General features: G+C 42.0%; 3 protein-coding genes and 1 long non-coding RNA gene across 10 annotated transcripts; 2 read left to right on the top strand and 2 right to left on the bottom strand.

The window, feature by feature from the left end:
- The first annotated feature begins 13,053 nt into the window (after positions 1-13,053).
- Positions 13,054-19,468, top strand: LOC128837427 (photoreceptor outer segment membrane glycoprotein 2). The gene is made up of 3 exons (XM_054028615.1): positions 13,054-13,634; positions 16,745-16,991; positions 19,202-19,468. Exons 1-3 carry the CDS (start codon positions 13,054-13,056, stop codon positions 19,466-19,468), a joined length of 1,095 nt encoding a protein of 364 aa, XP_053884590.1.
- Positions 19,469-34,925: 15,457 nt separating this feature from the next.
- On the bottom strand, positions 34,926-169,889 carry UBR1 (ubiquitin protein ligase E3 component n-recognin 1). Of its 2 annotated transcripts, none has more exons than XM_054025640.1 (47): positions 169,693-169,889; positions 161,880-162,136; positions 158,053-158,131; positions 150,865-150,975; positions 147,080-147,210; positions 145,673-145,811; positions 141,988-142,050; positions 141,383-141,506; positions 139,988-140,095; positions 136,125-136,213; positions 134,298-134,396; positions 132,508-132,665; positions 129,773-129,872; positions 129,352-129,480; positions 128,036-128,216; positions 126,440-126,501; positions 123,346-123,456; positions 120,963-121,028; positions 120,206-120,307; positions 119,258-119,321; positions 114,335-114,459; positions 112,970-113,022; positions 111,518-111,620; positions 109,134-109,182; positions 105,706-105,860; positions 104,146-104,245; positions 97,558-97,667; positions 95,447-95,536; positions 91,726-91,913; positions 89,571-89,776; positions 83,682-83,775; positions 80,843-80,995; positions 80,323-80,420; positions 77,951-78,044; positions 76,255-76,403; positions 62,806-62,861; positions 62,386-62,482; positions 61,787-61,854; positions 61,276-61,426; positions 60,320-60,407; positions 58,858-58,991; positions 53,062-53,170; positions 50,026-50,082; positions 49,378-49,455; positions 47,522-47,692; positions 38,353-38,454; positions 34,926-38,003 (listed from the first exon to the last, which is right to left on the bottom strand). In XM_054025640.1, the coding sequence occupies exons 1-47, from the start codon at positions 169,768-169,770 to the stop codon at positions 37,862-37,864; spliced, it is 5,271 nt and encodes a 1,756-aa protein (XP_053881615.1). In that variant the 5' UTR covers positions 169,771-169,889; the 3' UTR covers positions 34,926-37,861. The 2 variants fall into 2 exon arrangements, with proteins under 2 accessions (XP_053881615.1, XP_053881614.1); XM_054025639.1 differs by having other exon boundaries at positions 145,673-145,814; positions 169,693-169,866.
- A 22,795-nt stretch (positions 169,890-192,684) lies between these two features.
- Positions 192,685-237,090, top strand: TMEM62 (transmembrane protein 62). Of its 6 annotated transcripts, none has more exons than XM_054027317.1 (14): positions 192,685-192,882; positions 200,351-200,462; positions 201,800-201,937; positions 206,226-206,271; positions 210,117-210,258; positions 215,465-215,589; positions 216,144-216,266; positions 218,832-218,987; positions 223,416-223,455; positions 226,862-226,975; positions 228,186-228,270; positions 231,540-231,644; positions 232,499-232,617; positions 234,677-237,090. In XM_054027317.1, exons 1-14 carry the CDS (start codon positions 192,703-192,705, stop codon positions 235,001-235,003), a joined length of 1,812 nt encoding a protein of 603 aa, XP_053883292.1. In that variant the 5' UTR covers positions 192,685-192,702; the 3' UTR covers positions 235,004-237,090. The 6 variants fall into 6 exon arrangements, with proteins under 6 accessions (XP_053883292.1, XP_053883294.1, XP_053883293.1 ...); XM_054027316.1 differs by having other exon boundaries at positions 192,690-192,882; positions 223,416-223,575; XM_054027319.1 differs by lacking the exon at positions 218,832-218,987.
- On the bottom strand, positions 211,516-220,991 carry LOC128836758 (uncharacterized). Its single transcript, XR_008444836.1, has 2 exons — positions 220,789-220,991; positions 211,516-211,751 (listed from the first exon to the last, which is right to left on the bottom strand). It is a non-coding gene; the product is annotated as an uncharacterized LOC128836758 (long non-coding RNA).
- Positions 237,091-243,793: the final 6,703 nt, after the last annotated feature.

Here is a 243,793-nt window from a genome sequence, read left to right as displayed (position 1 = left end):
CAATTGTAAGTTACTTATTTTATTTAATAACAAGTCTCCCAGCCAAGGATCCCCAAAAGCTTTACAAATGTAAGTAGCAGTAATCCCATTTTACAGGAGAGGAAACTGAATCAGGGGTGAAGCGACTGTCATATCAAGTCAGTGGAAGAGTCAGAAATAGAATCCAGCACTGCCAACAATCAGTCCTGTACTATAACCACTAGACAATACCACATTCTTTTATTTAAGTGCAAAGAGTATGTATGCACTCTGTATGCATCCGAAGAAGTGGGCTGTAGTCCACGAAAGCTTATGCTCTAATCAATTTGTTAGTCTCTAAGGTGCCACAAGTATTCCTGTTCTTTTTAAGAGTATGTATGTTATCTTTTTATCTTAATTTAAACAGTGCAAACAAAATCTTTGGCACAATCTTAAGGGAAGAATGGACACAAACTTTTATCATTTCTTTCTCTTCTTTTCAGAATTTCAGAGCGGAGTCATCTGCTGGCCAAACCCCAAACAGGATTCTTCTGATTTGATAGAATAGAATAGAAAACTCTTGGGTTCTCTATAGGTTGAACACAACCCACTGAAGGTTTTCAACTGCTGCTTTATTGGATTTATATGGACAAACATGGGATGATAAATATAATTTCCTGGATTTCCATGGGCAACTCTTGTTAATGGGAACAGTGGAAGAAGAGGAGATTATTTTCACTAGTATTTTTCTGCATGGAATTTATAGAATACGTATATCCTAAAGGATTGCATATCACTATCTAAGCCTTAAAAATTACAGGCATGCCTATATACAAACATGCACACACATCTACCCATGGGGAGAAACTCAGCAACTGATTAACAATGTGTAGAAACTCTTGAAATATACTAGCTGAGGAGCTAAATTTACCTTTCGTAAAATGAATTAGTGTATGGAAGCAAATAATCCATTCTGAAAAAATACACTATTGTCAAGTAGTTTTAATGGAATTTCTCTTTGGCAAGCTAGCTACTATTTTTTATTTGATTAGGATTCAGAAGTTCTTCAAGTTTGTTTACGACTCTATGGGTGGATAATTTCAAAGGGGAACCCATATCTCAGCCGTAATTTGTTGAGTGAAATAATTTTGTCTTGTGTCCAAATATGTCTTGTTTTTGGATAGAGTATCTACCAATCTTGTAACTGCTGACAAACTTATGTGAATATGTTTATGCTCAATCACTGGCCCTGTATGTGGCAAGCACAGCCTCAGGGAAAAATTTAAAGCAAGGAGAAACAAAAGAGAAACGATCAAGAATAAGGCAGAAATGCACAGAATTGATGCATGTTAATTCCCAAGAGAAGACAAATTTAGAATTAAGATAAAATCATCTCACTACCCAGCAAACGAACATCTGCCAGTCTTATAATTTGTTGGAAGTAGCAGGTCATTTTAAAAAAGTAAGGAGGCAGGAGGAATGCTTTAAGTGAAGAACAGAAGAGAAAATTTTACAGGATGGACATCCTGCAAAATCCAGTGATCAAAGGAAGCCCCAGCTGAATATTGTGTATCTGCTTTATGTTGTTTAATAGAAGTATGGAGAGGTACCCAAGTCACAGCTTCTCATAAGATGACACACTTCTCTCGGCCTATGAGGTTGCCATTAAACTAGCAATGGCACATAGATCTCTTTCAGAGGAAATTTATGGATACTTGGCTTCTCCAAACACACATGGAGCTGACAGCCTTGGGACCACGTGACTTTCTTTTTGAAGGATACAGCTACAAAAGACTGCCTCAGATTTTCTGAAACAGAATGCCCTATCTGAGTAATATTTTATGGTTCACATAATATTTAAGGAGCGATGAACAAACCTTAGGAGAAGGTTTGCGACGAAATGACGAAAGGAAAATGTCTTGATTAATGTGGAAGGGTGAGTTGACCTTGAGAAGAAATTCAGGAGAAGTTCTGAGGATAACTTTGTCAGAGGAAAAATGGTTCCTTGATAGTATAGGGCTCCTAACTGACTGACCTTATGAGGTGTAGCATTGAGGAAGGTAACCTTAAAAGGAAAAGTAACATAAGGAACTTGCCTTGGTTATTTAAAAGGAGGCTTCCTGAGAGCCCTGAGAATGAGGTTACAATTCCATTTAAAACAGGCTTCTTGATTATTGGCCTGTGATGTTTTCCTGACTGTAGAACATGAGGGCGAAGAGCAAGGCTATTGCTTGGCATGGTTGGGTCCAGTGCCACAGGAGTGGGCAATTGCTATAGAAGAGAGCCGGACCTGACCCGCAAGTTTTAGTCTGCTAACAAATCTAAAATATGGTTTCAATTCCCAGCTCTGACACAAACTTCTGGTGCAAGCTTGTTCTAGGCTTCAATTACCCATTTATAAAATGGGGACAATAACGACTTCCTTTCTCCCTCCTTTTGTCCATCTCTTCTGTTTAGACTAGAAGGTCTTTGGGGCAAGGGATTGTCTCTTACTCCATCTGTATAGAACTTGGGGGCCTCAATCATGATTTGAGCCTCTCAGCACTACTGTGATATAAATAAGTTATAAATGACCTTGTTTGCAATCTGCCTTGCAGCATTCTAGCACATAAATTAGGTGTTTTTTTTTTTAATTTCCACCATCCCCACGCTCGTTACCTTTGACTTTTAGCGTTACCTCTGTTTCCCTCTCTCTCTGCATTTCCTTGGAAAACTTTAGCAAAGTTTGATGGTCTAAGAACAGTAGACACGTGTCCTCATCAAAATACCACCACCATAATTAGCATACAAACTTTTGTTGACAATCTAAGCAAAGAAGCCAAGGAATTAATGGATCATGAAGTCCTAACTCTCCCCCGCCCCAAAAAAAGAATCTTTTCCTAGAGATAGATTCTTCTCCCACGAGGCTGAGGCATGTTGGAGGAAAGTTGCATGGCACCTATTTGTATTTTACCTGCTCTGTGGCTTCAGGCTCCAGATCAGTCATTCTAGCACCTTTCACCAGTCACAAAAATTCACATGACATTAAAAAAAAAAGCTATCAAAATGTAATAGTAAAATATTTGCTTCTGGAAACAGATTTCTTGTGTATTTTTGCAGCATAAACCATTTTCACATGCATATGGTTAATTGGGTTAATACATACACGACTCACATGTCACTACATGTCTTTATCAGTGCTAAGCAGCTAAGTAATATATTTTTGTTAACTTTGTTGAAAAATGATAAATATTTTTCATTGAGATCGCAAAGCCACTGTTCTATCAGCAGAGCTATCACCATTAGCATTCAGTAGCAGTACTACACTTATCCTCTATCCAGGCCGCCAGCACTAGATGGTAGACACTTACATACAAGTGCTCCTGCTGCGTCCCAAAGTGCTATTCTAGCATATTATGTTCCTGGCATACAGATGCTCCCAGCAAGCATGTTACTAAACTGCATCAGGTATACCTAGGCTTGGAAGGATTAGCTTTTTATTGATAAACATCCATTTCACAATACATACACAAAACGATTTTTTCCATTGATAATCAGCAAAATTTACAGATCAGCCAGGTAAGAAAAATGTGCTTGAGAACTTCGAGTTTGATTTAAGATTATGTACTCTGTATATTCCAACATGTGATGTTGACAATTTGTGTTTTAATGGTTATGAAGCTTTTACTATTTTAATCTTACCACCTACTGTCATTAAATAATTATTGTCTGACCTCCACTATCTGACCCTCCCCCATAAGTTCCTACAACTGTGAAAATTAAAATTGATAAAAATTGGGGGGGGGGGGGGTGCTTAAACCCATAATTTTGCACAATTGTGAAAATTTAAATGGATTAAAAATAAAAAATATCTTTAAAATAAACATTGATATCTGTCAAAATTATATTTAAAAAAAATCAAATTCTGCCAAGCCTAGGTATAATCAGGTTTGCTCCTGATCCCAAATCCTAGATCTGAATGCTCCCTGCTTTGGATCTTCACTTTGTAGCTTGAACCCATCACTAGCTATGAAACCAGGGAGTAAAAAGCCAATATCCTTGGCCTCTAACAGCAACAAGGTTGGATTTATGTTATTTCTTGAATTGGTGCTTCCTTAAGCATCCACTTGGGTGGATTCTACTCTATTCTCTGAAACTAGCAAATGCAGTTTTCCTATAGTACAGTCCATAGGCTGGTACATGCACCAACACTGCCACCGGCTGGACCCTATCCTTCAGTGCAGACAAGCACCAGGTTTACATTTCAAAGCAAAATGGAAGATGCCTTGTTCTGTTAGCACAAGGCATTTGAGGCCATATCATCCCTAGATATTCCCCCTGGAGGGGATGAAAGGCATGGAAAATCCACTCCTATTGTAGCTGGGCTCTGCAGATATTTTGGATGGGGATAGTGTAAATTTTTAGCATAAAAATTGGTTAAAATATTATCTTGGCTGTACTGGGGATGAAACGTTGAAAAGAATCTCTCTCTATGGCATCATCCTCCAAGAAACATGAAGATTTTCCTAAGTAAATTAATGCTGGCATTGACAGTACTATTTATGCAAGTTTTTCAGGCACTGTGATTATGTACAATGCCTAGCACAATGAGGTCTTGATTCTGATAAGTCAGTTTCTTTTACATTACAGTAGAACCTAACAATGATCTCCCATCTCTGAGGAAATCTCTAATTACTAGTGCAGGGAACTGGGGGTCAGGACTTTAAGGATCTATACCAAGCTCTAGTATGGAATCCATGCTACATTGGACAAATCAGTTACAGTAACTTGAGGCACAGAGAGGCTATCTGTAAAACTGAAGAACTACTTAACTTTCTCACAGGGGTGGGAGAAACATCATTCATTAATGTTTGTAGAGTACATTGAGATCCTAGGAAGTGAAGGAAGTTTTACAAATAATAATTTAGAACTTTGGCAGCTCTCCAAACTGGATGATTCAAAATTTATTATTTGATGATTTGTTTTCTGGGGCTGACCTCTCCCCCTTTCTGACACATTTGGATTATGCCTCTTTGCAGCAAACACTAGAGTAATCTCAGACTTGTTTGAAAGGCTCTAGGTCTTGGCTATGCTCCTGATTTCAGCTGAGCACTTCCAAAGCATTCTGGAAACCCTAAATTCTTATTAATACAGTTATCAAACTTCTTAACAACATCTTACTCTACCACATTAACTATATAAATGGACTCTGTAGAGGACATCACCTTAACTCAGTGGCATAAGGTATAGGGTTGCCAACTTTGGTTGGATGAATTCCGGGAGATCTCATCATATGACATAATCTTTAATTAAAGATTAATCTTTAATTCTGGAGACTCCAGGACAATCCTGGAGGGCTGGCAACTCTAATAGGGTAGGGGTTAGCTAGGAAGAGGTAAGCTCCAGAAAAGAAATAACCAGGGAACAACTTTTCCAGTCCAAGACACTTTGGATACAGTGAGCAGTAAGGAGGCAGTAGTAGGAAGGGAGAGCTAGAATAACACAATTTCCCCTTGTGAGACAGGGATGTATCATTTTACAGAAGTGCAAGAAAGTTACATTTAAATTCCATAATTTTCTTTGCTTCAGATTTTGAGTGTCTACCCTGAGACAACAGGGGCTGATTTTCAGAGAAGATGAACATCTCCAGCTTTTATCAACTGCAACTGGAGTTCTGGGTACTCAGTATTTATGAAAGTCAGGCCCATGGTGTATAAATAGGTGCACCCCAAAATTAGAGGCCATTTATGAAAATTTGGGCCTAAGTAACTTGCCCAGCATCACATAGTTGGACAGTTGCAGAGCCAGACTGGAACCGGGATCAATTCCTTGCTGTAACTATAGATAACCTTGGCTTCAGCTCTCTACTCTATATTACTAATACAAATGGACATAATGTAAATGCACATGGTGCTATAAAGTCATAGGACAAAATTTTCAAGCTTAGGTGCTTATGCAGTTAATCAAGCCACCTTCATTTATCAGAGGTGCTGAGCACCTGCAACACAAATCAAAATAAACAGGAGCTGCAGCTGCTCAGCACCTTTAAAAGATGGGTCTTAGGGGCTTAGGGGGCAAGCACCCAAAATTAGTGGCTAATTTAACATTTTTTGTCCTCATCCTTTCTGTGCTTCAGTTTCTCTCGATGTTGTGCATTGCAGTTCTTTGATGAATGCACTGAGGATGGTAACACTTTTGAATTGAATATTTTACAGATGGTCTTAGTGCATTGGTGTGATGAATGCCATGATAGCTGTATCATGAATGCTGGGAGATTTGTATATGTTGGATGTAACTTTTGTGTTAACTTATGGTTCCTGGCTGTTAGTGTTTGCTCTGTGCAGAAACACACTTGAACAAGCTTATCTTTAAGTGAGAGAAATGTTTTGTATGGACATTATCTGTGTAACCCTTTTGACAGGTGTCAATGGGAGAAAAAAGGCCAGGTTTAACTGCCCAGGGATCCTTTTCTAAAATAAATAAAACAATGGCTTCAAGTCTCAACCCACAGCTGAACACTTATTTCTGTCTTTGGGTAAACTCCCTGGTCACCTTTCTAGGTAGTTCTTCCCCATTCACAACCACTCTCAAGTCCTCAGGGATATGGAACTATAAATACTTCTTGTTTGGGGAAAAAGGAAAAAAAAGATGATAAACACAACAATCACATATATATTTACATACAAGAATAGGAGGAAAACTCAGCCAGTATATCAGGAGTATGCTCAACACCAGAGTTTCAAGTATGAATTGTCTGGCTTGTGGTACTCCAGAACTCTTTACCACAATAGTAATCTTCACCCACGGATCCAAATAGACATGGTGGTAGTCAGGGAGGAGTCATCGGAATTGTCTTCTCTACTGGTCTGTTCCAGCCCAGAGAAGTCTGCAGGTCCCAGTCTAACATGCAGCTATGGTCTACTTCTGTGACATCTGATCTGGTGCTGTTGCTGCCACCAGTCCAGTCAGGCTTCACTGTAAAGTCAGCTCTGCATCACCTCCATTAGTCTGGTCAAGCCTTGCTGTGAAGTTAGTTCTCTGCCACCAGCGTTGAAAGCTCAGCATGGTTGCATCTGGTACAATCTCACTGAATCACTCCATGCAGGGTTCTAAAGCTCCACATGGAGAACCCAGAACAAAACAGGATTCTTAGACAGAGTCCCTGCTGTCTGGTATACTGCTCCCTGTCTCTGGGACAAAACCCTCTATCATATTCCTGTTGAATCTGAATACCATTCCCAAACCAGCATCCATTACTTGTTCAGTCAGGGTGAACCACTCACCCCAGGGTATGTCCTGTACAATTCCTATGCTCTTCATGTTTACAGTTACAGTAACAATTTTTACATACTCAGACAAATTCCAACTAAAGCAACAAAATACCACACGTGGAACTATGGGTAAGCAACATTAGAATTCACATAAATGAGGAAGGCCTGAGCTGACTTTCCATTCTAGAAAGAGCTGAGACTTTCATTACTCTAGCCTTTTAGCTTTGGGGCATATTTATATTCAAGAGAGAGAATGTGTGTGTAAGAGTGGTTTAAGAGATGGTGACTGAATCAGGGTACTTTATGTAGGGGCAATATTAATTGCTTACTGCCCCAGGCCTATAGGTGGCTGATAAAAGAAGCTGCCGTAAGTACAGTATGTCACAGAGGTCTGAGATTACATTTGGTTAAGTGGCCTGTTTTGCAGGATTTAACCTGGTGGCATAAGAACCCTGCAATAAATCTCTGAGCCATGATTAGAAATGCAGCAGGGATTAGTATGGGCAGGAGAGTTTAAGTCTTTCCCCTTCTCCCTGGGTAAGTGTTGTGTAAAGATTTTAGATGCTTGGATATTGGTGGCTGACTCTTCCTCAGGATGCCTGATCCAGTGACCCCCTATACCTGGTTACCCTTTATCAGGAAGGTGCCAGTTTTGAGATGGTCTCCAATTATCTGAAACAGGTTAGTGGTTTCCTTTGCAACAGTTGTACAATAAATAAGAAAAAAATGAGGAGTTCTTGTGGCACCTTAGAGACTAACACATTTATTTGGGCATAAGCTTTTGTGGGCTATAACCTAGAAGGCATGTGTTACTAAAGAGGCAGGTTTGAGTGAAGCTTGTGAGATAAGACATAGCTAGTTTGTAACATAACTTTGAGGCAATTTTCCTATGTTGATTTCCATTCCATAAATAAATTAAAACTAAACAATTAGTGCCTGTAGTTTGACATAGCACAAGTAGTATATAGTGGATATCCCGAAATGAAGGCGCAATGCACTGCAGAAGGCCCCATTTTTAAAGGTAGTTTTAGTCAAAATAGGGAAAATGTGACAATGGTATCATGGGGATTCCATGTTTATTGAATGTCAGCTGTTGGAAGAGAAATATTTCTCAGTGAACAGAACCCAGAATGCTCTCCCATAACTGGGAGAAAGAAAGAAATCTTTGTCTACACATTTATAATTTTGGAAGGGAATCAGTGGTGATGTGTATTTCCATAGTCTAGACAGACAGTTGTGTGGGCTCTGAACAGCTAAAAGGAATAAAAGCTGATTTATAGCAGTAAAATTTGCAAATGTAACTTGAAAACACATAGGAACTGATGGTGAAGTGTAAGACAATATAATTTTTGCAGTAATTTTTTACACCATAACTGCACTTACATTTGTATGCTGGAGAATGAGTCTTTCACTGTTATGCATTAAGTAAGGCTACCATGGGGCACTATTAATGCTGTATTCCATTTTGAGCTAGATGCCTGCATACACCATTTAATTGAACTGTTAGTGGAAGTATAACAATAAAATATATGTTTACACAAATTATTACAGTGGAGAGGAATGCTAGGAAAGCATCACCTGGTTTAAAAATTTAACCCCCTAAGGAATTTAATAAATGACTAGCATAGGAACAAATTGTTCCTATATGGGAAATACCCACAAAGGGTCTAGGAAATTCTGACTTTCAGTTTGAAGTTTCCTGCAGATCAGTCTATCAGGTATGGATGGGAGGGTTGTCCCCCAACTCCAGAGTAGGTGAAGCCAGAGCTGCCACACACCCAGGAATATCCACAAGATCTGTAGTGAAACACCACAGATTTGACAACACTTGTGGAGAACAGGAGAAGTCACACAGAACCCACTGCACTCTTCCACGGGGTCTTTCCCAGAGTAGTATAGCTTGCACTGGAGCCCTCATTCCAGGCAGACATTCTGTTACTAGGAGTCTGCAGCATGGGTTTCCCTGGCAGATGCAAGTGGAAATATACAGTGAATCGAACGCTTCAACTAAAATCAAATAGAAATATTGGGGATAGTTTATAGGGAGATAGTTACTTGAGGGGGGGTTGCCTAGTGGAGTCACTCCTTAATATGAAAATTTCATTGAATTATTATAAACAACCTCAAGGGATGAAAAAAACAAGGAATTAAGTGATGTGTCAGTAGCTATATAAGATTAAAGTCACCCCATTACACAGGGCATATAGTGGTCCCCCTGCACTGCAGTGAATTTCAGCCAGAATTCATCTATGACTGGTGAAGTATAATACATGCACTTACTTTGGTTCAATTATTTCACCCTGAGCCATGCATCTCAACTCAAGTGGATAAAGGTGAAGGGAAAGATGGAATACAAATTTTAAAGTTTAGATTGCAAATTTTGCTCAGATATTAAAGAAAGATTTTTTAAGTTGTCTATGCAGTGCTGCAGACATACACTACATACCGCCAGCAAAGAGGCACCTGTGTGGCCTGATGTAAGTGCCTCCTCACATTTCATAGAAACTATGGCGATGCATTAAAATAGCCTGGCTCCTGAATGTGCACTGCATGTCAGCGGTGAAGAGATCTGAGTATCACTGCGAGCTAAACCCATTTGCAACAGCTGCATACAGCTATTTAGGTTCAGGTCATGAACAGCTTAATTGGTGAAACAGTCAAAGATACTGTCATCAGGCTCAGTAGAGAGTCCCAGTACTCAGCTTATACATAGGCTAAACTATCTGCTCACCTGTAAAGATGGTCCTGTCAGAACAGTGTTGAGGCACATTGTTGAAGAATGGCGTGAGGGAAGCATACTCTCCTGCTGCTCCTTGGAGAGCTGTTTTGTGGACAAACAGCTTTAATCTCCAGGCTTGTCAAAATTTGCCACCCTTCATGAGTATTAAAATTAGGACCTGAATTTCAGAGATGCTGAGCAGGTACAACTCCATTTGACATCACCTCTAAAAATCAAGCCATTAACATTTTAGGAAAATTACAGACATGTGTAATCCTGGGACCAAATTCATCCCTAGTGTAACTTAATAGAGTTGCACCAGGAATTAATTTGGTCTCATACACATTAAGGCATCACGCTAGTATTCAAGATCATGAGGACACACACCCACATCCAAATACAAACAAAGCAACCCACTCCACGGATGTGCAAATAGAACTGCTCTCTTCTCACATGTGCAACTGAAGTCAACTGAATATCATCAATGATTAGTTTGTTCCCATTATGTTCTTTTTAACCGATACATATGTATTTATAATGCACCAATCACAATGGTGTCTAGGTACTAAATACATGTCTTTTAAGCTTCAAGACATCTATGTTCTCTACTCTATGGAGTTCTAGTTCTGTGGGTTGTCAGTTCCTTAGGGCTTGCCTGCACATGTTTTTTGTACTACTGTAACTGTATTGGTTTCAAATAGGTATAGTTAAAGCAATACAAGCCCCTCATGTGGATGCAGTTATATCTGCATAAAAATGTTTGCACCAGCATATCTTATTCCTATAAATGTATGGGATTAATCAATACCAGGATAAACATCTTTATACTTGTATAACTGCATCCACATTTGGGGCTGCACCAATTTAACCATATCACTATAAAAATCTCATCCCTAGTTAAATCAGTTCAAAAACTGTGTGTAGACCAGGCCTCAGGGGGGAATGTTTTGCAGGAGGGGAGGAAAAGAGTGTTCAATGTCATCACCTCTGCAGAGGAAAGCCTATTGCAAACAGTTGAGTCTTGTGCTCTAAAGGAGGTAAAACAGGAGCTGATTTTAACCTGTTTCAGCATAGTTCCACAGCCACCCCCCCCCCATGAAGAAACCCTTGTTTTCATCTCCAGCAACCTTTGTCCCTAGGCACCATCAGCTTAAGTTATACCTGTTGAAAATAATGTTATGAGAGAGGTGCAGAGGAAGACACATTCTAGCCCTAAGAAATTGAGGACTTTGAAGGGGAAGACCTTAAATTGGATCAGATACTGATACTTTGTAGCACTGAGTTCAAAAGCTCTGGAGGCATCATGACAGATAGGACCAAGGAATCTCCAGTAGATTGAAGCAGTTGTAACCAGTGTGGAAACTCCTCCAGGAACCCCCAGCAGGTGGCAGCAGCTGTGGAAGAGGGCCCACACCTGCCAGAGAACAGGAGGCTGGCATCAGCTGTGAGCCTGTCCAGCTCTAAGCAATTCCCACACTACCAGGAGTTCATTCAAAAGAGTGGCAAACCAGCAAGATAGACAGGAAAGAGGAAAAGGAAAATTATTACACAAGGTAGGGAACTGGGAGGCAAGAGAAAGAAAGAGATGGGGGGAAGTAGGCAAAGATCCTAGAATTCGGGTCAAGGTGCTGAATCCATGGAGGATCCAGGCTCCACTTCAGTCAACCTGCTCCCAAAGCACTGCAACTTTTTAACACCACCACTATACAACAGCCTGGGAAGGGAAATGAAGAATTCTTTATCTAAATGAATCTATAGGGGGAGGTGAGATAGGAGGAATATAATTACCTTAGTTTAAATCTGGCCATGACACTGGGGTTATAAAAACCCTGCTCTTGGAGAAAATATAATGGAATATTTGATGATAAGTGATTAGGACCTTAGATTTCAACCAAAAGATAATTCAACGTATATCCAATTTAAAGAGGACAATGAAGGTTAAAAAAGAAAGGGAAAAGAATATATCAAAAGTAAGAAAGTGGTATAGGCAAATGATAGGGTATCAAGTAGCTAGTGAGCTCCTTACGTTGATCAAAACAGGAACCTCTGTGACTAAGATATGGGTAGCCTCTGAAGACAGACTTTTCCAGTCTTCTTTTGCCAGAAAGATGGAAGCCCTTCTCAAGGGCTGTGAAGGTGGCAGGGGTGTTAAGTAAAATTGGGATGGATTTTTAGGGCTTTGACAGGAAGGTGGGGGACTCATTTAAAAAAATGTCTAGGGAAAGGACAGTATGGTGGTTGTGAGAAGACATGATAGACAACTAATATATTGCACTGTTCCAAACACTCAGTTTTAATAATTACCTTTAAATGCAAAGAAAAGGCAGTCAGACAGATAAAAGACTAGAGCATCTTAGATGATTTAGTTTCATTTTTAGTTTGTGAGAATTTGTTTATTCTTTCTGGGGTGACTTTTTTTTCAGCCGCTGGAAATGGTTTTTATGTCAGATCAAGTTACTAAAAAAAATTGTGGGGGAGAGGAGTTTATCATCTTTCATGAGGAATTCATTCAGCTTTTCACACTATAAAAATAAAATGTATTTTTAGATATTCCAAAAAGTTGGAGAAGTTTGGTCTTAGAAAAACATCAGTGTAAATAGTATTTTAACAAAACGGAGCAAGTTCATTCCTTGTATAACTGCACTGAAGTTATCTTTGTTGCTGGGCTTTAAACCCCTTCTGTTTCTGTTCTAGCCTCATTTAGACAGGGTGACCAGAACTGACCACAGTATTCCTGGTCTGGGCATACAAAATAATATTTTCACTACATTAAGTGAGCACTCCCCCATCAGTGAAAATCCTAAAACCACCCTTGTTGGTATACTGTGTTTTTTGTTTTAAGTGTTTCCAATCTCTCCCTAGAATTATATCTTTCTAAATTCCTCCTTCCTGGAGAAAATTCAAGCAGGAGCTGGGGTGCTCCTGGCAGATCTTCAATACAGCTTCAGAGTGTATAGAAAGTTCCCTGCACATGTTATATAAATATACAATGAAGGACAGACAGTAATCTCTCTTCCTTTCCTTCACAGGCTTCTACAGCATGCCTTCGTCACTCTAGATACATGCTATTAATCTGCTTATGAGCTTCCCCTGACCTACGTTTCTTTTTCCAATGCTGATCTGACCATGGCAGTCCTTAAAGTAAAATTCACAAAAACTAAGAGAGACAAATTGGCTCAGATCCTGTGGATCCTCAACTGGGTTTCTGTAGCGACTGGTGTCATTCTCTTCAGCCTGGGTCTCTTTCTGAAAATAGAGATCAAGAAGCGCAGTGAGGTGATGGCAAAAGGGGAGATTAACTCTGTTCCCAACATGCTCATCTCAGTAGGGGTCATAGCTTGCATTATCAACTTCCTTGGTGGCAAAATCTGCTATGACTGTTCAGACACCACCAAGTTCTCTCGATGGAGGCTAGTCATGCTTCCTTACATTGTGTGCACCTTCTGCTTCACCTTCTGCATCCTGGTCGGTGCTCTCATGTGCTACACCATGAGGAATGAGCTGGAGGAGTCTCTTTATCTGGGATTGAGAGATGCTATTAAGTTCTACAAGGACACAGACATCCCTGGACGGTGCTTCTTAAAGAAAACCATAGACCTATTACAAATTGGATTCCAGTGCTGTGGAAACAATGGCTTCAGAGACTGGTTTGAAATTCAGTGGATATCCGTTCGTTATCTGAATATGGCCTCCAAAGAGGTTTTGGAGTAAGTATTCATTGGTCATGATAGAAAGTTAGAGAAGGAATAAATCTCCCCTTCTTCCTCTCCCCCCCGAAAAAAACCCACCTCATTCAAAAAGAATTTGTATTGAGCAAAAGGTAGAGGCACATTAGAGAGTCAATATATGAGGATAAGCACTGAAGGGTGGGGAAAGCAGGGCAAAGCTGGTTGTTGCACCTGCATTTGAAGATCAAACTTCAGTAGTTAGGATTAGGACATTTTGGGGGTGAGGGAAAGAAGAGTTCTTCCAAAGATCACATTGATCAATTCTGGTGGTATGTCTATCTCAAGGAAAGAAAGTACTTCTGTGATCAGATCAGCACAGAGATGTCAACATAACACATGCAGAATCTGTGTCATGCATCTGATGGTATCAGCCAGGTAGATAATTACAATAATAGCACTTCGTTTAGGCCACATGGTCACCCTAAGACCAAGGATGAACATAAGCTTAGTGTGGTAGCACTTAAGGGCACTATCTTGCTCACATTATAAGTCCATCAAAACTCTCAGTGACTTAAAATGGAGCAGAAGCAAGCCTTAAGTCCGCTGGACTTCTCTCTTTAAATAAGAGCTGTAGAGTCAAATCTGGAATTATCATTCTATCTACAAAATGTGTTAACTATGTGGATGATAAAAAGTTGCCTTTAAAAAAAAAAAAACTTTTTGGTATATTACACAATGCATTGAAATGTTCACTCCCTCTGTAAGGTGGCAAGTCAGCTACCCTGAAATCCTAGCAGTCTGCTAGTCAGTTTTCTGGAAGTGAAGGAAAACCATTGATTGTGCTGCCACCACATTGTCTGGTCATCATTTATTGCATTTTTAAAAAATTGAAAGCTCTTCCTTCACATACATGACTCTACAGCTCTAAGTTCAAGGCTCAGTGTGCTTCCACTCTGGAGAGTTAATGAAATTGCAAACACCATATACATTACATAAAAAGATGAGGGGGAGACTGGAAATCTCAGGAGAAAAGTTGCATGTGTTGGTGCTGGTTTCCCATGAAAAGCATGAAGAGTTAAGTGGTTCACTTATCTAAGAAAGAATTACTGCATTCTTCTTTTAACATAAAAAGTAACAATCAGAATGTTAAAGAAGCAGCTGACAAAGACACCTTTCCTGCCCAGAGCAGTTTATCATGTAAATAAAATAAGGCTTAGGATAACTGCTTAGGAGAAGGAGAATGTGGGAAGTATTGACAAGAGAGGGCAGATTGATTGAAGAGGTGTTTTAAAGCATGGTTCTACTTTGAAAAGTGATATAATTGTTATACTCAGGAGATCTGCTCTCCATGGGAACGCCAAACAATATCGGCTGACCTTTCGAGACAAAAGTAAAATGAGTTGCTTTTTCACTCCTGTCAGTCCTGCAGAAACAACACTGTTCTGTGTCACATCTCATCAAGAACATATTTGCTTATACGGCACCATTAATGCAAATGATACACTGTGTAGACAAATAAAACAATGTCCCTGCTCTGAAGAACCTCCAATCTAAATTAAACCACACTAGGACAAGAAATGGTAACAAAGGCTGGAAGTTGTAGAAGGGGGGTAAAGGCGCTAACAAGATCATATGATTGCTTTGGTTAGTTACAAGCACATCCTTGGAGTATAAAAGTAAACGGGGTTACCTATCTGTTTTTGTTCACCATAAAAATGCCTGCTGCAACAACCCATGTAATTTGATTACACTGAAATAAGGTAGTAAGTTCTAATGAGCATCTCCCCACATTGCCCAGTCTTCTTACCCATAACATTTCTGCCATTGGTACAGCAGTAGCAAATTCCAACATTACTTGTCAGAATTTGCTATTTGCCATCACTGAGGGAAATATTATGGCAGATTTTTGAACCTTCTGTTGCAGATATTAGAAATGGAGTGAGCAACAAGGAAATGAAAAAATGATGGCTAGGAATAAAAGAATGCTCAGGGCCCCAGAAAATGAGTGAATTTTAACCATCACCATGTAGCTAACCATCACCATGTAGAGCCATTATTCTATCATTTTAGAGGTGGGGGGGACATTGGGAGTGAGGATCATGAGTAAAGGGGAACTACAGGCCAAGATAGGAACCTTTTCCATTTGATCTGTCCACCCTCTCCTTTCCCCTCCATTATGGTTTCTTTCCTGGCCTCAGTTCCGTGTCTCTTTGGTTCTCCTGCCAATTTGTTGCTCTATGACACTTACACTAGTTATACTCCATGCACTTTCAGGCACTTGACTGATGAGGTTCTTTTATCTCTGTTTCATTCTGGTCCCATTAGCAGGAGTAGAGTGACCCAGAGAATCAGAGGAGCAAAATTAAGGTAGAGACTTTACAAGATGGAGGAGTTCATACTTACCTCAGTCCTGTAGTTGATATAGCAGGCAACCTCCCTGAGATTTGGTGGTAGCTCACTGAGGGATAACATTTTGACAGGATGTTAAAAAGCAACTTCAGTATTTCTAATAGGACCACTAGCAAAATAAAGAGAGGGGACATTCATGTATAGTAAATGGTCATGGAATACATGTCATTCCAGCCACGTCAGATGGATACAATGTTCAACAGTCAATAAACAATCTCTCAAGGTTACTGTGGCCCACATTTGTTCCTGTATTAGGTGATGTTTTTTAGACATTCTAATGTTACAAAAATCACTAGAGAAGCAGAGATGCTAGCAAAACACAGCATTATAACACTCTGTCTTGCACTAGAATTGCACCAAGAAAACCAAATTATAGTTTTTGCTTTTTTAATATTCTTAGTGCAGGTGTCTAGAAAGATACCTTGTCCTGTTCTCCATATCACCATTGAATCCACTCCCTGCAAATGCAGGACACAGTCCCTCATCAGAGGTCATATTTAACATAGAACTGATGCTACACTTGAGGAAACACTTTAGCGGAAGAGAAATTTCTCCTTTCCACATTGAACAGCATCGCATATTGGGGAAATGTATTCTCATTCTCCCTACTCCACCTTTGAAAGGTCTGCAGCTATCCAGCGTTATGATGTAGCTTCTAAACAACAGCGACAGAAATTGCCAATGTATCTATTGCTGCTGCTACCAGCTCTATAATGCCTTTACTTTCCATCTTGTTGCAGCCGTCTGAAAAGTAATGTTGATGGGAAGTTCTTGGTGGATGGAGTGCCCTTCAGCTGCTGCAATCCAAATTCACCACGGCCTTGTATCCAATACCATCTTACAAATAACACTGCTCACTATAATTATGATTTTCTGATGGAGGAGCTCAATATCTGGATGAAGGGGTGCAGGCAGGCCCTGTTGGATTACTACACTGATATCATGAGGTCAATTGGGCTCACAGTGCTCATCATCTGGTTGTTTGAGGTAAGGCTTGAGAAGGTGGGTTCTGAGAGATTCCTATATCAGAACTTGGAGATGAATACTTTCAGGCTGCCTGATCTCTGGAAATAGGAATGGGAATGACTAGAGTGTAATTCGTGAGAGGCACATCTGCAATCATCCAGTGATTTGGTCAGCTAATGTCTCCAATACAATTCCAGAAACACTTTCTTGAGTACAGGCAGCTTTCTCCAAGTCCATAAGAGGAGAAGCAAATCTCACTGAAAATTATAACGACAAGAAATCATGTATATAGCATTGTAAATGTATAAACAGATTAAGACACATTCCTTGCCCTGAAGAGTTTACAATCTGAGACAAACAGGATAAGACACTGGATAGCAGATTAGGTGAGGTAGGTGTAAGGATTATAGATGGGAAAAGAGAAAAAATGGCTTGAAAAAGTGAATTTTAAGAAGGAATCTGAGGAAAGAGAGGGAGACTAAAATAAACTGTTAATTTTATCTATGAATAAAGGTTTGGATTAATATCAATATCTCAGAGTGCCCTGCTGGGGGTTATCGAACAGCTAGAAAATATCATTATGGAACACATATTCAGCTGCAGCCTCCAGCTCTGCAACCAAAATAACCATGTAGACAGAGTTTTTGCATCTGCAAAAATGCATTCATGCTATTGTGGGCTGCAGAGAAAACTGCCTGGAAGCTTTGACCCACATTCAAAGGAGCCCAATGGCAGAGATTAAAACCAGTTTCCATCCCTCTTTAATACTAGTTTGATTTTTTCTGATTGTTACTTTATTGTACAAGCATTAAACATTTTGTTTTAAACATTACATAGTAACAATTTTCAGATAGGACAGTTTCTTGCATCTTCACTGAAATGCATTCATGCAATATGCATTTATGTTCTGGGGAAGGATCTGCCCTGAGAATTTCACTGTGCATTTTAAAGGTGCCAGAAATTATCAGTACTGTTCTTCCTGCCAAACCAGCGCTCATTTGCCTTTTAAACAGCCACCACCTCAGTTCCAATATACCTTTGGATACTTTTGAAAAATTCAGTCTCAGGAATCCACCAGGAAAACTACCCTCCAGGTTATCATTGATCTATGGGAGTGGGAAGCTTTTTCCCTAAGATTAGACTTTACCCTACACTGTAGGCTATCCCCTTTCAATTCCTGCAATGAGATGTAGGTACATGACTGAATACTGAATGATGAAAGCTCATTAATAAAACTGGGGCTCCATAGAAGCGAATTGCAAAATTCCCATTTACTGAGAGGGATCACAGGCCTCAAACCCAGGCCCATGGGTCTCCAGGTAGGGCCCAGTCCACAACTGCCTCCCAGCTGCTCATATGAGTAACTAGGAAAGATCCAGTGAAGCATTAGTTGATAGTGGGCCCTGCCCCCAAAACTCCTGAGAGGGGGAACATCCATCCCCCTAATTGGCTGAGGGACTCTATATAAACCAGGAAGTAACAACAGGAAGTTGTCAGCAGTGGTTCTCAACCTGCAATCCACTTGCGGCCTAATCATAGGATTACCACCTTTTTAATTGCTGAAAACCAGACATACGAGGCCCTGGCCCTGCCCCTGCCCCGCCTCTTCCCCCCAAGGCCCACAATGGTAAATAGGTTGAGAACCACTTAACTAGAGGAATCCCTGGCTGGCTGCTACTATGGACCCCTCCTGCTTACCTGACTCCTGAGCCCTGCATTCCTGCCTGATCCCAGTTCCTGTTTCCCCACCTGCTCCTGGTTCCAGTCTTCCTGTCCCAGACGCCTGTTCACTCCCAGTTCTTGCTGTCTTGCCTTACTCCAGGTCCCTGCTCCCCTGCCTTCCACTAGGCATGACTCAGCCCCAACCACTAGGTCTAACTGCCCACACCCCACTCACTGCATTTACTTAATTTTGTCCAGGATTTCACCCCTCATGCCTAATGGTGCCAGTAAGTAATGGTAGCTCTTCTGTCTGAAGTACTCAACAGAAATTCTATACTATCCTTTGCTGTACTGAGAATTCTAACTGAAGTACAGAGGTCTAATAAAACTGTCTGTGGTATAATTTTCTCTAACACTTTCAGGAGACTTGTTAGATCTATTACTGGATCTCAACAGTTCTACCCAATACTAATAATCACACTAATGTCTAATGGACACAGCCAGTTGTCACTAGTGGAATTCAGGCTATAATATGCACTCCATAGTTAACTATTATCCTTTTCTTACAGATCTCTGTACTTATTGGGGTCCGTTACCTGCAAACGGCAATGAAGAATGTTCTCCTATTGGGTGATCCAGAGTGTGAGTCAGACGGCTGGTTACTGGAGAACAGCTTTGTAGAAACTGCCAAATACAACTTTAGCATCATTAAGAACCTTGGCAAAGCCAATCAGATCTCTACTGTCTCAGAGATGAATGATCCCAATATGGATGTTCAAACTGCAAACTATGGTCCAGACAATGTTCCATCAAAATCCATCCCCACAGCTAGCTAGACATGACAGATGCTTTATTAAAGACCTAAATATGGTGAGATACCTTAACTGCAATCCTGAAGTCACCAGATTTTTCACTGGTGGGGACAAAATGGGAACACTAACTGGGTAATTGGACAAGTTACAGCATGGTAGCAAGTCCAAAAGCTGAGACTCCTTGGGCCGGATATAGCTTCTGTAGGCCAGAGTTCCTGTCCCCCTGGCTTCTTTACTCACTCTTGTGAAAGCCCCGCTTTTTAATACTGCATAAAATGATATGGCATGGATTAAGTTTTCTCCAATCTCTCACTGCATACCCTGCCCCACATATTCCTCGCATGGTCTGAAAAACATGAAAATCAGAGCGAAGACTTTATAGCAGAGGAGAGTCAGAATGGACACCTACAAAGGAGCTACTATTTCAGTCTTTTTACATTTGAATTATAACATTCTTAAAGAAATGACAAACTATCGTCAAGTGAAAGTGCTGCTACAATAAAATCCAAGTGAACCTACTAAATTTTAGCGCCATGGACAAATTCCCAGAGTATTACTGAGCTTCAAAGGGAATTTATTAGCTAACTACAATCAAGTTGAAATGGTAGAGTGAAGTTAATTTTATATAATTTTTAAAGAAAAACCCTGAAATCTGTCTTCAACTATGACTGCTCTTACTCACACTTTAGAGGATTTCAACTGTCCTTAGTCTTTCAAAATCAATGGAAGATGTTAAAGAAATCCCATTCAATGAAATTTTATACAGGAAATAAATTGGAGGCTTAATGCTAAGGATATTAAATGTTGAAATTAGAGTTGTACCAACAATAAAACACATTAACAGAAAGCAAACAGCACTTCTCATAAACAGATGTATTGTAGAATAAGATATAATCCCTTCTTCTTGCCCTCACCCCCACAAAAATCTCCTACTCTGTCCAAATCACTGCTACAGATTTGGGAGGTGAAATACTGGCGATTATTTGGGCCTAGTGAAGACAGAATGGCACTCTCTTTCCCATTCTGTCACTTTCCTAGATGACCAGCCTGGTCCTTGGAATGTTGGTGTGAGATTCATCAATAGCATGACAATATATTGTACACATCATATACTAAACTGATTAATATGTAGCTAAAGATACAGAACAGGCCAAATAAAACATTCTTACTTCATACTTTGTTGTTAACTTATTTGTTGGAATGTGTCTTTGGGCACCTAATACATTTCATTTAAATAACCAAATACAATAAAGAAACAATTTTCTGTATCTCCCTGCTGCTAAAACAGAGACATGCATCCCATTGTTATATTGTACAGTAGTTACAGTGAAACTATTCCCTTGATTATCCAAACTTATTCAATGTCTCCTATAACATTAGAACAGGGGTAGGCAACCTATGTCACGTGTGCCAAAGGCGGCACACGAGCTGATTTTCAGTGGCACTCACACTGCCCGGGTCCTAGCCACCGGTCCGGGGGGCTCTGCATTTTAATTTAGTTTTAAATGAAGCTTCTTAAACATTTTAAAAACCTTATTTACTTTACATACAACAATAGTTTAGTTATATATTATAGACTTATAGAAAGAGACCTTCTAAAAACATTAAAATGTATTACTGGCACGCGAAACCTTAAAATTAGAGTAAATAAATGAAGACTTGGCACACCACTTCTGAAAGGTTGCCGAACCCTGCATTAGAGTAATCAAGGATGTACTGTAGATAAGATGGATCTTGTGGTAATTTAGGCTCTGAGACAGCAAGATACTTAGGGACATGTCTATGGATTTCAAATTGGACTACTCAAATGCTTAAAAAGGTAGATATGGGTTTACGTACTTTGCTGAATTGGGGCCTTAGTTAGAACCATCCTCCATCAGTGAGAAACTATACACAGCTAACATTAATCCTTGACTCCAAAGGTCTGAGAGTCCCTGGAATAACTATTCATAGCAATTAACATCAGTGCATCCTATCTGAAAACATGATATTCAAGTTACAATGTCCATAGTTTGTGTTAAACTATTTTACTTTTATAGTCATCACTTATTTAATGAAAAACATTAAAATAAGCATTTGCAGTTAAAAACAAAATCTCTGGAGAAAAGGTGGCATTCAAATTCTCTGCCAGTTTTTCATTTACTGTAACAATTGCTTACTTGGAATCTGCATTTGAGCAATTCAAGAAATCAGTTCAGTTGGAGTGAAAATATAATTCAGCTTTGGTAGGCCACCACATAATGTTTCCCAGAACTGGCAAACATTGTAGTTGGTTGTCTGTGTGCCAATCCTCAGTGCAAGTGCTGAAAATTCCTTTCCTGATTATATTGCATTGCTTATAGAGAAATGTAGAAGCATAAAACCAGACCATTTGCATCTAGACAGAATGCTGTAGCTCAATGAACTTAACTGAACACAAACTTTATTATAATACAAACTCTGGGATGTTTGTTTAAATTGATTTGATTAAAATTTGTTTTAAACAGATTATACTCAAGCTAGTTTTTGATTCCTGGAATTTTTCAAAGTAAAACCCAACAAGCTAAAAGCACATGGAAAATATTATTTTTCTTTAGGTGGGTACTGAAACAATTTTAAACACTTTATAAAGGCATCATTGTACATTGACCATTAAAATGTGTTGTGAAATTTAAATGGTTTCCTGTGAAATTTGCCATGTGGTTCAATGAAAAAAATGGTACTTTTCCCTCATTAAAACAGCTGCTTTTCTGGGCAATGGCTTACTAAACTGCTACTAACTTAGGACAAATGGTGCATACCCTTGAGGACAGAGAAATAAAATAAGATTCAGTTTGGGAAAAAATCCTTAAAAATATATATATATAAAATCTGGGGGAAATAATCTAGAACACAGGGCAGGGATGGTCTCTTTTCTCTTTTTATACAGCACTGAGCACAATGGGGACCTAGACCTTTGGATGCTATCATAATATAAATATTTACCATTAATAATTAATGGAAAGGATGAACATAGACAACAGTAATGCTAAAAGAAATTTAGGATTGATACAGTAGTGGATAGCAAATTAGAAAGGAATTTGCAATGGAATATGGTGACAAAAATTAAATGTGTTTTAGAGTTGAATATGTAGGTGCAACACCTGGAGTCAAGGGCATCAGAATGGGGGGTGGGGGAAAGGGGAACATGGCCCTATCACTTTTTACCTATCATAAGGACAAGCAACGGAGGTGAGGAAAGGGTGGAGAGGAGCGAGCGGTGGGCGGAATCTTGAGGGAAGAGGCAAGCCAGGGTCAGGGTATCAGGCAGGGGGTGAGGCCATGGTTCAGCCACTTGTGGCCCCCCCCCCCGCTTTTAGAGAGCTTCCACCACTCCTGCAGTTAATCCCCTCCTCTTAAAAAAATCTGGTATAACCACACTTGGAAGACTGGAATTAAGCATCTCATTAACTTCTGTACCTGGAAAGATAATGGAGCAAATAATTAAACAATCAATTTGCAAATATCTAGAAGAAAGTAAGGTGAGAAGTAACAGTCAGCATAGATTTGTCAAGAACAAATTGTCTCAAACCATCCTGATCACTTTCTTTGACAGGATAACAAGCCTTGTGGATAGGGGGAAGTGGTAGACCTGGTATATCTTGACTTTAGTAAAGCTTTTGATATTGTCTCGCATGACCTTCTCATAAACAAACTAGGGAAATGCAATCTAGATGGAACTACTATAAGGTGGATGCAAAACTGGTTGGAAAACCATTCCCAGAGAGTAGTCATCAATGGTTCAGTGTCATGCTGGAAGGGCATAATGAGCGAGATCCCGCAGGGATCAGTTCTGGATTCTGTTCAATGTCTTCATCAATGATTTAGTGAATGGCATAGAGCAGGGGTGGGCAAACTTTTGGGCCCGAGGGCCACACTGGGATTGCAAAACTGTATGGAGGGCCGGGTAGGAAAGGCTGTGCCTCTCCAAACAGCCTGGCCCCCCCCCTATCCGACCGCTCCCACTTTCCGCCCCGACTGCCCCCCTCAGAACCTCCGACCAATCCAACCCCCCCTGCTCCTTGTCCCTAACCACTCCCTCCCGGGACACCCCGTCCCTAACCGCCCCCAAGACTCCACCCCCTATCTAACCCCCCTGCTCCCAGACCCCTGACTGCTCTGACTCCTATCCACACCCCCACCCTTTGACAGGTTCCCCGGGACCTCACGCCTATCGAACCCTCCCTGTTCCCCATCCCCTGACTCCTATCCACACCTCCGCCCCATGACAGGCCCCCCAAGACTCCCACACTTATCCAACCCCCTCCCCCATCCCCTGACCTCCCCCCAGAACCTCCGCCCCATCCAACCACCCCCTGCTCCCTGTCCCCTGACTTGCCCCCCGAGACCTCCCATCCCTTATCCAACCCTGTGGCCCCGGCCCCCTTACTGTGCTGCTCAGAGCAGCATGTCTGGACGTCGTGCCGCCTGGCCAGAGCCAAACATGCTGTCGCGCTGCTCAGCAGGAGTACGCATCCCTGCCACCCAGAGCGCTGCCCACATGGCAGCATGACTGCAGGGGTAGTGGAGACAACAGGGGAGGGGCTGGGGGGCTAGCCTCCCCGGCCGGGAGCTCAAGGGCCGTGAAGGATGGTCCCGTGGGCTGGATGTGGCGCGGGCAGTAGTTTGCCCACCTCTGGCATAGAGAGTACACTTATAAAGTTTGCAGACAATACCAAGTTGGGAGGTGTTGCAAGTGCTTTGGAGGATAGGATTAAAATTCAAAATCATCTGGACAAACTGGAGAAATGAGCTGAAGTAAATAGGATGAAATTCAGTAAGGACAAATGCAAAGTGCTCCATTTAGGAAGGAACAATCAGTCGCACACATACAAAATGGGAAATGACTGCCTAGGAAGGAGTACTGTGGAAAGGGATCTGGGGGTCATAGTGGACCACAAACTAAATATGAGTCAACAGTGTAACACTGTTGCAAAAAAAGAAAACATCAATTTAGGATGTATTAGCAGGAGTATTGTAAGCAAGACAAGAAGTAATTCTTCCGCTCTACTCTGCGCTGATGAGGCCTCAACTGTAGTATTGTGTCCAATTCTGGGCGACACATTTCAGAAGAGATGTGGACAAATTTGAGAAAATCCAGAGAAGAGCAACAAAAATGATTAAAGGTCTAGAAAAAATGACCTACGAGGGAAGATTGGGAAAAAAAAAAAAAAAAAAAAAAAGGGTTTGTTTAGTCTGAAAAAGAGAAGATTGAGAGGGGACATGATAACAGTTTTCAAGTACATAAAAGGTTGTTACAAGGAGGAAGGAGAATAATTTTTCTTCGTAACCTCTGAGGATAGGACAAGAAGCAATGGGTTTAAATTGCAGTAAGGGAGGTTTAGGCTGGACATTAGGAAAAACTTCCTGTCAGGATGGTAAAGTACTGGAATAAATTGCCTAAAGAGGTTGTGGAATCTCCATCAGTGGAGATTTTTAATACCACGCTAGACAAATACCTGTCAGGAATGGTCTAATACTTGGTCCTGCCATGAGTGCAGGGGACTGGACTAGATGACCTCTCAAGGTCCCTTCCAGTCCTATGATTCTATGATTAACAGAGAGATATAGGTAAAGGAAATTATTTTAAAAGGCTGTAGGTTTGACTTATGAGGAAAGATTAGAAAGTAAATAAGTAATGACTGTGCAAGAATCTGCAAATATTCAAAGGGTGCAATGCTTAAACACCAACAAGGTTGAGGACTTTTTAGCATGATAAATATGGGTATAAAACAAGGAATTTTAGAAAAGGAAAATTTAAGCTATATAAAAAGCTTCTTAACATTAAGATATATTCGAATGTAGAATAGTTCCTCAAAGGAAAAGGAGGAAGCACAAGCCCTTGTGCTATTTAAAAAAAAAAAATCTGTCAAATATGGCCTCCATCACCATATCATCTGAGTGGCTCAAACTTCACACAACAACTTCTCTTGACATTTCTATAATGTAGGTCAATATTATTATACCTGGAAAAGAACTGGAGGATAAAGTGCAGGAAAAATTTTTGTACTGGCCTAGAGGAGGTGACTTAATACACCTCTACCCCGATATAACGCTGTCCTCGGGAGCCAAAAAAATCTTACCGCATTATAGGTGAAACCGTGTGATATTGAACTGGCTTTGATCTGCTGGAGCGTGCAGCCCTGCCCCCCTGGAGCACTACTTTACCGCGTTATATCCAAATTCATGTTATATCGGGTCGCATTATATCGGGGTAGAGATGTTATTTTTTTTTTCACATCTCTGATTTCTTTGATTCCATGACAACTGTTTCCCCTCACAAAACCTTTTTAAAGAAAGGAGCTTTTGGGGCTATGTTCACTATGAAGAAAGGCTGAGCCTTCCACTGTCTTTGTAGTGAACACAATGGGCAACATTTTCAGACTTAAGGCCCTAAAGTGAGGCTCCTAAATAAATTCAGCCACATTTTCAGAAGCACTGAACACCCTCAGCTCCCACTGATGCTAGCTTTAAGGGCCCAGTTTTTGAAAAATCTTGTCCTAAGGATCAGTTTTCAAATGTGTTCTCTAACTTTGAGTTCCCAACTTCAGACTCTGAGGCTGGGATTTTCCAAGGAGCCTCAGTGAGCCAAAGGCTCCAAATCCCATTGAAAGGGAGTTAGATACCCAATCTCCTTAGGATACTTTATAAATCCCAGGTCTAGTGCCTGATTTTTAGAAGTACTAGAGCACTCATTTCTCTACCTGAAGTAAATGGGATCTGCTAGTGTTCATCCCCTATGAGGCCTCTACATGTCTAAAACTAGGCTCCCAAAATGTTTGCTGAGCTTGTTCCAGATCCAAGTTATGAGTCTTAGCTCCACTAGCCAGACTGAATCTTGACATTTCTACTTTGACTCTGCATTCTACTTCTATTAAATTGAGTTACCCCCCAAACCAAACAATGAGACATGAATATGCCTCTTGAATTCATGGGGTTTGTTTTTTTTAGTATGGCATGATTTGGTGTCCTCTTTGGCCTGAATGCGTCCTCTTTTTAAAGTATGTTTGCACTCAGGGCAAAGTAGCATGCAGATAGTTGTGAAGGTCCCTAGAAATTCACAGGACTTCAAGTGCAATTTTCCCCACCAAGATGATCCTTGCAATTGATTTTAATAAATTTTGCCAAAGCTACACAATATCCATCTCTGAATGCATGCTTGGCTGCAGAATTCCTGGCACTTCAGCTGTAATTTACCCTTTAATTTAAATTGGGTATTTGTGTTCACATGCATATACACAATATGTATAGGAAAAGAAATATGTTCTGCCTGGCATGTCAAAACACATTCAGATATGGGGGTAAACACAACCAGATGCTCTTTGTTGTATTTCCTTCTCCACTATAGCGGGGATAATTGTCCAGTAGTTTAAAAGTGACATAGCCGGTACCACACTAATAGAGCTGGTAAATTCTTCATCATATAGGGTGATATGAAATTATTTCCAGTGCAACCAAAAGAAAATTACTTGTGGCCCTTTAGGGAACATAGCATTCTATATTAATAGTCTTAACACGCTACACGTTACAATAGAGGTACTAGAGTGTTTTAGTTGGGCCATTACTATAGAACACATTTTATTAATACATTGGAGAGAGGAGACTACTTAAATGTTATTTAAAAGCCGTTTAAAATCCATGTCCTTGACCTTACCTATCTATGCCATCCCTCCTGCTGCAGACTGGATACGTAATTCCATTCTTGTGTGAACGCTGAAGGCTAATCTTTTGTGCTGCCACAGACTGTAGAAAAATCAGGGCCCTAATTAAAGCACAGACATGCTGAGAAACGGAGAATGAGAACTTCTGGCATTTTGCAGCTTTTAAATAAATATATTATGTGATGATTCATTTCTAAATATTAAATACTTAAGATGCAAGACAATTCCATAAAATGTGTAAGTCACTAACTATTCAGTAAAAAACAAAAAAATGACCCTTTTCTTCTCATATGTAATTAAAGATCAATTTGTATTTTATGATATATGAAGCGATTTTTGGGGTCATAGGAAGGACCTCAGTATAATCAAAATGAAGATACGTCTTCCTCTTTAATATTAATCCCCAGAACAGAAAGAGGATGATAGTTGAGGATACTGGGGAAAGGCTAGTTTGTTTTTAATGCTTTTAAAATTTCATTTTAAAGAGCCATGACAGTATTGGCTACACACTAAGGCTATGTCTACACTTGGAGCTGGGGGTGATTACCAGCTCAAGTAGACCTACTTGGGCAAGCTCTCATGGAGCTAGCGTGCTACAAATAGTAGTGTAGCTGCAGTAGCGCCAAGTGGCAGCACAGGATAGCCACGATGAGTAAACCTCCCCAACCCTGGACCCTGTGGATATGTATTTGGGGTGGCTAGCCCAGGCTACTGCTAGCCACTGCCTGTGCTATTGCGGCTACACTACTATTTTTATCACATCCATAGCTCCAGGTGTAGATGTAGCCTAAATCGTTAGGCAGAGTTTGTACTGATCCCTCCCTCAATGCAACAGAAAATTGGCAGACCCTTGCTGAAACACAGAACTGACTGATCCCTTGATAGCCTGAGTTCTTATTTCTAGGCTCAGGGCCCATTCCTAAACAAAACTGGGCTAGGGATGTATTTTAAATCTCCTCTTCATTTTATTGATGTATTGACTCTAAAGTCCATTTTAAATCATCTTCTCAACCAAAAGGGCCAACTCCCCCCCCCCCCTCCCCTTTACTTTTTGCTGCTGACAACATGCTATATTGCGCTGGCAGTCCTGTTCTTGTTACAGTAAGCAACTAAACTAATCTCAGTTCTGGAGGTTTGGGTTCATATTTATCTGGGTTGAAACCAATAATTTTGCTTTTAATCTCAGTCTCTACTATTCATCTATCCTCTCCACAATTGTATCACACTACGATATAGGACTAGACTACTGGCAAGTATGCATATCAGGATTGAGGTGCATTATTAGAGCTGTGTGTGGAAGCTCACAAAAACCTCTATCTACTATTATTAATCCCTCACTTTTATGAGCACTACTATTAACAAATGTCATTTAAAAAATGTGGGGGGTTTTTGGACAGATTTTTTTTGACACTTTAATTCATGACTCCACCAGCAAAAACGATGATTTCTTCTATGGACAAAATACTGTTATGGAACTGACAGTTTTAAAATTCCCCCTAGTGTTCTGTCTGGCTATTTTCTTAAGATAATATATTTTCTGGGAAAATAATTCAAGTGACAAACATTTTGAGAAAAATAATTTTAAAAGTAACTAACCAAGTTCAATTGGTAGAGAGAATACAAAATGTTTATTTCATAAGTATACAAAATCCTTATCTAGGAGCACTGTACATGATTGATTCAAATTCTTCCACGCAAATGGAAAAAAACCCCCTAACATTATGATTAGTTGAGATTTCATTAAAAACTTACGTAAAGTCCTGTTCTAGCCTGAAAATAATGATTGTAAAATAGATTAGATTTTAAAGCCAGAGGGGACTACTATAATCATCTGGTTTGGTCCCCTACATAAAACAGGCCAAACAATGTCACCCAGTAATTCCTGCAATGGAGGGAATTTTTCTTCACTGCTATGTAAATTAACACTATCAAGTACTCTAATTTGTAGTGTAACTAGGCCATATATTTTAGACAGACCTCCAGTCTCAATGTAAAGATTTCAAGGGAAATGAAGTTCTTTGGTAAGACATTGCAATGATTAATTACCCTCAAAAAGAATCTGCAATTTATTTCCAATTTGAATTTTTCTAACTTCAGTTTCCAGCCACAGGAATTTGCTATGCCTTAATCTGCTAGATTAAAGGGTATTACAATCTCAGTGACCTCAGGACCTCATTAACAGTTGCTCAGACCCATTATTTTCAAATTATGCCTTCAGTAACACCCGTATAGTTCCACTGCCTTCACTGAGTTTACACAAAAGATTGGAATAAAGTAAAGAATTTTATTGATTCAGGAAGAGGAATTGCATCCCCATCTCTCTCTCTCTTGTCTCTACAAGGCTAGCAGGAGTAAAGAATCAAATTTTGGTTACTAAAGTCAGCAAATCTGTTATTACATGTAAGGAGAAGATTGTTTAGCATAAAGGTAACCATTTTACATAGTCACTTTTCAGAGTAAAACCACACTTTTACTTTATTCTGTCCTCTATCCACACAGGCATAGTGTGAGCAGTAGTGCAAATGTCCTCCAGTGGAGATACTGTGGTTTAGCCTTATACTGGCAGAACCTGCCCTGGGAGGAAAGTCTAGTTAATGTTTCATGGTTTAATCCTTCATCTCTCTGATTATGATACCAACAATGGCACCAGCTGTGAGAATGGTTTTGTGATGTGAACACCTGGGTATGGAATTGAGGATCAGTACACATTTCACAGAGGTCCGTTTGTGAACAGCCGCATGGCAATACTTTTGATCACTATTGGTAAAGATTGGAAAACTTCTTACTGAATTTATTTTATGCAAGCAGTCACCCCCACAATTCTGGACATCTGGGCTGCTCTCCCCTCTCTGCAGCTTCGCAGAGATGGATCACATTTTGGCACTGTACAGTCTGGCCACGTCCCCTCTGCTTCTCCTTGCCATCATCCAAGTTATTCCCAAAATGTAAAACTTGCATGTCATTAATAAATATTCCAGAGATAATGAAATAACTGTACATTAGAGCCAAGAAATATGGTTCTATGGTAACGATTCCACTTAATACAGTAGAACCTCAAAGTTACAAACACCTTGGGAATGGAGGTTGTTTGTAACTCTGAAATGTTTGTAACTGAACAAAACATTTTGGTTGTTGTTTCAAAAAGTTTAAAACTGAACATTGACTTAATACAGCTTTGAAACTGTACTTTGCAGAAGAAAATGTTGCTTTTAATCATCTTAATTTAAATGAAACAAGCACAGAAACAGATTTGTTACTTTGTCAATTTTTTTTAAACTTTCCCTTAAATATAAACTACTAAAAAAAAATAAACAGTACTGTATTGTATTTGGGGTGTGTGTGTGTGTCTCTGCCGCTGCATGACTACATAGTTCTGATTCCAAATGAGGTGTGTGGTGGACTGGTCAGTTCGTCACTCGAATATTCATAACTCTGAAGTTCTACTATATCTGACCTGTAGGTCATCAGCCATTTAAGGTGGGTAGAATTGTGGGAGATGCTGCTTGCAAAAAGGAAATTATCAGTAAGAAGTTTTCTGTTCTGCAGCCCAGTGTCTCCAACAGTTTTGGATGTCTGGAAAGTAGCAAGCAATGATATGTAGGGAGGATTATGAAACAAGAGTTTGGTACAAAAGTACCACCCCCTTTTTATGTACTCGTTCAAAAGTCCATATTGTGTCTGGGCCACTGCCTGCAGAGTCCTCCTTTGGCAGGAAGATGCTGCAAAGATAGAAAGTCCATATTGAACTGCTTAGCTGTAGGCCAAATGGACACTTTGCAGATTTCCAAAGTGGATGCACTTGCTTGCTCTGCCCATGAGGTTAAGGATCTTGTGGAGTGCACCTTGATCCCTTCTGAGACAGGAACATCTGATGATTTGAAGGCTTCCACAATACATAGTCTAATCCACATAGTGACGGGAGACTTGGAAACACTAAGTCCCTGGCATTTTGAGTGGAAGGACATGAATAGAGAGCCTGATTCTCATGGTCTCTGTACTCTTGAGATAGATTTTCAAGGCTCTTCTGTTATTTAAGGATTCTGGTGTTCTTAGCACCACCATGTCTTCATGAAACACAAAGTAAGGCTCCTGCATAGAGAAGGCTGCCAGCTCCAACACTCACATGATAGACATGACAGTTACTAAGAAACAGGTCTTAATGGATAAAAAAAGGGCTGACACTGACGTCAAAGGTTCAAAGGGATGGGTTGTCAGGTCCTCAAAATCAGCAGAAAGAGTGCTCTGACCACTGGTCTGGCAAATCAAACTGCTCAACGGAATCTGGCTATCTGTGGATTGTCTTCCAGGGAGCCTCAGGATCCTGAAAATAGCATACTAGTAAGAGCAGACAGCTGACATGCAATTGTACTGCACTGAAAATCTCTGTCTGTGCCTTCGTGGAGGATGTCCAGAACGGTCAGAATCCCAGGATTGCTGGAATTTGCATTGTGCTCGTGTAGAATCTGGACTAGATAAGAGTATGCTTTTAATGTTGATACTATCCTAGATGAGAGTAGTGTCTTAATCACTCTGGAGGAGTTAACTGACCCAGGGAGGAGCAATAATGTTGAAGGAGAATGCTGCTCCCCACTGCCCAAAAACTGGGCAGAAAAAAACTAAAAATAGAAGAGTCAGGTGGGAACAAGAGAAACCGCCACTGTCTGCTGCTGCAAAGGCAGAGAATCTGGTGGCAAGCAGGAACAGAGGATGTGTGGCCAGAGAGTGGAGCGCCAAAACACTGATCCGCCTCCATGAAGCTACAGAGAGAGAAGAGCAGTCCAGAAATCCAGAACTGTGGGAGATGCTGGGCTGCAGAAATTATTCATTACTGTATAGCGGTGACACTGACAGCCCCCAGTCAGGATTTAAGACCCACGTATAGCTAGGCACTGTATTATGAAAAGATGGCCCCTGCCCTGAAGACTTTAGGATAAATCTCCAGCACTGATTTGGAAACCTCAACCACATACTGACAAAGATATACCTTTTTAATGAACATTTTCATTACTTTGAAGATTAATTTCATGAAACTCACAATGTATTATTTGTTTTCTCTTTATTAGATTTTCTAGACAGTGAACCTGTCGTATCCCAGAGATTTAACCTACTGTGTTGCAACCTTCAGAGTTTTTAATATCATAACTACTGTACCAAGGAAACCAAACTCAATTAGCAGCACAGACCCCCTCCCTAATTCTCATTAATTTACAAAGACACAAAGCATTAGCAAGCCAAGCCTGTAAACCATGGCATCTGCTCAGGTACAAAAATAAATACGATTTGCAGGAGACTTCTTATCCTATTTGTCATCAATGCTTAATCCAATCAGAATTAACAAGGACAATACATTTCTGCATTAAATACTTGAAACTTCTTGGGTTCGGAACTCACTTCTGCCTCAAAAAGACCCCACTCTGTGCAGTTCTTAATAGAGTTTAAAACAAAACCAGTGATTTAATATTCAACTTCTTCTGGGTGAAGGAATTACGGCAGTTCCCTAATAAGCTGCAAGATGATGATCTCTAGCCATTTAAAGGTTTCTGGTCATCACTGAGGATGATGTTATAATAAAAATCCATCTTCAAACTTGCTCTGGGTTCATAATGAAATGAAAGAAAAATACTTACATGATTAACAGATTTTTTTTTTTTAAATGTGGATATACCCCCTGGATATAAAAATATATTTAGTTGGAAAGGACATTTTTGTTGTAATTCTCTGTTCCTCATACCCTCTAATAAAGTTTTAAACTGATTTGTTCTTTAGGATCTAGCAACATTTCTCTTAATTTTTTAAAATTTTAAATTTTGTTTACTATAATACATTGCCTCGGGGCACATGAAACATTCAAAGTTAGTAACAAGTTGCTGCAAGCTTTCAAATACACACTTGCTTTATATCAAAATACATCCAGGGCAATGTTTTAGGTTCCACATGTGAAGGTATTTTTCATCTAGTGATAGAAGATAAAGGGTACTCGAGTACTGGTGGAGTCTTCAGCTATAAGGTGGTCCTGGATCACTTAGATGGATGATCCTTTATTCCAATACACACAGGTGGACTCTTATTCCTGTGCAGACAAACACACCAGTGCAGGACCAGGGCTTCCACATGGCACTGAATTAGGGAAATACACATGCCTAAGTCATTTTGAGGACTGATTAAAACATTTTAATTTCATCGTCACCACCAATGAGAAACATGACTTGAGGAAAGAACAATAATGGGATAAGAACTCGCAAGACTTCTGCAGCTAAAGTCAGGTGCTCCTACTTCAGACTGCCAATGTCTGCTGCACTACATTAGTTCAAGCAGCGATTCTACAATGCATTGGGGTGAACTGTGCACGAAAACTAGACCCATTCTCACCTTATTCCAGGACTCTCACAATATCGATACAGTATATTTTATGCATTTTAGAGGTTAGAGACATCCTGTTCTGTAGCGTGTACACAGCCCCTCAATGTTGATTCCATTATGGCTCATGTTGCATCAAATTCCCAGTTAGCACCAGCTGCACCAGAGCACGCCATGCAGTATCATCCAACCAAGTGCAAAGTCTGAAGCCTCCTCCTCAAATTATGCTTGGTAGAAGCCATATTGATCACCAGCCTGGTATAGAACAACACATACTGAAAACTGGGATTCTGAATCCTTGACAACCCAATCTCTTGAGAGATGAAAAACCAGTGAAACTAAATTCCAATCTCAGCCCCAATTTACACCTCTTAACACTTTCCCATCTTGCCTTCCTCTGTGCTCATCACTACAAGTACCAAGGCACTCCCCAACTTAACCCCCCTCTCCTCAGGGTTGTATTTCCTCACTGTTCTACCAGCTCAGGCACCCTAAAAGGTGACTTTCAAAGGGATATAGCTAACCACAGAAAAGGAGTGTAGCAGCCTGCCGTGGGATGGTAATTTATATTTTCTGTATTCAAAAATTACATTTTGTATAACAGCAAAATACAGTTAAAATAGTTCAAACTGACCAGGCATCACAATTAGGAGACTGAATGGAAGAATAAGGCCAATACTTTATTTGAAGAAGAATATAAATATGAACTAGGCAAATAATTAGTTAGGAGAGTTGGATGACTCATTTAGTTTTCCATCCTATACCTGAAAGAAGAGACTTATAATTATACTCCATAAAGTCCAGAAATCTTAAAGTCCAGAGTATAAAGTGGACTTCAACCACTAAATCAAAGTGTGTGCTGGCTAAGCCCTTGTATCTGGAATTTTGCAAGTTGTATTCCAAGATATGTGAAATATGTAAGAATTTTTTATTCCGTAAGAAATGCAGCCATGTTTTTTCTAAACCTCTAATAGACTTTAGACCATTTTTGCAGAAGATTCTTACAGACCTATCTCCCTTCCAACCTCCCAGGTTGATTCTAAAAAAATATTTAATTTTTTGACCCACCAGGAAAGATCACATAGACCATTGTTATAAGTCACAATTATCTTCTTACACTTCTTAATGGTGACTGATGCGAACATTAAAAGCAGTGAGAGTGGGCTGATGCCTAGCTGCTGGTAGCACGAACAGCTAAAAAGACAGTTTGAGAGCTTTACTCTAATTTGAAAATTGCTACAGAAGGCTGCATCCATTTCTCTAACATGAAGCAAAAATTATGATGTTAGTACTAAGTAGCTGTTAACTAGTACTAATCAGCTGTAACGCTAACTGGTACTGTTTGCCAATTATTTACTAGCCACCTCTTCCCCTTCCATACTGATGGCATCACAGCAAGAGAAATGTAAAATACTAAACTGCCTCCCAATAAAAGCCCAACAATGTATGAGAAGTTACTTTATTTCCTCTTTTAAATATACATATACAAGATATTTTATTTCAAAAGCACAATAACATTATACAAGTTTCAAATTTACATTTTTGCAGTTAAGGATACCAATATACGCATTATTCAAATAACTTCTTCAGTTTATCTTGGATGGAATTCAAATCAGTGGCATAAGTATCTTGCAATCACTAAATACAGATAATACTCACAGTGAACCAAACTGCATAGTAATTTATGAAATGAGAAATGACCACACTCATTAGTGATGATCTGGGAGCCCATTCGCTAGAATAATAAGTGCAAACGTACAGAAAACTATGCTAAATTTCTTCCTTTGCCCTCATTTTCCTACCTCTCCCAACTACAGAAAGACAATTGGGAATGTTAAGGAAGAGTTTGCCTGCTCAAACCAGCTTCTGTCTCTGTATAGTACAGTTTGAATTGCTCATTACCAACACCACAAAATAAAGTGATCTTGCTGCATGTCTGTTAGCTGAAATTCATGAGTACAAATTTCTTGCATCATTGAAAGTGCAGGGAGTACTGAAAATATCTGATACATGACTAGATAAACCACAGGGGAAACAGTAAGTGAACACAGCTATGAAGTCAGTGCTGAAGTCCGTGAAGCATGTTTGCTAATTTCAAAACAGTGCTTTGGCTGGTAAGCAGTATTATTGGTAACCTTTGAACTAGCCACTGCACACAAGTCTCCATGGAGCTGGTTTTCCTAACCCAAGGTTTCAATCACAGATTAGACAAGACTAACAACACTGTTGTTTCTTTGCAGAGGGATTTACCTTCAGTTTAAAAAACTGAAAATATCAAAATGAAGAGAGAATTCTTCATTGCAATAAGAGGAAAATAGGAAAAGATACTGAAGATAACTATTTACACTGTCTGGGGAAAATAAGCTGAAAAAAAGAGCAAAAATTTTAAGGACTATTTGAATGCTAGAAAATAATGATTTGATATTCCAACCCATTTGAATTCCACTTTTAAATGAGTAGTGACTGCAGTTCACTAAGGACTTCAAGAAACTAGGAGGAGGATTATTATACTTAAGCATAAAATCATGATTTGTGATTCTCCCTCCCACCTGGCATGTCCCCTCACTGCACCATTAAGAAAAGAATGCAAACATTGTGGTGTGTGTGTGTGTATGTCACACACAGAGCAGACCATTGCTAGAATGTGTGTCCATATAGCACAAATTCGGTTATAGCGCAGGACCGCGGATGGATCCCAAATTTAATTACTGTCATTGGAATCCATGTTAACACGGTCCCCGCGTTAACATGGGACCACGCATGGATCCAAAACCCTGCTTTCTAGCGGAGGTTGTGTGTGTGCTCTCAAACAGCAGGTCACAAAATTCTTTATAGCCCTCCCTTTCTAAGCCTTAACAGAGCATTAAAAAACAACACCCCCCCCCCCACACACACACAAACAGCAAGAGGGGAAAGTAGAACACACAGATCTAAAATGCATTCTCTGGATAGTTCAGCTTTTCAGACAGAGATGGCATTGCTTGGAAAAGTAATAGTTATAGGGAATTTATGTATTTAGAACTTTTACCTGTCACATCACAAGATCCCTTCATGTAAATTATTATGGCTAAAATCTGGGAAACAGAACAATGAGCTAATGAAAAATGGTTCAATCACAATATGCCATTAGTTATTGAAAAAGAGACAGACAACTATTTTTTTCCTTTAAGTTACAACGAGCTTTTGTTTGGCTTGACTCCAGAAACAGACAGTTTATGGACAGCGCCAAACAGATAACACAAGAATGAAGAGAGGGAAGCCCCTCCAACATGGAGATACAAAGTATTGATTTATGCCTTTGTTTAGTGATTCTAAATAGATAATATTCCATGCTATCTTCTACAGGATCTTGCTTTTTAATTCAACTTTAAATGGCTTTTATTTTACTGCAGTTTATGTGTTTTGCAGTGGACAGATGGCTAACCCACTGGATCAGCAATCTAGAGTTTGTCTCTGCACAGACTGCCGAGTACGATTACAAATATAGTAAAGCTGATCACAGCCACACCACACCAGTGTGGTGCTGGAGTCCTGGGTGTAGTCTCCAGAATTAGTAGACTAAAGCTACATTATATAAGGTGCAGTACTGGCAATGCAACAAGCACACACAGTTTAATTTTACATGCACCAAGCAAGATGGAAACACCCCCACACAATTCACTCCTTCTACCCCTCTTTTAAAGATTGGATTAGTGGAAACATCATTCCTCTGAAAGCACTCTCCAATAAATCCCAGGGTCTGGCACAGTGCAGGTTTCTGCTGCACCACTTAATGCTTGCTGAGCCTGTTGGTATGGATTAGTAGAGGCCTGGCACCACTTCTCCCTCTGAAAATATGCTACAGACCTTGGCCATTTTAAGTTCTAAGCCAGGGCTAGGAACCCAGACACACAGTACGGAGGAGGAGAGGTTGTACACAATTCCAGCTAGATTGTTGTAATTTCAAAAGACAAACAATTTCAACATCACATCAACCCTGATATGCCTATTGTACCACATGACTGTAAATATTAACAGCTTCTCTTACTTGGTTCTTTCCGAGCAACACACCTCCGGGTGTATTCCAGTACCAATAAATAACAGTTTGGGACTTTCGGTGTGTACATATGGAAGGCAGGTGAATGTGGGAAGCTACACTCATCTAATCAGTAGAGACTATAACCTTTGGAAAAAGATATTTCTGTCCCTGAACATTCTACAACAGTCACCACATAGGGTGGTGTTTTTTTTTTTTTAAAGGTAAAACCTATGAAATGAGAATTATTTTGTTTCAATGCATCAATCATGTGTCTGAACCCTTAGAGAAGGCTCTGTAATACTCCCCCTTTTCCTTTGTCCAAACATCATCCATACTCATCGGGATTTAATTAAAAGCTGGGACTCAGAGCAGGTGCCAGTTGAATCCAAAGATGATTTGATTGGTTTCCTGGCTTCTGGCAATCTCCTCTATGATGCAGTGTTGCTGCCATAGAAGATGAAGTTTCCGGTAACGTTCATGACATAAATGCAGGGGGTTGCCTCTTCTTCATGGGAGAAATAATGAGAACATTCATTAGGCATGTTACAACATTACATATACCCATCTTTGGGCCTTTTCTTTTCCTTCTCTCTTTCCTGGTTGACTCTATGACAATGTCAAGTGCAAATAAGTCTAGGCAAAGTGTCTATTAACAGTCCCAGATTAACTACCCATGCTAATAACCATGGAAAATACTGAATGACAGTGTGATTGCTAACCATTTTTCACCACCGGTCTATCAGAAATGGGGCTGCTCAGAACTGTGCAGGAACTGCATGCAGTATAAGGGAAACAACAAAGAAAGGGGAAAAAATTAAGACTCCTAGCAAGTAAAAAGTTAAACATGCACTTACTTCAAGTCTGGGTCTGTTTCTCCATATTCATCGAGATAGGGAGCAGGATATAAGCAGCCTCTGGTTTTACCTTCTATCAGGACTACTCTGCATGCCCTGATTCTGAAGGCAAAAATAATCACGTTTAAAATATTATTAACCATATCATTTTGCAGGTACTATTTATAAGCAACCTTAAAGAAAGCTTAAACTTTGACACGTCTACGCACAAAGTTGCACTGGCTTAACTAGAAGTGTTGTTTTAAACAGATTTAGTTAAACTAGTGTAACCCCCTGGATGAACACTGCTATATTGGTTTAAATCTAGCTTATATTGGTTTAGTTTACATCTGTAAATTAGCTGAAAGTTAAACTGATATAATCCAGATCTAAACCAACATAAAGGAGCATGCACTCAGGGGGTTACAAGAGTTTAACTAAATAAATTTTAAAAATCTATTTGAGCTAAACTGGTTCAATCTTTGTGTTCAGACAAGCCCGTACAGACTTTCACAAAAGCAATAAATATGTGATTGTATTGTATTAGATACCCGTGACATAAGGGGCCTTATCATCAATAAGAATAAAATGGTTACTTATCTGTTCTGTAACTGTTCAAGATGTGCTGCACATGTCCATTACACTTTTGGGTGTTGGTGTGCCCACTGCACAGCCATCACAAACGTATTTCTCAGTGGTACCGGTTGGGCAGCTCAAGCTCCCTCTGCTGTAGTGCACCACTGCATGCAGGTATAAAGAGCAGAGCTGCCCCTAGCCCCCCCTCAGTTCCTACTTGCTGGAACTTCGATGCAGAGGGGGACCAGAGGGTGGGTCATGGAATGGACACGTGCAACAACAGTTACAAAACAGGTTAATAACTGATTTTTCTTCGAGTGATTGTACATGTGCATTCTAAACTTGGTGACTCACAAGACATAAGAACAGGAGATGGGATCAGAGTCTATTTCAATAAAGATTGGAGAACAACTTTTGTCCAACTCTAGCATGCTCTCTGAAGTCTTGCCTCCCACTGTGCTGTGGCTCAAATGTGTGGACTGAGGTGGTTGCTGCTGTACAAATGTCAACAACTGGAACTTGTGCTAGAAAAGCCGCTGAGGCCAACTGCAACCTCACCGAATGAGCTGAGAGACTGTCCGGCAGAGCAACATTAGCCAAGTCATAGCACATATGTACACAGGATGTGATCCAGGAAGAAATTCTCTGGATGGAGACTGACCTCTTTTTCTGTCTGCCACTGCTATGAACAGTTGGGATGATTTAAGAAAGTGTCTGGTTCTGTCCAGGTAAAATGCTAAGGCTCTCCTCATGTCCAAGGTATGCAAATGCTCTTCTCCCTTGCTCATGTGTGGCTTTGGGTAAACTACGGGCAAATAAATTGGCTGGTTTACGTGGAAAGAAGAAACCACCTTTGAGAGAGAATGCAGGTCCTTAAAAAAGATCATATACGAAGGCATTAATGCACATTAATGCCCACAGATCCCCTATTCTTCTGGCAGAGATAATGGCCACCAAAAATGCCACCTTAATTGATAGATGCAGCAGAAAGCGAGTAGCTAGTTGCTTTAATGGAGAACCCATATATCTTGACAATACTAAGTTTAGATCCCACAGGGCAACTTGATCTTGCATCTAAGGGTTTAATTTGACTAAGCCTTTTAAAAACTTTATTGACATATCATTAGAGAAAATAAAGTGCTTGTCCACTTCAGGATAGAGTACTGAAATAGTTGTTGTATGTACCTTGAAGGAACTTGCCCCCAAACCTGGTTTTGTGTTTCAGGTATAATAATTCAGGCCCAGAATACGTTGAACTGAAGAACTTGTCGGCGATAATCCACACTGGCGAGAACAGATGGAAAAACATTTCTATTGACAGAGGCAAGTTACTCTTGTAGAAGGCTTTCGGCCATTCAGCAGGATCTCGATGTCTTTCAAGTAGGCCTGCTCTCTAGTGCCTACCGATAGAGCATTCCTGCAGTTAAGTGAAAGGACTGTAGGCTCAGGTGGAGTAGGCAACTGTGATCCACTAGACTTGGACCTAATCTCCCAGGAAGTAAAATTAGAAGTTTCACTGATAGTGCCAGGAGAGTGGAGAACTTGTGCTGATGGGTTCATGCTGTGGCTCTATGTGTGATTCTGGCCTGGTCCTGTCTTATCTTTAGTAACACCTTGTGAATGAATGGAATTGGTGGAGAAGCACAGAGAAGCTTATCACCTGTTATGGAACCAGGACTGTGACTCCGTAGGGAGCAGAATTAGTGGACACTTTCTGTTGGACTTTGTTGCAAATAGGTCTATCTGGGGAAGCCCCCACTGCTGGAAGATGTACCTGGCCACATCTTGCAAAGACATCACTCGTGATGACTTGTAAATGATCTGTTCAGGTGGCCTGATAGGTTGTTCTGTGTCCCTGGCAGGTAAGATACTTCTAGATCTATCAAGCTGGCAATACAGAGCTCCCAGAGTAAAGTTGCTTCTGGACAGAGAGGAGAAGAGCAGGCTCCCTGTTGTTTGTTGAGGTAAAATATTGCCATTGTGTTGTCTGTGAGGACTAACAAGCTGCTTCCGCTGATCTACAACAGAAATACTTGGCATGCTAGGCTGACAGGTTTCATTTCTCTGACACTGATGTGTAAAGCTGAGTCTTCTGAGGACCACAGACTCAGAGTCTGTCGAGAATCCAGGTGGGCTCACCACCCCAGATCAGAAGCATCTGTCACTAGCATGAGAGTTGGCTGTGGGTGGGTAAACGGAACGCCCACACATACATTGGCAGAATTTGTCCACCGATCTAGGGAGGTGAGGATAGGTGGAAGGGGCCATATGACCTGTAAACCTCGAACAGTTTTGTACAGGTGTGACGGGGTAAGCCTTCAAAGTCTAACAACTGAATAGATTGCCCGGAATCTGGATACTGGAAGAAAGGCCCTGGCTTGAGAGGAGTCCAGTACAGCCCCCATAAACTTTATCCTCCAGGCCTGGGAAAAGAGAGATTTTTCTGTGTTGAATAACAATCACACTGCATTGAACATTGATTGGATCAGGTCAAGACTGTTCTGTACTTGCAATGTAGACTGGCCTCTTACAAGCTAGTTGTCCAGATAGAGGTAAATCTGAACTCCCAGTCTTCAGAGTAATGTAGCTACTACTGCCATGACTTTTGTAAAGACTCTGGGAGCTGCTTACTCGCTGAAAGCAGTACAGTGAAGTGGTAATGATTTTGATTTACCAGAAATTGGAGGCACTTCCTCTGACATTGATTGATTATCACCTGGAAATAGCATCTTTTAAGTTGAGGATGACATACCAGTCCCTCGGATCCAGGGAAGGGGTAATAGAAGCTAGGATGATCATGCAAAACTATCTTTTTTTAAAAGCGACAAAGAGTCCTGTGGCACCTTATAGACCAGGGGTAGGCAACCTTCCAGAAGTGGTGTGCCGAGTTTTCATTTATTCACTTTAATTTAAGGTTTCGCGTGCCAGTAATACATTTTAAAGTTTTTTAGAAGATCTCTCTCTACAAGTCTATATTATATAACTAAACTATTGTTGTATGTAAAATAAACAAGGTTTTCAAAATGTTTAAGAAGCTTCATTTAAAATTAAATTAAAATGCTGATCTTACGCCACCAGCCTGGGGTTCTGTTCACCTACGTTGGCAGCGGGCTGAGCGGGGCCTGTGGCTCGGACGGCGGCTGGCAAGGGGCCGGCAGCCGCGAACCCAGACCTGTGGGGGGGTTCAGGGGTCAGGGCAGAGGGCTGGGTGTATGGGGGGTGCAGGGCAGAAAGCTGGGTGTGTGGGGGGGGTTCAGGGGTCAGGGCAGAGGTTAGGATCAGATCAGGATTAAACAAAGACTGTGAATAGCTAGCCAACTACAAATGCAGTTTCTCCTCCCTTGGTGTTCACACCTCAACTGCTAGAAGAGGGCCTCATCCTCCCTTATTGAACTAACCTCGTTATCTCTAGACTGATTCTTGCTTGCATATTTATACCTGCCTCTGGAAATTTCCACTACTTTCATCTGACGAAGTGGGTATTCACCCACGAAAGCTTATGCCCCAATACGTCTGTTAGTCTATAAAGTGCCACAGGACTCTTTGTCGCTTTTTACAGATCCAGACTAACACGGCTACCTCTCAGATACTTATCTTTTTTTTTAAATTTGTTGAGTGGATGCAGGTTTAAGATTGGCCTGAAATCCCCCTTCCCTTTGGGATTAGGAAATTTCTGGAATAAAACCCCTTCCCTCTGGGACTACATGGAACCTCCTCTATGGCTCCCAACTGAAGTAGCTATTGTACTTCCTCGATAAGGAGTTTCTTGTGAGAGTGGTGCCTGAAGGACAGGGAGGAAAGGTGGGAGGAGGGGCAGAAACAAACTGGAGAGTATATTCCACTTCCACAGTGCTCAAGACCCTATGGTCTGAAGTTACTCAGGACCAAGCACAGTGAAAGTGGGACAGATGGTTTGCAAAGGTGAGGTAGTTTGGCTCTGAAGAGATGGAGACTGGTATGTAGATCTCAACTGACCATCAAAATGATTGCACTTCCAGGCTATCTTGAAGGGCCCGGAGCTGGAGCCCTAAATTCCCTGTAAGCTGCACAGCAGCACAGCAATCTATTTAGCACCACACAGGCACTTAGGGAACCCGCCCAGGGACCTTCCGCGGCCGGGGCAGAGGCATCCCTCCCCTGGCCCCAACTCACCCTGTGGCCCCGACCTGCTGCGGCCAGAGCGGCCTGGTCCCAGCCCCAGGCGTGGCCTGGCCCCAGGAGCGGCCCTCCCCTGGCCTGGGCCTGGGGGAGGGGCGCCTATCCTGCCGCTCCAGACCCCCTGCAGCGGGGACAGGTGCCTCTCCGCCCCAGCCCAGGTGCTGCTGCAGGGAGAAAGCGCTGGGGGGAATCCTCTCTCCCCGCATAGCCCCAGAGCACCCTCCTGCACCCCAAAGCCTCATCCCCAGCCCCACCCCAGAGCCCGCACTCCCAGCTGGAACCCTCAACCCCTGCACTCAACCTTCTGCCCCAGCCCTGAGCCCCTCATCTCCAGCCCCACCCCAGAGCCCACACCCCCAGCCGGAGCCCTTACACCCTCACACCCCAACCCTCTGCCCAGCCCTGAGCCCCCTCCCACAAGAACCCCTCGGCCCCACCCCACCGCATGATTTTTTTTGTGGGCACCAATATGAAGGTGATGTGTCACACATCACCTCCATATTGGTGCACATAACAAAATTCATTCCACACATGGGTGGGAAAAATTAGAGGGAACACTGCTGGAGCTGAAGCAGCAGGATGGGGAGGCCTATGCATATAACCCTGGACCACTTTTTTTGACAGGTCCTGTTGAGAAGGAGAAATGGAATATCTGTATGTCTGCTGGGGCCAATAATGCTTCCTGACCAGGGCAGGTGTGTATAGATCTATGGACTTCAAGGTGGCTCTAAAGTCCTTAAGTTAATGGAGCTTGCTGACGGTCTGAGATAAGAGAAGGACCTTCAAATGGCAAGCCCTGGATAATATTCTGGACTTCATAGGGAAGACCAAAAGACTGCAACCAGGAAGATCTACGCTTGGCAACTGCAGAAGCCATGGCTTCTATCTGCTGAGTCTGCTGCATTCAGCCCCATCTGCAGTGATGTTCTTGCGACTAGTCTGCCTTCATTGACCAGGGGAGAGAATTTCTGGCTACCATTCTCCAGGAACAGCTCTCTGAACTTCTCCATGGAGCCCCACAAATTAAAATTATACACTCCAACAGAGCCCGATGGTTAGCAATATGCAATTGCAGCCCCCATCAAATAAATCTTTCTGCTGAATAACTCTTGCCTCTTAGCATCTTCTGACTTGTGCATGGCAGCCTGGTGCTGCTGTGATGACTGATGAGCCCAGAGGTGGGTGAGTCTAAAAGTACTCAAAACATTGGGCAGGTACATTGTACTTTCTTTCTGCCCTTTTAGAGGTGGGAGCCAAAGAGGATGGAGTTTGCCATAAAGCCTTTATAGGCTCTAGTATGGCCTCGTTGATTGGCACCAGGTGACATGAGGATTCCCTAACCCCTCGACCTGTACACTTAAGTCTTCAGCCACTTTCTTTAACAACTCCTGATAAACTTTAAAATCCTCAGGAGGAGGAGGTGAAGTTATCCCAGATGAAACAGCCTCATCTGGAGAGGAAGCCAAGACTGGAAGGGGTAGAATCTCTTCTAATGGCTGTTGCTCTGGTTCTGGAACCTCTTCTTGGTACTTCATACTAGGCCTGTTACTGGACTCTGGGGACGGAGCCTCTCGGTGTGCAGATTCTGCCCTTCTAGATGAGGGTCTCAAGTACGCATGGTGTGGTGAAGATCTGAAAGTTGGGAGAAACCCCCAACTGTTTCAAAACAACCACTGGTACAGGACAAGGCCCCATTGTCCTGGACACATTCTTATGGCAAGTCCCACTCAGAGGTCAGGGTGATAGGTCGGAAGAGAGGATCTTTGAGGGGCCCGGAGGGTCTTGCTTTGGGGTTGCGAGTCATCAAATCCCACCTCTAAGCCTGACAACAAAGATTCCCCTTCTTCTGACAATGGCAGGGCTGAACTAGTTGGTGCTGGTGAACAGTTCCAAGAGACTGGCGATGAGTGAAGCGACACCATCATTGCATGCTTCCCCTTAGAGGGTACCGAGGGCCCACCTATCCAGAAAGCAGGCAACTGGGGTACTGGAGGTTAAATTGCTGGCCGACGGGGCAGCAATGCAGAGGGATTGGACTCCTATAAGGAAGGAAACAGTCACCAAGAGGCAGCAGCAAGAAATCTGCTCTGCAAGTGCTTCTGGGGTAGTTGACATGGAGATGATCCTTGTTGCAGTGCCCAAGAAGTTGACAGTGCTGCTTCTTGCGGCAGGCTTGACAATGCTCCTTGTGGTGCTGGAGTCAACTCAGTCACCAATTTGGAGGAGGAGTGTTTAGGTTTCAGGTGTACTCTACTCGACTCCTTCTCGCCCCTCTCACCAGACTTAGAAAGTGGACATCTTCTCCTGGTTGGGGTTTTTCTGGAAGTTTGTATTTCTTCCTCAGTGTGGGCAAGGTAGAATGGTGCTGGGATTCCTCTAAAGGTGGAGGCGCTTTTCTCAATGAATCTGAAGCACTCAGCACTGAGGAAGACTGGGATGGCTCTGACAGAGGCCTGAGCGCTGCCTCCATCAGCAAGAATTTCGGCCTAGCCTCCCTATCCTTCTTTGTTCTAGGCTTGAAATCCCCTCACAAGTCCTTTATGTGCACCTCCCCAAGCACTTCAGGCAGCTATTACACGGATCGATCACTGGCATAGGCCTTGAGCACAAAGTGCACAGTTTGAAGCCCGGTGATTGGGGCATACTCCGGTACCACAAACAGAAAACCCCACAAATGAGGAAATCAAGTCTGAAAAGAAGTCTAACCATCATAACTATGCTGAAGACTGGACTAACAAACACACATACAAAATATTCACAAAGGCCAAGAGAACTGTTCTGGTATTGTAGCGTTCCAACGACTGGCAGTAAGATGGAACTGAGTGGGGGTAGGGGCAGCTCTGCCCTTTACAACTCTGCACAATGGTGTGCACCAGCAGGCTGAGCTTGAGCTGCCCAATGGGTATCACTGATGGAATAAGTTTCTGATGGCCATGTGCTGTGCACACCGACACCCAAGAGTGGAATGGACATGTGACATCACTTGAAGAATAATCAGCTATTACATTTCTTTATTTTGTGGACTGCACTATTCTGTTATCTGGGTATGGTCAGTCAACTGCCTCTTCACTTAGCTACTAGACCATTCTTGACATTTCACTGTGACCCCTATGCTAATCTTCACTAACTGGGAGGATACCACTTATACAGAGAATGTGCTAAGTGCTAGCCATGTTTATTAAAACTGAGAAACTTCAGTTAATTATTGCAGTCTTTTAAAGAAAATAAATACTGCTCTCCTTCCTTTTCTGTGTCTATGTGTGAGCAAACTCACTCCTGATGGGCAGTGCAAGGAGGTAAAAGCTCGGATGCCAGTTAAATCTGTTTTGAAACCTCCAGGAAATAATTTCTTCCTCCTACAGATGCTCTTGGAGTTCTGTTATTTCTCCCCCTTAAGAGCTCCACACTATAGCAAACCTCTCAGAGGAGGTATGCATGTTGCTCCCTCCAAAACCACTCGATCCCATGCCTCAAGCCCTCTGAACAAGTTGGTCCCACCCCAATGTCAATTCAGCCATTTTTAAGCTATAGAGAACAAAATTAATAGACAAAAATCAGATTTAGCCCCTTTACAGTACTCAACAATGCATAAAAAGCTGCATTTTTAAAAGTGTAAGTAATTTGTCCATCACATACACTAACAACTTGGCACTAAACATGCATAAAAGGCTAGGATTTTCTAACGAGCCTAAAGGAGTAGGGCGCCTAACTCCCTTATGATACTTTGAAAATGCAAGCCAAATGCAAGATCCTGCAGCATAGACTTGTTATTTTACCTGAAAAGTAGTTACTGTTAATATAGACTTATTGGCTTTGTGGTATTCTGTAAACACATGACAAAGGGTGCACTGGACATCTTCAGACTATAGCACTACCCATTGACCAACACTGCAGTTTTACTGCAGGGTGATTTAACTTTTTGGTGGCTTAGAGCAGTGGTTCTCGCACCCCTGGAGGTACGCAGAGGTCTTCCAGGGGGTAGATCAACTCATCTAGATATTTGCCTTGTTTCACAATAGGTTACATAAAAAGAACTAGCGAAGTCAGTACAAATTAAAATTTCATACAGACAGTGACTAGTTTATAGTGTTCTATATACTATACACTGAAATGCAAGTACAATATTTATATTCCAATTGATTTATAATTATATGGTAAAAAGAAGAAAGTAAGCAATTTTTCAGTAATAGTGTGCTGTGACACTTTTGTATTTTTTTGTCTGACTTTGTAAGCAAGTAGTTTTTAAGTGAGGTGAAACTTGCAGGTACACAAGAGAAATCAGACTCCTGAAAGGGATACAGCAGTCTGGTTAAGAACCACTGGCCTACAGTGTATGTCAAAAGCTGGCTCTTTCTCCCCAGTCCCAAAGAGTATGAGGTTTTTTGCCCTTCTGTGTCATCTGGCCTTCTTAAGTTATTTTCCCCTGCAAAAAATTACATACTGGCCAGTTACCTACTTGAGGAACATACACACTCCAGCTCCACACTGGAGAGCATGAGAGGTACAGGCTCCCAGCTCCTCCCCATTCACCAACTCCTGGCAGCAGGTATTCTGGGAGCATAGCATGGTGCCACAGAACAAACACAACACTGGGTGCTTTTGTTCATCGTCAAAAGACCGTGGGCACCTGTAAAGAGAAAGGTGGTAATTAAGTGCAGTATGGAACCAAAATAGTTATTTCAAATACATTGAAAAGTTAAAAAAAAAAAAAAAAAAAAGGAGAGTCAGTTATGCTGTTTTGACCAGAAGGCCTTTTTCAGAAAAGAGGTACCATCAATCACAATGCTTCCTCAGAAAATATCTGGTAAAATTTGTTCTAATTTTTCTCATAAGAAAGAGGTGCTTCTCTAGAGTATAGATCAGCTGGGGAGGGGGGAAAATTGGTATAAATCCAATGAAAGCTTTTCTAAAGTAATTGTTAATTCTGTGATCTCATGGGACATTATTTTTCCCAACATTACATCTACCAAGTGATGTTCCAGAGGTTCTCAAGCTACGGTCTTGCAAAGCATTGCTCCAAGTCCAGGCCTGTTCACATGATAGTAATTCTCCTCTTCATTTCCTAACTGTTAAGACAACTAAAACTACATTTAATATTTTCCTATTAGTTTTCCCATGTAATCAATGGCTGTAGTTGCCATTGGGATCTTATTCAATTGCAAATGGCAAATTAGGTGACCCATGCAATTGTGAATGGAAGGGAATGGTCAGCAACAATTCTTTCTGTTAAGATGTGGATCACACTATAAACATTGAGAAACTCCTGCTGTATTTAATGGAAACAAATGAAAGGAGAAAGCTGCATCAGCATATAGACTCCAGCAGGATCCAAAGACTGCTAAAATGCATATTAAATCAGCATGAATGGAATGAGAAAACCTCCTCCTCTCCATGAATAATGTACCTCTCTTCAGTAAATCATTAATGTAGATATCCAATCCGAGAAATGTGCCTTATTAAAACTAAAAACTGAGAAAATGCAGGATTAGGAACTGAATCAAGTCAGAAGTGGAAGTAAATTCAGTGATGTTATTCTAGCCCATTTATACAAATAACAAAACTGACACACAGGCACAGTACTAGGATGCCAAAGTGGGTAAGGTGATGTAGGTCAGGAGCAGCACTGGCAGGGTGACATAGCATAACTTGCTCCGTGCCTGACTCCTCACTATTCACAGATCAAACCAGTGGTTCATTCATGAGCATTAAGTTCACTACTGTTAAAATACAAAACAAACTTCCATGAGCAAAATTCTCTTTAGAAAGAATTAAAAAGCACTTTGGCTATATCCATGTTTCCATGCTTTTCCACAGGAAGAATAACTAAAGTGAAATGATATATTTTCACTCTGTCTTCTCTGCTACCAACACTTCATCTATGGGAAAGGTTCAGTATTCCTATTCAAAGCCAGTGCCAAACCTCTGGTCCTGGAGTGGGCAATGGTGAAAACAACTGTCAGCTATTTCAAACCTACATTTGTTTACTGAAGTGTGTCAGTGCTTTAAGCTGTAATAGTTTTATATATGGTAATTATGGGTAAAGTAAGTAGCATCATACTTAAAATGGACTGCTGGTTATTGATGGTTAGGAACAAAACAGTATGTTCACTTCAAAGTTTGCAATACTCTTCCCAGACTTGAACATCACAGACAACAGTTGTTCCTGGATTGGTGAAGTGGCAGCATTTGATTTCCATCCCAGAATTGTTTCTGTAATAGTTTTGCCACGTGTCACATGGGTTACACTAACTGCAAGAATATGAAAAGGAGAAAACACTTGACAAGAAGGCAGATCAAACTGCTACTTTTTACCTAAACTGAGAGGCTTGATTCAGGAGGCAGCTGTAGTCTTCTGGAAGCTCTATCAAATTATTTCTTTTCCTTGGATATCTAGTAAATGAGCGGAAGAAGAAATACTGTAAAAAATATTAATGAAGGATACAGCCACACAAGATCACAACAAACAGAATGGACACATACTGCCAATAGTTCACCACTCTAGTAAACTTACTGTCCTCTCTTTCAAACTCCCAGGGCCTAGAATCATGTCACAACCTCTAACAGCCAAAATAAGGGGTATAAGACAAACCACACAGGAAACGTTTCCACAGTAAATGTACAACAAAGGTAAGAAAACTAAGTTTGCATGGAATGGGCATATATTTTACAACCCAATGAAGGTTATCTCATGTTACCAATTGTTACATTAGCCCACCCCAGAAAAAAGCTGATGTCTAGGTGGAGTGGTAAAATGTTTGATGTTCTGAGAGAATAGTAATTGTTTAGTCTTGATAAAGGAATCCTGTAAAGTCATTTGAAGAGGTGGGTGTGTTTATGGCAAAGGTGCAAGAGGAAGCAAGGAATCCCTAACTGCAAGACTTGCCCTCCTTTAACTACCCAGAGCCCAGCTCCTTCAGCTGTTACAGATCAAAAACAAAGCCCAGAAAAAATGAAACTAACCTTAGTGAAATGTTTTTCCCTTTCAGAAAACTTAGTACAGCAGGGTCAGCACACCACCTGTATCAGACAAATATTCACAGACTATATTGTATGAACACTATATATAATTAATAAGCATAATTACACAAATCTAAAAAAGTAGTGAAAAATCTTGAAAGTTTATGCAAGAGAGAAATCTATTTTTAAAAACACAAAATTATAAAGATTTCACCAGAATGAAACACACACAAAAGACGTTCACACCATCTGCAAATGCTGATTTTCTCAGAATGTGAACATGGACTATCACACACTGCTTCCCTTGGAATACCTATTGATGAAGGTTGTACATTAAAAATATCCTACATTTTAAATGTAGTATTTATTGCTTCTAGTGATTGCTTTTCAAACACTTTTTTTAAATGCACCATTGAAAATGTTTACTGTATTTATGTTTATAATGGCAAAACATATCCATCTACACAGTGTAGTAAGTTACTGTACTGCCAAGCTGCTAATAACAGGAATGAAATGACTGCTTTGGTATTCTTGCTGAGACAGTTATTTTATATTACTTCTACGAAGCAGAAGAGAAGAGAGACCTCCAGCAATTGGTCATTTTAGCTTATGTGTTTCAGTGGCACTTCTCAAAAACAACTGATTTTATAAACACTCCCCCCACCCCCCCAACACACCCCCACACCGGCAATAGCGTTATTACTACATAAAAGATCTGGTCTCACATTTGGAATCCCTCTCCTTTGAGCTGGGAGCGCTATTGTGGGGATAATGTGTTCAGTCTCAGCTGGAAGGAATGTCTGTTACATTAAATACACACACCCCTTTTTTCCTTATAAGCAACCACTTAACGGACTTAAAAACCCAGTTGCTTATTGGAGGTTGTTCTTCAAATAAATGAAGCAAAATTATATTTAGTATATCTGGGGATAATCTGAGGCAGTATTAAGACAGAAGGTTGGAATCAATAGGCTCAAAATATCTCCTTGGTTGAAGTATGCTGGACAACACAGAGGCCTCATGATGACAGAGGGCAAGAGAGAAAAAGAGAAGCAGAGAATTTCACCAGGAACCAAGAAAGCCAATTACTATAACAAAATATTAACTTTAATATTACATGCAGTGGACTCAGCTGAATGTGGACATTCTTCAAGACAGTGATGTGGAAGTTTTAGTAGTTTTTCTTAGTTTTAACCAATCCCTCCTTTACAGATAGATTTCTACATCCATATTGTTGTGGTAATACCCTACTTTTAACTAGTAGGTCAACTACGGCACCTAATCAGACTCTGTTTTCGAAATCAGGGAGATATAGCCCAAAGCTAGAACTGGCAGGTTATACTTTATGTCAGACTAAGAACCCTGCTTTCAGATACCATCATAGTCGGTGCCTGTCCTGGGGGCAGATTGGGCTGACAAGACAGACCAATGAGCAAGGAATCGTATAACACAAAAGCAACACTCCAGGATAACCTCCTTCATGGATGCTGATTGCAATCCCCTCTATATGCACCAATTCCAAATGAGTCATTTATTTTGGTTTAATACAGCCATGATAAATTATTCTAAGATATTCAAACTGCTTAGTCAGAAGGGACATCTAGTCTAACCTCCTGCACATTGCAGACCACGGAACATCACCCACCCGCTCCTGTAATAGATCCATAACCTCTGGCTGAGCTACTGAAGTCCTCACATCCTGATTTAAAAACTTCAAGTTACAGAAAATCCACCATTTACACTTGTTTAAAACCTGCAAGCAACCTGTGTCCCATGCAGCAGAGGAAGGTAAACCACCCCACAGGGTCTCTGCTAATCTGACCCAGGGGAAAAGTCCTTCCTGACCCCAAATATAGCTTAGTTGGACCATGAGCATTTTGGCAAGACCTACCAGACAGATACCTGGGAAAGAATTCTCTGAAGTAAATCAGAGCCTTCCCCTCTAGAGTCCCATCACCGTCTGTTGGGGTTATTTGCTACTAGCAATCGCAGATCGGCTACATGCCATTGTAGGTAGGTTCATCATACCACTCCCTCCATAAACTTATCAAGCTCAGTCTTGATGCTAGTTAGGTTTTTTGCCACCACTGCTCCCCTTAAAAGCACTTCACTCCTCTGATGGTTAGAAACCTTCATCTAATTTCAAGCCTAAGCTTGTTGATGAGCTGTTTATATCCATCTGTTCTTGTGTCAACACTGGTGTTTAACTTAAATAACTCCTCCCCCTCCTTGCTATTTATCCCTCTGATGTATTTATAGAGAACAATCATATCTCCCCATAGTCTTCTTTTGGTTAGGCTAACCAAGCCAAGCAATTTGAGTCTCTTCTCATAAGATAGGTTTTCCCTGTCTTAAACATGGGAGACAAGAATTGCACACAGTATTCCAGATGAGGTCTCACCAGTGCCCTGTATAATGATACTAACACTTCACTGTCTCTACTGGAAATACCTAGCCTGATGCATCCTAGGACTGCATTAGCGTTTTCACAGCTGCATCACATTGGCGACTCATAGTCATCCAGTGAACAACTAATACACCCAGATCTTTCTCCTCCTCTGTCGCTTCAACTGATAAGTCCCCATTTTATAGCAAAAATTCTTGTTGTTAGTCCCTCAGTGCATGACCTTGACCTTTGCACTATTAAATTTCATCCCATTTCTATTACACTAGTTTTCAAGGTTGCCCAAATATTCTTGTATAATATTGTGATCCTTCTCTGTATTGGCTATACAGACAAACTTTGCGTCACCTGCAAATTTTATTAGGACATTCCCACTTTTTGTGCCAAGGTCATTAATACAAATGTTAAAGTAACATTGACCATCAGGTGTGGAGATTACATGACCATCTCCCCCGAATTCCAAACTCTGTAAGTGGTTCACTACACACTCTGTTCATCAAGCCAATTCTTTTTCAACTGTAATATGGTATAGGTCAGAGCGTAACCAATTACTCACTAATTTCATCTGAAATTCCCTTACAACCATCACAAAATGGAAGGATGGTTCCATTTGCTCCCCCATCTCCATCAAGTACCTTTGGAGCAAGGGGCTTACAGTGCCCCAATATTCCTCGAAAAGCAGGAACAGATTGGTGGGTAGAGATAGATAACTACAGAGTGCCTTGAACTCTCCTTCCTCGGAAACTGCAAAAGAAGAAGGAAATATTAGAAATACATCAAACAGTTTCAGACAGTCCATTCTCCTAAAGGTCTTTCTGAACAGGGCACATGATCAGCAGCAGACATAACGGAAAACCAGTATTCTTCTGATTCCTTTTACAACTTATTCATATGAACATCTTAAAGATTTAGGGTAACTTTTTAGCTAGTGTAACTAGATGTAGCACCACTGACTTTAAATGGAGCTATGCCAATTTACACAAGTTGAGGCTCTGGCTGAGGATTATTGTAGAATACACAGTTTATTGTACATACATTACAGCAGCAGGACTCTGCTATTTGAGTATGAAAAGAAGTTACTTACCTTGTACAGTAATGATGACTCTCTGAGAGTGTCCCCCCATGGGTGCTCCACTATAGGTATGTTTGCTTACCTGTAGTGCTGATGATCAGAAAACTTTGATAGTGTCTGCTGGGCCCACACGTGCGCTCTCTCCTTATGCTGCGCCACGAGGCTAGTCAGCGCACACGGGCTAACTCTCCTCTGTTCCTTCTCTACCACAGAGACATAGACAAGAACTCAGAAGAAGAGGGGAGGAGGGTGGGTTGTGGAGCACCCATAGAGAGACACATCTCAAAGAACCATTGTTACTGCACAAGGTGAGGAACAACTTCTTATTCTTCGAGTGGTGTCCCTATGGGTGCTCCACTGTAGGTAACTCCCAAGCAGTATCCCTTCCGGAGGGCTCGGGCTTCAGAGTTGGGTCAATTATAGATAACCGTACTCTCAAGCTGAAGATGGCTTCCAAGGTGGTGTCCCTAGAGATCGCATAACGTTCTGCAAAAGTGTGGACTGACCCCCATGTTGCTACTCTACAGATCTCTGAGAAAGGGACATTCTTGAAGACGGCGACAGAGGAGATCAATCTTGTGAACTGTGTATGAATCAAATCTAGAGAGGTCATGTTGTGAATTTGGTCACACTGTCTGATGCAATTTGAGACCCCTTAGAGCGTCTTTGGGCTGATATTGCTGAGCCCTTAGATCTTTCCACAATGGATAGAAAAAGTCTAGGGGACTTCCTGAAGGTTCTTGTCCTATGAAGGTAGAAAGCCAAGGCTCTCCTGACATCTAGGGTGTGAAGTATAGCCTCCCTGTTGTCTTAGTGAGTCTTGGGGGTTGGAAGATTGGCAGGTGAATCAATTGATTCATGCGAAACGGAGAGGTTACCTTGGGAATAAATTTTGGATGGGGCCTGAGTGTAACCTTGTCTGGAAAGAATACTGTGTAAGGGGGATGCACCATCAGAGCTGCTCTCTCTCCTGTTCGTCTGGCCAAAGTAGCTGCTATTGGGAAGGCCGTTTTCATTGACAGGTACATCAGTGAACAGGTTGCCATGGGTTCAAAGGGAGGTCTAGTCAGCCCTTTCAGTACCTGGTATAGGTCCTACATAGGGGTAGGAAGTTGGGTGGAGGGAAGAGGTTTATTATAACCTTGAAGAACCTTTTAGTGGTTGGGTGTTACAGCACCGAATCTCTCTCTACAGGTTAGTGAATGCTACAGCTGCTAGATGGACCCTAAGAGAGTTTAGGGACAATCCTGACTTTAAGGGTCAGAGAATAGTCCAAGATGTGTGGAAGAGTTGCGGATGTTGGGAAGATTTGTTGTAGTTTGTATAAATTGTATTTGGCCATGAGCGTCTGATAGTTGGCAATACGGAATTGTAAGGTGGCTGAGGAATATGCCTGTCAAAGATCAAGATGCTTCCAATGCCTGTTGTAGGGCATTGCCCTGGATTTGTGCTGTCAGCTATGGGAATTGACAGTGTCCACCACTATAGAATTAGATGGCGATGAGAGAAAAAGGAACTCTGATTCCTATTTGGGGACATCATATTTTTTGTCCATTACACATCGGAGATGCCAATTCCAAGGTTTGCCACACCATTTTAGCCAGGACTAAGATGGTTTCACTAATTAGAAGGGCAATCTTTGAGGACAACGAAGAATGGAGGATATTAAGGAACTGACGGTGGGTGTTCTTGACCTTATCTAGTAGCATGTGGGGAGTGTCCACCACACTCTTTACCAGCTCCTGAAAAAGAGGGAAATCGTCTACCAGAGAAGGTGGGGAAGGGATGACTGCTTCGTCCGGGGAGGAAGAGGATATGGCCTTTTGTGTGACATCCTCATCAGTACCAGCTTCTTGTTCCTCCATCTCCAGAGGCCCTAGATGCCATGGTCAAGGGAGCGTGCTGGGAGGGTTCTCGGGCGAGGCTTGAAGTTCACGAGACAGCTGTTGGTGTGCCACCCGAGTGTCCCAATATGGCCATTGTGTTTGCATAGGGCCTGGTGGAGGTGCCCATGGGTAGCTGTACCAAGATGGCAGTGGTGGTGGAGCCATCTGTGGGTACATTCTCAACCCTGTTTGTACTGGGTCTCATATGGAGCTTGGGAGGTGAACTGTGAGACCACCACCTCTGTCTCGCTGTCCAACCCCTCAGTAGACAGCGGAGGGGCATGGAACGGTTGCGGGGATATCCCGTACTCTGTAAAGGCTCAGAGCCGCAATGTCAGTATTGAGAGGCGGGGACTCGGGTGCATCTGTCATGCAGAAGGCTCTGGTTTGGTGGAATTCTGCCAGTGCCAAGCTCCCGGTGGTGGTGCCAAGGGAGATGGAGATCTTGTCTGCACTGGTATTTCTGGTGCTGTGCAGGCTGCCGTTGGTGGTACCAAGGACTACTCGAGTACCGGGAGTGTCTTCTTAGGGTGCTTGCCCTTATCTCTTGGTACCAAAGATTCGGTGCTCATGCCAAAAGGATCTGAGGGCTGTAGTGGCTCAGTGCGGGGGCCCTCCCACTCCGGGTCCTCGGGAGGCCACCCCACCTCACTAGGTCACTGATACGTCGGCCGCCGTGGGGAACGAAGCGGTCTCTGCTCGTAGCTCGGGCCCAGGCCTGTGCTCAGGCTGGGTAGGAAACAAACAGTCTATTAGCTCAGGCCCTGGATCAAGGCGGGGCAACACGGAGTCTGAGGCTCAGGCTTCTGGCCTGGGGAAGGAGACACTGCCACCCCGTGTTGGGGTGGCAGGGGGGACGCAGGCCCACCCACTCCACTGTGTCCTGGCCCAGGGCCCTAGCAGCAGGGATCCATGCCGCAACACGCCGACTCACCCTCTGTCAGCGTTGCAGCCAGACGGGTCTGTTACCCCTGGGCCACTTCCACACTCCCCTTCTTGGTGTACCTGTTGCCGTGCGGAGGGGTTGAGGTTGACGACGGCTTCCAGGACCGCGAGCAAGTCTTTCAGGGTCTGGTCCATCGGTGATCTGGGCCAGTTGTATGCTTCCTCCAGGTCTGAATCAGCTAGTGGCCCTGGTGGCCCAGGCCAGGCCTCTGCTCCCTCGGCACCCTCCGCCACTTCCCAGCTCGGGAGGCCACAGGAGGCGTCTAGTCTCTCCAGTGGTTGCCTCCCTACTGAGCTTTCTGGGCCACCTTTTATACTTCCTGCCCCTCCCACCCACTTCCTGGGAGAGGGGCAACACTACGGGGCCTGTCAGCAGTACCGGTTATCGATGGTTGTGGTGAGGCATGGGTGCTGGACTGTGGTCTTGGTGCTGACGGTGCCAAGGATACTGAGCAACATGGTGATCGCTTGGACTATCTTTAAGTTTACTTAGAGGACTTCCCACACTCTCTTTACACTTGTGAGAGGAGTCACCAGCCTGCTTCTTTGACCTATTGGCCTTATCAGTTGAAGGTTGTGGGGAAGACTCACGTCCGCCAGGAGTTAAGGTCGGAGAGCTGCCTCCACGAAGGTAATTTTTTGGCAGAGCTCTCTGTCCTTGCGGGATCTTGACCAGAGCTGCTGGCAGAGGGTACACTTTTGCTGTATGTGGTCCTTGACGAGGCAGGGGATGCACTCAGAGTGCTTATCCACATCTGGGATTGCCTCATTACAGGTGCGGCGCTTCTTGAAGCCCAGGGAGGTGGGCGTACCACTCAGGGGAAGGGTCCCCAGTGGGGAAAAGCAGGAAGTGGTTTTTTTTGGAAGGGTGGGAATAAACAGAAATAACTAAAACTATAACGAGACCTGTGAAAAACTAAGTGTGAATGCAAACGAGAGAAGAATTAGTCTTAGAGGATTGCTAATGGCTCTGTCTCTAGTCATGGGCAGTTAAGAAGGAACTGAGGAGGGTTAGCCCGTGCGTGCTGACTAGCCTCATGGCACAGCACAAGGAGAGACAGTGCATGTGTAGGCCCAATGGACACTGCTACCAAAGTTCTCCGATCAGCAGCACAGGGACGCAGACACACCTACAGTGGAGCACCCATAGGGACACTACTCAAAGAAGAACTTTATACTGTGTTTCTAATCATCATATATTTCATTACGTTTTTGGCTTGCAATCATATTCAATTTTGCTATGATCCAGTCAGAATTTACAAGTTAACAAGGCTGTGTCAGATCTGTACTTGACTGGGAGATTTTTTAGGGCTTGTCTACACAGTAGGGTAATGTATACTATGTGGGGATAAGATTTCTGTAGCACATTAACATGTTGTGCATTAATTGGTTGGTGTAGACTCTGCTGGTGCGCATAAAAGGTTTCCTAGTGTGCTTTAACTGTTTCAAACAGCACTACATTAAGATGCACTACGGAACCTTCGGCACACACAGGCAGGGTCTACACAGACCAATTAACGTGCAGCATGTTAGTGCTCTTTAGAAATCACACCCCCATGGAGCGCATTCTCTTGCAATACAGAAAAGCCCTCGGTGATGCTTAGGGACCCCAGAAAATGATGCTAATGATTCACCAGGGGACACTCCTTTCTACAGAACCAGTGCTCCAGAGTGGTGTTAGGAGGCAATGGAATGTACCATAAAGCTGAGATCCTGATTTGTAGGCATTATATAATGTTTTTCACAAGCATCAGCATGTGGTAGGGTAGCATGCTAACCACAGTGTCCTAGCCAAATTCAAACCTGGATCATTAATTTAAGGTTTTATACTTAGTTTCAATAGTTTATAGCGCTTTTTTTTTTCACCTCTTTTCAAAATGCTGTGTGGCACTGCTGCATGCTTTTAGATTGTTGCCGTGTTTCACTATATTTAAGTGGTGGATGATGTAATCCCTATGTAACATTTGTGTAGTGCTTTGGGATCCTTCAGAGTGAGAGGCAGCACTTTTATAACACAAGATAATCTTACTTTCTGGCTTCTTTATTGAATTTCACTCTGCTCTATCTGCACACCTCTTAGGGGATAGTCTACATGGGAAAGCCTCACAGGTTATAGTAACAGATCTACCAACATAATCCAAAATGTGGACACTTTTTGGACATAAGGATGGCTTTTTTCAGTATACCTCAAACTCCTTCCCAAGAGACATAAGCTGAAATTCTTTAGTATAACTAGACCAATTTAAATTCACACATTTGCTTATATTAAAAGAAAAACTTTTCCATACAGGCAATGCCCAGATGATCTAACGCCTCGCTTTTATCCCTTCCACATATACTGTTTCGTTTTTTCTTTTTAAAGCAATACTATAATGGTATAACTAATGTTAAGAAATCATTATAGTTCTATTTTGAACATGCTTCAAAAGCTACTGTAAAAACATATATACCTTGAACCTTTAAGCACTCGACTATGCAACAAGGAAAATAAGTAAGTAAAACTAAACTTATTAACCTCTTCTACTTACCTAACAGCAGGTCCTCAGGTGGAGGCACTCTCAGCATGTAATGGAAAAACAAAGCAGCACAACGAAGGTAAGGTGTGATCCCTTTCTTAACACAGTCCCACAGATGCCAGCCTGGAATATCACGGCTAAAGCAGCTATAACACACAAATCAGAAATATCTGTAAAAGCTCAGTGCACATACCCTCCTGGGCCATAACTATACTGAAGATTTTTGGCAATTTTCAAAACAAGGTTTTCACCATGTTGTCTAACAGTTCGGGGTGTTGGTCTATGGCTAGTGCTCCCACTAGGGATGTAAAATGTTAACCAGTAAATTGATTAACCGATAAGCATCAGTCTTATTGGTAAGGTATTCTGGTTAACATTTAAACTCTGGCTGCGGGACTCTGCTGCCGCCCCGCCCCCGGCTGCCATTCCCTCCATCCTGCCCCCAGGGTCCCAGCAGCCGGACCCGTGGCCAGCAGCGAGCAGAGTCTCCGGGTACGTGGGGAGGAAGCAGAGCCTAACGGTTAAACTTTTAACTGGTAAAATTTTAATGGTTTAAACATTTACTTTTTTTTTTTAAACATTATTTACATCTCTAGCTCCCACCCCGGTGGAGCTGCAGTAGTGTTAGCGCAACAGTAGGAAATTGCCTAAACTCCTCAGTCAGAGACAGCCCCCAAGACCTAGTTTCTAATTTTTTGAGTGTTAAATTTGTTTAGAACATCTTTGTTATCCTTCAAGTGCTTGCTATTGTTTCTACAAATGTGTTTTTAGTTTTATTAAAAACAAGCAGATGTCCATCTCTAAAAACTGGCTCAAGATAGTTTCATTTAGTTTCTTCACTTTTTTCCCCTGGGATTGAGGAGGATGTTGGCAGCTCCAAAGCATGTCATATACAGCAATTAAATCATATCATTGTTTTCCTTTTTCTTACAGAAAGCCAATGATTTTTTTTTGAAAAATTGAATTGGTTTTCATATGCAGACACTTAACTTTTTGAAATTCTGTCAAAAACCCCTCAAATCATCTTAGAGAGAAATGGGAATAAGTGTGAAGAAACCAATACCTTAAACTTAATTATGGAGAGTCACAACTGACAATACAATTGTAGTAGACATGGAGACAAAAAAGGAAAGGCTACTGATATCATATGTGATAAAAAAAGCTGGATCAGCACTGCTAACATTCTTGTAATGCATGTTATCAAAATTTAGTCTGGATACACCACAACCCATTTTAAATATATACAATACCCATATTTTCTGGGGAAAAACACTTCACATTCAGACAGAAGATCTAGATCTTTTCCAATTTTTAGGAGTGCAGAAGACATTGCTGATGCAGCACATGGACTCCCGGTCTAACCCCCTTTAAAGTACGTCTAACCATTTTTCTTTTGTATTTCTCAGGTGAATCTCCATGTATTTTTCAATGCATCTTGTAAAACATTTATTGTTACAACTGAAGTGTTACTTACCCACTCGTGTACTGGTAAACTTCTCTACAGAAAGACTCGGCAGTATGAGCCTCCTCACTGGTATCTTGTGATTGAGCAGTGGGGGATTCTGTGCACACAAAGATTAACCCTGTTGTAAACGCACTTTGATTCTATGTATATAGAAAAGAAATCTCCATCTCCATTACTTTCAACTTTTTATATACAAGTTACAAAAAAATTTACATTTCATTTTATTGGATCATTTCCTATTTGTGCCCAACCCAACAAACAAAAATATCCCCCCACAAAACTGCATGATGTAAAGTGGGGACTGCTCATCCTCATTACAGAACTGCTTCCTCTCCTTTATCTTTTGACATTACTCCTTTACATCAGTAACCACATAGGATTCAATATCTTCTTCTTCCATGATATAATGACATTAAATGGGCGTGGGGTTTCTTGGGAAACATAACAAGAGGAGTTCTGTGAGGCTACTGTTAGTACTGTTCCATAGCAGTGAGTACAGAGAGCAGTGCAACTCCCATCCTAATCAGATTATCAAGTTTCATATTTCACCTCTAAATTCACAGGCCACCACTGTGCCAGAAAACCAGAGTCACCGAGTCCCTTCTAAACCTTTAGCTCTGAGCTGTCTGCACTTTGTCAATGCTTTGTTTTTTCTAGGGAGCAAAAGTATGTGGAATGCTACTAGTCTCATATGGCTGCCTCAGTTAGTTACTCGTATATAAATGGCTGCTTTGTTTTATGAGGCCCAATGCACAGAAGTGATGCATAAACAGAGCTATGCAAATGAAAAGACTTGGGCTTTTTTTGTTTATTTTTAGGAAACAACTAACACCGAATGTTTATTATTATGATGAAGCTCTTACAACTAGAAGGCGTTAACAGTTTTCCACTAAATTGTCTACCAAGTCATTTTGGAAAAACTGGATAAAATGCCTGAAAAAATCTAAAGGTGGAGATACCCTTACCTGATGCAGAGGTCAGAAGGATCTGTGTAATGTGTGCCATAGTGACCAAATGGAAGAGGTAGAGGTGATTATAGGCAGAGCTAATAGATGAAGGTTGCAAGTCTACAGTATCCTCCCAATATAAAGATGGGAATGATAACACAGCACCTACCTAAAGTGGAAAAAGACAAAACAGCCAAAAGTATTGACTCAGTAGTAGTTCCAGGGGCAAACAAACACCACATAAACCTGATAATGAGACAATAAGTTAACAATCACCTAGGCTTATTCATTAATCCTCTCTAATGGTGGTGTAGTTATTTAGCACAAACCTGTAACATCTGAGACCATGTTTTCAGTTAAATTAGTTTGATGATCTTTTTAGCTCTAAGTCACAAACAAAGCCGACTCATGAAGTGACACAAAATACCTATCAATTGATTACAAAGAGCAGCAATTGCATGTGGATCTACAATGGATAATGCATCAGAGACAATACGGTTAATTGCAAAAACAAACTGAACATGCTTACCAAAATGTGAAACATATCTACATCTAGAATGGATGGCGTGTCTTCCATTTTTAAGTTTGGTAGAAGAACTACAAGAACAAAAGTTCATTACACATTTGATTAAAAATGTTAATTGCTTTTTTCATTAGAATTACAATGGCAGGTTGAGAGGCCATTGTTTATATAAACTCTACCATCCTGAAGGGCTCTGACTGGTCAGCTACAAAAGCAGTAAAAGCCTCCCCATGCCCACTCAATGTGGGCACATTTTCTGAACTGTGTAACTATCAACCTATCATTACTGTAGTATCTGAACACCTCAAACTTGAATGAATTTATTGTCACAATTGTGAGGTGAGGTTGTATTATCCCCATTTTACAGATTGGGAAAGGAGGCACACTAGAGACTAGGTGATGGGAAATCTGGCATAGCAGGGAATTGAATCTAGGTCTCTAGAGTTCCAGATTAGAACTGTAACCACTAGATCATCCTTCCTCTCTATGATATATTATTGGTGTTTGCCATTTCCTAAGGAAAGTTTACATGAACATTACTTAAAATCATTGCAGAGATTGACTAGAAGGGGGTGGAGAACAAACAAACAAAAATAATGTGTTACCTGCTAGGAGACGAACCAGATGTTTCTGAATCAGGCTTTGTGGTGATGTAGTCCTCTGAGCAGCTGCAAACTGCACTAATGCTTTAAGGCCACTGTGCTAGAGCACAAGAAGAGAATGTGGAACAGGGAAGGGGAAATAAATGGTTAATGAAACACGATAGTGCTAGAATACCTCCCCCTTCAAGTCCAGTATAACTGAAGAAGTATAAATGAATCAAGTATGAACTTCTATGCAAGAGTTAGGAATGTATGCGACATCAGACCCATTTTTAGGTTATCAGTCTATGTGGAAAGCACAAATATTTAAAAAACTCCAGAGATCATGACAGAATTTCTTTGGATATTACTACTGTATTTGGTGCCAGCAATTCCAAATGTCCAGTGTTTATTAACATTAATTACTTCTTGGATTATACATACCTGTCTATTTTGCAGAGATCCAAATAAAGGTTTGCCCTCATCTTCTAGAAGGTTTTCTTAAAATTAAAACAGAGAAAGTAAGTGGTAAGTCACGGGCTCTTATGCAGACTATTGTAGCTACTTTATCTGGGTCTTCACATATTCCATCCACTTGCGCTAGTCCAATATCAACCTGTCCCCAGTTACAGGGCTGCTATTAAAATGCAATTTTACTCTGACAAGCGACTTTGTAAAATTGCTATTGTCAGGTTCCATGTTTATTGTCTCTCCATGATTTCCACATAAATGTGCTTAGTTTAAAAGTAAAACTAGTTAAAAAAAATTAAAGAAAGAACCATGTTTCAGACCTTGCAAACTTAACTTAGACAGGGGGTATGTCTACACTACGGGATTAATCCGAATTTACAGAATTCGAATTTTGGAAACAGATTGTATAAAGTCGAATGTATGCGGCCACACTAAGCACATTAATTCGGCAGTGTGCGTCCATGTACCGGGGCTAACGTCGATTTCCGGGGCGTTGCACTGTGGGTAGTTATCCCATAGCTATCCCATAGTTCCTACAGTCTCCCCCACCCATTGGAATTCTGGGTTGAGATCCCAGTGCCTGATGGGGCAAAAAACATTGTTGCAGGTGGTTCTGGGTACAGCCTCACCCCTCCCTCCATGAAAGCAATGGCAGACAACCGTTTCGCGCCTTTTTTCCTGGGTGAACACAGCAGACGCCATACCACGGCAAGCATAGAGCCCGCTCAGCTCAAGACAGCAGTCATGAACACTGTAAACACCTCGCGCATTATCGTGCAGTTTATGCTGAACCAGGACCAGAAAAACGAGGCAAGGAGGCGGCGGCGACGGCAGCGATGAGGACATGGACACAGAATTCTCTCAAACCGCGGGTCCCGGTGCTTTGGAGATCATGCTGTTGATGGAGCAGATTCTATCCGTGGAACGCCGATTCTGGGCCCGGGAAACGAGCACAGACTGGTGGGACCACATAGTGTTGCGGGTGTGGGACGATTCCCAGTGGCTGCGAAACTTTCGCATGCGTAAGGGCACTTTCATGGAACTTTGTGACTTGCTTTCCCGTGCCCTGAAGCGCCAGAATACCAGGATGAGAGCAGCCCACACAGTTGAGAAGTGAGTGGCGATAGCCCTGTGGAAGCTTGCAACGCCAGACAGCTAACGGTCAGTCGGGAATCAATTTGGAGTGGGCAAAACTACTGTGGGGGCTGCTGTCATGCAAGTAGCCAAAGCAATCATTGAACTGCTGCTACGAAAGGTAGTGACTCTGGGAAATGTGCAGGTCATAGTGGATGGCTTTGCTGCAATGGGATTCCTTAACTGTGGTGGGGCGATACATGGAACTCATATCCCTATCTTGGCACCGGAGCACCAGGGTACCCAGTACATAAACCGCAAGGGTTACTTTTCAATGGTGCTGCAAGCACTTGTGGATCACAAGGAACGTTTCACCAACATCAACGTGGGCTGGCCGGGAAGGGTTCATGATGCTCGCGTCTTCAGAAACACTACTCTGTTTAAATGGCTGCAGCAAGGGACTTACTTCCCAGACCAGAAAATAACCGTTGGGGATGTTGAAATGCCTATAGTTATCCTTGGGGACCCAGCCTACCCCTTAATGCCATGGCTCATGAAGCCATACACAGGCAGCCTGGACAGGAGTCAGGAGCAGTTCAACTACAGACTGAGCAAGTGCAGAATGGTGGTGGAATGTGCATTTGGCCATTTAAAAGGTCACTGGCGCACTTTACTGACTTGCTCAGACCTCAGCCAAACCAATATCCCCATTGTTATTGCTGCTTGCTGTGTGCTCCACAATCTGTGAAAGTAAGGGGGAGACATTTATGGCGGGGTGAGAGGCTGAGGCAAATCGCCTGGCTGCTGATTACACGCAGCCAGACACCAGGGCGATTAGAAGAGCACACCAGGAAGCGCGGCGCATCAGAGAAGCTTTGAAAACCAGTTTCATGACTGGCCAGGCTACCGTGTGAAAGTTCTGTTTGTTTCTTGATGAAAACCCGCCCCCTTTATTGACTCATTCTCTGTAGGCAACTCACCCTCCCCCTTCAATCACAGCTTGCTTTCAAAGGAAATAAAGTCACTATCGTTTAAAAATCGTGTATTCTTTATTAATTGATTATAAAAAAAAGAGGGAGAGAATTGACAAGGTAGCCCGGGTGGGGTTTGGGAGGAGGATCGGAGGGAAGGAAAAGGCCACTAAAAAAACGGTTAAAATAATGACAGCCTTTTGCTGAGAGGGGAGGGGGGGTTAAACAGGGGCTGTAGCGCCAGTCTGTGATCCTGCTGCCATTCCTGAAGCTCCACCAGACGCCGGAGCATGTCTGTTTGCTCACGCAGCAGCCCCAGCATTGCATCCTGCCTCCTCTGATCTTCCTGCTGCCACCTCTCATCTCGAGCATCTCTCCTCTCCTCACGTTGGTCCCTTCTGTCCTCACGTTGGTCCCTCATGTCCTCAGGTTCACTGGCATCTTTCCTATACTTTGAAACCGTGTCCTTCCACTCATTCAGATGAGCTCTTTCATTGCGGGTGGATTCCATGATTTCCACGAACATCTCATCTCGCGTCCTCTTTTTCCAACGCCTTATCTGAGATAGCCTTCAGGACGGAGGAGGGAGGCTTGAAAAATTTGAAGCTACTGGAGGGAGGGAAAAAAGGAGAGAATTTTTTAAAAAGATACATTTTACAGAACAACGCTTATACTCTTTCACGGTGAACAACACTATTCCCATTACATAGCACATGTGATTTCTGTGCAAGGTCGCATTTTGCCTCTTAATATTGACTGCCTGTGGCTTTGCTGCTAGAGATCACAGACGCAGGTCCGGGCAACAGAATTCGGCTTGCATGCGGCCATGGTAAGCCATTGTCTTTCGGCTTCTGCGTCCTCCTTTCCCACATACCAAGCAAAGCCCGTTGAGTGCTGCAGTTTTTCTGTTAACCTTCAGCAGCAGAAAACAAACTAACTCCCCCCCTCATCCAATTCTCTGGGATGATCGCTTTATCCCTTCCCCCCACCGCGTGGCTGGTATCAGGGAAGATCCCTGCTAGCCACACGTGAAAAGCTTAGCGCCAAACTCCCCCCCTCCCCGCGCCTGGCTTACTACAGGGAAGGATTTCTTTTCAGCCACAGGCAAACAGCCCAGTAGGAAGGGCCACCTCTGTCCCCTTAATTAAATTCCCATATTTCAACCGGGTTACCATGAGCGATATCACTCTCCTGAGGATTACACAGCGAGACAAAGAACAGATGTTGCTTGAATGCCAGCAAACACCGGGACCATACGCTGCCAGGCTTTGTCATGCAATGATACCAGATTACTTGCTACTAGCATGGCGTGGTCAAGCGTCCTACCATGGAGGACGGAATAAGGCTGCACTGCCCAGAAACCTTCTGCAAAGACTTTTGGAGTACCTCCAGGAGAGCTTCATGGAGATGTCCCTGGAGGATTTCCGCTCCATCCCCAGACACGTTAACAGACTTTTCCAGTAGCTGTATTGGCCTCGAATGCATCCCAAGTCCTCAGGGCAAATTAATCATTAAAAAACGCTTGCTTTTAAACCATGTTTTATATTTTAAAAGGTAAACTCACCTGAGGTCCCTTCCATGGGGTCATGGTCTTGGGTACTGGCTTGGGAGGGTACTTCAGTCAGGCTGAGAAAAAGATCCTGGCTGTTGGGGAGAACGGAGTGCTGTGTGCTCGCCGCAAGCTCGTCCTCCTCCTCCTCCTCGTCCGCAGAATCCTCAGGTGTGGCTGATGAGATTACCCCCGCCTCGGAATCCACGGTCAGAAGTGGGGTAGTGGTGGCGGCCCCCCCTAGAATTGCATGCAGCTCAGCGTAGAAACGGCATGTCTGCGGCTCTGACCCAGAGCGACCGTTTGCCTCGTTTGTTTTCTGATAGGCTTGTCTGAGCTCCTTGACTTTTACACGGCACTGCTCTGAGTCCCTATTGTGGCCTCTCTCCATTATGCCCTTGGAGATTTTTTCAAAAAAGTTTTGGCATTTCGTCTTTTCGAACGAAGTTCTGCTAGCACTGAATCCTCTTCCCATATAGCGATCAGATCCAGTACCTCCCGTACGGTCCATGCTGGTGCTCTTTTTCGATTATCGGCCTGCATGGTTATCTGTGCTGATGAACTCTCTGTGCTCTCCTGTGCTGGGCAAACAGGAAATGACATTCAAATGTTCGTGGGGCTTTTCCTGTCTACCTGGCCAGTGCATCCGAGTTCAGATTGCTTTCCAGAGCGGTCACAATGGTGCACTGTGGGATAGCTCCCGGAGGCCAATACCATCGAATTGCGGCCACACTAACCCTAATTCGAAATGACAGTATTGATTTTGGCGCTACTCCGCTTGTCGGGGAGGAGTAAATCGATTTTAAGAGCCCTTTATTTCGAAATAAATGGCTTCGTTGTGTGGACGGGTGCAGGGTTAATTCGATTTAACGCTGCTAAATTCGAATTAAACTCATAGTGTAGACCAGGCCTAAGGGTCACACCTGGGTTTTTTCCATTTTGTGCATCAACATTGGTGATAAGGTGCTACGGGTCAAACCACATATTCATTACACTTGTGCAACCCCCACTGCCTTCAAAGTATACCCATATTGACTCCTATGCAACCACTTTGCTTTCAATGGGTTTGCACGGGTATATTTGCTTGGAACTTATTAAAAATTCTTTGTACACAATGGAATAGATTACAGTTTCTTCTCTCTCACAACTGTGTTGTTTGTTCAGGGGTAATAGGAGTAAAATAACCCAACCAAACCAAAACCACTAAAAATCCAACATATTTTTGTCACTAATGCCTCTGAATACATACAGGGAGCAAACCTGTTGAGTGAAGAGGTGGCATATTTTACATAGTCATTTTTCAGAGATGATCCACACTTTAAAACATTTTAAGTGTGAACAAAATTTTGATCTTTTTTTAAGACCAAAAGCATTAATTTAGATCTTGTAATCTATGGTTTATTTAGGTTATCTTTACATCCAAAATGTGAAAAGGGGAGGAAGGGAAGAAGAAAACAAAAATGGTTATTTAACTGTTGTTCTTTGAGGTATGGTTGCACACAAGTATTCCACTCAGCTGCACATGTAGCCCAGCATGCCAGAGCCAGAGAGTTTTGTGCAACAGTATGTGTTGGGGTGGTGCATGTGCCCTGTGCATCCTTCGGGCTCCTCTTGAGACCACAGAAGGGCTGTACCACTCCAACCTCCCACCTCGTTCCTTTTGCACTGGACTATGTTGGCCCCAGGCCTCCTAATGCAGAAGGAACAGAGGATGGGTCATGGAATACACATATGCAACCACATCTGGAAGAACATTTACTGTCCAGGTATTAATTTTTTCTTTTTCAAGTGGTTGCACACGTGTTCCACTCAGGTGACTCACAAGCAATACCATTAGGAGATGGGGCTTGGGGTATATTTAAATAGTGACTGCAATATTGCTTTCCTAAAGTTTGCATCAGATCTTGAAGTAGTCATGATTATATAATGAGTGAAGTTATGCATGAAGGACCAAGTAGCAGCCCTATGAATATCCAGTATGGGGACTTAGCTTAGAAAAGCTACCAAAGTAGTTTGAACTCTTGTTGAACTGGCCTATAGTCTGTGGAGAAGGGGTGTTTGCCTCCCCATACACCGTCATAATACAGAAAGTAATCCTTCTGGAAATTGTCTGTGGTGAAACTGCTTGCTCTCGCTTTCTTTCAGCATACGAAACAATGAGCCGAGGAGACAGCCTGAAAGACTTGATCCTGTTCAGGTAAAAGGCCAATGCTCACCTTATGTCTAAAGTATGCAGATAATCTTCATCCCTATTTGAAAGCAGCTTCAGGAAAACTAAAAAAACAAAAACAAAAAACCTCCCCAAAAAACCTGAATAGTTTGTCTGGGTCAAATAAGAAGCCAATACTGCAACAGTCAGAAATTTAGGATGTAGCCTTAAAGCTACTTCATTTTTAAAAAACAGTTTATATAGAGGTCCTGCCATCAGAGCCTGAAGCTCACCCGCTCTTCTGTCTGACATAAAGGCAATGAGAAAGAGGTGACAGAGGTGGTGCCATGAACAGGTGGGCAAAGGCACAAATGGGGGACCCATCAAAGCAACTAACACGATGTTAAGGTCCAAAGTGATACTGTATCTTTAATGGGAGGAAAAAGCTGAACAACCATTTCAAAAATCTAGAGACCATGGGGTTGGAAAAAAACAGTTGCCCCTGAACGGGAGGATAGATTGTTGAGATCGCTGCTAAGTGAATTCTGAGGGAGCTTAGAGAAAGACCCAAGGATGAGAGATGTTACAGGTACTCTAAAATGTACTGAATCTTAGCTTCTACTGGCTGTATTCACTGAGGAGTGGACCACATTGAAAAACACTTCCACTTAGTCAAATGGCAGTCCTCCTCCACTTGATCTAACCACTCAACAGTCAAACTGTGAGGTGCAGCCTTTTGGGATCTGGGTGCAATATCCATCATTGTTGCTTAGAGAGCAAGCCTGGAAGAGGAGGCAGAGGCCATGAAAGCTGAATTGAGAGACTCTGAAGATCCAAGAACCAGCACTGTCTTGAACAAGCTGGTGCAGTGAGAATTGATCTTGCTTCAATTTGAGGATAACTTGTGGAATAAGGGGAAATGCATACGTGAGACTCTATCCCCATCTCAGAAGAAAGGTACCAGTCAGTAAGCATGGATTGTGACCCACTTTGGAGCAGAATTGATGGCATTTCTTGTTGTCTTTTATTGCAAATAAGATGCCTGCTGGAATACGTCCAACTTGGAAGATGGTCCTGAATACACTGCTCTTGAGGGACCACTCGTGATTCTGGGAGAATCTCCTGTTGAGGTGATTGGCCAACTGATTCTAGGAAGCAGTTATGCAAGTGGCAATGGGAGTAATGCATTCCTGGATGCAAAAGTCCCGCAGATTCATAGCTTCTTGACAAAGATGATTGGATTACGCCCCTCCCTATCCGTTTAGGTAGTACATTGTAGTTATATAGTTGGTCAGTATCTGGACCAACAAGCCCTTGATGTGAGAGAGAAAAACACAGCAAAGTTTTGTGAACTGCCCGAAGCTCAGGTGCAGTGATATGAAGAGTCACTTTGTGTTCTGTTCATAATGCTTGTGTTCACAACCCTTCTAGGTAAGCATCCCAACATATCAAGAGAGGTGTTGGTGATAATAACTGTCCTGGATGGAAGCGCGAAGAAAAAGGTACACCCCGGCATAAGTTGTTCTGATCCATCCACCACTTGTCCAAGGGAATATCTATTCAGTTGATCGTTACATAAGGGAAGATATGAATTCCCATTCTCCTCAAATAGGCCATCATCATCACCCTGCACTTGGTGAACACAGTCAGGGCTGACAACAGGCCAAAGGGAAGTACGGTTTATTAATAGCATGGGCCTCTACTACGAACCTCAAACTTTCGGTGACTTGGCAGTACTGCCACATGAAAGTAAGTTCCCTGGAGATCAAGTGCAGAAAACCAATCATTGCAATCTAAGGAAGGTATGACTTATGCTAAGGAAACCATATGAAATCTTACATACATGATGTGCTTGTTGAGATTTCAACAGTCCAGTACGGGTCTCAGACTTGGGGGATCAGCAAGTATTGAGACTAACACTCTTTTCCCTAGTGCTGAAGGGGAACTTCTTCTATGGCCCTTAGAGTGAGCAGGCGTGTTCTGCTTGCAAGAACACTAACTTGTGAGAAGGGTCACTGAAAAGGGATGGGGTAGGAGGGTGGGAAAGGGGTGTGGAGAAGAACTGGATACAATATTTAAGGGCTTGTCCACACTGGCAATTTACAGCACTGCAACTTTCTCACTCAGAGGTGTGAAAAAACACCCCCCTGAGCGCAAGTTGCAGAACTGTAAAGTGCCAGTGTAGAAAAGCCCTTAAATATTGTATCCAACTCTTCTGGTAGCTTCGCCCCTTATGCAGGTGTTTTTTTTAAGAGCGCTGGGAGAGCTCTCTCCCAGCTCTGCGACCACACAAAGCATGTTAAAGCACTGGCACAGCAGCACTTTAGCGTTGCCAGTGTAGACTAGCCCTTAGTCTCCCAATGCTTAGGACATATTTGTCAATTGTTATGGTTTCCCAAGCACTGAGGAAATGGGACAATCTGTCCCAATATGGGAGGAGGGAGGAGATAATAGGAAGATCACTGACACCTGTATTGCTGTCCTCAAAGAAGCAGTCAAATGGGCTGTTTCCCACAGCTGACTGAGGACAAGCTGGAGTTGGAGTGCCTCTTTCTCTCTGATTTGTGCCTCCTTCTAGAAAAATCATGCTGCATTGGTGGGTATAAATGCTACCTATAGTAGTGATGTTGATATTGTTGCAGGAGTCTGTACTGATGCCTCTTGGAGGCTGGGGTATAGAACCCCCACAAACGAAGGGTAGCACAAGAGACTAAATGACTGTCAAGTTTCATCAGTTTTATCTGAAAACAAGAACCTATCATCAAATGGGAGGTCCTCTATGGCAGTGGTTCTCAAACTTTCCAGACTACTTTACCCTTTTCAAAAGTCTGATTTGTCTTGCGTACCCACAAGTTTCACCGCCCTTAAAAACTACTTGCTTACAAAATCAGAGATAAAAAACACAGAAGTGTCACAGCATACTATTACTGAAAAAATTGCTTACTTTCTCATTTTTGCCATATAATTATAAAATATATGAATTTTAGTATAAATATTGTACTTACATTTCAGTATATAGTATATAGAGCAGTATACACTAGTCATTGTCTGTATGAAATTTTAGTTTGTACTGACTTTGCTAGTGCTTTTTATGTAGCCTGTTGTAAAACTAGGCAACTAGCTAGATGAGTTGATGTACCCCCTGGAAGACCTCTGCATACCCCGAGGGGTCCATGTACCCCTGGTTGAGAATCACTGCTCTATGGTTTGCTGGAGGTCAGTCAGAGTTAATGGCCAGAAAAGACCACCAGATCATCTAGTCTGACCTCACGTATAACACAGGTCCCCAAAACCACTCAGGAGGTGCACACTAAATCCAACAACAGAAATGAGACACTGTCCAAGGCTATGCCCAAGTTTTGTACCCATGAGACTGTCCTCTGTATTACTGAAGAGGCTATCACTCTAAAACAGTGGTTTTCAACCTGCGATCCACTGACCCCGGGCGATCCGCAGACTGTGTCTAAGATTTCCAAAGGGGTCTGCATCTTCATTTGAAATTTTTTAGGGGTCTGCAAATGAAAAAAGGTTGAAAACCACTGCTCTAGAAGGGTCTGCTGCATCAAGTGCAGACTGGATCAATGTCTAGGTCACTATACAACCTTTTGCCTGAAAAGCCTTATATTCCTCTTTTGCATCTTCTGGTAGTCTGTCAGTAAACTTGGACATTATGTCCCAGTTTAGAAAGTTATATTTTGCTATCTGCATCTGGCGAGAGGAGGTGGAATAAATGTTTCTCCCAAACAAATCTATTCTCTTGGTCTCTTTTTTGGGGGGAATTAATTTACATCTCCCTTGACATGATCTCCAATTGGCAGATGTAACTATCGGGGAGTTTAGGGCTGGATGGGAATAAAAATACTCAAAGCCTTGCATGGATAAATGATACCATATCCTAGTGTATATAGCTAAGGAGGCTGGTGTGTGCCATAAGGTTTAGAAGAGCTTCATAATTTGGGAGGACTATCCTCCCAGAAGTGTTCTCTTGCACAAACTCACCTTGAGTGCCTAAAGTCACTGCCATTTTTCTCAGCAGTTCTTGATAAGGCTTAAAAATTCCTAGGAACTGGAGTCCGGGATCACTGAGTCATCAGGTGATGAGAAAGATAGGATGGATCCTCTTGTAGAAGAACTGGCTGCTCCTCCAGTGGTTCCTCCTGCAGCATTGGCTGCTCAGAGGGAACGGTGTCTCTGCATGCTTCTAACTTAGGTGGTTCTGGAACCTGCTCTATCAAACTCTCTGGGAACCTTCCTCTCAATTGGGCAGGTGATTGAGATCTGTGGGATTGCAAAACACCCCAGCAATTCCAAAAAGGCCACTGAGGGAGAGCACATGTCATAGATGTCCAGTAGGTACCAGGCCACAACGATCGGCCCCACTCCCGGTGTTGGGTACCGATGCTCTCCTTCAGGAGGTGACCAAGTGCACCTCAGAGGGGTTGGCAAAATACTGGAGAACTCTGAAACAGACTTCAAGGAGCCAGAGTATCCAGTGGGCATCGGGAGGTGCAAAGCCTGATGAGGTGACTATCTATAGCCCATTGTGAAGAGGCAACCTCAGTACGGAGGCAGGGAAGGTAGATGGTACTGCAAAAGCATCCTGAGGTGTTGAGGCACCATAAATTGGTGCTGGGAAAGATGTTATAATCAGAGCCGAAGCACAGGCTATGATCGGTATCAACTCAGCTGAACATTCCAGCATCAAGCCACAGACGCCAAGCCAGGTAGCATAACTGATACCGAGGTCAAAGACTGTACTGGTGCCAATGCCAAAGATGGTACCAGGGAAAAGTCTTTGCCATATTTCTTAGCTAATACTAACACTGGCTCTGCTTGCACTGGAGCAGAGGAGCCAGATGGGCCTGGGACAGCAGAAGGCGCTGCCAGTGCAGTGGACTCCTGCACCACAGGAGAGTCCAGGATGGAGAGGCAGAGCAAGTCTTTTACTGCTTCATAAACTTGTGGGGACACTGGTACCAATAATATCGGAGCTGAAACTGTGTCCCCATTGGTACTGGACTCAGTGGTTATCTACCAGCACATGGTAACAGAGTCATCAGGATGCTATCAATAGCTTCCTGCCATAGTACTGAAGAGATATAGGCTGATAAGCCAGCCTGAGTACCCGAAGACCCTCAATGATGTTCCAAGTCCTTTTCTGAAGAGGAGGAGCCTTTTAAACAAACAAACAAACAAACAAACAAACAAACCTTTGAGTGGCTCCAGTCTGTCTTATGGGTCCTCTTTTGGGGAGGTCATGGAGAAGACTGACTCCTCTTTCCCTGGAGAGAAGAGTCCGAGTCCAGGGGTCTGTCCGAGGCCACTGCAGCCATGGTAACGGACTGTATGTGTGCAGTAGGACATTCACTCGAGGGCCCTGGGACCAAAGCAGGTCTCATCACCTGCTTCATAAGATGGGATTTGAGGCACAAATCTCTGGAAATCTGCATTCTTTTCTTCAAAGAATAGCAGATGCACCTCTCCTTCATGTGTCCAATGCTGAGGCACAAAAGGCAGTGTGTGTGTGTGTCTTGGGAGTCACTATTCAAGATAGACATTTCACATGATGGGCAATGCTTAAAGACCCAGCAAGCACTACATGCCACCAGTGCCTTGCACCAAAAGATAACTATTAAAATAACTTTAAATAAAATAAAGATGAAATCTAACTACTGGGTACTAACTGCTGACTAACTATTTACAGGTAAAGTAGTGAGCTAATCTTGCTGACTATGCAGAATTAAAAACCATATGGGGAGCTCTAGCTCTGGTTACAGGTGATGAGAAGGAACTGAGGGGATTCAGGGTGGTGCCACTCTTATATAGCCTTTGGAGGGGCCACAAGTATGTGCAGGGCACATGTGTGGCTGACACATATCTGCAGAAAATTCTCTGGCTCCAGCATGCACATACCTGCGTGGAATACATGTGTGCAACCACTCATTGAAAATGCATGTTATGACTAGGTTAAAAAATAGCATGTGTCCCAAGAAACCAAGTAGACAATTTTATTTTACAACTGCATGGAGGCCTGCAGTAGTTTCCCTGTGTTTTACTGCTGGATGTTCCCACACATACTGATCTTCAGCATGAGAAAGAGTGCCACAGGAGACACTGTCGCTTTTTACAGATCCAGACTAACGCGGCTACTCCTCTGATACTTGATCTTCAAAGATTTATGAGAAGGAGGAGAGAGCTTTCAGAAAGGTTGTACAAATTTATATCTGCTTTGCCTGATCATACATCTGATTTTCTTACTTTACCCCATAGCCTGTTCTACCGCTAACACCTGTGAATAACTATCACTTCACTTTATTTCTCTATTGACAAGTAACATGCTTCCTCCTATATGGAGTGTGTCAGCCCACTATCCTATTTTGGAGATCAGCTGAATGCAACATGCACAGTAGTTAAGGCGGCACGTTAATTCTAACCCAGTTGCGGGGCTCCCAGTGCTCCACATTTGAAATGCTGTTGCTCCAGGTGGATCAAGTCCACTATTTGCATCTTACCAGCTATGTTGAGGCAAAATGGCACATCCAACTAAATATGTTTACGAGTGATTACAGCTATGCAAACAGTGCTAACAGATGAAGTGAGGCTGAAAGCTGAACAACAAATAAATTAGCCAAGCAATGCTTTTTACAGGTACAGATTATTTCATCTTTGTAAAAACAGACCTTCCTCCGGGGAGAAACTAGAAATCATTTTTTAAATTGCTACAAGGCACCCTCTTAGCATCTTTCCCAGAGAGCAGTTTCAAGGAAAGTCAAGGCAAGTCCACACTGCTTCTACCAATTCTGAGGCCTGGTCTACACTGGGGGGGGGAATCGATCTAAGATATGCAACTTCAGCTACGAGAATAGTGTAGCTGAAGTCGACGTATCTTAGATCGACTTAGAATCACTTACTTCGCGTCGTCGCGGCGCGGGCTCGACGGCTGCGGCTCCCCCCTTTGACTTTGCTTCCGCCTCTTGCCGAGCAGTCGACAGGAGAGCGATCGGGGATCAATTTATCGCATCTACACTACACGCGATAAATCGATCCCCGATAGATCGATTGCTACCCGCCAATCCGGCAGGTAGTGTAAACGTACCCTAAGAAAGTTCCACTGGGACTAATACTGAGGAAGTAATGAAAAATACCATACAATTCATTCAGGGATGATTAAGGGGCATTTTTTGCAACCTAACTCAAAAATTGGTCCAATGAAGCGTCCTCAGGATTTTCCCATTGTTTCAATTCAATTAGGCATCTCTGTCATCTCCACAATTTCTTTAATTATAAAGGCAACCATCATGAAATTCTTCGTTTAGGCAAAATCGAGGTGAAGAGCACTCAACCTCATTTTTAATTCTAACATATTTTGCTAAAGAGGACAAGAGACTATACAGCTTAATGAACCCTGTTGGACAGCTGTCACAGTGTATGTCTACACAGCAGTCACAAGGCACAACTGTAGCATGTGCATGCAATATCTGAGCTAGCTTTGATTGAGCTCGTTGTGAAAAATAGCAGTGTAGCTGTAGCAGCATGGGGGATGGCACAGGCTAGCCACCTGTGTACATACACAGAGTTGCAGGTGAGATTGTACTCTGGCAGATCACCTTAGACATTTATCATGACTGGCACTCCAGCTCTCACATTTGAATAAACCCTTATTCAAACTAAAACTTTACCTATACATTGGATAGTAAAAGCACATGTGCTCCACGTCATCATAGGAATGCGAGGATCAGCCTCATTGGGAGCAACTTTTAATCCAACTCTGTAAACAGTGGTGGCAAAGAGAACCAGCATCTCCTTAATACTGTTTGAGTATTTGGTTCTGTGAAGGAAAGCAAGGACAACTTCAGTTGATGAACTAGTAACAGTGTTTGCAACTTAAAGGTCAATGGCTAGCTAACAAGGTCATTAATAAGAAGATAAATGGTTCCCTGTGAAAGAACTACTGAACACCAAGACCGTTTATCTGCAGTAAGAGAAACAAGGAAGAGTCTGTATCCATAAAACAAGTCCTAATGCATCATGGAGAACCAGTACAGATTCCTGCACTTTAGTTTTCTCCTTGGTATACACATGCATTAATTTAGTGACCTCTACAAGCAAATGTTTGAGAACCAAGAAGGGTGAGACCTAATAAGCTGAAAGCAAATTTGGGAAAATATAGGCCTCAGTATGCATGGCATACTATACCCCATATTCAGGAAAAGAGCACCAACAACTATTTATTACAAAAAGTGATAAATTGGGGAAATGAACTTGCACTGTGGGGAAAGAGAAACTTAATTGTCACATTGAAAACATATCTCCTCTCATTCATCTCTCATAAAGGACTAGCAATGGGGGACAGAATTTCAAATCTAAAATTAAATTTAATAATTCTGAAATTTTGCTAAAAGAAAGGAGCTCCTTAAAGTTAGTACTTGCTTAGTCCTTAAAAGGGACAACTCTGATCAGAAAAGTGACTATGCAAAACCAGCACAATCGTAATGAACAGATCTGCTCTGCGTGTGTTCAAAGTGTAAGTATAAGTATAACTAACAGCTGTGGCACAATGATCTGGACTCTATTCTGGCTCACACATCAGCATCAGAATGTTTAACTAAGTTCCAAATAGAATATTTCTTCCTGAAAATGATGCCTGAGCCTGACAAAGAACCCAATTTAGCTTTTTGACCAGAATGCATTTGCTGCAGCAGCAGTTGGGGAAAAAAAGCTTTTATTTGTACTTGAAGCAATTCTGATATGGAACAACATAACAGAAGTATGGAACTATTGATGCAATTTTTTATATTTTTCAGAGTATAACCACACTAAGCTTGGATAGCAGATATAACACAAGGGGTGAAGAACTGTTACATTATTCAGCATGCTGTGGGCAGTAGAAGTACAGTGGGCAGGTTAGCTGGAGCAGTATCTGGAGGGGAGGGTAAAGACCAAGACATACCATAGAGAGATCAAAGCCAAAGAATCTGTCAATTCAATCTCTCTATCCCAAGGGGCAAACAATTTTCTTTTCCATACAATATTAGACATCCCAATCCCATTCCCCACAGTAAATCTGTAACAAACAACTTCATCAATTAAGTACTTTAAAAACATTAATTCTTACAAAACAGAGAAACACGATGCCTGAGAAAACTAAGGCACAACGTAGTTAAGTGAACATGGAATCAGTGGCAAAGCTCCAGCTACAAGTCAGGAAGTTCTTGGCTCCCAGTTCTGTGCCCAGAACACAAACACCTCTTTTTCCAATTCAAAGATTGAAGGCAAGTTCCAAAATCTTGAGACACATTTAGATCATTTTAGAAAACACAGAACATAGAACTTTCAGATTCCTCCAGCAAAATACAAACAATTGGCAACACTTACGAAGGCTGAACTCCAAAACTAAGGATGGAATGGAATTCTGAAGTAAAGTCTCCCATTCCTTTGTTGATTAAAGATGGAGCATTTTGCGTCTCTCCTTCCAGGAAAAAAAATTAGATCATATTAAAACACAATTGCGTCAATATACATAGACTTCCTTTTTCTTTTAAACTGCTTTTGAAATAATTGTAACAAACCACTGCTTTCTCACCAGCCAATCTGTGTTCTAATCCTCCTCCCTAAATAGCATTTTCTTCTATTCTCAGAAATTTGGGACACAAAAGCAGTGCTTGGCTGGTAAGGAGACAGTGAGAGAAACAGCCAAAGAGAATTTTCCTGCTAAGTATGGGTCACTGGAATGTGTCAATAGTCTATAACTAAGCATATTGATGCGTTCTGCAATATTTACAGATAGATTTATTTTTGGCCTTTTATTTTAAATTCCCCTCTTCATTTTCATAGAATTCCCAATAAAATATTTTAATCCAAAAAAGCCTGATAGGGTCTTTGGGGTATGTTCCTGCTGGTCCTGCCAAGTGCATGTTATATGGTCTTCCAAGGGGGTCAGGGAAAGGAGTTATTAAATTCCTGGAAATGTCAGCAGCTTAGAAAAGGCTATGACTGCTTCTCAAACATATGGCATCATAAAGCTGGTGATATCCATTGTGGGCACATGGATCAGAGTACCATCTAAGGGGTATCAGGTCTTTTTACATAAATCAAAAGGCTCTAGGGCAATGCAGATTCCTGGTGTCTCCCGGACACCAAGACTTGTTGATACCAGAGTCAGAGTTTCCAGAGTTACTGTACAGGAATTATACATTTTGGCTTCGCTTTGGGTAGTGATGATCTCTAGTTCCAATGAGTTAATGTTCTTATTTAAAGCAACAGAGTAATAAGTGTGAAGCTCTATGCATAAGTAGATCTATGCTGCACTATGCGAAAGCACCTCTCCTTTTATTTTGACTGAGTGATTACTCAAACAGAACAAGGTCAAGTTTCACCTTACAGTTCTTCTCAGCACAGTCACATTCACTGAATACCTTACTGTAGAAAGTCGCAGTCCTTCCAGTCATAAGAAAGTGGAAGTACACATGAAGATGCCACTCCAAATATCAATGAAGTAAATAGCTGTGCCACTGGGTAATGTAACCTGAGTATGTTTACATAGTGAGTTTCAGTTTTAAAATACTTATCTCACACTGCAAAGGAGTAACCCAAAGATGCCCTTCATTGGAATGCTGCTTTTAAAGACCTAGACGATCATCTCCTTGAATGTTTTTGAGATAGCTAGGAGGCAGCCTTGACTACAGCTAATAGCACCTTATTGGAGCTCTCTTCTTACGCTTCAATTAACTAGTGCAGACATATGGCTGTGTCAAAAAAGGTCACTGACTTAAGGGTACTTTGAAAAAGTACATCCATAAGAAATGAATGTATCCAAAAATAGTTTGTTGTATATTACTGACAACTTATTCATGACAGTTGCACAGTCAGACTACAACAGAAGTGTTGCTCAGATTAGGATCGCCTAGAAAATTAACTGAAAATGACCTCTGTTTCTTTTTGGGATGAATAATGACATTTTTCCCCTTAAAAAGTAATCAGCAGCTTTACGAAAATTGTTCAAAGATTTAATGTAGTTGCTCATTTATTTAGAGCTATTTTTAAAGGTTAAGGGTAAATTTCTCAAAAGTATGGAATGACTTAGGAGCCTAAATCCCCTGTAAGACTAAGGCCTGGTCTATACCAGAAAATTTAAATTGACTTGACTGTGTCGCTCAGGGGTACAAAAAAATCCACACCTCTGAACTATGTAGGTAAGCTAACCTAATCCTCAATGAACAGTGCCAGTTTGACCGAAAAATTCCATCCAGCTACCTACCACCTCTCAGGGAGGTGGACAACTTACGCCCATGGGAGAACCCCTCCTATCAGCGTAAGTAATGTCTACACTGAAGTGCTATAGCGGCGCATCTGCAGCAGTGCAGCTGTAACGTTTCAATTGTAGACAAGCCCTTGGGCTGCTATATCACTTAAGCATTTTTGAAATTTTTTCCAGGGATCACCATTTTTCGGAACAGAGGCCTTTAGAGACGAGAAGAGATCGTACAATGTGTTTGAACCCTCAGTTCACAAAGGAAAAGTATACTAATACTTTAATTTCTTTTATGTATTTCCTTATAGTGAGACCACACGACTGAAAAATCAAGTAGCAATCTCTGTACCTAAAACACCAGCTGATTGTTCTAGAACACAGAATACTTTCTGTTCTAAATAAATATTTATATTTTCTTACTATAATAATGAAAAATTCAAAGGGTATTTTTCTGGAAATGATCTTAGCGTAAAGCTCAAAAGCGAAGATAACAAACCTTTAGTGTTTTTCGCACTGTACCCCGATATCCTGGCCATGACAATCTCCAACCACCTAGCCAGGGTCAGAATTTGAGCTACTGCCTCTGAATCCTCACTGAGAGTAGAAATAAAAACCAGTGGTTACGTTAAAACATAGGTAAGCAGATGACCTGAAGCCTAATCTTTGAAAAACATATAGCACATCTCTGTGACAAAGAACAAGTTCAGAGTTAGCATTTACACAACTATTTAGATACCCTAAGCAAACATTAACTAAACTTTAGAATTTATATTAAGTACTAGAAATACTTTCTCATTGGTAAGAAACCTAAGTGGTCTATGGTATTAGACATTTTTTCCAAGAATAGATTTTGGAAGCCAGAACAGACAACAAGGTGGGCGATCAGTAAGGATTTAAGCAGCCTCATATAGCAGTTGGAAAGATTATTCAAAACTTTCCATCAGAGTTGGCTCCCCTACAAGCACTAGACAACTTTTATTCTTAGAATCATGAAATAGACTGTCCCTGGAGTTCACCTGTTTATCTTTTGAGTCTGCAAAGGAATAATGGGAATCACAGTGTTGCACAGAGACTTGCAGAGTGGGCAGAGGTACTCTCCATTCTCTAAGTCAAAAATCTGTTCAACATGAAGACGCTGTCGAGAATTCAGTTGCATGGCTTCAAAGTACCTGCAACATTAAAAAGAAAAATCAGCTAGCAAGGAGACTGGCCTCTGTGCAACACAGAAACAAGAATTTAAAGAGCAAAATGGTATGTCTCGTGTGTACTTCTCTATGCCAACAACCAGACTCCTCTTCTGCTACACAACTAATACATAGATGTTCCACACGTTTGGACACCAAAACAAAACTAAATCTTTGAACAGGTATGTGGAACCAGGTAATTTCAGAGCACCTTCCAGACAAGAACAGCAGAGAGCTTTCCTACTTTTAACCTCCATATAAGTGTGTATTTTATTTAATATATTTACACTCAAGCAATTCTGAAATTTGCTACCCCCCAACATTTTAAACTAATGCTACATCATAAAGCACCTCACACATAGACACATATTCCTAGATTAGAAATTTAAAGTTAAGCCATAACATTCAAAGGTAAATATATAAATATCCTATAAATGCTATTTTAACAACAGCTAATAGCACTTCATGGATGAATGTCCATTAGTGACTTATCTGTTGTAAGGATCCAGTCTCACCACCAGATATAAAAATATATCCTTGTTTTTGATGAAGTAAAATGGAAGTGGATAATTTAGATTATATTTCAAAGATATCCTTACAGAAAATTCACCTTGGATAGACACAGAACTGTGGTAAAAGTAAATTTAAAAACAAAAAACACATTGAAACCCACATTAAGTATGTGGTCAAAGGAAAGAAAATCAGTTGTTTAATTGAGATAGTTTTCCCAATAAAGGGTGGGTGCAGATTACTTTTCTCTCTCTCTCTCTCTCTATATATATATATATGGGAATACTTTGAGACAGTCTATTAAAACAGGAGATGGTATAATAAGCATGCTCTTTTCCAGGTTTCATTGTAAATTTTCTCTATATATGCAGTAAGCCCGCAGATTTCACCCATGGTCTCGATGGCCTGGATACCTTCATTAGTACAGAAAGAACTCAATTTTCAAATCTGTTTGCCTAAAGTTGAGCATCTAAAATCAGCACCTATGTGAAAACCAGATACACAAGCAGCTTACATATGGATGTCTGTCTAACTTTAGGTCTAAATTTAAATTAAAATCTTCTAATTAAATGATGATGAAGAACAATGAAGGAAAAGGCAAGCAAATCTAACAAAGGAAAGATGACAAAGATCTGAAAAAAATGGTCTCAACATACAAAATGTTTATGAAACTACTCTCTACAAAATCAAAACACGTTTTATCTTTCCAAATTATACAACAGGCAGAAGAGTTGCAATAAACGTAAAATGGAAATTCCATAGGTATTCCATACATTCCAAACATAGTTGGTTAGACAAAGTGTATTTTGCAGTATTTTGTCTGCTGTATATATATTCCTTTAAAATGTAAGTGGCAGGCATCCTTTTGAGTAAAACTAATACATTAATATATCAGTTATGTAATAAGCAAACGACTATACTCAAACCTTCTGCAAAATCTAGTATAAGGGAAGAGTCTTCTGTCCTTTTAATCCTATCTACCCACAGAGTAAGTATCAGACGGGTAGCCGTGTTAGTCTGTATCCACAAAAACAACAAGGAGTCCGGTGGCACCTTAAAGACTAACAGATTTATTTGGGCATAAGCTTTCATGGGTAAAAAACCCAGGCATCTGAAGACACATCTGAAGAAGTGGGTTTTTTACCCATGAAAGCTTATGCCCAAGTAAATCTGTTAGTCTTTAAGGTGCCACCCGACTCCACAGAGTAAGTTAACTTTTTCTTAATAAGGGCATGGAAATTGGGTTCCAATGTTGTTCTATTTAGATGTATGTGGATAGGATCTGCCAAGAATAGAAGTCATTCATGTAGAATACTCAAGGAACATTTTTCTGTACGATTTTAGAGTGCTTATTTGTTTTATGCTGATATTTACCATAAAAACATTAAAAATAGTTAAGCACTGAAAGTATAACTAGACTATTTATAGCCAACTGACACATACAAATATAAAAATTAAAAAGCCTCCAAGATTTGTCTGTATCATGTGATATCACAAAGTAACTTATAATAGGGTGATCTAGCTCTTCACATCTTTCGGATACCTCACTGTGATGAAATTTCTAACTTTATTTTTCACAGCTTCAATCAATCTAAGGCTTTTTGTCAATATTTATTTGTGTCTCTTTCTAACCAACATGTTACTCATTGTGATATAAAAGCATTGATAGACAAAAAGCCCTTCATAGTCAAGTCCTTAAGTATTTCAGTCTAGAGGCAATTGCAGTGTCCTGACTTGACAGTTATGATTGGCTGGGGCAGGCCTGCTTTGGTCCTTAAGTGTAGTCAGGCCTGGTCTAGTGACATGCATACATGGTCAAAGATTATGTGCTGTGTAACTCTCCTGGAGATTTATCAGAGTCCCTTGTTGGCTACTTAGGGGCATGATGCAAGTCCCATTCATGAGAGTTGGCTTCTTGCTCTTGACCAGTTTTACCCCACTTAGACTATTTTTTAGGCCAATGGGGACTTGGCTCCTCCTGTTGGTTTTTGAGACTGCTCTTGTACCAGATTTCTTTGATTTTTTCTGGTTGAGTACTTGGACTGGCTGACTTCTTATTTGAACGTCAATATTTTGTATTGTTGTGCTGGTATACTCTTAGAAACTTTAGACACCAATCAGAGATAAAATATGAAAGAGTATTGCAAAGATATCCTCTTACTTCTGCCAGCAGGCTGCATGCATTACATGACCACAGCTTCCTGTATGGGTTCCACATGACAAATCTGGATCCATGAAAAGAGGATCTAATGTATCTGGAAAGACAGAAGGGGAGCAAAAAGATTAAAAGAATACTAGAGTACATTTGGTCAATACAGACAAAAACCCCGCTAAGTTTTCATTTTTCCACAGTAAGCACATTCAAGTTAAAAATTTGGTTTCGCGAGCTTCTTTATAATAATGCCCTGACAGGTGAGCACAAGCAAAACTATGCTGCCACAGTTCCACCCCTTGTTCCATCAAGCCCTATCTTAATGTGAAATTACCAAAGAAAAAAAATGAAATCTGAAAACATCCTTCTCTGTTGAATTATCTTTTGGAAAAAGGCATCAGTATGTTCAATCACTTTATCTGCCTGGGATTTCAGCTGTACTGTCTTTGTTCCAGTATTTGGTGATGGAGGTCAGCAACAGAAGATTCTCCAAATGATCACCTACACTTTCAACAGTAGATATCACCAAGTTGATGTGAAAAAAAGGTTACTAGCCTTCCGTAACTGTTGTTTTTTGAGATGTATTGCTCAAGTCCATTCCAATGTAGTTGTGTGCTAGCCCCGATCACTGCCACCGGAAAATATTTCCCTCAGTGGTATCTGTCGGGTCAGCTCTGGGGCCCCCTGGAGTCACACCTTCATAGCGCTGGTATATAGGGCCCCACTGCCCCCTCTGTTCCTTCTTGCCAGCTAACTTCAACAGAGCGGCAGGCAGGAGGGGGAGGTAACGAGCAACACATTTCGATGAACAGTAGTTACGGAAGGTTAGTAACTATTTTTGTTTCTTCGAGTGCTTGCTCATGTCCATTCCAACGTAGGTGACTCCCAAGCAGTTGCACCAGTGGAAGGTTTGGAGTTCATTGGCATGCTGACTGCAACACCACTCGGCTGAAACCCACATTGTCTCTGGGTTGTCGGGTGATGGTGTAATGCAGTGGTTTTCAACTAGGGGTCCGGGGCTCCCTAGGGGACCACAGGCAGGTTTCATGAGGTCCACCAAGCAGGGCCAGCATTAAAAAGCCAAGGCAGAAAGCTGAAACCCGACTGCATGGGGCTGAAGCCTGCGGCCCTGAGCCCCACTACCCAGGGTTGAAGTCAAAGCCTGAGCAATGTAGCTTTGCAGGTCCCCCTGTGGCATGGGGCCCCAGGCAACTGTCCTGCTTGCTATCCCCCAATGCCAGCCTGGCTTTTATATGCAGAAAACCAGTTATTGTTGCACAAGTGGGCTGTGGATATTTTATAGCATGTTGGGTGGTCTCAAAGAAAAAGGTTGAGAAGGTTGAGTGACTACCACGTTGCCACTCTACAGATGTCCTGAATTGGAACTTGCGCCACAAACGCTTCAGATGATACTTGAGCTCTTGTAAAATGGGCTGTCAAGGGAGGAGCCGCAACCTTCGCTAGGTCGTAGCATGTGTGGATACAAGAAGTGATCCATGATGAAATCTTCTGGGCCAAGACTGGACAGTCTTTCATTCCGTCTGCAACGGCTATGAAGAGCTGAGTGGATTTCAGAAAGGGTTTTGTCCTTTCTATGTAAAATGCTAGTGCATGCTTGGAGTCTCTGTTCCTCCTTGTTAGCATGTGGTTTCGAGTAGAAGACTGGTAGGAAGATATCCTGGTTACTATGGAATTGTGTGATCACCTTTGGCAGGAAGGCTAAGTGTGCATCTTGTTCTTGAAGACGACAGTGTACGGTGGCTCTGAAGTAAGAGCTTGGATCTCTGAGACCTTTCTGGCAGAACTAATGGACCAGAAAGGCCACCTTCCAGGACAGGTAGAGCAAGGAGCACCTTGCCAGCACCAAGTTGAGGTCCCAGGGACAGAGTGGGTGGCATACCTGGAGGTATAGCCGCTTCAACCCTTAAGAAAACGACCACAGATTGCATTCAAGAAGATCGACCAGCCATTCACCCATAGGTAAAAGGCCGAGATTGCAGCTAGGTGAAACCTAATAGATCAGAGGTTCTCTAACTGTGGTTCACAGATGAATGGACCACTTGTGATGATGGGAAAAGGATCTGCTGAGATGATCCACTAACTCGTTCTGCAACCCTGGGAGGTAAGAGGCTTTGAGGTGGATTCAGTGAGCTATGCAGAATTCTCACAAGCAAAGAGCTTCCTGGCATAGGAGAGAGGAGCGCGCTCTGCCCTGTCTATTTATGTAAAATATTGCTGTTGTGTTGTCTGTAAGGATCAACATGCAGTTGCCCTCCAATTGGGGTTGGAATGCGTGGCAGGCTAGGCACACACCCTCAGTTCCCTCACATTGATGTGTAACAACAGCTCTTCCATGAACCACAGGCCCTGAGCGTCCCCAATTGGGCCCTCTCTTACCATCACCTGTAACAAGAGACATTGACAGTTGGGGTCATGGGACTGGGACTCCTGCACATACTGTCCGGGGGTCAAGTCACCAAAGGAAGGTGGAAATCACCGATGGCGGAAGTGAGACCACCCTGTCCAGATCGTGTCGGCTTGGTGCGTAAACAGACACTAACCAAGTCTGGAGAGATCTGAGCCATAGTCTCACGTGATGCCATATGCCCCAGGAACTTTAAGCAGTTCCTTGCTGTAGTGATGGGGTGATTCCTCAGGTGGTCTCTGAGGACCCCCAGAGTTCTGAACTAGTTTTCTGGAAGAAAAGCTCTGGCCTAGGTTGAGTCAAGGATCGCCCCAACAAATTATATTCTTTGAACCTGGGAAAGGATGGATTTCTGCATGTTTATTAATAGTCCCAGATCCTGGAAAGTTGATGGTATTAACTGCACATTTGCCTCCATCTGGGCCTTGGACCGACCTTTGATCAGCCAGTTGTTGAGGTAAGTGCAGACCTGAACCCCTTGTCTTCTCAAGAAGGCTGCAACAACTGCCATGCGCTTCATGAACACCCGAGCGGCCGCTGACAGGCCCAATGGGAGCACCGTAAATTGGTAGTGCATGTGGTTCACAACGAATCATAGGAACCTTCTGTGTCCCCGAAAGATCGCAATATGAAAATATGTATCCTTCAAGTTGAGGGCAGTGTACCAATCCCCTGGATCCAGAGAAGGGATAATGGCGGCCAAGGAGACCATGTGGAACTTCAGTTTCTTCATGAATCTGTTGAGGTTTCGCAGGTCCAGGATCTGTCTGAGATCGCTGTTGGATTTTGGAATTAGGAAGTAACAGGAGCAGAACTTCTGGCCCCTTAGCTCCGATGTAACCTCTTACATGGCACCAACCCTGATGAGCGACCGCACCTCCTGGACCAGAAGTTGCTCATGAGAAGGGTCCCTGAAGAGGGGGAAGGAGGGAAAGTGGGAAAGAGGAGAACAACTGAATTGAAGGGTATATCCCAGTTCTATCATGCAGCACCCAGTGATCTGAGGCAATACGGGCCCATGCCCGACAGAAGTGGGATAACTGGTCCACAAATCTAGGGGAAATCGGATCCACACATTGTCCTGGTATGCCACCCTTGAGCAGCCCATCAAAAGGCCTGTTTAGACCACACCATGTCTCAGGGGTCGGGGGGGGGGGGAAGGGGGAGGCCTGACACTGGGACAGATGATGACTGGCCTCCTCTTATAGCCTCTACTCCTTTTCCTGCTATAGTCTTGTCTCTGCTGTGGCGAGTGGAAGCAGGTCGTCAGTTGGAGCTTATAGTGCTTCCCTGGGGTTCCATATACCGGCTCCTCCAGGATTTCAGAATGGCTCTTCTTGTCTTTCAGAGTCTGTTTGCTCAAAAAAGAGTGACTTGCCTTCAAATGGAACGTCCTGCACAGTCTGCTGCACATCATAGGGTAACCCCGAGGACCGAAGCCATGAGCTTCTGCTCATGACCACAGCTGAAGCCATGGATCAGGTTGCAGAATCTGCCATGTCCAGAACTGCCTGAAGGAATGCTCTTGCCACTGATTTCCTCTCTTCAACTAGGACCGAGAACTCACCCCTGAAGTCCTGCGGCAAAAGCTCCTTGAATTTTGCCACTGCGCTCCAGGAGTTGAAATCATACTGGCCAGGGCCGGCTCTAGGATTTTTGCCACCCAAAGCAAAAACAATTTTGGCCGCCCCCCCACTTCTTTAATTACCCCACCCCTGGCCCCGCCTCAACTCCGCCCCTTCCCCAAATCCCCAGCCCTGCCTCCTCCCCCCAGGCTCTCAAGCCTAGGAGAGAGGGAGGGGGAGAAGCGGCGCCCGCGCCGCGGCCACTCGGAATCTCCCCCCCATCCCAAGTTTGAGAGTCTGGGAGAGAGGGGGAGACCCCTAGCCGCTGCTCCCCCTCCCTCCCAGGCTTGAGAGCCTGGGAGGGAGGGCGAGTAGCGGCGCGCGAATCAGCTGTTTCGCGCGCCGTGGCAGCAGCAGCGGAGGTGAGCTAGGGCGGCCGGGGCACATTTTTAGGGGCAGCATTCTGGCGCCGGCCATGCCGCCCCTAAAAATGTGCCGCCCCAAGCACCAGCTTGTTTTGCTGGGGCCTAGAGCCGGCCCTGATACTGGCTCAGGAGCGTTCGCTCGTTTGCCATCCTGAACTGGAGGCCGCCAGTTGAGTACACCTTCCTGTCAAAAAGGTCTAGTTTTTTGGCATCTTAGGCCTTAGGAGTCAGCCTTTGCTGCTCCTGATCATTTTCCGCTGAAACAACTGAGCCAAGTGGTGGTGGGGAAAATGTGTGGACATAAATTCATACCCCTTGGGAGGAACAGAATACTTTTTCTTCATCCTCTTTGCAGTAGGTTGGAGGGACACAGGGGTCTGCCATAAGGCCTTGATGGGATCCAAAATGGCATCGTTCATAGGCAGAGCCACCCATGATGGCCCTGAAGCTGCTAAGATGTCCACCCGGGCGTGGAAGGATAGTAGGATCTCCTCCACCTGGATACCCAGGTTCTGGGCTACCCTCTTGAGGAGCTCCCAGTGCGTCCTGTAATCATCCTGGGAAGGTGCTATACCTTTTTTCCACCATTGTCTCGTTGGGAGAGGAGGAAGAGGAGTAAGGAGCCTTGTTCCTCAGCCTCTGCACCAGCTAAATCCTTTGGTGCTGGATCTTGCAGTTTGGTACCGGGTTTGGTATCGAGGCCTGGTCCCTGCTCCAAGGTAGGTGGTGCAAGAGCTCTTGACTCCAATGCAATGGAGTAGGACCTCCTTGAGTGTAGACCCTGGACAGGCTGAAAAGCCCAGGAATTCCAGAATGGCCACTGTAGTGGCATTTGCCACTGCCCCAGTGGCCAGACTGTTGGTGGGATGCCCTAGTTCATCTCAGCCATTGGGTATCGCTACGGCTAAGATTATGTCATGGAGGTTGTGGAAGTCACGGAATCTGTGACTGAAAGATTCCAATGTTTGGGCTATTCTTGTTGTGTTTATGTTAATAAACTTGAATAAGCGGGATTTGTACAGATGACTGGTTGTGGTTTATAACAAGACAGGGACAGCTAATTAAAAATCAATTTCTACAGTTGGATCAATATACAAGAGAAATAGCCACTCATTTTGTATCTTCATAGCTAGAATACATGCTCTTCAGTTTAAGGAACAAAACTCAACTGCTTCAGCAAATTTGGAAGATTAATCTGTACCGTTTTATTTACTCAAAGTAGGAGTCATGTACACATGGAATTCATCTTTGTTTTACAAGGGAGAATGGCAGTAAATTCTCCTCCACAGCTGATTTTTAGTTTTATGGCAAGGATTTTAAGCCCATCTAAAATACATGACTAAAATTCTTAACTAACTTTTCATTAAAAAAAGTAACTATTCAGTAATCTGATTGGCTGAAAGTGTTAATTAAACATCACTGAAGTGAGTTCTAAGAAGAGAACAGCAACAGCTGATATTCTTAGCTGAAGAGATACACCTACCACCTGAGAGTTCAAGAGTTTTCCCCCTGTGCTGAGTTAAGGCAGTGGATTTCTGGACACAAGCTGATAATACCATCGCAGCACTCTCCAGCCTCACTTCCTGCTCCTCCTGACATAGAATACAGGTCAACACTTCCTTTTCAGTAATAGATGGACCTCGCTTGGGTCCCAAGACAATTCTGGAAGAATCAATGGCCAAAGGTATGCTGTAAGAACATCAAAGACAAAGATCAACAAACAATTAGCAGGCTCCCTGTAAAGAAATAAAGCTCCTCTTGAAGGCATCTAAAACTACAATTTACTGCTTTTATTTAACAGTAAAGTTACTGCAAAAACCCTTACATAAACGTACCAGAATCGCTTCAGTCTCCACTAAATGCAACCATCTTTAAGATGGAATATGGCAGTTATCTATTATGGTATACTGAAATAAATCCCATTTATTGTTTGATGATGCCACACATTTACTTCCATTTTTCAGGCAAGATGTAATGAGAAATAGTTAAGAGGGTGCTTCCTTGCATTTACATGTTTGAGGATGTCTTACAGAACACTTGAATTTTTAAATGACAAAGCAGGCAGAAATTACTGCATTGGTTTTTGGTCATTCATCTGAGTTATCTTGTTCTCTGCCTTTTATCTTATGCACCCTCTTTTTCACAAATCATACATTAGGCCAGGTCTACAGTAGGACTGCTTTGTCAATATAGCTATGCTGGTAATAGTATAAAAGTGCTCCTGGTCTGGACACAGCTTATGCTGGCAAAATTGTATTTTTACTTGCATAATTTATTCCAGGCCCTCCTCCCCAAGCAAAATAAGCTACATTGGCTAACACATAGTTTTGACTGTTTAACTGCCTCTACAGCAGAAACTTTCGCCAACACAGCTATATCAGACATAAATTATGTCTCATTACAACCCAGATTGACAAATTTTGTAGTGCAAACTTGGAGCACTCTTTCTCTCTCTGTCTCGCACATGCACAGTCACCATTGCTCTTACTCAAGCCTGACAATTCTACTACTAGCATCAACTAGATACAGTCACTCATGGATGACAGGAGACGCTTCCATTGTGATTGAATCTGAATTTCAGTCCCCTGAATCGGAGCACATTTTGTTCCCACTAGACCAGCTTTAAAATAATAAAACAAAAACCCCACACTTCACATGACTAAAATTTAGCAGATAGACTATAACGTAACCAGATAGCCAAGAGAACATAGGGACTAAAAGAGATGGATAAGTACGAAGTCTTCATTATAAATACTACAAAATGAGGAACAAAGGATTACTACCCTGTGCAGTAAAAGCAGGATTTGCCATACTGGGTCAGATCATTAGTCCATCAAATTCAGAAACTAATGTGGCCAGTATCTGATGCTTCAAAGGAAGGCAAAAGAAATCCACAATGCACCTAGGCAAATAAATGCTGTACAAGAGGACTTTTTTCCTGAACCTTATAGTGATCAGTCTGTGCACTACAGCACAGGATTTGAGTATCTCTATCCTGTGATGTGTAATTACATGTGATTGCTGATCATAACATTATCCAGCCATTTAAAATAGGACTTTTTTTTTTTTTTAAGTCTATTTCTTTTCCTTCTACAATTATAAAGAGACCAAACAATTCTAGGGATTAATGACGTACAAAATCACATTGGGTTATGAGTGCAATAAGTTATTTTTTTCCAACTTAACTTTCAAAAATACCGGCTTCTGGGCAGGACCTTGTATGTTAAGATTCTGCTGAATTAAACACTCAAATTAGGTCTTCAAAAAGGAAAGCCCATTATCACCTAAACTATAGTAATATCAATTAGGGGTGTTTTATAATGAAGTCATTGTTTTCTGAAATGTTAGGTAACATATCTTTTACCTGAAGAATATATTTCCATAGTTCATCTTATGTAGCAAGCAGGTCTGGTGTCTGCCTAACTGATTTGGCCTTCTGACATTAGTATTTAGCTGCTAATTTACACAGGATTCTCTAATCCAGGGCATTGAAAAATGTAAGTAGTAAGAGATACAGGGTTATTGATTGGGATGATGCACTTTATCCATCAATTGTACTATTAAACCTTATGTAGCTATAACCACTTATTAGGAAATTAATTTTTTCATCAGAACTCTGGATATCTGTCTCGTCTCACCTCTCCTCCTCCATAACAGAGTCCTCTCTTCCCTGTGTCTCTTGTGTGTGTTCATACAGGAGTTTATGAGTTTCAATGAAATTCCTCTGTAAAGCAGACATCTGGGCCATTATCTTCTGGCGATGCAGCCTGGCAGCTTCTGCCTTCCTCTTTCGTTCAGCCTTCTCTTTGTCTTGAGTGCTCGGAGTCTTATTAGGAAACAGTAGTAAAAATTATAGATTAAGAAGAACAACTAAAAAAATACCAAGTAGTATTCTCAAAAGTAGAATTCTAATTGCTCCCATCAAATTTCCCAATAAACTGTGCATCCCATGATGGTAAAACAAAACACAACAAACAAAACCCCAAAACAATCTAAAAGTTGTAAAACAAATCTTAAAAGCTGATTAGGCTCTCAAGGCATTAGTAGAACATGTCTATGAATTCAAAAATACGGAAAGTTTTAATTAAAACATCTGAAACACCGGTCATCCTTTATTTACTTAAGACCCCAATTCAAAATTACACAATACCCTTGCAAAAGATGAAGTCATCAAAATAACCTGACTTCTACAGTGTAATCTAAGCAGCCCAATTCTTGTTCACCCTTTTACCAGCGTTAGCCAAATGTTGAGTAGATCTTACAGTTTATCAAGTCAGAGCTACATTTTGATGGTCTGAAACAGATTAGAAGATTGACCTGCTGATGGCTTGTGTAAATTTTACAGCTGTTTTTAAGCGGACCCGTATTTCTCAGCATTGGACAAATACACCACAAAACCAATGATATTTTCATCCTCTGGACAGATGACTTAAGCTCCCTCACAAATTTCAACAACCACGACCCGTCCATTAAACTCTCTCTTGAACACTTCCACACGAGCATCAACTTCCTGGACACCACGATCAGCTTCAATAATAGAACCCTACAGACAAAATATATACACAAGAAACCCATATATCGCCACACCTACCTTCACAGATCCAGTAACCATCCCAAAAAATCAGTTATGTACAGCCAGGCACTCTGAGCAGAAAGTCCAGGATATACACCTTAACAGCCTCAAAACCAACTTCACCAAAGAAGGCCAATCCACCAGAGAAGTAGATTGCATCATGGAACAGGCCATCCAAGTATCTCAAGAGAACCTGCTTCAATACAGAAATAAAACTTCCTCCAACTGCACACCCCAGTTATCACTTGCTACCTATAGCGGGGTGGTCACCTGCTCCTGCCTGGGAAGGGTTAAAGCCAGCCCTGCAGAGGGCTGGGGCTGTGGAAGGAAAGAGCTGGGCTGATTGGGGGAAGCAGCTGCAGCTGGGCCATGCCCCAATCAGAGCCCAGCTGGCCCTATAAAGGCTTGAGCCAGGAGCAAGGAGACACTCACTTTCTGCATTCAGAGAGAGAAGGGCCTGGCTGCAGGGAGCTTGAGACAGGATACCTGAGTGGAGCAGGGCTGGGGAAAGGCAGAGGAGCTGGGGAGCTCCAGCCTGGAAAGCCCAGACGGTGGCCTAGCATTGGGCCAACAGGTACTGGGGGTTGCAGAGGGCAGCCCAGGGGTAGGCAAAGGCAGCAGGTCCAAACCCAACCTTGCCTGTGATGAGTGGCTGACACTGCAGTCTGCCCCAGGGAGTGGGGCTAGATGGTGACTGGCAGTAGCCTTACACTGAGGCGAGGTGGGGTTAGTGGGTGGGGGTTCCCCTGGGAGGGGAGACCCAGAGTGTGTGGGTACTGCCAGGGGGGCAGCACCCAGAGAAAGGGGCACCAAGGTCCTGGGAGGGACATGGGGGCCAGTGACAAGGCGGATCACCGGCGTGCAGAGGGTGCTCCAGGCTGGAAATCGAGCTAATTCCCTGAGAGACCAGTTGGAGGTGCCACAGGGGTGAGTCTGACCCCTTATATTACCCTACACTGAAACCCATATGGGATATCAAACAACTACAACCCAAACTCAATAGGGACCCCATAATGAAAGAAATCTTCACCTCTTCTAGCCTTCAAACAACCTCCTGCCCCAACCTCTCCAAGTTCATCATTAGAAGCAAGCTCCCCAGAGACCAGGACACCAACTCAAAGCAGCAGACATTGCCAGAATAGATGCAAAACCTGCAGATATATCTCCACTACAATGATCAAACACCTTCCAAGATCCATGAGTCCTACACAAGCCTATCACAACATGAGATTTATGTCATCCTTTGCCCTAAATGCCCCAATTACAACTATGTAGGTGAAACCAGACAAGCACTATGATCTTGAATGAACTTTCATTCTACATCTGAGATATCAGTCCTCATCCTCAAAGAAAACCTGCACAATACTTTCAAAAGACGAGCCTGGGAGCTTAAATTCATAACCTTGCTAGACACTAAAAATTATCAACTGAAGAGAGAGACTGGACTTATAGCTTATTACAACAATCCATAACCCACTAACAAACCCCCAGCTGCTTCCCCCTGCCCCTCTTTACCTCCCTATGATGGGAGGGGTTTCAGCGGGCCACTTCAGCTTGAATGGTCCCTTGAAATATGTGTTAACTACTATGCTAAGTAAACTGTTCCACCTTGTATTTAGCTGTGCTACTCTGAGTATATTTTCCAGACCTGAAGAAAAGTTCTGCGTAAGCTTGAAAGCTTCTTTCTCCCACCAACAAAAGTTGGTCCAATAAAAGATACTACCTCACCCACCTTGTCTTTCTAATATCCTGGGACCAATACGGCTACAACACTGCATAAATCATAAACCATGCACCATCCCGTACATCTCCACCTATGGCCCAAGGAAGCACACATTAAATATTTACCAAATTCCAACTAAATGTTGGCATGTAGTAGAGTTAGTGGTTAGAGGAAAGAGATTTCTTCTTGTTCTTTTGCAGTTGTTGTACTGTAACAAATTCTCTATGGAAACCTTGTAGCTATCATTATCAGGGTGAAACAAGTGCACAGTAAGCACCTACTTTTCAAACTTGCATATCTAACTTTGGATTTAATTACTTAAACCACAGAATCATAGAACTGGAAGGAACCTCGAGGAGTCCTCTTGTCCAGCCCACTGGGCTGATGCAGGACTGAGTATACTAGGCCATCCCTGATAGGCATTTGTCTAACCAGTTCTTAAAAACCTCCAAAGATAGGTTGTGAAATCTCCATCTCAGTACTTAACTGTCCTTGTACCGTAGTTAGAAAGTTTTTCCTAATATCTAATCTAAATCTCCCCTGCTATAGCTTAAGCCCATTACTTCTTGTCTTACCTTCAGTGGACACGGAGAACAATCACTCTCCTCTTTATAATGAATTTGAACTGTTTTCAGGTCCCCTCTCAGTCTTCTTTTCTCAAGACTAAATATACTGATTTTTTTAACCATTCATCATAGGTCAGGTTTTCTAAACCTTTAATCTTTTTTATTAATCTTTTGGGATTTCTCCAATTTGTCCACATCTTTCTTAAAGTGTGGCGCCCAAACCTGGGCACAATACTCCAGCTGAGGCCTCACCAGTGCTGAATAGAGCAGGACAATTATCCCTCATTTTTCTGACAACACTCCTGTTAATATACCCCAGAATACCAGTTTAAGACATTATATCATCACTTAATGCCTAAAACTGGTATTTAGATGCTCAAATATGGATTTAGGTACCTACATTTAAGCACTTATGTTTGAAAATTGGTCCTTAAAACTGTAAATACAAATGTCTCCCTGTGGAACATTTCTTCAGTTCCTTCCCTGTTTGTTATTACCTCATCGCCTTTTGTAGTTTCTGATCCTGATGTAGTTGCTGCTGTTGCTAAACTTGATTTTTCTCTCAATCGTTTCACTGTGTCAAACATCTGGGAATAGAGATTTAGGTGTTAAGAGAATATAAAATGTGACTGGATTGTGCATGCCGTATAACTGAACCTAAGGGCTGTTAAAAGGTTAAACATTTTTTGAGAATTTCACGTTAATAAAAATGTACTTGGAGCTATCAAAGTATGGAAAGCCTCTACTGAGTCAGTGCAAGTTTTTCCACAATACCAAAGTGCCTCCAACCCCACAACTGGAAAGAGCACCTCTAGATGTGAGAGCGTAGTTCAGTTTCTCTGGTCTATTCAGTCCTTAGCCATTGTGAAAACTACTAACAAGGATGCTAATTAGTAGAAATTAGTGTGATGTTCTGTCATAAGAATCTCTATTCACTAAGAAATGATCTCCAATGCTAAATCATTTCATACAGGCTACTAAAGGGACATCAGGTGGTAATAATGTTCAGTACTACTGTCCAGCACATTCTTTAAACTAGCAAACCCAGAGGTGAAAGGCTCTCTAACCCATGACAAATTTCTTAAGACAACCTCTTCCCTAATCCTCATCTTGCACAGTAATCTTAGGCCTTGGCTACACTTGGGAATTCCCAGCGCTGCCACAGCAGCTCTGTGAAGCGCAAGTGTAGCGCGCCGCCAGCGCTGTGAGAGCTCTCTCGCAGCGTTGTATGTACTCCACCTCTCCGAGGGGAGTAGCGTGCAGCGCTGTGAGCGAGCGTGCAGCGCTGCAGGCGCTGATTACACTGGTGCTTTACAGTGCTGCACTCGCTGCACTCGGGGGGAGGGGGGGCATTTTCACACCCCTGAGCGCAGCAAGTTGCATCGCTGTACAGCGCCAGTGTAGCCAAGGTCTCAGTTATTCAGTTTTAGAGAATTAGCCTCAACTTTAAATATCAACACTATGCTTCTGAAACACTATCAAAAGAATCATTTGATAGACGTCCTCAGCACACCTTAATATTAAACCTCTTTTCCCTTTATGAAACTTGATGCATATTTCTTCTTGCTACTCAGTTTCATAAAAAGAATACCAGCTGCTTCCTTTTTGTGGAATGTCAGGTTAGGTTAATGTTATGTTAAATGAATTTTTATAGCAGGGTTTTTTTTGAGGGGGGGTGGGAGAGGGGGAATTACATCTTCAATTTCACATATTCCTAACTTGGAGACATTCGTCTTTTGTCTAACAATTTCAGAGACTGACATTTGACTGAAGGTGAATTAGACAACACTAAAACAACAACAAAAATCTACAGTTGGAAATTGCCTCTGAACTGCAGCCTCAGATTTTCCTCTTTTTAAAAAAAATATAGAAAATTAAACGCAAACAAACCCATATATTGATCCAACATCCCATTAAAAAAACAAAAATTGTGAAAGTTAAGGTTGTACTTTTAAGTTTGGATTGGTTGGTCCAACAATTTTCTTATCTTATCAGAAATCCTAAAAAACCTCTAATTTAAACATTTTAAATTTAATTTATACACCATTTAAAAACTTTGTGCTTTTTATAAAGTAATTTTCCACTTTAGCCATTTAATTTGAAGACTGATTCCACGAAGTGTTTAACCCTCTCCAAAAAAAAAAAAAAAAAAAAAAAAAAAAAGATTTTAAACAGACCTTAAAAAACGTTCCAATTTTACTAATACAGACAGATGTGTCACCAAAGCTTCTTTACTTCTCTAATATTTAAAATATCTTGAATAATGAAGTTATAGAAATATAAATACTGAGTTATTTAAGGCAATTGGAAAGTTTTTTTAAAAAGTCACTACTAAATATTATTTAGCTAAAATTTTGACTTCTAAAATTTTAAGTAGTAACCCCCTTCATGCACTCGATTCTGTATTAGCATGTGGTGTACATAAGAAAAAAAAATCATCTCATCTCAGCAACTGAAAAAAATAAGCTTTTCAACGCAGTAGGATACTTAAGAGATCACAGCAGGTGTGAACAGTGTCTACTGCATTAGCTAAAGCAGTCACAAACTTCTTTCTTTTAAAATGCTGAATTGTTAAAGCCAAATCACACTTGGCTTCTGCATTGTTTACCTGCAGTATCCAGTTGATCATATCCTTCTGTGCTTCTAACTGAGGAACTGATTTTAGTTTTTCCAGAAGCATTAGTATGTTCAGAGCATTCAAGGCTGAGCTTCCCATTCCTTCACAAAGAGATGAAGTGTAAATGTGCAAGTTTTCAGAAATACTGGCTAACATTTTTGCTCCTATAAACATGATTTAAAATACTGGCAATACACATAATAGTCACAGTGCTGCCTTAGATTTGTCTCACAATTCTAGACACATGTAGCAAAATCTTTGTTCTACATAGACCAAACACAGCTTACACTTTCATTTAGGTTCCTTCCAAAAGCAGAAGTATAGATAACACAGACCTGACTTTCAGATCTATGCTCTAGTGCTTCTTCCTGTTACTGTAAGTCAAGTTCTACCTAATTTGCTGAAAGCTCATCTTATAGAAGCCCATTTCTGTCAGAACAGGTGATTATAATTCCAGACCTCTTGGTCAAAACTCTGATAGTACTTTGTTGCTAAAAAGTAGTTTTTAAAGAACTAAGAACCACTACCTCCATTTGAACTTTTTTCTTACAGCACATTACAGGAGGAATGAGCAAACTGAATTCTCACAACTTTAAAAAGAGACTATGTCAACCCAATTTTTTTTTTTTCCAAATCCAACAATTTTGAAATACTCCAGCTTCCAACAGAGCACCCTTTGAATAGTAGGCTCTTGAGTTTTAAAAAAAAATTAAGAGGATTTTTTAAAAGAGATTCTCTGTTTCCTTGATGATGTTTATTAGAGACTTTTCAGCAAGAAAGAAGCTGACTAAGGTCAGCACTGATCTGACAAGTTGCTCAGTTCAGGTGAATCCCTGCATTCATACTGAACTCCATTGCCTTTAATGGTGTTCAATGTGGTACAGGAGCAGTTTGCAGGATCACAACGTAATTGATTATGCAGGGGAAAACAATAGAAGTCACTATACAAAATATGCTGTCATATACAAAAATATACTGACAAAGAATTCACCCACTGACATTTTTCAGTACTAGTAATCTTTGGTGAAGTTGTAATTACAGTAGGTATTAAAATTTTCCAAAGAGAAGTGTGATGTTCAATTTGATTATGTCCCTTTAATTTGCTTGACAAACAAAAAGACATGAATGATAAAAAATGGGGATTAAGAGATTGTTCTTTTCAGACTCACTAATATCCCCTTTTACTGCATATTGTTCATAAGTAAGGCTGTGATTCTGTCACGGAGGTCACTGAAGTCATGGATTCCATGACTTTCTGCAACCTTTGTGACTCCACAGCTGCAGTGGCCGGTGCAGCTGACCCTGGACCAGCTGCTCGGATATCCCAAGGCGACTTCTTGGGCCACACCAGTCATGTGGCTGGCCCCAGTGAGCACCTGAGCAGCAGCATTCCCGGGGATGGCCCCGGGGAGTGCCCGAGCATCGGTCCCAGGGACTGCTGGAGCGGGAGGCCTCGGAAGCTGTCAGAAGAGTAGTCCCCAGAGGCCTCGGAGCAGCAGGCCACTGGGGGCAGTCAGCCTCAACAGCTGGAGCAGGGGCCCCCCAAAGCAACAGTGTCCTAGGAGAAGAGATTTAGTCATGGGTATTTATAGTAAAAGTCATGGACAGGTCACAAGCCATGAATTTTTGTTAATTGCCCACGACCTGTTGGGATAAATGAAGGAGGGGTAGCTCCCTTTTATGGACAGCCAGCCAGCCAGTTAGCTACAAAATTCCTGTTAGTAGCTGTTCTCTACTTGCTTTACCTGTAAAGGGTAAAAAATGCCCATAGGTAAAAGGAAGGGAGTGGGCACCTAACCAAAAGAGCCAATGGGAAGACTAGAACTTTTAAAAATTGAAACAAGTCTCCCCTTTTGTCTGTCTGTTGTTCTCCAGAGAGAGGGGACAGAGCAAAAACAGGGCTGGAACTATGCTGTAAAAAGCTTTAAGCAAGGTATGAAAAATCATTAAATTATACCTAGAACTGACTCATTTGAAACCCCAGACACCTAAGTAGATCAGGAAATGTCCAGAAAGACGCAATTAGGTTTATCTCTTTATGGCTTGTGGACTCCTCTGTGCTAACCCCCCCAATTGCTTTTGTTTTGTTTATAACCATTAAGCTGGAACTCAAGAAAACCATTCTTGATGCTCAATTATTATATTTCCTCTTTTAAAACCTAGCAATAGCCTAAGTTCCAGATGTATTTTCTTTCTTTTTGTTTTTAATAAAATTTACTTTTTTTAAGGATTGGGTTTTGTGTCCTAAGAGACTTGTGCATATGTTGTTTAATTAGCTGGTGGCAACAGCTGATTTCCTTTGTTTTCTTTCTCAGCTCTTCCCTGGAGGGGGGGTGAAAGGGTTTGAGGGTACCCCACAGGGAGGAATTCCCAAGTGCGCATTCCTGGGTTCAAAGGGGTTTTTTGCATTTGGGTGATGGCAGCATCTACCCATCTAAGGTCAGAGAGAAGCTGTAACCTTGGGAGTTTAATACAAGCCTGGAGTGGCCAGTATTAATTTTTAGAATCCTTGTGGGCCCCCCCACCTTCTGTACTCAAAGTGCCAGAATGGGGAATCAGCCTTGATACCTGTCCATGACTTTTACTAAAAATACCCATGATTAAATCTTAGCCTTATTCATAAGGTCAGTGTTTTCAAAAGCTTTAAATAAAAGCCACTTCAGTGGCTTGGATTCATATTTCTAATTTTTGATCCATATCATAGGAGGTAATAATGTTTAGCTTGCAAAAGGGACTCTCTCTATTTATCCTTACACAATGTAGTAGCAACTCTACACAAGATAAAAAGAATGGAAGATTAAATATGCAAAGAATTTGGACTCCACCTTCAACCTAAACAGATTTTAGAGTAAGCCAAAGGATCTTCTGGATAGAAATGATAAGGTTTAGAGTCAAGGGAAAGGAGCACAAGAGCACGCTGCATATAGCTTATAAGTGAAGTCTCGCTTTTTTTCCTATTGTCACTAGAGTAATAAAAACCCTTAATTTGGAGACAAATTAAGATCTGTCCAAGTCAAAGGGTACCAAAATGTGTGGTTAGTTTATTTTTTAAACACTGCTCATTCATAGACATTTGTCATTTCTCAAGGAATTCTTATTCACATTTCCCTCTTCTCCTTCACGATAATCCTGTAGTGGAAGGAGGATGCTATGACCCAGGATGCCCTCAATACCAACTGGCAAAAAGGTTACCAGAATATCCTGATTCTGGTATGTACATTCTGGTTCACCAAAGAATATCATGGGAGATCTTAAATGAAAGCCAGAATCACACTGGTAATTAATATCATTGTGAAATGTATGTACAGATACTATGAAAGGAGTTACGAATGTATGCTGAAAATATGTTCCTATAGCTTGTATCAAGGCAGAGTTGACAAACAGATTTACTGTCAGATAAAAGATGTTTATTCACTTTACTCTCTGACACCATGTAAATTAAGCATTTTAAGCCAACATAATGGATGGCCTATTTACATACAAAGTCAACAGGGAAGAAGCAGGACTCAGTAAAAATGGGGGAGGGGGGGGGGAAGGGGAGGAGTTACTGTCCTGAGGACAGACAATGAACTTTGGGGAATATAAGCAGAAGGAAAGGAGACCCTGTTTTCATGAATGAAATAAGGATCACAATCAGACTGGGTTGAAATACTGCAAAAAACATTTGGGGTGAGAAAATTCTTTAAGGCAGGTGGTTAGCCTGCTAAATTAAGTTTAGTTGCTAGAAATAGTTTCATATATAACTTTTTTGTTTTTGTTATCCTTATTCACTAGCTCATGAATCTCAAAACCATTGATAATAAATGTATCATTGTTTTCACTATAAATATATCTCAGTGTTGTGATGTTATACAAGTTGCTGATCCTTAGCTGAATCATTCAAGCTGGTGTGTATACTGTTCCATTGGGGACAGCGGAGCTGGTATTTTTGTGAACATTCAGTGGATAAGGGGCTGGACACTACAAGGGAACACTTCAAAGGGCCTTGGAGACGGTAGTACACCTATAATTCTGCAAGGCAAAGTAAGGGCTGCATAGGCCAGAGGAGACTGGGTAGCTAACAGGTTGGTGAAATCAGGGAATGGACAACCAGTTAAACGCAAGCAAGTCTCTCTTTCACTGGAGGCAAGGGGGTATCAAGGTGACTCACAGTCCTGCATACCCCAAGAACCTAAACAGCAGAGTAATGGAGGCCATTAAGAGGCAAAAAAGCATCCTTTAAAATTTGGAAGTCAAAGCCTAATGAGGAAAATAGAAAGGAGCACAAACTCTGGCAACTAAAATGTAAAAGTATAATGAGGCAGGCCAGCAATGAATTTGAGAAGCAACTTGCTAAAGACACAAAAACTAACCAAAAAAAAAAATTGCTGTAAGTACATCAGAAGCAGAAAGCCTACCAAACAGCCAGTGGGGCCACTAGATAACAAAGGAGCGCTCAAAGAAGACAAGGCTATAGCAGAGAGGCTAAATTAATCCTTTGCATCGGCCTTCACTATGTGGGGGAGATACCCACATCTGAGTTACTTTTTGGGGTGACAAATCTAAAGTACTGTCCTACACTGATGTGTCTACGGAGTAGATTTTAAAACAAACTGATATTACTGTTTAGTTTAAGTCACCAGGACCAGATGGTATCCACCCAAGAGTTCTAAAGGAACTCAAATATGAAATTACAAAACTACTAACTATAGTATGTAACCTATCACTGAAGTCAGCCTCTGTACCAGATGCCTGGAAGGCAACTAATGTATTGTTGGTTTTTAAAAAGGGTTCTAGAGACAATCCTGGCTATTACAGGCTGGAGAGCCTAATTTCAGTAAAAGGCAAAGTGGTAGAAACTATGGTAAAGAATAGAACTATTAAACAGAGATAAACACGATTTGTCGGAGAAGAGTCAACATGGCTTTTGCAAAGGGAAATCATGCCTCACCAATCTATTGCAATTCTTTGAGGGAGTCAACAAGCATGGGGATAAGGATGATCCAGACGATACAGTGTATTTGGACTTTCAGAATGCCTTTGACAAAGGTCCCTCATCAAAGGCTCTTAAGTAAACTAAGAAGATCAAAGAGGGAAGGTCTTGTGGATCAGTAACTGGTTGAAAAATAGAAAACAAAGGGTAAGAATAAATTATCAGTTTTCACAATGGAGAGAGATGAACAGCAGGGTCCCCCAAGGAACTTTATTGGGACCTGTCGTGTTCAAAATATTTATAAATATTCCGGAAAAGAGAGTAAACAGAGAGATCGCAAAGTTTGAAGATAAAAACGTTATTCAAGATAGTTAAGTTCAGACTGTAAGAAGTTACAGAAGGATCTCACAAAATTGGATGACTGGGCAAGAAAATGGTAGATGAAATTCAATGCTGATAAGTGCAAAGTAATGCACATTGGAAAAAATAATCCCATCTATACGCATATAGTGATGGGTTCTAAATTAGCTGTTACCATCTAAGAAAGACATCTCGAAGTCACTGTGGATAGTTCTCTGAAAGTTCCGCTCAATGATCAACAGCAGTCAAAAAGGCTAACAATATGTTAGGAACTATTAGGAAAGGGATAAAAAAAAAAAAATACGATAGAAAATATCATAATACCACTTTATAAATCCCTGGTGCACCCACACATTGAATACTGTGTCCAGTTCTGCTTGCCCCATCTCAAAAAGGATATAATAGAATTGGAGAAGGGCACCAAAGACCATCAAGGCTATGAAATTACTTCCATAAGAGGAGAAACTAAAAGGATTAGGGCTGTTCAGTTTAGGAAAGAGATGATTAAGTGAGGATATGATAGGTCTATAAAATCATGAATGGTCTGGAAAAAGGGGAGAGGGAGAGAGAGGTGTTATTTATTCTTTCCCACAAAACAAAACCCAGGGTCATCTGATGAAATTAACGGGCAGCAGATTTAATTCAAACAAGAGGAAGTACAGTTTTTCACACAATGCACAACTAACCCATGGAACTCATTGCCATGGGATTTCGTGATGGCCAAAACTATAACTGGGTTCAAAACAGAACTGGATAAGATCGTGGAGGACAGGTCAATCAATGGCTTTTAGCCGATATGGTCAGGGTTGCAATCCCATGGTTGAGGTGACCCTAAACCTTTGACAACCAGCAACCGGAAGTGGAAAACAGGGGTGGATCACTCCATAATTGCCATTTTCTGTACCCTCCCCTTGAAGCTCTGGTATGGGCCACTGTTGAGATAGGATACAGGACAATGGTTTGACCCAATATGGCACCTCTTCTGTAACCCTCACAGATGGACACAACTATCTTCAACAAGATGGCACCAATATTACTCTTAGCACCTTCTTTGGGACCCAGCACATCCTGTCCTCACTATGCTTGTCAAGCCGGAGCATAGACATGTAATTCCTGATCTGGCTTCTCTATTGTTGCAAAGCAGAACTCTAGCAATCTCACTTAGTTTCCGAATGCTATGATGTAAATAAAAATAGGATAAATCCTTACTGAACACAATGATTTAACTTTTCTTTTGAAGCTAATATTGTCCTTATAATAAGAAGTTAGCATAATTAATTCCCCGCTTCAGAGGAAGTGAAACGTACTTGATGCTTTGTGATAGAAGTCAAAGGTCACTTCTTCCTCTGGAGCCTTTTCTAGCTGCTGCTTCTCTTCCAGTAAGCCCAGAGAAAGGAGGTGAAGTACCTGTGAAAGATGGAAATGATAAAACTCAATTGCTACCAGAGGGCTGTAAAACTGGACATATTGACAGCAGAATTTAAGGAATATATCACACAGTGCAATAGTGCATGGATCTCAAACAGAAGATTCAATAACCATACACAGAATATACAAGTGTCCTTAACTAGGCATGACCCCTGCTTTTTCCTTGCATTAAGCTTAGTTGATCCTTACATGTTTCACATCAACCATGTACAAGCTTTGCACTTTTGCTGATGAATTGTTCACTCTTAATGAATTAATGTGCCTCAAAGCATTTGCAGTGATGCTCAAACAGTGTCATTAAAACAGTAGGGTTTATTAGTCAACTGAACACAACAGGGGAAGTCCTTAGGTTAGCATAGAGAAAGGAAAGTTAAAGCATTGGCTAAGTCCATTCTGGTTAGCCCACAGCCTGGCAAAGCTGTAGTGAACCCCATTTTTCAAGCTGTCTGACTCCTTCCAGCAACTAATTCTTATCCCCCCACCTCACACCTTCCCATTCCTTTGTTCTCAAGCTGGGGGATAGTGTTCAGCTTCCCTGCTGAGAGGTGGAGAAATCTATCACCCTCGGGTCTCTGATTGCTAGATGTCTCATCCAGGCTCAGACAGCTAGGTGACATTCATATCAATGTCTCTTGGTCTGCCCTGAGAGTAAACAGTCCTTTTCCACACAATGGGTAACAATGCAGCATACAGGGGAAACTGAGGTACACTCACAGGTCATACAAATATTATGGAAAATTCCCACTTCATCACAACATATCAGTGTTACAGAGCCAAGTTATCCCACCTTGCTTCTTTAACAAGCTTGTTTTTACATGCAGTTGTAAGTCAGAAAACCAGGCAACGCAACTGTCTTGAAACAGCTTTCAGAGATGAGACAAGGCAAGACTGTTAAACATGTCAAGTTATGTAACTGCAATACTTATTTTTGCAAAGTGCTTATTACTACTGTAAATACATTTAAAGTTTATAGAGGAGGATGCAGATAATGAGAAACCTTTTGCTGGATCAGTAAAATTTATAAAAACAACCTTTTGGGTCAAAGAGATCCTTTTCTTCCAATTAAAATACTGGTTAACCACATTTATAAGTTTAGAAATATTAACACAATGTGCCTTTAAAATAAAACTATACAATGTACTGGAAATGGTAATACTATAAGAGAGAGAAAGAAAGTAAGATTCTGTTTACCAAGTCTATGCTTATCTACCAAACACCATAAATAACTGACTTTAAAGTGTCATCCAGTGCTATTTAATTAAGGTGTAATGTAGAATGATTTTCAAATCAAGTCTAGTACGTTATGCTAATGTTCAAGAGATATGCAAGATTACAGTTTACTGTAGTGTGCTGCGTCTTTACATATAAACGCACAAGCGAGTGTTTTAGCATCAATAGTTAACCCAAATTAAGGAGGAAAACACTAATGCAATCCATACCATCTGGATCATAGCTTCAGTCCATAAGTGGGTCTCCAGTTGTACTGCCCTTTGAAGGATAGTCCTGAGGATATACATCATGATATCACAGTTCAGAACTTTCACCACATTGCTGAACACTGGGCTGAATTCAGGAGGGGGAGGAGGTGGCAGTGCTAGAAAAGAAGTCACATGCAGGCATATTAATAACTTCCTAATATTTCATAGAATCATAGAATATCAGGGTTGGAAGGGACCTCAGGAGGTCATCTAGTCCAACCCCCTGCTCAAAGCAGGACCAATTTCCAACTAAATCATCCCAGCCAGGGCTTTGTCAAGCCAGGCCTTAAAAACCTCCAAGGAAGGGGATTCCACTACCTCCCTACGTAACGCATTCCAGTGCTTCACCACCCTCCTAGTGAAATAGTGTTTCCTAATATCCAACCTAGACCTCCCCCACTGCCACTTGAGACCATTGCTCCTTGTTCTGTCATCTACCACCACTGAGAACAGCCGAGCTCCATACTCTTTGGAACCCCCCTTCAGGTAGTTGAAAGTAGCTATCAAATCCCCCCTCATTCTTCTCTTCTGGAGACTAAATAATCTCAGTTCCCTCAGCCTCTCCTCATAATTCACGTGCTCCAGACCCCTAATCATTTTTGTTGCCCTCCGCTGGACTCTTTCCAATTTTTCCACATCCTTCTTGTAGTGTGGGGCCCAAAACTGGACACAGTACTCCAGATGAGGCCTCACCAATGTCGAATAAAGGGGAACGATCATGTTCCTCGATCTGCTGGCAATGCCCCTACTTATACAGCCCAAAATGCCGTTAGCCTTCTTGGCAACAAGAGCACACTGTTGACTCATATCCAGCTTCTCGTCCACTGTGACCTCTAGGTCCTTTTCTGCAGAACTGCTACCTAGCCATTCGGTCCCTAGTCTGTAGCAGTGCATAGGAGTCTTCCGTCCTAAGTGCAGGACTCTGCACTTGTCCTTGTTGAACCTCATCAGGTTTTTTTTGGCCCAATCCTGTAATTTGTCTAGGTCCCTCCGTATCCGATCCCTACCCTCCAGAGTATCTACCACGCCTCCCAGTTTAGTGTCGTCTGCAAACTTGCTGAGAGTGCAGTCCACACCATCCTCCAGATCATTAATAAAGATATTAAACAAAACCGGCTCCAGGGCCAACCCTTGGGGCACTCTGCTTGAAACCAGCTGCCAACTACACATGGAGCTGTTGATCACTACCCGTTGAGCCCGACGATCTAGCCAGCTTTCTATCCACCTTACACTCCATTCATCCAGCCCATACTTCTTTAACTTGGCGGCAAGAATACTGTGGGAGACCGTATCAAAAGCTTTGCTAAAGTCAAAGAATAACACATCCACTGCTTTCCCCTCATCCACAGAGCCAGTTATCTCATCATAGAAGGCAATTAGGTTAGTCAGGCACGACTTCCCCTTGGTGAATCCATGCTGACTGTTCCTGATCACTTTCCTCTCCTCTAAGTGTTTCATAATTGATTCCTTGAGGACCTGCTCCATGATTTTTCCAGGGACTGAGGTGAGGCTGACTGGCCTGTAGTTCCCTGGATCCTCCTTCTTCCCTTTTTTAAAGATGGGCACTACATTAGCCTTTTTCCAGTCATTTGTGAGCAGGAAGTGGAGACAACAGGTACACTGCTATCAAGTGGGCGGATGAGGGGTTTGAGAGTATATTTCAGTCAGTGAGCAAGTTTCCAACCACACTCACTAGCCTTTTCAATGAAGTTTTCACCACTACCTCCATTTAGTTTTTATGTAAAATACAGTGTCCGAAAAAAGTGAGTGCATGAGAGACAAACAGTTGCAGATGCTTAGAAATCACAGCTCTGAACTTTAGAAAGCTTTAAATATTTTGTATGGTCTCTCAGCTTTCACATATCCTGAGTTTTATAAAGATAGTTAAAGTTTTAAAAACATGTGCATAATGGTCTTCCAATACAGCTGAGAGCCAGAATATTTTACTTTTTCACAAGCAGAAATATGGTATACAGAACACTACAGTTCTTCAGTTCCTTTGCTTCTGTAATATTTGACATTAAGTTCTCAAATTTTTATAGTAGAAATTTGCATGCAAAGCACTAAACAGCCTGACACATGCCAGTGAAGGAACAGGAATACGTATTACCTTAGAGACATTGAGTTGATATTTATCTGAATTGCCCAATTTACATGAAATCCAGTTTGACAAGGCACTATATAAAAGTTAGTAAAAAAAAAAAAAATCTTACAAAAATGTATAATTGTTTTCTGCACTCCTGCTGTTTCCAGTAATGGGGGAAAGTGAAAGATATTGTATGTAAATGTTGTCAATGTACAAAGTAAGCGAATGGGGGGCAGGGGGACACCAACAAGAGAATTTTCTCTTCACTGACTTTCCAGTTATAGGGATTTTGGGTGTTACTTATAAACAAAGGAGATATAAAATTCAGACAGAATGCAATTTCCAAGTCGACTATGTCCTTTTAAACAAATGTCAGGTTACTTTTCTTCAATCAGCATTTTTCAGTTGAAAGGCTCCCAAAGCACACTATACAATTTCCTAAGAAATAATTTCACACACCGCTGATATAGAACTCTGCAGCGCTGCTTAACAGTACACAATATTAAACCACAGTTTAGAATGGAAAGCGAAGACCAGTGTATCCAGTTGAAAACTTGGGGAGAATAACTAGACAAATACCATTTTATTAGTATATTGGCAAGACGTTGGTCTTAAACATAATGAAATTGTTCATATGCAAATAACTGCCCAGTGCACCAGCAGTTTTTCCCAAAGCTCTTCAATTACAGTTCATGACTTGAATGGTGATTGTGGAATTAAAAAGGGAGGTTAGGGAAAGAGGGGATAATAGTTCTGTTACAACTGAAACAGTCTTATCTCTAAGTTTCTGACACATGGAGTTTGTGACTTTTAAAGAGAGTTTTGATTGTTTGTGAAAGATATCAAATTTATGGTAGTTTAAAATGAAGTCATCCATAGAACAGGCACAGCACTGGCAGTAGCAGTACAATCTTCCCTACACTACCCCACCAACCCGATCCCAGAACCACCACCTATAAAAGGAGAAAAATTACTTTAGTCTCCTTGGTCTCTCTAGATTGCCAACAAGTGTGCCTGTTTTGACGGTGAGTTGAATTTGTGGACATCTGTCCACTAGAAACTAAACTGAGAGCCCTCCCAAACTGTTTAAAAAAAAAAAAATCACCGAAAAGATGTCTGGTGGTAACACGTTATGGTCAATAAAGATATAGGTCTATTTCCAACCTGTGACCCTGGATTCAATACAATTTATATCCCATTATCAATCCCTGAGCCACATACCAAAGTTTTTATTTTATAAGCACAAAGGAGACTGGTGTACTGAACCATAGCACTTGGTCTATCATCCAGTCCAACCTTTTACCTTCATCTCTGTTTTCTTGTTTTCTTCTCTTCTTCTGCCTATGTTCAGCCTGTAAGAAAGTTGGCCTAAGTTATTGTACCAACAGCACTGAAGGATTCTTCAGTGAAACCATCAGGGACACTAGACTAACAAACGTAGCAAGATCCACTGAGATTTACTTTGACACTCCGCCCACACTGTATAATACATCAGCATATGAAAACATGTTGTGGGCCTGGATAATAAAACTAGTGCAAACACTAAAATAAACCTACAGTAGGGATAAGTTTAACTTTTCTTAGTACATTTTATAACAGTGTGTGGAAAACTACAATTATTCCCTTGAAGTTCTGTGTATAGTACGTATCCATTTATACAAATACAAATTCAACATATTCTCTTGTGAACATCTATGAGGAAGTCAATTCTTTCGGAAAGAGCCTATGCATTTAAACTCTCCCCTATTACAAGAATGTAAAAAATGTGTTGATCCTGTATAGTATTTCTTTTGATCAGCACATCTCAAAGAAGAAGGAAAAAAAACTTGTGAAGATCGCTCTCCATCTAATAAAATATCTTTATGGGTAACCATATTTAATATATTTTGCAAATTTATATTAGTTTTTTTTTTTTTTTTTTTACTTCGATACAATACTGCTCATCCAGGGAGGCCTAAAAGATAGAAAAAAAATTGAAAAATAATTTGTAAAGATCTGCTTTGATTTGTATTATACTATAAATGACCAACGCAATTACTTCACTTTGCCCAGACCAGTGGTCCCCAAACTTTTGAGGGTCACGCCCCCCCCCTTACCTCGGGCAATGTCTCCCCACCCCTGGAGCCAGGGCCAGGAGTGGGGCTGCAGCCTGGGGTGAGAAGTGGACGGGGTAAGGGGGCCGAGGTTGGGGCATGGGGCTGAGAGCAGGACCGAGGCTGGGGCAGAACCACAGCCAGGCTGTGGTGAGGGCTGGTAGCTGGGCCTGCGGCCAGGTGTGGCTCCAACTCCTGGCCTTGCTCCCAGCCTCTGCCCCAAGCCGGGAACAGAGTCATGGCTGCTGGGGGCTTGTGCGGGGCTGGGAGCGGAGCCACGCCGAGGCTGGGGCCAGGGCCAGGGCCAGGAGCTGGGGATGCGGCTGGGGGCGGGACCAGAGCAGAGCTGGGGGAGGGGAGAGGCTGGATGGTGCTCGCTCCCTCCCCCCCTGCGCCCAACGGACAGTCCTCCACGCCCCCCTAGTGAAGCACACCCCATACTTTGAGGGCCTCTGGACCTGGACTAGATAAGATATATATATTTTTAAATCTTTTAAATGCACTGTGGAACTATGCACATTTATTTAGGGCCAAATTATGCTTCTTCCCCTGTTTGGGTGAGCTAGTATTTTGTCTTTTTTTGACCTGGCATCTTATTTTTCTAACAGGTATTTTTTACTAGAGCTTAACAATCTTGTGTGACATCTGGCATCCCAAAGAGACCTAATTCCTTTTACTGCCATACATAAAAGGAAGCTGTAGTGTGCAACTAAAGGTTTAGCTGAACTTAAACATGAAGAGAGTAAATGGAGATTTCAAACTTTGTAGCAGAAACAGCAGAAAAAAATACCTGTAATGCGTGGGTGGAGAGGGGAAAACCACATAGGTACTGCTCTTAAAAAGCACTGGGGTAGATCCTTAGCTGGTGTAAGTTATCATAGCTCCATGGATTTACACTGGCAGAGGAGCTGTCCCATTGTGTCTTCACTACACTTTCTATAATTTGTTCCCTAGATGGAGTCTGTCTCCAGTATGCAATCTGATAATGCTTTTATTAACCTACATTGCTTGTCACCTGTTAAAAAACTGAAAATTTAGGCTGGAGTTTTCAAAGGGATCCAAGCGACTTAAGCACTCAACTCTCTCTGATTTTCAGTGGGAGGCAGGCACCTAAATGCTTTAGGCGCCTTTCAAAATTCCCAGGCTAAACGTCCTGGACTCACAGCTGCATTAAAACAGTTTGTTTGTTTTTAAAAAAGTTACACGTACACCAAAAAACCCCACATTGATATTTTCTTGTGCTGCACAGAAGCGGAGATTATCAAGATTATCTTTGTGTAGTAGAGTTGTGTTTGTGAATTTGAATGTTTTACTAGAATACTGATGGTAGTTTTTTACAGCTTAATTACAGAAGAACAGTTTTTGTCACATGAAAAACATCTTTGCTGTCTCCTCTGTCAAAAAACCAAAATCTAGCTTCCCTATGAGTATGGTTCGAGGATTAAGTAGAATACATTAAAAGAAATAAATCAGAGATATATTATTAAGCACTCTAACATCTTGAGACTCCATTACATCCCTCCCTTCAGTTCACCAAGTTTGTTTAAGCAAAGAACAAAAGTGTGTGCTCTCCTCTGCCCTTCACATTGTCTACCTTGCTGTGCTGGGTCTTGGTATAGTGATAAAAGAACATATTGAATTCTTTCATGCATTCATCCTTCAATTCATAAACTCCATGGCCTGACACACCCGGTTTCCTAAAAAAACATTTACAATACATGGATTAACAACACATCCTCAGTGCTTATTTATAGCCCAAGCAGCAAGTAATGTAATTACTTCCTAAGGAAATGTTAAGAGTGAAACGGAACACAATTGGACCTGGCTCTGCATATTTAAACAAGGATGGCAACTTCATTACATTACAAAGTACAAACAGAATTCAGTTACCAGTTTTTAACTACCAGCAATACACTTTCCTATGGATCCTGCCCATTGCTCTCTGACACATGGCACCAGGAGATTATTAACAGATGAATTAATTAAAACTTTTACCTAGAATTTCAGACATTTGGCCTGCATTGTGCCTCACTGTATAATCTTCAATTCCTTTTCAAGCTAGGCACTAATCTAAGTAACATAATGATATGCTTCCCAGTGAAGTACACTGAAAGGTCTCTTCTTTTAACCCCCATCCTACCCTCAAAACAAAAATTCTGGACATAACTATGGTTCCCTTTGGTTAAATGTAAACAGAGCAAGCCACAAGCAATTCAGAATAAGGGAGACTACAGCAATTGAATTGGAAGTTTTTGTTGTGTGGTTGTTGTTTTTTTGGACAGAATCATAACTGATCAAAATCAATTCAGATGTCAAAGTACCATAATCGATGGTTTCCTTGGTTAACTATGAAAAGGATCTTTTCTACCTACAGGTGGTAGCCAACAGTTTTCTGGCAGAAAAGTAAACAAGTAAAGAGCAGTCTAAACCAAACATTAGGGGAGTTTTTCAAAAGGTAAAAAGGGCAGGTAGCGGTATGGTGGCCAGCTACCACAAAAGAAAGTGAGCTTTTAAAAATCTCCTCCATTAGTATGGGGGACTCCAGGAGTTCCAAGAGTTCTCAAACTGAATTTGAAAAAAACCCTCAGGCCTTCCATATCCCTATTTTACACTTATATTTGTTTTCATTTGTGTATAGAAAAGGATTTCAAGCTTACAAAACAGGAGAGGAGTTTGTGTAGCATGACCAACAGTCTAATTAGGGTACATCTAGACTGCAATAAAAGACAAGCAGCATGGTCGCAGCTGGCTCAGGTCAGCTGACTCAGGCTCATGGGGCTAAAAACTGCAGAGCAGACGTTCGGACTCAGGCCAGAGCCCAGGCTCTGAAACCCTGTGAATGGGGTGGGTCTCGGAGCCTGGGTTCCAGCCCGAGTGTCTACCCTGCAAATTTTAGCTCGGCAGCATAAGCCTCACAAACCCAAGTCAATTGACCCAGGTTCTGAGACTCAGTGCCGTGGATTTTTTTTATTGCAGTGTAAATGAATCCTTAGAGCTCTCATCCCTTCACCTGAATGTTATCTATAAAGTAGTATTAAGAGCTTACTTGAATACAGCCACTTTGTTTATTACTTTCTCCAAGCCAGTTTCATTGTTTTCCTGTTAAAACATTTAACACAGAGCATATTTTTACATACACATATATACTACAGTATTAGGTTACAGTCTAGAATATTAGGACTAAAATATGACAGTTCACAACATGCAAGACTAACCTATCAGTATCAGAATCTATACCAGCCTGTATCTACTCTAATAAAATCACCTCAAATCGATCACTTGTGAAATACACCATTATTACTGCAACAAAAACCCACAGACAGTTTGCATGGTAAGTATGAAGAGCCATCCAGATCAATTCCATATTTAACCTATGGACTAATGTATTTTGTCAATGCTCATCCAAAATTGAGATATTCAAATTACAAATTTGGTGATGAGTAAAATAATAAGTACTCCCACCCCTGGAATGGGAAATGTAGAAGGATGTCCAAGACAGAACATCAAGACTCCTTTGCTCACTGAACTACCTTCAGACATTACTTTTATCAGAGTTGTGCCCCATCCAAAGAGCAATTTTTCACCTTACTATTAAGCGAGGGCAGGCCACACAGTTTTTAATTCTGAAAGGTTAGTCTCTAAAAATGGCATCCGTGGAATCTATGTTTGGGGTTTACAATAATTTCCATAATATACTCAGTTTGAAAGCAAAATGAGAGTTTTTCCTCCTAACTGCCAGCCCTATAAAAATCAGTCTGGGCTATGACAGTTAAAATGAATTCTTTCCATCTTGTTCTTTATCAGAAGTAAATTTTTCAGCAGGACAAAACTATACTTTCAACTACACCTGTGCAATTGTTTTCAAATAGATTTGCACAATGGTAACGGATTAGAATTTAGTAAATAATACTGTTGATGCATAAGATGGAATAGAGTTCAGCTCCCTCTCTTTCAGCTGCACTAGCTCTGCAGGTCCAACAGAAGAAATAATTTAAAAAAATATTTGTCATTTAGTTAGTAACTATGACTCAGAATAAACTCAAAACTCCTGCTCCCTGAGTACCAAAATGCAATCCTTCTACAGTATTTTTTCAGATTAGAACCATACTATGAATGTGTATATTTGTACTAGGACAATGACTGGTTCTAGGATGTTCTTGGAGGCAGGCTGCCAGTCTGAAGGACACAGACACACAACTAACTGTGGACAGTTGTTAAATTTCTCTTGAAGAGCACCATGCATTTATCTTTAACAAGGGGGGAAAAACACTCATCTTACCAAAATGTAGTCATACTTCACTGTAACTCTAAATCCAAAATCTGTGGTTTCCATCAAAAGAAAAAGTAAAACACTAAAGAAGCAGGGAGTAGAAGAGGGAAGGAAGCAAAAAAAAAAAAAAAATAGACTCACATTCTCAGGCAAAGATTTGGCAATAGCACTGTGAGCCATTGGGTCAATGCAGAGCAGATGAATAATTTCTCTCATAGTAATTTCTTCTTTTGTCACACTACTCACTCCAGGCACGTATCTTTCCCCTACCAGGAAGCCATAAAAGGAGAAAAAAGGAAAACAAGAAGGTTAAAAATACACTTCTGATTCACTCATACAGAAAAACAGTTACTAACCTGCTCTGTTATTGTTCTTCTTCAAAATGTGTTGCACATGTCCACACCACTTCAGATGCGTGCATGCCCAGTGCACTAGCGTCCCTCAGCTGTACATCAGGTCAGTGCATGCCCTCTCTGCTGCCTCCTACTGTTACACAGTGTTACAAAAAGGTGGAGTCACACTCTAACCCAATGGTCCCCAAACTGTGGGACTGCGCCATTCGGGGTAGCAGCCTATACCTGTGCCTGGAGGTCATCTGACCCAGGCTTTGCTCAGGGATAAGCTACTTCAGCATACCTGAGGGCTGAGTCACTGCAGGCTCTGCTTATGGGATGAGTTAGTGAAGCTGAGTTGCTGCAGCAGGTCTACACTACAGCCGGGATCAGTGGTCTGAGATCGATCCTCCGGCAGTCAACTTAGCGGGTCTAGTGAAGATCCGCCAAATCGACAGCAGATCGCTCTCCAGTCGACCCTGGTACTCTACCCCCGACAAGACAAGTGAGGTAAGTTGATGGGAGAGTTTCTCCCGTCGACCCCTAGTGGTAATTCGACCTAAGGTACGTCGACGCCAGCTATGTTATTCACGTAGCTGGAGTTGCGTAGCGTAGGTCGACTTAACACGGTAGTGTAGACAGCCTTAGTGATGAGTCACTGCAGGCTCTGTTGGAGGGGTGAATCTGGCAACTGAGAGAGCAGCCCTCGTCTTACTGTGGGTTTGCCTCCCTCACAGGGGGGAGGGGAAGGGGGTGACTGTTTAAACCCCTGGAAGGGGACAGGATACCTCCACTCAGCGCTTTAGGAGGCAGGGAAGATGGTGGTTGCCATAATACACTGCACTGGGTTCCAGAACAGCTTCCTTTATTGGGAGCACTTCTCAAGATCCCAAGATATTAACCAATCTGCATAAACTCTTGTGAATTATTTCCACTTGAATATTTAGCAAGGAAGCCACCCTCTGTAAGAGGTCCTGGTGGGCCCAATAATTGTCTGGCGCAGGTGAGGAAACCCCAGATACTACTCGGACAATGAGGAGGAGGAATCCAACACTAGTTGAGGTGGAGATTTGCCTAGTCCCTCCAAATGGAGATTCACTGAGGCAGGTTCCCCATGTTCAGTACTCGGCTTGGCACTGGGAGTGGCTTCCTGTAGTTCTTGCCATGCAGGTTCACAATGTCTACTGGAGAATGTAGAGGGGGAAGGGTATGGAGAGGATTTGGAGACAGCAGGAAAATCCATGAGTTCCAATACAGCCACTGATATGGCACTGGAGCCCAATTTCTTCCCAATCATGGCTCCCTACTAGCCAGCCAACAGGGAGACTCTGCTGGATACCAAAAGGTGAAAACTTCTCAGAGGAGACTGAAGGCCTATGTGACGCAGCCATGACATGCAAGATCCCACTTCTAACTTATCTAGCCAGGGAAGAGAGGCGTCTCTTGATGCCAGAGTGGTGCCAGGAGTCCTTAGAGGACAGCATTGGGGAAATCATAGCCGGGTTGCGTATGAGGGGGTACCAGAGTGTCCACAGGGTACCCATGGTATTGGGTACTGAACACTAGTAACCAGCAAATCCGTGACATTGTCCATCAGTAATGGTAAAGATGTCTGCTAGACTCCCAGAGAAACCAGCACCAAGAGACTCAGAAGATTGTGTGCCGTGGCATATGCCTTGGGTGTTGATGGCATCAGGAGACTCTCTTGCTGCTGAGGGTAGAGTGCGCTTGGTGCTGAAGCACTCTTTGGTGCAGATACTATTCTCCCCTTCTTCCCAGTTTGATCACTGGATGTGGACCTTGCTCACCTGGGATGACAGATCTCCAGTGCTGCTTCTTAGGTACTGGAGAAGGAGATTGGCGCTGAGACTCTCCCATCGCAGTGGGAGTGCTCCTGACCAAAGCAGAGGCACTTGGTGCCCACCCTGAGCAGGAAGACTCCAAGGGTGGGAACAAAGCTGTCACCCTAAGATGCTTAGTTTGATCTCCCTGTTTTGTTTTTTTTTAGTTCTGGCTTAAAGTCCCTGCAGATTTGGTACCTGTCTCTAATGTGAGCTTCTCCTAGGCACTTCAGGCACCCATAGTGTGGTCACTGACTGGCACTGGGTTCTTGCATGCATCGCAAAGTTTGAAATCTGGGGACTGAGGCATGCCCTAGCCCTGGGCATCAGAACCCAATCTAGCGGGAACTAGTTATACTAAGTAAACTAGTAAAAAAGGAAACCTAATAGTAGAAAATTAAACTAAGACTATAAACTAAGACCTTTTCGTGGGCAGGCGCTGGACGACTACCCACCGGGGACCGGGGCCGCCGGACAAGCACCTGCCAAAATGCCGCCGTGAAGCGCAACGTCAAGAGGCGTCGCCGCTGAAATGCCGCCGAAATTCAGCAGCAGTGCCTCTTGACGTTGCCACTTCACGGCGGCATTTTGGCGGCTGCTTCTCCGGTGGCCAGTAGGCGGGCGCACATGGAAGCACCATCGCACCCGCGGGCACCGCATTGGGGACCCCTGAACTAAGACTATAAAACAACTATTAAACAATAAAACACTAAGAAAAAGGGAAACACCTACAACAGCAAGATAAAACATTCCGACAATCATTACAGGCGATAAATAGAACTGAGATAGGTTGGTTCCACCCTTTATACCATTGCACAGCAGCATGAGAAAAGATACTGATGGGTACATTGGAGGGAAAAATTTCTGACGCTAGTGCACTGGGTGTGCGCACACCTGAAGTGGAATGGACAGATGCAATCAGTCAAAGAAGAACTATACTCCTGTACAGATATTTCATAGGACAAAATTTGTGAAACTATTCCCCGAACGATATTTGAGGGCAAAAGGGAGAAAGTTTAAAAAAAAAAAAAAAAAAAATCTGTCAAATTTTTTTTTTTGCTGCCCATAAGAACTCCATACTGGTTCAGACCAGTGGTCCTTCTAGCCCAGTATCTTGCCTTTCTACAGTGGTCAGAGTCAGTGGCTTCAGAGGAAATGAACAGTACAGGACAATTATTGAGCCACTGATGGAATCTATCCTCCATGAACTTATCTAATGCTTTTTTGAACCCCGTTATACTTTTGGCCTTCACAACATTCCACTGACAACAAGTTGCAGAGGTTGACTTTGTGTTGTGTGAAGACGTACTTCCTTCTGTTTGTTTTATACCTGCTGCCTATTAATTTCATTGGGTGACCCCTGGTTCTTGTATTAAGTGAAGGGGAAAATAACACTTCCCTATTTGTTTTTTCCACACAACTCATGATTTTAATTGAACTGTTGTATCCTCCTTCAGTCACCTCTTTTCTAAGATAAACAGATCCACTCTTTTTACTCTCTCCTCATAGGGAAGCTGTTCCATACACCTAATCATTTTTTGTTGCCCTTCTCTGTGCTTTTTCCAATTCGAATATATTTTCGGATATAGGGAGATCCGAACTGCAAACAGGTGTGGCTTAACCATGGATTTATTTATTTTTTTATTATCATCAATCCCTTTCCTAATAATTTCTTACATACTGTTAGCCTTTTTGACCACTGCTGATCATTAAAAGAACTATCCACAATGACACCAAGATCTCTTTCTTGAATGGAGACTTTTTTTTTTTTTAAATGGTGTTACATTTTATCTCTGCATCCCATCTGGAGGTGACATATACTCAATCAATATGGCAACAGTTGAAGTCCCATATTATTACTGGATTTTCTGTTTTTGTAGCCTCTCTCATCTCCCAAATGGTTCCTCAGTTCCTAATAAACCTAAATCCCTCCTCCCAACACCATCATCTCATACATGCATTGAATGTTCTGCCTGTCTAACTGGCCCTGCATGTGGAACTGGAAGCATTTTGGAGAATGCTACCATGGAGGTTCTGGACTCTCATCTCTTGCCTAACATTTGGCCTCCAGAATCTCTCTCCTACCTTCCCTAAGTATTGATACCTACATGTATCACAACCACCAGCTCCTCCCCAGCACTACACAAGTCTTTCTAGATTTCTTGAGAGGTCCGCAATCTTTGCACCTAGCAGGTAATTCACCATGTGGTTCTCCCGGTAGGGTTGCCATCCCTCCAGCATTGTCCTGGAGTCTCCAGGAATTAAAGATTAATCTTTAATTAAAGATTATGTCATGTGCTGAAACCTCCAGGAATACATCCAGCCGAAATTGGGAAACCCTATCTCCCGGTCATCACAAACCCAAATCTTCAGGGTTATTACTGTTTTATTATAATAAAGTTTCTTTGGTGAGGTATAGGGATTTGCTTTGCTTTCTCAAGTATTGTCACCTATATGGTACAGCAACGTATATAACTTTAGAAATATTTAGTTAGTTACATCATCACATCAGGATAACGGATATCAGGCATAAAGTTAAGGAATAGGTTCTTCTCTTTATATTATACCTGAATAACAAATTGTGGAATTATCTAACAGCCTATACTGTATACAAGACACATTAGTTTCAGATGTCATGTTTGTGTGTCATAGAACCAACTACTTAAGAGTTAGCCAGTGTCAACCCCAACTGTCTAAATTAAAATACAGAGAATTGTCTAATGGAAAAGGTCATCCATCAAGTCTGTCCTTTCCAGCAGCAAATATCCATAACTTTTTAACTACTGCCCTACAGAGAGAAAAGAAGCTAAATTACAGCCAATCCAAAAAGCAAAAGAAATCCCAAACCACAAAAATCAGATCTCATTTTTACTGTAAACAGAGTTTCTTACCCACAACATAGATGAGAACCTGCAGCATTTCTTCTATTAATATATTACATTGCTTGGTCAAATCCTATAGGTTTAAAAAAAAAAATTTAAAACAAAAAAAGTTGCTGGGTCAGGGAATAATGCAGTTAAATGGGAAACCCAGGCTTGAAGTTAACTTAAGGGTTTCCATAGATGACATTGTGAACATTTGAGCTGAGACCAATTTACTGTTTTAATAGAAAAACCACCCTCCAACCTGAAGCATTACAATCTGGAGAGACTGCCTTGACGATCATCTGTGGGTATTGTTCTGTGAATAAAATGCAAAATTAACATAGTAGGAAGGGATATAACTGGGAAAATTGTGTCCTGAATGAAGAGGTAGGTGAAAACCCTACATACCCTGAAGAATTGACAGGAGAAACCAGGAAAACTGCATTCAGAATAAAAAGATACATGAATATGCCTTAAAAGACACAGATGTGTTGAGCGGGAAAAGTTTCCTGATTTTTATCAGACAACAGTACTGGTAGAGAGACCTGCTCTGTATACAAACAGTAATCCTACTTAATGCACACAGAGGATAAAGGATGCAAACCAAAAACATCCTGAAACATGATATTAACACAGAATGTGGAGAGAATTAGATGAGAAAGACGCATTGCTTTTCTTTGATAAAATCACATGCCATTCCAGTATTAACATTATTTGAATTGCACGGTAACTAGCAAACAATTTGGACAGAGACACTGAAGACAGCAAAACCTATTTGTTTTACACTGAGAACAAGAAACTTTCTACTACAGAGGAAAAAAAAAATCACTTAGCTAACCATTGGATCACTTGTAACGTATGTTACTATTTTTGGCATGGTCTTATGATTGCAGTGAAACAGCTGGAGTTAGTTTCCTTGCTGATGTTCTATAACCTGGAAAGAGGAGAATTCATGAATAGTTCCTTGCTGTTTACCTGGTCTTTGGTGGGCATGATCTTCTTGAAGGCATTGACAAGCTCATACCTCTGTAGTATCAGCAACAGGAAAAGGTTTGGATCCATAAACGATGCACCAATCTGCCAGATACCCCACATCCCAACAGCTTTAGTTAGCATCAAATTTCTTCATTCAAGTATGAAAAATATCCCTCTTTCAACATCAATTTTAAATAGGAAATAAAGCTAACAAATTCAGAGCTAAGTACACAGTGAAAGCAGTTCAAGATTTAAAGCACAAAATTATGGGCTACACAAATTAATGTTATAAAGTGTTTCAGTTGAAAAATCAATGCATAGCTTCTTGATATTTTTGGAAGTCTTAGCTCCCTTTCAAGGGTTAACAGACATTAAAACCACACCCAAAAACAGAACTAAAGAACTAACTTAAATATCCTATCTGGCCATCTTTGTAAGTCACTCATAAGTATATTGCTTTCAACTACTAGGCAAGGTAGAGGATCTGTGTTTGGTTCAAACATGAGATGGGGAAAGTGGGGCAGAGCATACAAGAAATGACAATAAAAAGTAGAGAAGAATTTCTACATCGTATGACTTGCAACGTACGGTTGGGTCATTTGTGCAATCGGTACTATCCAGATATAGGGAAGCTTATTATAATTTGTGTTGCTACATAGCACTAATTAAAATTAAAAGCAAAACCACACAAAATTTGATGAATGAGACAAGGAACTGGGAAGTACTTTGTGTCGGCAGTAATTTAAAAGGTTTCTACCTGCAGCATGATGATGTCTTTATCATACATCTCTTCTCTACATTTAACATCCTGGTAATAGAACACCTGTGTAAATAAATAATACAAAGTTTCACTAGAGAAAAAACAGTCATCTAAAAAATTCCTTTATATTTCCTGCACATTCTATTTTCACAAAAAAAAAAGCTTCAAACATTTGTTCCCAGAAGTTTAAAGTGAGCCTACACTGGGATACTGTGGCTTTCAAGTCTTTGTACAATCCATTAGATTACACATATACTGCACCTCTCATTTCAATTCATAGTCTTAGATTAACATGCACCCACTAAATAGGGAAAATAAGGTAAATGTAACATCTTCAGCTATTAACCACTTACTCCTCACCAGTTAAACAACATCCCAGGTTCTCCAAAGCTGTGGAGCATTCTTATTTCACACTGAAACAAAAGGAGATTATATCCATGTATCTAAAGGGCAGAATTTTGCCTTTAGTTTTCCATGGCATCTACAAAATACAACGCACTACAGAAGTGCTTGTTATTGATAATTAAGAGGTACCCCATTAAGAGTCCTTTGGGACTTGCAGATCTTCATTTTACATTTTTTCACACAATGATAACTCTAGGCTAAGGCTTGGTCTACACTACCCCCCCCAATTCGAACTAAGGTACGCAACTTCAGCTACGTGAATAACGTAGCTGAAGTCGAAGTACCTTAGTTCGAACTTACCTTGGTCCACACGCGGCAGGCAGGCTCCCCCGTCGACTCCGCGGTACTCCTCTCGCCGAGCTGGAGTACCGCAGTCGACGGCGAGCACTTCCGGGTTCGACTTATCGCGTCCAGACTAGACGCGATAAGTCGAACCCAGAACTTCGATTTCCAGCCGTCGAACTACCTGGTAAGTGTAGCCAAGGCCTAAGTAATACCCTGGTATTTACATTTATTACACCTGAGGGCATTCTGTGACTAAAAATTCTGTGACAAAAATTAAAATTCTGCAATAAAAAAAATCAAGTTTTATTTGTCAATAAATAAATGTAGAAGCTCCAGCATGGCAGTGGGGAGCACAGGCCACTGGCTGCACAAAGGTGGGAGATCACCATGCTGCCTTCCCACCCCTGGGACACAGACTCAGTGGCGAGGCTGCATCCCAACCCTGACACAGCACAAGGCCTGGACCTGCTCCCAAACTCCCTGAGGCCCTGCCCCTCTGTGCCAGGTGCACCAGATGTGGGGCAAGCAGGCTCAACCAGGCAGGATCCAAGTGTGGAGGGGGATCACTATGGGGGGGAATCCAGGTGTGGGGTGAGAGGATTCTGTGTGGGACAATCTGGGTGCAGGCAGCTCAGTGGGGGGTCCGGGTGTGGAGGGATCTGGATGCACAGAGGCTCACTGGGGGGGGTTCCAGGTGCAGTGGCAATTAGACTCTACAGGGGTTTCTAGGTGGCTGGGACTCAGTGGAGGGATCTGGGTGTGGGGTTCTCAGCAGGGGGGCCTGGGTGCTGGGGCAGTGGGGCTTGGTGGGGGTCTGGATGCAGCTAGTTGGGGGTCAGTGGTGTGGGGGTATGGATGTGGGGGTTCAGTGTGGTGCAGGGAGATGGGGCTCATCAGGGTGAGGGTTTGAGTGCAGGGAGCTCAGTTGGGGGTAGTTTGGGTGCAGGAGTGGGGGTCCGGAGGCATGGCATCTGGATGCAGGAGACTCCAGATGCAAGGGCTGAGGTTCAACGGGATGGGGTTTGGGTATGGAGGACTAGGGGGGTTCTGGGTGTACAGGGTGAGGCTTGGTGGGGGTGTCTGGGTATGGAAGGTCCGGATGCATGGGGGTTGGGTGGATGGGTGAGCAGCTCCCCGTACAGTCACCCTCCTCCCGCAGCTGAGGAACTATGGAGGGAAGAAGCAGGGGAGGATGCTGAGCTTCCTGGAGGAGGTTTCTGGGGGTGGGTCTGACACAGCCCCAGCCACTCCTTCCAGGGGAAGAGAAAGTCCCGTCCTCTCCTGTCTCCAGTCCAGCTGGGACTAGCAGCTGATCCCGGCTCAGGGTAGGAGCCACTGGCTGGGGTGTCCCAAGCCCTGTGGTGATTTACCTCTCCACCGGCTGCTCTGGGTGTCTGAAACAATGTATCTGCACAGCTAGGGAGTGGTGCATGACAGCTCTTGCAGCTTCCCTTTGCTTCCCTGTCAGTGTGTCATTTTTCTGCAGGGAAGCAAAGAAATCTGCAGGGGATGTGAATTCTGCGCACATGCAGTGGCACACAATTCCCCCAGAAATAATTTATACTTATGTTATGCAGGCTTACCACATGAGCTTCTTCTGCATCAGGTGGATCAGCCATCCTTAGTACCAATGGGAAATGTTGGCATAAACTAACAGGACACAATCACGAATACATACTACAGAGAGTACCTGACTTATTAGGGAGAGCCCATTCCTTCTCCACATCTCTGCAGCAACCTGAGCAACCAACACTAGACAGCGCAAAGGGTATTCCACTAGCAGCTCCACTTGGAATTGTTCCTTAAAAAAAAAAAAAAAAATCAAAGTAGTTAAAACTGTCAATAGATTTAATATAGTAGAAATCTTGACAAATAAAAAAAAATAAAAATCAGTGATTACAAGATAATACAAAAGACCTAAACTGGACACAAAAGAAAATAGTACTTCTTAGGACAGAGGGATATTTTGAACTCAGTTTTCCTTTTGGCATCCCCCTTTAAAGCCTTCTGATCCCATCATAATTTATTTTCTACTCTGGTGCTCACCATAGCCCTGATCAAGCAAACTGAACCAGGTAGGTGGTTATGTGGAGCCTCAGTGAGTTCAAATGGACTTCACATGGGTGCAGGGGCTCTGCAGTATCTCTCTAGTATCAGTGCCCATGTTACATTGAGACAACTGCTGTTCTGTAGAGTGAACTGACTAATCAATTCACCTATGTAATCCAAACATCAGCCCCAAAGCAGCCACTGTAAGGAATCCTTCTCTTACTAGTAGGAAAGATAACACAAATAGGAAAGTAACTCTGAGGCAGACCTTTTAAAATTGTTCCAGGAAACACTAAGAGCTGTAAGTAAAACATTTGCAGTTGTTGGAATTCAGCTGTGGAGTGAATGAACACAGGAGATCAAACTAATCCAGAATGTAAAAATTTCAGGGCACAATGCAAGTCTCTCTTCTTTGACAAAGCATCTCCACCATATTCAACAGTGTTTTGGGCCTCCCTTGGAAATTCTTAAAGCTGAAACCAAGATGCTCTCTGCATGACCACTGCAGATATAAGCTGTTCCAATAGGTCTCTCCTAGTAGATGTAGTCAATACCGATGAGGATGTCTTAGAAGGCACCGAGATTGTATGAGAGGCATGGCATTTACCTGGTACCGAGAATGAACTGGAGAATGATGTAGGTACAGACATTACCGAAGGAGTTATAGGTACCACCTTCTTAGAAAAGGAGTGCTTAAACTCTTGAGCTCTGGTTCTGCAGTATAGACAGTCTTGGTACGAAAGCATGTTTGGTGCCTCTGTTCTTAGGAGAGCCTGGAGCCACTCACGTGAGGTTAATACTGATAGTACCTGGAGACTCAACAGTACCCAGTTGTTTAGTTGCAGGACACCAAGACTTCTTTTAAGTAGACTCCTTCTGAGGAGAATGGTCACCTTTTTATGGGTCTTCCCCGAGGATTTACCTCAAGTAGATCCAGGTGAACATGCCAAAATCAAAGGGGCACTGTGTTCACTCCCAGGCTGATGTCAGGGGGTTTGTCCTGGCCTAGGTCTGAAGCTGGGTGGAGAAAATGCTCCATCATGAAGAGTCTGAGCCTTATCTCATGATTTCTCTTCGACCCTACCCTTAAAAGCAGAACAGCTAGAGCATTTTTGAGGAATATGCAACTCCCCCAGGCAGTGGATACACTGGAAATGCCCATCACTGACCAGGATAGCTTCCCAGCAAGTGAGGCACCATTTGAAGCCTGGAGAGCAAAAGTGATCTGAGGAAAAAGCCCAACCCCTCCCCCATCCTATAAGGGGGGAAATGATTGAGACCGAGAGCGAGAGAGAGACAGAATTTTATTCCTATTTAGTAAATCCTTTAATAAGTGAAAATATAAATCACATATTATTAAAACACTGCATGCAACCGAGGAAACCTCCCCCACAAATGATTTCATTAATCAGTGCAGAACCATCTTTAGGGCTATATTGGCCTACATGCACCCCACCAGCCTAAGAGTATCGGGGAAGGTCTTCTGCATTCTCAGATGTTTCTCCTGATCAATGAACAGAGAGTTGGCTTTGACAGCCAGGTCATGCTCCAGGTTAGATTTGCTGCGGACCAACACAGAATCATAGAATATCAGGGTTGGAAGGGACCTCAGGAGGTCATCTAGTTCAACCCTCTGCTCAGAGCAGGACCAATCCCCAGACAGATTTTTGCCCCAGATCCCTAAATGACCCCCTCAAGGATTGAACTCACAACCCTGAGTTTAGCCGGCCAATGCTCAAACCACTGAGCTATCCCTCCCCCCAAACATCTGCAAGGTGTCCTCTGCATCCTTCAACGTTTGCCAAAAGGCTCTGGATGGTGTTATCGATTTCATGGACTTCGTTAACAAGGCATAACTGGGTGAATCCCAGCTCAGCTCCATGTTTGACTTCTGTGTGCGCTTGGCCAGAACGGGGTGGGTGCGGAGACAGTGTATTTTCAGATAGAAAGGCACCTAATGCTGTGTCTCAGGCAGAAGCAGTTGAGAAGGAACTGGGGTTAGTTCAACCACGCAGCCCTATATAGCCTTGGTGCAGGGCACAAGGATGTATGGGACACATGACTACTATCAAAAATCTCCAAAGATGCAGCCTGAAGTGAAGCACCCCAGGGACATACTTGAAGAAGAAGAAAAATTAGTTACTACAGCAATTGGCACAATAGAAAATAGTGTAGTACCATTGATCCCGCTACAGTGGAAGGATTTTACTAGGCATTGAATCTCTAGGGGTACAAAAATAAGAACACTGAGGGAAAAGCAGTACTTGTTCAAAACATATAACAGATATCTCTTGAGAAAGAGAACAGTTTGAACTCTGAGTCAAAACAGCAGCACATTGTAATGCTACACAGAAAACCTGGGATCAAATGTCATCTAGGAATTTTAAGCTGGTACAGACAGAACAGTTGACAGGTGGGATACTATTATTTTTCAGGGAATAAGTTAACCACAGAGGATTTAGCACTCTCTCTTGAACATTAGTAATGCCTCTAAAGTAAGGTTGTATGTCCTTTCCTTCCTATAATGTTGATTTAGTGCAGAGGATTCCAGGGGAGCTCTCTGGTTTTTACAAAGAAACCAAACCAACCATTTCTTTTTCTGCACAATTTTCTCTAGAAAACTATTAGAAATAGTGTTTAACCATCTTTTCTCTTCCCTCACTATTAAGATGCTCACCAGAAAGTAATTCAGCAATAAAAGCCAAGCTCAGTTACCATCTGAAGCAGACACTTACAAAAGGCACAAACTCCTGCAGTCTTGAGATTGCTCCAGTCTTGCTTAATCGTACATGTAGGCCTATAGAACAAAGAAGAGAAAAGTCACAATAAATCAAAGGCAACCCAATTAGCTTTTCAATCAGATTATAAATGCTAGACCAAAGTGTTGCAAATCTGAGACAAACCTGACAAGCTATAAGCAGAGTTTGCTAAATAGTATTTACAAACTTACGATTTCTTGCTTAAGTGACAATCTGTGGTATTATGTAATCAAGGGAGCATTCTCACTAAAGATTACAAGATCTGATACAAGTTGCCTTCATGGCCAGTGCAGTGACAAGAAATACAGTTTAGGAACAGCATCTGGTTTTATTTGGACTTTAGGGAAAGCAATAGCTACTCGCTGCATAGGTCCTTCATGTTCAACCTGAAAATCTGGACTGGCATGAAAAATGGTGTGTCTCTTTTTGGGGGTGAGGGGAGAAGAAGAGATGTTGATGGTAGTAAGATATAGGGCAGTGGTTGACACTGCTGAACTCTTTCTCCTTCTCTTCAGCTAGGCACTCTGCAGCATAGAGCTAAATGGTGGTGATGGTCAAAAGGATGTGTAGCTCTGCTGTTTGCATGCAACCTAAATATAGGAAGAATCTTCCCTCAAAACTAAGTCTGATAGGGTAAATCTATTTGGCTTGTAAATCCTGTGATAAAGTTAAGACAGTACAAATGGTTGGTGCTTAGATTGCCCTGCTGCCCCACAAAGTCCCTATATGAGTTGAAGAAGTTCCTCTTGACTTATGGGAACGTGAAATCATCAAAGCCAACAGTGCCCAGGAATTTTGCAATCCACATAGATTATGATTATTCTGAGTTATCCCAAGACTTCCTGACTACCATGACCAGTTTGTTTACCTGCCGCGTCTGCAGGTTCAGCCGATCGTGGCCCCCAGTGGCTGCGGTTCGCTGCTCCAGGAAAATGGGAGCTGCTGGACGTGGCGGCCAGTACATCCCTCAGCCCGCACCGCTTCCAGCAGCTCCCATTGGCCTGGAGCAGCAAACCATGGCCACTGGGGGCCGCAATCGGCCGAACCTGCGGATGCGGCAGGTAAACAAACTGGCCCGGCCCACCAGGGGCTTTCCCTACACAAGCGGAGTCCCAAGTTTGGGAAACACTGCCACAGGTGATAAGCAAGTTGCACTCACTCTGCAATTTGAAACTCAGGGTGGAGGGGACCAGAGCATTGCCTCTGAAAAAGTTCAAATCTGTTTTTAAAGTACAGTAAAATTTGAAAATCATTTCCAATGTAGTGAGATTTCCCCCTCCTAAAAATATACTATAGTCACATGATTTATTCAATATACTTACTCTGATGCTATAAAAACACTAACTTGGGTAACAATAATTTCCAGAGAAACCACATTTAACGTTTAAACCCAGTACAAAGCAATGGCTATTTTGACAAATTTTAGACTACTTTTCCACATTTAAACTATAAATACATTTTTGGACAATGCCAGAGAATAAATAACATACCTGAAGAATGACCAAGAGGAGATGAAAGATGAAACTCCAATTACAAAAAGCAATTCAAAAAGTAAAGCATGTTGATTCTCACCTGCAAGCATCCTGGACAGTGGCAGGTGTATGCTGACAGGGTCTACTGACACTCTGTAACGTTTGCTTTCCAAAGTGTGGCCACATAACTGAAGCACTATCTTCTCCCGTGAATGGCTACTTGTGCTGCACCTCATCACAGCTGTATGGCACTCTTTGTAAGCCTCCAGCAACAGGTCTTCCTAGAATTGAAAAGATTTTTTATGCAGTTCATTAAACAAAACCCACACACAAATACACCCCTCATCCTCCTGCCATTTGTTTTCATGGTTTAATGATGAGGTCACTAAAAATCCATGACAGTTATTTCTTTATTCCTTAGTACAGGTCCATATATTAATGTACATGTAGAAGGCTACAGAAAACAAAGTTTTGCCCGTTTGTTAAACCTATATATTAATCATTACTATTTACCTGCATAAAATCCCCCCCTCCCACCAAAAATATCGTTTCATCAAAATTTTCCAAGGAAAAATGTGAATTTCTATAAAATCTTTTGAATTTGACTGTCAAATCTGAAATGAAAAATTTCATTTCAAATCCACAATTCAAAGTAAAAATTGTCCATTTTGTTTTGACTTAAAATCTCATTTTGTTTTGATTTTTGAAAACAAAGATTGTGACTTGCCTATTTTCAGTTTTTGGATTCCTCCCTCTCCCTTTAATTTTTCATCCTCTTCCTTTCCTGCACTGCTAAATAAAATCAGACAAATAGCAAAGGGCCCATATGTACTACATCTTTCAACGTACTCCAGTAGACTATTTCCAAACTCCATTATTTGAGAAACTAATTATTTCCTGATCCAATATGTTAGGTTTCAACCTGAAGTGAGTTTAGTTTTAGTCAAGTTATAAACCTGTGAGAAGAGGAGATTACAATGGAAATGCTTAACAGACTTCACTATGGTGGTGCTTAATATCAGGTACAGCTATAATACATACAGATGATTATAAGCTAGTGTCTAAATACAACTATACTCCCTAACTAGGTTCTTGTACCATACCCACTGTGGTATCAGATTATATTACTATCCAGAAGAGGAATGGGACTTTTTTTTTGCAGAAACTTAAGTCTCTGCAGGCCTGAAATTTCCTTTCAAACAAACAAGTAGTCAGGTAACCACGCTCTATGTACTTAGTAAAAGAACAAACTGCAGATTGTTAAAAAATAATCTGTTAATGGGTTGGTTTTTAAAAGAAGGGGAACTATAAGGTTCTGTATCATGCAATAGTGCAGCTTTTCAGAAAAGCTTCTAGTTCACTAAACAATATACTCAACAGCCATTTGCATAAGAACCACAAATAGTATTTTCTTACATCACAGGCACACCACTCTTGGAACATCAAAAGAATGTTCTTCAGCTGCATCTGGATAGTAATGGCTGCTTCCCAATCTGGGTCCACCTCGATATGTTGACCGATCTGTCTCTGTATCTCCTCCATCCCCTGCAACGAAGGGCCCCATAGAATATTCACCAAGGTAAATGATCAGATGCTTAAACAACAGAAAATCCCATAAACAGAAGGGAAAAACGTAGGCTGTTCACAGATGGCTAAAACAGGTATGGTGTTACATCTACCCGCACTCACCCAAGATACAGATTTAAGAATCTGTGATCTCAGTTTTGTGTCTGCAACATGCAGAACATTACCATGGAGAGTACTATGTGAACAGATGACAAATATTCCAATATCTTTGGAATGGCACATTAGAAAAACTTTATTAAATGTACGGTACCTGCATGCAAGTCAGAATCCTCAGGAAAGAACGGAATCCTTCCAAAAACCGTACCCTCAGTCTGTCTGTCCACACTGTAGGCTTAGTGATTAAGATATACCTGTCCCAAAAAATGGTATTGCTCATGGTTTAGGATTTTCTTTTGCCCATATTTATATCTAGAATGTTTTCAAATTCATTAAAGTCATTAGCATCATCACCATGTCACGCCACCATCTGTTATCGCAAAAACTCTCAGTAAGACTTCCCAAACTAGCAGAGGTACCAGCTACAGGATTCCAGTGTTTGGAATTATTATAATTTGAATGCAGAGGTATTATAGGCTGTAGGTATCTTACTTTTACGCACTAGATTAATAATTTAAGAGTAAGTTGGGATCTCTCAGGATTCAAAGTACTATGTAAATATAGCATATTATGAAGTTTTGCCAGGTGTACTAGAATGGCAAGGATTAAAAAGTCAAGTTTCCCAGACCACCTTACTGCAGGGGGTATACTTTTTTATTACTATGTTTATCCATAGAGCTAGTTTAAAAAACGACAACAACAACAACAACAATAATAATAATAATACACAAGGAAGGGGAGTTGTCAGGAAAATTTCATCAAAATTTGTCACATTTGTTTTCCATTTAGACCTTTATATTTTTATGAGATAGTTCACCAAAAATTGGAATTTCACAAAATTTTTACCAGCTCTAGTCATCCACTGTGCCACTTCAGATTTCTGAATAGAAACAACGCAGCCTATTTCAGGGTAGATACAGGAAAAGATGTTGGTCCATATAATACTTTACTAGCGCTAAATTTCTCTTCATACAGTCTTCCCTAACTAAAGGACTTCTAAGACTTCCAACACTTTGTATCTGTAAACCTTTTTTGCAAGAACATATTACTTAGCTATACTTATTACCCATCCTCAATTATGGGAATATTTTATACTGAAATATATAAAGTGAAGTGATAAGGCAGAGCCTGGAAGTATAATTTAATAAATTTTGCAGTTTGGTACTTTTTAGTGATCTCAGGATCCATCACTATCATCTGCACAGTTAATGTACTTTTGCCAAGCCTTTTTGAGCTAAGGTAGTGACAGGTGGTTTAATCACATAAAAATATTGATGCTAAAAAAAAAAAAAAAAAAAAAAAAAAATGTATATTTATTTTCATCTAACACCAACTGAAAATATGCCCTTTGCTTGACCTAACCCAATAGTTTCTAGAAACAAAACTAGTTAGGAGGAAAGCTTTTGGGGTTGCACATCCAAGCAGCCAGAATAAAACTACAGGATATGTTAGGAATACCACCACTATCTGAGTTTAGGGAACTTTGACCTCATTCATTAAGCAGCCTTAGCACTATAAAAAACGAGCATAATGGTCACTCTTCATTCTGCTGTTTTAGATTATGGTCTGAACTAAGTTTTTTACACTAAGAATCATACTGGATTTAAGCCTTCCCACTGCTGTCACCAAAATAACTTCAGTAAAGGAACCAGATCCAACTCTCAGTGCACTCAATGAGAATAATCTCATTAATTTTAAGGCAAATTGGATTGGGCCTTGAAGTGAGATGTGTAACAAGGTTCTTAGTAAGTGGAACATTTTAAATAAAAAGGTCTTTTCTTGCTAGAGAGAGGAGGTTGTACTGTAGGGAAGAATCTTGCATTGGCAAGGGCCTGGGCTTAACATAATAGGGCGTTTCTAAAAGAGTGTGTGTGTGTGAGTGTGAGTGTGAGTGTGAGTGTGAGTAAAAATCAAGGATAACGAGTGTGCTACAATGGTCGATAGCCTGATAAACCCAATGTTTCCTGGAGATTCTCATTGCTTTACATAACAGAACAGGATTTTGGAGAACTTCTTGATTGATTTTCAGTTCACATTTTTCTTGCCTTTCTAACACTAACTTCTAAAACTTCAATTTTATTTTGACCATAAAACCAAGAACCAATATTAAAGAAAAATATTTGCCATTCAAATAGTTTTATGAAAAAAATTCAAAGCAACTGACCCCTTTAAATGTGCAAAAATGGTCTCACAGCAGCTATTTCCATTAGCAATGATCTACCAACTGTATCTTTCCATGGTCTACTTTCATCATTCTAACTGGTGAGATCAATCTATTTCTGAACACAATACACTGTCATGGATGTTTACAATTGGGCTCATGCCTGCGAATATACAAACAGTACCCAATGAGATTTAAATAACTAAAATTTCTTTGCTTACTTGCCCAATTACATTATTTTTAGTTTACATGATGTATAACCTAAACATACATAACAGAACCTTAAAGCAGGCATTTGTATCTGTTGTAACCAAAATTTTCTGAACAAATTATGTTAAGAATGGCGGGCCAAAGAACGGTCAGAAAATTCTATCAACTATTGAACTACGTACTGAACATCTATACAATAGCCAGAAGAAGCGTGGCATTAGATACATTAACAATTTAAAAGTAATCCATCACCACTATGTATCACTAATTTACAATTAGCACAACCTTCACCCCCATGACTATGCTGGCATTATCAAAGACACCATGAAACACTAGTGGAGCCAGCTTATGAGGGCAAAATTAAAGATGTGCCCCCACTGGGTTTGTTGCAGTACTGCATTTTTTGCAGTTTCTTTTGATACTTTAAAAACTATTTGGGATCTACTTTAAAGCAAGGTGACAACAAGGAAATCTGTTTGTGGAAGATTTTCATACTCCCTGCTTAAATGTACACTTACTTGAGGTCACATATGACTGCATACACCCGATCCAGTTTGTCCTGGCTGTAACCCTGGAAGTTGAACTTGTCATTCTTGTCCAGGTACTCTGGCAGCACTTCTAGTAGTGTCTCTGTGATGACGGTAATTACATTTTGCTCTTCAATAAGATGGCGTGCCTGTGTGGGAAATGGTGTTTCAACAATAGGAATCTGCCTGGCTGCAAGAATAGGCAGACTCTCTCTACTCCTCTTAATTCATCATTTGGATGTTTGACACTTGTGGCAAAGCAGCTTATAGTTTGCCAAACATTCTCTAGTGCTGTGTGTCCGCTGAGCCACACATGCAGTAAAGAGGATGGTGTCTAAAAACCTATAGTGCCATATTGCAGTTTTGACCCCCTAGTACAGTACGCAATGCCAGGACCTGAACTATGAGACACTAAGTGAAAAAGAGTATCTTCAGTCTTTGATCAACTTCCATACCATTCTCTTCAGAGAAGTGAGATTCCCTTCTATCTGGGGACAGAGTCACCCAGTACAAGTCCCCTGTGGTAGAAAGTTTGTCAAGGGACAAGAGTGAGGCTGCTTTATGCTACTCTAATAGCAGTAATGCCAGGCAGTAGGGCTCTAATAGTCCCATCACCTGAAAAGTGGATGGCTGTGGCTGGCAGAGAGTGTGGCCAGAGAGGAGGGATGTGTGCCAGTTCAGTGGCTCCTACCAATGAATCTCCTGTAGGTAAGTTAGAGCTCGTGTGAGTTAAAGCTCATGAAAACCTTGAGGAAAAAGGTGTGACCACACAACACTGACTGCCCTATGCTAGGGTGAATTCCCCGATCTGCACAGGTGTAATCCCTCCCTGTGCCATCTCTGTTGAATTTGGCTCATTTTCTGTATGCTGGTATTTTCATTTAGTGCCTGACTTGAAAGGCAAATCCGTAAAGGAAAGAAAATGTGTTTCTGTCCTTTGTTTCTCTCTGATGTATAAACTGGCATAAAGGTTTAACACACACACAGCCTCATTATTTTTACTTTAAAAATGTTACAAACATCAAATCATGTCTTTTTTTTTTTTTTTTTTTGCTAGAATAGAAAATTGGAGTGGGATTTCTCTTATTCTTCTGCTGAAGAGGGAGCAGTGCCAACTTTTTCACCTAGAGAGTCTCTAAGTATTTGGCAAAAGTCCAAGTTACATAGGGATCCAAAACATTTGTTAACAAGCTGAACGAAAGTCATTCATTTCAATTGATCATGCTTTACTTCCTTAATAGCTGCAGTGACAAACTACTAGCTCCCCAGTCATCTATAAAGACTTCCTTGAAAGACAAGGTAGAGGTAGAAAAGATCTGAATTTCTAATGTAAAAGCCAAGCAGGACCTCTATCTTTGAAACACACACAGATACCCCCTCTCTCCTCCTGTCTTTTAGGGCTTACACACACACACACACACACACACACACACACACACACACGCTTTTTCCCCTCTGCACAGAAAAGGTAATCTTGCTATTTACATGAAAAAGTAATCTTGAGCTGCAGACTAACAGAAATGTAGCTGATTTATAGCATGACCGTGTGCAGAACTCCATTTACTTGCATCCCTTCTCATTTCTGTGATGAATTTTAATATAAATTTCAGACAAAACAACTATTTACCCTTTTATCTTAGTAGAACTCTAAATACCCTATTTGCTTTGGCTACAAATACATGGAAACTGCCTACTAATTAGAGCAGCAGTCTACAGATATGGTATCATGATAAACCACTCCACGATCATGATAGATTTACTGAGGTGCTGGCTATACGTACCAAAGTGGGTACAGTGAACATCTGAACCGAGAGTGCAGTCACAGAGATATTTCTCTCATGGTCATCACTGATGTATTCTTTTTGCAATGTCTTGTAATACTGTGAAAAGGAGAACATTGGGAAAATGATTAACAGCAAAAGTTAAATCAAAACAAAAACAATTTAATTTAATTTTTACTTGGAAGAAACACTACAGTTAAAATATATGTCTTTATCACTCTCCAACAGCTCCAGATCAAACACACATGAACTGCACAAAGCCCCATATCTAGCAGAGCACTTAATGTGGTTAACTTTACACAAGAGTAGTACCACTGATTCTTCTTTAAGTTAAGCACATGCTTAAGTGCTTTGCTGGATGGAACCCAATTCCTTTATTTCCCACACTGCCATCCTTCTCCAATGAGGGAAATAAAACACACACACACACACACACACACACACACACACACACACACAATCAAGAAGTCAGTCTCTTAGCTCTTGAAATTACAAGAATCATAAAATAGGTCTTTATCCCCTCCACGGAACAGAATATGGACTGTTCCGTTGAAGACCTGCCACCAAAAGCGCTATAGATTCAGCATAATTCTTTCCCTTTCATGTCCATTCCAAAGAGAAACATTGAGTGTCACTCACATTTTTGACTACTAATATAAGTGGATTGTCTCTCATAACAGAAAAAAAAATGTTCTGCTAGCCCTTACTTCATGTCCATTTCTCAAATATTGCATTATCTTTTTAAAAAAAAAATCAGATAGTTTCCAGTTTACTCACTGCTTCAATGATAGCAGAAATCTAGCAGCATGTAGTAAAGCAATATATACGGTGCTCAGCACAGTTGCACATTAGCATCTACACCTACACGTCAGAGGTGGGACTGAAGCACGGACCTGGACGTCTCACATTTTTGGCTGAGCTAGGAGGGTTGCTAATGCGTTCCATGTTGAAAGTTCATTAGTTTACAATCAAGACAATTCTCAATAGTTCTAAAATTAACACCAGAATGGCAAGTCTCTGGCTTTTATCGTCCATTCCATTAGGTTATGGCTGAACTTGCACCTCATTTTAGATTAGAGGAAAGATTGTTGGTTCTCTGGGCCAAATTGCCTAGCGCCCATCTCAACTAGTGAATACAGCTTACCAGTTTTTTATATGTTTTGTTTTTTTGTTGTATACTAATTTGTATCCTTAAATGGTTACAGTATTGCTTCTCAGACACTTCAGCAACTTCTTTTAGGGTTCAGCATGAAGAATTGTTTTGGAGCCAGTATCTACAGAACTTTACTGATACAATGTGATAATGAATAAGTTACACATGTATCTCAATAAGGTTTTGTCAAGGATTTTTTAGAATCCTGAATTGCAGATGGACAGCATCTACATTGCATTTTTGTACAAACTGCAAGTTATCTTAAAACTGGTATCAGTACTGATGTGGGGGGGGAAAAACAAAAACAAAAAAAAAAACACTTTCTGAAATTAGGCAAGTGAACATGCAAAATATTTATAAAAGACCATAAACAGATGGTTTTATGGGGTTATCAAGTCAATGTACATTTAAAGAGGGCATAAACATACCATGTATTCTCTGAGTAACCATTCCACTTTCTCAAATATCTTCCTCAATATATTTTTAAAAAGTTAAAATATATTGTTAATTATATTAAAATTCCATGGCTATGGAAGCACAAACAAGAAGAGTTAGGAAATGAAAATCAGTTTATGATTTCATCCATAATTTTTATTCTCCATTTTTTTGCTGGTGACATCACTTGTTTAAAATTTATAACCACAATATGTAAGAAAATATGAACATCTAGTTACCTTCACAAATTCAATAGCAAAAAGTTTTTTGTACTCCATTTCCATGAAAAAACTGCTGAAGATAAGTTCATGAAGGATCTTCCTTGCCCCTGTGAAGATAATAAAATTTGTTTTACTCTTACTCCACTAAACACTATTTTTTTGTTTTTGTGCAGGAAAAGAGCAGGTGGGAAAGAGACGGAAACTTCATGTCATTAGAAGTATTAAGACAGTTATATATATATATATATATATACACACACAACTAATCAACCCACTGGCAAGTGGCCTATTATTCATTTTAAGAACATTCATTAGGGAGCTGCTTCAGAACTCTGGTAGATACAGGAATCCATTTGTTCAACATGGCTCTGTTTCCCCGCCACCTGCTTGGGACCCAGTGAGATCAACTTCCTTTTAGCTTTCTTAGACCTTCGCTCCTTGGCTTTCAAGGATCAGTCTACATTCAATTTTTGTACTAATTACACTATATAGAATTTAGAAACAAATAAGCTACCATGCTATGAGCACCGATATACCTGTGTAGCTGCATCCACATGACAGGATTACAACCAATAACTACATTAGTTTCTAAACAGATAGTTAAATCAGTATAAGAATTGTATACAGACAAGCCCTAAAACCAGATTTCTTTAAATCATCCAAGTCACGTGTGTTACCCTTAAACAGCGAAGCTAATAAAGTTTAACAGATCCTCTTTGACATTCTGTGGTTTTAATTAGTTTGGAAACAGAAGGAATATTCTAGTTCTGCAGGGTTTGCTTCTCCATTTGTGAACAGTTTCTGGGCTCTTAAAACCTTTATGCCATCAGGCATACCATTTTCTTCTCAGACACTTTCTACTCTGGTTATCTTGTATGGAATATTCTACCACTCTCAGTGATGAAGGTGCATCTTCCCTTTGTCCTTTACTTAGTCATTATAGAGATGTATATAAACAAGTGTTGAGAGTCTCTGGGTTAGGCTAAAAGGGGTAAAAAACAAGGGTGATGTCATGCTAGGAGTCTACTACAGGCCACCTAACCAGGTGGAAGAGGTGGATGAGGCTTTTTTTAAACAAACAACAAAATCATCCAAAGCCAAAGATTTGGTGGTGATGGGGGACTTCAACTATCCGGATATATGTTGGGAAAATAACACAGCAGGGCACAGACTATCCAACAAATTCTTGGACTGCATTGCAGACAACTTTTTATTTCAGAAGGTTGAAAAAGCTACTGGGAGGAAGCTGTTCTAGACTTGATATTAACAAATAGGGAGGAACTCGTTAAGAATTTGAAAGTAGAAGGCAGCTTGGGTGAAAGTGTTCATGAAATCATAGAGTTTGCAATTCTAAGGAAGGGTAGAAGGGAGAACAGCAAAATAGAGACAATGGATTTCAGGAAGGCAGATTTTGGGAAGCTTGGAGAGCTGATAGGTAAGGTCCCATGGGAATCAAGACTGAGGGGAAAAACAACTGAGGAGAGTTGGCAGTTTTTCAAAGGGACACTATTAAGGGCCCAAAAGCAAGCTATTCCGCTGGTTAGGAAAGATAGAAAATGTGGCAAAAGACCACCTTGGCTTAACCACGAGATCTTGCATGATCTAAAAAATAAAAAGGAGTCATATAAAAAATGGAAACTAGGACAGATTACAAAGGATGAATATAGACAAACAACACAGGAATGCAGGGGCAAGATTAGAAAGGCAAAGGCACAAAATGAGCTCAAACTAGCTACGGGAATAAAGGGAAACAAGAAGACTTTTTATCAATACATTAGAAGCAAGAGGAAGACCAGAGACAGGATAGGCCCACTGCTTAGTGAAGGGGGAGAAACAGTAACAGGAAACTTGGAAATGGCAGAGATGCTTAATGACTTCATTGTTTCGGTCTTCACCGAGAAGTCTGAAGGAATGCCTAACATAGTGAATGCTAATGGGAAGGGGATAGGTTTAGCAGATAAAATAAAAAAAGAACAAGTTAAAAATCACTTAGAAAAGTTAGATGCCTGCAAGTCACCAGGGCCTGATGAAATGCATCCTAGAATACTCAAGGAGCTAATAGAGGAGGTATCTGAGCCTCTAGCTATTATCTTTGGAAAATCATGGGAGACTGGAGAGATTCCAGAAGACTGGAAAAGGGCAAATATAGTGCCCATCTATAAAAAGGGAAATAAAAACAACCCAGGAAACTACAGACCAGTTAGTTTAACTTCTGTGCCAGGGAAGATAATGGAGCAAGTAATTAAGGAAATCATCTGCAAACACTTGGAAGGTGGTAAGGTGATAGGGAACAGCCAGCATGGATTTGTAAAGAACAAATCATGTCAAACCAATCTGATAGCTTTCTTCGATAGGATAATGAGTCTTGTGGATAAGGGAGAAGCTGTGGATGTGGTATACCTAGACTTTAGTAAGGCATTTGATACGGTCTCGCATGATATTCTTATCGATAAACTAGGCAAATACAATTTAGATGGGGCTACTATAAGGTGGAGGCATAACTGGCTGGATAACCGTACTCAGAGAGTTGTTATTAATGGCTCCCAATCCTGCTGGAAATTCATAATGAGTGGGGTTCCGCAGGGGTCTGTTTTGGGACCGGCTCTGTTCAATATCTTCATTAACGACTTAGATATTGGCATAGAAAGTACGCTTATTAAGTTTGCGGATGATACCAAACTGGGAGGGATTGCAACTGCTTTGGAGGACAGGGTCATAATTCAAAATGATCTGGACAAATTGGAGAAATGGTCTGAGTTAAACAGGATGAAGTTTAACAAAGACAAATGCAAAGTGCTCCACTTAGGGGAAAAAAAAAAATCAGTTTCACACATACAGAATGGGAAGAGACTGTCTAGGAAGGAGTACGGCAGAAAGAGATCTAGGGGTTATAGTGGACCACAAGCTAAATATGAGTCAACAGTGTGATGCTGTTGCAAAAAAAGCAAACATGATTCTGGGATGTATTAACAGGTGTGTTGTGAGCAAGACACGAGAAGTCATTCTTCCGCTCTACTCTGCTCTGGTTAGGCCTCAGCTGGAGTATTGTGTCCAGTTCTGGGCACCGCATTTCAAGAAAGATGTGGAGAAATTGGAAAGGGTCCAGAGAAGAGCAACAAGAATGATTAAAGGTCTTGAGAACATGACCTGTGAAGGAAGGCTGAAAGAATTGGGTTTGTTTAGTTTGGAAAAGAGAAGACTGAGAGGGGACATGATAGCAGTTTTCAGGTATCTAAAAGGGTGTCATAAGGAGAAGGGAGAAAACTTGTTCACCTTAGCCTCTAAGGATAGAACCAGAAGCAATGGGCTTAAACTGCAGCAAGGGAGGTTTAGGTTGGACATTAGGAAAAAGTTCCTAACTGTCAGGGTGGTTAAACACTGGAATAAATTGCCTAGGGAGGTTGTAGAATCTCCATCTCTGGAGATATTTAAGAGTAGGTTAGATAAATGTCTATCAGGGATGGTCTAGACAGTATTTGGTCCTGCCATGCGGGCAGGGGACTGGACTCGATGACCTCTCAAGGTCCCTTCCAGTCCTAGAATCTATGAATTGTACCACTGTAGTTGAAATGTTATCAGACCTTCTATTTTGAAACATTTTACATTTGAAAACTGAGAGCAGGTTTTCATAGTCAAGTTATATTCTCAGAGTAGATCCTCCACAATATGTAAGTTTGAAAGAAAAGGATAGGAGGCAGACACGTATCAAAAACATCAATCATATTCTTAAACTTCAGCTGCCCTAGAATTAAGAACTACATTAAAGACTTAACTTATACTACCATGGCTTTCATTTCAGGGCAATTTATTTAGTATATTTAACAAATATATTAAAGTGGATTGCCACTTCAGTTCAGAGCAACTTACATACACCCACCCACCTTTATGAAGTTTTGCATCCCAAAGCATCAACATGCTTATGAGGCAGGGCTTTTCAGAGTCAGCTTCCTCTTTGAGGCATATTTGACAGAAGATCTGGCGGAAGTCACCTAGAGGGAGAAGTACATTAGTATGTGTAATGTCACTGTATAATCAAGGGGTCCACCCAACAAAATACAAGTCTGTTTAACTACTTTCATACAGAAGTTACTTCTGGATTCTGATCTTAAAAACAAAATCACAGATCACCAATTAATCTTAGTATTTCTACACAAGTGTGATCTCAGCATAACCTGTTGCTCTGCAGAATAACTTCCCTAATTTCCACAGAGTAGAATTACCTACTTATGAGAGAAATTCAGGAGGTTGTGGAGGATTGACATTTCACTAGGAAGGGGGTCAAGACAGCCTTGCACAGAAAATTCTACACCAGATCTGAACACAGGTGGGCAGGCCAGGTCGGGATGCGACTTAATCTCATCCGGCCTCTACACAGGGTACTCATACAAAGTTGGATTACATAGGTTTGCATAAGATACCAAAATGTCATTTTATATTTCTTTAAAGCTATTGATAAACAAATTATTTGCAGAAGTGGGATGAATGTACGATAGCCTTTTTTCTAAAGACAAAAGCATTAGTGAAAGAAGAATTGGGGTTATTTAATTAGGAAATTAGCCCTCACATTAGAGGTTTCTTATGTGCAGTGCAATTTCGCAATCATGAAGCAAAAACTTTGGTGATTTGATTGAATTTAATAAGGACTAAACCTAGCATCCACTTCTCTGAGAAGAGAAAGGGGCCTATGAAAGGATTTGTTGTTTTATTTTCTAAGCAACATTCTAAATTTGGAAAAATAACGAGCCTGGAGTGGACTTGTGAGAGTCTCTTGTTAACATAGCCAGCCTTTGGGCCTCAGGGAGGAGAATCTGAGTTTTCAAAAAACAATCTAACCATTTTCATTCTGAAGAATCTTGAAAAGAAACACATTATTAGGACTGAAAGGAGCAGGCAGCTGGTTTCTACTTCTGCAGCAAGACACTTCAAAGATCTCTTCTCCACACACACTTTATGTAAAATTAGTCAGTTAGGTCTGGAATGTTCCCCAGAGAATCAGCACAGACAGGAAAGCCACCTAAAGAGTCTCCATGAGATGCTGGAGGTGGGGAGGAGACGGGGCACACCATAACAATTTGAGGGGTGAAATGATGAAAAGATAGATATATTATTGCAAGAGAGAAGAGACAAATGGATGATTTATTTTAAGGGGAGAAAAATGGGAGTGTTTTAAACAAAGGAATATCACATGTATTGCTGCCTAAGAGATATTTTTTGAGGGTACCTCTTGCTAAAGTTTTGGCAGCCCATTACTGGAACAAAGTAAATTATATGCTTACTTGAATAGCTCATAAGTTTGTTCAACCAGGAACCAAGGCGCAAGGCAAATTTCTGATGAGCCATAACGTCAGCATGCAGAACCTCCACATGAAGCGGTCGTTGGGAGACATTCTCAGAGTGCCTCTACAAGTCAGGTAAAAACAAGAAAATAAAGTTTGAACGAGAGAAGGCCCAGAAGTTCTAATCTCCTTAACCCATTCATGAACCCTCCTCTCACTTAAGCAAATTTTTGCTGCAGTCACCTAAACCAGCTGACTCCTGATTTAGGACAGTGTTGAACACGTGTATCTAACTTGACCAAAGATGGTGGGATAAATTGTATCTCAAGGGGTTTAAAGGAAGATTATAAAAAAAAATCTGCATGTATTAAATTATAAAGATTATGTAACAAAAATATAGACAGATAAATTGAGTGAGGTAATATCTTTTATCAGACCAAATTCTGTTGGTGAAAGAGACAAGCTTTTGAGTTTACACAGAGCCTCTCTAATATCCTGAGACCAACACGGCTACATCATCACTGCAAATAACAAAAATAAGTCAATACAAAATTTGGTGTTCTTTGTATTTTTTTAAGTGAGAAATAAAGATTTCAGGAAGTTACCTTGATTTCTTCCTTTGCTTCCTGACAGGATACATAAGGTCCCTCTTTTACAGCCCTACGACCCTGTTTAAATGAGAGATGAATTAATAAAATATTGAAAAATACAACAATTTAAATTAAATTAAAAAATGACACTTCGGCCAGGTCCCTGCTAGGTGACATTATTAAAAATAAGCAGGCAGTACAAGGCAGGTGTGGTGAGGAAACAGGTATCTGAATGCTAATTAATTTTATCTAAAAATTATTAAACAAACAATTCAATCATCAAAGTTGATAAGTGGGAGAAACAACAATTAAATAGATAGAATTAATAATTAATCGTTTCTAATGAAATTAGTTCAGGGAAACCAAAATCAAAAGATGGAATTATTGATATAGACTATTCAGGAGACTATCTTAGGGGATGTGACTCATTATTTTAGTGGCAGGGGTTCTTTTAATGCACTAGGTGATGCCTCATAAATCAACAATTATTTTCTTCAAAATTAAGAAAATATTTAAGTAACTAAAATAAAAATAAAAATCAATACACAAAATTAATCAGTAAGTATATAAAAAGACAGGATACACAATTCAATCAGCAATGAATAGGCAAATGAATTAATCATATAAAATAAAAGGTAAATTAACTTGTAATTACTTAAGAGAAATATCACAACAAAAATTGATTAAGTATTGGCAAACTTCTATCATAGAAGAATAAAACTCAAAGCTCTGAGAATCCACAACCATGCTATTCAGTCATCTACTCAAGGCACTAAATATATCAATGGGTATTTGAACTTCTCTACATGAACTAAACCAGGGGTAGGCAACCTATGGCACGCGTGCCGAAGGCGGCACGCGAGCTGATTTTCAGTGGCACTCACACTGCCAGGGTCCTGGCCACCAATCTGGGGGCCTCTACATTTTAATTTAATTTTAAATGAAGCTTCTTAAACATTTTAAAAACCTTATTTACTTTACATACAACAATAGTTTAGTTATATATTAAAGACTTATCGAAAGAGACCTTCTAAAAACATTAAAATGTATGACTGGCACGCGAAACCTTAAATTAGAGTGAATAAATGAAGACTCTGCACACCACTTCTGAAAGGTTGCCGACCCCTGAACTAAATCATGGCAAGCTGGGGTGTGAATCTATGCTGGCACTACTGTGAATGAGATCTAACCGTCCATGTGCATTCTGTTGATCTCTGTTAATAGTTTATTAGAATGCTTTGAGCTGCGTTCCAATAAACTGTTAATACAGGCCATGACCAACTACTGCAGGGCAGATTCACACCCCAGCTTGCCGTGGTCTAATTGTTCCTGTAGATAAACCCTAAGGCCTTGTCTACACTGCCACTTTACAGCACTGAAACTTTCTCGCTCAGGGGTGTGAAAAAAAAAAACAACACACCCCTGAGCGATGCAAGTTTTAGCGCTGTAAAGTGGCAGTATAGACAGTGCACCAGCGCTGGTAGCTACTCCCCTCCTGGGATTTCAATTAACACCATATTGACTGGGAACATGTCACCTCAGGACAGGATGTGTAGATTTCTGTGTCACTTACTAGGAGATGAATTGAAACCTCTATTTTGATATTAATTACATTTTGAGACCTTTTGGTGTGTCACATCTCATTTCTGATTTTAGTGTTTTAGTTTAATGCAGGCTTACTCAAAGTGTTAAACAGAAATTTAAATGAAGAGAGCAGGAGAAGGAACAGTCTGGCATGTGTGGGGACACTAAGAGGCATTTGTTTATTTCTGCCCTTACAACCATATATTCTTCTTGAAGATAACAAAATAACATTCATATAGTTAGAAAGGTATGTTAGCTTACGATGTAGGAAAAAGGGTAATAAAACCAATTAAAACATCTCTGGATTCAACTGACCTAAAATTGAGGCCTTTGTCAGGGTTTAGGGCAAGAATACGTGATTCAAGTGTGAGCTTTTTCACTGCTTTATTACCTTATAACTTCTCAGTAAAAGAATATTAAAATTGCATAAACTTGGACAAAAAAAAAAAAAAAAAAAAAAAAAATCAGACCCTTTGCCCTATCTCCTGTGTGGTGCCTAGAGTCCATTTAGTATAGTGCTCTAGGAAGTCTGAGATAGTAATCCACTTGGTACAAACAATCAGTCTCTGGACAACCTTACCAATTTGAATTAAATTAAAACAGCAAGTTAAAAACAAACAATGCATTTGCATTATCATGTAAGAGGAACAAATGGGTGCAACAAAATAGAAGAATTGGACTTCTGCAAAATACTCCCATCCAGAAGCAGTATCAATTTTCATCCTAGCAGAAAGTGCACTCATCCTGAACTCTTTTCTTCCAACCCAGACCCTTTGCCTATCAAGTGATTTCTTAGTTCGGAGGATCAGATAGTGGGAATGTTCAGAGCAACATGCAGCATCACTCTTAATGGAGTCTGAAACAACACTGACAAGAACTGTCTGGTCCCAAATCCCAAAGAAAAGAAGTTACAAGTGTGGCCTTTAACATGGCCCTTGCACATTGCAGAATTTGAGAAGAGATGACGAGAAAGCAAAAACTTGCTGTAAACATACTGCTAGTAAAGCAAAGTAGTACTCCCTGGTACATTTTGTGCAATAAACACCACAATTTCCACTGCACTGTAAAAGCATACTCAAGTCAAGTTAGACCTAAAAGTTAGGTTTTATTATTAAAAATAACCATGTATATACCCTTTAAAAAAAAATCATCTTTTTTTGAAGTTACTATGGAGCCATTTTTGGAAGATAGTCTTCTGTAGTGTATGCAGCCCAAGCAATGTAGCATTGTGCTAGCACATGAGAAGCTGAAAGTGAGACTAGACAAAAATAAACTAATTTTTTCATAGTCCAAACCAAGACAAATATTGAAAGTAATCAGCACTAATGGTCAAAAGCAAGTTTTTAAAAATTCTTCCAATTTTAATAAGTGTGTGTGTGTGTGTGTATATATATATAAATATATATATAAAACCTTTGCCTACGTGTATGCACGTGTACACTTCATAATTTTGAGATGCATACAGACAGCCCCCCCAAGTAGTTTTTGAACAGATAATTAGGGATGTTTAATGTTGTTCTGAGAAACAAAAAGTGGAAGTGTCAGCATCAGCTTCACCATGGAATTTACCTGGTTTTAATCATCTTTAAAGTTGTGATGCAAGTTATTAGAGGACAGAAACTGAGCCAGAAAAATAATAAGTGTTCGCGCAATGTAACCTACTATTTTGACCAAATACTATTGAATATGCAAACCAATATATTTTTATTTTAGTGGTATGTCTGAAATATGTCGTTTCCTCATCCAAGAAGTGCAAACCAGATAAGATAAAACCAACCTTTATAACAAAGTTAGAGAAAGTTGGCTGTGTTAGACAACAGATGAAAGTGGATCAACCTCAGGTAAGAAATCAGTGGCTTCTCCCCTCCTCTGGACCCTGGTTTGTTTCTTGAACAACAAATAAGCATGATACGAAAACCAGATCACCTTCTTTAATAGTATTCATATTCCATGCAACTACCAATTAACAATTAGGTTGCATTATCTGTCATTGTCTCTTTCCATGCTCCAACATCACAGCAACAATTACTACGATCAGAGAATGAGAGAAAGAATATTCAGAAGCAGCATATAATCCTTAAAAAGAGAATTTCTATTTCACACAAAGTGCACTGACCTCTTTATCTATGGCAGTAGTGTGCAACTGGGCTTCCCCAAGCTCACAACCAAGCGCTCTCTGTAGACTGTAGATGACATGATCATAAGAATGATGTTCATCATTGAAAAGAACACAGTAGTAGTGGTCTGTCTTCTCTCTACTGGGAACAAGCCAGTATTTAATTAGATGAGCAAAGAGAAAATGAAAATAATCTCCTATCCAGATGTTGGCAACAAATCACTTGCAAACTCCTGGGAGAAAGTCTCAAATATAACCAAATAAATTGTAGAGGAAAAATGAGTTCAACATCTTCAGTTTCTGAAAAAAAGGCAAGCAGTTCCACCTCTCACCGAGACAAGAACAGAGCATGGAAACTATGCACTAACCACTTATTACAAGAGGGGCATCACGATCTTCCTGGTAATACAAAGTAGTAACATGTTTTGAGGAAATTTGAGACTAAAAGATCTGTGAACTACACTTCCATCCCAAATGAAAGTTTTTACATGCTAGTTTTACTTGCAGTTGATAGCATAAAAATATTGACCTTCTAGTTAATGCCACCTAGGAATTTAGTAACTGGGTCTTTACTGTCACATCTAGCTCAAACTGGAGGTCAGTCCAGTGAAGTTTTGAGAACTGTAAACTATCAAAGGGGTAGCCGTGTTTGTTGCTTTTTACAGATCCAGACAAAGAGTCCTGTGGCACCTTAAAGACTAACAGATGTACTGGGAGCATAAGCTTTTGTGGGTGAATGCCCACTTCATCAGACGCATTGACGAAGTGGGCATTCATCCACGGAAGCTTATGCTCCAATACATCTGTTAGTCTTTAAGGTGCCACAGGACTCTTTGTTGCTTTTAACAGATTTAAAGGACACGGTAAACTGTCATTCTCCTTTAGGCCTATGAAGTTTTGTAAGTGCTTCCAGAAACTGTGCAGCTACACTGTGCTGCTGACACCAGTGTAAGCGCTAGTATTAGTATATGGATAAGACAAGTGTTTTTAGCACCATGTAATGAAAACCACACAAAAAAGCCCCTCCCCATCCTACCTCACCCAAGCTGTCTACTTAGGACACTAAGCCAGCCCAAGTACAACAAGGTATTTATGTTATCTGCTAATTCTGTAGCTGTTTCTCCTCTCCCCCTTGCACTTTAGGATCCCATTCTGCTCTCATCACCAATCAAAGTAATGGCCTCTTTCCATCTTGGAAGAGGAGGATTTTTGCACAATTTCTATTGTGGTTAATTGGACACTAACATATGCAAAACGTTCCCTGAAGCGTTGTACCTTTATAGAGATTATAGTGAGGAATGTTATAGTTCTATTTAAAGAGATCTGGGCATTAGCAAGTTTATATAGGGTAGCAATAAACCTGAATGGAAGTTCTAACACTTAGAAATCGTTGGCAATATCTCCCACCTGATCATGAGCACAGGAGGCAACTCCTTCTCTTCTTCCCAAATAGTCATATCTACAATGTATTTTAATACCGACGGGAACATCTTCTTTGCTTGTGCCATTAGCTCTTCATTTAACTGGCATTCAGAATTCTATAAGAAGATAGGACAAGATATCAATATGGAATATAGAAATACAAAAATGGAAAAAAGATTTGGTAATATAACAGCTGATTATTTTATCCTTGCCATATAATTTAAAGAAACAACAGAAGTACTGAGCTTCAGAGTGGTAGCCATGTTAGTCTCTATTAGCAAAAACCAACAAGGAGTCCTTGTGGCATCTTAGAGACTAACAAAGTTATTTGTGCATGGGCTAGCCCATGAAAGCTTATGCACAAATAAATTTGTTAGTCTTTAAGGTGCCAGAAGTACTGCGGTTGATTATATGCAATGCAGAGCTAAAATCATATTACAGTTGTGCGTGTGTGTGTGTCTCATTAGAAGGTATATTGACCTCAGGAATAATGGTAAATATATTGCCCTACAATACAGTCTGGTAAAGTCACTTTACACTACAGGGAGCAAGACTAATGAAGCTGAAGAGAATGAATGAGAACTGCACAACCAGAAAGATATAATCTTTTGTAAAAGACCATAGCCCCACTGAAGCCTCTTTGTGACATTGGGGAAAGTGAAACGCACCGTTTTTCAATTCCTTGCTATCACTACCCGCAAGCTTTCTCAAAAATAGTCCAACAGCAGTTTTATCCACCAAATCAAACATGATATAGGTGCATTTTTAAAGATACTAGTTAAGAAATTAAGATACAAAAAAACATGTAAAGCTCTCTTATCTAAGCACAGGCTGTGAAAAGCTTCATTAAATGAGTTAGGAAACTTAGGTTAAAAAGTAAAAAGATGGTAATATTGCTTCTGACTCATATGAAGATGTTCGTAGATGACAAATCCAGGCCTGAACTGCAGTCCCTGATGTCTCATCCTTTCAGTCTGTTTGCATACTCTATGAAAAGAAGGAATTGAATATGGGGGACCTAAATAACAAGGGACTACTACATCTTTTGAATACATGGAATGGCTTCTTATATTGGTATCCACGTTTAGAGATGTAAACGGAGAAATTTCAGAGATTTGTGACCTAGACACAGAGGCTCATATTTTCAAGGCGGTTAGCATATCTGGACACATTTTCCATTAATTTGCAAATCCCAGAATGTATATGTTGTATGGGGAGAAAGGGAAAGAAAATGGGGAGAAAAGAGAATTACTAAAACCAAGATCTCAAATCCAGGTTCCATTCACATAGAATAGTATATGGTTTGATAGAAGTGGGTATAACATACTGGTGATGTAGTTTGCTATTGTCAAGAACCATGACTTTGGAAACTTCCTAAAGCAGCATGCAGTTTCACTTAGCCCATAAGTTTCTAGGTAGCATAAAAAAAAAAAAAAATCAAAATAAAACATTGTTCATGTGGTGGGAAACCTGGAACAGAAATGAAACAAGTAATGAACTGAAATGACCAATGGCTTCCACAGTTGCCAGAAACTTTTCCTGTCCTGATGAGCTTTAGAAGAGGAATTCCAAGTCAAGGCTGCCATCTAAAACATCTACAGGTGGTTTTATAAATGTCTTCATCTGCACCCATGTGACCATTTGAAATCAGGTTCTTACAGATCCTGGGAATCAGAGGTCTTAAATATCTGGGTTTAAATTTTTTCCTACTCCAACTATGCTACTTATGTTCTTAAATTTGGAGGAGAAAGGATAAGTGTTAGGCTTTATATAATCACTGCTGTGTTGAGTTAAATTTCAGTTAGAGTTTGGCATTTGGAGGGGTAAATTGTACCAAGCACAGACCTTTGGGAAAAGGATAAAAACAGGCTGCTGTAGACAAGGGTATTCCAAATAAAAGGCAATCAACCCTTAATGAGAAGACTCTCCCCCCATACCTCCCTCTACCCTCCCTTATTCAGGTGAGGAAAGTATGCAGATAGAGCACCTCTCTCCATATCTAGCTCTTTAATAGATACGAAAAAGCTCCTGGTAAATTTAGGGACCCAGAGAAACCATTAAAAGGGACTAAAAAAAAACAAAAAAAATCCAGAATGGACAGGATCTCTTTCCTCTCTCCCCATTACAAACTTACAGGGAATGAAGCAGAGGATGTGTTCCCTCCCGCAATGGCAGTTTAGTTCCTCTCTTTTCTTTTGGGGAAATTGTGAGAACTGTTACTATAAAGCTTGTGGATAATTAAGAATTAACTGCATATGCCAGAAAAACACCTGTGGGTCCAATCCTGTAATCAATATATTCTTCACTTCTTGTGCTAACTTTACAATGTTTATGAAACAACTGCTACATTTCAGCTCAGAAGTGGCTACATTTCACCTCTGCAACAATTTGTACGGTAAGTATCAGTTTGTAGAGACAGTTGGAAAGCTTGATGATGAAAGGCAATAAGTAAATGATACTATATCGTATTCAGTTACAAAAACTGCATGAAGATGGAATTAAGGTACAGAGTGTCTAGCATTAACTTAAAGTGCAAAAATAAAAAAAAACACCCAGAAGAATTACACCTCTACCCCAATATAACGCAACCCGATATAACACGAATTCGGCTATAACGCGGTAAAGCAGTGCTCCGGGGGGGTGGGTGGGGAGGAGGAGGGCTGCACACTCCGGCAGATCAAAGCAAGTTTAATATAATGTGGTTTCACCTATAACGCGGTAAGATTTTTTGGCTCCCAAGGACAGCGTTATATCGAGGTAGAGGTGTATTAGAAAGTCACAAAACACAAAGTTTAGGTTAAAACTTAAAGAAATGGAAATATTTGAAAGTATGGAAAAAGTGTGTTTGGATTTTAAGTTTAAAAACTAACTGATTTTCTTGGGTTGCTAGTAGTCAGGTATTTTTAATCCCTATGATGTTCCTGAAAAGGATTTTACCCTTAAGTTACAGACATTTAACTATCTTAAAGCTTTTCAAAAATTTGTTACTATTTACAACATGCATTTGACGGTAGGAAGCAGGCTACCCTTGGGAGCCTGGGACAGGGGATACTAGGGACTGGGAAGTTCTGCAGGGCATTTGGAGCTGGAAGGCAACAATGAGCAATCAATGCCCTGAGAAAGCCTAGAGGAGCAGAACAACAATGCTTTAGCCACTGTTTGGTTTGGAGCATCTGCTTTTCAGAGTTCCGTTTCCCAGACTTAGATGTCTGAAAGTTTGTGTAGCACCTTTTGATTGCAACTTCTGGTTTTTGAGGGGTTTGGGTTGGTTCCCCCCTCATCCCAACCCAAGGATACTGCATTTTACATGTGCATGCCTTATATTATGTTGTGAATGCTAGCAACAAACAAGATTAAAAAAATGTGTCTAGAGTGTTTTTCTTTAATGTAGTGTATTTAACTTGTCCTTTAACATTTAGAAAAGGGCATTCAGCAGATTCAAAACGTAGTCTACCCTTTTAAAAACCAGAAGCCTGATTCTGAGTGCATTTTTTCATCATCACCGAAGGAGACAAACATACTGCCATCATTCCTCTCTCCCCCCTTGCTTCTTTCCTATCAAGCAAAATATTGAAGTTTAAAGGCATCCTAGAAAGATGCATTCTCTACATGTAACCTAATTCTAAGCACACAGGCCTGGACAAACCTGAAAAAAAATATTTTTTTGCTGAGCAAATGGTAACTTTTCTAGACAGGTAGGGAGCATGTTACAAAGCTTGAAGATTTACAGACAGTATTCATCTCTGATTTTCTTTATGTATTATTTGTACCGCTTTTGTAGAGCTTGCTGCTCCAGAATCATGGTTCGTACAAAGTGGTCCAGTCTTCCATGCCTCTGTATCCCCACAGTCACAAAACCCTCCTCCAGTGGAAGTATGCATCTGAAAAATTAAGAGGTATTTCAGACATACAAATATGCATGTAAAAATCAAGAACACAAGAAAAGCATACATTTGTCAAGCCAATACATCCACATTTTATGTGCCTCCAACACAGTGATAAATAACTATGCTGTAGGAAGTGTCATTGTGTAAACCATATGCTTTTATACTGCAGCATTTTATTTTTTGTAATTAAGAAAGGGAAAATTTCAGTGAGGTGGAAGATGGGATTTGCTGGAATTATCTATGTTTCTTCACATGTGCAGAGAGCAGAGTAGGAACACAGTTGTGTCTTAAACTTGCAAATTGTTCCACATAGGTAGAACCTTGCATTTGCATGGAGCCACACTGCCTTCAGCGGGGCTATGTATTGAACCCCAGGTGACCAGAGGGGTGGACTGAAGAGTGGGACACTGCAGTATTTTCTGAAAGCTCCTGGTAGCTGCTTGAAGCCAGTATATAAGTGACCATTAAGGGCAGTTCTACATATTTCAACATGCCTTCGACTCTGGGGTAGAGCCATTGAGGACTTTGTGGGCAGATAAGGGAAATATTATATCTAGAGGAGCTAATGAGAGTTCCCCTTAAACTTGACTCAAGGATGGAAGACAGGCCAGGAATGTGACTACTGCCAGGGCAGATCTGAAAGCCTGTAACATTTTGGCTACAGGTAAGTGTTTATGCCAGTCTTAAGCCACCATAGAAACCTTTAATAAAAGCAATGTGTGGGCCTACAGGGAGAGCTGGGAGAGGAGCTTTTATTATCCTTGTTTCAGAGTAGCAGCTGTGTTAGTCTGTATCCGCAAAAAGAACAGGAGTACTTGTGGCACCTTAGAGACTAACAAATTTATTAGAGCATAAGCTTTCGTGGGCTACTGCCCACTTCTTCCTTAAAGCCTATAAAAATCACATTTAAAATAAAAAGAAAATAAAATTAATGGAGATATTCTATCTTCTAGAACTGGAAATGAGCTTGAAAGGTCATCGAGTCCAGCCCCCTGCCTTCACTAGCAGGACCAAGTACTGATTTTGCCCCAGATCCCTAAGTAGCTCCCCTCAAGGATTGAACTCACAACCCTAGGTTTAGCAGGCCATTGCTCAAACCACTGAACTATCCCTCCCCCCGGGATATAGTTATCTGCTATATTGTTTTAAATTGAGACTCTGTATTCACGTGAGATAAAGGAGCACAGCTCAACAGATATGGGTTAGTAGATTCCTTATTTGACTAAGTGAGGCTTAGGATAGTACCCTACAGTGTGTGCACTACAGAAATCCAAGAGATGAATTAATTTGTGTGTGGAGTTTCAAAACAGGTAATGTTTCAGCTACAAGCAAAAATTCCTATCAGATAGGGAAAGGGAGGCAAGAGAATCATCCATCAACATAAGACTGAACTGCTGCTGAAATGATATAATGCACTAGAGTTTTCTTTTATATGCTGGAAAAGCATAACTGTTTTTACTATGGACTGACCACATTTTCATTTTAGTGTCTGAGAACTCATTGACAAGCATTAAACCTTAGGTCCCACAATTAATCACAAGTTTGTCTCTGGAAAAGATTCTGAATGGAAGACAGTGTGTGTGCACGCATGCACTCACATCAAAAAAAGGAATGCCAATGTCCTGCAACCTTTACAGTTGTGATGCAGGTTATTAATCATATTTGTTCCAGGGGTACCTTTTGCATACGTAGCAAAAACAGACTGTAATCTTGTCTATAAAGACTTTCTATAGCAGATAGCAAAGCTGTCTAATAGCTTTGTTTACAAGTATTTCAAAGTACTGTTTAAAATACTTATTCTAGCAAACTAATTATATATATTTGCATACTAAGTAGCAGTGTAGCATTTTCTCTAACCAGTGTTGTGAGATATTGAGACCAAGTTCAGGGTTTAAATGCAATTCTCCAAGTTTGATTCTGCACAATGCTTTCTGAGAAGTCTGAACTGCCCATTGGTCCAGCATAAAGTTAAGATGAAGTGCAGGAAAGACCAGTAATTGTATATAATTTTCCCTGATATCCCAGTTACAAAACTTATAAAATAGTTATTAGAAGTAATAAGTGGCCTTATCAAACAAAATACTTTGAAAAATGTTATTTACTATTAAAAATGCCCCCTCAAAAAAAAAAAAAAAAAAAAAAAAAAAAAAAACAGAGCGTAATTTAAAGGTTTAGAATGTATTTACAAACTGGGGAAACACCACAACCACTTACCTGCTATCTTCATGTTCCAATTACTGTTACTTGGCCTTAAAGAAGCCATCTTAAATTACTGAAAGAATGGGAAGAGAAGACTGGAAACTGAACTCCTGGCTTCTATTTATCCTTTTAATATATCCTTTATGGGAGTCAGTTCATCCATCTGTACATATATAGGTAGCTAAAATATATGGAAGCTACTTATATTTTATTTACATAGTTCACAGGGATATTGTAAGGCTTAAAGAATACTTGTAATTGACTTTAAGCTCACCAGATGAAGGGTTTCACAGAAGTGCAGAGTAGTGTACTTTATCTGGCTGTTCTCAGCACACCTTCTGCCTCATTACCACTCCCTAGTATTTTGGAGGCTCTTTGAACCTATTCCCAAACTGCCAGGTTACCCTACAGAAGAAGAGCTCCGTGTAGCTTGAAAGCTTGTTTCTCTCACCAACAGAAGTTGGTTCAATAAAAGATATTATTTCACCCATCTTGTCTGACTACCCTACTGTCAGGATAAGACACTTAATCAAGTCAAGCATGCTAATCTATCTGTAAAGATGCACTCACTAAATACATGTGTGCACGCACAGTCAGCACTTCCTCTGTAAAGGGCAGTCATGGGCATTTGATGCAGGTAGAAAAAGCCTCTGAGGTGGGTGCAATTTCAACATCCAAAGTAATGAAGCGCAATAAAGACTAGTACATTTTTAAACTATGAAAGATTACAATTAAGTTGAATATATGGTGGTTTAGATGCGCTTTAGTGTAACTTTGCTGAAGAGGTACATCAGCTTTAAAGGCTCATGATCCCTGTATGCTCCCACTCCGTTCACAAAACTGAACATCTGTTGCAATGCCTCTTGAAAGGGAACAACCACCAGTGAAGTCAGGCAGAAAAGGGGACAGCAGAGGACAGTTCAGGAAGACAGCAGCCTAAGGAATTACTTAAAATGATCCTTCCCCAAATAAGGGAGCAACAGCTGGAATTTCTCACTGGTCACATGGATTTGGCTCAGAGACCATCAAAAGGCTGTCAGGAAGAGAAGACCCAGGTCTAAAGCAATCTCCTGCACTTGAAATTTAGCATTTGTTAATTTCTCCACCCATCCCCCATGCCTCAAGCCCAAAGCAATTTTAAAAACTAAATAAATCCAAATGCAGAAATAGACAAAACAGTATGTAGATTGCAGCAGTGATCTGACTGGTGAAAAGACTGCATTGGTCCCTGTGCATACATGTTTATTTTGTTACCAAATATGGGTTTGGAAACCTCTTTATCATGATCAGCTTGCAAACAAGTCATTTTGTAAGTACTATTTATAGTACTTTACCAAGCTCTATAAACATGAGCTTTTTAACTGAAATTTCAGCATTGTTACTCTGATTGTTATTTACTAAGGGAACAAGCAATCTCTTATGGATTTTAACAATAATTGTAAATTATAACAAGGTCTCAGTCCTATGAATTGGATTATCCTCTTCAGATTTGCTAAGAAGTTGCTTGATTAGCACAGCAAAACCAATTAAAATGAAAGAGTTTGAGATATCTTTTGCACATTCCCAAAAAGCCAGAAGCACCCCAAAAAGTTATACATCATTTCAAAACAAAAAGGAGGTTAGAGAGCTCCAGTATTTTCTACTCTTTCAACTAAGAGCTAAAGAAGAGGAGAGGAAAAAGTGCCTTTGCCCACTTATTATTTTGCATGTTTATACTCTACAAAATCAAAGGCAGATTCAAATCTCAGATGTGCAGATGGAAATTGACACCTCTACAATAAAACCAAAAAACCTGCTCCTGCACACCCATAACCATAGTAATGGAATTGAGATATGCAACATATGCACTGCATTTCTGAGATTTAAGTCTGGCCTCTATATCTAATAGGTAATCTACCTGTCTGTTAATGTCTTTGGAATAATCTACCAGTAACAAAGATAAGATTATTACTATTGCCTTTGCAACCGTAGTTCAGTGTGTGTGTGTGCGTTCATTATGGTTAAGATTTTGTCACTGTTTTTACTAAAAGTCACAGACAGGTTACAGGCAATAAACGAAAATTCACAAGAGCCCATGACCTGTCTGTGACTTTACTAAAAATAACCGGGTGGCAGGGCTAGGTATGGTGGGAGGAATGATAGCTGGAATCCCATGGGGTGGGGACTGACAGGCCGAACCCCCACACCCTAGGAGGGAGGGGGCAGGAGGAGGAGCCGCCATACCCCCGGCTCCAGCAGCTACAGCCACATCAGGGGCATGCACAGCCCCGGCTCCGGAGTTGGCCACAGTGCAGGGCAGGGCCTCACGCTCCCAGCTGCAACCCCAGCCACTGGTGTGCAGCACCGGCCACAGGCAGGGACGGTGGGACATGCATGGCCCTGGGAAGCTGCGAGGGGGGTACAGGGCCCCACTGCAGCCCCCGTCGCAAACCAGGGGGCAGAGGCACACAACTCTGGCTGCAGCCCCCACTCCAGGGCAGGGGCGCACAGCCCCGGCTCCAGTCGCTGACAGCTGAAGCCAAAGAAGTCACAGACGTCTGGTAAAGTCATGGAATCCATGACTGCCATGACCAAATCGTAGCCTTAGTTATCATATAGTCATTAACTATGTGATCACATACTGTTTGCTCAGTACACAAAATAGATAAGAGTAAGAGAGTTGTAGGGAGATTACACAGAAGAGAATGTCAAGCATTGGACTGGGACTCAGGACAAGAGAGCATAGCTCTGCCACTTACTTACTATGGGTATGTCTACACAGCAACTAGACAACCACAGCTGGCCTGTGCAAGCCAACGGGGGTGTGCTATAAGGCTGTTTCATTGCTGTGTAGACTTCCGGGCTCTAGTTGGAGCCCGCGAGCCCAAGTTGGCTGGCCTGTGGGTGTCTACTGTATATGAATTTGGGCAAAGCTATCACAATGAAAACACATAAAGGAGTCACATTAAGATTGTCCTTGCAATTTTAATTCTGCAATTACCTTACTTTTCAGTGCTTGACTTTGCAACTTAAGTTTCCTGAAACTAGTTTTTCAATATGCAATTATAGTGTTATGAGCTGGATGAAACCTTTTTATGGGTTGAGTCAAAACCTCATTGAGACTGATAGATAGGGTTACCATACGTCCTCTTTTTCCCGGACATGTCCAGCTTTTCAGCAGTCAAACCCCCGTCCGGGGGGAATTGCCAAAAAGCCGAACATGTCCGGGAAAATGGCGGCTCTGCTCCTCCCCGACTCTTCTGCTCTGTTTAAGAGCCGGGCTGCCCGAGCGCTACCGGCTTCGGGCAGCCCCCGTTCCTCCAGACCCTGCGCCCCCAGCCGGGCACTTCCCCTCCCGGGCTCCGGCGGCGCAGGGTCCGGAGGCACGGGGCTGCCCGAAGCCGGAAGCGCTCGGGCAGCCCAGCTCTTAAACAGAGCAGAAGAGTCGGGGAGGAGCAGAGCCGCCGCGGCTGGAGGCTCTGCTCTTCTTCGGCTCTGTTTAAGAGCCGGGCTGCCCGAGCGCTACCTGCTTCGGGCAGCCCCCGTGCCTCCGGACCCTGCGCCGCCGGAGCCCGGGAGGGGAAGTGCCCGGCTGGGGGCGCAGGGTCCGGAGGCATAGGGGCTGCCCAAAGCCCGAGCGCTACCGGCTTCACGGTTTGCCGGGCAGCCTCCAGACCCTGCGCCCCCGGCTGGGCGCTTCCCCTCCCGGGCTCCAGCTGCGCTGGGGAAGCGCCGGCCGGGGGCACAGGGTCTGGGGGCTGCCCGGCAAACCCTGAAGCCGGTAGCACTGGGGCAGCCCTTTCCCCCTGGCTGGGAGGGGGAGGGAGGAGGGGGTGGAGTTAGGGCAGGGAAGGGGCGGAGTTGGGTGGGGTTAGGGGTGGGGAAATGGGCGGGGCCAGGGCCCATGGAGGGTCCTCTTTTTTTATTTATTAGATATGGTAACCCTACGATAGGTGTGAACTCACCCTTCAACAAACATAGCCGTAAGGATAAACCCTCACCTAAAACAAAAGGAGGGTGTGAACCCACCCAGGAGATTTTGCCGAGTATTGTTTTAGATAGGTAAGACAGAACAGACAAAAAACTGGGAAAGACATAGAGCCTGTCTACGTGGTTGGATAAAATGCAATTGCAGGGGTGTGACTTTTAAAGTGCACCAACATGTTGTGCATTAATTGGTCCATGTAAACTCTGCTGGTGATCCACAATGCACTTTAACATAGTGCAGTACGACACTGTACACTGCAGTGTGCACCAGCAGTGTCTACATGGACCAACTAGCACACAAACATGTTAGTGTATATTAACCCATAGGGAGACAAGTCCTCAGAGAGTCAGCCTGAAGGAGCAGCTGAAAGCACAGCATCTGATCCTGGAAGGAACCAGGGGAAGAGTTTTCTGGGTCAGACATGCAGGCTAGAAAAGTGTTCTTGGGTTCTGAGAGCAAAAGAAGCAGTTTCCAGTGGATCAAAGCAAGTTCAATATAACGTGATTTCACCTATAATGCGGTAAGATTTTTTGGCTCCCTAGGACAGCGTTATATCGAGATAGAGGTGCATTTGATTTCTTCTGTGTTCAGAGACAGAGGGCTTTGTACAGTCTTTGTAAATAAACAAAATTGCAAACAAATAAATATCTGACTATCACCAATTTCCCCTCCTAAGGGAGCAACCTACTAGACCGCACTTTTTTGTCTAACTGCTCTGGTCAAAAGGGATAACAATTAGATCTATGAAAGACATGGTTTTTTTTTGCTCCGGCACTCATTTCAACAAATTGGTAATTTTCAAGGTGTAGGAATTGAAGTTTCTCATAATCTGTGTGTATTGCTATTACACACAAGAAAACTTCCTTATCGCAACACATACAACTTTACAGTACAGATTTTCGTACCTTGTAACGATGGTTCTTGTGAATGCTATTCTGGAAGCAGTCCATGCAGAGTACACAAGTTGGATCAATTGCACAGTCTCTGCAACAAAAATACTAAATTTGGATACCATTCTAAAATAAAATAATGAAATATTCATATACTAGAACTGCAGCCATAGTTAAACCTTTATGGATGGTACCAAACTCAATTTCAGGGATCAAATCACAGCTATTTCATGCTATTGATATAGGATAATGTTCCAACCCTTCCACATTAGGTTTGAACCATATTAGCAACGCTATTGTTCAAACATCCTTAAGCAGGGTTCTATTAAAAACAGCTTAATTACCATTTTCCAACAATAGTTACTAGTACAGGTGTTCCCTAGCATGGACAGGGATTTTAAAAAACAACAAGATGTTAGAGACTACTCTGGGGTAGTCTATAATGTGGTTTCAGAATAGAGTTGTAATCATTTTAACATTGTAAGATGTTGATGCAAAAGCTATGTTACATCTGTCTTAGGCTGTAAATATAAAAAATGATTTCAAAACAGTTACAATTTATAATATGGAAAGGGTCCCTTTATAATATAATTAGACATAATATGTTATTTTAGTGTAGTTTTTAATATTGCAAAGTTAAGCTTTCAAGTTAGGAAATGCCAAAATCAATGTTTCCACTACAACCTGAAGTCAGCCCCCTAGTGTGTATACATTATGATACAGTCTTAAATTACATGAGCTCATACTATTTTTTCCATAGGGCCTCTGCCTCATTCAGTGCACCGGATAGACCTGTTCTGGGAATTAATTGTTGTGAAAAGAAGGCTGTCATCTGTAGGACCCTGCCTCATTTATGCAGAACTTGGAAGGTGTGTAGTGAATGAGGCAGGGGATTGCAGGAAGAGAAAAGATGGTCTCATGGTTAAGGCAAATGAATGCTGCCCTGGAGAACTAGATTCTGCCAGTACCACTGAGTTTCTATTGCTGGGAAAGTCACTTAAAACAAACTTCACAGGTGATGATTAATGGTGTGTTCCTCATTTTCTGGGTGCTTGACTTGAGACCCTGGGTCTAATTTGCAGAAATGCTGAGCACTCACTGGTGCTACTGAAGTCAATGGGAGCTATGTTTTGAACATACGAAGTGCTTCCTATTGCTAAGTACACTGAAAAGTCAGGTCATGGTGCCTCAAATTGGGCACCCAAGCTTAGTGGATAGTTTTGACCTTAGTATCCATCAGGTGGTCCAGAGACATCTACACGGAACACATCACGGGACACCGCCAGTACCAGGTTGAGTAACTGAGACCGCCGACCAGGGAAATAACCCACTTCCTTCCCTGACGAACCGAGGGACGCACCCCACCCATGTACTTATTCTCTACACCAATATTGACTTGGACTCTTAATACATTCCCTGGGTGGTGTACCCGAGCCCACTTATCCACTGACGCTTTAAAAAACTCCCACACCCCAATCTGGATCTATGCTGGTTATAGGATATGTATGTACCTTGTGAACCTTGTAACCGATACTCGCAATCCCCCATTACCCAAGCCTGACCCCAGATGTACAGTACCTTCTCTCTTAACTTGTGTAAATTTGATTTTAAACATTAACTTTAATAAAATGTTTATCTCTGTGCCTCAGGTCCTTATCCATAGGATGGACACATCATAACCTTACCTCACAAGGGTGTTGTGAAAACAAAATTAACGTTGGTGAAGTACTCCAATACTATAGTGATGACCATCACAGAAAAAGCTCATGAGGAAATTAATAATCGTCTCTTCAGAGCAGGATTTTAATAATGTGCAGTAAATATGGCCTAGGGCCACACATTAAAACAAACAAATGATTGAATAGATGCTCACCCCGCATACTGAATAAGGAAGATATGCAACTGTCCTTCCCATTTACTGAATGGTAAAGGGGTCCAGAGGAGAAAACAACATGTGATCATGTAACAAATGATATCATAATGCATACCCACAACCATAAAGGTTGCACAGACAACTTTAATTCTGGCATTTCCTCATATTTCAGTGCTGGACTTTGCAATCTTAACAACATTCTTTTAACATAGGAAATTACACAAAAAAGGTTAGGTTTTTCAACACAAATTGGAACAAAACAAAAACAACAACTGGCTTTCTGTCATCTGGCATTACAATGACACCCACATGGGCCATCTGTAGGGTTGGAACCTTTAATTCCACCACACAGACTTCTACTACTTAAGCTAAATGAGTAATGGATACCAACAGTAGGTTGTCATCCTCCACGTGGACCAGCATTGGAGCGAGGGGGGGGACGGGACACAATTTGCCACTGGGTTCATAGAGACTTGCTAACAGCAGAGGAATGAAGAAACTCTGGAATCATGAGATCCATTCCAGGGTCTGAATGGGAGAGTTCTCTAGTGAGCACAGACTTTTCTGCCCTTTACCCCGAAGCATAATCCTTTCTGCCCTATACCCTCCAACCTAACCCTATCCAGTCCTGTCTGTTCCCTACCCCTAGCTCCTGAGCCCAGTCCCATTCTCCTCACCTAGGCAGCTCCAGTCTCCACTCCACAGGCTTCTCACCCCAGTACCAGTCCCTTTGCTCAGCAAATGGTAGCCTCAAACCTCTGGACTCCCTGTTGCAGTCTCCCATGCACACTCACAGTCCCTCCCCACACAGCAAGTCTCAATTCCCTCATCCAATGTCTGTCCCTCCTCCAATATCTAGCAGTCCCCTTCACCACAATCTCCCATTCCCAGCCTCTACCTGACCAAATTCCCAGTTTCCCTCTGCTTCCAATCCCAGCCTCAGCCACCATTCTCTAGTTCCAGTCATCTTCCCTCCAGGCTCCCTGTCCCAATCTACTTTCCCTGACCCCCACCCAAGTCCAGCTCTTGTCCCCTCTGCATTTGAATAAGGGAGCTTCCGCTTCCACTCTGACTGGGCCCAGCAGAACAGTTATTGAGATCACAGTAGAGACAGACTCCCTGCTCTCAATTACAGTCCCCAGCCTGACCTGCAGCAGCCCAGAGCTACAACTGCAGGAAAGTCCTGCTCTGTCCCAGGATGGGGCACATTCAGTTGCTCTGTTGGGATGGTCTGGTCACATATAGGAATGGTGAGGTGATGGATGGAGCATGCTCAGTGCAGATGAAATGTTCAGGGAAATGTCAGGAAACCTTATAATAGGCAGTGCTCCCAGCCTGACCTATAATAATAGTTGGCTCATATAATGAAATAGTTATTGAATGGAAATTACTATAAACTAGTATATTTCACCGTTTTCTATCTTAAATTTGATTCATCCCACATACCTAATTAGTCTAAATTAAATTTAGTTTCTTTTTTTTAAAAATCAGCAAATATAGCTAAATTTTACAATTATTTCAAGCTTTGCAGCTTGCACAGTGCCTTTTTAAAAAAAAAAAAAAAAAAAAAAAAAAAAAGAGGGATGGGGATCTCCCCAGACTAGTGCATTGTGGGAGTATGACAAAAGAAGAAGATAGGATAAGAGGACTGTAGATCAAACCATGCTGAAGTTGAAAGACTTCTTGTGCTTTGGCGCCTAAGTCTTCTATACACCTATTGACCATTTAAAGTCAAGAAACTTAATATGAGTTGCAAACAAGCCAGTACCACACAGAGAAATAACTTCAATTTTTGCTTATCACATTAACGTAATCTGTGCTCAATTTAAAGTAGATTGTGATAGCAAAGCAATTATCATAGCCACTTACCCAAGGATCCTAGCGGGATACATCTAGCAGCAAAAATAATTTTATAAAGTCTATTATTGCTGAGTTACCTCACAAGAAATATTCATGACTAGTGCCTTACCTGCAAGAATATGTAGTCTCTCCACTTTTGAACACCTTCCCGCAGAGTTGAGAAACTCCGCACTGCCGCAGTTTCTCCAGGCAGACATCCGGGTCTTCCCTAAACAAGTACCACTCCAGAGGGTCAAATATTTGTTTCTGGGCCATTTCTTCCTGCTTCTCCAGCAAGGGGTCCATTTCAGCAGAGTAGATGTTTGGCACATACTTTGCCAGTTGTTGTAAAAAGGCAGCCTGAAAGTCAACTCTCTCATCCCACCACTGCAAGAAAATTAGAGTTGGGGTAATACGTCAGTGGAGCAATAAAATTAACAATGATTACTACAAAACCAGGGTCATTTTCCATTTCAACACTATGAAGTTCTGTGCACCAGGAAAAATGCATATCCACATTTACAGGCTAAATTAACAACAGAAAGTAGCTTATATGTAGTTTTGGAACCTTTGAGGCTTTTAGTATTTTGCCCCAAAATACATCTCTGCTATTTGCTCTTATTCTAGCTCTTTATACTCCTACAGGTGCTCTCCAACTGCTTGATTTCTTTTCTTCAATTCTGAACTTCATGCATTCTTTCATAGTGTTCCCACTCTTTAATTTATTTTTAAAGTGGGAGGCATTTCTAGTGAACATAAGCCAAAAAATACATCTGTCAGGAGGTAGCTACATGCATTTTCCCCATAAATACAAGTTATTTTCACAAATGATCCTCCCTCAATAAAATTTTCTCTAGGCCAGCAAGCAAAGTACAAGTCCACTGGAATTTGGAAAGGGTGGGAGTCTGACATGGAAGGAACAGATTGCTCAACTTGTTAGTGGACTCAACTAAAGATAATCTGTCACATGAAAGACAAAAAAACTTCACTTTTAACTTAAAGATAAAATCTAATAGCCATTGATCGACCTATCCTCCATGAATTTATCTAGTTATTTTTTTAACCCTGTTATGGTCTTGGCCTTCACAAAATCCTCTGGCAAGGAGTTCCACAGGTTGACTGTGTGTTCTGTGAAGAAATACTTCCTTTTATTTGTTTTAAATCTGCTGCCTATTAATTTCATTTGGTGACCCCCTAGTTCTTGTGTTATGAGAAGTAGTAAAAAACACTTCCTTATCTACTTTCTCCACACCAGTCATGATTTTATAGACCTCAATCATATCTCCCCTTAGCCATCTCTTTTCCAAGCTGAAAAGTCCCAGTCTTATTAATCTCTCCTCATATGGAAGCTGTTCCATATCCCCAATCATTTTTGTTGCCCTTTTCTGAACCTTTTCCAATTCCAATATATCTTTCTTGAGTGGGGTGACCACATCTGCACATAGTATTCAAGATGTGGACGTACCATGGATTTATATACAGGCAATAGGACAGAAAATATCATGTTATCTATCCCTTTCTTAATTATTCCCAGCAACTGAAAAAAAAATTTTTTCAGAAAAATCATGGGGCACCATATTAACATCTTCATGGTTCATAAACAGGGTTGGAACATTTAGATTCACCACATAGACTTCTACCACTTGAGTTAACAGAATAACTGGTAGCAGCAATAAGTTGTCATCCTCTCGGCAGACCAGCATTAGAGGGGGAAGTGTCACACTTTGCCAGTGGATTTCATAGATAAGTGCTGACAGCAGCAGATCGTTGAGACTCTGGAATCTTGGGCTCCATTTCAGGCTTTGAAAGGGAATGTGCTGTGATGAGCACAGATGCATCTATTTTCCCTGAACTTGATACTTTCTGCTCCTCTCCCCTCCAACTTGTCCTTGTCCAAGTCATATCTCTAGCCATCCATGGCTCCTTGTCCCAGTCCCATTCTCCTTGCATACCCACTCCCAGTTTCCATTCCTCAAGCTTCCTGTCAGTCTCTTTGTCCAGCCAGAACTTGTCTCCTGCTCTGAGCTCACTGTCCCTTTTCCCAATCTCCCCAACTCGCAGTCTCTTCCCACACCCAGATCCAGTCTCCTTGCCCAGCCAGTCTCAGTCTCTTTCTCCCACCCCAAAACCTCGTTCCCAATCTCTTTGCTCAACCTCTGGCTCCGGAGTCCTCAGTCAATGTGTCTCTCCATCCCCCACTGGTTTCTAGTCCCAGGCTCCCTCCCTGGACTCCTCATCCAATCTCAGTTTTCCCACTTCCACCCCTGCCCTGGCTTCTTGTCTCAGTCTCTTTACCTAGCCACCCCCAGTTCTCTCAATCACACCCAAGCTCCTTGTCAGATTTGTCTTCAATTCCCAATCATCTTGTCTCTTCCCTACCCCCCCAGTCCCAGTCTCTCCTTGGCTACTTGTCCCTACTTACTCCTTTCCCTCCCCCTGGTCTGGCTTTTGGCCCCTCTGCATTCAAATCAGACAGCTTCCTTCTCCACTCAACCTGGGTGCCCACAGGGATTCACTGAGAAAACAGGAGAGACAGGCTATTCCCATGCTCATCCCCAACCTGATCCTGAGCAGCTGGGAGCAGCCATTACAATGTAGTCCTTCTGAGCCCCCATAGCCCTAAACTGGACCATGCTCAAACCCTTTGTGGGGATGGACCATGTACAATCAGCTCAGTATTAAGAACTGTGAGGGGCTAGAGCATTCTCAGTGAGGACAGACTCTTGAGAGATTTTAGCTGTTAAGCTCTAGCAAGTCTTTAGGCATGTGTAAACTGCAATTTTTTCAAAGGCTTGTAACGTGGCCAAAATTGGGCAAATTTTCACAGAGATAGCAAAAGGCACAACACAAAGTCCGCCGCTAGGCAAATGTCAAGTCCCTGCTCCAAAGCATGAGAGCATTAGAGCATTTCAAAGACAAGAATGTAACATAAACAAAACATTTTTCCCTAGCCTCGTTCTTGGAAACAGCTGAACTATTTTGATCAGAATTTTCCAAAAAATTCAACTTGAACCAGATACCATTGAGATATTGTCAGCCAACAAAGTTCTAAGCAACTGAGAACAGGATCTTATCATGAGAAGTGTTGAACAACCTTAGTAAAAGGCAATGCTATTAGACCCACCTATAATTAACAGACTATTAAACTCCATAATTTCCATAAAGTGCCTCATCTTCTCAACATCAGTACACCTATGTCCTTGTCCACACTGAGAACTTTAGATAATCTCCCACCAATAGTGCTGGGAGTAGTGAAAGGTCTAATGTACTCTGACCACCAGTGTTTTTACCACTGTATAGTCTAACCCTGCAGTTAGATGACATAGTGGCAAACAAATCACTGGCCATCATTGTTCTCACCAGCAGAGTTTAAATTATGAGAGACTTCCCTTCAATTTTCATGGTACGCAATCACAGTCATAAGATCGAAGCTATATTTTAAATTTAACAGGTATTCTGTAAGCTTTCTAGTATTGCAGTTACTGAATCTGAAAGCAAAGCAGACTGTAGTACTACAAATGTTGACTTTCAATTGATCTGATCTCTTCTCTCAGAGACCATGGAGTCCTGTTCCTGCTTCTAAGCACAAATCCTCTTGGCCTCCCTGTACTTTGTCAGAGATTCCAATCCCCTAACTTACTATGTCCAGTTCCTGAATTTTAGTAATGCAAATGAAGAAAATCAGAGTAGTAGCTGTAAGGAGTAGGGTGATCAGATAGCAACTGTGAAAAAATGGGACCGGGGTGGGGGATAATAGGCACCTATATAAGAAAAAGTCCCAACAAATGGGACTGTCCCTTTAAAAACAGGACATCTGGTCACCCTAGTAAGGAGTTAGAAAAGAGAGAGACCTATTAGGTAATTCAATACCAGATCCCTGACAAGGCATGGGATCACTTCAGAACAGTTTACTGTTGTAACGGGCACCATGAATTTGAAATCTAGTCAAACAAGAAAACAAAAAAAGTAGTAACGGATTCTCAAAAACTTCAGCAGTTTCAGGTACTAATTTTTCCCCGAGTTTCCCTACAGTTTACAATCATGTTTCCCTATATTTTAAAAATGTTCTCTCTCCTCTGTTGCTGTGGGAAAAACCCAAACAGGGAAATGGACCAATTCTACAGGGAAGCAGTGAAACTGAAACTTTTTCTACACACAGTACTATCAAATTAATAAAGTGAAGGTATTATTTTTGCCTTCTAATCGTTCACAGAGAATGTCTAAACTACAAAAAATGATCGATTTAAAAATGCATTAGCTACCCCAGTTTAACACAGTTTCAAACAACTTTGCACCTAGCATAAACAGCACAAGTTGTATTTAGATATCAGTGGTTAAGTGTACAGAAGAAGCTGGGTCCCTGGGGAGGATTATTATATGGCATTTATTCCCATATTTCCTGGTTTTTGTTAATGCTGCATCTATAACGTCATTTTCTTTCTTTCCCTCCCCATTCGATACTTTCCCCCTTCCAGCATCTGGATTTGGATTTTGGCTACTCCTCCTGAACTCAATGTGCTGCTTTGCAAATGACTAACTTTGGGATTTCTCATTGCGTAACTTTTGTCAAAAGAGCTCAGGCAGAATCCACAATTTGTTTAGGGCGTTTGGTCTGTTCGCTGTAATGAAGCATTAACCAGTCATTTTAGTGTCTCTTTAGAACAGACGTGGGCAAACTACGGCCCGCAGGCCACATCTGGCCCCGGAGACCGTCCTGCCTGGCCCCTGAGATCCCGGCCGGGAAGCCTAGTCCCCGGCCCCTCCCCCACCGTCCACCCTCCCCTGCAGCCATGCCGCAGCGCAGGCCGTGCTCTGGCCCCTCCACTCCCACTGGGCAGCGTGGGGAGCACAGTTGCCTCTGGCCGGGTGTCACGGCTGCGAACTCCTGCTCCTGGTAAGGGAGCAGGGAGTGAGGGGGTCAGGTAAGGGAGCGGGGGTCCCGGGGGGCAGTCAGAGAGGAGGGGGTGGATGGGGCGGAGGTTCTGGGCGGGCGGTCAGGGGATGGGGAACAGGGACGGTTGGGAGTGGGATTCCAGGGGGGCCTGTCAGGGGGCAGGGATGTGGATAGGGGTCGGGAGAGCAGTAGGAGGACAGGGAGGGTTGGATAAGGGGGTGGGATCCTGGGGTCCCGGGAGGGGTGGTCAGGGGATGAGGAGCAGAGGGTGGTTGGATAGAGGGTGGGAGTCCCGGGGGGGCTGTCAGGGGTGGGGCTGTGGATAGGGGATGGGGCAGTCAGGGGTCAAGGAGCAGGCGGGTTAGATAGGGGGTAGGGGTTCTGAGGGGGGCAGGAAGTGGTAGGGGGCGGGGGCCAGGCTGTTTGGGGAGGCACAAACTTCCCTACCCAGCCCTCCATACAGTTGTGCAACCCCGATGTGGCCCTCGGGCCAAAAAGTTTGCCCACCCCTGCTTTAGAAGGATATGGTTTTAGTTTACAGAAGTGTTGTGCTATGGCGTTACACATCACTAAGAATCCTTGGGAGAGGAATCTTATGAAGAGGGTTTTAGCCCACAAAAGCTTATGCCCAAATAAATTTGTTAGTCTCTAAGATGCCACTAGTACTCCTCGTTCTTTATGTTGTATTCAGACACTTTTTCTGTAAAAACAGACAAATGTCTTTTCACATGTAAATGTACTAAGACCTTTCAAAAAATTAATCTCTACTCTATGGTGAGCAGTTTTGTCCTGAAGAGAAGAGAATGAATTGTGAGTGTTTTTACCAAACCTTATTTAAATAATTATTACCTTGGAAGGGGTTGGGAGATAGAGAATTGCACCTGTCGGGATACAGAAACATCCCTTTAGGGAGACTAAGATGGTATAATGCACAGAGAAGGTGGTCACCTCTCCATAAGCTACTTGTGGATATCTGAACAGGTGTGTATGGAAATGGAACACAAACAAACTTTTATAAGATGATTTTCATCTGTAGATCACAAAGTATCAAATGAGATTTCTGAGTGCTATGATAAAGGAATCCTCTCATTTAGGCTTTGCAATAGGCTTATTAAAGTTAATCCAAATATTGAATTTAAATCCAATGACAACATGTCTTATTTTTTTTATTTCATATCCTATTCTGTGAATTTGGGGGCTGAGAGTTGAATGGTATCAATCAGTTCAATCCTACTGCATTCTACCAATCACGTTAACACTCTGCTTTTCCCTGCTATTCTGTCAAGCAGCTGGAATTCCCAACCCACATTAAAAATAAACTCTTCTAAGGTTGAATTTTACTTTAGTACACAAAACAGTTGTTTTGCTAGTTAAAGTAGAAGCCAATGGAACATTGAAGCCCAATCTATAGCTCAGAAGACTCTCAGCATTGGACACTGACTACCTTATTGCAGGGGTTCTGAATCTGTCTGTCTGAGCCCCTCTCCCCATGCTATAAAAATTCTATAGCCCGCATGTACCACCACAACTGTTTTTCTGCATATCCAGTAGATTAAAACCCAGGGCCAGCGTTAGAGGGTAGCAAGCCTGGGGCCCCACACCACAGGGGGCCCTGCAAAGCTCAATTGCTCGGGCTTAGGCTTCAACCACGGACGGCAGGGCTCAGGCTTTCTGCCCTGGGCCCCAGCAAGTCTAATGCCAGCCCTGCTCTCTGGTTTATTTTGGCAGACCCCCTGAAAACTGCTTGCAGCCCCCCACAGGGCCCCAGACCCCTGATTGAGAACTGCTGCCTTCTTGGGTAGTTCTAAAGTCTACTTTAAAAGTATAAGATAAATAGGTAAAATAGTTACTTGATAAACGTGCAGCTCCCACTTAACATTGTCCTGTTATAGGAGAGTAGACTATTATGCTTTTAAAAGATAGTAGTGTTTTCAGGCAAGATTTTATGTTTAAGTTTTTGATTCAATACCGCTCCCTTTATTTTCATTTGAAGCTATCAGCTTTCCAGTGGCTGATGAAAGAAAGTAAGTTCCAGTTCTATGGGCATATAGACACTAATACAAATAACAATAAAGCAACAATAAAGAGCCCCTAAATGTACCTGCCCCAAGGAGTAAATTCCATACAGCAACCCAGAACTTAAGTTAGTGAATATTTGACCTCCTTCATCTTAAACCTAAATGTAACTTCTTTGGTGCATGAAGTGTATTGCCTCTGAATAATAGGCCCCACCCCTGACTTGAGCTGTGGAGATCTAGAAAGATGGGGTTGGGGGGGAAATCACAGAGCCTTTCAACAGATTATTCTCCAAGACAACCTTCAGATAGAATGATGAGGTGGATGATTGAATTTTATCACTTTAAACAACTGATTTAACACCTGACCTTATGAAAATATTACTTTTCACTAGTGACCCAAACCTATCAAGAGATCACCCTTTATTAGGCAACTGCTTGTTTTAACAGCCTGTTCCAAGATATTGCTGAGAGTAGCCGACTACAACTCTGCTTTTACTGGTGCATCAGGGCCATTCCTGTCATGCCATTGATGAGCTGCTTAAAGCATATCGAGCAGTCTTTTTGGTTCACAACCCCAGAGAAACTTACATTTAAGCAAAATATCGCCATCATCCCTTATCTCAAGTCCGCGCAATAAAAACTTTATTCCGCCTGTCACTGAAGATCATCTCTACAAGACCATCGATGGTCGCTGGTCACCTAACTCAGGCTCAGTAGTAACTACACAGCGCACGGGTGTCACCATCGCATGGGACTGTGCCACTGGGAAACAGCCATTGACCGCAGGGCAGACAATGGGGAAAGGGGGGTAGGTGAGTCCACACTGAGCGGCACCTCCCCGCCTAGGGCGCTAACCCCCAGCGGATGGGGGCCCTCACCTCTCCTAAGGGGAGGCAATCAGGGCTTCCCTTGCTCCCCCAAGCGGGCAGGGGGTCGAGCTCCCATCCACTGGAGGCTCCAACCTGTCCGCGCGGAGGTTACCAGGTCACCACGGGCGGCCCCCGGGAGGACCCATACGGCAGGAGTCTCACCATGGCCCGCTCCTGGGGCTGCACAGAGACCCCGCCGCTCGCTCCTGATCCGGCTCCTCCATTGCCTCCATCCGCCATTTTGAGGGTAACTGACACCGCCGCCAAGCCAAGCCCCGCCCCGCCCCTTTGCCACCGAGCCGACCGGAAACAGGTTGCCGGGGCAGACGGGCCAAACTGTAGTGTCCGAATCTGCCTCCCGACAGTGTGCGCACCTGGCTGCCACTGAGCATGTGCCAGCGATCGGCGCCTGCTCAGTCACACCTGCTGAAGCCGCTGCCCTTACTTGCTCTCAGATCCGATCCCATTTCCTGCTTCCTGGGCAGAGGAGGGGGAAGGGCGGGGGGACAGAGCTTCATACGGCTAGTAGTGGCGGAAGCGAACTTCAATGGGAGCCCCCAGCGGGGGTGGCGGGCAGACGGACGGTGCCTTTTCTCGACATCCCTTCCGCGGGGCTGTGGCGCTAAAGGCTGCTCTTCTCTTCGGGGCTGGTCTATAGGAGGAAGCTGCACTGTGATGTTAAACCAGTGCAGAGCCCTGTGTGGCCACTCGGATTTTGGGTTACATTAAGTTGATTAACAAGAAGCTGTTGTTACACAGAAATAAGACTGTTTTTACACAGGTGTGCATTGGTTTAACTAAGGGCTTGTCTATATTGGAAAGTTTTACCAGTCATACAGGTATAGTTAAACTGATACAGTTATATAACTCCCTGTTTGGACACATATTCTGGAATAAGGCCAGGACTACACTACAGAACTATGTCGGTATAAACTATGTTGCTCAGGGGTGTGAAAAATCCACACCACGCAGCTTTTAGCGATAACACAGCCTTGTCGCTAAAAGTCAGGGTGTGTAAATGTTCTTTGTCGGCACTTTTGCCGATAAAATACTTCCATCCTGGTGAGCAGCATTAGCTTTGTCGGCAGGAGAGAGCTCCTGCCAACAAAGCCATGTTCACACTGCCACTTGCGTCGGCAAAACTTTTGTCTTTCACGGGGGGGAGGGGACTTTTTTAAGTACCCGTGTGTAGCGGGGCGGCCTGGCTTCCAGGCGCCCCAGGAAGCGATGAGCCAGAACAGCCGTCAGAGTGGGCGGAGCCACCGCGGCCTGTCCCCGCCCCCCGGAAGTCAAGGGGCGGGACAGGAAGTATAAAGGCCAGGCCACAGCGCTCAGTAGCTGGCTGGCAGCGGGAAAGGACAGATGCTGGTGCCCGAGCTCCCATGGACCTGAGCCTGCCGAGAGCCCGGTATCCTGAGGAGGACCGGCTGAGCCTGCCGAGAGCCCGGTATCCTGAGGAGCGGCCTGAGCTTCCCCCCGCCGAGGGCCCAGAGGGAGCGACAGACCTACCTGGTGCTCGGGGCCCGGAGGAGCCCATGATCTGCGACCCAGCAGATGGAACTCAGGAGGAGCAGGTACCCATGGAGGAGGAGATGGGAAGTGGCCCAGGGATAGCAGACCCTGAACCCATGTCAGTGTGTTGCGGTCAGGATCCCCACTGACTGCGTGGCAGACGGACTGCTGCGGATAGGGCCCTGGGCTGGAACACAGTGGAGTGGGTGGGCCTGTGTTCCCCCCTGCCACCCCCTGCCGGGTGGCAGTCTCTCCTCCTCCCTGTCCAAGGGGCCTGGGTCTCTGACAGACTATCTGTTGGCTGACCCGCCCTGACCTAGGGCCTGGGCTAACCCAAACTGACCCAGCCCCTGCTACAAGGCCTGGACCACTGACTGACTATTGGTTTACTGCCCCGCCCTCACCCAGGGCCTGAGTCCTGAACTGTTAATTGTGTGCTCAGTCCCTGCATAAGGGCCTGAGTCCTGAACTGTTAATTGTGTGCTCAGTCCCTGCACCAAGGTTGAGCTCTGAACTATCAATTGTGTGCTTAGCCCCTACCCAAAGGTCGGGGCCCTCACTGTTATTCACTTTGTAGCGGGGCGGCCTGGCTTCCAGGCGCCCCAGGAAGGGACGAGCCCCACCCTGGAACTACTACACCGTGAAAGACAAACGTTTTGTTGACAACTTTGCAGTGTAGACATACCCACAGTTATACCAACCTAACCCCCAATGTAGACAATGCGATATCAGTGGGAGAGCTTCTCCTGTCGAGGTAGATACTGCCTCTTGTGGAGGTTGATTAATACGCCAGTGGGAGAAGCTCTCCCGTTGGCATAGGAGCGTCTTCACTTACACGCTACAGTGGTGCAGCTGTGTCTAGTCAGTGTTTTAAATGTAGACCTGCCCTTATTCTGGAATAAGAGTGCTCATACAGGGAGTCATACTGGTATAACATCAGCCATTTACATTCACATCTTATAAGTATAGGTTTCCTGTGTAGACAAACACTTTATTGCTTTTCAACAGATTTAAATTAAACTGTTGCAAATTTCTCAAATAGACAATACCCAGGGCAAAACCTGAAGAGAATGTCAAGGGATAAGGAAAGGAATTTCTCTAACCCAAGGGGTTACCACCTACTGTATTTCAAAGATCTGTTGCAAACAATGGAGGTGTACAGCTTTTCCACAAAAGGTCAGAAGATTATTTTGTATAATGAAAAGTGTTAGACAACCTAAATTAAATTCCATAAAACTTCCCTAACATTTAGAGTTAAAGTTGCCCAGTGATGCCTGGTGGCTACCAGCATACGGAGAGTGGCTAAACTTAAATCTCTGAAAACCCAGAAATAGAAAGATAAGGTATACACCATCCCCACAATGCAGCTTCCAGTCACTACTGGGAATGAGTCCAAAGTGGGGTGCCTTAATAAATAGAGATGAGAAAGTTCTAAGAGAATGTGCCATTGGCTGTGGTGGGCCCCACAGATTTCAAATCCAATATTTATCTGCAGCCACTCCAACGACCTTAACAGAGTTGAGTGTAGTTGTGTTGAATGGTGGAGGGATTAGTTGAAGCTGCTTGGCAGAGCTGTTGCTGTAGAATGGGGCAGGCAAACTTTTTGGCTTGAGGGCCACATCAGGTTTCGGAAATTGTATGGAGGGTCGATTAGGGTAGGGGGTCGTGGCCTGGCCCCCACCTCCTATCTGCCCCCCACCCCCCGGGACTCCTGCACCATCCACACTCCCCCGCTCCCTGTCCTCTGTCAGCCCCGGACTCCTGCCGCCCCATCCAACCCCTCCTCTCATTGCTGATGTCCCCCGGGGACCCCAGCCCCATCCAACCACCCCTTCTCCCTGTCCCGGCTGCCCCCAGAACCCCTGCCCCTGACTGCCCCCTGCCGCCCCATCCAACCCCCCTTCCTTCCTGACATCCCCCCCCCGGGACCCCAGCCCCATCCAACCACCCCTTCTCCCTGTCCCGACTGCCCCCAGAACCCCTGCCCCTGACTGCCCCCCGCCGCCCCATCCAAACCTCCCTCCTTCCTGACTGCCCCCTGGTACCTCACCCCCATTCAACTCCCTATTCCCCCCCTGACCACCCCAACCCCTGGCCCTGACCACCACCCCGAACTCCCCTGCCCTCTATCCAACGCCCCCTGCTCCATGCCCCCTTACTGCGCTGCCTGGAGCACCGGTGGCTAGCGGCGCTACGGCCGCACCGCCCACTTGGAGCCAGGCCATGCTGCTGCCGCCGCCACCACACAGCACAGAGCACCGGGTCAGGTCAGGCTATGCAGCTGCGCTGCCCCAGGAGCTCACAGCCCCGCTGCCCAGAGCATTGTGCCTGTGGCAGAGCAAGCGAGCTGAGGCTGCGGGGGAGGGGGGACAGCAGGGGAGAGGCCAGGGGCGAGCATCCCAGGCCAGGAGCTCAGGGGCCAGGCAGGACGGTCCCGTGGGCTGGATGTGGCCCGTGGACCGTAGGTTGCCCACTCCTGTTGTAGAATCATAGAACAATAGGATTAGAAGGGAGCACAAGGGTCATCAAGTCCAGTGATTCTCAACCTTTTTTAATTTGCAGACCCCTAAAAAATTATGAACAGATGTGCAGACCCCTTCGGAAATCTATTGTATGTATATATAGTTAGGGTGACCAGATGTCCCATTTTTAAAGGGACAGACCTATATTTAAGCCCTCCTGCAGGTCTCCTGACTTTTTCTTAAAAACAAGCAAATTGTCCCATATTTTCTGCAGCCCCCGCATCAGTACTGGGAAGTCCTGCTGCTGGCCAGATCCCTGCTCGCCAGCGACCCACCCACCAGCAGTGAGTGAGGTGGAGGAGTCCAGTGGCTGACGATGGCAGTGGGTGTACAAGGCTGATGGTGGGGTGAAGCTGCAGCGTGCAGGGCCGGGCCACTCCCCTGGCCGGTCTGCCAGCACAGCTCCTGCTGTGTGCCAGCTCTTGGCCAGCAGGGCCCACCCGTACCATTTCTGGCCAGTACCGGCTGCGAGCTGTGGCAGCCGGTGAGTGCAGGCAGGCACCAGGTGGCAGCCTTTACATGTTCCCCCTCTCGCTGTCCTCCACCTGCTTTGCCCCTTTGCCCCCCAGCCCCACTGCTCCTCCATATTCCCCCCACCCCCAGCAGAGCACATCCCACTCACAGCGCTGTGAGGAAAACCAGCCCCTGATCAGAGCGTTCAGCTTAGCAACAGACTGGCCAGCAGGCTCCTTCTTTCCCCCAATGCCTCTGGCTGGGCTGGCGCCCCAGGAAAGCCCAAGACCCTCCAGCCCATGGTGCTGACCAGGAAGAGCCAATGCTGTGCCTCTCCGCCCCTCAGTTCTGGAGTTGGGAAGGGGGAGAAGTGATTTCCAGCCTGTTCCCGCCCTGAACCTACAGGCTCCACAGCAGCCCTTCCCTCACGCACAGTGCTGAAAGACTGCTGCTGGACACATTCGGGTGTGAACCCTGGCAGAAATCAGGGGGGCATATGACCCTGCATGCGACCTTAGGCGTTGTCTCAGGAAGATGCAGTTACCAGAAGAGGCAGGTCCATCCTGGGGGCCCAGACAGGGATGGAGGGTGGAGAGCACCAGGCAGGGAGGGTCGGGTTGGTCAGTCACCTTCTCCCCCCCCTCCCCCCCGGTGTGAGAGGCAGGGCCGGCTCCAGGCACCAGCCTAGCAAGCAGGTGCCTGGGGCGGTCAATGAAGAGGGGGGCGGCACGTCCGGCCCTTTCGGCGGCAATTCGGCAGCAGGGCCATCACTCCCTCTCGGAGCGAAGGACCTACCACCTAATTGCCGCCGTAGAATGAAGCGGCGATAGAGCTGCCGCCGCGATCACAGCTTTTTTTTTTTTTTTTTTTTTTTCGTGCTGCTTGGGGCAGCAAAAATGCTAGAGCCGGCCCTGGTGAGAAGGGTACTTGTGTGTGTATTACCTCTCCCCGTGTGTGGAGGGGTAGGAGTGTGTGTATCACCCCTCCCCCTGTAAACCTGTAATGTTTGTACTGCATAGTTCTGATTGATTACGAGTAATTTTACCAGGTGTCCTGTAGTCAGCATAGGGAAATATGGTCACCCTATATATGTTAAATTCTGTTCAGTAAGTTTTCAGTCTAAGTCTTTTGTGGACCCCTTAGTCATAGTCCATGGACCCCCAGGGGTTCACAGACCACAGGTTGAGAACCACAGATTTAGTCTAACACCCTGCCAAGATGCAGGATTGTAATATGAGAAGAGGTGCATGTATACTTTGAAGGATCAAGTATGCCTCATTTCAGCACTGAGTTTCATAAACAGTGTTGGCAGTGGTGCACAAGGGTGTCTTCTTGCCATGGGGATTGTCAGCAGTCTGGTGACATACATGACAGCAGTCACCTGGGGTTATTGGAAGTTAAGTGAAGGCAATGTTTCAGGTGGTGTAGCTCCTGGTTGCTACATCAGACTTAAACTTGAGTTTTTCTTAATAAAAAGGTGTTAGACATTATCCTACAGTGCTCATGTGCTCTGTTTCCAAAGTGTCCTATAGCCTCTCTAAGGATAGAGTGCTAGTATGTGTGTTATTAGTGTGCTGGGGCATCATTCAAAGAGGGCAGATATATGGTTGCATTGCAAGGTTGGCATGTATCTTAACTTTATATTTCCAGGTTTTAGAGGTTTAAATTTAGCCACTCTTCACATTCTGGAAGGCCACTCGGCACTACTGAGGAAATGTAACTCTGTATTAACAAAGTTTTGGGGCATTTTACTTCCTTGGTTTTTTAAAATAATTTCTCAGCATCCCCATTTACCACAGCCCTTCTCTCCCTCTTCACTGCCTCTAGTTCCTAGCCTAGGCAATGATTACCCCAGTCATAGAACACATTGGCTGCATGTTAACCCCTTCACTCCCTCTGCATCATCTCCATATGTCCCCTTCCTGTGCCAGACCAGTACAGCCTGGTTCTCCCTCCCAACAGTCCTCACCAGAGAGATAGGTGTTAGCCTGGGACCTGCAGGTTGCGAAGCTAGGAGGAATGCAAAAATAGCTCCAGGAACCTATGATGTGCACCAACCATGCCTATTCTTAGCTCACCACTCAGAGTGGCAGGGCTTCCCCAGATGCTAGTTTATGTGGAGTAGGTGGGGGTGCAGGCGGGGGAGGAGCTCAGATCCACCGAAGGGGCTGTGCCCTCTCAAATTCTGGGACACACATGGGGGAGCTAGAAGAGGGGTTCAGCCCCCTTCCCAGAGGTGCAGGAATCCCCACCCCCAGATCCTGGCACACACATAGAAAGGGAGAATGTGTGAATGACAGATTCCCATGCCCCTATCCCCCCACTACCCTGTCATCCCCCTCCCAATATCCCACCTCTCCCACTCCCCCTAGTCCCCACCCTCTCTCATGACCTGAGTCCTACAACCCCTCTTCCCTCCCCTATTACCCATCCCCATTTATCCTCCTCCCCTCACCACAGCCTCCAAACCCTCTGACACTATTCCCCCTTCCTGCACCCCCTCCTCCCTCCCTGTATTCTCCCAACCACAACCCCCCAGCACTACACGCATACATATACACACATTTGCTTTGCCCATCAGTGCTCTGACCTTCCATATTCCCTAGCTCTGCCCACCAAAAAAGTTATAAGAACCTAAAACAGTTATGAGCAGTGGTGGATTAGCCCCTGGGCCAATAGAGCCAGGGCTGTCCTTAGCCATAGGCAGAACAGGCAACCGCCTAGGGCACCACTCTACCTGGGGGCACCGCTCTGCCCGGAGCCCGGACAGACGGGAAGCAGTGGAGCATGTAAGAGCAGGGCTGCTGGGTCCTAGAGAGAGCTGAATGCAGCACAGTCTGAGGGAGGGGATTGACTGCTGGGGTCTCTGGGAAGGGGAGAGGTGGGGGAAGGAACTCACCTGTGAGTGTGACTCTTTCCCCCGGCGTGAGGTGAGGCAGGCTCGGCAGCTCTGGCACCAGTATCCTTTGTTGTCCCCAGGGCCGGCTCCAGGTTTTCTGCCGCCCCAAGCGGCAAAAAAAAAAAAAAAAAAAAGCCGCAGCAGCACGATTGCGCCATTCCACTCTTCGGTGGCAATTGGGTGGCAGGTCCTTCGCTCCGAGAGGGACTGAGGGACCCGCCACCGAATTACTGCGCTGCAGACCCAGACGTGCCGCCCGGATAGCGGCTGGAGTGCTGCCCTTTGGTATTGGCAGCCTCAAGAACTGACTTTTTTAGCTGGTGCCTGGAGCCGGCACTGTTTCCCACTTATTCTGTAGCTACATCTGTCATGCTTCCCCACTCCTTCACAATTCTGCAGTGCAATTTCCTTTGTTCCCCTTTTATCCATAATGGCTGTTCAGTAAAACCACTTTTCCCTGGATGATGGAATTGATCTGCAAAGAGATTTATTAAATGCAGCATTTGTCAGAGCTGTTTTTTAAAAGATATTTAAACCCACTTGCTTTACTCAAAGGGAATATTTGTGCTTAGGCTTGTGCATCCAGTGTGCCTTCTTGGTGGCTAGAAAGAGGTAATAAGATCACAATTATTCCTTTGAGGTCATGGATTAGTCCAGGAAAGGAGAGACGAATTAGGTGGCCCATGCTAGGAGATTCCCTATGCATCTACCAGAGGGGGGGAAGAGAAGAGATGGAGGGCAGGGAATAAGTCAGTTCAGCCTGCTTATGGAGCTACAGCAATAACTGCAGTTGTGTATCCAGTTGTGTATCCCCACTCTATCACTGAATTGTTTTCTTCCTAACCAGGAGTCGGAGTCTATTCTATTCATGTTCTTAAAACAATGCCCATCCCTGACTTATGTGAGCCCTGGGGCCTTGACAATTTGTCCCTTATATGGACTAACCTCATTCCTTGGATTTAAGCAAGTTATGTTAAGCCGAAGTTTTATGGGTGGGGTAAAACATAGGAGTACTGTTAACTTTCTATAGCACTTTATCTCTAAAAGAAGTTGGTGCCTAACTTCCCTTAGGCTACCACTTTTTCACAGAGGCTTACAAACATGCTTTATTTGGTTATGTTGACTGAACTGTAAAACCCAGCTCAGCCCTTTGGCCCCCACAGCAGTCAGCTGACTCCTGGGACAAGGGACCAGGCTGGATCAGAGGTGCTGGAACAATTTTTATAGTGGGGTGCTGAGTCAGTGAACCAATCTGTAAACATAGGATGGAAACCACTTCAAGCCAGGGAGTGCGCACTTCAGCACCCTGGGCTGGAATGGTGGTGGTGGAGGGTCTGGCTGGAGTCAGGGGACAAAGACTTGGCTGGGGCAGCGCATGACTACCATGAGAGGCTGAAGATCCTCACTGGAGTGAGAGAAGATAGGAGCCCAAATGATTGGACAACAGTATACAATTCATATAAAATAGAATAAAAAATAGAAAAAATAATACATTTATAAAAAGTGCAAAATAAATTTAAAATAATATTTTTGTATTTTATTCATTACTAACAGACTTAAAAAATGTAAAATAATAAACTGAAAAATAAAAGAATTGTAAAATACATAAAAACCATAAAAGGGGAAATAAAATTAAAAAACTTTATAAATATATATATTAACAACAATAAAATAAAAAAGGAAATACAAGTAAAATATATTAAAAAGGTAAAAATATAACTATTAAGAAAAAACACACACACAAAAAAGAAAAAAAGTACAATTGTAAAACCGAGGGCGAGAGTCCATGGGGCTTGTTCTCCTATATCATAGGTGAGGAGCTCTGTTGTGTGCCCCCGTGTCCCCCTCTCTGTCCCCTGTGTGGACAGGGCTAGACAGCAGTCTCACTCCGGCCATGCGGCCACCCCAGCCTGGGAGTGAGGGGCGGCGCCCTCCTGGGCTTCCGGACCCACAGACAAAGCCCGGGGGGAACCACTCCCATTTATACTTGCTAGACACAAGGCTCTTGCTCGTGTTGTACAGGAGGCTAAGCGACCCCCCCCTGTTATACACTGAGCAATGAGGGCCCCCTCCGTGTGGGGCAGAGGCGAGACCCTGCGCTCCAGGGACGAGGTAGCTGGTGGACAGACCCTGCCGGAGCGGGGAATGTCGGCAGGCGCCACTCTGCCTTGGACGGAGTCATCTCCACTTGAGCAAGCGAGACTCCCCGCAACCGCCAGGCACCTCTTCCGTTAGTGGACGGTGACCCTGACTCAGAGACCCCCGGGAGAGCGAGAGAGAGAGACGGGGTGTCCCTCGGCTGGGCCCCCTGGGGTGAGATTCAGCCCAGCCGCAGCGGGGTACACAAGGTACTAGGTGGAGAGGGGAAGGAGAGAGAGAGAGAGACAGGCTGGAGGCCTCCGGGCTCTGCTCCCCTCTCTGCACTAGCCTGAGTGGGGGGACCTCAGGGCTTTTCCCAGCATGTACCCAGCTCACCCAACCTTGTGTCATGGGTCCGGGCCAAGCCTTCGGAATGAGGGGAGAGAAAAGGGCAACTCTGCCCGGGCTGTGCAAGGAATCACCCCGCCCTTCTGGAACTACCTCTGGGGACCCAGCTGGGATTGTAGCTCATTGAGACTTCCAGAGCCTGGCCCCATTGCGGTCACTCCATGAGGTAGAACAGAAACACCTGCCTTTAAAATTCAACTGTATCTACAGAACTTGAAATACAGGTGGGGTCACCCTAATAGATGACACTGCTGCGGGGGGAGGGGGTATTTTGGGGTGCTGGAGGGGTGTGTGTGTGTACTGGGAGATGGTATTTGGGAGGTGCTGGACAGAGTATTTGGGGTGTGTAAGAGGGAAAAACAGTCCCAATTTTTGGGTCTTTTTCTTATATAGTCTCCTTTACACACACACACACACACACACACACCCCCCCGTCCTGATTTTTCACACTTGCTGTCTGGTCACCCTAGGTGGGGGTAATTGGTGCCTATATAAGACAAAGCCCCAAATATCGGGACTGACCCTATAAAATCCAGACATCTGGATCTGGTCACCCTAGCTGGGGAGCGCATCTCTCCCCCAGGCTGGCAGCGATCCATCTCATCCAGGGGGAGCTGCACAGGGCAGGATGAGCTGCGGTGGCTCCATGGGTGCCCTGTCCCTGAGATCAGATGCTGGACTAACTTCACCATGGTCCGTGGGGCTGGCGGTGGTGCCCATTGGTGTGTGATTGGACCTGAGGGTTTTCTGCTGCTGTTGCCACTCTGCAACCCAAGAGGTGGATCTTGGGGTCCTGCAGTTTTCCACCTATCTCCTCCTCTACTGCAGCTGTGGGCCCAGCAGGCTGGTGGTGAGCCAAGCATGAAAGCAGGACTGTGTTGCCATTTAGATTGTCGTTTAACAACTTTGTTTGCCAAAAATGCTTGCTAACAATCCCTGAATTCAATTTCAATATATTTTTTTAAATCAATATCTTAGCCAAAAACAGAAAATTAAGTTGTTGACAATTATTTGACAGGTTTGGTTTGGGGCAGGGAGTGGGCCAGGTTTCATCAGAGAAACAAAAAATGTTGACTGACTTTCCTCTAGCCCTGTTACAGTTGTTGGAGGGCTCTGTTTAGCAGTAATATGCTCATCCCCTTACTAGTGTATAGAGCAGGGGTCGGCAACCTATGGCACACGTGCCAAAGGTGGCATGTGAGCTGATTTTTGATGGCACGCTGCGCAGGCTGAGCGGCTCAGCCCACCTCTGCTCTGGGGTTCCGGCTGCTGCCCCATTGCTAGCTGGGGTCCCAGCCGCTGGCCCCACTCAGCGCCTGCTGCTGGCCTGGGGACCCCCAAGGAACCCCAGGCTGGCAATGGGCTGAGCAGGCCGGCGGCTGAGACCCCGGCTGAGCCACTCAACCCGCTGCCGGCCTGGGGTTCCATTCACTCAGCCGGCAGCTGACTGAGTGGGGCCGGCGGCAGGCTGAGCGGGGCCAGTGGCTGGGACCCCAACTGGCAAGGGGCCAGCAGCCGGAACCCCAGAGCAGCAGCAGGCTGAGTGCTGCCGGCACCCCAGACTGGCAACAGACTGAGCTGCTCAGGCCCCCCCCCCCCCCCCGCCGGCCCTGCTCAGCCCCCCCCCCCCCCCCCCCCCCCCCCCCCCCCGCCGGCTGAGTGAATGGAATCCCAGACCAGCAGTGGGCTGAGCGGGGCTGGTGGCTGGAACCCCAGACAAGGATCACACTAAACTGATAAGATCTGCATTTTAATTTGATGAAGCTTCTTAAATATTTTAAAAACCTTATTTACTTTAAATACAATAGTTTATTTATATAATATAGACATAGAGAGAGACCTTCTACAAATGTTAAAATGTATTACTGGCATGGGAAACCTTAAATGACAGTGAACTTGGCACACCACTTCTGAAAGGTTGCCGACCCCTGGTATAGAGTGACCATCTGTTGTACTAAGATTCTCTTGCTTTTTTTTCCCAGTGAGTCAGGATAGCTTTTGCCAGCCCAGAGGTTGGGCAGCCAATGTCTTACGTTTTCACAATGTTTTGTCCAACTTTCATAAAGTCAATACATGGTTAATATGAGTTTAAAAGGCCAGGGACACTTCCTTGTGAAGAATCTGTGCAGCAGATCACACCAGAGCTGTGAAAATGTCAGTTTTTGATGGAACTTTAAAGGCAGTGATTTATCCTGTCTTTCTGGCAGTGCCCAAAATGTGCTGCTATGGCTCACGTCTTTCCAAAGAAAAATAAGGCACATAGGACTTCTGTAACATTTCTGTGCTGCCTTAATCTAGAGGAGATGATTCTGTGCTGACTTCATTCCGGTCACTTTGTGCTTTACCTAGGAGTAAAACTAGGGGTTATATTTCCCCACTGCTTGGAAACTCAGCTTATTAAACTGGATAATGCCATTGATCTATTTACAGTAGAAGGTTGATATAGAATTGTAACTAACATTAAGACTGATGCCCCCTATACATTTAAAACTAAAAAGTAGCTTTGTAAAAATGACATGGGTTTCCAACTCTACCGTGTCTCAGGCAGGGCGGAGCGCCTTGTGAGGTGTCTTCACACTAGCTCAAGGTCACAGCACAAGAACCTAGAGAGCCTCGTGAAGCACAGTGATAGTTTTGATTTAAATGGACTTGAACTGAACGAAGATTTGAGTACACGGCAACCAATGTTGCCACATGCAAAATCGGTGATGGACATTGTACAGTTTATTCATACCAGCAAACTTGTTGACATATATCCTAATGTGTACATTGCCACTCGTATTCTACCGACAATTCCTGTAACAGCAGCATCAGGAGAACGGAGTTTCTCAAAACTAAAGCTCATTAAAAACTATCTGCGTTCTACAATGAGTCAGGAATGCTTGACTGGTCTTGCTATTCCTGCATCAAACAAGACATCACTTTGTCTTTGTCATACAATGACATTATTACTGCTTTTGCAGCCAAAAAAAGCCAGAAAGATTGCTTTTAATTAAAAACAAATCCTTGTTTAAATACCTTTTCATATAAATTTCCAATAAAATGTTGACAAATTAAAAAAATTATATTATTTGCATCATTCTGTCAAATCAGAATTTTTTCTATAGCGCTACATCTTTAGTGCTAGTCCATCAGCATCACAGTGTGCTTAATTAAGTTAAACTGGGTTTAATAACATGCATGTGGCAAGTTTTCCAATACTGTCAGCTTATGTTTGTGTTAAGAGCAAGTCAGGCACAGGGGCACCAGTTTAATAATCCCATAAATCCTAAGGACGGCCCTGGAGCCATACCCAGGGTCCCCACCAATTGGGGAGGCAGAAAAATGAGCGTACCCTTGCCCCAACCCTGCTCCCCGGCAGGAGTGCCAGGGGGCGGGGGTACTGTGGGCGGAGGGATAGGAAACGGCCCTCACTTGCCCTGGCCCAGGGCCCCACAAAAGCTTAATCCGCCTCTGGTTATGAGCACCTCATGTTAGGGGAATGTATCTCAAGAACCCCTGGACCTTTAAGTACGCTCAGTTCCACTGTTCAGGAAACATGATTATAGTATCCTAATTGTCTTTCATCTTCCCTCTAGTTAATCAATATGAATTGATTAGTCAGTGCTGGTGCTCTGCTATAATAATCCCCAGATGGAAAAGTAGCAACATGCCCAGCAATCATTTTCACATATCTGCACAGAGATGTGTAATTTATTATCCTGCAGAAAATAGTTACAGCCAGTCCCTTCTAAATGAGCTGTACAAATTAGCAGGGCACATTTTCCAAAAGCATAAAAGCCCTTAACAGAGGCAACTACCTGCCTACAGCTCATTCTCAGATTTCTACCAAGGGTAAGGTTCAAACTCCTAGTGCCTAGGTGTAGTTTAGGTTCAATGACGTCTGCATATCCTCTTGAGACACCCAGCTACTGTGACTGGAAACCTTTGTGTCTATGCTTGCTGCACATGTACATTTCAATCTCTTTGGCTCAAGAGTTTTTAGCATATACCATTCTAGAGAGTTAAGCTTTTCCTCTGATTTTTTTTTTTCTTCAAAACGACTTTCCCAAAGGAGCAGTGGGCTACATTATAATTAGGCAAGTCAAAAAAGAATTTGAAGAGCAATTAGCAAAAGACACAAAAACTAACAAATTTTAAGTACATCAGAAGCAGGAAGCCTTCCAACAAGAAGTGGGGCCACTGGACAATGGAGGTGCTGAAAGGGCACTTAAGGAAGACAAGACTGTTGCAGAGAAGCTAAAGTAATTCTTTGCATTGGCCTTCACTGCAGAGGATATGAGGGAGATTCCCACCCCTGAGCCATTCTTTTTAGTGACAAATCTGAGGAACTGTCCCAGATTGAGGTGTCAATAGAGGAGGTTTTGTACAAGATAACTGGAGGACAGTTAATGTGACACAGATTTTTAAAAAGGGCTCTAGAAGTGATCCTGGCAATTACAGGCCAGCAAGCTTAACTCCAGAACAAAGCAAATTGGCTGATTCTATAATAAAGAACAGAATTATCAGACACGGAGGGGAACATGATATATTGGGGAAGAGTTAACAGTTTTGTAAAGAGAAATCATGCCTCACCAATCTATTTGAATTCTTTGAAAGGGGTCATCAAACATGCGAACAAGGGTGATACAGCAGAGATGGTGTACTTGGACTTTCAGAAAGCCTTTAACAAGTTCCCTTACCAAAGGCTTTTAAACAAACTAAGTAGTCATGGGATAAGAGGGAAGGTCCTCTCATGAATAAGTAATTGGTTAAAAGATAGTTTATTCTTATCCTTTGTTTCCTATCAGTTTTCACAATAGGGAGAAATAAGTAGGGGGTACCCCCACAGATCTGTACTGGGACCAGCTCTGTTCAATGTATTTGTAAATGATCTGGGAAAAAAGGGTAAACAGTGAGATGGCAAAGTTTGCAGACAATATAAAATGATTCATGATAGTTAAGTCCAAAGCAGACTGCGAAGAGTTACAAAGAGATCTCACAAATCTGGGTGACTGGTTGGGCAACAAAACGGCAGATTAAATTAAATGTTGCTAAATGCAAAGTATGCATTTTGGAAAAAGTAATTCCAACTATACATACAAAATGTTGGGGTCTAAATTAGCTGTTATCACTCAAAGAGCTCTTGAAATCCTAATGAAAACATCTGCTCAACTTGCAGTGGCAGTCAAAAAGGCTTCCAGAATATTAGGATCCATTAGGAAAGGGATAGTATAATGCCACTATATAAATCCATGATATGCCCACACCTGGAATACAGAACCGCATGCAGTCCTGGCTACCCCATCTCCGAAAAGATATATTAGAATTGGAAAAAGTACAGAGAAGGGCAACAAAAATTACTAGGGGGTGTGGAACAACTTCCATATGAGGAGAGATTACAAACACAGGAAATCTTCATCTTAGAAAAGAGACAGTTGAGGGGGGATATGTTAGACGTCTATATAAAATCATGGATGCTATGGAGAAAGTGAATAGGGAAATGTTATTTACCCCTTCACATAACACAAGAACTAGGGGTTATCTGATTAAATTAATAGTCAGCAGGTTTAAAACAAATGAAAGGAAGTACTTCTTCAAACAATGCATAGCTAACCTGTGGAACTCATTGCCAGGGGATATTGTGAAGGTCAAAAGTATAACTGAGTTCAAAAAAGAACTAGATAAATTCATGGAGGATAGGTCCATCAGTGCCTATTAGCCAAGGTGGCCTGGGATTCAATCCCATGTTCTAGGTGTTCCTAAACCTCTGACTGACAGAAGCTGGGACTGGACAACAGGGGATGGATCAGTCGATAAATTGCCCTATTCTGTTCGCTCCCTCTGAAGCATCTGGCACTGGCCACTATAGGAAGACCGAATACTGTGCTAGATGGACCTGATCTAATATGGGCATTCTTATTTTCCACTATAAGAATAAAAAGGTCAGATACCAGCTCTCCCTATACTCAATGTGAGTGATCAGTGCAGTTCTGAAGTCCCAGCTAAATAACAGCATAATTTGTTTTTAATGTTTATTTTGGGATATTTGACTGTTGTTGGAATCAGGTTCTCTGATGTTTTAGACACAGAAAATAATTTCTCACCTTCTTAAATGACACTCAATTACAGGTAAAGAATGTTGCATCTAACAGGAGTGTCAGAGATAATTACAATTTGACCAGCTTGGCTTGGCATTCAGTGCCTTTCTGGGGGCTAACCCTTTATATTTGGCAGAGGCAAGAAGCTGCTGCCTCACAGCAGCCAAAGTTACTGTTCATAAGATATAAAGTTGTCCTAAACTGAAAAATCTGGTTCCTTGGTGGAATGAAGAATATGATTGCAATTAAAAAAAGAAATAAGGCATACAGAAAAGCTAAAATTGCAACCAACAATGAGCACTTGATGAAATATTTAAAAAGTAAGGCAGTAGCACAAAGAATTCTTAAGAGGACTAAAGAGAACTGGACAAAGTATCCTGGGAAAATAAATAAAGATACCAGTGTTTCAGAGGTTTACAAGCAAGTTAGGAGAATGAATGGAAGATGGAGCAATAACAATTTTTTCCCTGGTCTTATGGATAAAGTAGTAAGTTTGAACAAAGGAAAAGCAGAAATCCTAGCAAAAGTGTTCCAGAAAGTAAATAATGATGAGAATCAAAGTACAGATTTTTGGGGGGTGGGGTGGAGGGGAATGGAAATTAGTTGAAGAAAATGATGAGATTCTAAATGGCTGGGAAGCTGCTGATAATGTACTAAATGAAAACTTCAGTATGCAGAAACTAAAAAAAGTTATAGATAAAAGCAAAGACAACCCTAGATAAAGAGTATATGCAATATGATGCTTAAATGCTTACCTGAAGGGAGTTGAAGGATTTTATTAAAATTTTATAATAGTGTACAGGGAAAAGGAGTAATATCAGTAGAACAGAAGTATGCAGTGATCATTCCAATAGGGAAGTCCGGCAAGTTACTTATAGAACTGATGCCTATAGACCAACTGCCCTCACATCTTGTGGGTGAAGTTATGGAAAGAATGATAAATGAGAGGCTAGTTGTGTACCTGGGGGAAAATGAGATACTAAATAATGTGCAAAAAGGTTTTAGGAGGAGGAGATGCATGCTTGATCATATTGTAAGATTAGAAACAGAAATACAAAAAATATGAGGAACAAAGTATTAACTTTTTTGGACATTAAAAAAGCATATGATATATTATGGAGGAGGGTTTGTTATATAAGTTGGTCATGATAGGGATAAAAGGAAGTATGTTATGGTATTTTTTGCACAAGGGGACTGTACAGGTTAGAGTACAGAAAGTCTTATCAGGAATCTATAGTATTGCCAATGACAATGCTTCCCTGCAGCATATCAGCCCTACCTTGCTTAATATTATGATAAATGATTTTCCAAAATGTGTAAGGGCAGGAATAGGAATTACCTTATTTGAGGATGGCTGTGCTATATGGGTTAAACACAGAAGAATTAAAATGGCTGAAGAGAAAATCAATGAAGCAACTCAGGGAGGTATCAGATTGGGGAAATGCATGGGGACTTAAATTTTCAGTTGTTAAAACGAAGGGAATCCTCTTCACTAGAAGAAAGATTAAAAATTAATGTAATTTATATCTGTATGGAGAACAGATGCATGTTGTCACGGTTCCTTTTGTTTGCAACCTTGGTTGCTTTGTTGTTCCTTCTGTTTCTGTTCTCCTTTGGCACTAGTTTACTTCTGACACCATGTCACATATTTTTTGTACATGGTTGCAGGGCTGCTACTAGCAGGACAGGCTTCTGTACCAGATATGGACTGACTACAGAGCTTCCTCTCAAAGACATACATATCAGATGTGTTTATCATAAAAACCTTTAATATTCTGCCAGGTATGGCTGAGGTTAGCTTAAATAAGATGTGTCACACACAGCGCCACTGAGTGGCCAAACAGCATAATACATTTTAGCATTCCATTATGCATGTTTTTAACAGTTTTAAATTTCTTGGTGTATTGTTTGATAATAAACTTACTTGGAAGAGTCATATAGAAAGTATTACAAATAAATATAAAGGTAGGATTAATTTGCTTTAAAGTATTGCTGGGATTAATTTGGAAGCAGATAAGAAAGTGCTGATTATGCTATATAGAGCATTAATAAGATCAGTCATAGATTTTGGCTGTCAAGCCTTTAGTTCTGTGCCCAGATCAGAACTTCAAAAGTAAGAATCAATTCAAACTCAAGTGCTATTATACTGGCATTTAAAAAGGGTACTGTACCTCAGAAAGCAGAAGTGATCTAATAAATGATTTTTTTTCCAATAGTAAGCTCAATCATGAACATACTACTAGTATGGATTCAAGCACGTGCTGGGATACCTGGCAATAAATGGTGGATAAAGAAGAAAAAATGCATTAAAAATGGAGAAATTGATATTCCTTTGAGAAAAATGTAGTTAAAAAATTATTTAAAAAGGAATAGCAAGAATTGTGGACCAAGGAGAAAAGAGGAAAAAGATTCTATGAAGTATGTCCAAAAATAGAGGATAATGCACTACTCCAAAGTTATGAAAGGATCAGTCAAGTACTCATACTTAAGACTGTTAGCTGATCACTGTGGTTTTACTAGTAATTTATATTTATTGAATAAACACAAAGATGGGCTATGTAACACATGTAAGGTTAGAGAAACAGTTGATCACCTGATATGGGAATGCAGGGCATGTTCCCAGGAAAGAAGAATTTATATGATTTAAGATAACATACTATGAGGGATTTATTGAGAGTATTGAGAAAATGGGGTAACATTAAAAAAGTTCTGCTATTTTTGTAAGGCAATAGAGCAGGCTAAGAGTGTAATGGCATGAATGAATGAGTATAGTAGGTGGCAGTTACAGACTCAATAGATGATTCTGTTTTGCCATAAAGCATAAGGAGAAGCTGTTGCCTTATGCAGGTCATTTTATTAGTTGTTGTTTGTTGTGTTTTCTCTCTTATGATTAAGTGTTTTGTTTTCCCTTAGCTTTTCTCTTCAACTTTCTTGACAAGAGGACTGTGTATTACAGGTCATCTTTAAAATATTCACTAGTAGGGTGGCTATTTACTGCCACAGATGAAGCTCTTAAACTTGCCCAAAGTCAGCAAGTAAACCAGATGCTTAAAATCTGTATTAATAGTGAAGAATTTTTGCTTGTTTAAGTAATTGTGAGGATGGAATTGATTGGTAACACAATTTCAGTTGGTTTCTAGTGTGACAATCTTTAATATTGAAGGTTATTTTTCATACTGACAACCAAATTAAATTACAAAAAAGTGTTCATTTTGCTTATGTTGAAGTTACATATTTAAATAAAATGCTGTGCCTACCTGACTCTTGAGTACTTGCTAAATATTACAATTCTGACATATATTCAGAACCCCATGTGCAATGTGGTCTTAGCTGTGTGTTTTATTAGCCTAGCAAGAAAACACAGTGCAGAACGTAGGTTGCACGTGGAAGGTGACTTTGGTTCATAAGTTTCTCAAATCAAAACCAATTTTCACTTGATTATTCAAAGAAATCTCTCTCCAAAGAAGTAGATTTCTTTGTCAAATTTCAAGTTGCTACCTCCAGCTATTTCACTGCCAGTTAAAGGTGACCTGCAAAGGATTCCTAAAACATTAATTTTATACCCTTTATTGTTTCTTTATGAGGTATAAAGGCCTGAAAAATATAGGTTAAAAGTCTTCTTTTTTATATTTGAAATATCAGGAATGTCAAGTATGATTTTGTCTGACTTTTTTGGGCTCTCAAATATGTTTTGTGTGAACATTCTCACTTTAATTAAAGGCGCAGGAGTTTTAAATTTTAACAGATCTCTTTTTCAACAATGCATTCATTACATACTGGAATTAACAAAAGAAACAACAGTTTTAAACAGCCTGGCTAAAAATCCCTTTTCCTCACAGACTGTCAGTTTATTCGGTTTTGCTCAGTTCAGTCTCTTGTGACGTAATGATTTAACTCTTTCAGTAACTATAGTCTGTCAAGATAGACAAGATTTTAATTCCTAATGTAAAACAACTAGTAAAAAAACATTCCCATACTTTTTTTAAAGTCCAGGTTTTCTTTACATATCATAAAGAAACAAAAAAGCACACAAGTCCATTCTTTTCCTTTGTAAGTCACCTTTAAAAAGAATTGAAAGAATGCTGTTTTTTATCCTCAGTCTCAAAAAAAGGTTAAATTTCATCTTAAGCCTTTTTTTAGTCACCTTTAGGGAAATTTCAGCCTGAAAAGTAAAGGTTTCAGAAAGTAATTTAAATTATAGTGAATGCTGCCACTCCATATTGTTGTTCCACCTCCACATGAATCACCAGTTTAACAGAAAAGAGACACATTTTAAGTACTCAACAAAACAGGCATAGTCTTGCAACTCCTTTTTCACCTACATCCTAATGAAGTCAATAGAATTACTTGTGGTGTTGAGTAAGAATTACTCGTGTGGGTAAAGCTGAAGAATATGACATTTATATTGTAATTGGGACAAAGCAACTGCACCATACACCTAAAGTGGTCCTTTTATTTCAGGCATATCAAACTATTTGTACTCCAGGCATACTAGTATAATAATGACAAATGTGTTTTACTGCCATCTAGGTAACTCCTAACTTAAATGTATCATGACAACCACTAGCATAAAAAAAGGCTGATTTTCTTTAATTTACCCTGCAGCAATAGGCTGAAGGTTGTTGGAAGTAAGGGGGGTTATTTTAAAATGGAACTTATGGTATCACCATACATTGTGTTTTGATACTTCATGCAATGAAATTGCATTTTGAGGTACCATTTTTTCAGAGTATCATTGTACAAATAAATGACAATATTTTATGCAACAAAATTGCCCTGAACAACACAGACTTCTAAAGGTGGTGATCCAGCAAGAGTTAAAATTCAAGTCTTAGTTACAATAATGTGCAGAATACAAAGTGACTCCAACTACTATGCTGGGGAGAGTGATTTAAGTGAGTTTAATCTGGCCATTTGTCCAGCAAATGACTCAGATCCCTAAACTGATATTGTTTTTGAGAAAAGTGAAAAAAGCATTCCAACTTCAACACATCTGCCAGTCAAGCAAAGGAAGTCCCCACAAATGTTGCTTTGAAGCAATTCCTTCCCTGGGCCAAGAAAGGGGTATTGCCAATCATAAGCATGTGCACAGGGTGTGCCGGGTGTGCCCAGGCTCACCCTAATGCAGGGGTGGGCAAATGGCCCCCATCTCCCGGCATGGCAAGCCGCGGGCTCTGCGCTCCTGGGCCGGAGTGCCCGGCTGAGTGTAGCAAGCCGCTGGCCCCTCTCCCGCCTTCTCCCTCCCCTGGAGCCATGCCGCCAAATGTGCAGCACTCTGGGGGCTGGGGCTGTGTGCTCCCGCAGGGCAGTGTTTGGCTCCGTGGGGAGGCTAGGAGCCTCATCTCATGGTAAGGGGTCCAGGGCCAGGGGGGTTGGATAAGGGGTGGGGGCAGTCAGGGGACAGGGAGCAGTGTGGGTTGGATAGGGGTGAGGGATCTCTGGAGGGGGCAGTCAGGGAGCAGGGGGGTTGGATGAGGCATGGGAATTCCGGGGTCTGTCAGGGGTTGGATAGGGGTCAGGGCAGTCAGGGGACAGGGAGCAAGGAAGGTCCTGGAGAGGCAGTTAGGGTGGGAGGGGGTCTCTGGAGGGGGTGGTCAGGGGACAAGAAGCTCGGTGAGTTTGGATGAGTCAGGAGTTCTGGGGGGGCTGTCAGGAGGCAGGGGTGTGGAGAGGGATTGGGGGAGGCAGGGGGCAGGGAGCAGGGGGCGGTTGTATGGTCGGGAGTTCTGGGGGTCCTCAGGGGGCGGAATCTCCATGCAGCCATCCTTTTTCAAGAAGGGTTGTTGCAAGAAAGTAATACAGAAGTAACGGGATGAATCCTAATATTGCCAACTCCAAGTATTAAAAAATTAAGTCTCTCCCTCTGCCCCCCAATTCATTAGATTAATTTAAAAACTGAGATTTTTAAATTAATACATTTTAAGTTCTTTTTATTTTTCTCTTGTCTTTTGTGTCTGTTGGGTGCAAATTTTCAAGTTTTTCGAGGGTTAGAAAGTTACTTCTTTTTTTGAAAGCAGTAAACTGACATTTCTTCTTCTTCAAGCCCTAGGCTCTAGAGCCATAATACATATGCTAATACAATCAACAAGGTTTTAATAAAATTCCCCACTAGCAGGAGAATCAGCACTCATGTCCTTCAAGTACGTGAGCTGCGCATAACAGGGCTCCAGTCAGGGGTGAAAGTAACATTAAGCACTTACTGGTATGGGGGCCTGGCTTCGGGCCTCGAGCGGAAGGGGGGGGCCTCGAGCAGAAGGGCTGGGGTTGAGGATCAGTCTCCCCCAGCCAGCCCATCCGCGCTGCCTGGCCCACACTGCCCGGGGCTCTGGCCGCTGCAGCGGTAGGAGTGGCCGGGAGCTCCATGCCCTTTTAAATCGCTGGCCCTAGGGCAGCTGTCCCTTTTGCCCCCCGTCAGTGGCCCCGGGGGGGGGGGGGGGGGGCATAAGAGGCAACATTAATGCACTGCCATGGCAGCGCTTTAAGCTGGGTCCTTTGCCGTGACAGCGCTTTAATGTCGACTGCATACAAAACGGTACCGGTGGTAGGGTGACCAGATGTCCCGATTTTATAGGGATAGTTCTGATATTTGCGGCTTTTTCTTGTATAGGCTCCTATTACCACCCACCCCTGTCCCGATTTTTCACACTTGCTATCTGGTCAGCCTAACCGGCAGCCACTTTTTACCGGTACGCCATACCAGCCCATATCGGCCCACTTTCACCCCGGCTCCAGTGGGAACAAAGCTGGGACCAACACCTGTGGGGGAAATGTCACACAATGATCGGTGAGATTTTTGAATCAAGGATAAAACATTTGCAGTAAAATCCATCAGCCTGACAATGGGGGAGTACATCAATTAAAACATGGTAAGTTATATAAAAACAGCCTCCACAGCCGGGAGGAGGCCTCCTTTCCCCACCATATTAACGCTTGGCAAGGCCTGCCGGACTCAGTGCGTTGTGCTGTAGTCCCATTCAACTAACTGGCACCTCTCCCCTCCCCCACTGACTGCAACGGGAACAGGATTAGCGCAGGGAGAAACAGGAGTCCTCCAAGAAGACCATAGAAAGGAGGAAGTGGCGGCCTGACAAGCCATCGCGCGAGGGCCCGCTCTGGCCGGGCAGATGCGGGGCGGAAGCGGTGAAGCCGGCGGGGTTGCCCGGAGAAGGGCAGGCGGCGGCCGCAGCGACAGGTGCTGCCCGGGGTGGTGGGTGAATGAATGGTTGTGGGGCAGGGGAAGATGCTGCGGCTAGCGGCGGGGCTGCTGGCGGCGGCCCTGGCGGCGCTGCTCCTGGACTGGTACGGCCAAGCGGGGCCTCAGCGCCCGGGCCAGCGCCGTCCCTTCGCTCGGGAGCCGGCCCCCGGGGCAGAGGCCACCAACCTCTTCTGGGTGGTGCAGGTGAGTGGGGGCGGGGCAGGATCCCGGCCTCCGTGTCCGGGGGCGGCGGCTGCAGCAGGCTGCGCTGCCCTCTCGGTGGCCGCTGGTGCCAGGCTTGTAGGGCGGGGCAGCCTGCGCGTTACCATGGCGATGTCTCGGGGCTGGGAAGCGTGGCCGTCTGGCCTGGCTTGGCGGCCGCCCACTGGCTGCAGAGGGGTTCCCCTGAAGTAGAGCAGCGTGGCAGTGACTGGTGTGAGGTCGGGGGATGTCATAGCCACGGCGATGCACGGCCATGAGAGCTAGGGACTAGAAGTGTCTGGCTGAAATATATTTCATGTTCAAAGTCTCTCACAATGTCTATCAGTTTTTGACCGGTTCTCGTAGTGATTCTGCCCTGAAGTTTGTACGGCGATGGCCTGACTATATCATGGTGAAATGGCAGTGGTGTGGGATGTGATGTTCAATCTGCATGTCACTCATGTTGTACTAGGGGAATGTTGTATTGAAATGTCATCATGGCGCAATGTGCTGAACTTTTGCAGGCTCTGGAAGTGTTAATACTCTTGCAAGTCCAGGTTCCTGGATGCAAGATCTCTTAGCAAAACTGAGGTGTCACCAAAAATATCAGCATAGGTGCCAGCCCTGTGTTGGGGTGAGCAAAGTGTGGCTTGGGTTGGCCTCCTTTTACATGTGGAGGAGGTGTGTGAGGTGGGTGTGGGTTATTCCTCTATATAAATAATGAGTGTCTGCAAACTGCTCCTATTTATGCAAGTTGTTGCAGCTCTCAAGCTCTTGGCAAGTTGACAGTGTTGATCTTCCTTAGGCTAAATTCTGGCATCTTTCCCCTAGTAAACTGGAAAATACTTTCCTTTTCCCAGTCTCTCTCACAATTAACTGTAGGTGATGGGGCTTGACCAGTTTACCAGACTGGCTGGAGGATTACATCTCTTTGTTTGAAGTAGATATGAAAGATGAGGGAGCTCATCCAGTTAAGTCAAGGGTTAATGTCCTAGTGATACATCCAGAGTCCTTCTGCCCTCAATGGTGGTGCTGTTCTGGGAATTATATAACTGAGGGACGTGGTTAAATTCCTTTCTAGCATCAAAAAATATTATTAGTTATTACTTCTAAATATAATTAAAAGTTAAAACACTTTTTAATTCATATTGGTTTTGATATAAAATGTTCTAAAAATACCAAATTAAGATTTTAGTGTAAAACTCATTGATAGCATCTGAACTGGGTTGTCATATCTGAAATCTTTCCTTGGCCTTCGTTTTTTCTCGTCTCTGTTGTCCAGTGCACATCTATAAGATTATATAAATGTTTAGATCATAGAATCATAGACTCTAAGGTCAGAAGGGACCATTATGATTGTCTAGATCCATTGGCACTTGGTGTTTAACGTGCACTAATTTTTTATGTACTTACAATAAATTCAGCTGAGATGTCCTGTATTGCTGCTGCTTAGTTATACTCTTCATTTGTAATTTTTTTGACTGTTTTGTAATGATTCATCCACCTTTCATGTTTATTAATAGGTTCCTGTGGTTTTGTAATAGCTCCTATTTATTGTTGATATGTGTTTTTGTTTTGTTTTTAATTGAGCTATATGCTACATTTGACACTTCACTTTTATTCTGGTAAGTTTAGGGGGGAAATCTGCCCCTACATATGCTCAGTAATTTACTAACTTCAGCTGGAGTTCCTTGTGCATAATCAAGAGTGTTATTTTGTCCTCCTATTCTTCCTCCCAGTCCTCTTCTATGGGTTTTCCCATATTTGAAGTTATTTTAAGTTACTTTTCTTCAACTCATGTAGGGCTTGTCATCGTTGTAGAGTTATCTCAAGTTATAAATCAAGTGCTGCCACAACTCAAGTCCCATCCACATATCAAAAACCTTAAGTCAATGTGTAGTGGTGCTTTTAACTCAAGGTGACTGGCCCACCAGAGATATCTGCTACAGCTCAGGTTAGCACAACTTGTCAGCTGCTAACACAGTCACTCTGTTCAGTAGTCACTCTACAGCTAACCCAGAGGTTCCCAAACTTTTTGCTTGTGTGACCCCATTTTGAGACTTATTGTTTCCTGTTACCTCAGAAAGGAACAAAGCAACGTAGTTGTCGAGGAATCCAGGGAATTTACACATTTAAGTACATTAATTAATATGCTGTAATGTGACACGAGTTTGCATGTTGCGACACAGCCTCTCGAAATCCAGTGGCATGGTAGAAATTGCACATCTAATCTCTGATATGACATCAATGGTAGATCAATACTGAGACTTGATAGACACAAGTGTGCTGAATCCAGCTTCACACAACTATGTGCTCGAGAATGGTATCATCAGTTTGAAGGTGTATGTTGAGAGTGAAGGATATTCATTCTTGACAGTGAACCAGAACTCTGCGAGAGAAAGTTGGGCGTATGTTTCTTGAAAGAATCGATTGCAGGAAATTTAGATGAGCTGGCAAATCCATGGCATCAGGCTTGCACTGAAAAGGATTTCGCACTCAGAAATACTTTGTCACATCTAGGTTGGGGGAAAAAGGATGCAAACTCTTCCTCCAGCTGGCTGAGATGCTCAGCCATCACTTGTCTGGGAGGTTGAATAATTCCATTGTGAGTCAGGAACCTGCAAAGTTGTGGGAAGGATTCATAGTTGGTCTTCAATAGATTAGTCTTCCAGAAAACAATTTTCTTCATGAATCCTATGATTTGATCAGTCAGCTGACAGATGTGGGTGTTCTTTCCTTGCAGACTTGTATTCATTTAATTCAGTTTCCCAAATATGTCTGTGATATAGGCAAGAAGGCACATCTTTCTTTGGTCACATAGAAAATCAGTGAATTTACTCTCTTTGCAGTTCATATGCATGCAGCTCGTCTCTTAGTTCAAAAAATCATACCCGTGCATGTCCTCTCAAGAGCCAAAGAGCTTCAGTGTGGAATAACATGTCATGATCGGACCCCTTTTCATCACACAGTTTTGCAGACAGAATCTTGCAAAGAGGCTGAATCTTGATGTAGTTCATAATAGACACGACCTTCCGCAAAACTTCCCCTGGACTGGACTCAGAGCTTTAGATGCCAGCTGTTCTCTGTGAATCACACAGCAGAAGGAGCAACTTTCTTTACCAAGGCCCACAGACCTGCTTTGTGGCCTGTCATAGATGTAGCTCCATCTGTGCAAAAGCCCATCAGGCGATTACATGGTATATTTTTGTCTTGCATGTAGCACATTGAATATCCCTTGTGCTGTCTCATGTCTGGAAAGAGGGAGAGAGAACAGAATGTCTTTGGGAATTGCACCTTCTCATCTGTATTTGACACAAGCCAAGAAATGTTCATCGTGGTCCTGAGTGCTCACATCAACTTGAAGAGCAAAAACAAATGTATTTTTTCAGATGGTCCACCAGTGTGTTTTCCTGATCTACAGCTATTGCCTCAGTCCTTTTCAGGGCCACTCAGAGGATTCAGGGAACCTGGGGTCTTTGGCAGCAGGGAGCCGCCGAATTGCCGCCGAAGACCCGGCACTTCGGCGGCGGGTCCTGGGGCGGAAGGACCTCCCACTGCCGAAGACCCAGAGTGGAAGAAGCTCCGGGGGCCCGGGCCCCGCAAGAGTTTTCCGGGGCCCCCGGAGCGAGTGAAGGACCCCGCTCCAGGGGCCCTGAAAAACTCTCGTGAGGGCCCCTGCGGGGCCTGGAGCCTGGGGCAAATTGCCCCACTTGCCCCCCCCACCCAGGCGGCCCTGATCCTCTACTTCACTACGTTGTTGGAGACTGGTATGGCTTTGAGTTTGTTTGCTTCAGTTTCCCACACATGTTCACCATATTGATTTGCAGGTGGCAAAATCAAAGTCCAGTTGAGTGAGGCTTTGAGGTGTGTGCAGTGTGGTAACTCACCTCAAAGGATGCCTTGGAGCTTGGTCAGAGGCTGACACGGCTCTCTAGAATTGTGATTGTTGATATGAAAAGTTCTTTCCGGCGCTGGAAAAATGACCTTTGGTTTTCTAATGTGTTCCTTGTGAAGGGTTTCGTAGTGTGACTCAAATTTATTAGGCTTCATGCTTTTGCTAGATAATACTGTGTGACATTGCAGGCACTTTGGCATTTCTTTGTTCTTGACCAAAACACTGGTGAAGCCATACTCAAAGAAAACCTTGTTGTATTTGTGAACACGTTTCTGCCAGAGGTTGAAGCAGATACTCTGTGTAAAAATGAGTCCATTGTGCCTCTTTTCACAAATGAGCAAGAGGAATTCACTGTTAAGCAAATGAGGCCAGGACTTAGGAAGACCCTGCATGGTGATACTAGGGCACCACAGAGTCAGTGACTTAGAATGATTTTTTTATCGAGTGCCGACAGGGTACTCAGCATGGCATAAAAGAAAATATAGGCCCCCCCTAAGAAGCTTACAAGCCACTGCAGATTCCCATCTCAGAAAAGGTTATCACAGGCTCCTGTGAGCTCCAGCAGAGAGGATGCTCTGTTGCTGCCCACAGATAAGGATCTTCTGTATTGAAGTCCCTTCTCTGGATGCTCGTATATCTGGACAGTGCAGCAAATTGGTATTTGTATAGCCAGCATGTCCAGACCTGCTCCACAGATGCCACCCCACAAGGCCGCCATTTTGATCTACAAAATAGTGGCCTCTGCACAATGTGACCTTGCACACACCATACGTGTGAAGTAACACCATGAAGAGGCCACAGTTTTGTAGAGAAAAATGGTAGCCTCCTAGCATTGCGATTGTGGAGAAAGTCTGGCCAGGTTCGGAGGCAGATAGCATTGTCTCGCAGACAACTCTAGCCTGTTGGACCCATGAGCCCATCTGCTGATGGCGTGACTTCATTTGGAGTCATGACCCATAGTTTGGGAACCGCTAAGCTAACCTCTTGAGTCCCTTCCAGCCCTTTGTTTCTATGAGTGTTATTTTGCAGCTTGGCTGCTCTCACTCAAGCTAGGCTAATTAAAGAGGTGTTAACTCAAGTTACCTACACTGAAGTTATCTCTGCAGAGAGAGTTTTGTCTTTAATTTCAATAATATTGAAATGTTCCTGACTTTCAAATATATCTTTACTAAATCTGCAATCTTATCAACCATGTATAAATCTTTAACAGCTGCTTTATCATTAACCCGCTTTGATTAATTTCCAAAGGCTAAATCCAAATAGCTTCTGATCTTGGGGGAAATGTGCTCCTGGCTCCCTGGTAATTCCACAAGGCTAATTCCAGGTCAGCGTCTAGATATAAATCCACACGATCAGTACTCTGGCCTTTTTTACAGCCCTTCCTTTATCTGTATGAACACTTCCTGCTTTGCTTTCTCCTGCTATCCTGCAGTTCTGTAAATGTTTCCTGTGACATGTCTGCCATTTCTATATTAGTTGTGCACTAGTCTAAACTGTCATTTACGTTATAGATATTTTGAATATGTGGTTTGTTTTTCCCCCAGATGGAATCGCCTCCCTTGTCCATATGGTCACTCCTCCAGTTCAGCTGTCATTTTGGCACATGTTGAGATTTATTTCCTTCTCCCATCCCTGGTATCTTCTGTGATTCTGATGGAGTCCTGAGGATCTTAATAACTTTCAAATCTTTCCACTTCAACAACCTCCATACTCCACATTACAGTCAACATTCTTTTAGCTAAGGAGAACTGAAACTGATTCCTTCCAGTGCCTGATTATGTCATTGCTGTGTAAGAAAAACACTCCTTTCTGTGCAGCGCTCCCAGGCCCTGTTATACGTTCATGATTATTTTCAAGGAGATAGCAGGGAATGGTTCTTGTTTGCATTCCGGGGGACATTACGATGTATAAGTTGAGTAGGGAAAACTACATTTTTTTTCTTACCATAAGGTCAGTAATGCAGTGTTTGATAAGTGTGAGGAACACATGCACAAAATGTCAATCTTACATCAGCATATTTTTAAAAAATAAAATATGACCCACATTTAATTTTTCAGCAAATAAGTGACTAAACAGTGAGTCTTCATTTTGCTAATATCAGTTATATCTCACATGTGATGACAACAGGACTAGATGGAGAGAGAACTTTGAATTAAACTCTTATTTTGCAGTATGACTTTTTTGGATCCCTGATTTAAAGGAAAACTGCAACTTATTTTCGGTAGTTTTATCACTTTATTTAGGTGTAAAAATGAGCAAATTGTAGAATCAGTAGAACTTCACTACTTTTCACACCGAAGATGACAGTTTTGCCGCACTTCTCAGTGAAGGTCTAATTGAGCTGTTGTAGTGAGGTTTCATATTACTAAGACCTCATTATTTTCACAAAATATTTATTAGTATTTAGCATCAAACGTAACACGTCAAATAATGAATATGGTATACTTATGATGCATTACCTTTGTTTTTTTATTGTGCTATCTCTTTAATCTCTAGTTCATTAATTTGCAATCAGCATAACTATCATTAGTATAGATTAGTGAGGTTCATAATATTTTGAAATAGCTATGAAATTATAACGATTATTATTTGTTTACTATACATTTATCTGTCTTGGGGTCCAGCTCTGATATAGAGAGAACTCCCATAGAGATTGGTGGGAGATTTTCTTGTATGAGGACTGCAGAATCAGGTCCAAAGACATAAGAATTCTTATCATTGCAGTCAGTCTTCCTTCAAATGGCTGAAAAATAGGGAGGAAGCTATGACTATTTTTTATTATTTTGCACCTCTGCTGCTTTTTAGATTAGCTATAAGTGTTTGTGTGAGTTTGGTTCTTATAAAAATGAACTAATAACTTAAATTAGAGCCCGCTTTATTGTTGGCAAGTACTGTGCAATCTTCCACACAAGGCATTTCAGTCCTAACCTGCCTTATGTACAAATGGCCATGAAGAGCTATGAAATGGACAATCTAATTTTCATTTGTGAGGTATTCAGGATTTGAACACAGGTCTCCTGAGCTGAAAGACTAATGTGTAGTAATCCATTATATCTAGCTTAAAGAAATGTGATTGAAAGTTTTTGCTGACAAAGTAAACCATAATTCAAACAAATTTGTTCTGTCTGGTCTTTTTTCAGTCCTATCTAACCAAATAATTTTCAAATGTGGAATTATTTGAATGTCTTGGTTCAAAAGAAAAGCTGCCTTCAAAATATATGAAAGGTGTAGTAATCCTTTTTGGGTAGCCCTCACATTGATGAAGGCATTTCTAATTGATCCAGTACACTTTTTGTTTAGTTGTTTTAATAACCATCTTTGTCATTCTTGAGATAAGACTTGTCACTTGATCTCTGCATGGGTGATTTTTAGAAATCTTTGAGCAAAGCTACTGGAAAATTAGTTGGGTCCTGGTCTAAAGCTACTAATTTATTCTCAAGTCCTGTTTAGTTTTAGATGGCTCTTGCTTTGCAAAACATTTAGAGTTGTTTCTGGCAACGATCTCTCCCTAAATATATATTTTTGGTCTCTCCGTCTGTGATACAATACCTTTTATCCAATATATTCTTTCTGTAGGTATCAGACATTCACATCAGCAGGTTTCGGGATCCCAAACGAGTTCCTGACTTTGAAAAGTTCTGTTCTGAAACAATTGATATAATTCAACCAGTGCTTGTTCTAGTGACAGGTAAGCAATTCAGAAATTATATTTCTTCCTCTCGCCCCTTCCTTGGTAATACATTCAGACAAGTAAAATGTCTAGCTTCTCAAAGTAAAATGTCAAAGCTTAAGGCATCTTAAGTAAAGAAAATCAAATTGCAGCTGAAAAAACAGTTGTTAGTCCAAAAAAAGATACTTTCCTACACCCAGCAGAATTAGCATTGTTTTAATTTATTCTACAGGTGCAAGCAGAAGGTTTATAGTGAATTTTTAGTGCTCATAATCACTGACTGTAACTAGGTGGTGCACATATTGGGTGCATTCTGAAGTTTTCCTTACAGTTCTGCCAATGCATATCAGTCCTAGGATCTGTACTGAGACCTATCAACTCATTTCATACACAGACTAAAAAACAAGCATCAGATTTGGTGGTGGAGCTCAATATGTGTATATTCTGGGGGTAAAAAGAATAACCCCTATTCAGTTATATAACCTTTTTGTAATTGTGAGAACTCATTTTTACTTATTTGCATTGCTCATGTTCTTTTGACCATATGTCATATCAGGACTAATAAAAGAGACATAAGCTGTTTATTTAACTGTTCTGCCACAATTATCAATATGGATCAGTATTTATTAAATGATCTGAGGAGACTTTGCAGTAACAGCTGTATGAAAGACTCCAGAATCTAAGTGCTAGCAGGGTCACTAGGTAGAGTTTGTACCGTAAATGAATATCTCATTTGTTGTGCAAAATTGCTTCCCAGACAGCTTTTTGCATAAATTCTAGCAGTTCCGAAACATTTTAATCTATTTTTAAAGATAGTTAAACAATGTGCATCATGTAAGTAAAGGTAGAAGGGTTTAAAATACAGACTCCTAGGAAAGTAAAATGAAAATGTGAACAAAGGGGCGGGGGGACACCTCATATTTCAATCAGTACTGAAATGGGCGATGGCTGATCTTCTATACCAGGAAATGTAGCAGTTAACTTTGTGACAAGAAGTTTTCATTATTTGTAATTGAGGATTCTGCCTTAGTATTTTCAAAATGTAATGCAGTCTTGTAAAATCTTTCTTGCTTATAGGCAAGGATGTGGCATTAAAGAGTGCTGCCATGACATGTTAAACACAAGTTTGAATGTAACTGATAGCAAAGGCAGGGCACATATAGTGTAAGAGGGCTTTACCTTTATAGTAATAAATCTAGTACCAAATGGCAGTAGGCACTAGAATGTGTTCACAGAAGGCCTGTCATTGTGTTGAGCGTAAGGCATGTGCGCTGCATGCTTGCATTATATAGCTCTTCTGTGTGATTTATGAAGAATGTAGCATGTAGTTCAGTCTTGGCCTTGTGCACTTACAGGTGATTTGACAGATGCCAAAACAAAAGATAAACTGGGCTCTGAGCAGATTGAGGTGGAGTGGCAAACTTACCAGTTGATCCTGAAGAGATCAAGAGTCATGGAGAAAACCAAGTGGATAGACATCAAAGGGAATCATGGTAAGAGAGAACCAAGAAACTAATAGTTTAATGAAGGACCCAAATAATCCCAGGGAAATAAGAAACCTAGTCTAGTCAAATGAAAGTTGTAGGCAACCTTCCATTTTAAGATGCTAATATTCATTAAGATACTGGTATATGTTATGAACTCCTAAGATAAGGTTGCCAACTGAGGGCCCAATTCATTGAAGTCAATGGAAGTGTTTTTGTCTATAGGGATTGTAGGATTGGGCCTTTAGAGAACAAGGAGAAAGGCTTTCCCTTGCTTCTTGCTGCTGACTGGCTAATAACTGAGTAAAATGTTTAAAGGAGCTCATTTAAACAAACAATCACATAGATAGGTCTAGCTCCTGACACATAGAAGGGATTTCTGAAGGAGTTTCTGTAACACTTCTGTAGTTTTCATAAATAACACCTTCTTGACCAATTAAAAAACTAAACTACCTAGTTTCTCTACCTCCACTTGTAAAACATTTAGCTTATGACTACTTTGTTCTCTTTGAGCTTAAACCCAAATGAGCAGTCAAATTATTTCCAATGTTAAATTAATTGCAGCAATAATGGAAGCAAACAAATAAATAAATAGGTTCAGCTTTCAAATATGGAAAGGCTTTCTGATCAGTTTACAAAGTTCATTGCACCAGGGATTTTTGTTTGGTAAATGTTTCCTTTAGGTTTCTTATTGTGGGACTAAAACTGTTTTACAACATTGAACCCCAGTAAAACAAATGACACGGAAATGAATCTTCTGTCAGGTTGTTACCAGAGTGTCTCTTTACCTGCTCCCAGTATGTGAGTTGATGCTCAGTGAGAGAGAATGAATTCTGTCTTTCCTCTCATATCTACTTGGTTATGCAGCCTCACAATTTCATTAGTTTCTACTTTAGCTCCTTCCCTTGTTCCCACATGGTAGGATTCCTATGTAGTTAATGAATTTAGAGATGAAACCTGATGTACCTTTCTTCTTCAATGAAAGGGTGTTGGTTATATACCTGAAAACTACAATGGGGAGTTTCAACAACTCATCACTCTCCTGACAAGCAATTTCTTGTGAAGGGAAATTCAGAAGCATACTGATCATCGATAAAGGACTGTATTGAGACTGCATGGTGCATTCTTCTCATTATTCCACAGTCCTCGCACCCTGAAGGACCCTCATCATAGTGAATTCCCTTCACGGTGAGGGGCTGGACATGTATCTCTCAGATCACTTTCAGTGCTTTTTCTTCAGTTGTCAAGAACATTGCTAAGGATTAATCTGAGATCACCCAGATTAATTTTCATTGGTGACAAATGTTCCTTCTAATTTATTTTCTGTGTAAGGAATGAGTGCAAATTAAATACTTAGGAACACATGCTCTTTCCCCCTCCATGTTCACATTTGTTTGTTTATTCACTCTCCTCACTTGTTCTTGTTCAATCTCTCCCATTCCTACCCACTCTCTTAAATTCCATTATGTTCACTACTCTCTCCTTTTATCACTGTTTTTCCTCTCATTTGCTCATTTTCCAATCTTCCCATTTGTTCTTTTCCCTCATTAACATTCTCTTTCATCTTATCTCTGTCCTCTTTTTCCCTTCTCCTCCCAAAATCAATTGTTGACCAACCATCTCTTCAAGGTTTTTTCTGTATAACTAGTTTTTTCATCATAAACTGCCTTGTGCCCGCACACACACGTTATTTTTTCGGTTTTTCTGGCTTTTTATTCCACTTTAATTAATCCACTTAGGAAGTGACATAACTTCATATCAGAATGAGTTATTTCAGTATGGAAACCAATCCTAGAACCCTGCGAGAAGGAGATTCGGCAAGACAGCCAAGATCTTTTTGTACGCCCAACCTGAGCCAGAGACCCAGGCACAGACTGGACCTGAGATGGCTCCTGAGACCCAGGCATTAAGCATCCAATGTGCCATGGCTCTCACAGAGAGAGCACTATCAGTTGCTGAATGCCTAGCAAACCTTTGAGGGAAGTGAAAGAGGATAAGTGAGGAGACAGTTGCTGACCTTGTGACAGCATCCCAGCAGAGCGCCAAAAAGACAGAAGATTAGAGGGAAGTTTTCATGCTCCAGAATAAAAACGGGAGAGAGGAGAACAGGGATTAGTCAAGGGAATATACAGAGAAAGGGACCATCAAGAAAAAGATGTTGGACATGATCACAGAAGCAGACCAACCTACTGGAAAACAATGTGTTGCTTGACTCATGCGCAATACTCCAGCCTAGCCATGGCCTGCAGTCTGTTGAGAACACAGGATATTGGGAACACCTTTTCAAGCCCCAGTTACAAGGGACAGGCCCTTCTCATGTCACTTCATCCCTCAAGAGAAGGAAAACAGCTACAAATCCACCTACACATTTTTGTGACTCTATCTGCATAAAAATGTTTGAACTCAGCACTTGGAGCATGTGTGCCCTATTTCCAATGGTTTTAACTTTGTTCTGTGTTTGTTTATATCAATAAAGGCTTACAACTCTGCTGAAAATTTCATTGAGGTACAACTCCCGCTTAATAACATCGGTTCCTAAATAATATCATCACACAAAGAGTATTAATTTCTTTGGTTACATTACATTTTCCTCTGCTACACCTTGGTCTCAAAGTAGGAGTACAATGCTTCTTCGACCAATTGGGGCGTTTTGCAGAGGCACCATCATTGGATGATGATAAAATTCTACAAGTCTCTTCACTCCTGCTCTGATGAGGCTCTTTCCCTTGCTCTCATAGATGTTGTGCAAAACACAGCAAGCAACTATAACATGAAGCATATATTTCTCAAAAGGATCCAGCCTTGTCATACGACACCAACACCTTAGGTCCAAATGTGCACTCTGCTGTCGTTCTGCAGCTGCTCAGGAATTTCTTTCTCCTATTCAGGTGTCCAGTAAAAAGCTTCATAACTTCAGAAAGCTGTGTCTCCCAGAATGACAGGAGATCACAACACCGTTAATGTCCATAATGGTCTTTGGAGCAAAAGTCCCATTTTTTTCATTGCATAAAGTGGAATGAGTTCTAAAGATTATAGACCTTTTCAGACCATCCCACATGAGTTGTATAGCAGCACTAATAGCCCCAATCATGCAAATCCATCAACCTCGTGGTCATTGCCTCTGTGCATTGATGTGGGGTTACCCACACCCTCTTAATAGCAGCACAAACTTCCATGACACCAATCCTTAAAATTGATCTACCAATACCAAACTGGTTAGCTACTGACCAGTAGCAATTGGGGATGGTGGGCTATTAGTTGCTGTTAGACATGCATTTCTCTATGCTGATGAAAATTCTGATGTTGGTGTTCCACCATTGCAGCTCTATGGTGAGCTCTTCACAAATCTCTAAGAAAGTAGTCTTCTGTATCCTGAACTTCTGCCACCACTGCAGGTCATCCTAGTTCTGCATTGCTATCTTGTCCTGCAAGTTGGTGATAGTTGGCCAAGCTCAGAAGTGGTGCTCCACTGTGTGAAGCTGCTCCAGGAGCCGTTACTTCTACTTTCATCTTTCTCCTGTAGCAGTATCCATATGGCATCATGGAAGCTATACTTGTGGCTGTCTTCCATAGCTTATATAGCTATATGACTGCCAGTGCATTTAGAGCTCCCACTGGCAAAGAGGGAGATGCCTCAGTGTAGAAAGCTTCTTTCTGTGGCAGTCACTGCAGCTGTGCATGCATGTAGCTTAGGACTTGTTTGCAGCAAACTGGGGTATAAATCTAGCCTTTTGCATACTAAGTGTCCATTTGGACCTTGTTACCATGACTTTATGTGCTTTGCCATGCACCTAGTGTGCGTTGACCTACCACTCTTTGTAGAGGGAATAGATTAAAGCACATTGGGAAACTTTTAGTGTGTGGCAGTAGGTTCCACACAGACACTTAGTGCATGGCAGATTAGTGCTGGTTAGATTTACATACCAGATTGTCATAAACTAAGTGTTTGTGTAGACAAGCCTTTAGAGGGAAATTTGCTGGTGACCTAACAAGTCTCCAGCGGTGAAGAGCTAGCACACTAGTCTATCACCCAGGCAGGTGCTTTGAGCTTGTCAAAGATATGCTCTGTATCTCCAGATGCATAGATACAAAGAATTAAGAAGAAGGCCACTGAATCCAGATGATTTCACATGGCAAGCAATAATACTTCATGAATTTCAACGGGAATAGAGCTAAGTTACAGACAGTACAATCTGCCAAAGCCTGCTGAGACTGCTCTCCAACAGTGAGCAATAGAAGACACAGAGCAATAGTTGGCTTCATCTGAATAGTCTCTTTTCTTTCTCTTTCACTGCAGATTCATTCAACATTCCACACTTGGACAGCATCCAAAATTACTACAGGTACTCTTTTCTTTTCTTTCTTTTTTTTTTAATACCTCACTGAGTCCATAAATCCAAGAGCAAAGTGAATTGCATTGCAGACAGGGAATAATCTGTTTTTAGCTCACCTCGGCCAAATACACATCATGACCGATTTTTTTGTCAGCATAGGGCTGTTTGATTTTAGTGTCCCAATCTTCCCCTATTATCCACTAACATTTGAATGGACTGCTACAGGAAGGCAGAGTATCTTTTGCCCACCCTTTTAATCTCTCCCTCCTGTATGTTTTCTAGGTGTGCCTGTTAACAATTCTTGCCCCAACTAGGAGGTGCTCAGAACATCATGTATTCATTCTCCCCCAGAGCACTTGAGTGACCAACTTGTGTGCCACTGGCATTTTAGAAGGATTCCCTTATCATTCTTTTCATTTTCTGGTGTTCCCTTCTGCATCCTCAAGAATATTTACATCTGCACAACAGGAGGGACCCTACCTGAGCTGGTTTATCATTCATTAAGAAAATGAATATAGACATAGGTGAGAAAAAGAGATAACTCTAAGGAATAAATTGGAGATTCAAGTATAAAGATTTCAGTGGGATGGTTCAGGAAATGTACAACCCTATAAATAGCAGATGAAAGTCAGAAGAAAATCATTCTCCATTAGTAAGTAGGACTACAACAATGCATTGGTAGGCTAGAGGTGTGAAAGATACATAAGTGCTTAAACTCTAATTCTGTCAGCCTCCTAGGTAGGGTCTTCAGTGTTGCATTAGCCTGGGGTCTTATCTGGCTGTTGCCTCCAGGTCCTTCCTGTCTCTACACATCAATTTGTCACCTGAATTTAGCGATGCTTTCAACTGGGCTAGCTGAAACAGCTGGAGGATGTAGGTTAGAACAAAGATTCTAATTTCACTTGGGCTGGAAACCCACCTTTTTGCAGGGAGAACACAGGCTAAATCACTAGAGTGTAGATAGTCCTCCAGTGCCTTCCCATAATTCCTCCCATGTGCCAGAAGGACAGATGAGTTTTCCCCACAATTCAGTGGGAAAGAATCAGAGCAGCTGAGCTTACTGTAGCATGAAAACATGGAATATGTCCTCACAAGTCTTAGTGAAACACACGCGGGATGCAGCACCATTGAGCCCTGGTAGCTTTGGTATGGCTTTGCAGTCTTGCTCCTTACCTCTGGGGTAAGCCAGATCATGCAGGCTACCTCTGCTGTAAAGACATATCCTTACTGAAGGAGATTGGAAAAGCACGGAGGAGAGATGAAGTTGAATTCTGCTCTTGAAATTTGAGCTGACTTTTTTTTATGGAATTGTTTTGGCACTGGGTAAATTCCTTCTTAAGTAACTGCATTTTGTCCACTTAACAACAGATTGATATTCCCATAGATATTTTAAGCATATATGTCTCTGACCTCACCTGCTTTACACCAAGACTAAATTTGGCCCATACACTGTAAACTCCGATGGATCTATCATTATAAAATTATATAAAGGTGCTATTATAATTCCACGTGGTCAGTTTCTGAACACTCCAGTGTTGGAGGTGGAGTGGGGGAAGGAAAAGTTTTTCATCGTTAAATATAAATTACTTTAGTTTTAGTAAATTTTTATAACTATGTTTAGTTATCTTGCTGTTGTGACAGGTCCTAAAGATGAGACTCCTGTTGCCTCCTGCATTGGACTGAAAAACTGCACTGAAATCCTTAAACACTGTTAAGCATCAGTAAAAGGCAGGCTGTTATATTGGAGGATGAGGCTCATTTATCTGGTGTCCAAATGAAATAATATTAGGATTAAGGAGTGGGGAGGAGGGGAGAAGAAGGAGATGGCAGAGTAGAAGGAAGGATTATGGAGGCATTTTCCTCAAATTAAACAGGACTAGGCAATAATTCAGAACAATAGTTCTTTTGCTTGGGTCAAAGAGAGACCCCCATCCCCTGCCTCTGTACACTTCCAAGAAAACATCATTCTTTGTTGCACACCTTATAGTACTATAGCTTTCAGGATGTTAAAAACAAAAACAGGAGAAGGGGGGAGGAAGTATGTGCTTTCTCAGCATTACATGCCTCTGTTAACTGTTCAGTATTAAAATTGTGAAAGGCAGCAATTGTACTTAGAATGCAAAGATTTAGCAAAATGGTGTGATTTTTTTTTTTAAACTAAAGAATGGCAGTGCCTATTATTTCTCTGCCCCATGAACATAGGGGGTAAAACTCAAATCTGTTCAACATACTTTAAGTGGGAGTAAAAACAGAGCCTGCTTAGGGTGGTGATATCAAACTCCCAGATTTTTCTTGAATTCATGAGGTGCTGTGTTAAGGCAGTCCTTAACAATAAGTTTGGTAAAATAGTCTTATGTAGTATTAGAAGATGATCATTCCGATTGCAGTGTTGATACATGCTCAGTAAACTTATTTTTTAAGTTTTTTTTTTTTTTTTTCTTCAGCCCTAGATTTCTGGCCTTTTACAATTATTCTGATTGGTGGAGGTTACAAATTCCGTTTTCTGGGTGCATTAATTGAACACAACAAATTATATTCCTTTAGCCTGTACATACTGTGGGGCTTAGAAAATGCCAGAATTAAAAACAAAAAACTCATCTAATCATAGAATTTTGCACAATTATAATTTAGATGTCCTAAAAAATTTATCAACTTTCATTTGAGCATTTTAATAATGAAGATTATTATTAATCTGGCTGGAAGATTGACTCATTGTCCTAATGGAGTAAAGGACTAAAATCTCTTTCAAGAAGATGACACTGTCATCAATCTTTATTTAGAACTCAGCAATGTCTAGTGTTAAGGACACCTGTATACCAGGAAGAAACATTTATTCTATACCTCTTTCCTTTATTACAAACTAGTATAATGCCTTGAACAGGAACATTTATTTCCATCTCTCCTTATTTTTAAAAACCTCTTTTCAGAATAAATTAATTCCAACACTTGTATTAAGTAATGTGAAAAGGAAAGCCAATATGTTCGTTCCTTCTGCTTCCCATAAGGTCTGGAATTTTTTTTTTTTTTTTTTTTTTTTTTACATCTGCTTGTATTTTACATAAGAAATTCAAGTCTTGTTTTTCCTGTGACTCTGTGGGTGACTAGAGAACTGGTAGGATTATGACAGCACAACAACCAGGAAAGTTAAACTTCAGTGAGAGGGGAAGTTATTTTTATTCATTGTTTAAAAGTTTTTGTGTGGTTTGCTGTTTTGTTTTGTTTTGGGGGTGTTTGGAAAACGCTTAACAATTCAATACCCAATCCTTTCAGCTTAAATTTTTTTATAGTCCATATTAAAATAATCTAGGAAAGAACTCCAGTAACATAGGGAAGACAAGATTTGACATTCCTGATATTTCTAAGGAAGTAAGCAAAAAAAAAAAAAAAAAAAAAAAAAAAACTTCCCCCCAAAAGTCCTTTCAGGCCTTTGCTGTATACCAAAAATAAACACAGGATACAAGCCCAACTTGTTTCCTCTGCAGGTCTCCTTTAATTAGGGTTGCAAGTGGCTCTGCTACCCTGTCATTCAGATGATTTGCCTGGTGTTGTCCTGCATTTGTTCCTGTCCTTTATCTGTAAAGAGCATCATTATGCAAAGGGAAAACATCTACTCTGACCCTTCTTTTAACCATTTGAGTGCTAACCTGGTTTTAACTCTAGTATGTGGTACATGGCTCAGAATATTTGTCCTCTTTGAAGTACAGATCTTCCAGTGCCGTTAGATTTTTAGAATGGACTTCACCTCAGCAGAAAGATGGAATTTAATGGGAAATCTTACATTTGTTCTATATCCTTTCCCTTTTGCCACTGCTCCAGACTTTTCTGACTGCAATATTTTCATCTTGTTTTGGCAGGAAATACTCTGCCTGGCATAAGGATGGCTCTTTCCATTATGTGCACAGGACGCCTTTTGGAAACTATTCATTCATCTGTGTGGATGCCACCCTCAGCCCAGGCCCCAAGAGACCATACAATTTCTTTGGGATTCTAAACATGGTACTGTAGAAGAATTTGCATTCTAGTTCACAAGCTGCTGGTACTTCCTATAATATATGGTTTGATATTTGTTTGTTTTTTCAAGAGAGAAATGTCTCAAACTCTAATGAGAAAGACAAAGTGGATGAGGTAATATCTTTTAAAGGAACCACTTCTGTTGATGAAAGAGACAAGCCAAGTTTTTGAGCTACATGGAGCTCTTCCTCTGTGTACCTTGAAAACTTGTCTTTCATCAACAGAAGTGGGTCCTATAAAAGATACTACCTCACGTACCTTTCTCTCTTATATTTTAGGACCAACACAGCTACAACAACACTTCAAACTCTACCATTCATCTAAAAGATAGTCTTTGTATGTTAATATTGTTTTGTCTTTTCCTTAAGAAAATTAATGTTTCTTACATCATACTCTAAAAATAGGAGACAGTTTTTTCCCCCTCTCTTTTGCAAGAAATAATTTGTCATTCCAATACCAAAACACAGATCAAAAGGCTTTTTTTTTTTTTTTTTTTTAAAGGACACTGTCAAGAACTTCCTATGGTTTTGTTTTTGTTGCACATCAATGTTGGTATCAGCCCCTTAGAAGCTTTAAAATAAAAAATGCTTTCCTTCCCAATTCTGTCCTTTTTGATTTGTTAAACATGTTCCTTGTGTGTTTTTCTTTTTTGTTTATGTTCTTATTTGTGCAGGAGCATCATCAGTTATGTTGAGAAGATGTGGTACTGCAGTCCATGAAGCTTATGTGAAAGATAGTTTGTATCCTAAGTATAGAGATTTGGATCATTTGAATGAGATGTAAAACTGAGGTCCTGTTCTCTTGTGATCGTTAAAGATGCTATGGCAATATTTGAAAGAGTAGAAATATTAATCCCGATGTTTAGGTCAAATTCCAGTTCAAATAGTTGCATTTTGCTTCCCTAAATTCCCTCTCTAGTTTCTGATAGATATGGTATTCTTTTTCATTTATTCTCCTAAAATGTTGTTTAGTGTTGCTATGTTCTGTTAAACAGATGTCATCTTCTGCCCCTGAAATGACTGCATTCAGTGATGAGTAAAATGTTCCCTAACTTTTAGCTACCTCAAATGAGTGTTGAGGCTAAGGGCTCATCTGCACATGCAAGTTATTCTGGAATAACTTAAAGCCAAAAAGCTATTCCAGAATAGTGGACACACTATTCAGTTATTCTTGTCGGGGACTTTTTAACCCAGACGGCACGGTTCGTTGTCTGACCGCAGAGTGAGAGACAGGCAACACCAGCAAGGTCCAATACAAGCTCTTTATTGAAGAGTGCACACAACAATAGAGAGCGGCCCGTCTCCAGAGAGAACCAGCCACGATTACAATAACTAGTGAGATTATATAGACAGTTCCGTCGCGTCATAGTTAAAGCAACCCAATCCCCCCTTTACTAGTCAAAAGCTTCTAATATTCATGCATATCTATCTTCTTTGACAGTACAAACAGTTCATGATGCCTCAGCAGCTTCTTATCAGCTTTTTCGTCATGCACCGGAGGATGGGAGAAAAAAAGGGAGTTGGATACAGATAAAGAACAGAAACAGGGAGTGGAGACTGCAAGTCTCCATATGTCCAAACAAACCGTTCCTAGTACATTTGGTACAAGAATATGGCCCCCCCTTTATCTCATTCTTTGAAGCCCAAGCAAGCATGTCCTCATGTTTCACAGAGAGACAGGAATGGCCCAGCAACTACAGTTAGCCTAACTTTGGCTAAGCTGGCCAAACAACCTGTTCTATACTCCATTTTCCTTGGACCTAACATTCTGGAATTTCTCCATGTATAGACAAGGCCTAAGTAAGTTAATGTTTGTAAAGCACTTGGAGATAGTTGTAGGAAAGGTGCTATAACAGTGCAAAATACAGTATTATTGTTCCTATTGATTGTTCTAATTCATGCTGGATGCAGTAGCTTTGCAGACAGAATTCAAGATGAGACTCTTTATTTCTGAGTCTGATCTCTTGTTCTTGACTGCAGTGAATTAAGCACGCTTTTACTTTATGAGCAAGAAACTGAGAGTAAGAAGAGTGTCATTTGCAAACATTTGGATAAAACTGTTGGATTGAGAAAAAATAGGTAGTTCAGGATCAGTGAATATCTGTTGCTATGTTGTTGATTAAAGCCACAGGTTTTAAAGATGTATCTATGATTTTATCAGTGACTTGATTGTACACCTGGGATTTTTAACAAGGATGCAGAAAATACACAAATCCTTCAAGGCAAATGAAATATTAGCTGTAGCTACTAAAGCATTGTTACCTAATTTGACATCCAGAATTCATCCCATTTTTGTACGATTATAACTCCGATTCTCTCTTCTCCACTCATGTGTTGCAACATTTACCTTCAGGTGAAAAGGCAGAAAAATATATTGTCTGTCCTCCTGGACTCCTGAAAGGGCACTTGCAAAGGTGGAAAACCAATGGGCTTATGTCCTGTGGTTTTTTTTTTTTTCTGACTTTTTTACATGAGAAATTGAGGTGTTATCAATCCTGGAAGTCTCTCTGAACTCTGATAATTGGGGAACTTGTGAAATTTTATCACAAGAGTCAAGAGATTGAAAGCTGAACAACTAAGGGAAGGGAATTTTAGTCACTATTTAAAACTTTTTGTTTAATATTTTAACTCCAATGTCAAACATTTTGGAAAAAGAATGTCTCTGTTAAAGATTCAGCACCTATGCCCCTTCAAGTAAGGCGTTAGAGGTGACAGTGCACATTCTCTGAGCCCTTTCATCCCTACAGTAGGTCCCTGGCAGTACCAAAGATGACCAGACTTGATACTTCTAAGGTAAAAAATAAGCAGATTTAAAAAAACAAAACCCAAAGCTTCTATTTTATTTTGTGTGGGTTCTTATACCCTACTCGTCACCATCGTATTTGAGCGCTTTGCAGTAGTGCGTTAAGCGATGTGACTAACAGCTGTCATGTGTGTGTTCTCTCCCCAATAGAAAGTTGGGTGGCTTTTTAATAAATATGTGTTGCGATGTATTTATCTTAGAGAAGGCACTTAGAGAGGTGAGTAGTGAGGTTAGTGATGGTCGTTAGTTCCTTGAGAAGTTCATTCCACACTTTCACACCTGTCCCCAACACACTTCCCCACACAACAAGCTTTACTTTTGTTGAAGAGAGTTCAATTGTGCCAGGAGAGTATAATTGTCAACCACTGTTTTCATCCTGGAGCTTTAGGCAAACTTTTGATGTGATTGTGGTAGCCTGTGTTGCTGAGGAGACACTCTGCAGCGTTTTGTACTAGTTGGAGTTTCCTAAATGTTGAAGGTTTTGTGCCTAGGTATATAACGTTGTAGTATAGCTGAGAGGTGTCAAAGATATGAATAAATAAAGCCAGATCTCCATCTGTTGGGATGGAGCAGAGTCTCATAGCCAATTGGAGATGATAGAAGGCATTACTTGTGGATGCTGCTGTGTGAGAGCTTTAGCATCAGTGAGGAATCGAAGTGTAGTCCTAAGCTATGGAGTGAATTGGCCAGTTGCGGGTGTGTACTTTCAACCAACAGAAGCTGCACTACAGCTACAAACTCTCCAAAATGCTTCCCTTTACCCATTAGCATCACTTCTGTCTTTCAGATTCAGCCAGCTGCTCTTTATCCATGAGCTGATATCACTTATATTATGGGCCATCTTGACGATAGCAGTGTGGTCAGGTGTAGAGAATAAGTATAGCTGTGTGTCATCTATATACTGCTGACACTAAGGTCTGTTCACCTAATGGCTGCATGCAGATGTTGAAAAGGACTGGAGAGAGAATTGATCCTTGTGAGGGTTCTAATGGTGGAAGTGGTTTCCATTCACTGCTTTTTGGGGTGTCTGTCCATCAGAGTGGATAAAAATCAATGATTATTTTTAATAAAAATATCAGTTTTTTTTATTTAAATCAGATTTTTTTGGTAAAATGCTTTTTGGGGAAAAAACCTATTTAAAGATAGTTTTCATTAAGATACATTATAGCTCAAAGATATCTCATCATGGAGTAGGGATTATAAATTCTAATTCTATAGTATGAGCCAATATATTCATGTAATGTTTAAGAAAAGTTTTGTAAATGAGTTCCAATAGTTCATGGATTAGAGACCCAGTCTTATGGGTTCCACAGGCTTCTGTGTAGATTTCGGTTAATCTTTCTATCTACCCAATGGGACTCAGTGCTCAGTCTAGAAGATACTATCAGAGATGCTTAGTTTTGCAGTTCTCAAATTGTGGATTTGTGTCTCCAGAGATAACATGCTTGTTAACAGCAAAATATGTTTTTAAATAAATAAATAATATTTAGAGGTGAGAAATAACAGACCTCAATCCTATTGTCCCTCTGCAAATTTGTGTACGCAGAGTCAATCCCTTACGTCTCTCTAAAAGTGCAAAGTTTCAAAAAGCTAAATGAATAGAAGATTGTTGGTGGGGGGAATAGATCTGAACAAGGAGAAGAAGTCTGGAGATAAATGTGAGACAGGAGGGACAGGCAGTAGAAACAAAAGTGAAACTGTTTGAGCAGCATGTTCCAGAAGTTTTGAGGTCTTTCTGAGTGTAGCCTTCATGGATTTGAGATCTACCATACCATTCTCTCACTAGAAGGGAAAACCTATAATGGCAGCAGGACCTAAAAGAGACCCAGTTTGGGAATATTTTAATGTAGTTCCTCTACCTGTGTAGAATTTGTATTAAGGTTATAACAACCAACAAGAATGCACTTTTATGTAGAAATCCATGATTAAATCGAGTCTTCCTGACTAAATCATGATTTAAATCAAATCCACCCTGCTCTCCAGGAAGGACTGTCATCATTTTAGTGCATTCCCCAGGACTTCTGTCACCTCTCTCAACTTGCATACCTTCTTTACGCTGAAGCTAAAATGGGCAAAAAAACCTTGGAGGCGGAGGGGAGGGAGAATCTCATGCAGCTCTTTATGCTGCTTTTGCCACTGCTCAAGTAAAAGGAATACTTTGACTGCTATGTAGCTTTATTTTTTCCAATGTCTGATCTTTTTATTTTGTTTGAATTGGGGGATATTGACAGCAGTTCTGAAAGTTCCATTTATGCACGTGATTCTATAGGAATTTTAAAAAGTACTCTTTATAGTTTAAAGGGTGATTTGTGATGTTTGTTATTTGACTCTTGGATCCAAATAGCCTGAATGCTAATGAAACGCATTTTCAATTTGTCTGCAATTTCAGAGTCAAATGGAAGAGCTGTCTTCCTTGGCCACAGAAAGTCGTCATAGCAACCAAACCATCTGGTTTGGCCATTACCCCACTTCAACAATCATCTCCCCATCCTCGGGAGTACGAATGGTAATGAGGTAAGATCTCTCTTCTCTTTCTGCATATTTTAGGGTTACCATATTTTGAGTGTCCAAAAAGAGGACACTCCATGGGGCCCCAGCCCCGCCCCAACTCCACCCCTTCCCCAAAGTCCCTGCCCCAACTCCGCCCCCTCCCCTGCTTCCCGCAAACATTTGATGTAAGGGGGGGATGGGGGGAGGAGGTGCGGCCCAGTCTGGCCCCCCCGGCGTCTCCAGCCTGGGTCGGCTCGGGCCCTGGGATGCCGGCCCCAGGCCAGCCCCCAGCCGAGCACCCCCGGCCCAGCACCGCCGGTTCCTGGCCCCGGCCCCCGGCTCAGGGCCCCCGGCCCAGCACCGCCGGCCCCGCATGTCCTGATTTTCCCGGACATGTCCGGCTTTTTGGGATTTCCCCCCGGACGGGGATTTGAAGCCCAAAAAGCCGGACATGTCCGGGAAAATCCGGACGTATGGTAACCCTAGCATATTTCCAGCATTACCCCACTTCAACAATCAGCTATCCTAAGGTGGCATTTTCTTCCCAGTAAAATAATAATCATATTGTTTTTGACTAGCTCTGCCACAGCCTATTTGTGTGGGCACCTCCATACATTGGGTGGACTGATGCCAGTCCTGCATAGTCGGCACCCTCAGGGCACTCTGGAACTGGAGCTGGGAGACTGGATGGAAAATAGGAAGTAAGTAAGTAAACCCCCAGTGAAAAAGCAAATGTTATACACAGACACTACCCGGTGAAGTGGTGACCCTTTCTTTTTATTCTTTGTGGTGAGGTCAGCAAACATGATGTCCCTGTTGCATTAGCTCCTACCATTAATGATTATGAAAAATACCTTCATATGTAATACTGGGAATTTTCCACCTATGCTAACAGTTTGAAATAATTATAATAAATTATGTCAAAGAAACATTTTTCTTCACTGTATTCCCCTTATTTTATATATTTAGAAACGGAATACAGGAAATCTAAATAGTGTATATCTGTTTGTTCATCAACAAATTGCTACATGAGATGTAATTAAAACATCAGTATTAGTATTTTAAAATGTCATTGCTTTGCATCAGCTCTATTCTGTTCACATGCTTCAAAAACAAAAATAGTGTAACTGATAAATATAGCATCAATAGACTGAAATGTGGTAGATGTTGCAAGGAATCCATGTGAACTAGTGGGTTGGCATGCTATCCTTTTAATCTCTGGAGGCTGAGAGTCAAATCTGGATTAAAATCCCAAATAAAAACTATGTTAAGACAGTGTTACAATTCAAACTAAATATAAGTAATTGAGGGTAAAACATATTACAAGGTGTAACAGGATTCCCACTCACTGCTAGTGCGCCTGTTCATGTCCAGATCTGGGAAAGTTAGCTCTCACAGCATGGGGTGCCCCCTTCTGTTTTCTCTACAGTACTTACTTTTCTGGTAACTTGGCCCTCCAGCCAGGTCCCCATTCAGTCCACCCCTTCCAGGGTTACAAAGTCCAACAGGACCACTGTCCAAATGCCTTTTCTGGATGTGTTCAGTCCCTGCTTGGGGCTCTTTGCCACTATACCAGTGGCCAGCAGGGGAATCTGGGTCCACCTACTACACCGGGTTCTCGCCCAGGGACTCCTATACACAACAATCCAGGTCTGCTCAATCCCCATCCCTGTTGGTGTTTCCGTGGGGTCCTTCCTTCCTACCCAGCTTTTCTCATTTCCCTTGCCTGGTTCTGGGTTTACCACGGGAGTCTACTCTACTTCCTGTGGCTACTTCACCCCCTCCTAACCTCTTGCTAGACTCCTTACTCCAGGACAGGATTTCAGGGTTTACTCTCCCCCTGGACTTTCTTCTTGTCCTTGATGACCTCACTCATCCCAGGGAGTGACTGGAGACCCTTCCCCTGCAGCCCCCTTATGCTTTCAGCCACCTGGCTTTATAGTCTTGTCTCAGTCCTTCTCCAGCTGGGTTTCACTCTTAAATTAACCCTGGCCCTCCCTCTCGCTTGTGACGCCAGCTAACTTAATTGGCCTTAGGGTTAATGAGGGTCCACATCAGGGATGGTGTGGGATGCACACCCTGTCATGCAGGGATGTTGTAATTATTCCAACACCCAATCATTATAAAACTGAGACAATTCAGAGATCAGGTTAATTTTAAATGAAATCTGAATATGTTGAGGTGTGGAAATGCACAGTTATGGTACCCAAGCAACCTTAACTTTGTCAAGTAGTGACACCATGCAATAACAATATAATTAAAGCTTGTTATATTTTTGGTCTCAGATTAGATTTAAACTAACTTTTAAAAACACATTGAATTTTCTCTTTTTTGTTCTTACCCTCATTGTTTTGTTACAAGGAAAGGTGGCCTCTTTCAAAATGGCCACCACCTCCCATTGTTCCCAGTGAGAGTGAAGCCAGCAGCCATCCTCATAAGCAGCCTTGACCATTTCAGAAGGGCAAGTTATGACCTCAGTCCCATTGCGAGCAACAGGAGATGGCAATTGTTTTGAAAGGGGGGCGGTTTTACATAGAATTTTCTGTAGTAGAACATAATTTGTCAGATCCTGCTAAAGAGGAAACTTTCAATTATGAAGAATGGGAGATCGTGGAGGGTGGAGAAATGAACATTAATCATGTGGGGTTTTTTTAAGTCTTCACGGGTAGCCTATGCACAAAATTTCAGTGAGTTTTAACTATAACAGAAGTGTGAAGCATCCACCTTAGTCTATTATTAAGATAATTTTTAAGACAGAAACTATGTGATCTGGGATGTAAATATCTCAAAAGGACCCATTTTAATTGTTAATTCCTAAACTAGCCCATTTGATTTGTAAATTATCAGAAAATTCATTCTGTGCTCAAAAAATAAATGCTGTGATTCTAGGGAGGATAAGTGTGGTTGTACAGCGCCTAGCACAATGGGGTCCTTGTCCATGACTAGAGCTCTAAGTACTATGGTAATACAAATAATTAATAATAATAATGCTTCATATATAACAAAATAGTTGAATGCCTGCATACAAAACTCAACTCAGTCTTAACTATGGGACTGCACATGGCGCTTCCATAATAAGTAAAATGAATTTGAAAGTCTCTTCTAAAACTGTATCACCTGCTACTCATTTTACTTACACACACACACAAAATTTGGAAAATAAATGCGTCAGTCTTCTTTAAAAGCTTTGGGGCAATTTGTGAATTCTCTGCCCTTACAGTAGCCCACATTAACAAAATTGTCTTGTTTTAACCTCTTATCATCAGGTACCGGATCCTTGCATTTGATCATGACCTCCTTAGCTTTGCAGATCTGAACTTTGAGGAGTGGCCAGCTGTTCTCATCACCAACCCCAAATCGTTACTTTATAGCAGTTCTACTCATGAACCATTAGTGAAAATTCTTCACTCCACCCACATCAGGTATCCTGGGATCTCTTGAAACTTTCAACAAGTTCTTTTACAGTTGGGTATTTCTCTGTGACTAAATCAATGTAGATGTGTTTATATGGGTATGTCTACACTGCAAAAAACCAACCAACCAACCCATTGCAAGCCTCAGAGTTCAGGTCACTTGACTTGGGCTCATGCTACAAGGCTAGAAATAGCGGTGTGGATGTTCCCTTTCAGGTTCTGAAACCTGGTGGAGGGAGGGAAGTCTCAGAGTCTGGGCTCCAGCCTGAGCAGGAACGTCTACACTGCTATTTTTAGCCCTGTAATGCAAGCCCCATGAGCCTGAGTCAGTTGACCTGGGCTCTGAGATTTGCTGCCATGGGTGGTATTATTATTATTATTATTATTATTATTATTTTGCAGTGTAGATATATCTTAAGTTAACATATGTTCATTCCTCTCCAAATCCAATTCTCTAGAAGGTTATTGTATGATAAAAGCAGGCTATATGGAGCCACATTACATTTGCTTTACTCATACAAGTGTTTCCACTGAAGCTGATGGGACTATTTGTGTGATCAAAGCAGGCAGAACTAGACCCATAATCAGTCCTTGATAATAGTTGTTAATCTCTCAGTATGCCACTGCATCTACCAATTTCAGTTTTTATGTTTGCTTATATTCATCTAAGTGTTTGTGTGTTTATGCCTCTGCTTTCATCAGTTTTTTTTAGCCTGCATCTGCCTATTTTCAATATTTTTATATAATAAAAAAATCCTCCACCTCTGTCTATTTCCATATTTTGTATTTTTAAACCTCTACTACTTATTTCTATTTTTATTTACCTTTAAGTTGTTAATATGGCTGGATTTATAAGAATACTGAATAATACAGTTTGTTTCCTGATTACTCCCATTCTCCTGGGCATGCCCTTTCCAACTCCCTCCACAGACAGACAATTCTCTTAAAACATCCGTAGTTATAAAATGATGATGTAACTGGGGCTCCCGAGGGGAGTAAGTACCTTCATAAACTGTTCCCTGAGAGTGTGTGCTCACCCCATATGGGAGGGGGATGTGGCTCAGTATCTACTTTAGAAATTAAAAGGAGGGCAGTGATGAGACCTTCTCGTGGGGATCCGGTACACCCTGTTGCTGCTTCCTCTTGGGAATGCAAAAAAAAAAAAAAAAAGGCAGGGGGGAAATAAATGGTTTAATCTCTAATTGCCAGTTACTACACACATACACACACAGATGGTTCTCGGGGTACTCAGGACTGAGAGTCACCTTGTTATCATCCCCTGCCTCTCACATGAGGGAGACTTGCTTGTGTTTAACGTGGTGTTAACTCTCTGACACCACCAGTCTGTTAGCCACCCAAGCACTCTCGTCTGGGGTATGCCAGCCCTTATTCTGCCTTGCAGGTTAACAATAGGTGTACCCCAGTCCTCGAGCTCCTTTGAAGCGTTCCTCCCTTATCTACTGAACGCTCATAGGAATACCAGGTCTGCTGTCCCCGAGGGAACAGTGTACACACCAGGTTGTATGAATCAACTCCGGATCAGCACCTTGCTAAATATCACAGCACTGAGATATAGCTATAGTGAAAACAAGGATAAGTTTATTACCAAAGATTCAAGAGGTATTGAGTAAGGATAATGGAAACCAAAGGTTACATATAAAACAAAATTATAACATGCTTTCTAGAGACTAAATTTAACAAGCTAACCTCCTGTCTAAAGAAGTTTACCTCACCTGCCAAGTTCTCTGCATCATTTCAACCAAGGTTGGCTGAGATCCTGTTTTCATAAATGTAATCAATACTTACTTACTTAGGTGCAAGATAAAAAGGTGTCTTCTACTTATATTTCCTGTTCTCAGAGTCAGAATAACCATCCATGGATTATTTTTCCTATGTGCTGCTTCCCTGTTGATTTCACATCTCCCTTTTGACTTTATCTGTAAATAGACATTCATTGTTTTAGTTTACAATGCTTAATTTACATCTCAACAGAGAGAGAAGTGAATAAACAACTCTTTCCTGACAGAAAACCTGTTTGTCAACTCTGCCTTAATACAGACTTTAAAACCTAGTATCTTTGCATAGTATTTGTACATACATTTCACAATGATATTAATGTCCAGTGAGACCCTGGCTTTCATTTGCCACCTCACATGACATTCTTTGGTGAACAAGAATGTACGTACCAGAATCAGGACATTCCTGTAACCCCCTTGCCAGGTGGCATTAAGGGTTTCTTGGGGCATGCTCATGCGCATGCATGCACACACAGAGATGGGAATGTTTATAACTTTATATTATGCAAGAATATAGGAAAATTAACCTTGAAATGGCAGAAGAACATATTACAGTTTAATAAAGCAAGAGAATTTGATTGAGGGAATAAAATCATTTAGTAATTTAAGAAAGAAACTCTAAATACAACTAATGAACTGTTGGATGAATTGGGGAAGTTACCAGATCCATAAAAATGAGTCTGCAGTGAAGGCAGGGGGCTGGACTTGATGACCTTTCAAGGTCCCTTCCAGTTCTAGGAGATAGGATAGGATAATGTTTCAAGTCTTATTACGCATCTGAATCCCAAGAATCAACAACAGATATAAAATAACTTGCAAAAGGTAAACTTACAAAGGAAAAGAAATAAGAACTATGAAAAGGTCTTATACCTGCTGAAGTTTCCAAAGCTGTATTTTATCTTAATTTAGTGAAAGCACTTGAAACAGATAGATTTACAGAATTTTACAAGTGCTTACTTGCCAAAATCACTACAGTCTTATGAAAACTTTCAGCTAGATCATTAAGGAAGAAATCTCTTCTCAACAGTTAACTTTGTCTACAATCTGTATTTTAAAAACAAAATAGAGATCCAGTGAGATGTGCATCTTGAGGAACAATCTCCATGTTGAATCAGGATTCTGACATTTGCATGAAAATTATAGTCTTAACACTTGAGGAAGTATTAACTTACTTAAGCAGGCTTTGTAGCGGAAAGGAATTGTAGTCAGTATTCGTAGGCTAAATAAAACTGAGCACTCAGTCAACAAGAAGAGCTATCTGAAGTTTAGACTCCAGGACCTTTGATAGAGTGGAGTGGGGTTTCCTCTTAAAAGCACTGAAATATTTGAATTTGGCTCTTTATTTAAATCATGTATGGGTAGAATTAGAACAGACAGAAATGTGTTGCCCTCTTCGGTAGGAAGGAGTGCCCAGGCAAAGCTATCCATTCCTGCCCCCTCCAATTAGCTGATCCTGTTAGATTAGAACCTTTCATCCAACTAATTCAGTTTCATCCCAACAATACCTCGTATATTAACTGGTGGAAAACACGGCTATATTTCACCATATGTGCATGATAGCCTGCTTCATTTGAGGGAGCCCTACTCAACTTTGCCTATTGTATTATCAGAAGTGAAAGAACTTGGAAAGATTTTAGGGTACAAAATTACCATGGGGGGAAAAAGCAAACTGTGACACTTTAATTGAAATGGCAACAGTACTGAAGGGAAAACCATTAAAATTGCCTTCTCTTGTTTACTTGGGTGTGAATGTTTCTCATAAAATTGAGCTATATAAACCAAATTATTCTACTCCTGTTGGGGAAAAAAAAATAAAAAGAACTTTAAAAAAGGACTGACAAATGTCAGCAAAATCTCTATGCATGTGTTTGCACATGCCTGTCTGCCCATGTCTGCCAATTGTGGTATGAAATATTTGACATAAATGGATCCCCTTTGCTTTTATGTGGTCTTGCTAAGTCTGTTCCAGTTAGGGTCCTGAGGATACTATAATTTTATCAATTCTACAGTCCAGTTTTGCACCATCTGACCTTGGCAAAGGTAGATTGTAGACAGAGTTGAATACTATTTTAAAAAAAAAAAAGCCTCCTTTTCACAGCCTCTCTCCTTAGGGGTGCCAATATAGAGAGTCAGAAATCCAGGCTGAGAATTGCACTTGAATCTCTTGCATGGCATTGTGCTACCAGTAAGTCACCAATACAGACTTTGATTAAATTTTCATTTCAATAAAAAGATATTTGAGAAGATCATGGGAATTGATGTCATATATAGATTCAGCAGAACTACATATACCATGTGTATTAACGTTTTTGTTAAGATTTTCTTTTCTCTAGTCAGAAAAACTCCTCCTAGACTGTTCCCACTTTTTTGGGAGAGGGCTGCCATTCCTTTTCACTCTTGGCTCCTATTAAGTTGATGAGGATGATTAGGGGTATAGCTAGGGAGGGTGTCCCACCTCTTATGTAAATTATAGCCAGGATCTAATATCTCAAGGATTACCCACAATAACTCCAGCTCTTCCCTTTTTAAATTCTTTGAACTTTTAGATATTAGGAAGTATAACCTAATGACTTGTCTCCAAGGGGTAATAACAAACCTTCTTGCAAATCTCATGATGAACCTGTTTGTTTTTACTTCTTAGAATTTTGATCTTCTCTCCTTCTTTCATCACCTCTGTGAAGGTCAGTATTGATGGAGTTCATTTGGGGGATGCTCATCATGTGTCTGGTCCTCTCTACGTACTGAAGTGGAACCCTCAAAACTATAGTGAAGGGTTACATCACATAGATGTAACTGTCCAGGTGAGCTGTCTACTGGCATTCATTACTTTAACCTATAATGCCTAGGCCAGCAGTTCTCAGCCTGTGGGCCACATGCATCCCAATTAGCACACAGCTGCGGCCCAGCTCAGCTGTGTGCTAAAGGCTGTGGGTTCCTAGCTCCCCACAGCAGTCTCCTGGGTCCGGGCTGCCCACTGCCCCCAGCTCTGTGCAGCGGGGTCCGGGTTGTCGGATGCCGCTCAGCCCCACATGTTGGACTCTGGGCTGCTGGCTGCTGCCCGGCCCTCTACAGCGAGGTCCGGGGTCCTGGCTGCTGCCTGGCCTTGCATGGCGGAGTCCAGGGTCCTGGGAGCTGGCTGCCGCCTAGCCCCACGTGGCAGGGTCCTGGGTTGGGTCCGGGGTTGGGGTTCCTGCCCCATGCCTGGCTCTCTGCTTCTGTCCCCACTCTGTGTTGGGGTCTCTGGGTGGAGGGCGCTAGCCATAGGGGTTTGTGGGGGCGGAGGGGAGGAGGAGTTAGGTGGTGGGCACTGTGGTTCTCAACCTGCGGCCCAGGTAACACTTTGTGGGCCGCATTTGCAGCCCACAGTGATACATTGGTTGAGAACCACTGTCCTAGACTATCAACATACTGCATCATGTAAGTAGGGATGAGTTTAGTTTAAATAAATATTCATACATTCCAGTTTTGTCTGCCAGGCAGTAGAAATGGAAATCAGATTTATTCAGTGAAAAAGTCTGAATGCCTAATATTGAGACTTTATTTAAGGGTATGTACAAAAGGATTTACACTTCAAACTGAAAATGTATTAATGTCAGATACAAGGGGAGATCAGATCATTGGTAAACAAGGTTTTTCAAATAACAAGTAAGTGCTATTTTAAGATTGCCTCAAAAGAGGGGCACTCTGACTTGGACCAGAAATACACCTCTACCCCCCATATAACGCGACCCGATATAATACAAATTCAGATATAACGCAGTAAAGCAGTGCTCCGGGGGGGGCGGGGCTGTGCACTCCGGTGGATCAAAGCAAGTTCAATATAACGCTGTTTCACCTATAACACGGTCAGATTTTTTGGCTCCCGAGTTCAGCGTTATATCGAGGTAGAGATGTATGTTAATGTGATGTTTCTTCAAGCAAATTTTTAGACAGTTAAGAAAGAGGCAGTTCCTTGCCTACTAAGGGCAAGGATCCAAATCTGGAGGGCCTTGGAGATGAAGTTTTAGTAAATTGTTTGTTTGGAATTGATCTAAAAATTTGTCAAAGGCTAACACCTAACATGTTTTTTATATCACAGAACACCAAATCGTTATTGACATTATGTTGTTTGAATATAACATTGTGAGGAACAGTTCTCCTTTTGGCAGCTGTAGTTTAGTACTGGGCCTTTAAGAAGCTCTAATAGAAACTGAGCAAACTCTTCCATCTTTGTATACGTTTATGCATAGAAATCAATGGTATTGAGAAAGTCAGTTTCTGTCTCACCATGACCATGCATAGCCTAGCCAGACAGCATTTCTGTAGGGCAAAAAAATCTCTTCTTTAAGGGAGTCATACTTCAGATTCTGAAATTTTAATGGGTTTGGATAAGTGTACTCATCTATATATGTAACTTTCTCTCTTTGTAACACAGCAAGATAAGGACAGTAAGGATTTTCTGTAGTCAACTTGCTGTACTGTTAATGTTGGGCATCCTAGCTTGTTCTTAACCTTTTATTTTTTCTTCCTAAAGAAAGCATTAACATTTCAGAACTGATTCTTCTCAAATTAAGCGGGAAAATCACCATTGTTACAGGGGTCATTTCCACTGTACCCCCTTGTGGTCTATAGAGCACTACTCTGTCACAGGACCTCCAACAGTTGGTTGCCATCTCTCATAACGTCCACTGCAATGGTGCTTTAGCCCTTCAACTAAGACAAACACACTTGAGCCTCACCCTTTCCACAATACTTGCATCCAAAAATAAAGAAATGCTACAAACTCAAAACCACCTGATGAGTCGTCAGCAGGACCTCACCCTTCTACGCAGGACTTGTCTTCAGGCACTCTGTCCTTTTGGTCAGTCTCCTTGGGCCTTGTCTCATCAACCAGGAGATTCGCCCAGGCAGCAAGCTGCCTCGGACTCTTGGCTGAAACCAAGCTTCCCTCAGCGTGGGACAAGCCAAACTCTATTCTTCCTGGCCAGTTGTGAACTGAGCTGGGCCTTCTCCTTTTAACTCCCAACTCCACAGCTGATATCTGCTGCAAGTGTAGTTCTGTGGGGCCAAGTGGGTCAACAAGCCTTCATTTACCCTCCTCCTTGCCAGTGTGGGACCTGTGTGCCCAATCACACACATGCAGCAGCACAAAAACGAGATAACATGTAAGTAGGGTTGAGTGGGACTGGCTATCTACCAGTAGTTCAGTGTGCGAATATATGCATTTACCACCATTTTAATAGGATGGGGCTGAATAAAAATGAACTTCCAGTCCTCTCCAGTCATACATCACTAACACATCCACTAACTGAATACTCTGAAAAGCTAATATCCCAGTGGAGGAGCAGAGGGGTCAGGTTTTAACTCTGATTATTTAGCTGGAGAAAATGTGAATACTCATTCATTTTTTCTAATTTGTCTAATATTTAATATTCACAAGTTTATGGGACTGTTCAAAGTTTAAATCCTTGTGATCACACTTGTATTATAAAACATACTACATACTCCTGACAATTTGATAAATATCCTATTTATTATGTCCTGGGAGACAGGTTCTCAGTGCTACAAATGTACAAACAAAACTCATGGAATTATGTTGAATAAATATACTAGCAGTACTGGGAAGAAAATGCATTACCATACTCTGGTTTATAGTTGAGAGTGCAGCAATTACAGTTTAGTTAAAGAAAATATCAAAAATGGAACACAACATGGCTCCCAGACTTGTTTCAGAGGTGAGGGTCTTCAGGGTTGAGTGTGCAAAAAAAACACAACTGATGGCTGAAGGTAGCCCCCCTTCCACAAGTTGCTGAGTCTCTAAAGGGTCCCTTTCCAATGCAACAGTTCCTGATTATAAACTCATGGCCAAACATTTACTTGCAACATAAAACTACATTGTCATAATTCACCTAAAAAGAATATACCTGTGCAATAATATGTATTTAGTACAGCAATCTGTGTGCATACTAATCAGATCTTTCCAAAGAAGTTAGCAATCCTAGCCAGGAGCCTTAACCTGAAATTTTGAATTATTCTGGAAAGTGGTTTGAAAGACACTTGTTTGGCACAATTTACATCTGATTACTTCTCTGTTTTATTCCCAACCAGGATGCCATTGGGAAGAGCAGCACTCAAGGTCATACATTTGCTGTGAATGAAAACCTCTCTCTTAGATTTGGCTTCTTGTCATCTCTCATTCTCCTTACAGACCACTACATCCTGGTGGGTGCTTTCAGCCAAAATAGCTGTCATACGTGCTTTCCTTCTCTAGAGATTTTCGGAGACATTTTTCTACCTCACGTTGAGAATAAATTATTTAATGTTTGAGTTGGTCAGATATTACAGTGATGCGGCCATATAAGAACCTTCACAGAGCTTTTCAGACTTCAGTTCCCACATTGCACCAATCAGAGATGAACATGCACTGCTTAGACATGCAAAAAAAACTCACATTTGCATCCACAGCTGTCCATTTTGCACACATGCATGTTTTGTGCATGAATTAGGTATGTATTTTGTACGAGCAGTTATACAAAAATGAAGCCACCAAGTGCATAAAAGTGAAGGCCAAACTAAATTTAAAGAAGAGTAGTGAAAATAGATTACTACAGAGGTGCACTAACAGGATTATAGGAAGAACTTGTACATCATCTGCTCATGTTGTGCTTGGCTTTAGCAAAGCTAAAGACCAAACATGAAATCCTGGGCCCATTAAAGTGGAAAATCCCATTGATTTCAACAGGTACAGGATTTCACCCTTACAAAGGACCAGAACTGGAATAAACAGGAGGATGGAATCTTATAATTAATGTGTATTAATAGAATTGTATGAAGGAAGCTTTATGTTGCACCTGTGACTTTCTCAAAACTCTGATATTAGTTCTCTAAATTTGTAACTCTGATGTTCACCATAGTCACTTAAAAGAAAACTGTAGTTTTAATCAGCACAGCAATCTGAAAATGTATATGGTGATAAGTGTCTTCTTATGTGAAGTATATTTTAATGTAATTTTGATTTTTGTGTTTATTGATGAAAGCAAGGCATGTGTGTGATACCAATAACTTGGAAACCCAATGAAACTGACTGCAAAATTCCTCTTCCATTTTGCTTTGATGCAGAAACTTAATTACTGGTAGTTCTTACAACAGCTGTACTAATTTGCAAATTATTATAAATGTATTACCACAGTCAGTGTTGTTTTACTATGAAAGTATTTCTGATAGAAACCAGAACTAACCTGAATTTACTGACTTTTCTCAAGTTCCCCTGTTTCTGAAGTCTCATTGTTACTTTTAAATGTGATGGCACCAGGAATCTCAAAATACCTGTTTTAATTAAACCATTTATTTTTCTCACTTTCACACAGCTGTACTAAGAAGATAGCTACTGTTTAAAGTTTTGATTTATTGGAATAATTGTGCTTGTTTTCAGGCTCAAGTACTGTTTGGGCTGACTGTTCTTGCTCAGATCACCTTGCTTCTTATTTTCAGGTACCTTAGAAAGCCAACACTTAAAGGTAAGAGCCAGTGTTTTGTCTGTATTTTTTAAGAGGATTTTGATTTTTTTCCCACCCTCTATTCACTATTTTATCCTGTGCCATCAAGACAGCAAAAAAAAAAAAAAACCCTAATAATAATTATACTACTGTTCACTGTGCAAGCTTTGCATGTAGCGCCTCTCAGCTTGATTCAGTCCCTTGAAGCTGCCATTTTGTTTCCAAGAGGGCTCGGAGAACCTCTGATATGTCAAATAAAATATGGTCTAGTCAAGGGATTCTCAAACTTCATTGCACCACGACCCCCTTCTGACAATAAAAATTACTACAGGACCCCAGGAGAGGGGACCGAAGCCTGAACCCACTCAAGCCCCAACACCCTTGGGGTGGGAGGAGGAGGAGGAGCAAAGCCGAAGCCAAAAGGCTGCAGCCCCAGGCCAACGGCCTTTAACTTAAGCCCCACCGCCCAGGGCTTGGGCTTCGGTCCCAGGCAGTGGGTCTCAGGCTTTGGCTTTAGCCCCGGACCCCAGCAAGTTCAGCCCTGGCGACCCCATTAGGTGACAAATCTTGAGGAACTCTCCCAGATTGGGGTGTCAATAGAGGAGGTTTTAGAACAGGGGTGGGTAAACTTTTTGGCCCAAGGGCCACATCTGGCTATAGAAATTGTATGGCAGGCCATGAATGCTCACAAAATTGGGGTTGGGGTTTGGGAGGGGGTGAGGGCTCTGGCTGGGGGGATGGGGCTCTGTGGTGGGGCCAGAAACGAGGAGTTCAGGGTGCAGGAGGGGGCTCCGGGCTAGGGCAGGGCAGGTAAGGTGTGTGTGTGCGGGGGAGGGCTCCGGCTGGAGGTGCAGGCTCTGGGGTGAGGCTGGGGGATTTGGGGTGTAGGAGGGGGCTCCAGGCTGGGACCGAGGGGTTCAGAGGGCAGGAGGGGGATCAGGGTTGGGACAAGGGGTTGGGGCTGGGGGGGGGAGTGGCTCAGGGGTGCAGGCTCTGGGCGGCACTTACCTCAAGCGGCTCCTGGAAGCAGCGGCATGTCCCCCCTCTAGCTCCTACGCGGAGGCGCGGCCAGGGGGCTTTGCGTGCTGCCCCGTCCGCAGGTGCCGCCCCCACAGCTCCCATTGGCTGCGGTTCCTGGCCAATGGGAGCTGCAGGGACGGCAATTGGGATGGGGGCAGCGTGCAGAGCAGAGCCAGACGACTGCCCCTACGCATAGGAGCTGGAGGGGGGACATGCTGCTGCTTCTGGGAACCGTGTGGTGCGGCCCCCGACCCTGCTGTCTGGCTGGCATATCAGAGTGGGGCAAGCCCCAGATCCACTCCCCAGCGGGAGCTCAAGGGTGGGATTAAAATGTCTGGCTGGCCAGATCCAGCCCGCGGACCGTAGTTTGCCCACCCGTTTTAGAACAAAGTGATAAATGAACAGTAATAAGTCCAGGACCAAATGGTATTCACCCAAGAGTTCTGAAGGAACTCGTATGTGAAATTGCGGAACTATTACCTGGTATATAATCTGTCACTTAAATCAGCCTCTGCACAGATGACTGGAGGATAGCTAATGTAATGCCGATTTTTTTTAAATAGGCTTTAGAGGCGATTCTGGCAATTACAGGCCAGTGAATCTAACTTCAGGACCAGGCAAATTGGTTGAAACTACAGAAAGAACAGAATTATCAGACACACAGATAAACACAATACATTGGGGGAAGAGTCAATATGGCTTTTATAAAGGGAAATCATGCCTCACCAATCTATTAGAATTCTTTGAGGGGGTCAACAAGCATATGAACAAAGGTGATCCAATTGATATAACGTTCTTGGACTTTCAGAAAGCCTTTGACAAGGTCCCTCATCACAGGCTCCTAAGCAAACTAAGCAGTAATGGGATAAGAGGGAAAGTCCTCTCATGGATCAGTAACTGGTTAAAAGATAGGAAACAAAGGCTACAAATGAATGGTCCATTTTCATAGTGGAGAGTGGTAAATAGCAGGGTCCTGCAAGGATCTGTACTGGGGCGTGTGCTGTTCAACATATTCATAAATGACCTGGAAAAGTGTGTTAACAGAGAGATGGCAAAATTTGCAGATGATACAAAATTACTCAAGATAGTTAAGTCCAAAACAGACTGTGAAAAGTTACAAAGGGATTTCAGAAAATCGGGTGACGACGTAACAAAATGGCAGATGAAATTCAGTGTTGATATGTGAAAAGTAATGCACATTAGAAAAAATAATCCCAACTATACATACAAAATTATGGGATCTAAATTAGCTGTTATCACTCAAGAAAGAGATCTTGGAGTCATCATGGATAGTTCTCTGAAAATACCTGCTTAATGTGCAGGGGCAGTCAAAAAAGCTAACAATGTTAGGAATCTTTAGGAAAAGGATAGATAATAGAACAGAAAATATCATAATGCCACTATATAAATCCATGGTATGCCCACACTTTGGATACTACATGCAGTTTGGGCTGCCCCATCTAAAAAAAAGAAAAAATTACTGGAATTGGAAAAGGTACAGAAAAGGGAAACAAAAATTATTTGGGGTATGTAACAGCTTCCATACAAGGAGATTTAAAAGGGTGGGACTGTTCAGCTTGGAAAAGAGGTGACTGAACGGGGGGGATATGATAGAGGTCTGTAAAATCATGGATTGTATGGAGAAAGTGATTAGGGAAGTGTTATTTACACCTTCACATAACACAAAAACTAGGGGTTACCTGTTGATATTAATAGGCGGCAGGTTTAAAACGAAGAAAAAGAAGTATTTCTTCACACAATGTATAGTTTACCTGTGGAGCTAATTGCCAGGGTATATTGTGAAGGCCAAAAATATAACTGGATTAAAAAAAGAATTAGATAAATTAATGAAGAATAGGTCCACCAATAGTTATTAGCCAGGATGGGGACAACAACCACGTGCTCTTGGTGTCCCTACACCTCCAACTGTCAGAAGCTGAGACTGGATGACAAGAGATGGATCACTCATAATTGCCTGTTCTGTTCATTCCATCTGAAGCATCTGGCACTGACCACTGTCAGAAGACAGGATACTGGGCTAGCTGGACCATTGGTCCAACCCACTATGATCATTCTTATGTTCTTAGAGAAGCTGCCTGTTTATTCTCTTGTGTTGGTGCTCAAAACTTACTCAATATTCTGTTAATTTATTTTTCTTATTTTATATATTCTGTTTAAACAATGTGTAGATTTGTTTTAAACAGACACTTTTTATATGTATCCTTTATGCTCTGAATTAATAATTTTTCTCAACTGCTTCCTTCATTCAGGACCCCCAGGATTAGTAATGCTGACCTCCTTTTCACTTCACGTCTTGAGCAAAACAAACACCTTCTATTACTCTGTTCTGATACTGAGTTTGTATACAGCTCTGGGTATGTAGCTTAGAATACTAGAGGATGTAAATTGTAATTTTTAAAATGTGCAGAGGTGTTCAGAGGTTTCTCAATAAAAATTTAGATTATATATAAAATAAAGTTAGGTGGGTTACAAAGTTGTGTTGTGACTTTAAAAATTCTTGTACAATATATTCCAAACTTAGAATGTCATGACTTTGCAGTCTAAAATTATTCTGTGAACATTTAAAACAAATTCACTTTGTTTAACTCAGGGCTCACTTATTCTTTTAAATAATAAATGGCTTGGCAAAGTGTGAGCATATGGCATGTCTATTTCACAGTATAGCTTACAAAGGCACCTCAGCTTTGACCTCGAAACACCCTGCTTACTTAGTCTGGTCTTTCCCTAAGAACATAGTACCAAATTATATGGTGACTTTTGTAACACAGATAAACATCCACTAAAACTGAGTGTGCCAAGCTCACTTTCATTTGTAACCCAAGCCAGATTTAAATCAAGATGTGAAAGACTAGTGCATAAACACACTGTAACCCTGGTGAAAGATCTGTGTTTCAGAAGGATAGTTTCTATGGATACACCATTTCTACCTGCAGCAAAATTTTCTCTGTGGTATCAGAATTGTTAGAGATTCGTTTTATATAAAAATATTTTCATTGCAAGGTGTCAGATGGCATCAGTTGATGATGCACTATGCTTTGTTAGTTTCACCCAGGAATGTTTATCAGGCTCAATACATGGTGTTTATTCTAAAGTGATTCACTAGACAAACAAGTAGTTTTCCTAATACTAGCTTATGCTTTGGGCTGGTGGAGTAAGTCATCTCTTATTGTATTTACTATTGCTATTGAATTTATTTCCTCCCCTACAGGACCTTGGTTTATTGGCGAGGTGATAGATGGCCAGATGGGCATCTGTTTTTCCTTTGGGGTAATTGTTGGTGGACATTTCCTGCAAGGCAGCTTGACATTTGTGGTTGGAATTTTACAGGTGAGAATTTAGATATGAACATTGGCAAGCTGCTTTAGACTGTGAGATTTGTTCAAGATCTTTGAATTTTAGAAATAGTGGAGGAGGAGGATTGTGGCAAATGGGAGAAGTGACGTTACGGTGGTCAAGACTCTGATCTTTCAAACTGAGACCATAGTTTAAGTGGAATTTGGTAGGTTAAATGGAGCACATTTAGTAGTTTCTGTTCTTTGTCTGTATAGCCAATTCAACATAGGTGTTTTATAGGGCATATCTTTATTGACAGTGTGATATCTGTCAGGAAATCTGTTGTCCTGGAGTCAAAGAGTTAAAAATGTGAGCTAACCCTGGAGCTTTCTGCCTGACAAATATGGAGGCCATTTGAGATACTGCAGGAGAGGTGGCATTATAACCTGGATGTCAGATTAAGGATAGATAGAAGGCTTTTTAACACAGGCCATAGAACTTCCCCAAAATAATTCCTAGAGCATATCTTTTAGGAAAACATCCTTAATGTGTTGGTGCTGTTATTTCCTCTATTTTGCCAACAAGGTTCATTGTTTCCTAGTTGGTTTGTTTAGCTAATTATATCAGTGCTGCTCCTCCTTTCCTGATTATTAGAAAAAAAAAATTTCTATGCTTCAGGTGTGAGGTAGGATTTCTTTCATTAGAGTTAAGTATTTTCCTTCCTCCCTTCCCCTTTACAGTATCAGAGTCCTAGAAATTGTCACACCAGATCCCCAATTTTGCCCACCTGCCCTTGCCCTCAAGTATTTGCCGAAGGGGGACTCTTAAAACTCCAGCATCTCTTTTTCAATGTGTGTCAGTGCTGAAACTCATGCATGACACAGAATACAGCTAGCCATTAGAATTTCTAGAAGGGCATTTGAAAGCTCACCTTTCCCTCCTCTGACAACATAACTTCTTAGGGACTAAAAACACTATAGAAAAGATCTGCTTGGCAGCATAGTATGCAAATGAATGGGTTTCCCTCTACAAAACTCAACAGAACATCTACCCAAGTGTTTTTCCAGAAACTCAACTTTATTTGCTTTCTTTTTAATTTTTAAATTCTTTTCTTTTTTTTTTTTTTTTTTTCAGTCTTTGGCCATTGGTTAATTTACAATCCTTTTTTCTTCCCTTCAGCTTCCTCTTCCTTGCCCTCTTTCATCCACAGAAGAAAAAAGAATCCTTCAACAGGCTTCTGGTTCCATTTGGAAGACCAGTGGACCTGTTGCTCTGTTTCAAAGTGTAGTTGGACAACAGGAATCATAGACAACAGATTAAAATTTTCAGATGAAATGTGCATGGGGGTATGCACACTTCTGGGTTCTAGGGAGAGTGGATGTGATGCAGAATGCAGTTTTAACTGGTATCTAGTAGAGTAGCTGCCACTGCCTTAGTGTTAGTTAGCTGTATTATAGAGGTGATATTTCAACACACGTAACACATCCAAATAATTCATGCCAGATAAAGTGGAGGAAGGAACAAGGTTTAGAACTGGCAAGAAAAAACTCCAAATGTTAAACATTCATTGAGGAGTTCTATCAATTTTTGCCCACTCCCTTGTGAAGTTTTGACTTATTGATACCTCTTCTCTGCCTTAGGGAGGGAGCAGAAAGGAAAAGCAATGCTGCATCTCTCTCTCAACCTTTTCTTTCTTTTCCTTCCCTCTGTTTAATTTTCCTTTGACTCTTCTGTACACCAGTTGGAAGCAAAGGATTTTCCACTTCCTCTTGCTGCAATGCATCACACCCGAACCATGCTCCAGCCAAGGAGGACTGAGTGGTTAAGATTTTTTGCAAACCCTTCAAATTGGTCAGTAGGTTTCACTGTTAAATAGAGAAACTCATACTTTCACCAGTCTGAGTTTAATGCCTTCCCAATATTCCCTGTCACGAACAGTCTCTGTGGAAGAATCTAACTCCAGGAATTATACCCTCTGGAACGCTATTGCTGGCTACTAGACCAGTCCATGGGATAGTTATTGTGCCCTCCTGTATCTTCCCGCGGTCTGACTTGCTCAGTATAACATTCCTGACACATTTAAATTCTCATTTCTCTCTGCTTGTCTTTCCAGGTGATATTTTTTAACTTGCCTTTGATGGCTTACCTGTGCTGGTGCCTGTTGCTACGATGCCAGGGGCATAGCTTCTGCTCTCATGTCCGTCATGTCAGGCACTTCCTGGCTGTGACAATCCACCTAACCATGCTGCTCCTGCTGGCCTGGCAAATCTATTCCTGTTACTTCCTGCAATGGACCTATGGAACTCTGGCTTTCTTCCTCTCCCCAATGAAGACCTGGTTGGTGGTGCTGACTCTAGTTCTGATCCATAAATCCTGGACACTGAGCTCTTCTGAGCTGAGAACTTACATAGTGGAAATGAAAAACTGTCAGAGCTCTTGATGCCTGATGAAGGTATTCAAAGTTCTTTTGAGTTAAGCTGTGAACTGCACGTTTGTATGGCTGCATTTCAGTATAGCCCAAGCAATTAAATGGTAAAATCTGAAGCTGTCCCTGAATTGCTTCAGAACTTTGTGGTAATGGGGTTTTCTGTGGTACAGAATGGACCTGTGTGTTTGACAGATGGAATTATTTCCTGATTACTGAATGAAAAAAATGTTGTAATTGATTAAATTCCTAATTTTATAACATTGGAAAAAATTCAGGAGTGGATCTTTATAATGCGTTATTGGAACTGTGCTGCTATTTATTTATTTCAGTGTTTACACATGGGCCTACAAAACCACTCAGTGTGATTGGATGTCGTTAAAGACAGTACTGACCATAACAAAGGTCTGCAATCGTGGCCTTCACACTAGGTGTCACTGTGGTTTGTGCTAAAAACACTTATTAATGTGTATAATGCTGTAATGTATATCAGCAACTCAAAATCTAATTGTAATGTGTGTGTCTAAGTCCTGCTCTATTCTTCTTCAGACAGTGTTAAAGAGAGGCAGTGTGCTCTGTCTTTGCCTTTTCTCTCCCAACAGTGACCCACACCTGCCTAATGAAAGAGCAGTGTTGATTGGTGTTAAAGGTAGGCTCTGTGATGGTCAGAGTGGGGAATCATAGCAGAGAACAACGGAGGTAGGATTCTTCAGGGATGAAAGATCTAAGTGGAGCAGTGTGGCCAATGACTAGGCACAGGAGTGGGAGTCAGGAAACTGGTTATGTGACATGCTGTGTGATCCAGGGTAAGTCGTTGAACTTTACTGTTCAGTTTCTCCAGCTGGTGGATATAATATACTTTGAGATTTATGGATAAAAACCATGAAGTGTTTCATATTTATAGACTATCCCTTCCTTCCTCCATCCCTCCCGGAATCAGAAAGAGGAATAGTGTAGGTACAGGATTAGACTTGGGAAGTCCCTAATGCTAATCTCAGCTCTGACTCTTTGGATATGTGTCTACACTTCCACCTGGAGATGTCATTCCCAGCTCAAGGAAAAAGAAGAACCGGAGTACTTGTGGCACCTTTCGCTTATGCTCTAATAAATTTGTTAGTCTCTAAGGTGCCACAAGTACTCCTGTTCTTCTTTTTGCAGACTAACACGGCTGCTACTCTGAAACCAGCTCAAGGAGCCATTCTAGTGCTCTCTCTTATTGAGCTAGCGCACTTAAAAATAGAACGTAGCTGCAGTGGTGTGAGCAGTGGCAGGGGCTACCCTCTCTGGTTTTAAGCATGCGAGCTCTCATTGAGCTAGCACGGTGTGTCTCAACAAGCTTAGAATGATATCCTCAGCTCGAAGTGTAGACAGACCCTTTGTTTATGTCTTTGGACAGCCACTGTGCTTCTTCAAGTCACTTTTCCCTATCTTTAAAGTAGAGAGAATACTTACATGGGGCTGTTGTGAGATGCAAAATTTAAGTAACTTGAACATGCTAACTAGTAAGAGCACGGATCTCATCTACACAGGTGGTGTGAGGTTTTTTGCTTGTGTTCACTAAAGAATCTCCTAATTCAAACCAAAAAAAAGGAGTAAATGAAGTAGAATGTATAGAAAAATAATTAATAGAATTTGGGGGAAAACACTTTTTAAAAAAACATGGAATGGTTATTTCTAAAACTTGACACTTTTCTGTCTGTTAATGTTTTTCTCAATGATTGGCACTACCGAGGGGAGGGAGAAGGTAATATAAAGAAATCTGAGGAATCAGTTGTACATGTGGAACGTGGTGTTTTGCACACAGTTTACAGCATACTTTCCACAGCTTACCACAGCTCACCAGTGCTGCTATGTAAATCAGCCACCAAAATTAAGAAAGTTTACAGGTCCAGAAACAAAACCTACCTACCATGAGGAATAATGAAAATCTAATGATCTTTTTACTCATTGTGCAAAGCCGCACAACTAATACTTTTATCAGATTAGGGAGAACAGGAAGTGGTGGTATGACATTTCTGCTCTATATCCTGTGGCAAGACCCTGCTCTGAGTTGACCTTGCTTTTATTTTCATTACAACTCAATAAAACCTTTATGGATTCAATATTCCAGTGTCTGGTTCACTTTTCAGCTCCTGAGGGTTGGTTGGTTGGAAGTGCCACTCCAGCAGGGGTGCTGCTGAGTGATAAAGAATTATGTACTCCGAGGTGAATTCCATAGCTCTGATATCCCAAGTTCAAGACACCCAGATAAGAATCAGATGCTGAGAAAAGCAGCTGACAGGGTGAATTAAATACCTACATGAGTAGCGATATAAGGAATTTTGAGGGAAAGTGGCATGAGCTCTACTGGGTCCACCACTATCCTGATACCATAGTGATGAGCACATTCTAAAAACCTGGACCATGACTCAGAATAGGAAACACCTCTGGCACCTGTCCCTGTATAGATATGATGTGGGTCTTTTTTTTTTTTTTTAATTGCCTGACCGAAAAAGTAAAACTTGATACTGTCAGGAAATCTGGATTATGGCTATTCTCCTACCCCCGCCATCTTGTCCATTGCTATCTTACTAGAAATGTATTTACTCCCCTTGCAAGAGTTCATACAGTGGTTCAATTTAAAATGCTCAGTTTGAAAAAAGGTTCCTTAAAAGTCCATTTTTTGAGGCTGAAAGTTCTTGGAAGCGTTGACTGAATATGAGTTAGCTGTAAGAAAGTTGACAACTAAATTAGAAGCCAACTGGAAGTACAAATTAAGGAGAATGTAACTGATAGTTTACTGAATCTTAAAGATGCAAAATATGCCTGAGGATATAAAAATCAGAATACAATGAATTTTGCCTTAAATCTAAAGCTGGAGAATTGGTTTACTAAAACAAAATCACAATAATTTACCATGGAGACTGAAGAGTATCACATACTGCACTGAACTTATTGGCCTTTCAGCTATTTGAGGCAGGGACCATATTTTTCTGATGTGTTTATACAGTGCCTAGCTGTGATCCATGGCCAGGATCCATGACTGGAGCCCCCTCTGTGCCACAACAATACAAATAATAAGAAATATGATATTCCATAGCAAAACAATAAATGGTGTGCATATTAATGTTAATGAAATTCCTCTGTCAGAGAACATCACCAACTCCGTAGGTGGACCTGTGCCCACTGGCATCCATACAAAGGCTACTGTGTGTTATACAAGTCAGCCAGCCTACAAAGAAGAGCATCTTAGCTAGAAAAAGGAGCAAATCAACCACAGTGGACTGTAGTGAGATGTCCCAATGTTAACAGGCCCCTCCTCCTCCCAAGTTGCCCATGCGAATTAGTTCATTTCAGAGTTAAGCTCTTTTGATCATTGTTACCAGCCTACATTTCTCTTGAGTGGAGGATCTGGCATTTTGCTGTAAGACATTTGATCATTCTTCAGGCTCAATATAAGATCTCACAGTCCTCATTGCATATGATACAGATTTTTCTTCAGTTCATGAATTACACGGGTTTTGTTTTTTTCTTGCGCAAAAGAATTTTTTTCTGGCATTCATTATTGGTAAAACAGTTCTTTATTCCTTCAACATAATATTGTTTGGCTGTTTTGGGGCAGGCATGAGAATACAACAGTCTTTTGAAATCAAGAACATCCTTACCAAGCTGTTCATTAGGAGGGGACAGAAGTGCTGGAAGAGAGCAAAGCAAAAAACAGACCATGGAAACATGCTGTTAAGTCTTAACACATTGTCACAGCATGGTATTGATGCCTGCTGGCAAACTCATTTTTCCCTGTGAATGTTTCAATTGCAGTATTCTATGGTTTTTAAAAAATAACTGTGGAGGAGGGAGGAATGGCGGTAGCCTGGCCCTTTGTAATCACTAACTTGCGTTTGGATCTGTGGATTAAAATGTTAATTCGAAGTGACTGATCTTTTAAAAAAAAATCCGTTTTATGAGAGCACCTTTTAAATAGTATTGTCTGAAATTTTTTTTTAAAAGGCCTTTTTAAAAAGTGTGTATAGTGGTTTTTCTGCTCCCATTTGTTTATGAAGGGGCTTTTCTGTTAGTCAGTGGACTATAGATTCCATCAAATGCACAAAAACTCTGAATGGAGAATTTTCCTCCTCACTAAGTAGCCTCCGTAATCTTAGGTGATGCAACGTTTTCAGATGTTAGTGTCTTTCAAGTTGACTCTGTATCTTTTAATATAATATAAACGCCCCTTCATAAGAATAAGGGTTGGTCTATGCATATTTTCTATGCATGTTTAACTATTTTGGCTGTGGGGGGTATGTGCTTTTTTGCACTCTAATAGTTAAATGGGTACAACCCCTACTGTAGGCTCATTTTATCCATAGAAAAGTGCTTTCTACTAGCATAACTTATTCCGCTTCCTGTATAGGAATATCTGAACAGGGCATCTTTATATTGATATAATTGCATCCACACTATGGCTTGTACAGCTTGAACTGTACTGGTGTAGTTCAGGTAGTACAACCTTAGTGTGTAGAAAAGGCCTAACTGCCAAATGCAGGGCAGAATTTTCTTGAATTTTCACCAGTTGTCATCTGTATTGTCCGCTCTCTTCAGTGAACAAACCTTTACATAAAAGTAGCAGATCAGATGGCACAACGTACAGTAGAACCTCAGAGTTACGAACACCTCGGGAATGGAGATTGTTTGTAACTCTGAAATGTTCATAACTCTGAACAAAATGTTATGGTTTTTCTTTCAAAAGTTTACAACTGAACATTGATTTAATACTGCTTTGAAACTTCACTGTATTTGCTTTTGTGGGAGGGGGAGGAGGGGGTGTCTCTGCTACTGCCTGATTGTGTACTTTCAGTTCCCAATGAGGTGTGTGATCGACCGGTCAGTTCATAACTCTGGTGTTTTACTAGGAGGGAAAGGCCCTTTCTGGGTACTCTTTGCATGGCCCACTCTCACAAAACAACTGGTGCCTGCTTAAGTTAATGGGAGTTTTGTCATTGATTTCAGAGGGGTCATGATTTCACCACTACTGTGAAAAGGCCCTATTTAGCCCCCATGAAATGTAAATGATTCCTATTGACTTCAGGAGGAATTCCATTTTGCCCTAATGGAGCAAAGTCCTTTCCTGCTTTGCAACATATTGCTGAGTCGTCTCATTATTTCTCTTCTTGGAGAGTAGTAAAGGCTGGTCCTATCATAGTATGAACTAACCAGCTATCTTAGACAATGCACTTCAGCCTGAGACACCTGCTAGTTCAGTCCTTGATCAAGCTGAGTAGACACAGCCTCCTATGCCAACACTAAGGAATGTTTAGGAAGGCTCCAGCTGGGGATGTGGGCTTTGGGGTGGGGCCGGGGATAAGGGATTTGGGGTACAGGAGGGTGCTCCAGGCTGGGGCAGGGAGTTGGAGTGTGGCAGGGACTGGAGGGCAGGGGGTGCGGACTCCAGGAGGGAGTTTGGGTGCGGGAGGGGGTTGGGTCTGGAGCACGGAGGTGGGGTGTGGGAGAGAGTACAGGCTCTGGTTGGGGGTGGGGCCGGGATGAGGGGGGTTTTGGAGTGTAAGAGGGAATGCAGGGGTGCAGGCTCTGGCCAGGCAGCGCTTACCTCAGGTGGCTCCCGGAAGTGGCCGGCATGTCTGGCTCCTGGGTGGAGGGACCAGGGGGCTCTGCATGCTGCCCACACCCACAGGTGCGGCACCCACAGCTCCCATTGTCTGGGAACCGCAGCCAATGGGAGCTGCAGAGCCAGTGCTCAGGGCAGGGACAGCGCGCAGAGCCTCCCTAGCTGCCCCTGCGTCTAGGGGCCGCAGGAACATGCCAGCTGCTTTCTGGAGCAATGTGGAGCCAGGGGAGTCAGGGAGCCTGGCTTAGCCCTCCTGTGCCACTGACCAGACTTTTAGCAGCGCGGTCAGCAGTGATGACCAGAGTCACCAGGATCCCTTTTCAACCAGGCGTTCCAGTCAAAAACTGGACACCTGGAACCCATATGAATTATGTATAGCATTATAGTATAGCTGTTACATCTGGTTAAAAAAAAATCCATGAGGTGATCATGTATCCCAGTCACACATATTCAATTCTCTTTATGTCCTAATCTCTCTTGTAGCAGTATTTGTGTATTTAGGGCTATAGTTAAGGCTTCAGAACTGCTTCCATTCTAACACACACTATTTTCAGTTTCTTGTAGATTTCCAGAATCTTCACTTTTCCGACTAAAATTTTCCTTAGTTGGTCTCAGTATAAAGAAGAGATTTCTTTTGAAAATTTGAGCAGAAGTAGTTCAGTTCAGAATGTATGTAATTAAAAAAAAAAAAGTCAGCAGAAAGTCTGCATCTGAAGTAAGTGGAGGGGGAGAGAGGGAGGAGGATGTGAAAGTTGAAATTCAAAATGGAGATAGCCCTCATTGAGAAGGACCTTTTAGCATTCCAGTGAAAACTGGGTTTAGTTTTACATGGCTGAGCCTTTGAAATGGTGCATGCTCTCAAAAAGCTTGGGAACAATGGCCATCTCTGCCACGTGTAACTTGGATGTAAATTTAAAAAAAACATAGGGAAGGAGGACATCGGTGAAACAAGGGCTCTGCACGTAGGATGAAAAGGGAGGGCTGCTATGCGCCCAATTCTGCCACCTAATATGCCTTGAATAGCACACTCAAAGCCCCTGTGAAAAGGTGGCAGAATCAAGCCCTTTGAAAGGGATGCTGAGGCTGAGTCAAGGGCGCCTACGAAGCCCTTGCTCTATCGCTGCAGACTTTGGAAGATGCTAAGGGTTTAGGAAGAGCTGGTGTTGTTACTGTGCAGTTCACAGAAGGGAAACTCACTGATAGAAACACAAAGAGGCCTCCCCATCTCAGTACTCAAGTTCATGGGAGAGGAGGAACCCACTCAGCTGTGACTGTCCTCAACTGGCTAGGGCAGGGGTGGGCAAACTACAGCCCGTGGGCTGTTTTAAGCCAGCCCCCGAGCTCCTGCTGGGGAGCAGGGTCTTAGGCTTGTCCCACGCCAGGTCAGGGGCTGCACCATGAGGCTCGGGCCCTCCCTGGCGCTCGAGTCGGGGTACTGGGTCGGGGGCCGCATCACGCGGCTCCTGGAAGCAGCCGCATGGCCCTGCTCCAGCACTCTAGCAGGGTTGGGGGCCGCTCCATGCATAGGAGCTGGAGAAGGAACATGCTACTGCTTCAAGGAGCTGCTTGACATAAGCGCCAATTAGAGCCTGCACCCCTGAGCCTCTCCCCATGCCCCAACCCCGCTCCCTCTTGCTCTCCAAACTCCTTGATCCCAGCCCAGAGCACCCTCCTACACCCCAAACTCCTCATCCGCAACCCAGATCCCCAACCAGAGCCCTCGCCTCCTTCTGCACTCCAACCCCAATTTTGTGAGCATTCATGGCCTACCATACAATTTCTATTCCCCAATGTGGCCCTCAGGCCACAAAGTTTGCCCACCCATGGGCTAAGGCAAGGTTTTCTAGTAGCCTTTAGCTAAATAGTTCCTGGTTATGGAATTTACAGCGGCCCGTGTCACCTTTCTTCTGGGCAGTGTGATGCTATTTGTGTGTTAAAACAATAATAGTTTTTTTTTGTAGGTTTATTCCCTATTCCCCCTCCTGTTCTTTTTCTGTTTATGGACCGTATAAGGCACCACTTCCCAACTTGAAGAGACCCTGACTAATGTGAGAAGTATGGCGATGGAGGAGAGCAATTTAGGAATGGGTAAACTATGTAACCTTGCATTTGCCCTTCCCCTTACTTTAAATATTAAGTATGGAATAAAGTACTAGGCAGCTCTTTGAAAACCAGTCACCTTCCATCTTTGCTCTTGTGGCAAATGCTAATACCTGCTGCAGGAGCAGTTTCTCTGTGTAGGCTGCAGGGTTCCTGTTCCAGTCATGAACCCATGTTGTCTGGCACTACAGAGCCACCAATAGGGCTGAGGAGGAAGGAGCTAACATATAGGAGGAACGGAGTGCACGAACAAACCCAAACCTAATCACTCTCATACCCTCACAAGTAGTGAACAGACTTGAGGACTACTTTGAATTTATATCTGCCCTCACGTGGGAGCTTAGAGACCACCATCCACAGTCTAAGTTAAACCAACATGGACGAAATCCTCATCCCTTTGCCGTTATTAACTCTGAGTCCTGCATTTGTCCTATGTATCTGTGCTAAGTCATCCTTTATTAACTGAGACCCATGTTGGACTATGCAAAGATAGGCTGCTGAAGAATCACATAGTTAGTGTAAGTTAGAGACCTGCAGAAGAGCTCTGTGAAGCTTACAAGCTTGTCTCTTTCACCAACCAAAGTTGGACCAATAAAAGATGTAGACCAACATGGCTACAACAATACTGCAAACCCATAGAGTAAGTCATATGCAATTAAAATAAAGATATCTGGATTTGTATTAATCGCTTGTAATGTAGGACACTTTCTTTAAACATTTTTCCCTTGTACTGTTTAAAAACAAGAGAGAGAGAGAACCAGGCTTCATATATGTAAATGTGTTTCTTTATCAAGCTCCCTGATATACAACTGTGGCACCCTGTTGAGATTTCCTTCAATCTTCCATTTCTTTGGTTTTTCCTTCTTTAGCCATTTGTGTCTGATAGCATCTTTATAGGCTAGCAGACTGCAGAAATATTGCTGCATCCAAACTTCTTTTTAGAAAGGAAAGGATCAATACTGCAGCATGATCTCACATTGGATCACCCCTCGTTTCATCACCTATTGATAGGGTGGTGACTTGGGTAGATTACTAAGCAGCTGCTGGGAAGCAAGTAGTACTGGGGATTTTCTGTATTATGTTTTATCTCACAAGTGAAAAAA

Source organism: Malaclemys terrapin, chromosome 4, assembly GCF_027887155.1.
Source record: "Malaclemys terrapin pileata isolate rMalTer1 chromosome 4, rMalTer1.hap1, whole genome shotgun sequence".
In the NCBI taxonomy this organism is placed as follows: Eukaryota; Metazoa; Chordata; order Testudines; family Emydidae; genus Malaclemys; species Malaclemys terrapin.
Note: the sequence above shows the minus strand (reverse complement) of the source record. Positions and strands in the feature narration are given on the sequence as shown.

Coding starts and splice junctions, on each gene's coding strand:
- TMEM62 (XM_054027316.1), top strand. CDS start 192,703: ATGGTTGTGGGGCAGGGGAAGATGCTGCGGCTAGCGGCGGGGCTGCTG. Junction 216,267..218,831: donor GACTGGATGGAAAATAGGAA/GTAAGTAAGTAA, acceptor TCTTATCATCAG/GTACCGGATCCTTGCATTTG. Junction 218,988..223,415: donor CTTCACTCCACCCACATCAG/GTATCCTGGGAT, acceptor TTTACTTCTTAG/AATTTTGATCTTCTCTCCTT.
- LOC128837427 (XM_054028615.1), top strand. CDS start 13,054: ATGGCAGTCCTTAAAGTAAAATTCACAAAAACTAAGAGAGACAAATTG. Junction 13,635..16,744: donor GCCTCCAAAGAGGTTTTGGA/GTAAGTATTCAT, acceptor ATCTTGTTGCAG/CCGTCTGAAAAGTAATGTTG. Junction 16,992..19,201: donor TCATCATCTGGTTGTTTGAG/GTAAGGCTTGAG, acceptor CTTTTCTTACAG/ATCTCTGTACTTATTGGGGT.
- UBR1 (XM_054025639.1), bottom strand. CDS start 169,770: ATGGCGGATGGAGGCAATGGAGGAGCCGGATCAGGAGCGAGCGGCGGG. Junction 121,029..123,345: donor GGCTCTCCCTAATAAGTCAG/GTACTCTCTGTA, acceptor TTATTTACACAG/GTGTTCTATTACCAGGATGT. Junction 97,668..104,145: donor CTTCTATCACAAAGCATCAA/GTACGTTTCACT, acceptor CTCTTTGTGAAG/GAATGGGAAGCTCAGCCTTG.